General features: G+C 40.3%; 7 protein-coding genes and 2 pseudogenes across 12 annotated transcripts; 5 read left to right on the top strand and 4 right to left on the bottom strand.

Moving 5' to 3' along the window:
• Window positions 1-46,204: 46,204 nt before the first annotated feature.
• Window positions 46,205-47,481, top strand: LOC118847600 (annotated as a pseudogene).
• Window positions 47,482-57,588: 10,107 nt separating this feature from the next.
• NUP85 (nucleoporin 85) lies at window positions 57,589-83,388 on the top strand. Its single transcript, XM_036756590.1, has 19 exons — window positions 57,589-57,776; window positions 65,621-65,714; window positions 67,684-67,846; window positions 69,485-69,555; window positions 71,828-71,871; window positions 73,731-73,800; window positions 74,864-74,985; window positions 76,859-76,993; window positions 77,622-77,744; window positions 78,135-78,266; window positions 79,688-79,794; window positions 80,082-80,165; window positions 80,335-80,400; window positions 80,599-80,750; window positions 81,826-81,943; window positions 82,076-82,176; window positions 82,473-82,624; window positions 83,034-83,135; window positions 83,214-83,388. Exons 1-19 carry the CDS (start codon window positions 57,744-57,746, stop codon window positions 83,313-83,315), a joined length of 1,971 nt encoding a protein of 656 aa, XP_036612485.1. The 5' UTR covers window positions 57,589-57,743; the 3' UTR covers window positions 83,316-83,388.
• Window positions 83,389-83,585: 197 nt separating this feature from the next.
• GGA3 (golgi associated, gamma adaptin ear containing, ARF binding protein 3) lies at window positions 83,586-106,612 on the bottom strand. 4 transcript variants are annotated; one of them, XM_036756585.1, is made up of 17 exons: window positions 106,448-106,612; window positions 95,210-95,294; window positions 94,989-95,064; window positions 93,268-93,366; window positions 92,408-92,531; window positions 91,440-91,543; window positions 91,117-91,197; window positions 89,466-89,603; window positions 88,607-88,688; window positions 88,390-88,506; window positions 87,797-88,024; window positions 87,288-87,358; window positions 86,667-86,923; window positions 86,160-86,377; window positions 85,779-85,948; window positions 85,427-85,537; window positions 83,586-85,057 (listed from the first exon to the last, which is right to left on the bottom strand). In XM_036756585.1, the coding sequence occupies exons 1-17, from the start codon at window positions 106,485-106,487 to the stop codon at window positions 84,947-84,949; spliced, it is 2,112 nt and encodes a 703-aa protein (XP_036612480.1). In that variant the 5' UTR covers window positions 106,488-106,612; the 3' UTR covers window positions 83,586-84,946. The 4 variants fall into 4 exon arrangements, with proteins under 4 accessions (XP_036612480.1, XP_036612483.1, XP_036612482.1 ...); XM_036756588.1 differs by having other exon boundaries at window positions 93,268-94,403; window positions 106,448-106,603; XM_036756587.1 differs by having other exon boundaries at window positions 86,667-86,764; window positions 106,448-106,592.
• A 7,126-nt stretch (window positions 106,613-113,738) lies between these two features.
• On the top strand, window positions 113,739-119,534 carry MRPS7 (mitochondrial ribosomal protein S7). The gene is made up of 5 exons (XM_036756259.1): window positions 113,739-113,900; window positions 117,213-117,404; window positions 117,520-117,583; window positions 117,978-118,145; window positions 118,873-119,534. Exons 1-5 carry the CDS (start codon window positions 113,818-113,820, stop codon window positions 119,092-119,094), a joined length of 729 nt encoding a protein of 242 aa, XP_036612154.1. The 5' UTR covers window positions 113,739-113,817; the 3' UTR covers window positions 119,095-119,534.
• MIF4GD (MIF4G domain containing) lies at window positions 119,391-125,685 on the bottom strand. Its single transcript, XM_036756260.1, has 6 exons — window positions 125,519-125,685; window positions 123,737-123,872; window positions 121,933-122,042; window positions 121,464-121,619; window positions 121,015-121,107; window positions 119,391-120,581 (listed from the first exon to the last, which is right to left on the bottom strand). The coding sequence occupies exons 2-6, from the start codon at window positions 123,816-123,818 to the stop codon at window positions 120,354-120,356; spliced, it is 669 nt and encodes a 222-aa protein (XP_036612155.1). The 5' UTR covers window positions 123,819-123,872; window positions 125,519-125,685; the 3' UTR covers window positions 119,391-120,353.
• Window positions 125,686-127,232: 1,547 nt separating this feature from the next.
• Window positions 127,233-142,210, bottom strand: SLC25A19 (solute carrier family 25 member 19). Of its 3 annotated transcripts, XM_036756188.1 has the most exons (8): window positions 142,073-142,135; window positions 141,058-141,215; window positions 139,919-140,092; window positions 139,574-139,729; window positions 138,361-138,531; window positions 135,731-135,914; window positions 135,015-135,145; window positions 127,233-129,311 (listed from the first exon to the last, which is right to left on the bottom strand). In XM_036756188.1, exons 3-8 carry the CDS (start codon window positions 140,048-140,050, stop codon window positions 129,114-129,116), a joined length of 972 nt encoding a protein of 323 aa, XP_036612083.1. In that variant the 5' UTR covers window positions 140,051-140,092; window positions 141,058-141,215; window positions 142,073-142,135; the 3' UTR covers window positions 127,233-129,113. The 3 variants fall into 3 exon arrangements, with proteins under 3 accessions (XP_036612083.1, XP_036612084.1, XP_036612085.1); XM_036756189.1 differs by lacking the exon at window positions 141,058-141,215 and having other exon boundaries at window positions 142,073-142,210; XM_036756190.1 differs by lacking the exon at window positions 141,058-141,215 and having other exon boundaries at window positions 142,121-142,210.
• A 17,854-nt stretch (window positions 142,211-160,064) lies between these two features.
• Window positions 160,065-161,243, top strand: LOC118847781 (annotated as a pseudogene).
• A 15,697-nt stretch (window positions 161,244-176,940) lies between these two features.
• On the bottom strand, window positions 176,941-277,255 carry GRB2 (growth factor receptor bound protein 2). Its single transcript, XM_036755991.1, has 6 exons — window positions 276,761-277,255; window positions 268,309-268,536; window positions 193,451-193,548; window positions 185,472-185,594; window positions 183,196-183,364; window positions 176,941-179,107 (listed from the first exon to the last, which is right to left on the bottom strand). The coding sequence occupies exons 2-6, from the start codon at window positions 268,384-268,386 to the stop codon at window positions 178,922-178,924; spliced, it is 654 nt and encodes a 217-aa protein (XP_036611886.1). The 5' UTR covers window positions 268,387-268,536; window positions 276,761-277,255; the 3' UTR covers window positions 176,941-178,921.
• LOC118847494 (60S ribosomal protein L23a) lies at window positions 269,160-269,637 on the top strand. Its single transcript, XM_036755992.1, has one exon. The coding sequence runs from the start codon at window positions 269,167-269,169 to the stop codon at window positions 269,635-269,637; it is 471 nt and encodes a 156-aa protein (XP_036611887.1). The 5' UTR covers window positions 269,160-269,166.
• Window positions 277,256-286,555: the final 9,300 nt, after the last annotated feature.

The raw sequence follows: 286,555 nt of genomic DNA, 5'->3' as shown, positions 1-286,555 counted from the left end.
CTGAATTTGTATGTACTGGTGGGAGAAGGGGTTCACAGACTTTGGGAGTGAGGTGGGATGTTTTGAACCAATTATTCTTACACCATTTTAGTAAAATACCCTTTTCTAAAATCTAATTAAGTCTGGCTAACTGATTATCCTGTGGAGAAGCATATTGGTGGATATTTATGAGCAATAGCACTAGAAATGACCCCCCTTCCCCCACTTCCCCAAGATCTCCTAAAGCCTTGAGGGGCGAAGCAGTAGTGGTCTCCTCTGGGGTCCCAAGCTGTCAGTGCATATAAGGGTTAGGAGGATAGCTCCAGAGCTTTTACTATACCTGGAATATTTTCCTTCTAAAATGTCCCCTCTTAGAATTTCTGTCTCCTTTCAAGGCCCCACTCAAAGTGCCATCTTCAAAAGCTTTTTGTTGATTCCCTCTCCCATGACTGTATTTATTTTGTATGTAGCCCTGGACTGTCAAGACCAAGGATTACAAAGATTCAGACCTGCCCTTCCTGATCCCAGCTCCCTATGGGAGCTTTGAGGCCAGCTTCCAGCCAAGTATGATTGAGAACTAAAGGACTAACACTCTTGAGGATGTTGAGCTGGAGGTGATTACTTAGCAGACCTTTTAAAAGAAGAGATAGCTTCAGGCTGGGAATAGGGTAGGGGGTGGTTCTAAATGATATCATGTGACTCCTGTGAAGAGTGAGGAAGGATAGGTCCTTCTCTACTTTGGTATCATAGTACTCCTCCAACAACACTCCATGAATAGAGTATGGACTCAATTAATAAAGCTTTCTCCTGGGACTCCTGTCTGCCTTTGCCCTTTCTGTGGTTTTTCTTTCCTAATATTAAGAGAACTAGTATTTCAGGGTGGATGTGTACACAATTGGAAGTAACCTTGTGAATTCAAAAGGTCTGGAAGGTTTTTGTTGTTCAGTCATACCCAACTGTTCCTGATCCCATTTGGGGTTTTCTTGGCAAAGATACTGGAGTGGTTGGCAGTCTCCTCCACCTCATTTTACAGATGAGGAAACTGAAGTAAACAGGGTTAAGTGACTTGCCCAGGGTCAGTCACATAGTGTCTGAGGCCAGTTTTGAAATCAGGAAGACTCATCTTCCTGACCTCAGGCCTGGCACTCTACCTACTTTGCCACTTAGCCACTCAAGGTATTGTGCTGTAACAAATTAGTGGCAGGAGAAACTTCTTCATCAGATAGGATGGCCACCAACAAGAGAATTGACCCAAGTAGATATCTATTGGGAATTGTTTAAACAAAGTACTCAGCCAAGGTAAAATGTAAAATGCATAATTAGCAGTTCTGGAAACTGCTTAATGTTCTGATGAAATTTAAGTATCATCCTCACAGCATTTGTACCAATAGCTACAGGTTTTATTGCTGAGTTCTGTTCTGCTTATGTGTACTTGTATCTTTTAAAATATTTATCTTTTGTGTGTGTGTGTGTATAGGAATAAACTACCTGTCCCAAACCTGATTCATGTTGTATGCAGAGAACTATTTTTTTTTCCTTTTGGGTAACCTCTTAGGCTTGTGAGCTATAACCTAATTTACTGTAATTAAAAACTACTCCCTAGATTGCTGGGATAGGGGATTAAATGAGTTAATCAGTCTGAGAAACTAGAGCCCCCACTCACCTGAAAGACTTCCAGGACTGAACACCACCCAAACCACATGGCTAGGCATAGGGCAGGGAGGAATGAGTGCCCCAGCACCTTGTGCCCAGCTAAACCATCTATCGATTCTAGGCCAGGATTTAAAAAACAAAACAACTCAGTATTTAAAAAACAAAACTTCTGGTATGATAGGGAACCCTTGGGCTAGCCTGCTCTTGGGCATTTAGGACAGCTCAGTTTGACTTCAGTGGCCTTGAAGATTTCTGCTCAGCTTTAGGGTACTATCAAGGAAAGGCAAGAGCAAGATGTGGGCATATGAGAGTGGTGTAGTGACTGAGAGGACAAAGCAGAGGATTATAGGTTGTTGGGGACTAGGCCTGAGTATAGGCCAAACCAATACTTGTGCCAGTGAGAAGAAAGTTGTCAAGTGCTCCTCTGTTCCCTCTTCTTTCTTCTAGAGTTTAAATCTCCTTCCTTTTCTTCAGTCCCCCACCCCTCAGACCAGATGGGAGGAGGGTGGAAGAGGAGAAAGGGAGGATGACTGTTGTTGCAAGCCCCAAATATAGCCTTCTGTACTTTGTTTAATTGCTTGTCTTTGTTTCTGTTAGTTATTAAACTATCAATTAATGGTTTGAAGTTGAGAGAGGGGAAATGATCCAATGGGAGAAGAAATTTCCTTAGTTTTACTTCAATGTGAGAACCAAGTTGTGAGACTAAGAACATACTGAGTAGCCTGAAAAAAAAAACCTCACTTGATTTTTCTATCCCTGCTGTTTGAGCAGGCAGTCTATCTACAGGGTGTCCCTAAAGTCTGGACACATAGGAAAAAATGCATATTTTCAAGAAATGAAATGAATGAAATTTTCAACATTTTATTTAATTGGAATATTAACAGACCTTAGCCCCCTTTATTATTAACTTATTGACTTCTTTTTCTGGGGTATGCTAAAGGAGAAGGTGTACTCAATGAAAATCACAGATGCAACACACTTGATTGAACTCATAAAGAGTGAATGTGCTAAAATTGACAGCAATGTGGAGTTACTGCATTGAGTTCACGTGAATCTTGCAAAGCACATCAACCTTTGCATCACAAATGATGGAAATCATATTGAAGATGTCATTTGTTAATATTCCAATTAAATAAAATGTTGAAAATTTCAACAACATTTTAGTCACTTTTTTCATAATTCCAAAGTGTTTTCCAAAATGGTTGTACCAAGTCACAATTCTACCAATAATGTATTGATATGCTCACTCTTTCTTCAATGTTGACTATTACCATCTCTTGTCATCTTTGTAAATGTTCTGAATATGAGGTAAAACCTCAGAGTTGTTTTGATTTGCATTTCTCTTATTATTAGTGTTGTAGAACAATTTTTTCTTATTTTTGTTAATAGTTTCCAATTTTTTTTGAAAACTGTTCGTATCCTTTGACTTTCTATATTTATCCATTACAGACTGAGTTTTGGTCTTACACAGTTCTGATACTAGTCTAAATACCTTGGATATCAGACCATTATCTGAGAAATAGGATACAAAGATTTTTTTCCCCATCAACTGCTTCCCTTCTTATCTTAGTTGTACTCATTTTGTTCATGCAAAAGCTTTTCAATTTCTTGCAATCAAAATTATCTATTCCATATTTTGTAATCACTTCTATCCCTTTGGCTAATATTTAACACACATACCCCAGCCATTCCAATGAAAGGTATATATAATCTTCTCTTAAAATTTTCTTAATGCTATGAATTTTAACATTTATATCATATATTCCTTTTAGATTTTGGGGGGTATGTGATATAAGATGTTGATTTAAACAATTTCTGCCAAATTGCTTTCCTGTGTTCCTAGTAGTTCTTGTAAAAGAGAGTTCTTTCCTCCCTCCCTATATGTTTTGGGGTTTGTGGAATACTAGGTTATTGAGTTCAGCTATTTCTGATTCTTCCTACTCTGTTCCACTGATCAATTTTTTTATTTTTTTTATTTTTGGTGAGGCAATCGGGGTTAAGTGGCTTGCCCAGGGTCACAGCCAATAAGTGTCCTGAGGCTAGATTTGAACTCAGGTCCTACTGACTCCAGGGCCAGTGCTCTATACACTGTACCACCTAGTTGCCCCTTTTCTATTTTTTTTTTAAACCAGAACCAAATAACTCTTCTTGTGAAAAAAGGGTCCACCCTTCTCACCAACACAAACTACTGAACCGCTGCCACTAACTGGCAGGCAAGTTCAAAAGTCCCAAGAGTGGCAATGCTGCCCCCCAGACCACTAATTCTACTACTCACCTAACTTGGAAAACAAAATTCTTATTACTTTAGTTCTTGATATGATTAAATAGCTCAAATCCAAAATAGATGTGGTTTTATCAATAAAAATGACATTATAGAAGATGAATTACCATTTGTATGACTTGCAACTGCAACTTATGTGTTCTCAGATTTTCAGCTTTGCTTTTTTTTTTTTTAACTGCTTTTAGGTCTTTATAACTTCACCCTAAGAACCCGGTTACAACTTTTGTATCCACTTTTTATTATCTCTTAATAAACTGATGACCCAGTTAAGTTCCCTTCCTTTGTCTCCACATCTACAGGGTCACAGCTACATAGCTATACTCACCTTCACTCCAGCCTTGTACAATTTCTCCATTTTCCTCCAACCATCCGTTCTAACAATTTTCTTCACTCTTTAATTGTTCTATTTAACTTTTCTTAACTTATTTTGCCTGCTAACTGCCTTTTCCTTGCCATCTTGACTCTTAACTTTTAAAGTTCTGTTCCCTAATCTTGCATGATCCTTCTAAATCTTTTGTTTCCTGCCAAATTCTCTCCCCCTCCTAAATCCTCCCCTCTAAACCCTCCATATTTTCTTTCTTATTTAACTCAACTCCTTTTTTCTCCCACTTATTCTCCCATAGAAGTCCAAAATAGAAATGAGGTGGCAGATGGGAGGAACTGAATCAAGGGAACTGAAACAAAGGAGGATCTCAACCTAACAAAGGGATTGGGTTTTACTGAAGAGCAATTCCATAGGGGAAATAGTGCATGCCTACAGAGAAGCGGGAACTTCATTATGGGGGGAGTTGATACATTGAGAGAAAACCTTCTCTAAGAAAGTGTTGTGCCTCTAATATGACAAAAAAGGAAAAGGATAAATTTGGGGGGATTATGGGAAAACTGGGACAATAATGCACTGTTGCTAGAGTTGTGAACTGATCCAATTATTCTGGAAAGCCACTTAACTATGCCCAAAGGGCTATAAAACTACGAATGCCCTTTGATCCAGCAATAGCACTGCTACGTCTATATCCCAAAGAGATTTTTTAAAAAGGGGCAGAGAGGACCTATTTGTACAAAAATATTTATGGTAGCTCTTTTTGTGTTGGCTAAGAATTGGAAACTGAGGGGATGCCCATCAACTGGGGAATAGCTTGAACAAGCTGTGGTATATGATTGTGAAGGAATATCATTGTGCTATAAGAAACGACAAGCAGAATGATTTCAGAAAAACCTGGAAGGATTTATGTGAACTGATACAAAGTGAAATGGGCAGAACCAGGAGAACATTGTAGAGCTATATCGTATAATGAAGAATTGTGAATGACATAAGCTATTCTCAGCAATACAATTATCCAACACAATCCCAAAGGACTTGTGATAAAGCATGCTATCCACCTCCAGAGAAAGAACTGATATGATCTGAACACAGACTGAAGCATACTACCTTTTCTCTTCCTTTTTCTTTTGTTCAAGTCTTATACAAAATAACTAATATGGAAATGTTTTACATAATTGCACATGTATAACCTATATTCAAATTGCTTACCATCTCAAGGAGGGGGGAGGTGAGGGAGGAAGAAATAGAATTTGGAACTCAGAACTTAAACCAAATGTTAAAAATTATTTTAACATAATTGTCAAAAAATTAAGTAATGATAAAAAATAGGAAAGTGTTGTGCCTCTATAGACAACACCATGGACTGGAAGAAGGAATATGGAAGTTACTACTGATAGCTGGTACCCAGATGAGTGGTAGGAATATGGACCCAAAGATGGACCCCACTGTAGAGGAGAAAAATCATGGAGAGATCCAGGAATAGAACTGGATGACATAAATTGGGACACAGGATAATTTCTACCATGTGGTATTGTTTTTTATCAAGCATTATTCCCCTCACAAAATGATACTTAAAAAAAATTAAGAACAGCTGGAAAAGGGGATATCTATAGATTTATAAAGGCAGTAACATAAATGTGTTATAAGATGGAGGTCAAACCTAATATCTCAGAAGATTTAACCCACAATGATAAACTATGAGTCCAAAAGAATGAAGAAGAAACATGCAACTCATCTCCCTACAGAGAGATGATGAACTTAAGTTGTAGAAAGAAAAAAAATTAAACATGGCTAATATAAGAATTTGTTTTGCCTAACCATGCCAATTGCAGGATTCATTTATTATTATTTTTATTTGTTCAGTGAGGAGGAAAGTACTGGGAGAGTGGATTAATTTTTTTAAAAAACTTGTTACTTAAAAAAAATAATTTTTTAAAAGTTCAATCAGCCAAAATTAAAAGATTTAACCCCATACAGGATACAAAGAAATTAAAGAAGATATGATCATGTATACCATGATTCAATGAAAAAAATTTCAAGATGGACTGGAAGGGAAGAAAATAAATGAAAAGAATAAAGCAAAAAAAAATTTAAAAAAAATAGAAAATTCACATATAAGAACTTGATGGAGAGGAGGGGACACCTTATTATTTAATATTTTTAGTTTTCAACATTGATTTCCACGAGATTTTGAGCTACGAATTTTCTCCCCATTTCTGCCCTCACCCCCACCCCAAGATGGCATATATTCTGATTGCCCCTTTCCCTGGTCTGCCCTCTCTTCTGTCACCTCACTCCCTGCCCACCCCCACCCCACCACCCCACATCATCTTTCCCATTACTTTCTTGTATGGCAAGATAGATTTCTATACTCCATTGCCTGTACATCTTATTTCCCAGTTGCATGCAAAAACAGTTTTTAACATTTGTTTTTAGAAATTTGAGTTCCAAATTCTCTCCCTTCTTCCCTCCCCACCCACCCCCCTTGAGAAGGCAAGCAATTCAACATAGATCACACATGTATCCTTATGCAAGACACATCCATGACAGTCATGTTGTAAAAGACTAACTATATTTCCCTCTGTCCTATTCCTGTCCCTCTTTATTCAATTTTCTCCTTTGACCCTGTCCCTTTTCAAAAGTGTTTCCTTTTGATTACCTCCTCCTCTGATCTGCCTTCCCTTCTATCATCTCCCCTCTCTCATCCTCTTCCCTGCTACTTTCCTGTAGGGTAAGATACACAATTGAGTATGTATGTTATTCCCTTCTGAAGTCAAATCTGATGAGAGCAAGATTTACTAATTCCCTTTCACCTACCCCCTCTTCCCTTCTGATAGAACTGCTTTTTCTTGCCAATTTTATGTAAGATGATTTACCCCATTCTATCTCTCCCTTTCTTCTCCCAATATATTCCTCTCTCACCTGTTAATTTTATTCATTTTTTTAGATATCATCACTTCATATTCAACTCACCTTGTGCCCTCTGTCTATATGTATGTATATTGCCTTCAATTGCCCTAATACTGAGAAGGGTTTCATGAGTTACAAATATCATCTTTCCATGTAGGAATGTAAACGAAACAGTTCAACTTTAGTAAGTCCCTTATGATTTCTCCTTCCTGTTTACCTTTTTGTGCTTCTCTTGATTCTTGTATTTGAAAGTTAAATTTTCTATTCAGCTCTGGTCTTTTCACTGAGAAAGCTTGAAAGTCCTCTATTTTATTGAAAATCCATATTTTGCCCTGGAGTATATTATACTCAGTTTTGCTGGGTAGGTGATTCTTGGTTTTAATTCTAGCTCCTTTGACCTCTGGAATATCATATTCCAAGCCTTTTGATCCCTTAATGTAGAAGCTGCTAGATCTTGTTATCCTGATTGTGTTTCCACAATACTCAAAATTGTTTCTTTCTGGCTGCTTGCAGTATTTTCTCCTTGACCTGGGAACTCTGGAATTTGGCTTTAATATTCCTAGGAGTTTTCTTTCTGGGATCTTTTTTCATGAGGCTATTGGTAGATTCTTTCAATTTCTATTTTACCCTCTAGTTCTAGAATATCAGGACAGTTTTCCTTGATAATTTCTTGAAAGATGATATCTAGGCTCTTTTTTTGATCATGACTTTCAGGTAGTCCAATAATTTTTAAATTATCTCTCCTGGATCTATTTTCCAGGTCAGTGGTTTTTCCAATGAGACATTTCACACTGTCTTCTATTTTTTCATTCCTTTGGTTCTGTTTTATAATTTCTTGATTTCTCATAAAGTCACTAGCTTCCATTTGCTCCCTTCTAATTTTTATGGTAGTATTTTCTTCAGTGGTCTTTTGGACCTCCTTTTCCATTTGGCTAATTATGCCTTTCAAGGCATTCTTCTCCTCATTGACTTTTTGGAGCCCTTTTGCTATTTGGGTTAGTCTATTTTTTAAGGGGTTATTTTCTTCATCAGTTTTTTGGATCTCCTTTAGCAAGTTGTTGACTTGTTTTTCATGATTTTCTTGTATCACTCCCATTTCTCTTCCCAATTTTTCCTCTACGTCTCTTACTTACTTTTCCAAATGCTTTTTGAGCTCTTCCATGGCCTGAGACCAAGTCATATTTTTCTTGGAGGCTTTTGCTGTAGGCTCTTTGACTTTGTTGACTTCTTCTGGCTGTATGTTTTAATCTTCTTTGGTCTAAGTCTGAGTCCTTTTACTCTGCCTGCTGCTCATGTTCCCAGTTAACTACTTGACCCTTGAGCTTTTGGTCAGGTTATGACTGCCTCAAAAGTGGAGAGTGCTTTGTCCCAAGCTTCAGGGGCCTTACACTGCTGTTTTCAGAGCTACTTCTAAGCCACCACAAGCTCTGCCACACCAGTGCTCCTTCTCCCCCAAGAACTGCCAACCAGGACCGCAACCCAGATCCAAGCAGAGCAAAGCAGAACTCTGCCTCTCCCTGCACTCCCGCTCTGATCCACTGCTTGATTCCTCCCTCCGGGTGGGCCAGGGACTCTGGAAGCAGCTGCAGCTGGAGCTCCAAAAGCAGGCGCTGGAGCTTCCTGCTTCTGCTGCAGGGCCACCTCCAGTTTCCCTGGGGCTGGGGCTGGATTGCACACTTCTCTTACTGAGATCCAGCAGTTTTCCCACTGACCTGCTCTGTGGTCTTTGGCGTTTATGGGTTGAGAAGTCTGGTAACTGCTACAGCTGTGATTCCTGGCCCTGAGGGCCTGCTCCCTGGATCTCCTCCCGGGTTTGTCCTGGCCCTTCCACAATGGGCTGCACTCCACTCCCAGCATGGTGCAATAGGCCCTTCCCAGTGACCATCCAGGCCATCCTGAGCTGGAGACCTGCTTCCCTCTGTTCTTTTGTGGGTTCCGTAGCTCTAGAATTTGTTCAGAGCCATTTTTTACAGGTGTTTGGAAGGATTTGAGAGAGAGCTTAAGTGAGTCCCTGTTTTCCAGCCTCCGTCTTGGCCCTGTGCCCCCGAGGAGACATTTTAAACTAGCCCTTTAACTAAGGAGAAAGAGAAAGGAAGAAAAGGGGGGAGAAAGAGATAACTAACTAAAAACAAAAAAAATAAATAAATCTACTTTAAGTAAAAGTCCATTACATCTTTTTTAAAATTTATTTTTAGTTTTCAACATTCATTTCTACAAGATTTTGAGTTACAAATTTTCTCCCCATCTCTACCCTCCCCTCACCCCAAGATGGCATGTATTCTGATTGCCCCTTTCCCCAGTCTGCCCTCCACTCCCTCCTCTGCCCCGCCCCTCCACTCCTGCCACCCCCTGCCCTTATCCCCTTCCACCTTACTTTCTTGTAAGGCAAGATAGATTTCTATACCCCATTGCCTGTATATCTTATTTCCCAGGTGCATGTAAAAACAATTTTTTTTAAATTTGATTTTAGAATTTTGAGTTCCAAATTCTCTCCCTTCTTCCCTCCCCACCCACCCTCCTTGAGAAGGCAAGCAATTCAATATAAGTTATACATGTATCATTATGCAAAACACTTCCAGAATACTCATGTTGTGAAAGACTAGATATATTTCCCTTTATCCTATTCCTGTCCCCCTTTATTTAATTTTCTCCTTTGACCCTGTCCCATTTCAAAAGTGTTTGCTTTTGACTACCTCCTCCCCCAATATGCCCTCCCTTCTATCATTCCCCTTCCCCCTCATCCCCTTCCCCCCTACTTTCCTGCAGGGTAAGATACCTAATTCAGTGTGTATGTTATTCCCTCCTTAAGCCAAATCTGATGAGAGCAAGATTCACTCATTCCCTTTCACTTACCCCTCTTCCTTTCCATTACAAGAGCTTTTTTTTGCCACTTTTATGTGAGATAATACCCCATTCTATCTCCCTTTCTCCTTCTCCCAATATATTCCTCTCAAAGTCCATTACATCTTAAAGATACAGATAGTAAGTCCTTGCCCAAGTAGTTGGAGTCTTTAAGTTTATTAAACACTAAGTTACTAGGTTTCTTTGCCTATGAATATCATATACCTGATGTTTCACTGTCTATCCCTGTATTTTTCAGCCAATACCAAACTATTTTGATGATTACTACTTTGTAGTATAGTTTGAGATCTGGTAATATTAGGTTCCCTTTCTTCTCACTTTTTAAATTATTTCCCTTGAGATTTTTGACCTTTGTTCCTGCAGATAAATTTTGTTTTCATTTTCCCCCCTAGTTCTATAAAATAATCCTTTGGTAGTTTGATTGGTATGGCACTAAATACATTAATTAATTAATTAATTAAGGTAGCATTGTCATTTTTATCATATTCCTTTGGCCTGTCCAAGAGCAATTACTATTTTTCCAATTACTGAGTTATGTCTTTATTTCTGTAAACCTGTAATTCTCAAAGTTTGGTCCAGGCACTCTCAGGGGTTTGAAAGACCCTTTCCGCGTATCTGTAAGGTCAAAGCTATTTTCATAATAATAGATATTTAAGCTTCGAATACAGAAAATATTCACAGATGTAATCCTCATTAACAGAAGGTTTTTGGGCATCTTCAGTAATTTTTAAATATATAAAGGGGTCCTGAGACCAAAAAGGTTGCTACTATAAACAGTATTTTATAGTTGTATTCATATATTTCTTATGTGTATCTTAGTAGGTAGTCTCCCAAATATTTTAATACATTCTGCAGTTATTTTAAATGGAGTTTCTCTTTTGTGAAAGCATACTAAAAACCTCTTTTTGGTTTCTCTAGAAATGTTAAATACTATTTCTCCAAACTAAAACCCTTTCCAGACTTATCCTTTTGGGAAAGTGAGAAGAAAAATGGCTAGGACCTTTCTTTGAAAACGAATAAAGGTGATCACCCAATTTAACTCTTGTCTGGACTGGATGATTAACTTCCTGCCCAACTGGAGCAAGTGGCTTTTTGATCCACCCCTAGACGGTGTCTTCTCTTTTGAAATTTAAGGTTAAGATCTTGATCACTGGAGGAACTTTTTTTCAACTCTTAGGTCATGCTCTAAAGTAATTGTCCGGTTCTTAACTGTGATGATGAAGCATGGTTACATTAGCTAATTTGAGATCATTGATGATCACAGAACAGGAAAACTTGTCGTGAACTTCACAGGCAGATTAAACAAGTGTGGTGTAATCAGCCCCAGATTTGATATCCAATTGAAAGACCTGGAAAAGTGGCAGAATAATCTGCTATCATCCCGTCAGTTTGTGTTTACTGTGCTTAATATCTCAGCTGGACCATGAGGAAGTAAGGCAAAAACACACAGGAGGAAAAATCCTGGGATTCTTTTTCTAAGGGTGTCAAACATACATACAAATAAAATGCTACAATGGACAAAAAAAAATGAGGCAAAATTTTTGGTTGAGAGGGTGGAGGGAGGGGAAGCTATGGGAGTTTTGAGGAAGGATGAAAAAGGTTTAGAAAAGCTGCTGTGAATCAAAACAACTCTTAGATACCACATCTCTCCTGTCAGACTGGCTAAAATAACAAAACAGGAAATTGATAAATGCTGGAGAGGATGTAGGAAAATTGGAACATTGTTGCATTGCTGGTGGAGTTGTGAGATGATCCAGCCATTTTGGAGAGTAATTTGGGACTATGCCCAAAGGGCCACAGGAATGTTCATACCCTTTGACCCAGCAATACCACTTCTAGGGTTGTATCCCAAAGAAATCACACAAGCGGGAAAAGGACCCATATGTACAAGGATATTTATAGCGGCTCTTTTTGTGGTAGCCAAGAATTGGAAATCAAAGGGATGCACATCAATTGGGGAATGGCTGAACAAGCTGTGGTATATGAAGGTAATGGAATACTATTGTGCCATAAAAAATGGGGATGATACAGACTTCATAACAACCTGGAAAAACCTACACGACATAATGCTGAGTGAGTGGAGCAGAGCCAGGAGAACACTGTACACAACCACAGATATATGGATTCCGTGAGGACCAACCCTGACAGACTTCGCTCTTCTCAGCAACACAAGATGCAAGGACAACTCCAAAGGACTCACGATGGAGAATGCTATCTACATCCAGAGAAAAAACTATGAAGTTTGAATGCAAATTGAGGCATACTTCATGCTCGCCTTTTTCTCATCTCTTCTGTTTTTGTTTTTGGGGTTTTTTTTTGTTTGTTTGTTTTGGTTCTGTTTCTTCTTTCTCATGACTCATTCCATTGGTCATAATTCTTCTCCGCAACTTGACTAGTGTATAAATTAATTCAATGCGAAGTTATTCGTGGTAGTTATATGAGATTCCATGCCATCTTGGGGAGGGAGGGGGGAGGGAGGGGAGAAAATCTGGAACTCAAAATTATATAGAACCGTCTGTTGTAAACTAAAAATAAAAATAAATATTTAAAAAAAAAGCTGCTGTGGTGAATGGGATAGTCAATTAGAAAGGTGTAAAAGGATTACCTTGCTGTAATGAGGGTCCAGCCATGATGATGTGACACATATTTGTAGTGGACCCAGTCAGCGTAGTTTTGTTATTTTCTCCAGCTTCACGTAGAAAGAGTTGAGTAGAGTGAAAGCATTGGATAGGAAGAGTATTTCTAAGGCTGGGATGTGTCAGGACAAAATATTTGATAAGATAAAGGATCAAGAGACTCCAGAGAAAAGTACAGTGGCTCACCAAGGGCTCAGGATGTGAAAACGAGGAAAATGTAGCCAATTCAGGGGTGATGGCGTGGGAAAGAACTAAGGAGTTGTGGGACTGGAAGCCATTTTCTGAGAACTCTTTCTTCTCTCCTCTTCCTCATCTTACTCACATCACTCAGATTCTTCTGCAATACCTCCTCCTTCAATCCTGTCTCACATGAAGAGAAGATCTTCCTCCTTACCAAAACAAACCCTTCTACCTACACAAGTGATCCCATCTTCTTCAGCAGATTGCCTCTTCTATCATCCCCACTCTTTCACTTATCTTTAATCTCTCCCTATTAACTGGCAGCTTCCCTACTTCCTACAAACATGCCTCTCTCTCCTATTCTCCAAAAACTTTCATTTCATCCATCCATCCATCTCCAATACCTATCATTCTATATCTCTCCTCCCTTTTGTGGCTAACCTCCTTGAGAAGACTGTTTACAATCTAGTCTTCCACTTCCTTTCCTCTCACTCCCTTAACTTGAGTTAAAGTTAAGTTAATCTGTTTTCTGACTTTGTCATTGAACTGAAATTACTCTTTCCAAAGTTACCAATGATTTTGCATTGCCAGATCTAGCCTTTTTCTCAGACCTCATCTTTCTTGAACTCTCTGTAGCCTTTGACACAATTTTCTACTTGATAGTGTCTTCTTTCTAGGTTTCTGTGATACTATTTAGTCCTGGTTCTTCTCTTACTTATCTAGCCACTCCTCAGTATCCTTTGCTAGATCTTTGTCCAGATAATACCCAATGATGATAGATGTCCCACAAAGTTCTGTCCTGGGTTCTCTTCTCTTCTCCCTCTAATCTATTTTGCTTAATGGTCTTATCAACTCCTATGAATTCATACTTCAAAAGATTATCAAGGAAAACTGCCTAGATATCTTAGAGCCAGAGGACAAAGTAGAAATCAACAGAATCTATCAATCATCTCCTGAAAGAAATCCCCAAATGAAAACTACCAAGAATTTTGTAGCCAAAATCCAGAACTCCCAGGTCAAGCAGAAGATACTGAAGTTAGCCAGAAAGAAATAATTCAAATACCATTGAGCCTCAGTCAGGAACACAAGATTTAGTAACCATGAACAAAAAGGAATGGAGGGCTTGGAATATGACATTTTGGAAGACAAAGGATCTATTATTACAACCAAAAATAACCTACCCAGCAAAATTGAGTATAATCCTACAGGGGAAGAAATGGATATTTAATGAAATAGAGGACTTTCAAGCATTTCTGATGATAAGACCAGAACTGAATAGAAAATTTGACTCAACACAAGACTCAAGCATAAAAAGGCAAATGTGAGTGAGATTCATAAGGCACTAAAAAGAGATTAAACTATTTACATTCTTATATGGGCAGATGATACATGAAACTCTGAACTTTATTATCCCCAGAAGTTTTAGAGGGAATCTAATTAGACAGAGAGCTGCGATTCTGTTTTGATCTTCTCAAAAGGAGAATGAAAGTGAGCTGAAGAGTAATGCACTGGGAGAGGTAGGAAGAGAGAGGAAGAATGGGGAAACATCTCATAAATGAGTCACACAAGGAAGAGTGTATACAGTGGAGGGATGTGGGGGGAGGGCAGAGCTCAGGGGTGATTCTGTTTTGCTGATCTCAAAAGGAGAATGAAAGTGAGCTGAAGATGAATGCATTGGGAGAGGTTGGAAGGGAGAGGAAGAATGGGGAAAATTATCTCATAAATGAGTCATACAAGGAAGAGTGTATACAGTGGAGGGATACGGAGGGAGGGCAGGCACCACTTGAACCTTACTCTCATCTGAATTGGTTCAAGGAGAGAAAAATACACCTACGCACATAGTTGGGTACAGGAATTTATGTTATTCAATAAGGAAGTAGGAGGAAAAGGGAGGGGTTAAGAGAAACGAGGGGAGACTAAGAGGAAAGGTTGGATAAGGGAGGCAGTGGTCAGAAACAAAACAGACTCTTAAAAAGGGGACAGGGTTAAAAAAAAAAGAAGGATAAAAATAAGAGAATAGAATGGAGGGAAATATGCAGTTAGCAAATATAACTATGAATATGAATGTTATGAACTCACCCATAAAATGGAAGAGGGATAGATAGCTGAATGGATGAGGACCTAGAATCCAACAATATGTTTACAAGAAACATTAGAAAAAGAAAGGTATACATAGAGTTAATATAATGCTTAACTGAAGTAAAAAAAGACAGGGGTAGCAATTATCATCTCAGATAAAAAGCAAGCAAAAATGAATTAAAAGTGATAAAAAGAAAAACTACACCATACCTAAAAGGTGCTGTAGACAACGAATATCAATACCAAACATAAATGCATCAAATGACATAGCACCTAAATTCTTAAAGGAAATTTTAAATGAGTTATAGGAGAAAAATACAGTAAAACTACAATAGTGTAGAACTTCAATTTACGCCTCTTAGATACATGTAAATATAAACCTAAAATAAACAAGAAATAAGCTAAAGAGATGAATAGAATTGTAGAAACCTTAGAGATAACAAATCTCTGGGGAATATTAAATAGAAATAGAAACCTTTGCCAAAACTGAGAATCTGCACAAAAATGTCACAAACAAATGCAGAAAAGCAGAAATGTCAAAATGTATATTTTCCTGACCATAATATAATAAAACTTAAATTCAGTGAAGGAACTTAGAAACATAGATTGAAAATTAATTAGACACTAATTAATTTTAAAGGGTGGGTGGCTCAAATAATAAATCATTGAAAGCAGTACTTAGAGGGAAAATATCTCTAAAGACTTATATAAATAAAGGAGAGAAAGAGCAAATCAATGAATTGGGCATTCAAGTTTAAAAAAAAGAAAATAAATTAACTCCCCCAATTAAATGCCAAAATAGAAATCCTGAAAATCAAAGGAGAGATGAACAAATGAAAAAACAAAGCCATTAAACAAATAAATAACACTAGGAGATGGTGTTTGTGGGAAAAACTATAAAATAGATAAGCCATGGCTAATTTGATTTTAAAAAAGAAAGAAGAAAACCAAATTACCAGTATGAAAAATTAAAAAGGTGACTTTACAACCAATGAAAATGAAATAAAAGCAATTATTAGCTACATGCCAATAAAATGGACAATCTTAATGAAATGGATGAATACTTACAAAAATATAAACTGCCCAGATTAATAGAACAGGAAATAGATTACTTAAATGACACCAGGACTAGATGGACTTATAAGTAAATTCTACCAAACATTTAAAGAACAATTAATTTTAATACTACAGAAACTGATGGGGGAAAAAGTAAAGAAAGAGTTCTATCAAATTCCTTCTAGAACATAAATATAGTCTTGTTACCTAAACTAGGGAGAGTCAAGAGACAAAAAGGAAACTATTGACTAATTTCCCTAATGAATACTGATCCAAACTTTTTTTTTGTCTCTTATTTTTTTCTCAATTAAATGTGGATTCTTTCCATTTCTATTTTACCCTCTGGCTCTAGAATATCAGGGCAGTTTTCCTTGATAATTTATTGAAAGATGATGTCTAGGCTCTTTTTTTTGATCATGGCTTTCAGGTAGTCCAGTAATTTTTAAGTTATCTCTCCTGGATCTATTCTCCAGGTCAGTGGTTTTTCCAATGAGATATTTCACATTGTCTTCCATTGTTTCATTCCTTTGATTCTGTTTTATAATATCTTGATTTCTCATAAAGTCGCTAGCTTCCATTTGCTCCAATCTAATTTTTAAAGCAGTATTTTCTTCAGTGGTCTTTTGGACCTCCTTTTCCATTTGGTTAATTCTGACTTTCTAGGCATTTTTCTCCTTTTGGAGCTTTTTTGGGGGAGGGGGGGGCTTTTTGGAGCTCTTTTGCCATTTGAGTTAGTCTATTTTTTAAGATGTTATTTTCTTCATTATTTTTTTTTGGATCTCCTTTAGCAAGTCATTGACTTAATTTTCATGGTTTTCTCTCATCACTCTTATTTCTCTTCCCAATTTTTCCTCTACTTCCCTTACTTGCTTTTCCAAATGCTTTTTGAGCTCTTCCATGGCCTGAAACCAATCCATATTTTTCTTGGAGGCTTTTGATGTAGGCTCTTTGACTTTCTTGACTTCTTCTGTCTGTATGTTTTGATCTTATTTGTCACCAAAAAAAAGATTCTAGAGTCTGAGTCTGAGTCTGTGTCCTTTTTCCCTGCCTAGCCATGTTCCCAGCCAACTACTTGACCTTTGAGCTTTTTGTCAGGATATGACTACTTATAGAATAGAGAGTGCTTTGTCCCAAGCTTTAGGGGCTGTGCTGCTGTTTCCAGAGCTACTTCTACTCCATTGTCACTGCAAGCTCTGCGACAGCAGTGCACCCTCCTCCGCCAAGAACCGCCAACCAGGATTGCGACCCAATCCAAGCAGGGCAAAGCAAGCCCTGCACTCCTGCTCTAGTCTGCCACTTGATTCTTCCCACCATGTGAGCCAGGGACTCCAGAAGCAGCTGACGCTGGAGCTCTGGAAGCAGCCACAGGAGCTTCCTGATGATGCTGCCACCACCGCTGCACTAACTCCATCACCCCCAGGGCTAGGGACGGACTGCTTTCTAACCCAATCTAGCAGTTTTCCCACTAACCTACTCTGTGGTCTTTGGCGTTTGTGGGTTGAGAAGTCTAGTAACTGCCACAACTCAATGATTCATGGCCCTAAGTCCTGCTCAGGGCCGACTCCCAGTCTGGTCTGTCCTGGCGTGGCCCAAAATGGGCTGCACTCTGCTCCCAGCACCATGCAATAGACCCTTCCCAGCGACCATCCAGGCCATCCTGGGCTGGAGACCTACTTCCCTCTGCTATTTCGTGGGTTTCGCAGCTCTAGAATCTGTTCAGAGTCATTTTTTACAGGTGTTTGGAGGGATTTGGGGGAGAGCTTAAGCAAGTCCTTGCTTTCCAGCTGCCATCTTGGCTCTGCCCCCTTAGCATTTCTATATATTACAAGGAAAAAAAAACAACAGGAAGATATAGAAAGGTAAGTTCCATTTAAAATAATCACAGACAGGATAAAATACACTGCCAAGACACACACCAGAACTCTATGAACACAATTACAAAACATTTTTTACACAAATAACAACAGATCTAATAACTAGAAAAACTGCAATTGTTTATGGGTAGACCAAACCAATATAATAAAAATGACAATACTACCTAAATGAATTACTCATTCAATGTCATACCAATAAAAAGTACCAATTAACTACTTTATGAAGCTGGAAAAGTAATAAAATTAATCTGGAGGAACAAAAGTTCAAGAATATTAGGGGAATTTTTTTAATGGGAAGGAAGGGGACCTAGAAGTACCAGATCTCAAAACTATACTACAAAGCTGTCATCATCAAAAAAAAAAATTGGAGCTGGCTAAGAAATAGAGAGGCTGATCAGTGAAACAGATTAGGTACATAATATACAGAAGCAAATAAGCACAGTAACCTAATGTTTGATAAACTCAAAGATCTCAGCTATTGAAGCAAGAATGCAATATCTGATAAAAACTGCTGAAAAAATTCAAAAGCAGTCTAGCAGAAATTAGGCCTAGACCAACATCTCATGCCATATACCAAGATAAACTCAAAATGGGTTCATGACTTAGACATAAAAGGTGTTATCATAAACAAATTAGTGGAACATGAAAGAAATTACCTGACATAGATGGGGAAGAGTTTGTGACCAGACAAGAGATATAGAGGATCACAGGAGGTAAAATGGATAATTTTGATTACATAAAATTAAAAAGTTTTTGCACAAACAAAAACAATACAGCTAAAATTAGAAGAAAAGCTGAAACATGGGGAAAGATTTTTGTAGCAAGTTTTTCTGATGAAGGTCTCATTTGTAAAATATATAGAAAACTAAGTCAAATGTACAAGAATATAAGTCATTCCCCATTTAATAAATGGTCAAAGAATAAGAATAGGCAATTTTTAGAAGAAGAAATTAAAGCTCTCAATAGCTATGTGAAAATATGTTCTGTCACCAATAATTAGAGAAATGAAAATGAAAACAACTTAGTTACCATCTCATATCTGTAAGACTGACTAAGATAACAAAAAAGGAAAATAATAAATGCTGGAGGTATGTGGGAAAATAAGTACACATGTACTATTGGTAAAACTGTGAACTAGTCCAACCATTCTGGAAAACAATTTGGAACTATTCCCCAAAGTTATTAAACTGTGAAAATACATTGACCCAGTGATACCACTACTACTTTGTAACAAATAAGTGGAGTCAAGTAAAACCAATTCACACAGTCTAAAAATATATGTCTATTTCTTCATCTCCATCAACTCTCTGACAGGATGTGAATAACACACTTCATCAAGGGTCCTCTGGAGACATATTTTGTTATTAAATTGATCAGACTTCTTAAGACTTTTAAAATTGTTTTTTATGCTATCTATACTCTTTAAACTAAACTAGAGATTCCACTATAAGGCATATGCCTCAAGGAGACCAATAACAAAACTAAAAGCTCCATATACACCAAAATCTTTATGGTAGCACTTTTGGGGGTAGTAAAGAACATGAAACAAAGTTCATTGATTGGGGAATGGCTACCAAAATTGTTGTTACATGAATGTAATGAAATATTTGTGTGCTATAAGAAATGATATACATGAGGAATGCAGAGAGACATGGGAAGACATATGAACTGATGAGAAATAAAGTAACCAGAAAAAAACATTCACAATAACTATAATAATGTAAAAGGACATAACAACAACAAAATAATCAAAACCTAATGCTGCAGAATAATGACCAAGTTTGGCCCCAAAGAAGATATATTAGAAGACATCTCTTCTTACTTTTTCACAAGGTGATGGTCCATGGGCATGGAACACTACATATGTTAGACTTTTAATATATATTGGTTAGTTTTGAAGAACTTTTTCTCTCTTCCTCTTCTTTTATTCCTTAACATAAGGGATGGCCCTCTAGAAAGAATCAGGATGAGAGATACAATGGAAAAAATAAATTAGGTAAAAAATCAATAAAATTTATATTAGAAAACTAATTGTATCAGTATCTATAAGAATGTATCTTTTTTAGACCTTGGCAAAGTAGATAGTCATAAGGGGTAAGAGACAGAGATAACGAGATATAAGGATGAGGGTCTTTCAAATGTAATTGAAGAAGGAGATGGCAAACTACTCCAGTATCTTTGCCAAGGAAACCACAAATGGTTTGACAGGACTGAAATGAACGAACAACAACAAATTACCTTGAAGGGGTCTGAGGCTTTGAGTGGTTCAGTTGAATATGAAGAAGTAAGGAGAGACAATGAATTTGAATTTATATTAGAGACTTCCTCACCACCTTCCCACCAGTTACTAATTTTCATAGATCAATGAAAAACCTGGAAAATATAATGAATGGTCACCATAAGTTACAGCAAGATCCCTCATCAGGGGACTCTAGCTCTGAACCAGGAAGAGTTGACAAGCTTTACTTCTCCTGCCCTCCTTGCCCCCTGCCTAGAAGGTGACAAACCTTATAGCTAAAGCCCTGAGGTACCAGAACTGGAGAGGCTTCTGCCACTTCTAGGATCTCTATACCTTTTGAAATAGCTCAGTATCATCACTAGGTATGAATTTAGCCCATTGAAGTCCCCCACTGAAGCACAGGCCCAGGGAATCCAGAAGATCAACCCATCCAGCAGAGATGTAATATCTAGTGAAGAGCTAACCCAGTAGCTGAATGACTTGCCCAGCATAGTCTAGTCTGGCAGCAGATGGACCTATCCAGCAGATATGTCATACCCTGTAAAGAGCAAGCCCAACTGAGACACTCATCCAGCTGAAATACCATGCCCTACAAGGAGTAAGCCCAAATGAGCAATGGAATGCATTCCATTCCATTCATCACAGACCCTGGCATCATGCCTTGTATTGAAGTAAAACACAGCTCTCTAGAAACAAAAAGGGTCACCACGGACCTATATTTTCCGATTTGTGAGTTCTCTTGTTCACCGTGTTCCCTACATGTTGTATCACTGCCATTGTACTTTACATTTGTGCTTACTTTCCCACCCTGAATCTGTGTGTTTGTGGGAGATATCATGCCAATTTTTTTTCTTTGGGGGAGGGTTGCTTTTAACTACTGTTAATGACATGATATTGATATAATACCTTGGATAGTGATATAATACCTATGAAATTGATAACATACCTATGATATTGATATACCTTTTTTAAGACCTAATTGAGTTTACTGACATTATTAATGGGAAGCACACCAATGAGGGCTTGTGAGCTATAGGGTTGGAAGTCATCACCCACAGGGTTATCCATAGAACCCACCTCTGAGTGCATGTACAAGTTAGGAGTGAACACGGATGAGGTGCAACACATTCAAACAAAAAAATAATTCCATATGATATGAACAGTTTGAAGAAATAGGAAAAGAGGGCAGCTAGGTAGTACAGTGGATAGAGCACCCACCCTGGAGTCAGGAGAACCTGAATTCAAATCTGACCTCAGACATTTACTAGCTATGTGACCCTGGACAAGTCACTTAACCCCTATTGCCTCTAAAAAAAATGAAAGAAAGAAAGAAAGGGAGGGAGGGAGGGAGGAAGGAAGGAAAGAAAAAAAGAAAGAAAGAAAGAAAGAAAAAACAGAAGAGATCCTACCACACCTCTTCTATGACACAAATTTAATTCACATACCTAAACTGTGGAGAGATAAAGCTGAGAAAGAAAAGTATAAAACAGTGTCCATAATGAATATCAATGTAAAAATATTGAATAAAATATTAACAAAGAGGCTACAGAAATATATTTAAAAGAAGGGTTTAGGCAGATTGTATTTATACTAGGTATGTAGGGTTATTTCAATAGCAGGAATCCCCTTCCACAAATCATATGATTATACCAATAAATGGAGAAAATGCTTTTGACAAAATAAAACATCCACTTCTTAAAAAAATAATAAGCATTGGACTAAATGGACTTTTCCATAATGTCATAAATAATATTTATCTAAAACCAAGAGCCAACATTATATGAAATGGAAAACCCCCAGAGACCTTTCTAGTAAGATCAGAGGTAATAATTACAATTATAATAAAATCTGGCATTCACATAGTACTTTAGGGTTTGCAAAGTGTTGTATAGGCATTATCTCATTTAATCCTCACAAGCTTGTGAGATGGGTGTTATATTATCCTCATTTTATAGATGAGACACTGAGGCTCAGGGTGGTTAAATGACTTTTCCAGGGTAATGTAACTAGTAAGTAATAGAGGTAGAGTTTGAATCTCTCTCTTTCCAAGGTCAGCAATCTATCTACTATACCGTATACTACCTCTCATTAAAAAAAAAAAAGCAAATCTGTTTGTTATCATTCATGTTATTTGATATAGTACTAGAAATTCTAGCTAGAGCAAGAAGATCAGAAAAGAAACATGAGGGAATTAGCACAAACTAGGAGGGATACACACACACATACAGCACAAACTAAGATTTTATGTATATATATACATACACATACATACATATACATATACACACATGTATACATATACATGTGTATGTGGGTATATATGTGTGAGAGATGATGGCTCACACAGAGGACCTAAAGAGACCACTAAAATTAATTTTAATAATTTCAGCAATATGTAGTTGGATATAACATAAATCTACACATGTTATCAATCTTTCTGCATATTAACAATAAAACCCAGCAGGAAGAGATAGAAAAAGTGATTCCATTCAAAATAATTGCAGAATATATAAAATATTTGGGACTTCACCTACCAAAAGACATAAGAATTGTGTGTGTGTGTGTGTGTGTAAGTAACTTTTATAAAAGACTCTTTATAGAGATAAAGACAGTTCTAAGTATTTTGAGAAATGTTTATTGTTTATCATTGGATCATACCAATGCAATAAAAAGGCCAATACTACCTAAATGAATTTACTTATTAAGTGCTTTTACTTTTTACTTAAGAAGAAGTATTTGACTTGGTAGAAGAAAACAGCTATTTAGATGCTTTTTTATAACATGTTTATATGATTATATATCATATATTCATGTCATAATCATCTAGGATTTCTTAGAAATATAACAACAGAAATAACACTATTCAATGTCCATTTGATAATAAATATAAAGCATAAAACAGGGAGATATGTGCTCATCAAAAATATTTAACACTGTTTTGGAGGAGATCCAAGGCAAAGTGCAGGTCAAGAAGAGAGTTCTTGTGAATGGTAAAGTCCTCCAGATATTCTTTTTTTTTGTGGATGACATTGTGTTGATGGCATCAAGTCCAAACCTGTTGCAGACCCTGAAAAGAGATCACTCAAAGGAACTTAGCCTTTTCTTCTACACAGGAGAGACCAGATGGAAGAAGAATGTCTGTTGTCCATATTTCAATATGTGTCTAAATGAACACCTTATAATTTTCCCAAAAGTATGTATAATGGGGATACAGTACAGATGGACAATGAGCTAGTCTCAAAGTTGAAAAGGAGAGTCGGCTGGATGGATTTTGGGAAATTGAGAAGCACTTTTACTGCTCAAATTGTGCTCCTATGAGATGCTCGAGAATTTTTATGGGACATTTGGGAGGCGATCGAGTACTGCGCCATGGGTGCTTTGAGACTCTTGTGCAAGACACTAGGATAGGCACTTGAACAAATAGTGCCTCCCACAACAGTAAAAGTCCATCTTTTCAAACCAGACATTTTGCCAGTGTTGCTGTATAGCAGTGAAACCTAGAAAATTCTCTGGCTTTAATGCCCTTCAAAACCTGGAAAGTAGCTTTCCTACCTTTCCAGTTTTCTTACATTTATTCCTCTCCACATAACTACAATCCAGGGATGCCGGCCTTCTGGCTTGTCCTCATATGACCCTCCACCTCCCAGCTCCATGACTTTTCAAAGGCTGTCCCCCATGGAATGCTTTCCCTCTTCATCTCCACCTCCAGGCTTCCTTCAAGATTCAGTTCAAATCTTAGAGACACCATTCTCAGTTCCCCTTCTATCCTCCCCACTACTGAAACCTCATCTCTGAGATCTCCTCTCATTTGTATTGTAAATGGTTAATATGTATGGAGTTGTTAACACGTTGTCTCCCCAAATGGAATGTGAACCTCTGGATGGCAGTAACTATGTTTTTGTATCCTTGGTGCTCAGGACGGTGCCTGGCACACAATAAGAATTTAAATGTGTGTTGACTCACTGACTTTAAAGTAACTCTCATAACTGGCAAAGGTAGTCAAAAATGAAATGACAAAAATTGGAGGAACTATGGGAAAATAAGTACATTAATATACTGATGGCGAAGCTATGAGTTGGTACAGCCATTCTGAAAAGCAATTTGGAACTACGCCACAAAAGTCGCTAAACTGTGGAAACTACTACTACTATATCTAAGGAGATTTAAAAGAGAGAGAGAGAGAGAAGAAAACTCATATGTACAGCATTATTTATATCAGGTCTTTCTGTAGTAGCAAACAGCTGGAAACTGAGGGGGTGACCATTTGTTGGGGAATAGATAAACAAATTAAGGGATTTTTTGCTGTTGTTCCGTCATTCGGTCATGTCTGACTCTTTGTAATCTCATGAACCACAGCACATCAAGCCCTTCTACCCTCCACTATCTCTCAAAATATGTCCAGGTCTGTGTTCAGTGTTTCCATGATATTATCTATCCGTCTCATCCTTTGCCATCCTCTTTTCCTTTCCTCTTCAATCTTTTCCAACATCAGGGTCTTTTCCAATGACTAAATGATGGTATCTGAATATAATTGAAAATTTGGGGGCTGTAAAAAAATGACCAAAGGGATGGTTTCAAAGAAACTGGGGAAAATCTGCTATGACCTGATACAGAGTGAAATGAGCAGAACCAGAATAATTTATACAACAACATTATTAAAAAAAAAAACAAAAAACCAACAACTTTGAACAACTTGAGAACTCTGATCAAGGTAATGGCAAACTTTGATTCCAGAGGATTGATGATGAAACAAACTACCCACCTCTTGATAGGGAGGTGATGACCTCCAGATGAAGACTAAGTCACATATTTTTGGACACAGTCAATATGGAAACTTGTTTTATTTGACTATTCATGTCTGTTCAAAAAGATTTTTCCCCCCAGTAGGAAGTAGGGAGAGTAAGCGTTGATAGGTAGAGAGTAACTTAAAAAAAAAAAAGAGGGGCATTGAATTTTTTTTAAATGCAGAGAACAAAAGAAAGGCCAGAAAGAAACAGACAAGTAGGACAACTTTGAAAGCTGTAAGTTGAACTTATATATTTAAAAAGAAAAGTCAGATATAGGTAACAGATCTGAAGTTCCATTACAATCTGCAGTTTCTATTCTATGTATATAGAAATGTCCACTGTGCCAGGCTTGGCTCACAGAGCCTGCCAGCCTTGCCCTTGAGCCATGAGCCTGATGAGCCTCCCTGCAGTTCCTATTCATGGCAGCAGCCATGCCAGATACTCACCAAGGTGCAATACATGATGCGGCTATTGCTTAAGCTCCATATCTGTGTTTTCCTGAGTTTATGGATGAGTGCTTGAGGAGTACTACATGTGGTATTAGTTATCCTGATTATAAGAGAGAACTACCTCCCTCAACCAATATATAAATACAATATATAAAGTATCTCTCTTCTTGGCCTTCAAACAAGTATTAATAGGCTTGATAATTGTTGGCAAGGATTTTTTTTTTGCTTTCTTTGGCATGCAAACTCTAAGCATCTGACAGGGGGGTCAAGGAAATAAGATATATGCATGAGCGATGGTTTCCTTCCTAAGTAAATACGACTGAGAACCAGTTGTATGTCAATAGGTACTTATGAGATAATGTTAGATTCTGGTCCAAGCTGGAATCTGAACACCTTCCATCCATGTGCCAGCTTGTTCAAATTCTTGACAATGAAATGAAGCTCAATATGCATATGGATTCAATCCCACATCATTGATCACAGCCCCATCTTTCAGCCCTGAAAATTCTTTTGTATTAATTAATTTTTGAAAGACCATCAATTAATACTAATGAAGGCTTGTACTGAAGTAGGCAAGCTCTACAAACCAGGTGCTTTATTTGCAGTCTTGTTGTATTTTTTGGAAAATTTCAATTCAAGATAGTCTTTCAATGTTGACGTGATTTGGAATAACGCACATCCATGGAGTTTAATAATGCTATATATTTAAAATTTTTTAAATGTTTGATCTGCATTATTGGTATTTCCTCTATCATTTTTCTTTTTTTTAAAAAAAATACTATATATTTTAAAGGGTTAATTCAGTCAGCTAATTGTTTTAAAAGGCAGGCATTACTATTTGTAATTTTACTTCATAGTCATGTTTGGGGAAAATAGTGGCAAGCTAAGTCAATATCTAATTTTTTCCTTGAAATATGTCTGTTAAATTTGTTGTGATTTTATATGAATTTATGTTCTTTTTTATTTTAAAATGGATATTTTGGGGAAATTGCTGACATTTCCAAGTACTTTACAAGAATCTGTCAACCATCTCTAATTTAGCTATTTCCCATTTGTATGGTTTTCAAAATACTGAAAATTGTGAAGAGTGCCTTATACTATATTATAGAAAAATCTTGAATGCAATATTATTTTTTTGACTACAGAAAAAGTACTAAAATACCAAATGCTTTTAAAATCCTGTTATTTTGCTAAAGTGTCTTGCTTTGATCAGTCTAATGATTTGATTAACTGGGCCTTTCTACCTATCCTAAATATAAAACAAAGCAAATTTAAGTTAAAAAAAAAAGTTTTCATGGGGGTTGGGGATGTCTGTTGTATTTGGTATTTGTTAAGTTCAGAACAAAAATGAATTTTTTTAAACTGCTGGGAACACTGTCTCCAGTTATGCCATCTGGCACAAATTAAGTTTAGATCATAGCATACCATATACCACAAGAAGTTCCAAATGGATACATGACCTAGATATAAAAGGTCTTATCATAAACAAATTAGAAGAGAATAGAAGAAATGTTTTGTGGCATGAGCAATATCCTAACTGCTCCCCCAATGTAAATTTGCCTAGTTTTTCCTTAAAAGCTTTTGAGGCTCTGCTTGAGACTTGATTGATTCAAGGAATTAAAGACTCAAACGGTTCATATTATTTCCTCATCTTCTGAGTACAAACCAGCCACAGGAAGCTCTAGAGGTGTTAGGATGCTTGGTTGGTTGGTAGATCATGATGGATGGATAACTCAGGCAAGGAAATCTTACTCAGCTGAATCAACCCAAGGTGTCCTCAGTGTTTATGCTTGTTGATTATCCTTCTTCTATAGCTAAGTAAATCTCCTTTTTGTTAATTGTTAAATGATCTTTGAGTGTCTCATTTTGTTCCAATATAGAATCTAAAATAGTAGGGGAGTCACCTGAGGCAGGTCCTGCTGAAAACACCTTTGAGAATGAGAAGAACACTTCCTCACCATGGGATAGAGAAGATCAGAGATAATGGAAAACCTTTTGTACAAATTAAATCAATGCAGTTTGTTGGAAAAGAAATAGGTTATCTGGGAAAACATTTTTATTTCAAATTCCTCTGATAAAGGTCTGCTCTCCAAGATATGTAGGGAAATGATTGAAATATAAGAACAAGGGGGTGGAGCCAAGATGGCAGTTGGAAATATAAGAACAAGAACCATTTTCTAGTAGATAGGTGATCAGAGGACATGAATAGACAATTCTCAAAATAATAAAAGCAAGCTATCGAAAGCCATATTAAATGCTCCAATTTACTTATTTTCTTCAGTATTTTTGTGCCTCTTTTACCAAGTTATTAATTCCCTTTTTATAGTTTTCTTGTATCACTTTCATTTCTTTTCCCTCTACCACTCATCTCTTTCTTTAACTCTTCCAGGAATTCTTAGTGGGCTTGGGTCCAACTAGCATTGTTTCTTTGAGGCTTTGTTTGTAGCTGTTTACCCATTGTTGCCATCTTCTGAGTTTGTCTTAATCTTCCCTGCCACTATAGTAGCTTCTTATGGTCAAATACTTTTTGTTGTTGTTGTTTTTCATTTTTCCAGCCTACTTCTTGATTTTGAACTTTATGTTAAAGTTGGGTTCTACTTACCTGGGAATGGAAAAATACTGTCCCACATTTTAGGTTTTCTCATGCTGCTGTTTTCAGTGATAGTTCTGGGAGTCTGCAAGTTTTCAGTGTTTCCAAGGTTGTATGATTCCTGGAGCGGTGTGGTCACTGATCTCCTGGTCTGTACTCTGGTCTTTACCCAGGAAGGGAACTACTCCCCTGCAGTTGCAAATGCTAGTCCTCCTCTTGGCCCCTGCTCTCTTGTGACCCACCACCAGCATTCATCTCTCTCCTATAATTTCGATCCAGAACTATGGATGGGAAATTGCCAATCAGCACCAGCTATAATCTTTTTCTGACCAGTTGCCTGATCCCCTTACTATCTCTGGCTCTGAGAGCTCCTGAAGCTGCTGCAGCCACTGTTCCCATTACTACTACTGCATGTGTATACTCCAGACAGGTCTCTACCACAATGTAAAAATGTCTCCTGCTGACCTCCTCAGCTTTCTTAGGTTAGAAAAATGTCTTATTCTGACCTTCTGTTGGCTCTGCCGCTCCAAATTTTGATTTGAGGTTTTATTTTAAAGTTGTTTGGAGGGGAATGTTGAGAGAGTTCATCTGGGTGGCCTCTGATTCACCATCTTGGCTCCACCTCTCCAGTTTACTTATGATGATAAATATAAGTTAGAGAAAGTTTGAGCTTCTGTCTCACGACCATCAGATTGGCAAAGATGATCAAAAAGGAAAATGCCAATTGTTGGAAGGGCTATGGGAGGACAGGTACATTAATAAAGTATTAGTGGAGCTGTAAAGTGGACAAGTTATTTTGGAAAGCAATTTGGAAACATAGCCAAAATATCACTAAATTGTGCATACCCTTTGTCCCAGCAATACCACTATATAGCATATAGCCCAAAAAGATCAAAGAAAGAGGATATACATATATATATATATAGACACAAGCATTTTTTGTTTTGGAAAGAATTGGAAACTAAGGAGGGTACCTGAAAATTGGGGAACAGCTAAATAAATTATTGTTTACAGTAGGATTGTAATGGAATATTGTCATGCTGTAAGAATTAATGAAGAGGGGTAGGGAACAGAATTAACATTTATAAAGAGCCTATTATGCACCAGGCACTGAGTTATTGTTGCTGTTTGTCCTTGGTTCTCAAAGAGGACCTTGGCATCAGGGAAGTGATGCCACGACATGCAAGCGAATTGGATTTAAGTGAGGGAGGGCTGGGCAAGGTCACCAGCCTCACTTTCTCCTCTGGAGCCATCTGGGTCCAGTGGTGAGATATAGATCAGGATGACTGGAGATGGCCCTGGATGCAGTGGGAGACCTTGGCCTTTTTAAGCTAAGGTCTTTAACAGGTCTGTTTGACTGAAGCCCATTCAGTGATTAAGACTAGGTAAGAAATGAAGCAGAGAATATCTTCTTTACCTAGTCAAAAAAAAAAATCAATCTGGGAGGGGAAGACTCTCAGGGTTTCTGGCCTAAACAGAAACAATTGCTATTTACATTCACTCTGAGCCAATCAGGGCCCAAACCAAGTGGGGCTTAGCCTGGGACTATTGTTGGCCAATCAATGAGAGCCAGAGTGATTTGGGTTTAAGGTGTGGTCCTTAAGAAAAAATAAGGTTTCAGCATCAAAATTTACATTCCTTTGGTAGAATACCTGCAGGTAAGGGCATGATACCCTATGTAGACAGAAGGAAAAGAAAAGAAAAGAAAGAGGAGAGGAGAGGAGAGAAAAAGAAAAGAAAATGAGCTGTTGCCTAACTGGCCAGGTCTGAGGCAATTCCTCTTTCAACTCACAGAGGTTGTTCTTCGTCCTTTTCAAAGAGGACAATGACATCAAGGAGATGATGCTATGACATGCAAGTGAATTGGATTTAAGTCAGGGAGGGCTGTGCAAAGTCACAAGCCTCACTTTCTCCTTTGGAGCCATCAGGGTCCAGTGGAGATAGAGATCAGGACTAAGTGTTTGTGGGAGACATAAAGGCACTGAGCTAAATGCTTTGCAAATTTTATTTCATTTGATCCTCATCACAACCCTGGGAGGTAGAAATAGGTTAAATGACTTGCCCAGGGTCACTCAGCAAATAAGTGTCTGAAGCTGAATTTGAATTCCGATCTTCTTGACTCCAATCCCAACACTCTGTGTACTATGGTGCCATCTAGCCACCTCATGAAAAGAATGGATTTAAAAGAAACCTGGCAGTTAGATGGCACAGTGGATATAATACCACGTCTGGAGTCAGGAAGACCTGAATTCTATCCTCAGACACTTACTAGCTGTGTGATCCTGGACAAATCACTTCACCTTGTTTGCCTCAGTTTCCTCAGCTGCAAAATGAGCAGGAGAAGGAAATGACAAACCAGTCTAGTATCTTTGCCAAGAAAACCTCAAATGGGGTCATAAAGAGTCAGACACAACTGAAATGACTGAACAACAATAACAATAGCAAAAGAAACTTAGGAAGACTGTGAGCTAATGCTGAATGAAGTGAGCAGAACTAGAAGAACAACTTACACAATGACTATCACATTGTAGAGGCACCTCAGTTCTATTCCATCTCCCCAGCTGAGTGGACGAGGGATAAAACCATGGTAGCAGATATGATTCCTGATTGTTGGAGAGAATGTCAATGCATGACAAAGCTACTTCAGGGAGAGATGTACATGGTTCCAGACACTCTACGGGAGAGAGACACATGGAGAGATTTTGGAAGCAAAAGATGTGTAGAAAAAGTCAAAATATCGTGCCCTTATAGAGACTTTGGAGAGAAAATTTCCCCTTGGGTGGTTGGGCTGAGATTTTATTTTGCTCCCTTCTGGTGAGTTTATTCATACGTGCATATTTTCTGATGTATTCTAATCTGCTATATTCTGATATATTCCTGGTATAGTCTAATGTGGCAAACTCTGATTTCTGCTTGTTGTTTGCTAGGATAAATGAGTTTATCCATCACTCTCTATTTATGATCGTCCTGTGTGTAACGAGGGATACCTTTCTCCTTAAGACTGACCATGAAAGTGGTGTTTGTTGTGAACCCCTAGAAAAGCAATATTTGAGGGGTTAAGATAGGCATAATTCTAATGGAACACCCCTTGGGGATGGGGGGGGGGAAACAAGTACTTAGCCATGGCCCTTGTCTGGATCCCCTCAAGAAGAAAACAAAAAATTAGTCTCTCTTGAAGAGTTAGCCAAATCACAGAAAAATCTGTCCATGACACCCACAAGTCACATTTTGTTTACTTAACAGTATTTTTAAAATTTTTTTCCAATTACATGTAAAGATAGTTTTCAGCATTCACCTTTGTAAGATTTTGAGCTCCAAATTTTTTCCCTCCCTCACCTCATTTCCCCTTCCCAAACATAGCAAGCGGTCTGATATAGATTATACATGTGCAATCATATTAAACATATTTCCACATTAGTCATGGTGTAAAACAGAACAAAAGGAAAAAACCATGAGAAAGAAAAAAAAAACAAGAAAAAATTGAAAACAGTATGCTTCAATCTATATTCAGACTCCATAGTTCTTTCTATGGATGTGGATAGCATTTTCCACCACAAGTCTTTTGGAATTGTCTTAGATTACTGCATTGCTGACAAGAGCTAAATCTATCATAGTTGATCATCACACAATGTTGCTATTACTGTGTATAATGTTCTCCTGGTTCTGCTCACTTCACCCAGCATCAGTTCATGTAAGTCTTTCCAGGTTTTTCTGAAATCTGCCTGCTCATCATTTATTATAGAACAGTAGTATTCCATCACATTCATATACCTCAACTTCTTCAGCCATTCCCCAATTGATGAGCATCCCCTTAATCTCAAATTCCTTGCCACCACAAAAAGAATTGTTATAAATATTTTTGTACACGTGTATCCTTTTCCTATTTTTATGATCTGTTTGGGATACAGACCTAGTAATGATATTTAAGGATCAAAGGGTATGCACTTATAGCCTTTTGGGCATAGTTCCAAATTGCTCTCTGGCATGGTTGGATCAGTTCACAACTCCACCAACAAAGCATTAGTGTTCCAATTCTCCCACATCTTCTCCAACATTTATCATTTACCTTTTCTGTTACATTAGCCAATCTTATAGGTATGAGGTGGTACCTCAGGGTTGTTTTAATTTGCATTTCTTTAATCAATAGTGATTTAGAGCATGTTTTCATATGACTATAGATATAGCTTTAATTTCTTCATCTGAAAGTACCCATTAATATCCTTTGACCATTTATTAACTGGGGAATGACACAAGTCACATTTTAATCAATTCATGTGGACACACATATTTGACATTGGCACATATACACAAATTACCATAGGTCTAGCAGCTGTCCCTTAAACCCTAAGGGTCCTGAAGAGCCCTAAGGGAGGTGTGAATTGTAAGTCACCAGGTCTTCAGTCTGCGGGTGCCAGAAAACAACAGTTACACATGGGTGGTGCGGTAGGGGTAGGGGCCTCCTTAGAGGTTGTTGTGGATGGTGACTGTGTGATAGGGGTAGAGAGCCAAGCTGGATGCCACTAGTTGTCTGAGGGTACTGCTGTTTCCAGGGCTCATATATTTAGAACAATCTGAATATCTGAATGAAAAAATTAGTAATACATGTTCATGGTGAGATGTAGCTCTGGGATTTTTTCCAGTTCTAATTTAATAGATTTTGAAAGATACATGAAGCAGAGGGTAACTGCTAGACAAAGGTTTGGGAAAAGCCAAAATTCATCCTCCACATAGTTTATAGTAGTCCTCTGAATGTCAGCTTCTCTGAAGTTCGAAAAGGGAGGGAATTCCTATTTCTGGTTCTATTATTTTCCTTTTTTAAAAAAAATATTCAATTCAAAGCATTTTTTCCTCCCTCCCACCTCCCTGCCCCTACCAAAAAAAAGAAAAACAAAAATAAACCCATTATAGCAAATATACATAGTCCAAAAAATATGTCTTAGACAAATCCCTGAGACCATTACATCTTTATCGGGAAGTGGGTAGCATGTTTCATCGATATTCATATGGCATCATGGTTGGTCATTATACTGATCAGAGTTCTTAAATCTTTCAAAGTTGTTTGTCTTTACATCATGGTTATTATCATGTAGATTACTTGCCTGGTTTTGCTCACTTCACTTTGTATCAACTCATACAGATCTTCCCAGATTTCTCTAAAACTGTGACTGTCATCATTTATAATATTCCATTACATTCGTATACCATAATTTGTTCAGTCATTCCCCAATAGATGGGCACTCCCTCAATTTCTAGTTCTTTGCCACTACAGAAAGTGATGCTATAAATGTTTTTGTACATATATGGGTCCTTTTTCTCTTTCTTTGCTCTCATTTGCATTCTCATTTCTTTGCTCTCACTACTAGGTTACAGACCTAGTAGTGATATGGCTAAGACAAAGGGTATGCACAGATTAACATTTGAGCCTAGCTCCAAATTGCTTTCCAGTGGCTAGACCACTTCACAATTCCACCAACAATGCATTAGTGTGCCCGTTGTCCGACAACTCTCCCAATATTTGTCATTTTCCTTTTTTGTTAAATTTGTCAATCTGTTGGGTATGAGGTTAATAGCTCAGATTTGCTTTAATTTCTAATTCTCTAATTGTTGGTTATATGTGACATTTTTAAAAATATGGTTGTTGACAGTTTGGATTTCTTCCTCTGAAAACTGCCTGTTCATTTCTTTTGACCATTTATCAAAATTAAGGAATGGTACTTATTCTTATAAAATCCTACTTCTTTCCCAGAGCCCTCTCATGTGTCCAACATTATAATTTTGAAAGGGTTTATTGATTTTATTCAGCTCCTCTGTATTCAAAATGAACAGAAACTAATTGAATTGAAATATGCAATGTTGTATCTGCCTATGCCAAGCTGAAATTGGGAACTTAGAGAAAAATACGATGAACCTGAAAAAGAACGTCCTGGATCTCCAGGTTTAGCTGCCTTCCTATTTCTTTTTTCTGAACATTGGTTCAGAGTCTACATTTCCTGAGAACAAGCATTCCAAGTCATAGAGATTACCTTTTGAGTAATTCTGAATTTGAGTTTTATTTACTTACATATTATATACATATGCTACTATACTAATAATTATGTACATTATAAAACTAACAAAAATATAAAGATGAAATATTTGATCCTTGAGTAAACATAGGGAATCATTAGTTTATTGGGTAGAGGAGTGACATGGTTGAAGGTAGCCTTTAAGATTATTAATTTCATAGGCTTGTATAGAATGAATCAGAATGTGGAAAGATGAGATAGGAGGACCAATTAGGAGACTATATATTGCAACAGCCTAGGTGATGAATGATGAGAACCTGAATGAGTATATTGGCTGTGTGAGTGGTGAGAAGGGGACAGACGCAAGAGATGTTGCAAAAGTAGAAACATCAAGATTTTGGCAGCTGATTGTATATTTGGGGTGAAAGAGAATAGTAGCTGCTCAAACTGAGGTTATAAACCTGGATGAGTGGAAGGATTGTGATGTCCTTGACAGGAAGTTTGCAAAAGGAATGAATTTCAAAGATTCCAACTATCAAGGCAAGAACTCACTATTCAACAAAAACAGTTGGGAAAACTGGAATGCAGTCTAGCAGCCAGTAAGTCAATAAGCATTTATTAAGTACCTCTTGTGTGCCAGGCACTGTGCTAAGCCCTGGGGATACAAAAAGAGGCAAAAGATAGTCCCTAGGAGCTCACAATATAACGGGGGAAACAACAAACAAATATGTACAAACAATACATACAGGGTCAAAAGGAAATAATGACCAAGGGAAGCCGCTGTATCGATAATGTATTTTTGCTTACTTTGAAGATCTTCCCCATCCATTAATAGGCCCATGTGACCTGCTTATGTCACAGGAAGCCTAAGTTAACATGTAGTGGGAAGAGCTTGCTGAATGAGTAGAACAGCAAAGGGTGGAGCAGGAAGAAAGGAGAAGTCAGAGAAGTTAGAGCTGAGGGAGAGAGAGGCAGCAGGCAGCTAGCTGTGAGTGTTTGTTTCTGGGAAGGCCCCCGGGGAGGGGGGGTGGCTTTGGATGGAGTTGTTCTCTGTGGTGATAATGTGTTCAAATTTCTTTGTTGCTATGATGGATTCGGTTTACTGGTGTGGGGATTTGGCTTTCTGGTGTCTGAATAAATGTTTTGCTTCTGTCTTCTATATGGAGAGTCTGTTATATTTTGTGATTCAGAACCACGCCAGCATATTCATAGTAATAGCAACCACTGTGAATATTGTCTTGGCAATACATTTGGCATCAGGAACAGGATTTCAAGGTATAAAATCTCCATTTAGAGGCAGAAGGGCTTTAGAGGAAGAAATGGGTATCCCAGGATAGGAGGATTTATCTTATTCCTCTCTTGCAAGGGAATGGGCTAAAGGCACTGGACCCTATGAAAACTGGGAACAGAAGCTACAGAAGGGAGAACCTAGAGATTTGGAAAGATGTTTGAAAGGAATTCAAATTAAACCAGGGAAAGAATTTCAAGGAGTGTACAGAAGAGGCTGGATTTTACTAACAGGTTACTATATCACATGTAAAAGCACGGACAAACTGTTGAAGGAGAAAGCTCAGATGGTTCGGGAATTGGCTAGCTTGCATCGGAATCTTTCTGTGCCACAGCATTCTGGCTCTTCTTCAGAAGAGTAAGATGGGGGCTCTCGGATTGTAGAACAAATTACTATTTGGGAGTTGACTGGTTTGCATGAGATCATGCTGTTGTTCATTTAGCTAAGAAAAAAAAAAGCAAAAAAGAAAGTGCATTCAACTCTGGCACAGACTGAGCCTAGTTGCCGCGATGATGAGTGCCAGAAGACTGCATGGACAGAAAATGAAACAATATTAGATAAGGCTCAGGCAGAAGGATGTCTAATACTACGAAGAAAGCAGAAGAACCAGAGAGGCAACAAAGTGTTCTGAGAGATACTTGAGGATTTTACTCAGCAGGAGGTCATAAATATTTTGAGTCCATCCACACAAAGGATAAGAGATGGTGAGAATCAGTGATGAAGGGGCCACAGGAGTATGGGTAGATAGTGTGGATTGCTTGAAATTCATAGGTATTAGTCAGAATCCTTTTGTACAGCAAGCTTTTAGGGATTACCATATGCAAGGAGGTAACAAGATGATTAATCTGTTAGTTTTAGCAGCAGATGGATGTAGTAAGGAGTATCCTACTGACTCTATGTGGCCCAGCGCAGATAGGCCTTGGTATTCACTTAGGGACTATATGAGAAAGTTAAAGGAGGAGGTAACGAAGACTGCAATTATGATGGGAAAGGCAGATGCATACTATGATATCCCCTTAGGAGTTTCTCATAGAAATAGCATAGATTATAAGCACCTAGTTCTGACTCTACTAACCGGGGAGGTAGGGTACCCTCTTTTGGAAGTGCTGTATAAGATTTCACAGTTAAGTGATTTAGGGGACTGGGGAAAAGATAAATTTCCTCCAGAGAGAAGAGTGAATATCCAGTAGATTCAAAGTCAGAATAGATTGACAAGAAGAAAATTGTTTACTGCTCTATTGAGAGCAGGGGTAGATTTTGGAAGAATAGATGCTATTCCAACTAATGAACTATAAAAAATGCACTGAGAAAAGGGGGCTTAATAGTAGATGGAATAGAGAAGTAAGAACTGCCCCTACAGATCCTACTGAATCCTTGTATCCAAGTGTGTCACAGCTTCAGGGAGAATAGAAAATAGGCCAAGCCCCAGCTCAGATTAAAGAAATACACAGATGGGATTAATCCCATATTAATCTGACAATATATTGGAAAAATGAATTAAATACTGTAACTAGGGCATTAATAGATACTGGGGCAAAGGCCTCCCTTACACATGGAAACCCTGATAAGTTTAAACATGGAACTCCTATTACAATCATAGGACTGGGAGGGGCTGAAATATCAGCCAGGCAAGTTAAACTAATGATTAAAATTGGACAATTATTTAAGAAAGAATATACTGTGGTAATTGTACCCAATCCTGAATACATCATTAGAATAGATATATTTGGGGGGAAGAGCCAAGATGGCAGCTGGAAAACAGGGGCTTGCATGAGCTCCCCACCAGGTCTCTCCAAAAACCTATAAAAATGGCTCTGAACAAATTCTAGAACTGCAGAACCCACAAAATAGCAGAGGGAAGCAGGGCTCCAGCCCAGGACAGCCTGGATGGTCGCTGGGTAAGGTCTATCGTGCACGGAGCTGGGAGCGGAGAGGAGAGCAGAGCCCAGTGTGGGCAGTGGCAGGACCAACCAGACCAGGAGCCCGGTGGAACAGGCCCTAGCAACCTGAATCAGTGAGCTGTGGCAGTTACCAGACTTCTCAACCCACAAACACCAAAGACAATAGAGAAGGTTAGTGGGAAAAGCTGCGGGGGACAGAGTGAAAAGAGTTCGCAGTTCAGCCACCGCCCCAAGGACAGCAGGGGTGGTGCAGCTACAGAACTACAGCTGCAGTTGCTTCTGGCCCCAGGCCCACCTGGTGGGAAGAGTTAAGTGGTGGATCAGAGCACGAGTGCACAGCCTGCTTAAGATCTGAGTCGAGTCCAGGTTGGTAGTTCTTGGGGAAGGAGGAGTGCTGGTGTGGCAGAGCTGGCTGTATAGAAATAGCTTTGAAAACCACAACACATCCCCTCAAGCTTGGAACAAAGTACTCTTTATTCTACAAGCAGTCATACCCCAACAAAAAACTCAAAGATCAAGTAAGTTGGCTGGGAACATGGCCAAGCAGCAAAAATGCACTAAGATTCAATCTCAGACTTTGGAATCTTTCTTTGGTGACAAAGAAGACCAAAGCATACAGCCAGAAGAAGTCAACAAAGTCAAAGAGCCTATATCAAAAGCTGCCAAGAAAAACATGAACTGGTCTCAGGCCATGGAAGACCTCAAAAAGGATTTGGAAAACCAAATTAGAGAAGTAGAGGAAAATTTGGGAAGAGAAATGAGAAGGATGAGAGAAAACCATGAAAAACAAGTCAATGACTTGCTAAAGGAGACCCCCAAAAATACTGAAAAAAATATTGAAGAAAACAACACCTTAAAAAATAGACTAACTTAAATGGCAAAAGAGCTCCAAAAAGCCAATGAGGAGAAGAATGCCTTGAAAGGCAGAATTAGCTAAATGGAAAAGGAGGTCCAAAAGACCACTGAAGAAAATACTACCTTAAAAATTAGATTGGAGCAAGTGGAAGCTAGTGACTTTATGAGAAATCAAGATATTATAAAACAGAACCAAAAGAATGAAAAAGTGGAAAACAATGTGAAATATCTCATTGGAAAAACCACTGACCTGGAAAATAGATCCAGGAGAGAGAATTTAAAAATTATTGGACTACCTGAAAGCCATGATCAAAAAAAGAGCCTAGATATCATCTTTCGAGAAATAATCAAGGAGAACTGCCCTGATATTCTAGAGCCACAGGGCAAAATAGAAATTGAAAGAATCCATCGATCGCCTCCTCAAATAGATCCCAAAAAGAAACTCCTAGGAATATTGTTGACAAATTCCAGAGCTCCCAGATCAAGGAGAAAATATTGCAAGCAGCCAGAAAGAAACAATTTGAGTATTGTGGAAAAACAATCAGAATAATACAAGATCTAGCAGCTTCTACATTAAGAGATCGAAGGACTTGGAATATGATATTCCGGAGGTCAATGGAGCTAGGATTAAAACCAAGAATCACCTACTCAGCAAAACTGAGTATCATGCTCCAAGGCAAAATATTGACTTTCCATAAAATAGAGGACTTTCAAGCTTTCTTAGTGAAAAGACCAGAGCTGAATAGAAAATTTGACTTTCAAACACAAGAATCAAGAGAAGCATGTAAAGATAAACAAGAAAGAGAAATCACAAGAGACTTACTAAAGTTGAACTGGAAAGATGATATGTATGATTCATGAGACCTCAGTATTAGGGTAGCTGAAAGGAATATGCATATATATACATATATATATGTATATATATATATGTGTGTGTGTGTGTGTGTATACATATATATGTGTGTGTGTGCATGCGCGCGTGTGTGTGTGTGTTTATGTAGGTGTATATACATATATATAGACAGAGGGCACAGGGTGAGTCAAATCTGAAGGGATGATATCTAAAAAAAAATCAAATTAAGGGATGAGAGAGGAACATATTGAGAGAGGGAGAAAGGGAGAGATAGAATGGGGTAAATTATCTCGCATAAAAGTGACAAGGAAAAGCGGTTCTGTAGGAAGGGAAGAGGGGCAGGTGAGGGGGAATGAGTGAATCTTGCTCTCATTGGATTTGACCTGAGGAGGGAATACCATACACACTCAATTGGGTATCTTACCCCAAAGGAAAGAAGGAGGAAGAAGATAAAAAAGGGGGGATGATATAAGGGAGGGCAGATGGGGGAGAGGGTAATCAAAAACAAACACTTTCAAAAAGGAACAGGGTCAAGGGAGAAAATTCAATAAAGGGGGATAGGTTAGGAATGAGCAAAACATAGTTAGTCTTTCACAACATGAGTATTGTGGAAGGGTTTTGCATAATGATACACATGTGGCCTATGTTGAATTGCTTGCCTTCTTAGGGAGGGTCTGGGGGGAGGGAGGAGGGGAGAGAATTTGGAGCTCAAAGTTTTAAAAACAGACATTCAAAAACAAAAAAAAAGTTTTTGCATGCAACTAGGAAATAAGATACACAGGCAATTGGGCATAGAAATTTATCTTGCCCTACAAGAGAAGAAGGGAAAAGGGGATCGGAGGGGAGTGGGGTGACAGAAGGGAGGGCTGACTGGGGAACATGGCAACCAGAATATATGCCATCTTGGAGTGGGTGGGAGGGTAGAAATGGGGAGAAAATTCATAATTCAAACTCTTGTGAAAATCAATGCTGGAAACTAAATATATTAAATAAATAAAATAAACATATATTTAATTGTCAGGTCAAAAAAAAAAGAATAGATATATTTAAAGTTATGACCCTAAATTTACCTGAGGGGAGATATCAATTTGCAGTAAGGAAGATAGGAATTAATATAGTTTTACTGGGAAAAATAAAAATGGACCCAATCACTTTACCTGAATCTTCTGAAGTAATTACTTTAAAGCAATATAGTGTGCCAGGTGGGCAAGATGAAATTACCAATACTATAAAGGAATATGTTGAGGCAGGAGTGTTGGTCCCTACAAGCACTCGATGGAATCATCCTGTCAAATGGGATGTGGAGAGTGACAGTGGATTATAGATAAATGAATAAGGTGACTCCTCCCTTGTATACTGCTGTTCCAGATACTGTTACCTTAATAGAAAGAATCCAGAAATATGATGGGACTTGGTACGCAGTTATTGATTTAACCAATGCTTTCTTTACTATCCCAATAGATTCTAAACAATACGGCTAGTTTGCTTTCATGTGGCAGGGAAGACAATATAATTTTACCAGCCTTCCACAAGAATATCTGCATAGCCTCACTATTTGTCACAGGATTGTGGCTGAATATTTGGATGAATTAAAGCTACCTAAATGTACTTAGCTACTACATAGATGATATTATGATACAAAGAAAAGATGTAAAAGAAGCGGAGAAGAATTTGACACTTTTAATTAAGAATATGAAAAGCAAAGGGTGGGAAATTTACCCTGCAAAGATTCAAGAGCCAGCTCAAACCATAAAATTTTGGGGTATACAATGGAATAAGGGTCTGCAAGAGATTCTTTCACAAACTCGACAAAAGATTCAGGATTTCCCTATCCCTATGAATAAGAAAGAGGCCCAAAAGTTTATAGGACTATTTGGATATTTGAGGCACCACATTCCACATCTAGGACAGATTTTGAAACTCTTATATAAAGTTACTAGGAAAAAATATGAATTTGTTTGGGGACTTGAGCAGAGTAAAGCTTTTGAAGAAGCCAGGGATGCTATACAATTGGCCCTAGATTTATGGCCTATGCAAAGTGGACCGGTGGAATTACAAGTGACTGTATAGGATGAACATGCAAATTGGAGTTTATGGCAAAAACAACAAGGCCAAAATGTACCCTTAGGATTTTGGTCTAGGAAACTTCCTTCATCTGGATTTCAATACACCCCTTTTGAAAAGCAGTTGTTAGTTGCATATCGGGCTTTGGTAGAGATTGAATAACTGACTCTGGGCCATGAAGTAATATTAAGGCCTGGAATCCCAATTATGACTTGGGTAATGAGTACCCCAGCTTCTCACAGAATTGGACATGCACAAGAGGCTAGCATAATTAAATGGAAATGGTATATCCAAAATAGATATAAAGCAGGCAAAAGCGGAGTTTCTCTTCTACATGAATCTATATCAAACAGAGACACTGAAATGATAAACCCCCTGAAGCAAGGCAACAGTTGGTACAGTCCTTGGTAAAATGGAATGAGGGATTAACTGAAAAACAAAAGAAGCATGCATGATTTACTGATGGGACAGCAAAATATTGGGCCATAAAAGACACTGGAAAGCCGTAGCCTATATCCCATGTATTAGGCGGACTTTGGAGTGTACTGGGACAGGTAGAAGTGGTCAGTATGCTGAATTTATGGCAGCACATCAAGCTATTAAACAGAGGAGGACAGTGTCATATATTCACTGATTCATGGGTGGTAGCTAATGGGTTAGCTACACGGATGCCCTTGTGGAAAAATCAAAATTGGGAAATTCATAGCAAGCAAGTCTGGGGCAAAGAATTATGGGAAGATATATGGGACATGTCTTTGGTTACTAATTTGTCAGTTTTTCATGTAGATGCTCACATGGACCTCACCACACCAGAACGTGAGTACAAGTCACATGCTGATCGACTAGCAAAGATTGCTATTCAACATGTTGGTCTACTCTGACACCAGCTGATGATCTGGTACTAGCAAAATGGGTCCATCAAATGGCCAGCCATTTAGGGTTCCACAAACCATTGGGCACAAGATTGAGGTATTAGTATCTCTCATTCATTGTTAAAACAAGTAGCAGAAGAATGTTATATATGTCAATTGGAAAAGAAATGAACTATCCCTAGAGTACTAACTGGAGAGATAGCAAGGGGAAAAGTTCCAGCCCAAATTTGGCTGATAGATTATATTGGACCACTACCCCAAGATAAAAGGATGTAAATTTATATGTACTCTTGTTGATACCTATTCAGGTGTACTAGTCCTCATAAGAATGCAACTCAGAAGAACACCTGTAAAACTCTAGATATCATAAGTCTATATTATGAAACCCCAATGCAGATTCAAAGTGACAATGGGTCACATTTCAAAGGTAATGAAATGAAGAGATATTGTGTATTCAGCAATAGAAAATGGATATATCATGTTCCATATTATCTACAAGCATCTGGGTTAATTGAAAGAACTAATAGATTACCAAAAGAACAGTTAAGGAAGTTAAGTTCTAATAATTCGTATCAACATTGGAAGGACAATTTGTTCACTGCTTTACATAATTTGAATTAGACCATTGGGAGAAAGTACACCTCTAGCCAGAATGATGATCCCAAATCTGCAAATTAGAAAACAGCAAACACATAAGATCCCAAATATCGAGTATTAGACAGTGAGGCAAAATGTCCCAGCTCCATATCCAGGAACACCTGGTTCAGAAGAATATGATTTACATTGTTTGGAGAACTTTTGGTTGGATAAAAAAGAAATAAGAAAAATCTCTACTGGAATATGTATGAGAATCCTGAAGAATCATTTTGGATGGATGTTACCTAAATCAGAATTAGCAGCTCAAGGAATACATGTATTGGCTGGAGTGACAGATTCTAATTATCAAGGAGAAATTATTGTGACATTCAAAATTTGGGCGAAGAACCCATATAGTTTTGTAAAAATGATAGAATATTTCAAATGATTATTATTCCCTGTGAAACAATACCCCTTGTGAAAACCGACCCTCTGTTCAGTTAAGGTTCAGATTCAGATTTGCACTGGCAATAAAACACACTCCTGAGAGATCATGGTTTTTATTGAAAGACAGGGAAGATACTCTAACAAACACAATTAACACAACAAAGACAAAGACACAAACAACATAGATTCATCACCTCTGGGGAACTCCAGCACTTAATCCTCTCAAAGCTGAGCCGGTTCCTGGTTTATACAGCCCTGCTCAATCAAAGCCCAAGAGGGAAACTGATCCCAGGAAGCTTCTTCTCCATAGTGAGATCCCACTAGCTTGTTCCACGTGGGGACTTTTATAGCTTCCTGAACAAGGAGGACCTACTGCTAACTGTCCCGGATGTTCCCCTCCAGAAGAGGCAGCCACTCCCCTTGGGAGGGGAAGATCTTGTCAATCATTTTGTTTTTGAGAATTGGCTAGGTCCTCAAGAAGCAGTTTCGGAATTTCCTGTCCTTTGTCTTAAGAGTTACCTGTTCTTTGTTTGGGCCTATCTCCTAGTGTATTCCATTGAGAGGATGTCTGAGAGGTTAATGTCTGATTCTTTATTCCAAGCTGGAAACTCTAAAGATCTTGCAGGAGCTGGGGGGTGGGGGGGAGGAAGAAAAGCCAGGCTTACAGTATAATATGGAAGATCTTCTATAATGATTTATCTTTCATCCTCCTTCCAAAATAACTAGCAGAGAAACTGAAGGGTTTGGTTCTACTGATAGAATAAAATTGGGAATTAAAGTATAGGTAAAACAGAAGTCAGATGATGTTCCAAAGGCTGCAGAAATTACAGCACATGGGAAGGATAATACTGTAACTGTTGTTTATTCGGGAGATGATTACCAAATTGTACCCTTAACTCATATATTATACCGTGAATGAGACTATGATAATGGATTCATGGACTCCAGAAACACAGTTGACCCTATACCTACCCTGCTTCTGGTGATTGTCTCCTTGTTTCTTTTTGGCTTTTTGTCTGTCAAATTTGTTTCCTAGATTTGTTTCCTGCAGGCTTAGTACCCTCTACCTACAGATGCCTGATTGCTTAAGCCGGGTATCACCCTCTGCTCACGACTGTGATGTGTCACCCCTGGACCTGTCATTGACCAAGTTCTGGATGCCAGCTAAAGAGCTGACCTCTTGAATGGGACTCTTGCCCTCTCAGGGCAAGGACAGCTCTATGTACAATTTCAGCAGGAAGTAGCTATCGAGGACAAGACCTTCACCCCTTAGCCCAAGATTTTGAGCCCCATTCATTGGAGGGGGGAATGATGATATCGTTTACGTGCTTATTTTGTGTTATGCCTGTTATATTGTTGTAAAGTTCTATTGATACCAGTTGCCACATGACCTATGTAATGGATAAGAAAGATCTTGGGGCTGAATGTATTGATAATATATTTTTGCTTAATTTGAAAATCTTCCCCATCCATTAATAGGCCCATGTGACCTGCTTATGTCACAGGAAGCCTAAGTAACATGTAGTGGGAAGGGCTTGCTGAATGAGTGGAACAGCAAAGGGTGGAGCAGGAAGGAAGTTGGCCGGAGCTGAGGGAGAGAGAGGCAACAGGCAGCTAGCTGTGAGTGTTGGTTTGTGGGAAGGCCCCAGCAGGGGGGGATGGCTTTGGATGGAGTTGTTCTCTGTAGTGATAATGTGTTTAAATTTCTTTGTTGCTATGATGGATTCAGTTTACTGGTGTGGGGATTTGGCTTTCTGGTGTCTGAATAAATGTTTTGCTTCTGTCTTCTATATGGAGAGTCTGTTATATTTTGTGATTCAGAACCACACCAGCATATTCATAGTAATAGCAACCACTGTTTATATTGCCTTGGTTATACAGTCACGAGAATTAAGGGTTGGGAAGGGTGGCATAAACTAGGTATAGATTAAGATCTCATACTATATACCAAGATAAGCCTCAAAAGGAGACATGACTTAGACATACAGGGTGATAAATTAGATGAGTTAGGAAATTAGGAGTTAGGAAGAAATTACCTGTCAGATCTATGGATAGGAGAAGAGTTCAAGACCAGACAAGAGAGAGAAAATATCACAGAAGGTAAAATGAATAATTTTGAGTCAATAAAATTAAAAACTTTTTGCACAAATAAAACTAATACAGCTAAAATTAGAAGAGAAGCTGCAAGATGGAGAAAAATTTTTGTAGTAAGTTTCTACGAAAAAGTTCTCATTCTGAGATATATACGGAATTGAGTCAAATGTATGAGAATAAGAGCCATTCGCCAATTGATAATGGTCAAAGGATATAAACAGGTAGTTTTCAGAGGAAAAACCCAAGCTATCAATAGCCATATTAAAAAAAACTCTAAATCTCTAATAATTAGAGAAATGTAAATTAAAACAACTCTGAAGTAATATCCCACACCTATCAGATTGGCAATGTTAATGAAAAAGGGAAAATGACAAATGCTGCAGAGGCTGTGGAACAACAGGTACATTAATGCACTGCTGGTGGAGCTGTGAAGTGGCCCAGCCATTCTGGAAAGCAATTTAGAACTATGCCAAATCCTTTTTTCACTTACTTTATTCTTTTTCATGTTTTTTTTTCTTTTGATGTTTCTTTTTTCACAACTGTGACTAACATGGAAATAAGTTTTACATGATAGCACATGTATAACCTATATCAAATTGTCTACCATTTTAGGAAAAGGGGAGAGAAAGGAAAGAGAAAAATTTGGAACTCAAAATCTTGTAAAAATGAATGCTAAAAATTGTTTTGACATGTAATTGGAGAAAAAATACTATTTAAATTAAAAAAAAACTATGCCCAAAAGCTAATTAAACTGTGCATACCCTTTGACCCATAGATACTGCTACTAGGTCTATCTATATCCCAAAGAAATCAAAGAAATAGGAAAAGAGCTATACATACAAAATATTTTTATTTTATTTTAGTAGTAGCAAAAAAACTGGAAACTAAGGAAGTGCCCATCAATTTGGAGATGTCTAAACAAATTATGGTATATTAATTATGGTATATTAATGAAATGGATAATCAGTGAGGGATGGTTTGAGAAGCCTGTGAAGACCTTTACGAACCGATACAGAATGAAGTGAAGAGAACCAGGAGAATGATATATACAATAATAACATTAGTAAAGAGAAACAACTTTGAAAGATTGATCAACTATGATCTCAAAGGACTCGTGATGAAACATGCTAGCTAGACAGACTCAAGATGAAGAATACTTACATTTTCAGATACAATTAATGTGGAACTTTGCAGGGGGGCGGGGCTTGACTGCACCTGTTTGTTACAATTTTTTTCTCATTAGGGAGGGAGTAGAAGGGGAATATAGAATTTAAATAACAAACAGAGTCGGCGGTTTGAACAAGACCTAGACGGAACTGGGGGGCCGGCGAGATAGGAGATGCGGCGCCTCGAGAAGCCGAAGATGGCAGTTAACGTGTATTCAACTTCAGTAACTAGTGATAATTTGAGTCGACATGATATGCTGGCCTGGATCAATGAATCTCTGCAGTTGACTTTGACAAAGATTGAACACTTATGTTCAGGTGCTGCCTATTGTCAGTTTATGGACATGCTTTTCCCTGGTTCCATTGCTCTAAAGAAAGTGAAGTTTCAAGCAAAACTGGAACATGAATACATTCAGAACTTCAAGATCCTACAAGCAGGTTTTAAGAGAATGGGTGTTGACAAAATAATTCCTGTGGACAAATTAGTGAAAGGAAAATTTCAGGACAATTTTGAATTTGTTCAATGGTTCAAGAAATTTTTTGATGCAAACTATGATGGGAAAGACTATGACCCTGTAGCAGCTTGACAAGGCCAAGAAACAGCAGTAGCCCCCTCCCTCATGACTCCAGTTTTGAATAAGCACTGGTTCCAGTGGTGCAGCTCCACAGAGGCCCATTTCTACACCGAGAACTACGGCACCTTCCAAGACAGGCCCTGGCATGGTCAGAAAGAATCCAGGTATGGGAAATGGAGATGATGAGTCAGCAGAATTAATCCAACAGATCAATGTATTGAAACTCACTGTTGAAGACTTGGAGAAAGAGAGAGACTTCTACTTTCGAAAGCTAAGGAATACTGAATTGATCTGTCAGGAAAATGAAGGGGAAAGTGATCCAGTGTTGCAGAGGATTGTGGAGATTCTCTATGCCACAGATGAAGGCTTTGTGATACCTGACGAAGGGGGACCACAAGAGGAGCAAGAAGAGTATTAATAACCCTTGTACTGTACCAGTAGAGCAGCAACATCTGAATTCTTCACCCCAAATCATGTGCTTAACTGTAAAACACTCCCTTTTATTATTTTTAGAGGACTCACTCACTGGTTTCTTTTCATAAGCAAAAAGTACCTCTTCTTAAAGTGCACTTTGCAGAAGTTTCACTCCTTTTCCAATGGGTTTTGAGTTAGGAGTTTTTATCTTGTGGCAGAGCAGTATTAACATCTAGCTGGTTCACTTAGGGAACAAAGAGGCAGACCTTGAGAACTCACTATTTGGTTTCTGGTAAACACACTGCTATCTGAAAAAGTTGTTTTTATGTAACATACTGAAAATGGAAACTTAAAATAGAGCAATGTGAGGACAGCTCACAGAATGGATTAGCTAATGTGAAATCTCAGCATAGAACTAAATAAATGCCTTAAGAGTATTTAAAAATGTTTCCATATATCAAATTATAAAATGTATGACAGCACAATATGTGCTACATATTGTGGTTAGAAAGAACCTAACCTCATACATGACTGTCTGAGAAGCCCTGTGGTGCTCTTTTAGTACTTACAGGTGTAAAAATTGATCAAAATGCAAAATAAAGAAATTTATTCTAGAAATAACAAACAGAGTCACTGAGGCATCTTTTTCTTTTTAATGCAGACAATAGAAGGAAAATTAGAACTACAGACAAGCATGACAGCTTTTGAAAGATACAGACTGAATTTACTGTATCCTTAAAAAGAAAAGCAAGCTATACATAATAGAAATCTATAGTTTCATGTACAATTCTCTTTTTCTGCTCTATATATGTTAATTTTACTTGGTTTTATTAGATTCAGAATAAAAATAAACTATTTTTAAAAATTTTAACAATTAAAGAAAAGCTTTTTTGTACAGTTGTGACAATGAGAAGAAAACACATAATATTTCTTCTATATTTGTAGTTTTTTTAGCAAAAAAGTTGTTTATTTTCTTAGTGATAATAAGAAAATGGAGTGAATTCATTTTACAACATAAATTTGTTTTTGAAACTTGTCTATTTGGTGGAATCTTTTCTTTTAAATGCTTACTACTCTGTGTAATCTACATTTGTCCCACCCACAGAGTCATTACCATGAAAACTAGGTATCTTTCTGGCAAGGCAGGTAGATTCCCCAGAGTTCCTGAGGTTCTGGTGGTCTGTGCTTGATCCTGAGTGGATTTCTGAGAAGAAGCCAAGCTGCTGAAGGAGAGGAAGTGCTATGTAAGACTGATGGAAGATCGGGATGAGGCATCTCATGGACTCCAGATAATTCTAGCATGGAGCTGGCAACGGTTGAAGCAATTATGAGAGCCAAAACTGAGCTGCTGATCAGGCATGAAATGTGAGAGGTGAAAAGGTCACAGCCAACCCTGGAGCCTGTAAGGAGCATCAGCCTAATTAACAGCATCTTTCTTTCCCCTATCCTTTGTTCCTGTTGGGGGAAGCCATTTTGCATTCATTTGCTGCTTTTCTCCTTGTTCCTTCCTGGCAGTTCGTCCAAGTAACCAACGTTGGGGAATTTCAACTTCCCTAACTATTTACTTTCATATCTATGCTGTTTTAATTATTATAATAATAATTACATTTTTATTAGAATAATCATCTTATTATGAAACTTAATGCCATAAGCTCTGATAGTGCTTATTAAATGCATAGATTGAGAGTGAGGAAGATAGGGAGAGAACCAAATCCTTTAAAGGGATGAGAGATAATTTATCCCCTAAATGGAACCTGGGAGAAAAGGGGCAGAGGTAAAGGCAGAATGCCTGTGCAATTGATTATCAATGTATTAGAGATTATTTGAACCCTAGACATATTTTTCTTTTTAATACATTTTATTTATTTTGTTAAATGTTTTCCATTTATGTGCAAAAAAAGTTTATAACATTCATTTTTTAAAAGTTGAGTTCCAAATTCTCTCCCTTCCTCCAACTGCTCCCCCCTCGAGAAAGCTAGCAATTTGATATCCATTATATATGTGAAGTCATGCAAAACATATTTCCATATTAGCCATGTTGCAAAAGAAAATGCAGACAAAAAAAAACCCACAAGAAAAAAAAAACTTAAAAAAGTTTCCTTCCATTGGCATTCAGAATTTATCAGTTCTCTCTCTGGAGGTGGATAGCATTTTTCATTGTGGGTCCTTTGGAATTGTGTTGGATCATCGTCTTGATCAGAGTAGTTATGAGCTAAGTCTTTCACAGTTGATCATCCTTACAATATTGCTGTTACTGTGTACAATGTGCTGGTTCTGTTCACTTCACTTTGCATCAATTCATATATGACTTTCCAGGTTTTTCTGAAAGCATCTTGCTTGTCATTTCTTATAGCCTAATAGCATTCCATCACAGTCATATACTATAACTTGTTTAGCTATTTCCCAATTGATGGGCATCCCCTCAATTTCCAATTCTTTGCCACCACAACAAGAGCTCCTCTAAATATTTTTGTATGAATAGTGAGCCTTGGATTTATTCTATTTCCTTTCGTATGAACCAAAACCACAAAAAATAAAACAAAACAAAACCCTGCAAACCAAAAAGCTGCACTTTACAACACAGTAAAAACAGAAATAAAAATAAAAATAAAAAAGGCTTCGGTGGTCAATTCCTTTCCATTGGGCAGCATGCAATAGTATTGTAGGCTATTTTGGGGGAGAATTGTTGGGGAGTGACTTTGCACATGTTTTATTTCTTGAACCTATCCTGCTTTTATCATATACATGGCACACCTTTAGTAACGCCATAGCTGATTAGTTGTCATTGTTTGGAGACAGCTCCTAGCTTCTCTCATACTCTCCCCTCTTCTAGTTAAACCAAAACAAATCAATACAAGACCCTCAAATTCATACTTTGAGTCTGAAATATAGGGCTTTTTATTTTTAAAAGGTTGAGCTATCAATAATAAATTTTCAAAGTAATATTTTTAAAACATGTGTGGTATGGGATGGTGACCATAGTTGTTATTTGCTCCTCACCATACTACTGGCTCATTACCTACATAGGCTAATGGGTATAAAACATTCTCGACTGAGAAATTGTAATGAAAGAATGTATAATTTTCCCAATTCTCCCTAAATTTTTTTTAAGCCTTGAGTCCCCAGCCAGAAACATACTTACTTTGGCAAAATTATATAATATTGAACCTATCCCCTCTTCTCTGAGGATCTTTCTCTATGAACTTCTTCCTTTCTCCAAATGAAATTTTAATAATAAGCACACCTAGACTAGCAAATGCCTATGATTAACACTAAAAACACTTAAAACAGAGAAAGCAAATGGAGTTTCCATACCTATAGGAAAAGTTTTCAGCCTCTTATTAGGGAGCTCAGTAGGAAAAAGGAAGCACAGAATTATTGCCTTGGGTAATTTATTTGGGGATATTTCAGCAATATATCATCTGTCTTGAACTTCTTCATGCCTAATCCTAGAATTCTGGCCCTGATCTTTGTGGTTGCAGCCTCTCCCAATTTCCAGCTCTTTCTTAATTCCTTGGGGCATCTCACAGTCTCTCCTTCTCCAGCTCCGGATATCTTCAGCATATCTCATCAGGTCAAGGACTGGGTTTCTTTGTGAATGTGACTGTTTCTCCAATAACAAGTTCATTGTCCTTTAAAGTTCATCCACAGCATGGCCAATGATTATTCATCCAATGGCATTTTTCCCTTTGCAGTCAGAGAGGTGTTCATATTTCATAAAGGGATAACAAAGTGTTAATATTTTATTTTCCATGATTATATCTTATGAGTGCCTTACCTAAGCTGGGGAGAAAATGAAATCTTCCCTCTCTTACAAATGTTTTCCAGTTTAAAAATACTTGCCCTGAAAATGAAATAAAAGAAAATAAAGACCTAGTTATTGATCATTTGACTAGACTATAGAAAAATTATCATTTTGTTGTAAAAATCTAGATATTTTAAAACCTGAATGGAAAATGAACTCATTTGTTATAGACAAATATAATATCTTTGATTTTACTCTATTCAAATAGGAATGGTTAATTAGACTTGTCTTGTGCTATTACAGCAGAATAAGCATTTGAACCTGAAAAAAATCTTAAGTTTCAGTTATAAATGAATAAAGGGATCTTTACATTGTCGCACAAATAATAAAAATTGTACTATTCTTTTTTTTGAGGGGGGAAGGCAGGGCAATTGGGGTTAAGCGACTTGCCCAAGGTCAGACAGCTAATAAGTTTGTCAAGTGTCTGAGGCCATATTTGAACTCAGGTCCTCCTGACTCCAGGACCGGTGCTCTACTCACTGCGCCACCTAGCGGCCCCAAATTGTACTATTCTTAATTGTATAAAACGAGGTTTCCCACTGTAGTTATTATAAAAACAATCTCAATCTCAATGAGTGGCTGAAAAGAATCACAGCTAGTAGCACTACGTTGTGAGAGACTGTACTTCAAAACAATCCCACCAAAAAATCTTGGCATCAAGTTTATTTGATAAAGATCTGGAAATCAAGATATAGAGGGAATCAACACAAACACACAAAAATGAGAGTCATTCCCCGATACATAAATGATCAAAAGATATGAACGGGTAGTTCTTCAAAGAAGAAATGCAAGTTGTCAACTATCATGTGAAAATATGGTCCAAATCACTGATAAGAGAAATATAGATAAAATAACCCTAAGGTTCTACCCCACATCCATTTTACTGACAAAGAGGAAAATGAGAGTTGATAGAAGGCTATTGTGAGGATGGAAGGCTGTCCCTGGAATTGTGAATTGTCTTCAACATTTTGAAAAAAATATTTGGAATTGTACCCAAAAAGCAATTAAATTGTGTATACCCTTAGAGCCAACAATACCACTTAACTGGTATATGCCATTATGAGATCAAAGATAAAGGGAAAATATCTTATATACACAAATATTTATAACTGTTTTCATTGCAGCAAAGAACCAGAATCAAGGGCGTGCCCATCAATTGAGGAATGACTAAACAAATGAAAGTATGTGAACGTAACAGAATATTTAATTCCACTGTAAGACCATGAATGACAGACCCAAAGAAACCTAGAAAGGCTTGTATGAATTGATGTAGCATGATGTAAGCAAAACCAGATGAACAATTTATACAATGCTCACTAGTGGTCAGGGAAGGTCCCTGACAACTACTCCAGGGCTTCTTGAAGAAGAGGACCACCAGCAATAGGATGAACCCAAATCCTTGGCTTGGCTTCCCAGAAGACGTAGACTTAGAGGAAGATAGTGCAGAGTGAAGGTGAAAGGTAAAATGCCTTGTCCATAGCCTAGCAAACTGCTTTGAGTTTAGATTGTTTTAAGTATTAACCTCCTGGCACAGTATGGCAGTAATTAGCATTGCTCCTTATTTAATTTGTTTCTGTCAATGTGCTGTATTTAGCCTTTCTTTTGGGTGTATGAAATAAATACCCCTTCCATATTGTATATAGAATAGCTTTTTAATTTCCCTTTTTGGAGAGATCTTAGGCATGAGCCAAAACCTGATCTTTAAGTAGCTTTCCCCAGAGGTGTCTGTGCTAGGGGGCATAATGAGCTAAAGTGGGTAAGAAAAAGAAGTCTAATCTTTCTTTTAGAGTCACTAGGGTTCTTCCAAGACTAAACTCAGTCCAGAACATGTACATAGACAGGTCTATAGCCAAGAGGAGACGTTCGGTAGAGAAAGGAGGGGGCCTCAGTGCCTCTTGCTGGCTTGAGTCCAGCGGTGTCTTAGCGTTCCGCAAATAAGAACATGTTAATTTGTGGTTTTCTCTAAGTCCATATGCAGCCCAGGGATCCGTTCTATTCGAGTTTGATACTACTGATCGTGAGTCATTCAGAGCTAGGTCTGACAAACAATTTCTGTGCCCCGTTTTGGTTGCAAGCTTGTTGTGAATTCACAGCACACAACTAGCTAACACATCAACCGAGACAGACATTACAGGCAGTGTTCCATACCCATAATCTTCCACCTCAGCAAAGAGGAGAGGAAGGTGAATTTTCTCATCACTTTTCTTGAGCTGTTGGGCTAAACTTGGTCATTATAACTACGATACACTTAAGTTGCTAGGTTGGTTTTTTGTTGTTATTTTCCTTCCCATTTGCCTTTTTAGGAATCATTGTGTGTATTTGTTTTCCAGCCTCTGTTTATTTGCTTGACATTTTTTCATATAAATCTTCCTATGTTTCTGTTTTTTCCCCCATAACTCGAGATACTTCATATTCATGAGCTACAGCTATTTAGCTACTTTTCATCGATGGGTGTCTATATGGGATCACTCTTCTCACAAGCACAGATTCCAGGGGGAAATCGGCGCTTGAATTCAGACGGCACATGTGACAGAATCAAAGCTCTTGGGAATTCTTTTGCCTCAGTCTGAAAGATGTTCCCCTTAGCTTTTCTTCTTTGTGAAGCCTGGAACCTTCCTTTCCTCATCATGCTCAGTCTGATCTTGCTTCCCAAGGCAGACACTGTCACCGGCTGATCCGGGTACACTTCAAGGACACCATTGGGAAGATGGGAAGTACAAAATCCTCCACTCTTCCAATCCAAGTGGGACTAGGGGCAGGAGGAAACTGAGGCCAGGGCGCTCTCTGCTCTTCCCTGGACTCCAAAAGATTCTCTGGAGTATAGCTGGAACGCTCTCTCTTCTTCATTTCTTGATACTTGAATCTCTCAGGCATAAACTGGCTCAACATTTTAAAGTAAGTTTCCTCAGTCAATCAAAACATATTTCTTGCTATATTTGGAGAGATGTCCAGGCCTTCTTCACACCTAGTTAACAAATGAAATGTGTTCCCACCTGTTAAATGTAATAGGGGTATAGCATCTTATTACTTACTTTAGGTGGGGATGGAGAGAGTTGATTGATTTATTCAAATGTTTATTTATTTATTCAAATTATTTATTGACACCCCCACACACACACACTTTCACTCTGCTCTTCACTAAGAGGCCCCTCAGCTCTCAGCACTCCGGAGAATGTGGACTGGATTCACTGCTAGAAGAGCTAGACCGAATAAAACAAGGGTCAGGCTCTTTTTATGGAATTCTTTTGGCTCTTCGCCCTCACCCTAGAAGAGCACCTGGAAAAATTACTTAAAGTCTAGGTTTACTGAAATTCTAGTATGAGGAAAAACACCCTATTGGGCCTGGTTTCTCCCCAAAGAGGGCAAAGTAAAAAGGCACTCAAGGTAGAATGTTGATGAGATCGTTTCCTCTACACAAAAGAAAGGCTAAAAACAAAAGGCTCACCAGTGTCCATAGAGGAAATACTTAAGGAGGCAGCAGTAATAATAATACACGGGGCACTTCAATGTTTGCAAAGCTCAGTACAAACATTATCTCCTTTTACCCTCACAACAACCCTGGGAGGTTGGTGCTCTTTATTATTGCCACTTTACAGATGAGGAAGCAGAGGCAGGTAACAGTTAAGTGACTTGCCCAGGGTGAGGAAGTTTGTAAGGGTCTGAGGCCACTTTTGAACTCAAGACTTCCTGAGTTCCCAGAGTTCTCTCCACTGTGTCCACCTAGCTCCCTCAGTGCTGCTGTTATGTTCTCCTGTGAGATTTAAAATGAACAAAACATAAAGCATTTTATGGGTCTGCTGAATAGACATTTTCTTTTTCTCTGAGGCTCTGCCCTTTTCAAACAAGTCTTTCCAGGTCCATTCCTTTTTTTTTTTTTTTTTTTTTTTGCAGGGAGGAAGGCAGAGCAATTGGGGTTAAGCGACTTGCCCGAGGTCACACAGCTAGTGAGTATGTCAAGTGTCTGAGGTCAGATTTGAACTCAGGTCCTCCTGACTTCCAGGTCCACTTCTACTGACAAGTCAGGCCAGGGCTTTGGGAGTCATTCTCTGATGCAGAAACTCCTGCTGCAGGTTAGCTCAGACTGAGATGTACATTCAGTATGATTTCTCAGACTCTTGAACCTAGACAAGATCGCCTTGGAGGCAGGACATGTACATTTTGGGAAAATGGAAAAACCAGTCAGAGACCCCAAGGCCAATTTTAGCTGGCCTCATTGCCAGGTATTAGTGAAGAGGTTAAAGGGAAAGTGATGATGGTAGGGAACCATACGTTTTTAGGGGTGCTCGTGACCCCAAAATACCGACCCGCCGGGTCCTGCCAAAAGAATTCGACTCAAGCCTTCTCAGCCAAGGGAAAAGACAAAGTTTATTAGGGATTCACTATAATGGGTTGTCTTAAGAAACCCCACCCTTCATGACACCAAGCAGGCCAGATTCAATCTAAACTGAGCTAGATTGAATTTTAGCACCTTCATGGAGGCCAGATGGAGATAATATACACAAAGACTGAAGGAGGGATTGAGGGGTGGTCGGGGTGACTAGAGGAGGGCTTTAGGGAGGGTCTTGAGGAGGAGTCTAAGGAGGACGAGATGAGGTCAGACTTCAGGAACCAAGAGAATGGAATTAAGGGTGGGAAGTAGCTGAAGGCATGGATATTGATAGTATCAAGGGTGGGAAGTAGCTGGACAATAAAGGGCAAGACTAGGTAGAGATTTGGGCCTAATGATAATGTAAGGCTTATGGCCTTAGTGAATGCCAGATCTAGTTGTAAGATTCAAGGACAGTTCAAAGGGGTTCCCAGAGACTGTGCCCTCATCCTTAGCAGATATAATGTTGTCAGGGCTGATGAAAGGGTGCTACCCTTCTTTTTCCCTTCAGGGGTAGCCTAGAGAGGAAAAGCTACCTCAGCAGAGGTGAAGGGAAAGAGAGACAGAGAGCAAAATTCCTCCCTTTACAAGGTCCTCCTGGCTTAGCGGCCAGTCCTAGCTGATCGAGGTTTGATGAAGCCTTTCCTACTTTCAACTACTGAGGAGTGAGAAACCACGAGTTTGCTTTGCCATTCCAAAAAGGCAGATCTAGAGATGAGCACATTTTCCTAGAAGTGATAAGAGATGCACCCCCATCACATTACAAGAAGTTTAGCTTTGGCCATAACATCCTGCGAATCCCCTTCTGATCCCCATGTACCTTCACAATTTTTAAAAGAATATTATTGTAGATGCTGTTTTCTAAGTGAATAAAGTCACTCATGGTGTGTTTAGTGATCAGATTTATTAGAGATGTCACTCATATCCTGCTTTGGGGTTGGGGACCTCTTTCCCACCAAGGGCTCCCAACTCTGGGCTCATTATGCTCCCAGCCCAGAGTTCTACTCTGGGGAAAATCTCTTAAACAAAGCCTAGTTTTGGCTCTTGTCTAGGTTCTGCTCAGAAGGGATTAGTTGGACTCCTTCTAGAAAAGTATGCAATATATGAAGTAGATTATATACAGAACCACGATTTATTTCCTCCACAACAAAAGAAATGCTTAAAACACAAAAGACTCATAAGCATATGACATATCATTGGTCATATCACTTATGACCAATGGAATGAATCTTGAGAAAGAAGAAACAAAATAAAAAAAAAAAAACCAAAGACAAAAACAAAAGAGAAAAAAAAATTTTCACCTCAACCTATGCTGTCTGAGCAACTCACGCATGGTCCATATCTTTGGGCCAGCCAGCCACGCCTGCCTCCAGACTCCTAGAAGTGGTTTTGTTCTCCAAAAAGCTTATGACTATAAGAAGAACTTCCGACGGGAATATCAGTACCCAGACCTCTCAATGACTGGACTGCTCTAGTTCAGTGGGTGGCAGATAGGTGGCTTCTCCAGCTCATTTTACAAAGGTCACACAGCTAGTAAGTGTCTAAGAACAGATTTGAACTTAGGAAGGTGAGTCTCCCTGAATCAGGCCCAGCACGCTATCTACTGTGCCACCTAGCTGTTCCTCAACAGCAACAAAAATAACGTTTCAAGAAAAATAAAGTGAGTACATTGTTTTGGGGAATTTGCATGCTCCCTGGGACAACTGGAAGGACTTTAATTTAAAACCGGCGCTAGGTGTAAGCAGTACAGTTTGGACCTGGAGTCAGGAAGATCTGAGTTCAAATTCAGCCTCAGAAATGTAAAAGCTGCGTGACCCTAAGCAAGTCACTGAACCTGTTTGCCGAGGTTTCTTCTTCTCTAAAATGGGGATAAAAATAGCACCTACCTCCCAGGATCAAATGAGATGATATCTGTACAGTGCTTATGCTTCCATATCACTGCACGTGATATGTAAACGTTAGCTACTACTACTTTTATTACTACCATCATCATCTTCATCACTGAAGAATTAGCTTCTATTACGTAGCAGTGTTTCCCCGAAACAAGCAGAGAAGTCCCAGGATGGGGCGGGCTCCCGCTCTGCGTAGCTAACCAGCACGGAGAGCTCCAGCTCGCCAGACTGGCGGGACTGATACGCAGTCCAGACTGCCTCTCCGCCCATGGCCGCAAGGGGGCGCAGCCTGCTCACAGATCCCCTGCTTTCTAAACCCAGCAAGGACCCGACTGAAAAACTCTCCCGCCACCTCCGGGGGGGCGTTTCCCCGCCTCGGCGCCGGGCTGCCGCAGTTATGCCTGGTGTCAGGGAGACTGATGGAGGCACCGACTTGATGCTTCAGGGTCGGCGATTTCGGAGGGGCGGCTCCCAAGCCCGGAAGAGAGAGCTGCCCGTAAGGGTTGCTAGTGTGAGCATGCGCACGTGTGCGCTCAAAACCCGAGGGTCCTGACAGGCACTTCCGCGGCCAGCCGAGCTCTGGAGCGAGGTCCTTCGTAGGCGCGAGATCCGGGGTCTGGGTGCTGGTGGCGGCCCTGGAGCCCCTGGCGCTTGCGTTGACCGAACCGGCAACATGGAGGAATTGGACGGCGAACCCACGCTCACGGTAGGGTCCTGCCGAGGGGCTGGCAGGGCCGGGGGCCGGCCACGGGTGGCCTGGGTGCTTTCCCGCCTTCCGGCGGAGGTCGCTGCCCCGCCCCTCAAGGGGTCAGGGCCCAGCTCGGGCGCGCGCCCGGCCTGGCGGAGGCATGTCGCGAGAGTCGCGGGGCTGCCTTCCTTTGTCTCCCGCTGGCGCCTCGGCCACGCCCACGCACGTGGGTGTTCCTCCCTCCTGCGCCCTGGGCGGGCCTCCCACCCTCCGCCCACCGCACCGGAGAAACCGAACTCGGCTTTTCCCGGGGCGTCCTGGGCGGTTCTCTAGGTTGTCCCCTTAGCTGCGTAGTGCGGTGAGCAGAGTGTTGGCCGAGGAGTGAGGAGGACCCGGGTTCGAGTACGGCCTCGGCCACTTCCCATTTCTGTGACCCTGATCGAGTCACTAAAATGGGGATAATGTCAGTCAAATGGGGGTAGTGACATCGCCTGCTTTGCAGGGCTGGGGTGAGGATCTAGTGCCATAGTATTTTTAAAGCGCTTTGCAAACCCTTGGCAAGTCGCTTCACTTATGTGCGCCTCACTTTCTTCAGCCGTAAAAGGGGGATAATGACGGCACCAGCCTCTCAGGGTTGTGAGGATCGTAGGAGAGATTTGTAAAAGTGCTTGGTACAAAGTAGATGCTGTATAAATCCTTACTCCCTTTTCCCTCCCCGTTCTTCTCCATAGTGAGTACTATGTGTATTAGCTATTATTAATACTGCTATTTAAATGATAACTATAGTCAACATCATTATTATTAGCAGTAGTCGCTAATAACAATTACATCGATGCATTTGATATATAATTATACCATAATATCAATTATAGTAGTGCGAATGACTAATATGGAAATATTTGACCTAATTGTACATATAGAACCTATAAATGATTGCCTACTGCCTCAGGGAGGGGGGAGGGGAGAGATGGAATTTGGAACTCAAACTTTAAATAAAAATGTCAAAAAGTATAGTAATGTGGCATAGTGAGAGGTCTGGGTTTAGTAAACAGCTTTTTTTTTTAAAGCCCTTGCATTCCCAATATTTATACTTGTAGTAGGTGATTAATAAATGTTTGTTGAATTAAAATTCTGCCTCTGACACACTTGATTGTGAGATCCTGAGCAACTCATTTAATTGTTTTGTCCCTCAGGCAACTCCCCAAGGCTTAAAATTAAAACAGAGTTGTGGTTGCATTGCATTGGTGGAGGGGAGGGTCCTAGAATTAGACATTTAGAACTGGAGTGCTTGCCTTTTATAACATAATTGTACCATCTTCCCACAGGTCCCCTCCACACTTTTGTTAACTGCATTGCAGCCACCAGCTCTGGGGCTTCTCCCTGCTAAACCAGACGACTCCTCTTAAGCCTGGTCATTCAGAGTAGTTTTATTTAGTCTTAGTATAGAAATGTGGCATAATTGGTACAGAGAAAATCAGAAATGTTTTCAGAGTGCCTGTGGAAAATACTGGAGACACCCTTGTCTCCACTGACTTTTCCCTTGTGCTTTGGTTAAAGCCACCTTAAACTCAGATTCAACCCAGCTACCAGGACCAGGTTTTTGTTTAGTGCTGCACTGAACATCTGATAATTATGCAATCAGTGACTTTAAGGTGGGCTGGTAGTATATTGTCACCTTGCAAGCTTTCCCAGGTACTTTCTTATTTTAGAGTGAGCCAGCCAATCTGGGACCTCATCCTGTTTTCCTCATTATATTTTCTGAGCTGTTGGCCTTACCCTTCTGCTGAAGCTAGCCATACTTCACATCCTCAGGTCTTTGCCATTCTGTTTCTCTAAGAAAGAGGATGTGTGGGTTGAACTAGATGGTCTCGAAGGTCCCTCCAGTTAATGGATTCTGTAAACCACTGCCGGAGCTAATTAGGCAGAAAAAAGGATATACTTAGGAAGGAGTGCATGTTGTTATTTCTATAAGTAGTAGTATAATAAAGCAGCATTTAAAAAAAAACTGCCATGCCCTACATAAATACCAGCTGATGTCTGCAGAGTGCATGACAATCTTGAAATGACTGAAATAATACTACTTAAGATTAATACTTATTTTTTTAACTGTATCTTATTGATGCTTTTTGTCTTTGCACCAGTCATTTCCCTCCCTGTCTAGATTGCACCCTGCTCTGGTTCATATTCAACATTAGCCCCTTAACTGTGGGTATACTTGCTTGCTGACCTCAGCAGTTCTCATGAGTTTAATTATCATGTCTGTACAAATGATTCCTAAATTCTATATATCCTGCCTTGGTCTCTCCCCAGCATTGCTCATTTATCTCTGTTGGATATTTCAAACTAGGTTGCCTGTAGACATCTTAAACTCAACTTGTCCAAAACTGAACTCATTTTCTTTTCCCTCACCCTCACCCAAGTTCAGTTCTTAGGAGCTTCACTATTTCTGTTACTCACCATCTTCCTTCTAGGCACTCAGATTCGCAATCGTGGTGTTATCTTTAAGTGCTTGTTCTCTCTTATCACACATAGAGACAGTTAGTTGGCATGTCCATGACATCCTTTGCATCTGACCTGTTCTTCCTATTCACATAACCACCAATGTAACTCAAGCTTGCATCCCCTTTCACTGCCATAGCCTCTTAATTGGTCTTCTTACACAGCTACCAAAAGGGATTTTCCGAAAAGTGCAGATTATACCACATTATAGTCCTGCTCAGTGAACTCCAGAGGTTCCCTATCACTTCTAAGGTCAAAAATAAGCTCCTCTTTCTAGCTTTTAAAGGCCTTACAAGAGGTCCTCAAACTACCTTTCCAACGTTATTATTATGCATTACTCCCCTTTTTACACTTTATGGTCCAGTTCAAGCTGACTTCTTGTTGTCCCCCTTCCTTTCTGTGCCTTTGCACTGGCCGCTGCCTTTCTTTCAAAACTCTTCTCAAGTGACATTTTCTACATGAAGCTTTTTCTTAACCCTCCCACCCAATTGCTTTGTATTTATTTTATGTGTATTATATGTGTGTGCATATATATATATTGTAATATATATGTAATATACACGTTTGTAGAATATAAATATATACGTGTGTACATCTATATCTGTACGTTATCTCTTCTGATTGTGTGTTAACTCCTTGAAGGCAGAAATTGTTTCATCTTTTGTCTTTTTATCCCCAGTGCCTGGCACATCATGATAGGTACTTAACAAATACTTACTAATTTTTTAAAATTATTTTTAAATTTATTTAATTTATTTAATATATTTGGTTTTCAGCATTGATTTTCACAAGAGTTTGAATTACAAATTTTCTCCCCATTTCTACCCTCCCTCCCACTCCAAGATGGCATATATTCTGGTTGCCCCATTCCCCAGTCAGCCCTTGCTTCTGTCACCCCACTCCCCTCCCATCCCCTTTTCCCTTCCTTTCTTGTAGGGCAAGATAAATTTCTATGCCCCATTGCCTGTGTATCTTATTTCCTAGTTGCATGCAAAAACTTTTTTTTTAACATCTGCTTTTAAAACTTTGTGTTCCAAATTCTCTCCCCTCTTCCCTCCCTAAGAAGGCAAGCAGTTCAACATAGGCCACATGTGTATCATTATGCAAAACCCTTCCACGATGCTCATGTTGTGAAATACTAACTATATTTTGCTCCTTCCTATCCTGTCCCCCTTTATTCAATTTTCTCCCTTAACCTGTCCCTTTTCGAAAGTGTTTGTTTTTGATTACCTCCTCCCCCATCTGCCCTCCCTTCTATCGTCCCCCCTTTTTTATCTCCTTCCTCCTCTCCTGTGGGGTAAGATACCCAATTGAGTGTGTATGTTATTCCCTCCTCAGGTCTAATCTGATGAGAGCAAGATTCACTCATTCCCCCTCACCTGCCGCCTCTTCCCTTCCTACAGAACTGCTTTTTCTTGCCACTTTTATGGAAGATAATTTGCCCCATTCTATCTCTCCCTTTCTCCCTCTCTCCATATTTTCCTCTCTTGTCCCTTAATTTGATTTTATTTTTTCGATATCATCCCTTCATATTCAACTCACCCTGTGCCTTCTGTCTATATATGTATATATACACATACATATATACATACATACACATACATATACACATGTATATGTATACATACACACACACACACACACACACACACACACACACATATATATATATATATATATATATATATATATATATATATATATATATATATATATATATGCATATTCCCTTTAGCTACCCTAATACTGAGGTCTCATAAATTATACACATCGTCTTTCCATGTAGGAATGTAAACAAAACAGTTCAACTTTAGTAAGTCCCTCATGATTTCTCTTTCTTGTTTACCTTTTTATGCTTCTCTTGATTCTTGTGTTTGAAAGTCACATTTTCTATTCAGCTCTGGTCTTTTCACTAAGAAAGCTTGAAAGTTCTCTATTTTATTGAAAGTCAATATTTTGCCTTGGAGCATGATACTCAGTTTTGCTGGGTAGGTGATTCTGGGTTTCAAACCTAGCTCCATTGACCTCAGGAATATTGTATTCCAAGCCCTTCAGTCCCTTAATGTAGAAGCTGCTAGATCTTGTGTTATTCTGATTGTGTTTCCACAATACTCAAATTATTTCTTTCTGGCTGCTTGTAGTATTTTCTCCTTGATCTGGGAGCTCTGGAATTTGGCGACAATATTCCTAGGAGTTTCTTTTTTGGGATCTATTTGAGGAGGCAATCTGTGGATTCTTTCAATTTCTATTTTATCCTCTGGCTCTAGAATATCAGGGCAGTTCTCCTTGATAATTTCTTGAAAGATGATATCTAGGCTCTTTTTTTGATCATGGCTTTCAGGTAGTCCAGTAATTTTTAAATTCTCTCTCCTGGATCTATTTTCCAGGTCAGTGGTTTTTCCAAGGAGATGTTTCACATTGTCTTCCATTTTTTCATTCCTTTGGTTCTGTTTTATAATATCTTGATTTCTCATAAAGTCACTAGCTTCCACTTGCTCCAGTCTCATTTTTAAGGTAGTATTTTCTTCAGTGGTCTTTTGGACCTCCTTTTCCATTTGGCTAATTCTGCCTTTCAAGGCGTTCTTCTCCTCATTGGCTTTTTGGAGCTCTTTTGCCATTTGAATTAGTCTATTTTTTAAGGCTTTGTTTTCTTCTGTATTTTTGGGGGTCTCCTTTAGCAAGTCATTGACTTGTTTTTCATGGTTTTCTCACATCATTCTCATTTCTCTTCCCAATTTTTCCTCTACTTCTCTAACTTGGTTTTCCAAATCCTTTTTGAGGTCTTCCATGGCCTGAGACCAGTTCACGTTTTTCTTGGAGGCTTTTGATGTAGGCTCTTTGACTTTGCTGACTTCTTCTGGCTGTACATTTTGGTCTTCTTTGCTACCAAAGAAAGATTCCAAAGTCTGAGACTGAATCTGAGTGCGTTTTTGCTGCCTGGCCATGTTCCCAGCCAACTTACTTGACTTGAATTTTTTGTCGGGGTATGACTGCTTGTAGAGTAAAGTGTACTTTGTTCCAAGCTTGAGGGAATGTGTTGTGGTTTTCAGAGCTATTTCTATACAGCCAGCTCTGCCACACCAGCATTCCACCTTCCTCAAGAACCACCAACCTGGACCTGACTCAGATCTTAAGCAGGCTCTGCACTCCTGCCCTGATCTGCCACTTAATTCTTCCCACCAGGTGGGCCTGGGGCCAGAAGCAACTGCAGCTGTAGTTCTGTAGCTGCACCACCTCTGCTGTCCCTGGGGCGGTGGCCGAACTGCGAACTCCAATCACTCTGTCCCCTGCAGCTTTCCCACTAACCTTCTCTGTTGTCTTTGGTGTTTGTGGGTTGAGAAGTCTGGTAACTGCCACAGCTCACTGATTGAGGGTGCTAGGGCCTGTTCCACCCGGCTCCTGGTCTGGTTGGTCCAGGTGCAACCCACGCTGGGTTCTGCTCCTTTCTGCTCCCAGCTCCGTGCGCGATAGACCTTACCCAGCAACCATCCAGGCTGTCCTAGGCTGGAGCCCTGCTTCCCTCTGCTATTTTGTGGGTTCTGCAGTTCTAGAATTTGTTCAGAGCCGTTTTTAATAGGTTTTTGGAGGGACCTGGCAGGGAGCTCACGCAAAGTCCCTGCTTTCCAGCCACCATCCCAAAAACTTATTAATTGACAAAACTAGTTAGGCAAAGCATCCAATACAGATACACTTTGTATGGCATTGTATACCAGTGTTGTCAAACTCAAATGGAAATAGGGGCCATTCACCCATATATTAGAATCCCTGTGGACTACATATTGACTTTGGTCATTTCTTACAATTCTTCTCACTTTTCTCTGACCCCATTTCTTACTGCATAGTAATTAACTGCATTCATATAGCATAGTTTTTTAGCCATTCCCCAGTCAATGGGTACTCATTTTGTTGGGAAGTCTTTGCTCCCACAGTCACTTTTCCAACATAAGTCCATAGTGAAATCCCAAGTGCTGAACTTATAATGACACCAATAGTGTATTAATATTCCTCTCTGCCCATAGACATTCAACGTTGACTGTTCACATCTTGTGTCATCTTTGCCAATTTTCTGGGTGAAGTAAAACCTCAGCATTGTTTTAATTTGTATTTTTTGCTATTGGTGATTCAGAGTGTGTTTTGATGTGGTCATTTGTGGTTTACAAATCTTTTGAAGATTTCATATCCTTTGCCAGCTTTTTTTGTTGACATGAGTATCACAGATAATGGGAGGAGCATAGTTTCCAAAGAATTGAACTTTTTAGTTATCCAGAGGGCAGTGGAATGATGCATGCCAGGCTATGACATGTTACAAATAAAGAGAAGTAGCATAAAGGAGGTCATTAGAGAGATATATGACCAGAAGGGGAGGGGGAGCAAGGATCACTAATGCCCACAGACATTTATGGAAATATCAGGTATCTAGAGGGATTGGAAGGCCTGCAGAGGATTTGTGGGAGGATATGGATAAGAATCACACAGGATGAGAAGGTGTGGTGTACCGCAGCAATGCCAGTGAGATTACAGATTCATCCAAGTTTTATTTTAGGTACAAGGTAACAAACTAGTCTGATGTGATAATAGCTGACATTTATATGGTGTTTTAAGATTTACGAAGTCCTTTGAATACATTCTCAATGGATCCTCATGATAACCCTGTGAGGTATATATTGTACAGGTAGGATGATACCCACTTTGCAGATAAGAAAACCAAGGCTCAGAGAAGTTGAATGACCAGGTAATCCATGGTCACAGAACTAGTCAGCAAAGGCAAAATACATTAAATAAAGTGTATTTTAAAATCCAAAAACCATTCTTAGCTCATGGGCTGTACAAAAACAGGCGACAGTCCAGAGTTTGCTGACCCCTGCACTATAGCATGGCAACAGCCTTTAATGAAATGTGTGATTCTTAAATTGTCAAAAGTTGATTGTATTTGCCTCATTTAGTATAAAATCCAACAATATCAGTTGTCCATATCCAAAGATGATGCTACTGACTATCAGTTTGTATTCTGAGTTGTTTACTTATGGGCAGTATGGGTTTTAGTTGTAACACTCCTCTTAACTATTTGCATTTGTGTGACGGGGTGCTCTGTTTAGGGGCACAGTCTGTCACTGTGGAACAAAACAACTGAAGTTGTGTTTATTTGTGTTTATTACAAGGGGATTGGTTCAGTGACTTGGCTTATATGACTCCCTAACCAGCCACCTTGGTAGAGTACCACATTTATACAGGCACTTAAGAAGTATTTTTGATTGCTTATTACTGATTTTAGGATTGTGTAAACAAATCATTTGAAACTTTGAGACTTCAGGTTTTTTTCATCAAGGAGAGTTTGACAGTTATCATGTTTTCCTTCTTTCTAGTTGATTCCAGGGATAAATTCCAAGAAGAGGCAAATGTGTTTTGACTGGGGACCTGGGGAGATGCTGGTGTGTGAAACTTTGTTCAAAAAAAAAGGTAATTAATTCTTACTTTCTTTTTGTGCAGATTCCCCTGGGCAGCCTGTATTGGTGTGTCTGTATTGTTAGGGATCTTGACCAGCTGGGGCATGAGGAATTTGCACTCACTTCTGGCTGTTTTAAATTTTGGAAGCTTATATATAGTTCTGTAGACTTGGTCATGATTGAGAATCTCATGAAGCCTGAATAACATCTAGTTTAGAATAACTGTCAGTGTGATAGATCTTCCTGGTCTGAGGATGAGCATGTTTCCTGCCTACTCTTTAATTAATTCAACAGGAGCTTTTATTTTTTCTTTTTTCTCTACCCACTAAGTGAAGTAAGAGTGAAACTGTGTTTCACTCTCCTTAACAGCTGCTCTTGATAGAATGACACTTTCAAGATGCTTTGGCTAGCTCTTCTTTTCTATTTACAGGGTTAAATAGATTGAATAATGTTTTACTTTTATGAGATATCAAGGGCTAATTGCTGGCAGCATGGCCAGAGATGTCTTTATTAGGAAGAATGCATCCTTTTATTTTTGTTCTTATGAACACCATCAGCTGTTGAAGATGGGTCCAGTGTATTCAGTGAAGATTTTTTTCAGCAGTAGCATGATGAACTTTAAAAAAAGCTCTTGTGAATGTTACTGCACTGCTTGCTGCCCCTTCAGCTGGGAAATCTTGCTGCTTTTTAGAGATTTTCTTATTTTTGAGGGAACTTTATTAAAATACATAGTTTCTTCCTTTATTGCAAGAAGCATATTAGGTCTAATGAAAGACTTATTTGTGAGATTTAGGGTAAATTATCTGTTTTTCAGTTTGACTCTTTCTTGGCAGCTTTTTTTCTTAATTTCCTAGTTTAAAATATTTATTCCTTTTGTTATATCCCTAGCAGGAACTCTCTTGCAAAGCAGGTCTTCAGCCACCACATTAGTGGGGATCCACTTAGGAGAACCTTATAGAAAATATGTCCAGATGGCACTTTTATATGTTTAACAGAAAAACTTGTCAGCACTTCTAGTGTGTTAGGTACTAGGTGGGAACACAAGAGTCTGTGCTCCATGGTTATTTTTGTTTTCTGTTATACTTATTGAAATTCTAGTTCATGCAAACCACCGAACACCAATACAACCTGTTGTAGAAATTGTTCCTGTGTAAGAAAATTATGTAGACATGTGGTTTCTATTTTCAAGATCATCATGAAACATTGGTTGCATTTGCTGATAAGACACTAAGTAGTCAACTTTTCTGTCATCTCTATGGAGGGTGTGTGTATGTGCTGTTACAAGTATTACAAAAATTATCTATTTAGAGCACATTATTACTTTGGCAACAGATTTACTTTTGTTAACTGTTTTGTACAAACTAATACTAGATGTAAAGCCTTTAATCACATACTAGCTTATTGAGGATTGAGAGAGATAGCACATTGAAAGTTGAGAGGGTGTGCTGTGCAGTCGTGGTAGATTACAGGTTTACCATGAATGATTTATATGTAGATCGTTGATAAGTGGCTGTACTCTTCTATCTACTGTTTTGGGTTTCTTTCGTGGGACCAGCAGCAAATTAATAAAACTGTAATAGTTAAATAGAGGCAGGGCGGTATAGTGGATAGAAAACTGGCCTTGAAGCCAGCCAGGAAGAGCAGGGTGGGTTCAGGTTCTTCCTCTGATGCATATTGGCTGTGTGACCCTGGGCAAACCATTGAACTTCAGTGTCCCAGATAGCTCTGTTAGACTCTAAGTTATAGAGGTGTAGGCATGCGTTGGCTTTTGTTAAAACATTTCTCCTCCTTTCCCCCAGTCTCTGATAATGAGGTGGCCCTTCTTTTGTCAAGGTCCTTCTTGTCGAGACTAAGGGAATGTCTTTCTACAGATGTTCCCTATACAATTGAAATCACGGGTTCAATGTCTAGCCCTATAGTTAGATATTAAATTTAATTATGTAGGTTTTAGGAGAGAGTATCTTTATTTTGTTCCATTTCAGAAAAAGAAGAGAAGGTGCTGGGCTGCCCTTTCATCTATATAGTCCAGAAAGATATAGATGTTTACTCTCGGATCCTACGGAAGCTCTTCAATGAGTCCCACAGCATCTTTGTGGGGCTCCAGAGGATTGAGGAAGAATCGGCAGGAAAGTCCAGGAAAGCTCAGTAAGTAGCACCTCATATTATCTAACTCTGAAGTAGCTAGTGCCTATATAATACCCATTTTGCAGATGAAAAACCCTAGACTCAGGTTAAGTGACTTCCCTGGGGTTACACAGAGTCAGAGTTGGGACTCTAACTCGAGTTCTCTTTCCATTATGCCATGTTAACTCTCTGAAAAGCCAAAAGAAATAACTCCCAACTGATTTGGCAAGTTGAACTTGTTGTAATGGATAGTAAGATCTCACAAGCTCAAGTTTTCTTGGACTTTGAGAAATGTACATTATCTAAAAAAAAAAGACTATCTTAGTAGGATGTCCCCAATTACTTGTGCATTACCTCAGACCATCTTTTTCTAAGGGTTAATTACTTAGTTGGGGCTGTGTTGGGAGAATGGAAATTTAGTCACAAAAGAGATCAGTTCTTTAAAGTGTGTTTTTTGGCTATAACTGTCTCTTAACAAGGGAACGGAAAACTAGGACGGACGCAGCCATTGGCCTTATATTGTGTTGAGGTTAGTTACCACATGGTGCCAGTAATGAGGGTGATTCGCTGTTAGGCCTTTTAGGTACTTTTACATAGAAAAATGGCTAGAGATATACCCTGTCCAGCCTTCTTATAAATAGTCAGCATTGGTCTCAGGGGTCTCAACAAGATGGATCAATGGAATCCATCACCACAACTGGGAAATAACTTAAAATTATTATCCTATTACGTGTGCTGCTCTTGTATCACTTGTACAACTCATCCTGTGGACTTTGAATCAAATTTCCCTGATTCTTTTTTGGGGGTTGAGAGGAGGCGTGGGGTGAAGGAAGAGGGAAATAACAAGGAATTGGATTTTGCTGTGGTTTTTTTTTAAACATCCATGTCATTTAAAAAATGTTTGTTTTGACCTGGCAGACACTTCCTAACCAACACCCAAACAAGTCTCTCACAGAATATATTTTTTAAAAACAGTTAAGCAAAATTCCCTATATTTATAATTGAAACTGATAATATGTGTCACTTTACATTTTGTAGTTTACTATTTAGTAACAGAAATTTGGTAACAACATTGTTGATTTTATTTGACCTAACTTTTTAATTTATTTTTTCATTTACGTTGTTATACCTTCATTTATTCTTTGGCCTCTGCTTTCTTCATATACACTTTACACGAATCTTTGCTGAATGTTATTTTTTAAAAAATTTTCCCAATTGTATGTGAAAACAGTTTTTACATTTGTTTTTTAAAATTTTGAGTTCCAGATTCTTTCCCTCTCCCTTTCCTGATCCCTCCATGAGACAGTAAGCAATTTGATATAGGTTATACATGTGCAGTCCTGCAAAACATTTCCATATTAGTCATTTTATGAAAGAAAATACAGACCAAAAAAAAACCACGAAAAAAATAAAGAAAGTAAAAAATAGTATGCTTTGATCTCATTAGACTCCATCAGTTCTTTCTCTAGAGGGGGATAGCATCTTTTTTTAAGTCTTCTGAGGTTTTTCTGAGAGCATCCTGCTCATCATTTCTTATAGCACAGTTGTATTCCATTACAATCATACACCACATCTTTTTCAGCTATGCCCCAATTGATGGGCATCTCCTCAATTTCCAACTGAATGCTTTTTTTAAAAAGGCCTTTTTATTCTTTACAGATTGGTTCGAGTGAGTAAAAACTATCGGTCAGTTATAAGGGCCTGCATGGAAGAAATGCATCAAGTAGCAAGTAAGTTATTTTGTGATGGAATTTGAAATATTTTTAGACCAATATGAAATTACTTTTGTTATAGCATCTCTCTTTTTCTCCTCAAGCCTCTGATAATGAGGCCAACCCTTCTATTATTTGTGCCCTTGATTTCATTACCATCCTTTTCCACCAACTTGCCCCCTTATAATCATCCTTTCTTTCTCTAATTTCAAACTCTCCTTACCCACTGGTTCCTTCTCTACTGCCTTCACATGTACCCAAGTCACCCCATCTTTAAAAAAGCTTCGCTAGATCCTTCCATCCCCTCTAACTATCTTTCCTTCATTTCTCAGCAAAACTTATAGAAATAGCTGTTGGCACTCCTTGCCTCCACTTCCTCTCACTACAGCCCTTTGTATCTGGCTTTATTCAACTGAAACATCTCTTTCTAGTTACCAGCAATCTCTTAATTGCCAAATCTGATGGTTCATTCCTCAGTCTTCGCCTTCTTTGGCCTCTCTGCTGCATTTGATACCACTGACAACCTCCTCCTAGTGGGTGTGTGCTCCTCTTTGCTCACTGCTTCCTTTTGGTTCTTCTCCTATTTGTTTGAGCTCTCCTTAATCTCCTTGATTGGCTCATCATCTATATTGTGCATGCTACAAGGGGGTATTCCCCAAGTCTCTGTCCTAGGCATTTTTCTGTCCCTACAGACTCTCTCTCAGTGACCTCTTTACTTCCCATGAGTTTAGCTATCATTACTTAGATCTGGAAATTCAGTCTCAGTGTTTTTCCTGAGTTTCAGTCCCATATCACCAATTGCCTACTGGATATTTCAGACTGAATGTCCCAGGGACATTTCAAACTTAACATCTAAAACAACCCATTATCTTTTTCTTCAAACTCAGACTTCCTGTTTCTGTTAGAAGCACCACTATTCTTAGAGTCTTCAAGTTTGCAACTTCAGTTTATCCTCAATTCCTCATTTTCCCTCATTCCACATATCCATAGTCAGTTTCCAGATCTTATCATTTCTCCCTCCATAATATCTTTGCGCTTGACTCCTTCTCTACTCACAGGAACCTCTCTCTCTCTCTCTCTCTCTCTCTCTCTCTCTCTCTCTCTCTCTCTCTCTCTCTCTCCCCCCCCTCCCCCCCCCTCCCTCTCTCCCCCTCCTCCCCCCCCCCTCCCTCTCTCCCCCTCTTTCCCTCCCTCCCCCCCCCCACCTCTTCTCTCCTCTCTTTCTTTCTCTCTTTCTCTCTCTTGTCAGGACAATTGGGGTTGAGTGACTTGCCCTGGGTCATACAGCTAGTACGTGTCTGAGACCTGATTTAAACTCAGGATCTACTGACTCTAAGGCTGGTACTGTAACCACTGAGCAACCAACCGTTCCATTTTATACGCTTATCTTTGGCAGTCATGGACTACTACCTCCTCTTCCAGGCATACATGTCCTTGGTGACTTCTTTTATGTCAGTTCTTGCATGCTAGCCATTATTAGTGCTATGATAAAACTTACTTAACTCCCTCTCTCCCCCATTATGTTTTTTTAATCACATTTTATTTTATTTTTACAAAAACTTGTCTTCTCTTCCTCCCATCTTCCTTCTTCCTCTCATTGAGAAAGCAAAAAACCAAAACAAAACCCTGTAACAAACATATATAATCAGGCAAAACAGATTGCTGCAAATTTGGCCATGTGAAGTTTTTTTTTAAAAGTCCCAATCTGCATCCTGAATCCGTCAACTCTGTCAGAAGTTTTGAATAGCATGTTTTATCATGAGTCCTCTAGAGTTGATGGTTAGTCATTGTGCTGATCTTAAGTTTTTCAAAGTTGCTTTTCTTTACAAAATTGTTATTATTGTATAAATTAGGCTTCTGGTTCTGCTCACCTAAGTCTCCAACAGTTCATACACAACAATTCAGGTTTCTCTGAAACCATGCCCTTCATCATTTTTTATAATACAACAGTATTCTGTCATATTGATATACCATACTTTGTCCAGCCATTCCCCAATTTAATGGACATGCCCTCAGTTTCCAGTTCTTTACCATTACAAAAAAAGCTGCAATAAATTTTTTTCTACACATGGGTCCTTTTCCTTTTTCTTTGATCTCTTTAGGAAATAGACTTTTGAGTCACCTGAAATTTTTATTCTTCTGAGATAATGATGTAAAAACCAATAAAATAATCAAAAGAAAAAATTATAGATTCTGCTAATAGCAAGGTCAGAGAGAAATCCTATAACAAGTTTCAAGGGAAAATAGTAAAATTGTGCTCATTGAAAATATTTTTGTTTGTTTTTGTCAGTTGCTGCTCAAGATCCAGTCTGTGGTCATCAGTATAGTAGTCAGGTACAGTTGCATCTATTATGTCTATATCAATAACTTTTTTAAATAATATTTTATTTTTTTCCACAATTACATGTTAAAACAATATTTTACATTTTTTTAAGTTTTGAGCTCCAAATTCTATCCCTCCTTTCCCTTCCTCTTCCCTGAGATGGCAAGCAATCTGATATGGATTATACATATGTAATCATGTAAAACATTTCCATATTAATCATTTTGTACAAGAAGGGAAGGAAGATAGGAAGATAGTATGCTTTAGTCTGTATTCAGACAATATCAGTTCTTTCTCTGGAGGCAGATAGCATGTTCCATCATGAGACCTTTGGGATTGTTTTGAACCACTGTATTGCTGAGAATACCTAAGTCATTCATAGCTCTTCATCTTGTAATATTGCTGTTACTGTGTACAGTGTTCTGGTTCTGCTCATTTCATGTAAGTCTTTCCAGGTTTTTCTGAAATCATCCTGCTTGTCATTTCTTATAGCACAGTAATATTCCATTATAATCATATACCACAACTTGTTAAGCTATTCTCCAATTGATGGGCATCCCCTCAATTTCCAATTCTTAGCCACCACAGAAAGAGCTGCTATAAATATTTTTGTACAAGTAGTCTCCCCCCCGCCCACTTTTGTAAAAATCTCTTTGGGATGCAGACCTAGCAGTAGCACTGCTGGGTATGCAGTTTTTTAGTCCTTTGGGCAAAGTTCCATATTGCTCTCCAGAATGACTGGGTCAGTTCACAACCCCAGCAGCAGTGCATCAGTGCCCCAGTTTTCCCACATCCCCTCCAACATTTATCATTTTCCTTTTTTGCCATATTAGCCAAACTGATAAGTCAAGGATATCAGTTATCAAAAAAAATGTAAAGGAAGGTGTTCTAACTGCATTAGATCTCAAACTGTATTATATAGCAGTAATTATTAAAACAGTCTGGTACTGGCTAAGAAATAGAGTGATGAATCAGTGGAACAGATTAGGTACACAGTACATTAAAGTGAATGACCATAGTAATCTAGTGTTTGATAAATCCAAAGATCCAAGCTTTTGGGGCAGAAACTCATTATTTGACAAAAACTGTTGGAAAAACAGGAAAACAGTATGACAGAAACTAAGTATAGATCAACATCTCAACCCGTATATCAAGATAAGGTCAGAATGGGTACATGACTTACATATAAAGTGTGATACCATGAGCAGATTAGGAGAGCATTTTCAAACAGAAATCAATGCTGTCTGTAATCACTTGGGACAAAGCTCTGCCATCTCTAATGGTCATAGTTGTTGGCTGGCCATTCTTCCTAACTCTATTGTAAGATCCTTGAGAGCAGAGATTGTCTTATACTTGCTTCCCTGTCTCAGAAAAAGGTTTTGCACATAATAAGACTCAAGAAATATTTTTGATTGATTCTTAATCATCCAGTGGAAACATTCATCCTAAATTTGCCAGATGGATGTAGCTGCTACCCGGGATTGAGAGCTGGGTTCTTAGATCGCAGCCATATAGTTAGTATGGTGTTAGCATTTTCACCTATTTTTAGATGTTATTTTAATAAAATGTCTGAGTCTGAAGCTGGGAACTGAAATACAAGTGTTCTGCTTTCCCCTTTCTCCAGTGATTAGAGAGCTTACCCTCTCTGGAACAAGAAGATTAATTTGCAGCTTATTTTATCTTAATAGTGACCTTGTTATTTTCTGTCCTGCATGCTGTGCCAGACTTCAGCAGAACATTTATTTTCTCATGCAAAAGCTGTGACACCAGTTGGTTTTCTGCCCGCTTTGTAGCTCGATCCCTGCTCTGCTCCGTTATCACCACAGAGTGGTTCTTCTCGATTCAAGTCTGTTCTTGATCTTTCCCTTAGGTTTCTATTCTTTCTGCAATGGAACTGATTTGGAACCTTTGTGAAATCCTCTTTATTGAAGTAGCCCCAGGTGAGAACAATTTGATGTTTACATGGTCTTCAAAGTATTTAAAGGTCATTGCTCTTCCCCGCCTTTACTTTCTTGTTGTTTCTATCTGTTTTGTAGGATTTCTTGCCTAAATTACTGTTCTCATCTTTCATCCTTTTCAAGGATGCTTAAAGGCAGGGACTTTCACTTTGTCCCTAGTGCCTTGTACAGTGTCTTTCACATAACGTACATTGTTGATCTTGTGGGTGAATTTCATCAGCCTCACCATCAGAAGCACTTAAATATCCAAAGGTGTGTGATATTCTGCATAGCGTTGAATGAGAAGAGTAGTAATGGCACCATTAAGACATTCCAGGAGATTAAATCATCGGGTAGATTCTCTCTTTACTCATTTGAAAGCATATCCTTCTGTCTCATATTTTTCATAGAATGTTTTCTATTGCCTTCACATGTATTTGTGTCTGTGTCTTGTCCCTCTTGTTCGAGTATAGGCTGGTAGGTAGGGGACTGTTGTGAATTTTCATCTTGCATCCCTCATTCCTAGTATCATGCTCTGCACACACAAAGCACTTAATAATGTATGTTGAATTGAATTCAGGTTGAAATCCAGAGAATTTTGAAGATTTTCTTACAATTAAGTGGAAAGAAGGGAGATTAACTCTGGGAATTCGATCCTTGGAATCATCGTTGCTTGTCGTGATAAATTGTTAAGGGTGCAAAATTGTGTTGCTTAGGGTGAGGATAACTATGAAGCTGCAAAGGGCTAATTGATATTTCATTTTGTGGCTGGGGCATTAGTTATAGTGGCCCACATCTATATATAATACTGGCCATGGCCATTAATTTGATAGCAAGAGTCAGGAAGTAGGGGCTATGGATGTATAGGTGCCAGTTTCAGTTCTGCCTCTGGCACAGTACATTTTCAGGGAGCTACTTATTATAACCAAGGATATGCCATTAATATTAATTGATAATTCCTCATAACCAGCCTCTGTTCCTTAGCTTATGCATCCCTAATGTGTGAAAATGAAAGTTACGACAGGAAACTTGAGGATTAATATGTGACTCTAGTCTTTGCTCCCAGCTGGCCCTCTACTCCTTCACCTCCTTGACTGGGTTCGACTGCACGTGTGCGAGATGGACAGTTTGTCTGCAGATGTTCTTGGTAGTGAAAATCCAAACAAACACGAGAACTTCTGGGATTTGGTGAGAACCGAATACAAGTGGGGCCCCTCTTCAAAATGTTGGTACCAGGTGCTCTCGGGTGGGTTTGCAAGCCAAATGCCATTTCCTGTGGGTAGTTAAGATGACCAGTTGAAGTCATTACTGTAGAAATATTTTTCATCCTTTCTGTCCTGTCCCAGGGAAAATAACAGTAACTCACATTTAGAAAGCGCTTTAAGGCTATAAAAGGATTTCCTCACAACATCTCTGAGAGGTAGTTTGAATGTTATCATTTTTCTTTTCCCCCTCTCATTGCCTGCCTAGATATTGTGGGTTGAGAAAGACAGAGTAGTACAGAAAAACCCACCATAGATGACAGACACCCTTCTCCCTTACCCTCCCTTCAAACCATTTCACTGAACTAGAGCTGCCCAAAATGCATCCAGCCAGTGGGAAAACCAGCCACCATAGGGAGTGCCTCAGCCCTTTTCTTCCCTTCATAGCCCACCCCTTCTTAAGACCTATCAGGGTCACTAGGCAGCAGGAAGACCACCACCACTGGAGGCATCTTTTCCCCTTGTCTTCCCTTTGTCCCCTCCCTTGACTTCAAGCCAGTCAGAACTTATCTGACTGGCTGCAGTAGGGAAGATCCTTCCCCCTTGCCATCTTTTCTCTCTGTCCCTGGCTCCCAGCTACCCCTCCAGGTTACTTGATGGCTCATATCACTCAGATCAGATGAGAGTCACCAACTGTTCTTATAGTTGAGATGAAAAACTCACCAGACCTTCTATCTGTTTTACCATTTCTTTTCTGATATCCTGCAGTCTTTAATATGTCTTGTCTCTGTGCCCTTCAGACCCCCTGATCCTGTCATCTGACCTCAGGACCCCCTGAGCCTTGTCATTTGTTAGCTGCTTCACTCTTGGGAACTTTTTTATGTTTTGTGTTCCCCAGTTAAGAGTGTGAGTTCCTTAAGGGCAGGGAGTTGGCACATAGTATTTAATATCTTTGAATACCAATATTTCTTCATTCGTTTTACAGATGAGGATTTCCCATGATGATGTAACTAGGAAATATTAGAGGCATAATGGGAACATAAATCCAGTATTCTGTCCACTATCCCATGCTGTCTTTGGAGAGAGCACATTTTTGATGTATAGTCAGTGAAGATCAACTGAAAGGAATTTGTAGTTAAATTTAGAATGTTGTTGCAAAGAAGTTCCCTACCTCTAAGGCCAGTTCCAAATCTTATTAAGTCCTGCTGCCCAAGGCCTAATTAGGTGGTAGCAGGGAAGTTCTCTAACCACAGTGGATAATGCAGGCCTTTTCTAGTGGTCGCCAGGGGAGTTGTGAAGACCTTTGCTAAGGTGTGATACTGGATCTGGAATTAGAGGATCTGGGTCTAAATCCCAGTTCTATTAATAGCTTTATGACATTGAGCAAACCACTTAAAAGCCCTTTGGGCCTTGGTTTCCTTACCTATAAGTGGAGAGAAATTGAATAAGACATGATCTCTAAAAGAATCCTATGAGCCTATGCTTATTCCTGAACCTCTCTTAGTTCAGAAAAATCTTGCCAGGGATGAAACCCATTTGGGACAATAGGTGAGCATTGGTCTGCTTTCTTTTGGTTACTGGAAGATAATTAAGAATTGATTCTGTTTTAAAAACTGGAATTTGGCAAAGGGGTTAGTATCTGCCCACAGGACCTAGGGGTGGTTCCTGATCCTTTGTTGGTGTAAAGCGATTCCTGTGAGGTAAGGGAAAAGTCTCTGTTAGACTATAGAAGTAGATGCTTTGGATTCCTGGAGCTAAAAACTTTGTTTAGAGAGATAGTGTCCTCAACTCGGAACTAGCAGTGGGAACTCTGGCCCCCTGGCTTCCCTGTAGATAGATGGGTTTGGGGTCTTTTGCAGGCAACTCTCTTCGTGCTGCAGGGCCGCCTGGATGAGGCACGGCAGATGCTGTCCAAAGAAGCTGATGCTAACCCTGCTTCAGCCAGCATGTGCAGAGTCTTGGGGGACCTGATGAGGACAATGCCTATTCTCAGCGTATGTAGGAATAGCCTCATTACTGTGCAACATGTCCATATCAAGGAACCAACCAAATGGGGCTGTGGGAAAATTACTTTTTAAAAAGTTGTATTAATGCTTTTTCACGTTGTTTTCATTTCCCAGTGATGCTCCTTCCCCCTCCTGTACAGTAGAACCCTCCCTCACTAGTAAAACAAATCACTACATTGGCTGTGTATCTGGTAACTTTACCCATAATCTGCCTAGAAGTGGAAGGAGACCTATGAAGTCCTGACTGGTCTATGTTGTGATCAGAATCCTGAAACTTTTCAGGGTTGTTTTCCTTTACATTGCGGTCATTGTATAAATGGTTCACCTGGTTTTGCTTACAGTTCGTAGAAACACAAATTTTTCTGACTTCTTCATATTTGTCATTTCTTTCAACAATGATATTCCCTCATGTACATGCACCAGTTTTTCCCAGTCTGTGGCCATCTATTTTGTTTACAGTTCTTTACTACTACAAAAAGTGCTGCTATAAATATTTTTGTACATAAAAGATCTTTATCTTTTTTTAACCTATTTTGGATAGATGCCTAATAGTGTTATTGCTGGTCCAAAGGGGGGAGGAAGGGGACGTTTCATAGTGAACCCTCTCCCTCTGTAGCCTGGCAACACGCAGACGTTGACAGAACTGGAGCTGAAATGGCAGCACTGGCATGAGGAATGCGAGCGACACCTTCAGGATGGCACCTTTGCTTCTAACCCCCACTTGGAGTCCCTCTGTAAGGTGTGTGAGCATTGAGGCTGGGGAGACTGTCAGTGGACTTGTGGACCAGGGGTTCTTCCCCTCCTTTAGGGGTCTGGGGAAATCTATGGACACATCCTGAAAATAATGTTCCTAAAAGTATAAAATAAATATATGGGACAACAGAGGAAAACAGTTATACTGGAAAACATCTAAATATCTTTAAAAACAACTTCACAGTCCTCTGGTTAAGAACCTCTGCTCTGCCTGGTTAGGCCCAGCAATAAAAGTCGAGCCCTGTCCTGTCCGAGGAGGAGCTATCCCAAGGGAGATATGCATATGCCTTTGTCCTGGGGGTGAGAACTTGTGCTAAGGGGAATGGACTGTGCTGCACTCCGCCCTCCCTGAGCTGACCGAAGCCTCTTCCCTTAGATCATGCTAGGAGATGACAGTGCTTTACTGGAGCATAGGGGACTTCTCAGTAACTGGTATCATTTTCTGGTGTCTCGGCTCCTCTACTCGCACCCCACAGTGAAACCCATTGAACTACACTTCTATGCCCAGGTAAGTCTGAGGTCACCACCTCGGTGGTGGGAGGCGCCTGTGTTCTGGAAAAAAAAAATCACTTCCCCTCTTCCCTTATCAGATCTTGCCTTGTAACAAAGAACAAAAAAAGCATCTGATACAGAAACCTTGTGTTAACGTTTCTCTGTAATATTCTATTCCAATAGATGCCCAGTCTCCACTGTGAAAGAGGGGGTGTGTTTCACTATACCTACTGCAGGACATTTGTTAGTTTTTCTGTTACTCAACAATTCAACTTCATTTAATGTCTACTTTTTTCATTCATTTCATTCATCAGTTCACACAAATCTTTTTATTTCTCTGAATATTTCACATTAATCATTTCGTAAAATGGTGGGTTTTTTTTTTTTCAATTCTCCCCTAATCATTGGGCACTGACTTTGTTTCCAGTTCTTTCCTATCGTAGAGAGTACTCTTAGGGATATTTTGGCATCCGTTGGACCTTCACTGGGGTATATGCCCAGGGAAGAGATTACTAGGTATGGACTATTTAGTCAGTTCTCCTGTGTAATTCCCACTTGAATTCCAGAAGGTTACATCACCTCACAGCTCTATCAACAGTACATTATTGGGGTAGTTGGATGGCACAGTGGATAGAGCACCGGCTTGGAGTTAGGAGGACCTGCATTCAAATCCAGCCCCAGACACTTGCTAGCTGTGTGGTCCTGGGCAAATCACTTCATCCCCATTGCCTCAAAAAACCCAAAACAAAACAGTGCACTGTCATGCCTGTCTTCCCACAGCCCCTTCAACATTAATTGTTCTTATCAGTTTTCATTTCTACCAACTTGTGGGGAGTGAGGTGAAACCTCAAGAGTTATTTTATGTTTCTCTTACTGTTAGTGATTTAGAGTATTTTTTTTGGTGGTGTTTAGTTTGCAAAACTTATTTTGAAGTATGTTAATATCCTTTGATCACTTGTATATTGAGGGATGGCTCTTGTTGTTGTCAGTTCCCAGCATATCTTGGGTATCAGACTTTTGTTGGTGGTGTTCCCTCTTTGTTGATTTTATTAGAATAAAGCTTTTAAATTTTATATAATGAAAATTTACCATTTTGTCCTTATAGAATTTTCTCTATTCTTTGTTTTATTAAGAATCATTCCCTATCCATAGTTGAAAAAGGTACCTGATCTTGTTCTCTTGTAATTTTTTTATGAGTGACCTTTTAGATTTAGGTCATACCATAAATGTTGGCCTAATCCTAATTTCTGATAAACTTCCTTCCAGTTTCCCGGCAGTTCTTTTCAAAAAAAGGAATAGATTCCAAGGTGATCTAATGAGGTCCTCTTTGGGTAGATCCCATCACCTTTCCCTGGGGTTCCCAACTTTGTACCTTCATTTTGCCTTTCCCCAAGAACCTTTATCCACTCTTGTAATTGAGTTCTTATCTTGCCACAGTCCAGCCTAGATCTCTTTCTTGGAGGGGATAGTAGTCCAGAACCCCTGGACAACATTTTGATGGCAGCCTTTGAATTTGACATTCATCAAGTCATCAAGGAGTGCAGGTAGGAACCTCTCTGGTCTTCTCTGTGTACCTCACCTCTTGCCAATGTCTCTCCCTCTCAAGTAAGTCATGCCCCTATCTAGCTGCAGGTGATGATCACTTTTCCTTGAAAAGGGGGCAGTCTTCCTGACGGGCAGATATAAATAGAGCTACTGTAGGTCCCTAGCTGTTCATATTACATCCAAGAGAGTAGGAAACACCTCATAAGAAAAAGCTGCCCATGTTGATATTGTTTTCAGATCTCTTCTAAACCCATCTTCCTTTTTGCATTGACATCTGCCTCTACAGCATTGCCCTGAGCAACTGGTGGTTTGTTGCTCACTTGACAGACTTACTTGATCACTGCAAGCTTCTCCATTCTCACAACCTCTAGTAAGTATGGCAGATGGTGGTGGCAGGGAGTGGGCAACTTGTATGATGCTCCCTAGAGAAGGGGTGAATTGAATAAGCAAGATAGAAGTGCAGAGTCTGACTGAGAGTTAGAACCTAAACAGGAGAAAGGCGTTGGTTGCTAATAATCTCATGGTAAGTTTTATTTCAGTTTTGGTTCCAATATGCGAGAATTCCTTCTGCTTGAATATGCATCAGGACTGTTTGCTCATCATAGGTAGGAATACCTGGGAAGGCTTGGGAGTTTTCTGGTAAAATTGGGGGAGGGGTGGCTTGGACATGCAACCAGCTACCTACTAGCAACAGGGGCATAGGACATTTATCTCAGTTGCTAGTGCCTAGTTTGCCCAGAATAGCAGTTGGACCCACCCTGGGTTGCCCTGTACCCTTCTTCCTTTGGGGATTTTGTTTTCAGCCTGTGGCAGCTAGGTGTGGATTACTTTGACCATTGTCCAGAGCTGGGCAGGGTTTACCTGGAGCTACATATTGAGCGGATTCCCCTAAACACAGAGCAGAAGGCACTCAAAGTACTTCGGATCTGTGAGAGGAGGCAGATGACTGAACAAGGTAAGGCGGGCCCTATTCTTGACTGCTTGTATTCTGTGTTGAAGTCAGTGAGCCATTGTACTTGTCACTACTACTGTATGCCAAAATCAGGGTGAGGATTAAGTAGCTGGAGGAGGTCTCTTCACTGTCAGTCTATACCAGCTAGATAACGAAAAAATATGGGGAGTGCAGAAGAGTTAGTTATCTACTACAAATGCTGACATGCTTACGAGCTAGAATGAATCAGGGAATAGGATTACTAGAAAACACTCTACCTCTGTTTAAACAGTCCTTATTTTCATGGGAATTGTATCTGGTAGCCCCAGCTGTAGTCTCTGTAGCATGACCTAACAGATAAGAATGCATTGGAGTCACAAAGATGTAGGGTCCAATTCCATTTCTAACCCTAGCTGTGGGTCCTGGACTGGTTCTTTAACTGCTGTAGGCCTCACTTCCCTTGAGGAAGCAGTGTGCTATATTTTGGGTTAAAATTCTGCCTTTGCCATTTACTATCCCTCTGACCTTGGGCAAGTCACCTAACATTTCCTCATCAAATGAGATAGACTGATTGTGTAGTTCTTTCCAGCTCTATCTCCAAACAAAATTGTAAAGATTTCCTCCTTCCTCTCTCTCTCATGCCCCCTTTTTCTCCCTCTAAAGGATTTAATCTAAACTTAGATGTTGAATGATAAAACCTTAAGGTACTACTATCTTTTCCTTTGTTAAAAGGAGAGTCAAGACTAAATAGTGCTCAAGACCCAAAGTACTGAAATCTGTTAGATGTGATTTGAGGCACCATTCCAGGAGAGGGAGACATTCTGGGGCCTATGGGGTCCTGCTGTTGCTCCTTGAAATCCAACATTTGGCAGCCACCTCCTAAGGACAATTCTGTGATATTGGATACTTGTGGGCAGGGCAGTGAGGTGACTGTGGCACTGAAGATTTCCAGTCCTGTCTTTGAAGTTCTATACTTAGCTGGAGTGAACATGTGGAGTATAGTGGGAGGGTAAGTCATGAAGAAGTGGGATAGGAAGTGCCCTGGTAGATGTGGAGAGGCCGGTCTAGAATCTGCTTTTATCTTCTTCCTTTTGGAAAGTTCGAAGCATCTGTAAGATCCTTGCCATGAAAGCTGTCTGCAATAACCGCCTGGGCTCTGCCTTGTCCTGGAGTATCCGAGCCAAAGATGCAGCTTTTGCCACCCTTGTCTCAGATAGGTGGGTTTGGGCAGGGTTTTCATCCTCATTCTTACAGTCGGCTGGAGGGAGGTTTTACCAACTTTTCTTCGGTCTTAATAGAATGGGAAAGTACCTGCTGCCCTTGACTTCACCCAGGGTATTTCTCTGTAGGTTCTTAAAAGATTACTGTGAACGGGGCAGTTTCTCAGACTTGGATCTCATCGACAACCTGGGCCCGGCTATGATGCTTAGTGATCGTCTGACTTTCCTAGGTATCTGCCTCTCAGGGGTTGCTCATCATGCCCAGAAGAGGGTACAGATCATGTCTCCGTCAGTCTGCCTGGGCCTGGGAGACCAGGGCCATCCTCTACTGCAGTAAAACATGTTAGGATCTTGGCGCTACCTCACTGCTTCACATAGTGGCCATTTGGGGTGGGGGTAGGGGCAGGACAGGGAGTAGGCAAGGCTGAGGATGTTCTTTTATATTAGTAGAACCCGTGGTTTTCCTGAATCCAAGGCCCCATTGTTATTTGTCATCAATCTGAGTTTCTCTCTCTTGAATCAATAGGAAAGTACCGTGAGTTTCACCGGCTGTATGGGGAAAAGCGCTTTGCTGATGCTGCTTCACTGTTGCTGTCACTGATGACATCCCAAATTGCTCCTCGATCCTTCTGGATGACACTACTGACTGATGCCCTTCCTCTACTAGAACAGAAACAGGTGTCAGCCCACAATAGTCTTTCCCTCTCTGTGGATTTTGGCACTTAGGAATTGATACCACACAATCCAATAATTGTAATTTGTCAGGTTATACTCTTTTTAAAAAATCTCTACCTTCTTCCAGGACTTAACCAACTAGTTACAGACTAGGTTGTTTACTATTTTTTAAACTGGTTTGACTAGTGAGGGCATCTCTGGAGCCGAAACCCTGCCTTTGAATTATTAACAGAGCTCCAAGCGTGGGGGTCTGGGGGAGTGTGAATTTAGGAGCTGTGAGCTCCCATGTTCTGCTGATCGTACCTATTTACTTTTGAGAATTATAGCCTTGGCCTATGCTAGAGCTTTATGCGTAGTCCTTGGTCAAGTAATGTAATCCACCTCCTTCCCCCAACTCCCAATCCTTCCTTAGGTCATCTTTTCTGCTGAGCAAACCTATGAGTTGATGCAGTGCCTAGAGGACCTGACGATAGGAAGACCAGAGCCCAGAGATCTTGAGGGCCAGAGACCCCAGGTACTTGGGTCCCAGTCAAAGTGGGAGGCTTGCACATTGGGTGAGGCAGGGGCTATGCCTAACACACTGTGCTTCTAGGAGGATGATATCGAGACAACCAAAGTGGAAATGCTGAGGCTTGCTCTTGCACGAAACCTTGCACGGGCGATTGTGAAAGAGGGAACCTTGGAAGGCTCGTGAAAGGGCCAGAGAAGCTGCCAGGACTTTGTAGGGCAGTGTATGTTTTTCTAAAAATAAATGCTTTCTTTTACAAATAAAAGGACCTTTCTGTATTCAATCAGGAAAGATGGTGTGAGCTAGGAAAGTGAGAAGATGCAATTTGATTTTCACATGTCCTGGCATAACTCTGGCCTCAGACTCCACTTTTGACAGGAATATAGCTGTACCTAGCCAGGAACACTTGTTTTCTCCTGTACATACATACTGAGTTTATACCTTAAAGCTTCCAAGTGGAGTCAAACCCTACAGAAAATGTTTATTTGACATGCAGCAAAACCAGTGCATTTCGAGACAGTTCATATATAGTTCAGCTGCAACCTCAACATACAAACGAGTTACATTCATTAGGTTCAGTGCCCGAAGCTTCTACATCACCACACAGTTAGACTGTCTTCACGGGGCACCACGGCCATCAGGAAAGCTTGTGTTCCTTAGCTGTAGTTTAATGATTCACATATATATCTGAAGCAGGGAAACCTGCTTTCTAAATGGGCATATAGGAGCTACATTGAGCTTTAATGTTGGCTGGGAAAGAACAGAAGGGATGTAGTTGGCTTCTTTCTTCCCACCTTTGCAGAAAGGTAGCTATAAAGCCCTCTTACAGGCAGGGCCAGTTGGCTGGTAGGTGAAGTTGGCTCTTAGGAACCACTCCTTTCATCAGCTTCTTCCTCCAGACCTACTGTCTTGCTGATGGTGCCAAGGAGGGAGGAGAGGCCAGGCAGCCACTTGTAGCTTTGGACATGGACAAAGCCTAGTGCAATTTGCTTATGTTATTACTAATTCTATACATCCAAGTGTGCTACAGAGTGTTCGTAGAAGCATTCTTCAAGAAGCCTGAGCGGCAGGATAGGGAGGCAGTTCTTTATTCTGCACTAAGCAGGGAGAAGAGGTATCATTTCTATACCAGTTCACTGGCCCAAGCTTTGAACTAGCACATGTTCCCCTACCCCCTGCACTGGGGGAACATTGGTTGCCTTATCTTCCCATGTACTATCTAGTTAGTTCTCTTGTTGTACTTGTAGCACATAGCCAGAAAACACCTGAACTATATGAAGAAAGACAGTTCATCACCCTTGTTAACATTTCCTATCCACTTCCAGCCTATAATACTGAGAGAGGAAGCAGTTGTGGGGTTTTGGCCCAAATACCTCCTGTGCCAAGAGTCTTTGGTGGTGGTGACAAACCAGGTGCTAATTAAGTACAGGAGATCTGGGAAAATGTACAGGCAGAGCTCCCCTCATCATTGTAGTGAAGAAACTGATCCAGGCCAGATATTGCTTAGGAGAAGAGAGAACCATCCACCTTGACCGTTGGCTGTGCCTTGTCCCTCAGCTGTATCGTTAATTCAAGTTGTTAAAGTACAAGGGGGGAAAAAGTGTGTGTGTGGGGAGGGGTGGTTCTGTTCAAGACCAAGAAGTGGCCAGCTTAGCACTGCCCATTTTCCATGTTCCAAAGTAAAACTCTAAGCTCTGTTGTCAGGCCACAGAAACAAAGCAGGACTGCACCAGGGTGCACATGTGGTCCTCTTCCTTTCTGGTGCAGCTGGCAGCATCCCTTGTCTCCTTGGCAGAGATCACAGCTGTCCTGATAGGTCATAGGTTCCCCCACTGGTCCACTGGGGGAAACTGGTCCACTTCACCCACCTCTGTGCTGAGCTGATCCCCAAGGGCAAAGGTCAGCTTGTAACGCAGCCTTACCTTCTCCTAGAGGAGGGACAGAGTAAGTGAGTAACAGCATGCAAAACTCAGTCTCAGGCATTGCTATTTTAATATCATACTAGGAATATCTGATGTCCTTTTTCTTATTGGAGGCAGTTAGGAGGAGCCTTAAGCAGTCAAACATAGCTCTCATTGCCTCAGTACTTTAGGTATGGCTCTTAAACTGGAGCATAGGATTGTCACATTCTGTAGATTAAGGGTTCTTAACTTGGGTTAAGGTTAACTTTCTTGATAAGTACATTTAAATAGAATTGGTGTCCTTTTTAATCCTACTTTATGTATTTAAAAACATTCTGAGGAACAAAATGATGACAAACATGTTCTAGGCAGACCTCCTGGTTTTGCTCAACTCACCTTCAATGGGTTGGCCAGCAACATAACCTGGGTTATGGCTGCAGGTGGCTGGATAGGGTTGAATGGAGATAGTTCTATCCCTGAGGGAGGCTGCAGCTTCACCTTCATGGACTAAAAAGTAGAAGAAAACCACTGACAGTGGGAGAGCTAGCCAGCAGGAGGTGGGGATGACACACCAGTCACACAAAGAGGAAAGGAATCCAGCTACATGGTATTTATGTGGAGGGAAGTTAAAACTCGAAGCATCGAAGAGAAGCAAATTCTGTCTCCCAGACGATGGCCCAAGAAATATTCCCTCTTCAGGAGGGGAAGGGGAAGAGGCAGCCCAGGGCTAGTACAAATGCCAAAGTACCTTGGGCACTGCTGCCTGAAGCACAATGCTCTTGACAGGCAGTGGAGCTGTGTTCAGCATGGACACCACGACCACCAGCACATCGGGCCGCCCAGGTGGGCACTCCTTGGCAAAATGAAAGAGGATGCGGAAGCCGTTTTTGTCATAGGCTGTCACTGGAAGGGCACTGCCTAGAGGGGAGAAAAAGAATACAGTCAAGTTTGGAGAGCTAAGGCATGATGCCTTGATCTTCCTCCCACATTGGGAAAGACTTCAAAAGGGAAAGTTCAACAGGCACTGCCCACAGCAGGAGAGAAATGTCCCAGATCCTTTTCTCAGTAAAAAAACTCTTAGCCTTTTTCCACCTCAAAGTGCCCAAGCCCCAGCTGCCAAGATACCTACTTGGTTTGATAGATTCCAATGGGACGTGGACATTGGTCAGGGAGAGCTCGTTTCCCTTCATGGGGCTCCCCTGCTGGAATGGCAGTGGTTGGAACAAAGGGCTACTGGGCCCAGCAGGAAAGGAGACAGGTGGCCCCACTGGAGTGTTGCTGGGGATGATCGGGGAGGTGACCCCAGGGAGGAAGCTGGATGAGACGGGTTTCACCAAGCCTGATGTCCTGGGCAAGGAAAAGAAGGTGCCAGAGGTGCCTAGTTCACTACTTAGGAGACTATGGCATGATTTTCCCAACCCCTGATAGGGTCCCTCCTACCCTCTGCCATTCTCTAGTTCTAAGATCTGAACCAGACCATCCAAACTGAAACTGGACCATCCCTCCTCATTCCCACACTAGCTCCTCCCCAGAATGCCAAAGATCAGCCCCCAATTCCTCTACCAATCTTGCTCCCTCTGTTAAGGAACCTTTTACCACCACCACTCCCCCTCCTCTCCCCTGCCCAATTCATTACCCTTTGGTCTCTTCCAGAAGCTGGTTGAGAACATCCAACTGGTGCAGGGAACTATCACCCACAGCTGAGTTGAGGTACCCGGGGGCTGGCGGCCCCACCTTTTGGGGTGTAGCCGTGGCCAGTCCCATGGAGAACAAGAATGAGCCTGTGTTGGGGGCAGGGACGCTGGCCTTGGTAGCGGGAGCCGTAAAGGGAGGAGGCAGTGGGGCTGGGGAGCTGTTCAAGGGCTGTGTAGAGGACTGGAGGAAAGGGCTGCCCTGGGAGTTGCAGACAATAGTCAACAGCTTTGGGCTGAAAAATCCTACATTTGACTTTATTGTGCCACAAAATGATGGGACGTGGGACCCCTGGGCATTTCGGGGGCACAATTTATACCCTCCATGCCCTTCCCCTAGTGATGGTACTTTACTTTCGTAAATTTCCCCCAAAACTGGGATATCCCCAAGGGCAGGTCCCAGGTTCTTTCCACTCTCGCTCCAGATTATGCTTAGAATAAGGTTCCAAAGTGAACATTCAATAGGGGATGTTAGTTTTCTCCTACACTACTTGAAACCAGCTAGTGAAGCAGGGCTCTCAGTGGCTTCCCCATCACCTGCCACCCAGGGTATGTTCTCCTCCTACCTGGTACAGGTTCCACTGACTATTCCCTGTTGACTCTTTGGGAGCAGCACTAGGGGCTGGGTCAGCGAGGCCTGAAACACACAGAATAGTTGGAAGTTGGGAAAAAGCACTGGATAAAATTGCCTAGGAGCCTCAAATCCAGCTTAATTCATGGTAAGGTTTAAGACCTCACCTCATCCTGAAACCCAGCCGAAGGCTCTCACCATCAGTCAGGTGTTAAGATGGTGAGAACAGCCTCCAGAGTGGGCAGACAGCACTTTGAGAGGCCACTGGGGGAGGGGCGCAGGAGAACAACACATTCAGAAACTCCAGATCCTCCCTTGGCAGCACTCTAAAAGCTATGTGCTGTGATAACAGTGTCTTACAGTTAGGCTCTCCTAAATCTAACCTGTTGTAATTCATGTGGTGAGAGAAAATCTCTTTATTCCATATATCATTACTGATCACAATACGGCTGTCCTCCATCAGCTGTTCATTTCTTTCCAGGGCCCTCTCCTCAAACGTTTTACCTAAGCATAACAGCTCTTCATCCAACAGGGAGAGAGAGTTGGTCACGCCGCTGGTCCCAGAGGAAGCTTCAGCCTGACTAGACAAGCAGCTTCGTGGAGGGGGTGGAAGGATAGGGATGTCTGAGGAGGGTGGGGTAGGCTGTGGGGCCAGCACCAGGGGTGGGCTGCTAGATGTATCCAATTCGGCAAGATCAATCAGAGTGTTGAGGTTACTGGAGGGGTTGCTTCCTGAATGGAGAGTAGAAAAGGGTGGTGAAGATGATTATAACGGTTATAAGAGAACTCTAAGGCTAACACTTGCAGACTCCAGACCAGCACCAGTGTGGCTTGCTGAGGTTATAGGGAAAAGTAGGAGTGGAGAAGGCAGGTTCCAACAGGTTCATTTGTTCTCTATCTCTCAAAGGTAATTTAAATTAAATTAAATCAAAGGTGTTTTTCCTCAGTTATCTCACTGTCTTTGGAAGTCCCAGCTGAATCTTTGTGTTCTCCTGATCCCACATGGCAATTTGTAAATCACAGATGGATTTGGATTATGAAATCAAGGCAGGGCTGGAGGAAGAAAGCCACTAGGATTTTGAGAACCAGTTATTTACCTTCCGGGGCAGATATGGCTAGGGAAGCCACCTCACCATTAATGACCTGTCCTTCGATAATTTTTTTATAGGAGTTGATAACCCTTGAAAGATTGTCGCTGGCTTGCAGGATGTCTCCTGGAATAGAGAAGAGAGTACCACCGAGTTAATGCCTCCCCTGTAAATACGCAAACTCTTGGGGTTCTCTGTTGACCATCTCCTCTTACTTCTCACTCACCTAAGCTGCTATCATTGTCTTCTGTCTCACTGGCCAATTTAAACAATGTTCTCCTCTTGGTTTCACATTGATCATACAGCTCCTAGGAGAGATCAATTCACAATCACAGAACCTACAGCTAGAAGGAACCTTAAAAATCTAGTCCAACCCACTTGCTTTTAGAGACGGGGAAATTAAGAAACAGAGAAGTTATTTTTCCAAGGTGGGGCTGGGGAGCTGTTCAAGGGCTGTGTAGAGGACTGGAGGAAAGGGCTGCCCTGGGAGTTGCAGACAATAGTCAACAGCTTTGGGCTGAAAAATCCTACATTTGACTTTATTGTGCCACAAAATGATGGGACGTGGGACCCCTGGGCATTTCGGGGGCACAATTTATACCCTCCATGCCCTTCCCCTAGTGATGGTACTTTACTTTCATAAATTTCCCCCAAAACTGGGATATCGCCAAGGGCAGGACCCAGGTTCTTTCCACTCTCGCTCTAGATTATGCTTAGAATAAGGTTCCAAAGTGAACATTCAATAATAATAATAATAAGCTGCTGGTTAATAACTGAACTAGAACTAGGATCCATTTCTTTTAATTCCCAGACTATTGTGCCTTCTACTGAACTACCTGCCTAATGTTGCTAAGCTTTGGTACTGAAAAATATTTGTAGTACCTGAATATCGATGGACTACACTGTTCAGGAGTGTGGGAAAGAGTCCGTCACTGGCTCCATGACCAAGACTTGTTTTAGATTTAAAAGGGACCCAGGTCACAATGTGAGCATAAGAGTCATCAAATATCCCTGGACTGGCTGATTCTCTTGCCTTCAATCAGAAATACCCCATGATTTTTAGTCCATCTACTAAGAGTGCTTACCTTCATGAGCTCTTTATCTGCCTCTGATGAGTCCTCCTTACTGTAATGAACCAGCATCTCATTGAGAAGTTTCACATTGTTGTTGACTTCCTCTAGAGTGTGCAGTCGTTTGGTCACTTTCTGGATTCTAGCTTCATCCTGAATCAAGAAAGGATGGAGAGAGATTTTTTTTTTTTAAACTCCAGTCACCAGTGACTTAAATTTATTTAAAAAAAAATTTATTGAGGCAGCTAGGTGGCGCAGTGAGTAGAGCACCAGCCTTGGAGTCAGGAGGACCTGAGTTCAAATCCGGCCTCAGAAACCTGACACACTTACTAGCTGTGTGACCTTGGGCAAGTCACTTAACCCCAATTGCCCTGCCTTCTCCCCTCCAAAAAAAAATTTATTTTGCTTTTACAATACCTCTATTTCCCACTGTATCCATTCCCTCCCAGAAAGCCATCTGTTAGAATAAAAAAACCAATAAGTGAAACTAACACATCAACCAAGTCCTTTGATTAATATATAGTGTTCCCCACCCATAGAATCCCCCAGCTCCACAGGGAAGGGAGAGGGGGGTTCTCATTTTTCTTCTTTGATCCAAGATTGGTCATAATTTTACAGCATTCAGTTTACATTTTTTTTGTTCTTCTGTTCACTTACAATGTTGTAAAATGCAAATAAAAACACTCCCAAAATAATTGGCAAAGAGGACAGAAGAAGACATAATGCTGAAGGATGAGTTGTGAAGAGGCAGGCAAACTATAGATAATAAAAAATAATAATAATAAAATTAATTATAGAAAGAAAAAGATAAGCACACTAATACACTATTTCTGGAGGTATGAACATTCTGGAAAGCAATTTGGAATTATGCTAAGAAATCAACTAATTGTCCCTATCCTTTCATCCAGAGTTCCTATTGCTAGGCATGAGCCCCAAGGAGATCAATGATAAAAAGAAAGGTCCCACATGTACCTAAATACTTATTTTTTTTTGCAGGAGGGAAGGATGGGCAATTGGGGTTAAGTGACTTGCCCAAGGTCACACAGCTAGTACATGTGTCAAGTGTCTGAGGTCACATTTGAACTCAGGTCCTCCTGACTCCAGGGCCGGTGCTCTACTCACCGCGCCACCTAGTTGCCTCGACCAAAATACTTATAACAGTACTTTTTGTTGTGCAAAAACCTAAAAACAAAGTAGATGCCTACTGACTGGCGCACTGCTAAACAAATTATGGTACATGAAAGTAAAAAACGCTACAATTCTATAAGAAACAAGTACAGAGAACTGTAGGAACTAGACAGACAGGAAGTGATGCAAAGTGAAGTACACAGAACCATGAAAGTTACCAACAATGTAAGTGAAAGGAACAACAAGAATCTCCCATGCAGGGATCCCCCGACCTCAGGGCAGGACGCCCGCTACGGTTATGGCAGGAAAGGCTCCGCAGCCTCTGCCCTCTCCTTGGACAGTGGAGGACTTCACCTCTAAAGGGCCTGGTTCCGTATGAGTTTGGGTGCCTGCTTCCCTAATTCCGCCCTCTCCAGATACAAGAACATTAATCTTTCCCATCCACAAGGACCTCCCTCAAGGCCACACCATCCGCACGGCATCAAGGACAAACAAGCGAGGTGCGCTGAGGGGGAGGCAGACTGCTGCCCAAGCTCACCTCCTTCACCATGGACTTGATGAGCTTGTTGGCCTCCTGGAGGTCATCTGGATTCTTGCTCTTCAACAGCTTGGCTAAGAGCTGGAAGAAGAGGATGTCGAAGATGAGGCCGCCCTGCGCTCCATGCGCTCGAGCGACTCTGGTACTTGATCCCTTTTTCCTTAATCAAAGGAACTGTTCTGTGAAATCTGGATTCAGTTAAAGGGCCGCACTTGAGGACCTAGAGGGCCACATGTGGCCCCAGGACCGCAGGCTCCCCACCCCTGCCTTAGCCATCCCTGACTCTGGATTGCCAGGATTCTCGTATTCACACTGTGCCTTACCTTGGATTTCTCCTCATCATCAAATACAGGATTCTTAGGACGAGGTGGTGGGGAGGGGATGAGCGTCCGATCCATAGGAATCAGGGGGTCAGACTGCACAATCCCTGCAACAAGAGCCAAAGAATGAGGGGGTTCACTGATACCAAGGGCAACAACTTCTTTCCTTCCCCTCATTAAAAGTAGGAACATCATCCCTGAGAATCAGACCAACAAGGACAGTTAATGGTACAGAGAATACTTCTCTTCATTTTTGTTTTTTTGGTTTTTGGAGGGGGGAAGGCAGGACAATTGGGGTTAAGTGACTTGCCCAAGGTCACACAGCTAGTAAGTGTGTCAAGTGTCTGAGCTTGGATTTGAACTCAGGTCCTCCTGACTCCAGGGCCAGTGCTCTACTCACTGCGCCACCTAGCTGCCCCTCAGAGACTAATCCTCACATCACACCCTGGTGGGGATGACTACAACTGCTTCAATAACCTAAGTTCTTTCAAATAATAGTAGTAATTCACAAAAGCCAGGTGAGGTCTTATTTACCTCTATTTTACATAAGATGTAACTGAGAGCCTGAGGAATTAAGAAGTGACCGACCAGGACTAGAGCCAGAAAGCGCCAGAGATGGGGGCTCTAACCCAGTTTCCTGATTCCAAGAGCTGTGTTCTTTCCCATCCCCCTGCACTGCCCACACTACCTCTTTAAGGCAATATAAGGAAGTCTCAGGACAAAGGATCTGGGTCAGGGGTGAGGAACCTGCAGGCTCAAGGCCACATATTAATAAAAGGATTTGTTCTGTGAAGTTTGGATTCAGTCAAAGGGCCACGCTTGAGGACCTAGGAGACCACATGTGGCCTTGAGGCTGCAGGTTCCCCACCCCGGATCTGGGTGATGTTCTAAGCCCCTTCACTCTGCTGAGACTCAACTTCCTACTACCTTCTTGGGAGGAAGAGGGAAAGTGAATGCGATGAGACACTCACCCTGTCTCTTAAGCATCTGGTAAGCATCCTTGATTTTGGACTCCTCTGGCAGGGCCACTGTCCAGCTGTACAGCAGCTCGATGACTTTGGCTTTCACCTTCTCTGAGATCCTGTCCCCCAAGTACTGAGAGTAAAAATGAGACAGGAAAATCTAGAAACTGCATTCTGAAGGCAGGATAAGTGGTAAGGCTCTCTTTACTGTAATGAACTGGTTGCTAATTATCTCTAGTCCTCAAGCCTACCAGAAGACAGCAGGTTTTAAAGGTATGTGTGAGAGAAAGAGGAGGAGGGATAAGAGAAGAAACTACCTGTGGCATATCTGTATCAATCTGGGATACAGCCTGTGGTTAGGCAGGGGCCGGGAGTTCTTGTCACTGCATTTCCATGCATAATCTGCCAGAAACACAACTGCATTTTATCTTGAAGGAGTTAAAGGGAATTTCTTTAGTAAGTGATAATGGGTCCCAAAGGCCCCTCATGGCAGCGTTCGAAGCTAAGTGACACTGACTCAACAGGACCTAACCCAGAAGACCATCGTGTGAAGGGGAATACCCAATCAGGTATTTTATGAGTCACACGAATAACAACCGATGCCTGCTAAAACCCAGGAATCTAGAGGTACCATGCCTGTTAAACAGGAACACTTATCCTCTCACACATTTTTTAGCTTCAACTGGGGATTAAATAGAAAAAGATTGTCTCTAGGCTCCACAAAGTCCTTATTCTCAACTGGAAGAAAACAGAGGAACCTTGTTTCATGGAGGAGATAATGGTTGTTTAGGCAAAGCTGATAAAGCAGGGGATAGGGAAAGTACACAAAGGATGTTACTAAGAGGTACGACAACCAACTGCTAACTGACCTTGGGAGAGACGACTTTGATTAACTCATTCAAAAAACGGAACTTCCCCACTTCATTATGAAACCTCCTCCCGCAGTTCTTCATACATGCTTCCAGCACCTGTGGCCAGGTGAGAGAGAGGTGTGAATGGGGACCAAGGGGGAGGCACAGCTAGAAAGAAGTTTGTGTACAAAAGATTTGGGGTTTTTAGTAGACTGCCAATTCTCTACAACTCAACAGTGCAACAAAACGTCCAAAAAGCCAACACGATGATAAGTGACATTTAGGGAGTAAATAGCCCTGTGACTTCCTCTGTAGTGTAATCAAGAAAACGGCTCCTGAATGAGGGAGGTGACAGTCTCACTAGATTCGGCAGACCACCTCAACTGATGTTGAGTTTATTTATAAACATATTAGGATTGACATTCACAAACTGGAACAAGTTGATTGAGTATAGGATAACCAGGATAATGAAGGGTCTAGAAACCATGAAGTCATATGAGAAAGAGATTTAACTTAACAAGAATTTAATAGGTACCTATTATGTGCAAAGCACTGTGCAAGGCGATGAGGAGAAAGAGAGAAAACTGAAGGGCACCTAGGAGATGGGCCTTTGGGAGAAGGGGCACTTGGGCTTATAGCCCTGAAGAGAGTGTGGGAATATGAGAGTGGGAGGTGAGGAGGGAGTGAATTCCAGACATGCAGACTGGAGGTGGAAGGCTGAGTTTGAGGAACAGCCAATTTGGTTGGAAAGCAGAGGAAATGATGAGGCCTATGAAATGTGTGGAAAATCAGGTGGAAACCAGATTGTGAGAGCCTTTTTTGTCAGATGAGTAGTTTATATTTTATCACAGAGGTAGGAGGGTATCCCTGAAGATTTGTGAGTGGCAAAGTGATATACGGGGATCAGTTAGACTGGAGATATTCAGCCTAAAGACAGACATCATATCTCTCTTCAAGCACAGTGCCTTGCACAAAGTAGGCGCTAAAATACTGTTTAGCCCCAGAAGGCCGAACTAGAACCACTGTAGGGAAGCTGGAGAGGAGTATTTAGGCTTGTAGAGTGGGCTGTCGTGGCAGATAGCGACCCTTCTTCCCCGAAGGTCTTCAAATGAAGGTTGGATGACCACTCATTGGGGGTGTTGTCGAAGGAATTACTGTTGAAGTAAAGACTGGACTAAATGACCCGAATGGGAATAGTAACAGCCCCTACCTCCCAAGGTTGTTGTGAGGCTCCAATGAGATGACATTGTGAAACACCTAGTGCGGGGCCTGGCGCACAGTAGGTGCTATATGGATCTTAGCTCCCACTGCTACTACTATCGTTCCTCCCGATTTGCAGATTCTGTAATTCTACGTGCCCTGAAAGACCTACATAAAATCTCCTGTGGCAAGACAGCAGGGAAAACCCAAATCTAGATCGATTTGGTTCAAGAAGCATTTCTTATGTGCTGGACTGAGAATGCAAAGGCAAAATAAGCATTTCCTGACACTGAGGAGATTATCTTCTTCACGATATATTTTTCTAATTCAATTTAGTAGATCACAATGATCCACAGCAACACATTTTTTCCAAAAAAAAGCAAGCTTTTAGGCCCTAAGCTCTGAGAACCCCCATGAATGGCATTAGATAAGCATAGAGAGAAATAAATGCTCACCCTGGCCATCACACCCCACCAAACAAGAAGCCCTCGCTTTAGTAAACTTGCAGTTTTGGAAAAAAAGAAAAAAATGCTACCTACCGTTAAGGCTTGGACTGCCTCCCATTCCTGTGGGGACTGGATTTTGTGAGCCAGCAGCCGGACAGCAATCTGAGGCCTGAAAAACATAAGCGCCCCACACTGCTGATCATGATTAAACCATAAATCCCTCGCTAACTTTCCTGAACCAAAGCCTTTGATTTTCTTAAATAAGAGATCTAGTTCTTAGCTACCTATGTACCCTCCACAGTTTTGGGACTCACCCTTCAAGCTCCTTGTTGATCTGATCACAGAAGCCAATGATATACTCCCAGTCCTCCTGGCGGTTGGAAGGATTGGTGGCTTTATCTTTGTACAAAAAGAAAAAGGAAAATTTTTATGATAAGTACAAGGGTAGAAGAGAAATAATATCTTAAGTAGGTGAGATTCCATCTCTGGCTGCTGCTAAGCTTCCAAACTCCCTTCCTAACAACTATATCAGCATAATTTCATCAGACCAGTCAGTCAATTAATGATGTCATTTTGAACACTATATGCAGTTTTCTGATAGGTGCACTGGAGAGTTACAAAGGAAAAATAAAATTTTATTTGCCTTCATGGTACTTATTGTCTAATAGGAAAAATACAATAAAACACTTGTCTAAAATATAAGTGATTAAAGTACAAACGTATGTACACCATAAACACAAATGTACAAACTAAAGATGAATATACATTTGAAAATACAGCTATGCAGAGATGTATAAAATACGAAGTCAAAGGGGAGACAGAAGGAGTTGAGGCTGGAAGGTGTTTACTGAAGCCAGGTGGCACTACTTGAATGATTCAGCCTTTAAAAAGTCAGTCTCTAAAAATCAACCATCTCAGGAGAGGCTGACTGAAAATAGTAGAAAGAAGGAGAGAATCAAAGAAGTTCTGAAGTGGGTTTCCCCTAGAATGTCACCTATAGAGCAGCATGGTATGGTAGAATGGAAAGAACTCTGGGGTTGATGGCAGAAGACGAGTTCCAGTTCTGACATTTCACTTCAACATTTGTCAATGCCATGCCAGGCACTGTCCTAGGTACTTGGGCCACAAAGATAAAAATAGAGCCTAGCCTGCCGGGGTAGCAGGGACACTGCCTATTGGTGTCACTCTGGGTAAATTGCAGGACTGTAGATGTAGAACTAAAGAGATCTCAGAAGTCACTGAATCCAACCTCCTCGTTTTTCAGATGAGCAAACTAAAGCCCAGAGAGTTTAAGTGACTTGCCATGAGTCGCACAGCTGACGAGTATCTGAGGTAGGATTCAAATTCAGGTTTCCCTGACTCCAGGTTATTTAACTATGACTCAGTTTTATTATCTGTAAAGCGGGGATAATGATAGTTCCTATCTCACAGTGAGGAAGACACTTTGAAATATCTACAAGTTAATGTCAGAGCCTTATAGGAAAGTATTGGTTCAAGTCTCCACAATCACCAGACACTAAAGCAAGTCCCTGCCATAGAGGTCAACAATGTTGAAGGATGTCAAGTTTCTAAATGAGAGATTCCCATAATCTCTGATTTGATTTTTCCTTTTCCTGTTACCCTGAAGGTGATGACTCCAACAGCAACAGCAGTACCCAGCTGAGGCATTTTGTTAAATATTTTCAAAGCTTTTAGTCTTATACTCCACCTGGAATCAGATCTTGATTCTGCCTGAACACACTCCAAAGCTGTGTGCTAAATGTGGAATCTAAGGTTTGGAAAGCATATGTCAGACTGCAGAGGAATAGCCTTTGAAAGCATCCTCACTTTCTCATGCCAGACCTCTACAGGTGCCAAGAATAGAAAAATGAGACTGTGAGAGATATTGAAAAATCTCCTCAACTGAACATTTTTTTGGAGGGGGGAAGGCTGGGCAATTGGGGTTCAGTGACTTGCCCAAGGTCAGCTAGTAAGTGTGTCAAGAGTCTGAGGGCAGATATGAACTCAGGCCCCCCTGATTCCAAGGCCAGTGCTCTACCCACTGTGCCACCTAGCTGCCCCAACTGAACATTTTTAACCTCTAACATAGATTTCTTTATTTCCTTCCCCTGCTCCCCCACTCTAAGTATTCTTTGTTCTGATTACCAAACCCTAAGTGTGATCCCTACTTCTTGGTTTAGGAAAAGCTGTAGTTCTGGGATATTTTTAAGTCACTGGACAAGAAATTTTTGTATGGTATTTATGGATACCCCAAATTTTAGCATTCTGTCTGGTAACATTCTTCTTTTAAACCATTAGGGCAAAATCCTGATGGTCTGGGCTGATATTTTGAAATAAACTGAAAAGAACTGCTTATCCTCTACACTGAAAAAAAAAAAGCAGGACCTTCTTCAAAGTGTTAGACCGATGGGGAAGTGAAATTAACTTCCTAAATTGCTTAATAACAAAAACAAAGAATCACAGAAATGAAAGGGCCATTAGAGCTTATCCAGTCCAATCTACTCAATACACAAATGACTGGAATTTATTCTCCAAAGTGATCTGCTGATTGCTAACCTGGACAGTAACCCTGAGTCTCTCCCAGAGGTGCTGTTTGATATCATTAACTTGGCGGGGGTGGTAGAATCCCTTTCAGCTAAGATGCCCAAAGTTCTATCATGACAAAGACCACTTAGGATCAGTGTATAATAGATTTGAGGAGCCACCCAAACTGCTATTATCACTTTATAAACAGACCATCAGTCCTATTGCCAGCATACTCCAAAGGATCTGTGACCATACTGATGTGGCTGTCTCTCCAAGGACGCAGATCACTACCATTCATACCTGTCCATCCTCAATGACTCTTGTCCATGTCTTCTAACAAGTCTGCCCGCCAGGAGGGTTCATCCAATATGCAAATCATGGCATACTACAGTCTGAAGAATTAACCATAAGTACCACTCAGTGGGCAATGGGAAGGCACATAGCGTGAGCAAGTGACAACACATAATGAACAAGGAACGACAAAGAAAAGCCAGAGACGAGAATGTCAAAGAAACCTATGATCAGAGAAGAAGACAAGTTGGTCGTAAGTGAAAGCGAGGGATAAATTCTGGACAGCCTCTGTGCTCCATTGATAGACTCTTGATGTCAGGATAAAATACAAAGCACACAGCAAATTTTAAATTAGAATGATTTCTGCACCACCATCAAAAGTAATGGACATTTACTAAGTATCTACTAGATTAAGCGGTATTCTTCCTAAACCTGGAAACTGTCACATCTTTGGAAGACTCCAATAAGACTCTCACTTGGGTTCCCACCTTTCCTGAAATCCTCCAGGACCCCTACCTTTTGCCTTGTTTGATAAACAGGCCATCTTATCAATACAAAATTATTCACAGCTGTTCTATTGTAACAGAAAAACAAATGTAAACAAAGTAGATGTCCAACAATTGGAGACAGCCCAGGACCCTGAGCCCCAGAACATTGGAAAGAGCAGTGCCCAAACCACTTGACTGCTTCTAGCCCATCCACCACAGCCATCCAGTAGAAAAATCATTGTGGAAAACAAGCCCATCTTGCACATTATCACCTGCAACAACAGCTGACCAACTGCCACCAACGGGTTGATAAGCACAAGAGCCCTGGGGGTGGGAACACCCTGACCATCAGATCTGCTTCCAGATTGACTGTCACAGTCATTAATCCAGGGTATGGAGACAGGGTGAGCAAACCCCACCAACTGCCATTCACAGGGTAAACAAATTGTAAGTAAGGTGGATTTGTGTGTGTGAAGTGGATTTTTGTTATTCTCAGAGTTCAGTCTCCCAGGATCCACAGCCACAACAATCTCTTATTCCAGGTATTAGATATGAGTGCTTATGATCACAGTTCAAAACATCTTCACCACACTTGTGCAGCACTATAGAATGATAAATAATATAAACATTTGTGCTTGAATTGTAAACATCCACTGCAGTGGATGCAGTGAGATATAGGGATGATGTAAACTTGTGAGGCTATTGCTGGCAATATGCCTTCTTTGTCTGCTGCCCCATAAAGCAGGTGGGCACTAGTCAAAGAATGGAGAACCCTTAGGGTTGAATGCACAAGCTGGAATGCTGTGTGTGCCTTGACTGGCCCCCATCAAGGCTTGGGGGGAATCTGCGTTTGCCTCAACTGGCCCCCATTGAGGCTTGAGAGGATTTAGGGGAGGGCACAAGCTGTGCCTGTCTTGACTGACCCCATCAAGACTTAGGGGTAGCAACCTCCTTCTCACCAGCCCCTGTGATAACAGTAATTAGGGAATGCTGTAGGAATTGGTGCTCAGCAACCCTCTTGTGAGATGACTAGCCTAGAATAAAGTAAGATTATTAACCCCTTCGAAGCTATCTTTCCTGTCTGACCAGATCAAGAGTGAACCTGTGCTAGCAGCTATCCTGTGTGTCAGTGTTACACAAACCAACCCAGCTGAAGCAAGAAGGCACCCTAAAGAAGAGAAAGGATACAACACGTGCCAAGCAAGTCAAATCACTACAATCACCTCCTCCTCTCAGAGAACCCAAGAGCCCACTGCCTTCAGCCATCATCCTGGGAGCAGCCCTCTGTGGTGATGCGGCCTGGCAACCGCTGAAGACCCACAAAAAAAAGTTCTTGTTACCTAAGTCTTGGGCACTGTCAAATGTTTCAGTATCAGAAACTGATATGATTTTATCATGGAGATAACATTAAAGAAGTATTACCATCTGCTTTGTCAATACACTCTAAAGACTATGGGACCTTCCATGTGACCTGCAGCTGAAACTTTCTACATGTGTTGTCTCCATTAGAATGTGACCTCCCTGAGAGCAGGAGCAGTCTCATTTTTCCTTGTGCATTCCCAGCACTTAGCAGTGCTTTGCACATAATGAGCCTTTAATAAATGATTCATTCATTCATTCATAGAATAGCTTTCCAGAAGGCATTTAAAGAAACAGGCCAATGAGTCAAGAACATGAATTGAACACACACTGTACCATGTTACCTGTGTTGGGCTTCAACCTCTATTGCCAGACTTATTACATATTACCCTTCTCTTCCGACACATACACTTCATGTTCCCGTTAAATAGGCTTACTTGGCTGTTCTCTGCACATGACCCATCTGAGCCTTGGCCCTCAGCCTTCTTGAATCCCAAATTGTCTTCTGAGCACAGCCTGAGGCCTATTGCCTATATGAGGCAGTGAGCCTCCCCAGTTGTTTGTAGCCTCCTCACCTAAAATCGCTTGAAGTTTACTTTGTACACGCCTTGTACTTACTCATCTGTACACATGTTGCTTTCCCAAAAGAACTTCTGCTCCCTGACCTGAGAACTAGGACTGTTTTGCATTTTTGTCTGTATCTCTAACACATGGCATTTAGTAGGTATGTAATAAATGCTTGGTGATTTAAGGTATGCTAATAAAATGGAGTATTACGAGATAAAAACAGTAAATATGAAATAGGCAAGGAAACATGTAACGGCCTAAATTAGAGGGAGCAAAGCAAAAGCAGCTATACGAGAACTGTACATAGATGGATTACAGCCAGAGCCACAAGTAGAACTGCAGGCAGATCTGGATGGAGGCAGAAAAGAAAAGCATTTCCTCAGCTTCTCAGTTTCTACGGTCCTGACTTGTTAAAAGGTAAGACCTTTATGTGAGATTTTGCCCACTGTTTTGTATGTTTATTTTTGTTGATTTATGATGAGATTTTTAAAAATTATCAACCTCTCTTGCAATTCAGATCTGCAACATGCCTACACACATGCACAAAAGGGCCCCATTTCTAAATGCCTTCTGTCTTGTTTCCAAGGATCCAAGACTGAATCGTTAAAATCAATTTAAGAGTAAATCTGAGACCCTCTGTCCTCCTTTGCCCCTCCTCACAAATACAGTTTCCTTAACCAAGCACATACCAGCTCTGTTCTGCAGCTCCTTCAATTGAACACTACCCCGCTTCTATTTCACTTCTCTGACTCACAGACTCCATCTATTTTCAGATCTCTTCTCAAAGCCTCATTCTCTTCTGTATCTGCATTTAGACATTTCCTATGATCATTTCAGTTTAGTTATATCACTAACTTTGGTGGTCTTTGGGGCCTTAGCCATACTATAAAGAGCAGAAAGGACACATTTATAAGAGCCTAGGAGCAGCCCTTGCCATCAGCCTACTTACTATCTAATAACTAAGAACAGTCCAAAAGTGATAAGCCTCGTTTCCTGCTCAAACTACTCAGGATGCTGCACAACAAATGATTTAGAACTAAGCAGAGGGAAAGATACAGACTATACTATATTAATACTAGGTATTGTGGAGTATAAATTCGTTGAGAACAATGAACTTAAAATCTTTTGTGAAAAATAATACCAATACCTACGAAATAATTAGCATACGATAAACAACTAAATTATATAGCAAGAAAATTCAACCTATTATCCTCTCATAAAACAAAAATCTCTCCTGATTTCTAATTTCTCTTAGTAATAGCACCACAGTTCCAGTCACCTTAGACTGAAACCTGGATCCTCACTCTTCCTCTTTACTTACGTCCATTCCAAACCCTGGGGTAGGCCTACACAAGGCATGCTAACAGGAAGTTGAGAAGACCAGCCTCACTAGAGCAGAGAGCTTGGAAATAGTGAGAAATATTAAGTAGGGTAGAGTCATATCATAAAGAGCCTTCACAGCCATCTAGGGGAATGGAAATTTAAGACAGCCAAAAAAATACAACAAATAGTAACATGATTAAAAAATCAGCGTACAGGCTGAGATGTGGAATGGAATGGCTAGTCTGGCTGAAGTGTAGAGCATGTGAAAGGGGAGGAGGGAAGAGGAGTGATAAGAAATGAGCTTAGAAAGTCTGGTGAGAGCCAGACTGGAGAGGGCTTTCAAGCTCAAGCTAAGTAATTCCATTTTATGGAAGAAGAAATATGGGCAACTGAAGGTTTTTAAGCACAGAGCTAGGGTAGTGACATCAGAGGCTTGGTTGCTGTGAAGATAATGTATTTATATCAATAGGGCTCTCCTCCACCAGGAAAGCCCAGCGGATCTAGGCGTGAGGCTCAGAATCCTCATCATCATGATCACTGCATCTGCAGAGTCATTTTACTTGTCCATGTGACAACAAACACTTAAACACCTATCATCACCTACCACTGTGCCTGGCACATATGGCTTGATAAATACTTGTGGAATTGCAAGGCACTATGACCAGGAAGCTAGGCAGACTCAAGTGGACCTGTAATCACACTGGTCTGTACATTCCTCCTAACGTAGCTCAGTTCACAACCCATCCACACTGATTCATCCTAACGATGTCCTTCCTTAAGATTGCCACCGGAGGCCCATACAACAAGCTAGAATCCTGCCTTGCCTTCTCCTGACAACTCAAAGATATCAGTGGAATATTCAGCCTGGCCATCTGTCATTCCTCACCCTTGACACACGACCAGCCTATCTTCCCTTCTTATCACACATTCTCTTATAAACCCTTTGATTCCTATTCTTTGAAGCCCCTCATTGTTCATATGTTGCAGCCCATTCATACCCACACATTCTTCTCCACTGTCCTGTGTGATAAGTAATTTTTAGTTATTCGGAGACTGTAGAGGTGTCTTTTAGTTATATAACATTAAAAGAAGATTGATATTAAAAAGATGAGCCTCGGGGCAGCTAGGTGGCGCAGAGAGTAGAGCACTGGCCCTGGAGTCAGGAGGACCTGAGTTCAAATGTGGCCTCAGACACTTGACACATGTACTAGCTGTGTGACCTTCGGCAAGTCACTCAACCCCAACTGCCCTGCCTTCCGCCTCAAAAAAAAAAAAAGATGAGCCTTCATTTCCAGAAGTCTGAGGTCATTAAAGAAGTCTTGTAATTTCATAAAGGCAACCCAGCCCATTCTCTTCCTCCTGTTTGATTCAGTGAGCGTTTGTACTATCTGTCCCAGAAACAGATACAAATGGATAAGGTCAGGGGCAGCTAGGGCAGCACAGTAAATAGAGTACTGGTCCTGGAGTCAGGAGGACCTGAGTTCAAATTTGACTTCAGACACTCACTAGCTCTGTGACCCTGGGCAAGTCACTGTCTCAAAAAAAAAAAATAATTGCCAAATGGATAAGATCTACAGGTTGGTCCCAACAGCATGTCATAATATGAACAAGAGATCCTTTATTCGTCGGTCTTTCCTTTATGGATGGTCAGGGGAAACTCTTCTGAATGGTGACAGAGCTTTGCTAGGAGCTCTCTGCAATATCCCAGGGCTTGACACAACCAGTGTGTGTTCATAGGAGCATGTGAAGCACCTCACCCACTCAAGGGAATCCCTCTCCAACTGCTGGAAAGCTATCCTCCACAATCCTGTGTTAAGATCAATGTATCCCTGAACAGTTCTTTCTGCTGTTGTAGTATTCAAGACATTTTGAATAATGATTTTGGAAGTATGGATGGAAGACAACCTTTAAAGATATATTTAGCTCTACTAAATCAATTGCTTTTCATAGTCAACAAACACTAAACACAACAGGATCTACATTTTTCAATGAACTAAGATGGCAAAGATGTGCTGTCCACTGTAGAATAGTACTAGCAAAAGTCTGATCATTCCCCACCAATACCCTTAACAAGAAGGCCTTTGATTTGTGCACAGAGTAAGCATACATGTCAGAAGTTGCTGATGCTCTCTAGGTCAGATTTTTTTCATAGTAAGATCTGAGATTTTGTTTCCATTTGGTATCTTCCTCTCCATTAGATGTCAATCCCTCAATGACTTCACAATTGGAAGCTGTGAAAAACGGAAGTTTCCTCTACATACGCTTGGTCCACTTCTGCTTATTTTTCCAACTTTGTCTCTTCAGGGCCATATCTACCTCCCTTATAAACATTTCTGAATCTATGCTGTTACTGTATAAGTATGGGGGCTCTACTGTCCCTGATGGTGCAAGTTTGTTATAAAAATCTTGGCAGATCTTTTTTCAGCCGGGAAACAGGAAGGGAGAGAAAGAAGGGAGGGAAGGAGTCCTTGCTTTCAAAGTTTACATTCTACTGGAATATTCTTCTCTTAGGGCTCAAGTTTCTTGTTTGGATTTCAGTTTTCCAGTTTTTTAATCAGTCCTCTATATTTCATTTCAATACCTATATTAGCTCCCTTCTTCCTGCTACATTGAACACATATCGTCCTGCTCAGCTGTGAAGGCAGCAGGGGGCTTTAAAAATGCCTCATCAGCATTCTGGGAGCATTAGACCTGCTGAAATGTCCACAGAGCAAACCAAGCTTCTTAGAAAACAGACCCATCTATCAAGAAGGCATAACTATCAGCCTGCAGCCAGCATCAGCTCTGCAAATGCACTTTCTGCTGCTTTCTTTTCATTCAAGATGAAAGAAGCCACCAGCTTACAGAAGTCACATATTTCCATAAGAAGGTGGCATTTAGACCCAGGTCCCCAGACTTCAGAACCCTAGTCTTTCCACTGTATTATATTGTCCAAATAATGTAGACAAATGTGCTTTTCCCCTTGAATTGTCTGAATAACTGCCTAAATTTTCCACTTCAACTTGTAGATTTATATACTAGCCCTGGTGTGCCCTGAAAATAGTAACTGGTTGCTTTCTATAGCAAAATATTCCTTTTGTAAAATCAATACCATTTTGACAAATCTAAAACATCAAAAGGTCCACAATGTGTAATTCTATTATATTTAAACGAATCCTCTAAGTGGTCAGCAAATGTTTTTCGGCTGCCTGCTCTTAAGACAAAGGATATTTTAAGAAATGCCAAGATGCTATTATCATTTCTTTAAATAGTTACACTTACCCGCGGAGAAAGAAATAGTGATAAGACACTTGGAAACTCAATTTTTGGATTCTCTATCCACTTCACTATTTACTTGATGAATATTTGTCTCCTCGTTTCTAATTTGGTACCCACTTTTCTGGGAATAAATAATTTTTCTTTAAAAAAAAAATTTAATTACCAATGACAACCTAGAGCACAGCAGCTGAATCCCCTCTGAAAGAGAGATCTTTTAGCAGGGCTATGTCTAGATGTCATTCTTCTGTGGAAGAGTTTGTCCTCATGGACAACCTGCCCAACATCTGCTGGAACTCCTAAAGACAGAACCAGAGCCACCGGTGGATTGTGCCGGTGGCAAAGTCGGTACGGTACTTACTAAATCCTTCAGAGGTTCCCTGATCCCCACTAAAGGAAATATAAAATCCTGACTGCACTCCCTTTAGTAAACTGTATAATCTAACTTTAAGCTATCCAATCTTACCTCATACTACATCCCTTTCACGTATTTTATAGGAGTTAAGATGCACTATTCTGTTCCCAGCCCCACACTTCTAATTCTATCTATCCCATAGCTCACATACCAAAAAACATGCAAAACAAAATTATTTATGCTTCAAGCTCTCTTCTCTTCCTTCAAGGAAGGAAGATGCTCTTCTCCTCCATAAACTCTTCTCTGATTCCCCTAGGTGAAAGTGACATCTACTGCCTCCAATTAATCAGCGCATCTCTCCTTTGCTCAACAACAGGAACTGTGTCACAGCTATCTTTGTATCCCTGGTACTTTGCCTGCATTATACCTCTACTGAAATGAACCCTCATATCCTATCTGCTAAAAAAAAAAAAAAAACCCAAAGTTTCAGAATTTCGTTCCTCGCAAGAACACAGGAAGAATACACCCGTCATATCCCATTCCTGACGCTTACTACCCGTGTGACCTTGGGCAAGTCCATTCATGGCCCCGGCCTCAGTTTCCTCATTTATGAATGAGAGAATTTCCACAGACGGCCCGAGGTCCCTTCCGGCTCTAAATCTACCATCCTGTGGTCTAGCAAGGGTGCGCAGGAATTACGGCGTTTAGGAAGGAAGACGCCGACACTTTTCGTGGCTCTACCCCAGGTCCGGCGAGCGTGGTTCCCTACCCAGAAATGATGGTGAACGGGAGCCTCCAATGAAGATGCTGTCACCGTCCGGGTGAATAAATACCCAGTCCCGGGAAGCCTGACAGGCCAGGCTCTAGTCTTCCTTCCAGAAGAAAACCCTGCACTTCTCCCTTTGGGCACTCGCTCGGAGTCAATCCCTTTCGAGATTCTTTTCCAGATACTCTCGTTTAAATTTTCTTTTGTGTCCGGGGAATGCCGTATGCGTACGCGCCCGTGTATCCCTGGGAGGTCTCTGGGAGAAGGGGCTGCGTGTCTACACGGGATAGGGATGTATGGGAGTGCCTGGGATAAAGACAGGTGTGTGCGTCTCTGGGATAGGGGCGTGTGTCGCCGGGGATGGAGAAGGGTGTGTGTGCGCCCCCTGTCTCCCCTCGCTCCCCCGGGGGGCACCGGCCGGAACGGGGCGGGCCTTAGAGGCCGCCGGACAGCTCCTGAAGCCATCGGGGCCCGGAGCGGTGCCGGGGCAGCCAGGCCCAGAAGGGACGTGGGGGGGGGGGCCACGAACGCGGGGAGGGGGTGGGGCTGGCGGACCCTCCAACTTGACAGCGACAAGCTGCCAGGGACCCCGGGGGGCCGGGGTGGGGCCGCAGTTACTCACTCAGCCAGGACTCCAGGCTCTCCCCTTCGGCTTCCGCCATATTGCAGCCTCCCGGCCTGGGAGCGCCAAACTCGCGAGAGTCACCGGAAAAACAGCAGGGAGAGGGGAGGTAAAAGGACAAGGGGAGCGCGCGGGATCTGACTGATCGGATCCCCCGCCCTTCCGGGAGCTGGGCGGGGCCGGAGCGCTGAGGGGTCCCCCTCCCCTCCGGGGATAGGCGGGGCCAAGGCCCCGGGTGGTCTCCGTCCTTCCGGGAGCTGGGCGGGGCCAAGACTTCCAGTGGGCCCCAGTCCTTCCGGAAGCTGGGCGGGGCCATGGCTCCCGGTGGTCCCCAGTCCTTCTGGGAGTTGGGTGGGGCCAAAAAGTGGTTTCACCCTTTCCTCGGAAGGTGGGCGGGGCCAGGGAAAACTGCATCTGATTTTGGCGACTGGGAAATCTGGCGTGGGTTGGTGAAGGGCCTGGATGGCGGAAGCGCCCTTTGGGTGCCCCCGAATCTTGTGTCTAAATGCTCCCCAAACATGTTCTCTTCCTAGTCCGCCTCTCCCCTAAACCACTGCAGTAACCTCCGAAGTGGTCTCTCCTCACTCTAATCTCACCTTTCTCCAAACCATCCACTCTCAGTCATTTTCCTAAAACACACCTCTGAGGCAGTCACTCTGGAGCTCAAGAGTGTTCTGGAGCTCCCCATTGTATCTGGAATAATATGCAAACTCCTCGATTTGGCTTTTTAAAAGCCATTTGTAAGTTGGCCCCCTTTCCAGGCTTATACTTGCACTGAGTTACAGGGCTAGTATCAAATCCTACTTGCTGTTTGTCCTTGTCAAAGAGGACCATCACTACAGGGAGGTGATGCAGGGACATGCAAGTGAATTGGGTTTACGTGAGGCAGGGCTGTGCAAAATCACCAGCCTCACTTTCTCCTCCAGGGCCATCTGGATCTAGCGACCAGTTATGAATCAGAAAGACTGGAGATGGCCCTGGATGCCATGGGAGACTTTGGCCTTTTCAAGCTAAGGTCTTTAACAGGTCTCAGTTTGAATGATGCAGCACCCTTTCAGTGATTAGGGCTTACTAATGTGTGAGGTAAATAAAATGTGAAGACTTCACAGGGAAGATATGTTTATATCTGCTGGCTCAGCCTCTGGGAAAGCTTACCCTGAAACTTTTTGTTCTTTCTTCTGGTTCTGTTTTAAAGATTTGCTCAGTAAGAGTAGGGTCACTGTGACTTGCTTTCCTTTACTGTAAAAGTACTATAGAAGAATGGAGAGGGTCTCCCCCTCCCCTTATCCTATTCTCAGTCTTTAGATTTATAGATGTCACCTCATTTGTAATCATTAAGGGAATGGGAATTGGAGTTTCTGTGCCTCGATTTCCCGATTCTTTGTCTAGCTTTCCTGCTCAGATTGTAAGCCCACCTCCCAGCCAATGGTGAGCAGGGTCAGAGGTGGGTGGAAATTCTCTTGTGTTAGGTATAATTATTGGTGCTTTGCCCCTTGTGAAGCACCTCCTTTGCTGGTTCTGCTCTGTGCTAGCAGAGGACACCCTATTCTCAAGAATGGAATAAAATTTATTTCTGTTCCCACCCTGAGATGGTTCCTTTTTATAAATTAACTTTTAATTGTTGAGGGTCTTTCATCCCACACACTAAGAAAAGAGGCAAAGAATGGCCACTTTAAAAAAAAAATAGATCTGGGAGGGGAAGACCCTCAGGGTTTCTGGCTTAAACAGAAACAATTGTTATTTACATTCATACTGAGTCAATCAGGGCCCAAACTGTGACCAAGTAGGGTTTGGCCAGGGATCTATTGCTGTTGGATCAATAAGAGCCAGAGTGATTTTGATGAGGTTTAGAATTGGTAGAGTGTGAAAGAACTCACTTAGACCTCTGTAACCATTGGGAACTTTATTGATGCAAAGGCTGTACTAGCATTCTCCTAGCAAGAAAGCTAAGTGAGACCCCCGATACTTGGGGGAGTTCTAGGTTCCAGAAGGGTGATGTAGTTTTAGAGGTTTTTATGGGAATTAAAGATTAAAGACAGAACAGGATGAGGGAGACAAAGGAAATTCTTTTTGGTTTAAGGATTTAAGGACAGAGCAGGAGGACTCAGGTTAGACATTAAAAGACAGGATAAGGGACACAAAAGCAATTCTTTTGGTACAGGTTCAAGATGAGGAGGAAATGACTTCAGGGTGCCTTCAGGTTACAGAATAAACTACAGACTTTACAAAGTAATGGAAAAGCAACCCTTAATATTATTTTTGACCCTTAAGGATCTGCATCATATCCCCACTCAACCACTAGGCAGGAGAAATCTTTCAGAAAAGGGGTGAAGATCATTTTCTTTTTTGATCGCTTTTCTGGCTGGTCACATCCTGGTCTTATCTCCTATCCCACTTCCTGCTAGCTCCATGTGTGAGGTAAATAAAATGTGAAGACTTCACAGAGAAGATATGTATAAATATATGTATGTGTAATATATGTGTGTGTGTGTGTGTGTGTGATACAGATTTATATTAAAAACAGCGGCATCTCAAGGAGAAAGTAGAAAGGAAAATGTATTACGATCCCGCGGGAAACGGCAACTCCAGGCACTTCTCGGTGTCAGAGCGCACTGGACACAGAAAATTGGGGTGTTTATATAGGTCCCGAACCGCAATTCCCCCTCCCAACCTCCTTCCTCTCAGCTTGAAGATGTAAGCTTTGAGGGTACAATCTGGACACGATAAATCTATCCCAGTGCCAATGGCAAAGAACAAATAGTATGGTTATTTTTGACAAGCAGGTGATGGACATAACCTTCCCACCATTCTTATCCCATTCTCCCATCAATCGGAAGTGATAAATCTATCTTAATGACAATGACAATGAACAAATGGTTTGGTTATCTGTGACAGGCAGAAGCCAGTTGTTGGTTACCTCATCTTCACATCTGTGGCAGACTAGCCTTTCCCACCACCCTTGCTTCTGCATCTTCACATCTGTGACGAATATCCCTTACATTTTGTCTCCCATCATTCATACATAACTGGTCTTGCACGTCTGCATTGCACCTGGCTTTCCGGCTTTTCATCCATTCTTCTTCTGAGCTGAGGGTCCCTTATCCTGGGGTCAATGCACAGGAGGTGAGCGTTCTGTGTCCTATCGTCATTCTCAGAGGATTTTATGGTTGCTGATTTATTCACCTCAACACTTCTTTCTTTCAGGCCTCTCACCATTAGGTAAATATACAGGATGTGAGCATCCTGTGTCCTATTCTTGACCTCAGGGGCCTTTCGGTCACTAGCTTAGCTTACAGAAGGGAAAATATCTGAGTAGAGAAATGGAACTTATTTCTATTTATCTAATTTGTTCCCTTTTATGAGAGGTCTTCACTTGTTCCACACATGTATATTGAGAAATGTTTAAAAATCAAGAAATAGGGAAATGAAACAAATTCTGAGGTCGTGAGAGTCTGATGGCCTAGCTTCTGGGAAAGTTTACCCTGAAACTTTTTGTTCTTTCTTCTGGTTCTCGTTTAAAGATTTGCTCAGTAAGAATAAGGTCACTGTGACCTGCTTTCCTTTACTGTAAAAAATACTGTAAGAGAACGGAGAGGGTCTCGCCTTCCCCTTATCCTATTCTCGTTCTTTAGATTTATAGATGTCACCTCAGCTGTAATCATTAACTAAGGGAATGGGAATTGGAGTTTCTGTGCCTCAATTTCCCGGTTCTTTGTCTAGCTTTCCTGCTCAGATTGTAAGCCCACCTCCCAGCCAATGGTGAGAAGGGTCAGAGGTGGGCGGGAATTCTCTTTTGTTAGGTATAATTATTGGTGCTTTGCCCCTTGTAAAACGCCTTCCTTGCTAGATCTGTTCTGGCAGAGGATGCCCTATTCTCGAGAATTGAATAAAATTTATTTCTGTTCCCATTCTGAGATGGCTCCTTATTATAAATCTAATTGGTGAGGGTCTTTCATCCCACACACTCCATCTGCCTTGAGCCCTCTTTTTACCTCATCAATTTGGGGTTAAGGAGGTCTTTAAGAGAAAAAAGTAATAATGTTTCAGAGATTAAAATTTATATTCTCTTTGGCCAGAGCACCCATAGGTAAGGGTGTGATACCCTATGTGAAGAGAGAAGAAAGATGAGAGAAAGAAAGGAGAAAGAAAAAGAAAGGAAAGAAAGAAAGAGAAAAAGAAAGTCCAACTAATTATTTTCTGAACTCCTACAGCTTTTTGCACAGGATGTGTTCTGCTCCATGCCAGGAACACAATCCCTTTTCAGCTCTGTCTTTTATAGGAAGCCCTTTCTTTTTTTAATTTTTAATTTATTTTTAGTTTTCAACATTCACTCTTCACCCCGCATCAATTCATGTAAGTCTTTCCAGATTTTTTTGAAATCTGCCTGCTTATCATTTCTTATAGAACAATAGTATTCTATCACATTTATATACCACAACTTGTTCAGCCATTCCTCAATTGATGGGCATCCCCTCAATTTCCAATTCTTTGCCACCACAAAAATAGCTACTATAAATATTTTTGTACATGTGGGTCCTTTTCCCTTTTTTATGATCTTTTTGGAATACAGACCCAGTAGTGGTATTGCTGGATCAAAGGGTATGCATAATTTTATGGCCCTTTGGGGATAGTTCCAAATGGTTCTCCAGAATGGTTGCATCAGTTCACAACTCCACCAACAATTCATTAGTGTTCCAATTTTCCCACATCACCAACATTTATCATTTTCTTGTTTTGTAATGTTGGCCAGTCTGATAGGAAGCCCCTTTTAATCTTTCTAGTTACTAATACTCTCTCTCCCTCCTCTAATTACCTTGCATACTCTCTCACTCCCACCACCACTTCCAATGGAGGGTAGGTCAAGATGGGAAAGGGCTATTTGTCTGTGTAGCCCAAGAGCATATTGCAGTGCTTGCTTGCCACAAAGCTAGATAAAAACAGGGACCAAGGCTAGGACCTCTTATTTAATTGGTATAGGGAACTCCCAAGGGAGCAAACTCAAGTCCCTAGACCAGTTCAAGTTCTCTGAAACTTATAATTTTAGAACATTGCTCTTTAAAAAGCAACAAAACTTGGTTAAATCAGTCAACAAGCATTTATTAAGCACCTACTATGTGCTAGACATAGGCTAGATACAAAAAGGGGCAAAGGGGTCACTGGCCTCAAGGAGCTCCCATTTTAATGAGGGAGATAACATACATGCATACATACGTATATGTATGTATATATATACACATATATGTACATACATATATGTATGTATATGTATATATATATCAAGCTAACTGTAAAATAAGTAGGAAATAATTAACAAAGGGAAGGCACTAGAATTAAGAGGGTTGGAAAAGGCTTTCTGTAGAAGATAGGATTTTAGTTATGACTAGAAGGAAGCCAGGGAAGTCAGGAGGCAGAGATAAGGAGGGAGAGTATCCAGGCATGGGAGACAGCCAGTGGAAATACCCAGAGCCCAAATATGGAGTGTCTTGTTCATGGGACAGCAAGCAGGTCAAGGGCACGGGATGGAAGGGTACAGACACATGCTGAAGAGTAAAGTATAAGAAGAGTGGAAAGTCAGGAAGGGGCTAGGTTATAAAGGACTTTGAATGCCAAACAGAGCTATAGCTAAGGGCCCTCCAGCTTGTAACGTGGATGCTGAGACTTTGTTAAACTCTGGTAACTATGTATTGGGATTTGAATCAGACAAGGTCTGTCTGTTGATGTTTGTAATTTGTTTGTATTTGTTCTAAACTTCAGGGTGCTGGCTTTTTCCCCTGAACTAAGTGAATGATATTTGTATGCTGAATTAAAGTAAGCTTGTCAACCCCTTCACATAGCTTTCCTTAGTTAAGCAGATCAAAAGAACCTGTGCTTTTACAGTGTGTTGGCAGCTTTGTGGGTGCTGGTTGTGGGTGGATCTTACACCCCCACAGAAGCTACTAGCTGGATTGTTGAAACACTAGCAGGTATTTTACCCAGAGTTCACTGGGAAACATCCCAAGTGGGGGCTACATGGAGGTATGGTTTTAGGCCTGAAACATCACTAAGTCAACTTAACTGTCAGGGCTGACTGGGAAATAGCACCAGGCTGATTCCGTCAATATCTTGTTAGACAAGATAAGTATAAGAGAGTATACATATGTCTAGGTCTAGCATGCATATGATAGGTTAGTGAGTAGTAAATATCTCTATGACCCAGCACACAGCCAGCTCAGTCAGTACACAGCTGGTTCAAACTAATAAATTCTATAGGTGCAGCTGGCCACTGTATCAGGAAGAGAGATAAACGGATTGCTAGGGCATGCTGTCCCATTTTGCTAGAGAGAAACTGCTAGGGACAGTGTTCTGAGGCTAGGGAGAGATGTGATTTTGGAATTGGATGTGATTTTGGAACTGGGGTCCAAGCACCCAGCACCCAAACAGAGGCTAGGGAGAAATGTGATGTTAGAATTAGGGTCCAAGCACAGGCACCCAAGCACCCCAACAGTTAGAGGGCATAATCTGGAGAAGGATACAGCAAAGGAGACAGAAAAGGAGTGGTCAGATAGGTAAGAGGAGAACCAGGAGAGAGTGGTGTCTGGAAAACCTAAAGAAATAGGAAGAGTATCCAGGAGAGATAAATCGACAGTGTCAAAAGTCCTGGAGAATAGGAATAGAAAAAAAAAAAAAACGCTGGATTTTGCAACTAAGAGATCACCAGCAATGGTTTCTGTGCAATGATGAGGGCAGAAGTGGAGTTTTAAAGGATTAGAATGGTTCCAGCCAAATGGAAATTAGCAGTGAGAATTACTATGATTCAACCACTTTCCAGGATTCACAGTAATTGGATGTGTGCACAGACAAGCTAGGTACAGGATAAACAGGAAATAATTAATGGAGGGAAGGCACTGGAATGAAGAGGGGTCAAGAAAGCTTCTAGTATCCAGTAGAAGATAAAGGTGAGATTTTAGCAGGGATTTGAAGAAAGCCAGGAGGCAAAGATGGGACTGCACTGGGGCATAGGAGACAGCCAGGGGAAACGCTTGGAGGAAGGAGATTTTTGTCCCAACAAAGAAACCAATGTCACTAGAGCAAGGGGGGGAGGGAGGGAAATTGGAGAGAGTTAAGGTGGGAGGGGGCCATGCTATGATTTGACTAGACTCCCACATCTCCGTAGTCTGGAGATGGTCTCCCTAACCACTAAGCTCCACTGGCTTCTAATAAACCCTCGTCGGATTGGATGATTGCACTTAATTGGATTTTCCGACAGCATGCCAGACTGGGGGGAGGGGTGGGACGCAGGTAGGATGAAACATCGCGAGATTCCGCAAATCCGCTCAGGCGAGCAGGCGGCCAGCCCTGCCCGGCTTGGAGGGGTCCTGGAGCCAGCCAGGATGGCTTCCCCCGTGGTGAGCTCTGCGCGCTCCCTCTGGAGCCTGGGGCCCGGTGTGCGGAGAACTCTCCGGGCTCTGCCGGGGTGAGAGCACCCGCGTCGGGGGAGGCGGGGCGGAGGGTGAGCAGACCGTCAGTCTGGGCCCGTCGGCGGCGCTGGGCAGCGGGTCCCTCAGGGACCTGCCCCGAGCTGGGGCGGAGGGGGAGGGGGTGGGCCAGGAGGGGAGGATCTTCCGATCGCCATCCCAGCCCCGTTGCAGCGGCCCTGCCCGGGGGCAGGTAGGGCCCCGGCTTCACCTGGGGGCGAGAGCAGGCTGGGACTTTGGGGATTACACGGGCCACCCTCTCCCCTTCCCCCCTTTACAGGTAAGGAAACCGAGGGGGAGGTGACTTGTCCAGGGTCACACAGCTGCCTCGTAGCTTTAGCTACTAGCAGGCGCTGCATCCGCTTGTGCTGGAGCTGAGAGCTGGGGAGGGCGTTCAGCGAGGTAATTTGTGTAAAGCGTGCACAGTGCCCCGCACAGCGTAGGCACTGCTTAAAGAAATGGATACTTCTGTTTACCCCCTGTACACTGCGCCTAGCCTAATTAATGCCTGGCACATAGTAGGCGTTATATAAATGCTAGCTGTTATTATTAGGAAAGCGGACACTTCTGTTTACCCCCTGTACACTGCGCCTAGCCTAATGCCTGGCACATAGTAGGTGTCATATAAATGCTAGCTGTTATTATTAGGAAAGCGGACACTTCTGTTTACCCCCTGTACACTGCACTTAGCCTAATGCCTGGTACATAGTAGGCGTTATATAAATGCTAGCTATTATTATTAGGAAAGCGGACACTTCTGTTTACCCCCTGTACACTGCGCTTAGCCTAATGCCTGGTACATAGTAGGCGTCATATAAATGCTAGCTGTTATTATTAGGAAAGCGGATACTTATGTTTACCCCCTGTACACTGCACCTAGCCTAATGCCTGGTACATAGTAGGCGAAAATATAAATGCTAGCTGTTATTATTAGGAAAGCAGACACTTCTGTTTACCCCCGTACACTGCGCTTAGCCTAATGCCTGGTACATAGTAGGCGTTATATAAATGCTAGCTATTATTATTAGGAAAGCGGACACTTCTGTTTACCCCCTGTACACTGCGCCTAGCCTAATGCCTGGCACATAATAGGCGTTATATAAATGCTAGCTGTTATTATTAGGAAAGCGGACACTTCTGTTTACCCCCTGTACACTGCACTTAGCCTAATGCCTGGTACATAGTAGGCGTTATATAAATGCTAGCTATTATTATTAGGAAAGCGGACACTTCTGTTTACCCCCTGTACACTGCGCTTAGCCTAATGCCTGGTACATAGTAGGCGTCATATAAATGCTAGCTGTTATTATTAGGAAAGCGGATACTTCTGTTTACCCCCTGTACACTGCGCTTAGCCTAATGCCTGGTACATAGTAGGCGTTATATAAATGCTAGCTATTATTATTAGGAAAGCGGACACTTCTGTTTACCCCCTGTACACTGCGCCTAGCCTAATTAATGCCTGGTACATAGTAGGCGTTATATAAATGCTAGCTATTATTAGGAAAGCGGACACTTCTGTTTACCCCCTGTACACTGCACCTAGCCTAATGCCTGGCACATAGTAGGCGTCATATAAATGCTAGCTGTTATTATTAGGAAAGCGGACACTTCTGTTTACCCCCTGTACACTGCGCTTAGCCTAATGCCTGGCACATAGTAGGCATCATATAAATGCTAGCTATTATTATTAGGAAAGCGGACACTTCTGTTTACCCCCTGTACACTGTGCCTAGCCTAATGCCTGGTACATAGTAGGCGTTATATAAATGCTAGCTATTATTATTAGGAAAGCGGACACTTCTGTTTACCCCCTGTACACTGCGCTTAGCCTAATGCCTGGTACGTAGTAGGCGTTATATAAATGCTAGCTATTATTATTAGGAAAGTGTACACTTCTGTTTACCCCCGTACACTGCGCTTAGCCTAATGCCTGGCACATAGTAGGCATCATATAAATGCTAGCTATTAGGAAAGCGGATACTTCTGTTTACCCCCTGTACACTGTGCCTAGCCTAATGCCTGGCACATAGTAGGCATTATATAAACGCTAGCTGTCATTATTAGGAAAGTGGAAACTTTTCTGTTTGCTCCTGGAAACCAGGCTCAGCATGGTCCCTGGCACGTAATAGGTGTTTAGCACAGTTCCTGGTGCATAGTAGGTGCTATCTAGACGCTTGTTTCTTTCCTCGTAGCAGCAGCAGCAGCTAGCTTTCATAGTGCATCCTCAGGGTTTGCAAAGAGCTTTACACAGACTATCTTTCGAGCCTCACAACCCTGGGATGGAGGTGTTTTATTTTTCTGGTTTTACTGTTGAGGAAACAGCCGCAAACAAGTTTAGTGACTTAAGTAGAGTCACAGCTAGAAAGCTGGTGACCGAGGCCGGAGTTGAATTTGTCTGATGAGTCCAGGGCCAGAGCTCTCTGAGATGCAGGCTGCTCCCTCAAAGCCTCAGATCATCCTCCCAGACCCCACCCCTCAGTGATCTTATCTGCCGGACTGTGAGATTGATGCTGTGGCCTCAACTCCAGGGAACCCCAGCTGGATGAAACACTGTTGGTGGAGCTGAGTGAACAGAAGCTTGACTGGGATCTCGGGACCACACAGATCTAAGGCACCTGTAATGATTCTTTGATTCTCTGAGAGGCCAGGAACCCTCCCCGACCCATGGCCCTAGGGGTGGGGGTGGGGTGTCATAGAATCATAAATTGAGAGTTTAAAGGACCTTGGAGGCCATTTCTGTGCTTGTTACATAGAAAGCATTTAAATGCTTATTTACTGGTTAACCAATGTAGACCACCCTCCTCACTTTACAGATGAGGAAACTGAGGCCCTGGGAGGTTAAATTACTTGCCCAAGGCTACACACAGAGAGAGGCAGCAGATGCAGGATTTGAACCCAGCTTTGGTTACCGATCTTGTTTGTGTTGTGGGGGTGGGGGAAGCAGCCTCTGCTCCTAGAAGGGATTGATGGCTCTCCTTGTTACTAGGGGATTATTTAGTTTATTTTAGTGAGGTGGCTTCACTAGAAAGCCAGACTTTCTTCTGCTTAAATTCAGGTGGGTAAGTTGGCCTCACATCTGGTCTCCTGGGCCTCATGAAGGCAAGTTAAACCAAAAAGCCAAGCTAAATTGGCGTCAGCCCCATCTGCCCCATCCTGCTATGTGTCTGATCTTGGCCAAGTTACTCCCCTTCTCTGGTCCTCCTCTCCTCACCTGTAAAATAAGGGATTTGGACTCAATGAAAGTTAGTCATTTTCAGCTCTAATTCCTTCAATCTTACGACTTCTTGTCCCCAACCTTCCCCCTCCAGATTGACACAGGTGAGATGGAGCCGCTATGATGCTAATTACAAAGAACCCCAACTTGATAAGAACTACTACCTTAAGCCCTTGGAGGAGCTGACTGAAGAGGAGAAGTTTGAGCGGGATCTCAAAACCACACAGATCTTCAAAGCTCCCCCACCATCAAAGACAAGCTCTTTGTTTGAGGACCCAGTGATCAGGTTAGCCCCACATGGTGCTTTCTTCTGCCCATGGGCAATGACCATCTTTAGTCTAAAATTTAGGAGCCTACTGTGTACTCTTAGAGACCTGAACATTTTGCTTTTTTTCTTGAAGTAAATTCACCAACATGATGATGAAAGGAGGAAACAAAATACTGGCCAGATCCCTGATGACTGAGGTAAGGGTGACATTCCCTATCCCTCATCTCCTCCTCTGTCCCTTTTTACCCTTGACTCCCTTAGCTCAGCCCCAGAGGAAACCAATCAGTGTACTTGGCACTGGGGTGTGGGAAAGGGGAAAGGAGGAGTCAGGGGCCAAGTCCACAGCAACCAGGGCTTTTACCGGAATAGAATGAACTGAGCATTCAATCCAGAGCATCTTTAGAAAAGGACTTTAAGTTGGCACTCCTCCAAGAGGGGAGAGGGATCTGTAGGGTAAAGGAGAAGAGGAAGGGGAGGCTGCAGTGAGGTGGAGAAGCCCCAATAAAATGACAGGGAGTTTTCAGCTAAGCTAGACTAATTAACCCTTTGGGGGAATTTCCAAAGGTTTCACTCATTGTATTTCTATTGCAGACTCTGGAAACCCTCAAGAGAAAGCAATTTAAAAAATACCATGAAGCCAAAGCTGAGGAGCGGGAGGCCATTGAATGCAACCCCTACACCATCTTCCACCAGGCCCTAGAGAACTGTCAGCCTGTCCTTGGCGTGGTCAGCGTCCTTAAAGGTGGCCGCTTCTACCAGGTGAGCAGGATGGAGTTGGGTGGCCTCATGGCTGCCTCGTGGTCTTGCATGATTCAAAGCTCTTCAAAGGCAGCCATGGTCAATCGTTTGTACCATTTTGTGTGTCCACATACTGAGTAGTGGTAGGGAGGTAGATATCTAGTTCTTATTTTCAAAAAGCTTATAGTCTAAAACAAGACGGATAGTTTACATTACTCCAGTGGTTGGGAGGGGGCGGGTTTGATGCTGCTGTCACCGTTCTCCATAGTTCATCATTGTAGGGTTTGTTCAAACTTGCCCTTTAATGGGGGGTTCCTTGAACACAGCACTCTGGGCTTTTGTATAGGTGGTCCATACACCTGGGATGTTCTTCCCATTCATCTCTGCTCCTTAGGATCTATAGCCCCCTCCAAGCTCAGCTCCAGAGCACTCTCCCAGGGAGCCCCTCCCCCAACTTACTTTGTATATGGTTTGTATTTCCTTAGGTGACAGGCGTATAGATTGTTGCCACCCAGTAGCATGCTAACTCAAGGGTAGAGACTATCTTTTTTTGTATCCCCAATACTAGCACTGTAGTTGGTATATAAAAGGCACTTAATGCTTGTTGAGTGAATATTAGACAGGACCTTTCTGCTGCTTTCCCTTCTCTTGGCTCAGGCATTCCTCCGGGGCTTCACCTGTGGCAGGCCTAGCTCCGTCTGGAGCATCTTCTCTTATCTCACCACTCCCTCCCACTTCCTCAAAATAGGTCCCAGCCCCTCTGACTGACAAGCGCCGGCGATTCTTGGCCATGAAATGGATGATTCAAGAATGCCGGGAGAAGAAGCACCGGCATATGCTGATGCCAGAAAAGCTGTCTCATGAGCTACTGGAAGCCTTCCACAACCAAGGCCCTGTGATCAAGAGGAAGCATGACCTGCACAAGATGGCGGAGGCTAACCGAGCCTTTGCCCACTACCGATGGTGGTAGAGGGTAGGAAGGCCTAAGCCACGCAGTGAGACTCTGGTGCCAGTGGTCAGCCTCCTGCCCTTTATTGGGGAGGCCAGCAGGCTTCAAATTGAGGAGTGGTTAGAGCTTAGAATGTATGGGGGAGGCATGTGAGTAGCGAATTACTCAAGCTGTGCCATCCTCTTGGCATGCCCCCCCCCATCCCATTTTCTTCATGCAAAGAACACAACATTGGCTCCACAGATGAGCTCAGCAAAGCTAGTTTCCTTTGCCTCAATTCCAGCTGAACCTTTGGATTTTGGAAAAAAGCAGCAGCATTCGCTTTAGAAAAGGTTTACTAGAAAAGTCCTACACTGGTTCATAATAAATTACTTATGGATGTGTGTATATATATATTTTTAAATCCCACACTGAACCAGTGTTTTGGTCAGCAGCTCATTAAAATTTGTCTGGATAAAATACCCAAGTCATTTTTGTACAAAAGTTATAAAAAGCAATAAGCCCGGTTTCTAGCACTACTTGTGCTCTGGTGCCTTAGCCTCTTTACCTGGCACAGCCCGTTGGCTTTGGAAGCCTCCCTTTCATTCAGGTAGTTCAAAGACCCGGCCCCAGTTCTGTCATCTGACTCTTAAATTCTCCCTTCCATGCTTTGCCCTCTCAAGAGCTCAAAGCATCCTTCTAACCACCGAGTCCTCATTTTACAAATCCAGAAACTGAGGCATCAAGGGAGAAGATGCACTTATGGTTGCACAGTGCAAGAATGGTAGAGTTGCCCTTCACTACCCAGTTCCACTACAGGGGTGGGGAAATGGGCTGAAAGTCTGTTGGGGAGCAACATCCTATCACTTAATTGAGGCAGTAGATTGTTAGTGCATCAGACCTGGAATTAGGAAGCCCTGGATTTGAATGCTGTTTCAGACACTTTTAACTTCCCCGGGCCTCGGTTTTCTTATCGATAAAATGAGGGGGTGAGCTCATTGTTTTCTGAGGTTCTTCCTAGCTCTTCCATGAAGTACAATAGAATAGGTGGTGTGCTGCCCTGCCCCTCACCTCTCTGGATAAGTTAAAAGATCAAAAGTGCTTGACAGGAAGAAAGTAGCTGAGGGCAGGACTACTGTAAGCCCAAAGCTATCCCCTAGTAGTAGAAAAGTCAGAAGAGAAAACCCTGGGGATGTAAGTTCGGGTGTGTGAGCCCGAGTTGGGTGTCGTCTTGGTGAGAGTGACAGGCGTAGATACAAGCCTTCCGGAAGGTGCTGGTGAGGCCCTGAGGTTGGGCCAGCCTAGTCTGAAACCTCACTGTAGTAATATTTCTGGGCAGCGGGGGTGGTCCTCCAGCCAGCAGCCCTGAACTCAATGAGCTCCAGCAGCAGGAGCTGGGACAGGGAGCTGAGCCCGTCCTGGAGCAGAAAGCCATCACGCAGCAGCCCGAACAGCTCATCCATCCTCTGCCCATTCATCTTCTCCAGCTGCTCTCCAATTCGATGCAGTTGTAACACGAGGCAGTCCACCTGAAGGAATTGGGGAGGGATTCCCCCTGCTCTTTCATATCCCAGTCCCTCTTTTCCCTCCCTCTCCCCCAGGTACTAATTTCATTTCTAGGACCCTGTGATCTCTTATTTCATCCTTGCTCCCCTGGACAGGGCTCTTCCCCTTCTTGTAAGACTTATTCTCCTTAGTTGGGCTGCCCCTACTCCTCTTTCTAGTTTCCCAACCCTCCTCCCCCCACTCCATTTAGTGGCTTTCTGCCCTTCGTGGGTTGTGACTCTGGTAACAACCTTTTAGCAGAGCTTTTAGACAGCTGCCCCAGGGAACAAGTTGCAAAGCCCCTGGCAGCAAAGCATTGGCTTCCTGAAAGGAACCAAACATTCTCCCCACTCTCTTAGCAGCTCTGGCATCGACTACTTCCTTTCCCCCTCACCTAGGCTGGGGGGAGGTACCCACCTCTTCCTCCTTGTGCAAGCTGTCAGGCTGTGCCAGTCGAAAAAGACAGTCATAGACAGGGTTGACCAACGCCATCATAGGCATGTTGTTCACCTGATGGAGGAGGAACCCAAAGCACTGGAGTTAGTAGGGAGGAGAGAACATCCTGCTCCCCACATCCACTAAGAACACTCCTAAGCCAGAAGGACATAGGTAGAGACTGGCATGAGGTACACTTGGCAGAAGCTCATGAGACCACTGGGATATCAAGTTTTAGGAAAAGAACTCTTGGTGCCACAAACTCGGGGCTACATAACCTCAGTAAGTAATGAAGCCTCTGTGCATAATCAGCCCTTTATTGGGCTGAGGCAGTAGCAGCAGCCCCTGCCCTGAAAACTAAGCTTAGTGGCTTGGTTTGAGGGTGGGGGGACACAGGGACATAGGAAGTGGGAGATTCTCACTGGCCTCACCCTCAGGTAGTCAAAGATGTTGCAGATGAAGGTGACATAGCAGACCCAGCCCTGCAGGGATCGGGCTCGCAGCTGCTCCCGGGCCTGGTATTCCTGCTGCAGCCGATTGAGGAGGCCCCGGCGGAAGACGCTCTGGCTGGCTTGCTTGCTCTCTGCCTGTGGCCCAGGGAAGGTGGGGTAAGCCCAGATGTACATGGGGGCTGGCTTCTTCCAGGATGTCTGCCGCTGAAAGCCTCCCTTCCCTGGTTTTCCCTCTGCTCCTGGAAGACTCCATCTGCCCCTACCCTGACACTTGGGCTGGAAGCTTTGTGGTCTCAGGACAGAAAGGTTTCCCCAAGGGGCCTTTCGAAGCTTCTTTCCTGTCTTCCCTCCGCTAGCCTGGAGGCAGTTGCCTGTTCTTAGCACCTCCTGGGGGGGGGGCACTCCCTCAGCCCCCAACTGTCCCAGGTCCCCTCCCCCACCCCAAGACCTGAATGATGGTGTAGCAAATGCGTCCGGCTTCCTTGCTGAACATACAGTCTTTCAGGGATTGGTCCACAATCACATTGGCCACTTTCTCCAAATCCACAGCACCAGGTTCTAGGGATGAGGGTAAGAGAGGTAGTCCACAGACAGAGGTGCTCTTCCTGTCTATACCGTTACCCTCCTTTAGTGCTTCTGCCCAAGAGTCCTGGCACAGGACAACTGCTGAGTGCCCCCGTGCATAGAGTGCAGGATTTGGAGTTTGAATCTTGCCTCAGAAACCAGCTGGGTCACCCTGGCAAATTACTTAACCTCTCTGTGCCTCAGTTTCCTTATCCATACAATGAGGATCCTAATAACATGTACCTCGAAGGGTTGTTGTGAGATAACCCGTTAAGCATTTTGTGAACTTTAAAGTGTTCTAAATGTTAGTTGTGGTAGACACGCTAGCTACACACTGCCTCTTCAGGATATGAGGCACTGGACATTCTTCATTGAAGGTCTGTTTTAGGGAACAGATACGAAGAAGGAGACCCAAGGAGAGCTGGTGATATTCTAGCAAGAGCCACAAGTAAGACTGTAAATGCTTCCAGAGCAGAGGCGCCTCTCTCTTTTATCTACCAGGGTTCTGGCTCACTTAGTGAGCCGATAAAAAAAAATTCAGATTCCTTTGGCACGAGCGCTACTTCCACTGGTGAAAAACACCACTTTCCTTTGACTTGGGCGTTGGCTTTCTAGGTAGTGTAGTTCTATGTATTAGCCCATGTTACAAGCTCATACAGATCTGCTTCTTGGCTGGCCCTTGGACAGACACACAACCCCTCTCCATATCCATCTGGCCTTCTTCAGAGAGCTCACACTGTGTTAGCATTAACTGTTGACATGAGAGTTCTTTTCACAAGGAATCAGAGGGGGATTTACTGGATTATAAGGCACATTTCCCCCCCAGCCAAATACTGGCCTAAATTGCTCTATTATCTTATTTGATGAATCCCTTATGAAAAGCAGAGTGCTTTGAAATGCATACTTCAGTCTTGGGGGTCACACCTGAGAAACTGAGGTAGGGAATACTTGGCACAAGACCTGCTCACTTCAAGATTATGTGATTTAGAGGCAGCTAGGGAGTAGATAGAGCACTGGCTCTGAAGTCAGGAGGACTTGAATTCAAATCCAGCCTCAGATCCTAGCTGTGTGACCCTGGGCAAGTCACATAAAAGATTATGTGATTTCATCCAAGTAGGTACTTCTCTCTAAAGCAGATCACAACACCTTTAGGCTTTATTTTTATGTAGTATGTAATGCATAGTAGGCATTTATTAGCTGTTGAATTTTGTAAGGTTTTGAGTTGCTATGACCAAAAAAGTAAGCCCCTGGTGGCCAACCCTCTCCAAATCAGACAGCCAAGCATTTATTAAGTGCCTATGATGTGCCAGACACTGGGGTTAGAAAGACAAATGAAATGGTCCCTGCCCAAAAGAACTTTCTGTTCTATCAGACTTAGTCGGTGGTCTGGGCTCTTCTGGGATGACCATTAAAGAAACTATGGTCACCTCCATGTCACAAGGAAGCACTGGAGGAAAACTTGTAGTGGAGGCTCAAGATGTATCCATTTTAAATTATCATTCTCTGCTTTCCAATTCAAGATCTTGAATCTTTTTATTCACTAATAAGTAGAGAATGAATTAAACCGATGAAATTATCTGCCTAGGTCCGATTTCTTTGCAAATGTGATTAATACAGATGATAGGTATGCTCTGGCACCAACTGCCCAACCCCTGCTCCAGCTCATGGTCCGCCCCATTCCTTCTCACCTTTGAGGGCAGTCTTCAGTAACCTCTGGGTCTCTGCATCAAAGGACTGGATTTCATACTCTTCACGGCCTGGCTCACCCATGACTGCCCAACCCACCCCCAGCAACAGCTGGGGGGCAGGGTTAGTTGGCAACACCTGGAGGGGTGGTAAGGAGAGAGGGGGATGGTCACAGGATCAATCAGTCACCAAGCATCATTAAATGCCTACTATGCGTTAGGCACTGCGCTTGGTGCAGGAGATACAAGTACAAAGAATGAAATAACCTATGATCACAGCTGTAATGGGGAGGGGCAATGAGGAGATACAAGTACAAAGAATGAAATAACCTATGATCACAGCTGTAATGGGGAGGGGCAAAGACATATAGAGCATAAATATAAAATTAACATACATACAGGAAGTAATTAAATACCAGGTAGTCTGGAAAGGAAGGCACTAACATTTGGGGGGAATCAGAAAAGGCTTAATGATTTTGAATCATGAATTTAGAGGGGGCCCTTAGAAACCATCAAGGCCAACCTCAAGTTACAGATGTGGAAAGTGAGGCATTGTTTACAAGGGGTTAAAAGATTTGCCCAGGGTTACACAGCTAGTAAGTAGCAGAGACAGGATTTAAATCCCAGCCTTCCTGACTGGAAGTCCAGTTCCATAATACAGTACACCATGCTTCAGCTGAAGACCGCCGCCCGCCCCCTTTCCTGGGGTGAACAGAAACAAAGTTGCTCGACCCTCGAAGGGAGGCAGTGTTAAAAAAAAAAAACCAACAACCCAGCTTGGTTCCTATGCTTTCCTGGAACCTAGGGACACAGTGACCACCTAGCAGAGATTGGGCAAGGGTAATAATCACTTTTGGAAGCCCCCATCTACTATTTCTTAAAAGAGTTTAAAAATTTTAGGATGAATTAAGATAATCCTCCAATTTTGGGAAGGTAGAGCTCATTCCTGCTCAATGCTAGGATATTTGGGGGCGGGGCTCACACCCCTGATGGACTGGGCAGGTGGTTATCTAGGCTGATACCTGAAACTCCCCCTCAGCCTGGGAGCTCCGCCCAAGCCCAAGTCACACTCAGCGCACCCCAAACCACAGAGCTCAGCACAATTCCAAGCTTCTTATTCCTAGGAGGGAACCTGGCAGGGGAAAAGGGCTTCTGCTTAGAAGCATCAACTTTTCAGGCTTCCCGTGATAGGACTCCACAGGATCCGTCCCCCCGAGATCTGAGAGGCCTTTCCCCAAACGCCCACCTACCCTCCATCAGTCCTCCCACACTCACTGTGCCAGAGGGCCTGGTGGCGGATCCCCTACAAAAGATCCACCGCCTCCCTTTTACTTGCATGGGGCCAATCTAAGTGCAGGAAACTTCTCTGTGGTCACTTGCGCCCCAAATGCTAGCCCCTCAACCCCAGACTGGCTCTCCTCCCGTCCCTAGTATCAAACACCAGGCTCTACTTCCAAACAGGTCTGGTTCCTGGGGCGCCATCCTGTGCCTGGGCACTACTGCTTTGGAGTGCGGGGGCGGGGGGGAAAGACTACGGCCAGGGAAGGTGAGGCTTCCAGTTCGGGGCTCCTGCTCTGGCTAGCTCCCCCAATCTCTAGCCTTCGGGGTTTCCGTTCCCCAAGCCCCTCCAGGGCGGGTTTGCCGACTCACCCCCAACCCCCTCCTCTCTATCCCCCCAGCACAACTGGTCCCGAGGCACAGCTGGAAAGGCGCGCGGAAGCAGCGCAGGCGGCCGGACACGGATCCAGGGCAGGTCCGCGGGCGCTCGTCGGCGCCACCACCCACCTGCCGAGGCGAGGCCGTCCCTATCTCCCCGCCGCCCTCGGACGCCGGATCAGCAAGGACATGGTGCGCTCCCTCGGCGGCCCGGGCTGCTGCCAGCCACCAGCTTGACCCAGCCTCTCCGCTTAGGTCATTTCCGAACGCGCCTGGAGAGCTCCGCGGACCTAGCGCAGGGCGAGCGGGGCGGAGCCAGGGCCCCAAAGGCGCCTCGCCAGCGCCGTCTGCCGGCCCCGGGGTCCGTGCGTCCTAACCCCGGGATGCTGCGGGGACAGGTTGGCTCCGGAGTGGCCGTAGACTTCGGTCTAACCTGGGGCACTGAAGCTCTTAATTGGCCCAGAGCACCTTACTGGCCCTGCCCTCCCAGCCTAATTAAAAACAAAAACGACCTGGGCTCAACAGTAGCAGTGAGCCCCGAGAGGGGGCCTCGTTTTCCTGGGGGAAGGGGAGATACATCCGGCTCCTCGGCCTGGTGGGAGAAATCTGCCAAGGGAGTACCCTGCAGAACCCCGAACTTCTAGCCACGTGTCTTTTCTCCAGGGTTCTGGCTGCGGACATAGAACCTGGAACCTGGGAGACAGGAGGATTATCCATGTGGATTATCAGGAGGCTGGCAGAGAACCCGTCTGGTGGTAATAGCCTGGTTAGTCCAAGGAGGGAGGAGGAGTTACAATCACTGCCATTATCTAACCATCGAGGACGGCCCTGGTCTCAGGAGGGCGGGCTGTATATGGAAGGTGCAAGTGGCCGTGGTCCCTCCTTCGAACCCCGGTCACCGTATCAGACGCCATCTGCCGCTGGAGTTCACTCTCAGCAGTTTCCAAATAACTGAAGGAAACGCTATGTTACAGGTTGGTGAGAAAAAGCTTTGCTCCTCAGCCCAGTTCATGAACCCTCCGGAGCCACCTCTGCCCGGATCTAGTCCAACCCCTTCAGGGTAATTCCTGATAGTTGGGGGTTTCTGAAGCCCTCCGGGGCCTAAATCCTTACCCTTGGCCCCAGCATCTTGATTGGTATACAGGGAGTCTCAAAAATCTCAGTGCAATTTTAAGCTTTAGTGGATTAAAAACTGCTCTAAGACTTTTGGGATACCCCGTATGTTGCACAGGGAACTTCACCATTCCCTAAGGCTGGATCTTCTTCCAGTGCTCGTCTGGGTTCGACAACTTTATAGTTGTTTGTCTCTGCATAAGCCATAGTTTGAGAGGTGGAAGGGACCTTTGGGACCTTCAGATCCAAACTATATATACAGGCACATATATGTATACACACGTATGTGTGTATATATACATACACACCCAGATACAGACATATCTATACATACACAGATATACACATACATATATTTATATATCCAAACCTCACGTATATATAGTCTCACTACCAATCTCCCAGGTTTGTTGGAAAGAAAAGGGCCCATGGTCTGCAGGTCTACAAAGTACTACATACATGTGAACTATAATTATGTAGAAAAGTGCTTTGTTTACTACTCAAACAAGGCCCTTCATTAGCTTAACTCTAGGCCGGAGGAGAATGTAGATGGCTATGCCTCTTGCCAGCAGCCCAGACAACAAGAAAAGCCTGACGGCAGATGATGATGTTTCTTTTTAAGAGGGAGAGAGAGGGGGGCTAAGCTTTTTTTTTTTTTTTGAGTCATTAGGAAGGAGAGTAGAGACTGGGATTTTTTTTAGCAAAAAGCAAAAACTTAAACAGAACAAAGTTGGTGAGAATAGAATTTTACTGCGTTTGAGCACAGATGCCTTGACTTTTTGGAAGTATATAAAATACATTCAGGGAGCTGCCTTCCCAGCAGCCCCAAAGAGGCAAAGCCTTGCGTGCCATGATATGAAGGCTTTCTACATCAGCTTCTGTTCACTCACATAACAGCATCCAAGGTACAGGAAAAGGTTTTCTGGAAAGTAAAGTTTCCCACCCTTCAACACTGCTGAGTGTGTTGCTGTCACAAGCCTGAGACATAGATTTCATAAAACAGAAATTATAAATTGGTTATTAAAGACCACTCTGTGAACTGTTGTCCCCCAAGGTTTGAGGGTATTAAGGTCAGTGCATATTCTGCAGCTGGGAAGAATTGGTACCTCAGAGGCAGCACCAGGGACAACTAAGACCCCTTTCCCAGGATCTGCAGATCAAGGCAACCTTTCTGGCTCCCTCTAATTTAAAACCCCAGTATTGAGGGAAAAAAAAACCAAAATAGTCCTCATTTGGGTGGGATTTTCTCACTGCTCAGCCAGGTTCTGGATCTTAGGCCCTAGAACACCTGATGAGCATGTACATGGGCGAAGGGGAAGAGTCTGGCTCCTGTGGGCTGCCTTAGCTCTTCCCGCCTCCCGCACACCCAACTGATGTTTCCGTGATTGTAAATAAGTGTCAATTGTGAGTTCCCCTATCCTTACCAGGGCAGAACTGTGAACCACACCCTTACCAGATCACCTCATGAGAAGTCATCCTTTCTAAGCTTAACAACAGGGCCCATGTGGATCACACTGCAGGCATGGGCTCACGAATAGTCATCACCATGGCATGTTCGGAGCCAAATCTGAACACCACTGAGGAGCAGCAGCCTCTCCTCACCCAAATTTCCTTGGAAGTGTTATTTTAGGGAATGAGTGTTTAGTATATCCAGTGAGAAGGGGAAAATAAAATCCTGGGAGGTTCGTGACTCCTCCCCTCCCCTTCCACATCCATCTGCTCACCACCACTTTGTTCAAGTACCTGTCATCTTTTGCTCCCCATAGAAAGCTTGTTCCCACAGCCCAGCACCCATAAGAGAAGGCTTTCAGTGAACAGTCTGGTCCATGCAGTGAGAACATTCAAATCGTGTCTCTGCCTAGACATCAAGGTCTGGGCAGCTGGGGACATGGGAAGTCACTCAATTTGGCACTAACTCTTCTTAAAATACGAAAAACAAAGCTCCTCTGGGGAAATGAGCGCTGCAGGGGAGGAAGGTAAAAGTTGTTCAGAATATGGAGTTTGGAGAAGGTGGGGACTGCCCTTACCCCCATACCTTCAGGCTAACTTTAGAATGGCCGAAGACATAGTAATTTTTTCCTCCTGGCCATAGAGGGAGAACAAATAAACTACAGAAATTGTGAAGGCTTGGGAGATATGAGAAAAGCAACTAGGTATGTGGGCAGGGAGGAGAGAAGACTGAACCAAGGAATATAATTTTGACTCCAAGGTCTGATGACTAAAACAGGACAGGGACCACCTCCAGTGTCAGACACAAGCCATAAAACTGCTCCAAGTGCAGTCTGGGGAGGGTGCAGATATAGCATCTTGTCTTCTTTTCAAGTGTCTAGTAAATAAAGGTAAAACAAGGAAGTCGGGCCCTCTTTCTACCCCTTGGTCTAATGGGAGAAAGTAAAAGCCAAATCACAAGTGCCAACCCCCAGGCATTCCCTAGAAACCCAAAAGTAGTTCCCTTGTTGGCAACATACAGACTGAGTAGAGACAGAGTTGCCATCCTGTCAGGTGTTCAGAGTTAATGGCTTGGAGGTAATGGATGGAGGGGCACCCCACAGTGCACCAAGGAGATGGATTTACTTCTTTTTTGGAGTCCCTGGAAGCCCAAGGCCTCAGCTCACTCGCCCCGTCTTCTGGTGTCCAAGGTGTTCCTGCAGCTGAGGAGGTGACAGAATAGCTCATACCAGAAGAACACAAAGCCCGTGGACATAGCGGACTTCAGCAAGCTGGGAGTGAGGCCTTTAAAGAAGCCCTGGGTGCCCTCTTCTCGGAAAATCTTCTGGACACAGTCCAGGAAGCCCTCGTACTTTCGAACCTAGAGAAGTGAAACACATGAAAATCCTGTGAGCAGCTGGGGAGGAATGGAGAAGTCAGCCTGTGGCGCCATGCTTGGGACCCCCAATATTCCAGCCCCTGGGCAGCATGAGGTCAGAAGTGCCCCATTCTTCCTCTTTCAAATGGACTGAATCCAAATACTCAAGTGCTGCCCTTGACTGAATCTAAATCCTAAAGTGTGGCCCTTGACTGAATCTAAATCCTCAAGTGTGGCCCTTGACTGAATCCAAATCCTCAAGTGTGGCCCTTGACTGAATCCAAATCCTCAATAGCCTGCTGTGGAGAGGGGGCCACAGATTTCAGGAGAAGCACCTCAGGAGAACTCATCCTAACTCAGGGATTCATTCCCTCCCTACCTTCCCACCTACCAGCACCTGGGCAGGGGAAGGATACACAGCATTTAACGCTACAGGCCAGGTCTTTCTTGGCCTTTTGGGATCAGATCCACCCGGGGAACTCTGATCAAGGCCCCTGAGCACCAGGATGAGCATTTTGTAATGACATCACTGTCTGCTGTAACAGGAAGCAGAAGCAGGAAGTCTGTCTTCCCTGACTGACTCAACCCACCTCATCATGCCCTCCATACTGGTGTCTGCTGCTCGTACTGCCACTGTGCCCTTCTCTGAAAGTTTCAAAGCAAAGCTGGCAACGGTTGGGGCCATTGGCTGGGCCTACTATGCAGGCATGGAAGGTGAAGATGCACCTTCTGTGTTGTTTTCTTTTTTAAATAAATAAATCCACATACTTATAATGGCAGAAAATTCTGCTGCCTGGAATACAGGCACTTATTTTGTAATAAAGCTAAGAAGGAGGTGTAACTGAAAAGGCCCAGGACTTCCTCTGTTGAACGGTAATACACAAGGAGAGCAATTTTTAAACCCAGGGAAGCACAAATTTTCAAACGTTGCTGGCTGGGAATACATGCACCTCGTCTCAAGTCTATCTGGGAATTCCTCCTGATGACTGTGGGGGCTAAGACAGAAGGAAGTGGAATCAGCCAACAAGTCACCAATTTTTCTCAGGCCCATGTCCTCCTTTTCATTTCAGGCTCTCAACTCACGCCTCTCACTGGGCTCTATTTTGGTCTCCCTGAATCCAGTGCCACTCCCTGCAATCCATCCTACATACCAGTGGCAGCTTTTTCTCCCCCAAGAACATCTCTGATCATATGCTTTTCTCCTCTCTGCTTCCACCCCACCACCCAGTTCCACCACAATTTAGACTCGATCTCTCTTTCTAGCCTTATCTTTAATTACCGCCTCCCCCCCTGACCCACAGCTCCAGTCAGAAACGTTCTAGTCAAGGTTTCCCAACACACACTGTGCTCACTCACTCCTCTCCATGTCTCTGCCAGCGCCATCCCTTCCATCTCACACAATCCCCTCACCATGCTTTGTTTACTGAAACCACCTTTATCCTTCGGGTCCGAACCTGACTTTTTCCCTTTCACAAGGTCTTTCCTGGTTTCTCCAGTTGGAAGTGCTATCTCCCTCTTCTGACCTTCCCCAGCCCTTTGGTTTGCACCTCTCATGAGGAACTAGATTACATGCTGCTTTTCATTTAACTAAAGAGGAATTTACACAACTAGGTCCACTAAAAATCTGTCATCTCAACTGGGCCCTCACCACAGCAAGACAGTCCTTAGATGTCTCCCTAATTGATTTATTCTCTATCACGTTCCTCATGCCTCAAGCCTTCTCTCTTCAAGCCTCTCCCACACCACTCCCTCCCCTCATCCTCTCAGAAGACCTCCCTTCACACTTGACTCAGGAGAAAATGTCATTTGCCTTGTGTTCCCTCATTTTCCTTTTGCCGCATCTCAGAACCCCTTGACATTATCCCCCATTCTCTCCACCTTTATACCAGTCTGGGATGAAGAGATGGTCTTTTTCCAAGACAAAGCCAACCCCAACACTTGTACTTTTAATTCTGTCTCCTCCCATTTCATCTGGCAGTCTGCCCCTCAAATTATCCCTTCTCTCTCTCTCTAAACTTCCATCTCTCCCTAGCTGCTGGGTTATACCCTGCTACCTACAAACACTCTCAGGTCTCCTCTATCCTTGAAAACCCCTCACTTGACCTTACCATTTCCTCAAGTTCTTGTCCTACGTCTCTACTTCCTCTCCCCAAACTTCTCAAGCCTTGGCAATCTGGCTTCAGGTTTCATCACTGAACTAAAGCTGCTCCAAAGTTCTCTCTTAATTGCCAAACCCAATGGCCTTTTCTCAATCCTTCCACTTCTTTATCATTGGACACTCCCCTCTTCTGGAGCCTCTCTCCTCATGGGGTTTTCATGACCCCACTTCTCCCCACACTTGTCTGACCTCTCCTTCTTAGGGGCCTCTGCTGGATCATCGTCTAGACTCCTCTTTCTATAGGTGTTATGTCCCCAGGCACATCTGTTGGCATGTACAAACCCATACCCCAGAGACATGGGTAGGTCTGGAGGGGTCACTGTCACGTCTTCTCTGTTCCAATGATCTCTTTAGCCCTCGTGGGTCCAGTGATCACCTTTACCACAGATCCACATATCCAGTCCTGGCCTTTCTCTCGAATTCCAGTTCTGCACCACCATCACCAACTGCCCTGTAACGTTTCAAGGTGGGTGTCCCAGAAGTGCCTCCAACTCAACAGGCCCAAAACGGAACTTGGGATCTTCTTCTCTTCTTGCTGAGGTGCCAGCATCCTTACAGGTTCACAGCCTAGTTGTTGCTTTCATTCAGTCCCGTTTGACTCTTCGTGACCCTGTGTGCTATATGGCACACCGGTACTGTCAACAGGGTTTTCCTGGCAGATACTGGAGTGGTTTGTTATCTTTTTCTACAGTGGATTAAGGCAAATAGAAGTTAGGTGACTTGCCCAAAGTCACACAGCTAGTAAGTATCTGTGGCCACATTTGAACTCGGATCTTCCTGACTCCAGCGCTCTATCCACCGAGTCACCTGGCTGCCTTCTCACAACAACTACCCCCTCTCCCTAACCACACATATCCAATTGGTTCCAAAATCTTGTTGTTTCCTCCTCCATAACATCACTCACAATAATCCTCTTTTCTCTGTGCACACGACCACCAACACCTTATTTTGAGCCCCTGTCATCTCTTGAATGACTATTAGAATAATAACCTCCCAAGTGGTCTTCTTGCCTCAAGGGCCGCCCCCCAAATTTGTCCTCCATACAGCTGCCTTAACACAGGTCTGATGATGTTACTCCCTTGCTCAACAGACTCCTGTGGCTCCCTATTACCTCAGGAGTAAAATACAAACTGCTCTGTTTCCCATTTCAAACCAACCTGACTCCAGCCTCCCCTTCCTGAACGCTTCAGACAAGCCAGACTGGCTATATTGTTCCTCGCACATCACAGCCATCTCCTATTACTATGCTTTTGCACAAGCTATCCCTTGGCCACATTCTCCTTCCTCACTACACATCTCAGAAACTCCTCAGAAAACCTCCTACATAAGGTTCATCCTATCCCAGAGGTCAAGGTCTCCTCCTGCAGCCTACTTTGTACTTACTCTGTGAAGACTTACAAACAGCTCTTGCTTTATATAAGTGAACCTTTCTACAGACTTCTCCATAAAGCAGTTTTTACATAATGCATATGTTTATATAATGCAAATTTGTAATGAGGAAAAAAGGGAGGGAGGCAGGAAGGAGGTTTCGAGCTCATGAAGGGGGAAGGCCCATACACCAGACACATGGGGCCAGGGACAGAGAAGGAAGAGCAGGAGAAGGAACATGCAAGGGTGGGGCCAGCCGTGTGGGGGCCTGGCTGGAACCAAGAGGAAGAACCTGCTGGGGACAGACATGTAGAAGAGAACATATGTCACTCAGGGACCAGACAAAACCAGGGGTGAGGGTGGAGTGGACAGAGAGTCAAAAGTCTCCTTAGTTGGTGCCAGAGGCCTCAAACCAAGCCCCCAGTATGGTGGTGATAGTAGTCTCTCTGTGAAACCATTCTTCTGTCCTCACTTGGAGGGATTTTTTTTTTACACTACTGGGGGAGTGGAGGCCAGAGTGCTGAGTTGAGGGGCAGGAGTAGTGAGAGTGAGAGAGCACAGTACTGTGCAGTAAAGTTAACATGGGTGTTTTTTTTGGAATGCAGATTTCTTTCAGAATTCTTAATATAAAGTTGAATTTGTGTAATGTGAATTTTTATGTAGAGTAAGAACCATCTGTATATTTATACACATTTCTTACCCTATGGAACAAAAGCAGGGACTACCTCATTTTTGTCCTTGTACCCTCCTGCCTACCATAGTGCCTGGCACACAGTAGCACATACTTCACACGTGTCTGGTGACGGATTATATCACCTATGGATCATCAGCGCTTTGGAGGCAGAGACACCATAGTGTCTCCTACGGCATCTAGAATAAGGACTTGCACGTAGCAGATGATCAAGAGATGTCTGGAAAGAAGAAACTGCACAGAAAATGTTTATTAGGGAGTGAAGCACATACGACCAAGGCTTTAACAAAAGAGTTCCTTTAAACTCTCCTAGGGCATCTTTAAACTTCCCTTATGTCAATACTTCAAGAATACATACTTTATTTCATGGGAGTAGGTACTCCCCTTACCAACATGGAATGCAGTGCCTCGATTTAGGAGATGGTCTTTGAGAGTTCCTCATAGCTGAAAAATTATGCTGTAGCTAAGCCAACAGAAGTTTCCCTGCTAGTGGAGGCTGGTCCTCAGATGACAGACTGCCTCTCACTGGGCCCATGCTCAAAACCGTTCCAGCTTGGAGGCCCAGACTACCAAGAGCTTCCATAACCTTGGGGAAACCAGGGTCAGCTCCAGGCCACGATAGGGCAACAGAATCCTTTCTTTTCTCAATCAATCAAACAAGCACGGTAACATCTTAAGTAACATGGATGTAAAGACAGATATATCAGAGGGGATGCTCTCAAAAAGCTTCCAGTTTAATAGGGTAAAAAGGCCAAACACAAATAGTGATGAGAGAAAAAGATGATGACAAGAGAGACAAAGAAGGGAAATGGAGAGCTCCAGGCAACATACAATAAGTTGTCTGAGCAGGGAGAAGTTGTTATGTCCAGTCTGTCTGTGTGGACTAAACTGTCCACATAGAGCCTATGGCAATTTGTAGAAATGCCCATGCCTTCAATCACCTGGACCAGAGGGGCAGGGTCCCAAGGGCAGACTGTGAGTCCATCCTTCCTCTGTGTCCATGCACCTTACTGACAAGCATCAACCACCAACACTTCTGGGGGTTCTCCAATTGTCGTCATAAGAGCTTTGCTTGGTCCAGGGGACCACAAAGTGCTCAGTCTGTGGCAATACCAGGCCTTTTAAATGAGAGCGGAACGGAGCTGCCACTGCTTGAGTCAGGTAGGTTCCTCACTTCTCACTAAGGCCTTAGGTTCAGACCAGAAGGTTCTATATCTAATCATTCACCAGGTTCTGTGGCCCTAACCTCAGGAACATCCCTGACATCCACCCCTCCCCTCTTTCCACTCCTGCTGCCAGCACCCTCATTCAGGGCCTCATCACTTCCTGCCCATTACTACTGTAATCACATCCTCACCTCCAGGATTACTCCCTAAATCCATCCTGTACACATCACTGCCAGATGAATATTCCTAATTAATTAAAATCTCTAATCACATCACTCCCCTGCTTAAACATTTCCTGGATCTCCACTGAGAGCGCTTCTCACCTGTCCAAAGGGTTCCCGGGCTTTCTCAAAGCCGCCCACCTGCAACCTCTTCTTAAAGAGGTCCAGGGGGTACGTAAGAGTCTTGCTGATGACTCCAGCTCCGCTGCCACACAGCAGATTTTTGAGGTTTGCTGCAACAAAAGTGGAGGGTGGTAAGAGAAGACAAAGGAAAACTGCATTCTGAGGTCTTCATGCCAGACAGGGACCTCAGAGCACCTCGGAAGAACAAATCCTAAAAGTCTTCTTTAGTGACGAGGAAGGATTGTGTTCAGGAAGAGACATGGGAAGAGCAGCCAATTTCTACAATAGTAATTAACTGCACATTAGCTCTGGCTGATGTCAGGATGGGAGAGACTCTTCCCCTCAAAAAATTTCCACCAAAGGCCAAATGAGGTGACTCTAATCACACAAAGAAGTTCAAGTATGGGGCCTGAAAGAAACCAGAGCCGCAAAGGCGGCTTCTGCCTACAGCTTCCTGATAGCCCCAGGAGCGAGAAGAGAGGTGGCCAGCAAGGCTTCAGGGATGGGTTCAGAGAGAGGGGTAAGATAATCTAGTGGGCTAATAAAGGCATCTATGTGCCACAGACCTCTAAATCTGCATCACGGATCATAGCGTCACTCCCATCCTCCCCTGGGCCAACACAGGAATGTCAGGGTACACATGCTTACTGAAGACTACTCACCATTTTGCACACCCCCCCCCGCCCCCCACTCACCATTTTTCTTTCCTTCGACTGGAATGGCCCATTCGTAGACCTGCTTCAGGGCGCTGTAAAAGGAGAACTGGAACCCCGCGTAGGGGAAGACGGCAATCAAAGTGGGTGGCAAGCCTCTGTAGAAAGCCAGCGGGCCTTCAGTCTTGTACATCATCATCACACCATGACGGAGGTTTCTGTAGATCTGCATGTATGCACAGGTGGTTCTGGTGAACTCATAAGGTCAATAGAGCTTAGATTTAGAGCTGGATGGGGTCTGAGATGCTATCAAGCTCAACCCTTCAATTTCACTGTTAGGAATCTGAGGCACAGAGACATTAAGGGATTTGCCAGGGTCACATAGCCAGTATGTGTCTGAGGAAGGATTTGAACCCAGGTCTTCCTGACTTCAAATTCAATGCCCATTATACGGCACTGCTTCTTGTAGGCTTTATTCCCCTGATCCCCAGGTAATTACGTAACGAATAAGTGTATCAATTCTGCTGTCAAGGTCAGCCAAATTGTCAAAGAAAATACTCAAGGGAAATCCAAGGGATGCAGACTGACAATGTGGGTGACATAAAGGGGACCTGTAGGGTTGTCCATTGTTTGCTTGCTTCCTTCAATTTCTACTTAAACAAGTCATTAAAATTAAGTCACAAATTGTCATAGCATCTTGACAGTCGGGCAGTTTCAGAATTCCATGTAGATTGCCCTATGCCTCAGGAAGGCAGGTTACCACGGGCAAGGTAACATCCATGGGTATGGATGCTATTCTCTTTTTATTATTTTATTTTCCCCCAATTACAGGTGAAAACCATTCTGTGAATTGGATGGGGCCTTAGAGAATGAAGTCTGAATGCTGATAGTTTTTTAGTATTCTCTATTTTTGCGTTTTTTTTCTTTCACAACATGACTAATATGGAAGTATGTTTTCTATGAAGGTACATACATAACCTATATCAAACCCCTTACTGTTTTAGGGAGAAAGGAGTGAAGGGGAGGGAAAGAAAACTTAAAATTCAAAATTTTTAAAAAAAGGATGTTAAAAGTGTTTTTACATGTAACTGGGAAAAATATTCAAAAATAAAAAAAAATTACAGGTGAAAACAGTTTTTAGCATTGATTTTTAAAATTTTGAGTTCCAAATTCTCTCCCTCACTTCCTCCCCACCCCCCTCATTGAAAAGGCAAGCAATTTGATATAGATTATACATGTGTAGCCATGCAACACATATTTTAGGGATGCTATTTTTAAAGAGTGCCAGAAAGTTACTGGTTTGTTAAAGGGTCTAGATGTTTTAAAACCTGTGAAGTTCGGATTTTGTGTTTCTGTAGGTTCCACAAATTTTATGGATTTATCGATTGTGATGAGCATTGCGATGTTTTTACATAACAATCATTTCCAAAACTACTCCTCCACCCACCTCCAGAGCCCTCTCCATAACAAAGAAAAACAGTTAAATAACAGAAGGGGCATTTCCTCATCACTCCTCTACCCATTTACACTGCTTTTTTGTTACCATTAAGTTTAAACAGAAAAACACCTTCTATGTGATGCCTCTTCCAGATTTTGAATCCACATTTCACTAATTTTCATTAAATCTAATCCGACTCATTCTGGCTACAGATGTAAAACTATGGCCTGCCCCAGATTCTGTCCTCTGCCGAGATGGAGAACCTCCTCGCACAGCCTTTGGTGCACTCACAACCTGCCACCTGACACTGACTTCTCATTTCCCTGAGCTCTGATTGTAATTACAATCAGTATCATACAACTTAGCCTGCCCAGATGGTCGGGCAGCAACATGAGGGCAAGGTCTAGGATTCTTTCATGTTGGTACTCATCACAGCATCCAGCATTGTATTTTCATACAGGAAGTACTGGATAAATAAACAAATACTCACTGATAAAATGAAGGATTTAGGAACCAATCACTCCAATGACCAGGTTCACAAGAGAGTGCCTTTAAATAGCACACTCCCAGTGAACCAAACTAGAACAATTTGCACAATAACAAGTGCAAAGACAGATACCATCAGCAGACTTAAAATTAATGCGATCAGAAAGCCTTCTGATCAATGGCAAGTATCAACCATGATTTCAGAGAATCAGTAAGGAATGCTAGCTACCTCCTGACACAGAGGTGACAGACTCAGGATGGAGAATGAGAAATATTTTTTGGACATAGCCAATGTGGTAATCAGTTTTGCTTGATTATACACATTTGTTACAAGGGTTTGTTTCCCGCCCCGCGCCCCACCCCCCACCCTGGGAGGGGGGGTGGTTTGGCAGAAGGTTCAGGAGGGATAGAAAGTAGATTTCTGTTAATTGAAATAAATGTAATTTAATTTTTAAGAAACAGCTCATTTCTGTTGCATTTAAAATATAATTTTGTTTATACAAATTCAATTACAAATCCCTTTTCAGAAAGACAGCTATTATGTAAAGTACACCAAATGCCAAGAAGATTTTTATAGTGTTTTGTGTGACTCTGGGTCATCTATAAATATTTATGGATAGACAGAAGACAGTTGCCACGGTTCTTTCAAGTCTTTTCTCTAAGCAAATGCATCCCACTTAATTTGTCATTTCCTCAGAGGACCCATTTCCCAGTCCCTTAATGATTCTGTGCCTCTCTAACCACTTACCTTAGGCTCACCCTGAGCAGCAAAACGAGTTCGAAGAACGTCGACAGGCTGCACTGCGAGAGTGGCCGCACAGGCAGAGAAGCCGCCACACACAAAACGCACTGAGAAGTCATGTGTGTCATGCCACAGGGTTCTATGGACCAGTTCAGTGAGGAGCTCAAAGGTCACAAACTAGAAGAGAAAGAGACGCACCAAGTCTGAGGGATGCGGCCAAGCCTCCCTAGCAAAAATGCTGTCATGGGCCCAACATGGGCATCATCTTGGATACTTCTTCAGGGGAAGTTAATGCTGCTCCAGCTTTGACTTTTCAAATGGTGCTGTGCAGCGGAACCCCAGAGGAAGAATGGCAGGGCCAACCATATTCAATGAGTAATAAACTGAGAATGCAATGTGGCTGAGGAGAAAGGGATCTGGATGGGGAAGCAGGCCACCTGGGGCTGTAGTCTAGCACTATCATTAACTCACTTGAGTGGATCACTTAACCTGTTTTTCAATGTTCTCCTCTTTCAAAGAAGGATGATAATACCTGCTGCCTCACCTGCTTCACTCCAATAAGATGTTTGTGAAAATACCTTGAAAAGTACTGTCCGAAGAGAGTTATTACTAATTATATTCATGCACTATCTGAAGGAGATGTGGCACCAAGTCCATCCTATGCTGTGTAATCTATAGCATGCTGTAGCTACTTCATTATATATATCTGACAGGGATGGTGGTTGCACAGTGGAAGGGGAGATGCCTTTTTTCAAAGCTCATTCTGAATATGCTTTCTATTTCCAGAAAGAATTTCACATAAGACAAACAGAAAACATTTCGATAAAATCACTCTTGCCCTGTCTGAGGCAGCAGGAGGTAGCTAGCATTCCTTACTGATTCTCAGGAATCATGGCTGATCATCGAAGTGATCAGAAGGCTTTCTGATCGCATTAATTTTAAGTCTGTTGATGGTATTTGTCTTTGTACTTGTTATTGTGCAAATTGTTCTAGTTTGTTTCAGTGGAAGTGTGCTATTTAAAGGCACCCTCTTGTGAATCTGGTCATTGGAGTCATTGGTTCCTAAATCCTTCATTTTATCAGTGAGTATTTGTTTATTTATCCAATACCTCCTGTATGAACACTAAGGGTAGTTAGTTGCCTTCTTGCCTCATCTTCTCTATCCTCCTTCATTAAGGTACTGAAAAGTCACATCGTTGGCCTGTTCCCTGCCACTTACTTGGACAGCTCCATAGCCTATGGAGAGAATTTGGGCTGGAATATGCCCCTTCCAGAATGCTGTTAGGCCTTCCTCCTTCAGGATCTGCCTTGCTGCTTGTATTATCCCATAGTATTTTGCATGTGGGTCACTGGATGACAGGTGCTCAACCTGAAGCTATAAACCAAAGGACAGAGACAAAGGGAAGGGGAGAGAGGATGGGTAAAAAAGACTTTTCAGGAAAGAAGCAGAGAACATTCTTAATTTTGAAGAGACTATGATACTACGTTCTGAGTATCACACACAACTTCTATTAGGGGAACTAAACTTGTATACCCACCCAACATATAGCAAAAAGAAAGGTACCTGGAAACGAATTTTGATGACATCCAAGGGGCTGACCAAAGCCCGAGTAACAAGTCCAGAGGCGGACCCAGCTACGGCCACCTTTACCTTGGAATTTTTCTTCCCATTTGTTTCGGGGTCATAACCGACCATCCCTGCCTGTCTCACGTGCAATGTCCATCCGTATTAAGAAAGCTAAAAGCAAGAGACAAGTGGGAAAAATAGAAGCAGCTTGGTCAGAGATTGTTTACTAAGTAGCTTTCTGGAGGGATCTGGGTTTTGCTCCCGATTTTCTGGCAAAAGGTAAGAACAAAACAAAAACCCAGGCTGCCCTTCAGAATGTGAATCCATTATACAAGGACCATGTTTTCTTGAAACAGTGTCCAGCACTCAGGGAACCTTATGAAACAATGGAGAGTCAAGGGGCATTAACACCACTCAGACCTGCGGTTTTCCAGTAACAATCCCTGGATCGAAAGGCAGAGTCTAACACAGTCACAATGGCTGTAGGACTACAGGTAAGTCAATCATCTCTCAGTGCCCCAGACAACTTTCTAAGACTTGAAGTCACAGATGAGATTCATCCCCCTCCCCTCTAAAAAAGCCTAATCAACATACAAGCATTTATTTAGTGCTTACGATGTGTCAAGCATTGTGTTAGGCACTGGGGATTACTTTGAAGGACACCCAAGTGAGTTCATATAATTAATTTCTCTGCTTAATTCTATGTGTATAGGAACAGAAAGGGAAAGGAATAAGCATTAATTAAATGCCTACTCCATGCGGGACAATGTGCTAAGCACTTCACAAATATCATCTCACTTGATCCTCACAACAACCCTTCCCTTCAAGTGGGATGCTGTTATTATCCTATCTTACAGTCCAGGAAACTGAGGCAATCAGAGGTTAAGTGGGTTACACAAGGTCACACAGCTAATGAATATATGAGGTCAAATTTAAACCCAGGTCTTCTTGACTCCATGGCTGGTTCTCTATTCACTGTACCACCTAGTGCCCCTTTCCCCCTACTTCTACTGCTTTCCTTCCTTCCTTTCTTTTTTTTTTACTGTTTTCCTTTCAGTTTTTTTTTCTTTCCATCAACAACCTCAAAACAACTTTACCTATCATGCCCAGCAAGAAAGCGGCACTTTACTGCTAACCTGAGAACTGTGGTCTTCCTGTCTGTGAAGCTTCTACCTGTGAAGCTCTTTGTCATAGTTTCAGGGGGATCCAAAATGATAATGCCTTCGTCCAAAGCTAAGTCAAGATATCTTTCCTAACGTCCACACATACAGTGATTTAAGATTCCCGCAGGTGCCTGTGAAGGTACAGAACGTGAAGGGTGTAAGGGAGGACACACTGGGAAGGGAAAGCCATTGTTGAGCCACAGAGGTCAGGGGAGCCGACCCTCTCATTCAAAGGAGGAGGAAAGGGAGGGGACAGTGACCGACCTAAACACACCAGGCTCCTGCCTGAGGCGTGCTCTTTGTCGGTGTGTCCAAGCTCTTTCTGGTTTGTGTGTCTGTGTGTCAACACCTCTGGTTGAGAGTGTGTGCCCCTGCCAGGCTCTGTGCAAACACCCTCGAGTGCGGACCCCTCAGTGTGTGTGTCTGTGTTCACCTGAGCATGGACCGCCTCATGCGTGTGTCTGAGCACTGGCACCCCGTATGCTTGTGTGTTTGAGTGTGGATGCGTGTGTGTGCGCGCGCGCAGACTCCTGTCTGTTCCCCTCCCGGCGTGCATGCAGACCACCCAGTGGCACAGTGCACATGGAGTGCTGGGCCTGGATATGGGAAGACCCCAGTTCAAATCCTGCCTCAGCCACCCCGGTGTCCCTGGGGAAGTCACTTCACCTTTGGTCTCTGTTTCCTCATCTGGGATATGAGGACCCTAACAGCTCCCGCCTCCCAAGGGTGTCTCGGGGACCCAAGCACATCATGTTGGTAGGCGCTTTGCAAGTCCTTCAAGGGGCACGGTAACTCGCGTGTGCATGCGCGCGAGGCGCCCCGCCTCCCCATGTGGACATGCATGTGCAGAGTCGCGCAGGTGAGAACCCACGCCCACAGGTAACCCGCTAGCTAGGACCTTCTCCCAGGCCCGCTTCCCCCAAGGTGCCAGGGGAGGCGGGGGCAGGAGGAGGGCAAGGGGGAGGACGCAGGTCAGTGGGTCACTCACTCGGCTCCGCAGGCCCGGCCCGGTTCTGCACTCCAGTCTTTCCCTTACCTGACGTCCCCCGGCAAGAGCCTGGGCGCTCCGCCGTGAGTGGCGGGCCTCCGGTCCAATTACAGCGGGATACTCGCCGCCTCGCTCTCGGTTCTCTCCGCCCTTCCGACGGAAGTCAAGTCCCGCCACCCCCAATAGGCTCCGCGGGGTCTGGATGAAGATCCGGCCTTTCTCCTTTCCACCCCACCCTAACGACGCAACGCCTCCTGGGAGATGTAGTCCCGTCGGGAACGTGGGTTTCCGGACTCCAGAGGGAGGTGCCCCCGCTGCTCCCACGTGGTGGGCACCTCCTTCTGGGGGCGGGGAGAGGGGAGAGTTGAGCTCCAGGTGAAAGGCTAAATGACAAAAGACGGCTTGCGAAATGGCAAAATGCCTGAAAAAAACCAGATGTAGAGGAAAAAGGGGTTTTGCCGCAAGTTGGAAATGTGTGTCCAGTTTATCCTAGCTTGTTTGTACATAGCTGTTTGCATGTTATCTCCTCCATTAAACCGTACCTTCCTGGAGGGCAGGACCATGTTTTTACTTTTCTTTGTATCTCCAGGGTTTAGCTCTGTGCACAGATTTACTGGAGAGATATTGTAAGAGGTAAACTGACAAGATTTGGCAATCTCTACTCATAGGGCTGCCACCCCTCTGGTTCAGGTCCTCGGATCGCCTCTCACCTGGAACATTGCAATAAGGAAAACAGAGAAGGGAACCAGTATTTATTAAGGGCTCACTAGTACCAGGCATAGGTCAGCCTCGCGGCGCAGTGAACAGAATGCGAGACCTGGAGTCAGAAAGACTCATCTTCCTGAGTTCAGATTCGGGTCTCAGACCCTTACTAGCTGTGTGACCCTGGGCAAATCACTTAACTCCGTTTGCCTTAGTTTCCTCACCTGTAAAATGAGCAGGAGAAGGAAATGTCAAACCATTCCAGTATCTTTGCTGAGAAAACCCCAAATGGAGTAACAAGGAGTTGGACCTGACTGAACAACAATGCGCCAAGCGCTGTCACATAAATAAGGGATGATCCTGAAAACAACCCTGGGAGGTGGGTGCTATTATTATCCCCCTTTTACAAGTGAGGAAACTGAGGCAGGGAGGTTAAATGACTTACCCAAGGTCATAGCTTGTAAGTATGTGAGGTTGGATTTAAACTCATGTCTTCCTGACTCCAGACTTGAAGCTCTATCCATTTGCTCCACGTAGTTGCCTCCTGGTTGGTCTCCTTGCTTCATTTTTTCCTGTCTCCAATTCATCTTCCACATAGCTGCCCATGTGATCGTCCAAAAGCACTAGTCAAAAGACCATAATTGCTATTCTGTTTAAAGCACTGATCAAAAGATCATAATCGCTGTTCTGTTCCGTAAACTCCAGTGGCTCCCTGAAATCTCTGGGATCCGGTACAAACCCTTCTGGTGGACAGTCAAAGCCCTCTGCAGTCTGGCTCCAGCGTTCCTTCCTGAGTGTATTCCATTACTCTTTCACATTCAGGGTCCCTTATAGCCAAACTGGCCTGTTCCCCACACATAACATTCCATAACCTGTCTCTGTATTTTTAGCCTGGTGTTCCCTCCCTCCACATCCCTCCTTCTAAAATCCCAAGTTCGGAGTTTGGCTCAAGCACCCTCCCTTCTTTCTGGGAGGGACTTTAAGTGTGGATTACTGAATATAATATCAGACTTGGTTGAGGTGTTGGTTAGTTTTGGAGAACTGCTTCTTAAGCATGGAGAGCTGTATTAGAAAATGAAGATGTGGTTAAAAAAACAAAACAAAAGATAGGAACAAATTAAAAAAAAACAAGCTTAGCTTGAGGGTCACCTCCTCTCTTCCTGATTCCCAGATGTTAGCATCTCCTTCTCAGAAATTCCCACATTAATTTTGTTTGTACATTTATGTGTACATCTCTCTCAATAGAACTTGAGCTGCTAGAAATTTCCACATTTATTTTGTTTGTATATTTATGTGTACATCTCTCTCAATAGAATTTGAGCTCTTTGAAGGGCAGGATTTGTTTTATTTTTATCTTTGTATTCTCAATTCCTAGCATTCGTAGGTGCCTAATAACTGCTGCTTGATTGATTTTTGTTGGTTTTTTTTTCCACTTTGGAGGCAATTGGGATTAAGTGACTTGCCCAGGGTAACAGAGCTAGTAAGTGTCTGAGGCCGGGTTTGCACTCAGGTCCTCCTGACTCCAGGGCCAGTGCTCTATCCACAGTGCCACCTAGCTGCCCCTGCTTGCTTGCTTGCTTGCTTGATAAGTTACCATTGTGATTGATTCTAGATGATAGAGGAAAGTATATAAAGGATAGGGGTGGTGGGAGGGAAGGAGAAGATTACAGAAGGAAACAGCTAGGTAAAAAAAAAAAAACAAACTTCAGGTACAATAACTCAGGGAACAGGTAGGTAAAAAAAAATAACGCAGGTACAGGTTATAGCGCTTGGGATGTAGTGGGAACAGGCAAAAGACAAATTTAGACTGAGATGACCTGTTCAGTCTGCATTTATTTGACCTCTACTTCCAAACCTTCTTGACTTTGTTTCTCCCAGATTCAATTCATTCATTCATCAAGTATCTATTAACCAACTACTGTGTGTCAGGGGTAAGGGAAAAAGGGAGAATAAAAAGACAGTGATAAAATCCCACCTTCTGCATGAAGCCTCCTAAATCTTAGTGCCTTCCCTCTGGATTATTGCCAATTTATCCTGTATCTATCTTATTTGTACCTAATTTGTACCTTATTTGTACCTTATTTGTACCTAATGTCTCTACCATTAGACAGTGAGTCCCTTGAGAACAGGGACAGCCTGGCACATAGTAGGTACTTAATAAATTCTAGTTGACTGAATGACTGTGCTACTTTTGTCTCCCTTTCTTTTCTTCTCTCCTGGGGGAGGTAGTATATCAATCAAACAAGCAATAAACATTTATTAAGTGCCACTGTATGCCAGTCACTATGCTAAGTGCTGGAGATACAAAAAGAGTCAAAAGATAGCCCCTGCCCTCAAGGAGCTTAAATCTAATGGAGGCAACAAGCAAGCAAATATAAACGAAGCAAGCTGTATACAGGATAAATAGGAGCTAATAAACACAGGGAAGACACTGACTGGAATTAAGAGGGGTTAGGGAAGGCTCCCTGTAGAAGGTGAGATTTTAGTTGGGACTTAAGGGCAGCCAGGGAGGTGAACAGTAGGAGAGGAGGAGGGACAGTGTTCTAGGCATGGTGGATAGCCAGAGAGAATGCCTGGAACAGAGAAAGAATACATAGTTTACATATTATGTATTGGAGAAAATCATCCAAATAGTAGTCAGGAGATCTAGGTTCAAATCGTAAGTTATCTTTGTGACCCTAAGCAAGTCACATAGATAGATAGATGATAGATAGATATATGTATATATATATATACACACATAACCTTGAGGAACCAGTGCTGGGTCACTGAGGGACTTAGTCACTTACCCCTTCTTGTCCAGTACTGAAGCTCATGGTTTGGACTGGGTTCAGTACTGGGGAGCCTGACTCTAATGAGAGGGGTTAGGCTCCCTTTTCTCACATTAATTGGCTTGTTAAATCCCCTACCTAGCATCCCAGAAGTAATTTTAGTTAAGGCTCACAGTCTCTAGGGCCTCTCCAAAAAAGAGGAATTAAAAAAAAGTGTACAGTGAAATGGCTTTGCAGAGAGGAAGGAGGAAATAAACATTTATTAAGCACCTACTCTATGTCAGATGCTTTACAAATATCTCATTGGATTCCTGATTCAGGAATACCTAAATTCAAATCCAATCTCAAATACTAGCTGTGTCACCCTGGGCAAACCACTTTAACTGCTGTCTGCCTCAGTGTCCTCAACTGTAAAATGAAGATAATAACAGCACCAGATAAGAGATGCTAAACATAAAACACTCACAAGCAGACATTAGCAGAACAGGATTTAGTAACATAAGTATTGTTACAATGTGTAAAAAGGCTAAAACAAACGTTGTTATTAGACATTTTACGTTTCACCTCAGCTCAGCACTGTCCAAACAATTCCTGATACATGTCTACTAGTGAAAATGGATAACCTTGGGCCAATCTTCTTGTTGGTGGCTGCTCACTCCAATAGAGAAGTTTTTCTTATTGCCCTCCTGCTGCCAACACAACCAATCATTCCTTTTATAGAACCTAGGACGTCTGGAACTCTCAAACTCACAAGGTCCTTCAAGCTGGAACATGTCCTCCTCAAGAATCATGTTCCATCACCTACTCAGGAGAGGAAGCATAAAGAGAAGAAGGCAGTTGGGGCCCAGTTGTACCCCTACTTTACATGGCTGTCAGCAGGCCCAACTGCCCTACAAAGAACATTCAAAGCAAAGAGTGGACTACTTTTCAAGTGGGGGAGTTCAAAGGAAGAGAAGGTTCAGTTCCCTTTTTGTACATCCATTGATTAATTACCTCTTCCAGCTCTCTTGGCCAATAAGGGGGTTACTCATCATCTCCCAGTATAAGTCCCCTCAGCGATAGATCTTACAAGGCTGTGAGCAGGCTGCTTGAAGGATCCCAGCAGCTACTCAGAACCAGAAATCACAACCTCTGAGCACATTTCAGGGGCATCAGGTATTGCCTGCCCTACAAATATAAAACTGGAATGATGATTTATAGATATTAGCTTCTGGATTTAAAACAATGGGAATAACATATTCAGTGCAATATTTTCGTTGCAGAACAGATTTGGTGAGGGAAGCATAAATTGTAATATAAATGTGATTCTGGCTCAGTGAGTGGTTGTTCTATTTACTTGTTAAACATGTGTCAGGTCATATATCTCTTTTTCTTTCTGAGAGAAGGTGATGGTTAATCTCTTCTATCATTCCTACTCAGTCCTCCTTGACCACAGGGGCTATTCCTGTGTTCTTTCTTTCCTCCCACCCTTGACACGTAAACACAGACCTTGGCCCCTAATAGCAGCTTGCTGGTTAATGAGGCTTATCCTCTGTGTTCTGAATTGACAAATCCGAAATCTGGTCCATTTGTTTTAAATTAAATATACTACAGGAAGTAACATCATGTGGAAAGAAAGAAACATGAAGATAATTTAGTTTCCATCAAATCGTAGCTCTTGATGGGGAAGTGAGCCCTTATGTAAACCTGTGAACACATCATTTACTGTACACAATTCTATTTAAAGCTCCGCTGGACTTTCCCCACCTCCTTTTTAAAACTAAGTTTGGTCTAACCCTTGACCAGGGAGAAGTTTATTTCACCACATAGGGTGATGGTTTTGGAACTGGGGACCTGAGGAGCCCTCTGGGTGCGATTTATCATAAACCCAAAGAACTGTTGAATGTTGTGTTACGGGTGGGAAGAAAGCTTACAGTCGGATTCCCTCTTTTTACAGATCAGAAAGCTGAAGACCAAGTAGTTGAAGTGACTTGCTCAAGGTTATATAGTGGGTAAATGGCAGAAATTGGACTTAAAACTCAGGTCTTGGGGCAGCTAGGTGGCGCAGTGAGTAGAACACCAGTCCTAGAGTCAGGAGGACCTGAGTTCAAATACGACCTGGGACACTTGACATACCAGCTGCGAGACCTTGGGCAAGTCACTTAATCCCAATTGCTGCTGCCTTCCCCCTCCAAAATAAAACCAAAACAAAAACTCACACCTTCTGATTTCCAGCGCAATGTTATTTTTACTATCTTACTATTTTCATCCAAGAAAACTTTTTTTTCTTTTTATTAGAAGAGATGAGTGGTTAGGCTTCTGCAATGGTGACTTCAACTTCTTCACCTGGTTCAATGCTGATAGAAGTGATCTGTTTTACAATTTCAGAAGGACTGTGCAAATCAATAAGGCATTTGTGGATTCTCATCTGGAACCAATCCCAAGTCTTTGAACCTTCACTGCCAGGAGTCTTTCTAGTTGTTATTCGAAGTGTCTTAGCGGGCTTTGGAGCAGGCCCCTTCACTTCCAAGTTCGTTTCTTTGGCTCCTCTAATTAGGTCAACACACACTTTCTCGAGTGATTTCACATTGCAGCTGGTAAGGGTGATCCAGGTCTGATAAATGGCCACTTTGGGCTCCACAAGGGGCTTGCCGGTGTCTTTGAATGTCATGGCAGTGGAGCGGCTTCCTGACTGACTTATTCCTTGGTGAGAGCGAACAGCAGTGATTCAGGAGGAGGAGGGGCAGAGACAGCTGACTCCACGTGGCTACAGCGGGGATACCATCACCAGAGAGCACCCAAGAAATTTCTAAGGCACAATCTAATGAAATAGAGAACAGGAGACTTGAGTTCTAGTTTCAGTTCTGCTACGTGACCCTGGGCAAGTCTCTGCGCTTTTTGGGCCTCTGAAAAATGTCTAGATGATGTAGAAATTCTCTTCCAGGTCTAATCTTCTACAAATTCTAAAAATAAAGTTGTTGCTCAGTCATTTCAGTCTGGCTCTTTGTGATCTCCATTTTGGGGTTTTCTTGGCAAAAATACTGGAGTGGTTTGCCATTTCCTTCTCCAGTTCATTTTACAGATGAGGAAACTGAGGCAAAAGGGTTCGGTGACCTGCCCAGGATCACATAGCTAGTAAGTGTGTGAGGCTGGATTTGAATTTGGGAAGACGACTCTTCCTGACTCTATCCCCTGCACCACCTAGCTGCCCCCAAAATAAAGTATACATATGCCAGATGTTAATCCTGGGCTCTAGCCCAGGAATAGCAAATGTTAAGTGTAAGTGTAGGTAGTATAGGAGGTGGGGGGCAGGATAGACAATACAAGAAAAAGGATGTCTGCAATGGTTTCAAATTTCCTGCCTACATGTTTTCAACAGATAGCAGGGGTCATACCGCCTCCACCATGGAGCATTCTCAAAGCTGCCCCTCCTGGTTCCAAGCAACCTTGTAGGAACATTGGGAAACCAGTTCCAGCCATATATGTGACTCATTCCTGAGGAGCTTGCCCTGAGATGCACTGTTGAGAGGGAGGAGCTGATTACTCAATGTACCTTTTAAAAAGAGATGGCATCTGGTTTGGGCCCTCTCAGCTGCAACTCTCAGGATGGCACGATGTATCATAGCAGCCTCACCCACGTGCCAAGGGCTACAATTAGGCAGGCTTATTTCTGGGCCCCTTGCTACCTTGCCTCTTTTGTGTGTCCTCTCTGGACATAACCAAGCAGCAACCTCAATCCAAGAGGCAATCTTGTGAGTTTCAAAGCTCCGGAGTTCTGAGAGTACATTGGCAGCAGCATCCACTAAACCAAGAGTGACAAACATTCTTGGAAGCAGTTGGTTGTGACCAGGAGCACCTGATGGTAGAAGCATGAAGCTCAGTGAGGGTTCTGTTTGGAATAGACTAAGGAGAACAGCAGAGAGGACATGTAAAATGTCCAAATATCTATCTCACCGATCGTTTTTTGTTCTGAGGTACCAGTAGTTATGTTAAGTCACTGAATTCTATTTGGTTAATGTAGGCTTCTTGGTTCTTTCTATTTAAACTTTCTTGCATATGTAGGAATAAGTTACCTGTCCCATGTGAAATTTATAATGTACACCAAGTAACTTTTCAAAGTTTTCTCCCTTTTTTGGGAAACTCATTAGCTATAATCTAATTTACTACAATTAAAATTGTCCCTGGGATGCCAGGGTGGGGAATTTAATAAGTCAATGAGTGTGAGAAAAGGGTGCCCCATTTCCCTGAAGTCAGTATGTCCAGACCTACATGTGATTCAAGCAGTATGCCAGAATAGAGAAGAGGAAGCAATGCAACCCTCTCTCCCTTATGGACCCAGTTAAGTATTCTCTCAGTCTTAGAAATACGGTTTTCTGCAGAGCTTTGGAGTCTGGTAAAGAGAGAAAATAAATAAGTGTTTGTGAGATATATGGGCCCCAGCGTATTCACCCCCAGATCTTGTGTTGAAATCGTCTGATTTAATCTCTTCTCACCTGGCTTTTCCTTCCTTTCCCTTAGGAACAGGAGGGGATAAGTCCTCCAGGGATCTATATCAGGCCACTGGATCCAGATAGCTCCAGAGGAGAAAGTGAGGCTGGTGACTGCTCAGCTTTCCCTCACTTAAATCCAATTCACTTGCATGTCATGGCATCACCTTCCTGATGTCATGGTCCTCTTTGAGAATGAAGGACAAGCAACAACAAGAAAAGAGATCCATTGGGGAATTTATATCCTCTAGTGGACTTATGACCACTTCTAGTTCTGCATAGGTAGCTAAAATTGAATTGGTCCATGGGCACCATCCTGGAACTTCCTTGGAAATTTCTGGAGGCTCAAGGGACATGTACAACTCTACATTGGGTTGTGTTGGAGATGATGTACTCCCTATTGCCAGAGTAGGGGCTGTTTAGTCAGCCAATGAGTATGAAAATAGAAAGCCTTATCCTCCTAATTGCAGGTCAGGGTATCCTGGAGCAAATTGCAAAAGCTGGGTAGAAGGCAGAGAATGATACAGGTAACCCTTGCAGGTCCAGGCAGAGTGGTGCCTTTATGGTATATATGGGGATCTCATCTGACTCTTTGAGGGGCTAATTCTAATCAAACTCAGATGTTTAATCCCTTTGGAGCCCATAAATGTTCATGGCCTTTTGACCTTTTCTTTCTCTCTCTCTCATTTCCTTCCTTCCTTCCTTCCTTCCTTCCTTCCTTCCTTCCTTCCTTCCTTCCTTCCTCCCTCCCTCCCTCCCTTTATTTCTCTCAAACTGTCCTATTGCTGCATGGGTTTAAAATTCCATTTGGAGTGCCCTATGCAGCAGAAGAGATCCTTTTGTGATATTTTGGGTACTCTTTGGTATAGAGACCCAGAGAAAAATTTTATCTGGACCTCCAGTGGGCACACCTTTGATTTCAGGGATTCCTAGAGCAATTTTGGTGTCTTCCACTTGTGAAAGGGATATCTGGAGATTTAGTCCAGCTCTCCAGTTGGCGTGGCTCTAGGTGCTGAGAGACTCACGGAAGAAGTTTTACAGTTTGATTTCTCACCTAAAGGCAGGATAGGGATGGTCACCAAGAAGGACTTTCTGTTAATCCCACCTTGAGGTGAGCCTCATAGTTTTTGGCAGCTCAATTAGGATTAGAGTTTCTCTGAGAAGGGAAGCTCAGTTTTTTCCTTTTCTTCATTCTTTCTCTTTTGTTAGTTGTTTGTTTATCCCAATTTTCATCTTTTTTCTCTTCTCTATTTGCTGGGGTTGTGACTGGCCCTTTTTAATTACTAAGCAAAAGTTAGCCTTTAAAAAAATAAATTTATTTTTTTTTTGTTACATTTTAAATTCTGAACTGTCTCCCTCCCTTCCGCCCTCCTTCCCTCCCTCCCTCCCTCCCAAAAGTTAGCCTTTGATAAGCTTTGTAAAATGTCTGTTTGTTGAATTTGCATAACTCTGTGTCTGGGGTATGACTGTGATGGCACTTTAAGCTTAGTACTGTATAATTTCTGTGACATCTGTACTGTTAAAACTCAGCACAAGGCACAAGGTAAGGCACTTGAAGGGACAATGCTTGAACCTTCTAATTCTTGAGACCCCAGAGAACTTTTTTATATTAAGATACTGGTAAAATGAACCCTAGTTGACGTAACAACATTTTTTTTAAACTGGGGGAAAAGGTGTAGTAGGTGCCCTCTTCCCTATGCCTTCTCTCTACACCCAACCCTGGGCATGCCAAGCTGTCATCTCTGGCAACCCCATGGAAGCTTGAGTGAACTTATCTCTGGCCATGTAAGATGAAGGGACTTGTTGCTATTTCAAGATGATCCTGAATGTTGAGTGTTGGATGCACTGTCTCTCATGTGGCCATGGGTTCTGTTGTTAGGTATTTGTTCTTATCTAACCTTAGATGAATAAAGATCCTGAGATGGAAATGTCTCAGTGACCTGACATCCCCGGTTCCCCAGGAAGCTCATTATTAGGAAAAACCTCATCACCCTGCAAGATGCCATCAGCCCTGGATTTACAGCCTTGATTAGAGGGTGGAGCCATGAACTCCAAACCCTTCACTTAAGGGGGGAACATTTCATTTCTCACCTGACTACACTACTTTCAGACTTCTCCCTTCCCCCTCTCTTTTCAGCTTCCTTTTCTATGTTATCTTCTCTCATTTAAGGTCTTTGAGGGCAGAGACTATCCTCTTTAAAATTGACTGACTGATCTTATGAGTTCTAGGGACCTGCCTAGAGCAGCAGTGACCAGAAGTAAGGGGAAAATCTGCATCAGAGAACTGGACAAGGAGACAATGTATCCAGATGGAGAGAGATAAAGTGAGGACAAATAGGGATTCAGAGAAGAAGCAGCTTCTAAGAGTATGTAATATCAATTAAGTTGGGTGTCTTTGATTGAGTCTTACTAGGTGATAAACCCCAGGCCCAAACCCCTACCTACTAGGTGCTTAAGCCTATGTGGGTATGAAACCCTCAGGGTCCTAAGGGGAGTTGCTAAGACCAGAGCCAATAATAGGAGCCTGAGTTCTGGTCGCTCAGATGACGTTTGATGACTGCTAAAGAGTGTATAAAAAGAGAGAACAGAGCTATTTGCTGGGGGCTCTCACTCTTGGAGGTGTGTTGATGTGGAGACTCTGGGCAGATGTACTTAAGAGACCCCCAGCTTGTAAACCCAGATGTTGGGACTTTGTTAAACCCTGGTAACTATGCATTGAGATTTGAATCAGACAAGGTCTGTCTGTTGATGTTTGCATTTGCTCTGAAGTTCCAGGTGCTGGCTTTTTCCCCTGAACTAAGTGAATGATATTTGTATGTTGGATTGAAATAAGACTGTTAACCCCTTAATGTTGCTTTCCTTAGTAAAGCAGATCAAAAGAACCTGTGTTGGCAGCTTTCTGTATGCTGGTTGTTGGTAGGTCTTACACCCCTGCAGTAGCTGCTAGAAAAAAACTGCTGACTATGAACTCAAGAAAGGACTTTCAGGCCATAAAGAACCCTTTGCTACCGTTGAACTACGCTGTGTCTACCACTGAATTTTTTTTTTTTTTACTTTTTTACCACTGAATTTTAAATTTCTGCTTACTTTCTCATGTCCCTGTGGGAGATTATATTTCCAGATTCAGGCAGGGGGACGGGGAGTTAGGAGTAGTTTATATCACCTAGTCTTACTATACTAACTTAGTAAATGCTTTTGTTAAAAGTTGATTGAGTTTATTGATGTACTGGTTTTGTTTTTGGTTTTTTTTGGAGGCAAACAGGGTTAAGCAACTTGCCCAGAGTCACAGCTAGTAATTGTTATGTGTCTGAGGCTGAATTTGAATTCAGGTCTTCCTGACTCCAGGACCAGTGCTCTATCTACTGCGCTACCTAGCTGCCCCCTGTTAATGGGAGATTTATTGGTGAGGGGCTTAGGAGCTAAAGCTCTGGATATACATAGCCCTCAGAGTTATTCCTAAAATCTGAGGTAACAGCTGCCCCTTTGTCAACCCAACTCTAGTATAAATGCAAGTTGAGGGAGCAGTCCCAAAAGGGATATCCCATTAGTAAAATGTGGAAAATGCTGAAAAGTCTCTTGGTCTCCCTGCTACCCCATGACAACAGTAGGGTGCTGCATTAGTTAAAAGAAGAGACAGCTTCTAACTTGCTCTTTCTTCTTTGACCTTCTAGGTGGGTCACCCTGGCATCATGATAACCTTACCCATGTTGCAGCTAGTGCAGGGGAGCTCAACTAGGCAAATTTGTACCTGAGCACCTGGCTATCTTTTCTGCCTTTGTGTTTTTTTTTCTTTTCTGATCTAAGGTGAATAACCATTTATCCCAAGGTAGATGTGGTCAGGCTTGGAGGTGATCTTGTGAGGTCCAGAGGACTTGGGTCCATTGAGTGAAACTGATTGGCATCAATGGGACTTTGTTCATCAGAGAAGATGACCATGGATAAGAAGAGTATTGGTCGAAGACTGGTCCATTTCACCAGCAGGCACATACCATATGCCACCCCCCCAAAAAAACCCACCATTCTGTTAACTAGCAGTAGTTAGAAGGGCAGACAGAAGTAATCCTAGTATAGTACCTCCTGTCTGAGAAGAGTGGAGTGGCCAGCCTCATGGCCTCTTGTATCCCCCTCCAGGAAGGAATCAAAGTCTCCCTTGGAAAGAGATGGACAAGATTTCTGATATACATGATATAACTATTATACACTGCATTCAGAAAAACCCATTTGTGCATACACATAATCTATATGAACGATGCACACAGTCTATATGCACTTAGAAAGTTTTTTTTTAATCTGTTTATAGAATGGTCTGGAGTGGTGAGAGATTTGAGCAGGGAAACCAATTAAGAGGTCACTTCCATAGTTTAGATAAGAAAAAAATGAGCACCTTCAAGTGGAAAGAAAAGGTCAGATGTGAGAGGTGTTACGAAGACAGAAATGGTAAGATGTAGCAACAGATTAATTATATGAGGTGAAGAAAGAGTGGAGAGTCTAGGACAATGCTGAGGTCAGGAACTGGGATATTAGAACAGAAATAGGAAGTTTAGAAGAAGAGAAAGGAAAAGATAATGAGTTCAATTTTAAACATGTTGAGTTTAAGATATCTCTGGGATATAAGGTTTGAAGTCTTTAATAGGCAATTAGTGATGGGTGCCTGAAGCTCAGGGGAGAGGCTGGAGTTAGATTTATAGATCTGGGAGTCAACTGCATAGAGATGATAACTAAACTCATGAGAGCTAATGAGGTTATCAAGAAAGAAAATAGAGAAGAGAAGAAGGCCCAGAGACAGGACAGAACCTTGGGGAATACCTATATGGGATATGGTATGAATGATGAGCCAGCAAAGATGACCGAGGGGTGGCTAGATAGCTAGGAAGTGAATGGGGAGAGAGTAGTGACACAAAAATCTGGAGAATGGAGAGTAACCAGGAAGAGAGGATAATCAACATTGTCAAATGCAGCAGGTCAAGAAGGTTGAGGACTGAGCAAAGAGCATTTGATTTGGAGATTAAATTAGGAGAAAACAATTTCAGTTGAGTGATTGAGATCAGGTGCCAAATTGCAAAAGGTTGAGGAGTGAATGGGAAGAAGGGAAGTTGAGGCAACAAATATAGAGAACTTTTTCAAGTAGTTTGGCTGAGAAAGGTAGGAAACATATAGGACAATAGCTTCAGGAGAGAATAGAGACTAATGAAAATCTTTATAAGGGGGAAAGAGGCTTGGACGTGTTGGAAGGTAATAGCGAAGAAACTGATGGGGAGAGGTTGAAGATTGGAGAGAGATCAGGAGAATAATCTACACAATCAACTGTTTACATTCTTAGAGGCTGGGTGTGTGTATGCTCATTACAGATTCAAGATGAAGTCACTCAAGAGAGATCCTTCTGGTTAAACTGGCTATGTGTATGGCAAGAATAAAGGATGACCTTTCACATATAGCAGGTACGAAGGGATCAGGGGTCAACCAGCCTTAAGCTTGCCACTTGACTCATTGCTATATGGTTTTATCATCCGGAGCTCTAAAGCAATCCGACATCATTTCCGTCCTCTCTGGTCCCAGAAGGCTTCACTTTAGCTAGCTTCTGAGGGTTTTTTGTTTGTTTGTTTAGATCACTCTCTTTCCATCTGCCTTCTGTCTCCTTAGTTGGGTATAGCCTGTTTTTTACATGAAAAAGAGTATTTCTCTATCTTGTTGCTATTAGCAACTGTTTAAAATAGTGCTTTGATAACTGGAAAGCCTTCTGTGAAAGGCGCCTCATCCAGAACAGAACATTTTGAACAAAATTAAACAAGGATTATTTTTGTGGTGGTGGTTGAACAGAAAATTAAAGTGGTTTAGTTATCAGGAGCCAAGAATCGTCATAAACAACCCGCACCAACTTCGGACATCTTGGATCTTGGAGAAGGGTTTGCGCGCCCCTTTTAGGAGAAACTTAGGTCTTATGAGGACACAAGAAAGAGTTCACAGTCATTCTGCATCTTGAGACCCTTACCTACCTCTGTCAGAGGTGGCTAGCAATCTTCATCATGGATCCTCTGCATTCATGCTAGGTCACTGAATTGATCAGAGTTTTTAAGTCTTTCTAAGTCGTCTTTTCAACGTTGTCATTACTGCATAAGTTTTTCTCATGGTTCTGTATGCAGATTACTTTTCCACGCAAAATATAATATTTTCACTTTTTTCCCATGGTTTTTGCCTTTTATTCTGTTTCTTCTTTCATGATATGACTAATATGGAAATTGTTTACATGACTACACATATGTCATCTATATTAAATTGCTTATTTTCTTAGGGAGGGGGTAAGGAAGAAAATTTGCAACTCAAAATTATTAAAAAAATGAATGTTAAAAATTATTCTTATACGTAATTGGAAAAAATAAAATATTTAAAAGAAAAACAAAGAGGAGTAGGTCATAGACAATTTACATTGTCATAAAATCAGGTGCCCTTGAAATTGAATGTGTAAAAAAAACATTGGTTTTTATAGCAACAATAATAAACTATTTTGTCTTTGATGCCCTAGTATCTGGCAGAGTGATTTTTACATAGTAGCCGCTTAATGAATATTTGTGGAGTTTGGAGAATTATAAAATACAAACAATTATGTGAAAAAAGCTTATTGGGTAACTCTCACACGCAATATAGAAGACAGTCCTGCTTTCAAGGGAGATCAGACATGTGGCCTTATATTGTTAGTCAAGTATCAAATGAATTGTATATCCTCAAGTCAAGTCTGTAGAAGGATCTCTTAATCTGCGGTTCTATTTCCAGTTAGGTCTACAGCAGGGATTTTTAATCTGGAGTTGGTGAACTTGGGTTGTTTTTGCTTGTTTTTTAGTAGTTTGATAACTGTCATTTCAATATCATTGGTATCCTTTGTAGTCCTATGTATTTTAAGCATTTATTATTATATACATTATATATAATATATATATATACATATATATATATTACATACATTATTCTGAGAAGGATCCATAGGTTTCACCAGACTGCCCAAGGGGTCCATGACAAACAAACATGCTTAAGAACTCCAGACTAAAGGAAGGAGGATCAAAGAGAATTATTATCATGGAATGTAGTGGTGAGGGAGGGTTTTGTATCCTTTGACTTAAGGGTAGAATCCAGAGAGGCAGAGAAGAATGAGATAAGGTGGAGGGGCAGAGATGGACATCCATTGGAGTATTCTTTGGAGGCATTGTGAAATCAGTCTAGCAGGCCATGGAGTCATTGTGTAAACTAAAGAAAGGTTAGACTGAGGAAGCAGGTTAGAACCAGACTATGGAGGCCTTTAAATGTTATAGTTAGGAGTTTGGGAATTTAATTTTGAAGCCACTGGGGTTTTCTGAGTTGGGAAGCAAAGGATGACAGACTTTGAGCTGTAGGGAACATTCAAACTACACTCATATAGTTTTAGAGATGAGGAAACTGATATTGAAAGATAATAAATGACTTGGGTGGGGTTACACGGATAGTAGGCAGCAGATTTTGAATTGGAACTAGAGTCTTTGACTCTTTCCGGTATACCATATGGTCATTAGAAAGTACTAATTAATGATGAGATGCCTCTGACTATGGGATGGAGGATAGAGGGGGAGAGAGAAGGTTGAGATCAGTTGGGAGCTAAATGCAGTGGTTTGCTTGTGAGGCAGCAAAGTGTTGGACTAAGGTGGTAGTGGTGAGAATGGACAGGTGGAAGATATATTACAGAGAGATAAGTGAGAAAATGGACTGAAGTGGTATAACTTTTAGGCCCCAGGGGATGGAGTTTTAGCACTTGAGATAAATCCAAACATGCTTATGGTCTTCAGTAAAGTCAAGCCTCTCATATGACAAAATAGGAAATTTTATTGACTTGGTCTCCTACTATATTTTTGGTCTTACCATTGATGACCTGCTGTTGCCTTTTATGGTTCATCACTCTAAGTCTCAGAAAGACACAATAGTTTCTTTACAAAGTCTGAAATGTCTTTCTTCCTCTATGTTCCTGTAGCCACTACCCTCTTCACCTAACCCAGGCCCTCTTTGCCTTAAGCCTGGACAAATGTACCATCCTCTTAGCCTGACCTGATTCCAGTTTCTGCCCATATCCCCACCCCTTTAGAATACTGGATGCACCAATGCCAAATTCATCTTCCTGAAATACCACTTCCAAAATGTCACTCCCACCCAAATTTCCAAACACAGGAAAGGATTCTGGATAGATCGTGGTGCAAAGATGATAGTGAGCAGATGGACCATCAGATTAATCACAACTGAGGGACAGCAAACTCAGTGAAGCACCTAGGGAGGGATCCTAGAACTTGATGACTGGCTCCCCTAGAAGGGATCTACTGAAGGTTCAAGGAACATTGTGAGCCCACAACTGATCACCACCATAGTTCATGAGACCTTTCTGATGTGTTTATCTTTTTTCAGTTGGATGATCCCGTTCAAAATAAAGATATTTAATAAAGTAGTATAGTAAGAACAGGATCAATAAAATATTTCACCCATAAGCTTGGGGCATACTCTCCCAAGAACTGACATACTATCAGGTTGAAGAATAGACACATATAGGGAAAGCGTGGTCAAGGTACATGCATAGAGGAGCAAGTCACTTACACCCCTGATGCTGGATGAAACTCTACTGTTTCATGAAACAATACAGTTCCTTCTGGCTGCTGCCAGGCAACGTTCCACTGGGTGAATGGTTGGAGAGCTTATCTGCTTCTGGCTTTTGACTTCGGCATTATCTTTTCTTCGTAAGAAGAGTGGGCTCTGCCATACTTCCTAAATTTAAAACTTTTTACAGTTCCTTCAGGTCATCTGTACTTAATAATACAGATATTTGATGAAGATAAAAAGGTGGGGAAGGGTCCTCTCCCTGCTCCCCCATCCCCCCACAACCTCCACTAAAGGAGGATATTTCTCAGAGGCAAGATTGGAAGAGATTTTGCATCTATCTATAACCAACTGCCATCACGTTAGAATGTAAAGCAGTGAAACTCCTAGCTGACTGGTTAGTGCCCTCAGTCTCAAGTCTATTTTTAAATTCAACCTCATGGTCACTGGAGGCTTGGGTCTCTCTATAGGACATCTCACTCTAGCTTAGGGTGGGGACTTCTTTAGTTCTCTTTGTCTCAGATGACTAGAGTGTCCTAATTAGTCTTAGGTCTAGAGGTTGTCCTTATAAACATCCAAGGTCCTTGGGGACCAGGGTTCCCAAGTTTCTCAATTCCCAAATCCTATCCAGTCTCCAATTTCTCATGAGATGTGTGGACACAGGGAAAGGCCCAGAGATAATACTAAGCCCAGGGACAAAGCTATTTTCTTCCTGCTTAGCTCACAGTCCTGCCTTTATTATGTATATGTGTCCAACAAAGCCTAAAAGCCTTTTCAGGTTTTCAACTCCCTTATATCAGTGGGATAAAGCAATTGTCCTGTTATTTGGACTAAGATGGAAAGTGCTGGAATGGACAGTTCTGTTGATGAGTGTATTTGCACTCTCATTGTGACCAGAAAAGGATAGATCTGAATCCATTCTGTCCATGTTGTACTCTCTTCTTCACAGACCATACAACCATGCTCACCCCCATCTCTGTCTGTATGGATGTTGCTCCTCCGGTCTGGAATACTTTCTATTTCCTCTATCCAGCCTTTCTCCTTCCAAAGACAACTTCAGATTATACTCATTTTTCTCCTCTCTGAACTCTAATGGGATGCACAGTTTCCCCCTGAAAATCAGGGAAGTAAGGAAAGCTCATTTGTGTCAACTGCTTTTTCCTATTCCTCCCCTGCAGTCCTAATTAAAGTCATCTCAAAGCTAGAGTTCGCAATAATTCGCTGTCGTGAACTGTCTATACCCTTTATCAGTGATTTCATTATTGTGGTGACAAAATGATGGTGTTAAAAATCTGTTCACGGTGCAATCTGACAGCAGCAGTCTCACATCTAACTCAGAACTTTCGCAGCTTGACCAGAAACCTTGATCTTCCCCAAAATGGCAAGGATCAGCTGATTGTGGATGTCCTAAAGGAAGACCAGGTTCCCCATAACAAAATCACTGTTGTTGGGGTTGGTGCAGTTGGCATGGCATGTGCCGTCAGTATCTTAATGAAGGATTTGGCTGATGAACTTGCCTTTGTTGATGTAATAGAAAACTAAAGGGAGAGATGACGGATCTCCAACATGGCAGGCTTTTCCTCAAAACACCAAAGACTGTTTCTGGCAATCTTTGGATGCCAATTTATAGTTTCTGGGACCTTTGGATGCCAATTTATAGTTTCTGGGACCTCCTTAAGTTACTGAAAATTGAAAGTAAAATTCTGGGTTTCTTCTTCTAGAAAATACACTGATTTATTTAAAATTCTGCCCCATCACCAGAAGAGTTTTAATTTTTGTGCCTTCTGCCTTACTATTTGATGGGGGAAGGTAGTTTATTTTACACATAATACCTCACACTCTTGCTCTAGAGATCAAGAAAAAAAATGTTTTTAATTTGGTACCTATTAAGCTGCAAACTCAAACCTGGTTGTCATTACAACTGGGGAAAGTCAACAGGAGGGAGAAAGTCATCTTAATTTGGTCCAGTGTAATGTGAATATCTTTAAATTCATCATCCCCAATATTGTTAAATACAGGCCTAATTGCAAGCTGCTTATTGTTTCCAATCCAGTGGATATTTTGACACATGTGGCCTGGAAGCTAAGTGGCTTTCCTAAAAATCATGTTATTGGAAGTGGTTGCAATCTGGATTCTGCCCATTTCCATTACCTAATGGGGAAGAGATTTGGTGACCATTCTTTAAGTTGTCATGGCTGGGTCCTTGGGGAACATGGAGATTCCAATGTTCCCGGGTGGAGTGGTGTGAATGTTGCCAGTGTGTCTCTGAAGAATCTTCATCCTTCTTTGGGAACTGAAGCTGATTCAGAGAATTGGAAAGATGTTCATAAACAGGTGGTTGAAAGTGCTTATGAGGTGATCAGGTTGAAGAGTTCTACTTCCTGGACCATTGGCTTGTCTGTGGCAGATTTAGCAGAAAGCATTATGAAGAATCTTAGGAGAGTGCATCCAACTTCCACCATGATTAAGGGCCTATATGGCATTAATGAGGATGGCTTCCTTAGTGTCCCATGTGTCTTGGGGCAGAATGGCATTTCTGTGGTGAAAGTAAACCTGAATCTGGAAGAGGAGGGCATTCTAAAGAAAAGTGCAGATACTCTTTGGGGAATCCAGAAGGAGCTGCAATTTTAAAGCCTTTCAATGTGCTGCCATTTTACTATGAAGAGAACATGACAGTGGCCAAGGGGTTATGTGTGATGCGCTTTTCAAAGAGGTCAAATCCGCCCTCTGTTTAGTGATTGAACACTGGAAGTGTAAAACCCGTGAACATACTCTAGTCTCTTCCTGAAGTGAGAAATGGGTGATAGTACAGCGTGGCTAATATTTGTTAAACCCTGTACAACCCTGTTGTAGTTCTTGAAGTTGTTGCTTGCATATGATGTTGGATATGACTTGTAAAGTCTCAGTTGTTGGTGTCAAGCAGAGCCAGTGCCTCACAGGTATATAAGTACCTGCCTTATATCTACAGATTCCCATAGGTCCAGAAGAAAACGTTCCTGGATACAAAACACCATACGGTAGGAATATTTTATTGATACATTGATTACCTTTGTGGTCCCCTCCATTAGGGCTCTACAGCATGACCTCATGTATTACCTTTCTAGATGACCTGATATTGTGTGTGTGTGTGTGTGTGTGTGTGTGTGTGTGTGTGTGTGTAGAGAGAGATCTCAATAGTTATAAATTTTCATGTTATATAAAAAGATCTGTTTATGTACAATGATGCAACCTAATTCCTCAACCAATTCCTCAAGTGTCATACTAACACTAAATACTGAATAAATAAATAACTGATAAAAAAGTCTGCTCATAACAGTGACTTATAGCAAATGCACATATCAGCAACCAGCAGAAAAGAGTCTAGCTCCAGAGCCAAGTAAGTAGGAGAGGAAAGAGAGTATGGCACCTGGGGCTGGGACCCTGCTGCTTGTGAGATGCCAGGCTTCAGAGGAGAAACTCTAATGGAGGAGAGCTGGGGAGGCTCCATTTTTCCCTGAAAGTGCATAGTAATACTCTAGGCAAAAATTTCACCTGTGCCCAAAGCTGGTGGTGGTGGAGACTATGACCAAAAATCTGCTGGTCTTTGGCTATGAACTCTAGTTCTTTCCAAAAGCATAAAAGTGCCTTAACTAAGATTTCAGCTGAGTCTCCTCAAAGACATCTCAGATATTTCCTCATTTCCTACCTGACTGTACTCACTTTGGATTTTCTTCACTTCTCCTGCTATATCCATTTTGGACTTCTTTGACTTATCTATCATGCCCCCAAACTGAGTATTTTTCCCTCAGCCCCTGCCCCACATTTCAGCTTTCCTTTGTGTTGTCTTTGAAGCCCCTTAAGAGCAGAGATTGTTCTTATGTGTGTTTGCATCCCCAGTGCTTAGTACAGTGCCTGGCACATAGTAGGCATTTAAGAGATACTTACCCACTATTGACTCAATAGTCAGTAAACCATAGACAATTCTGAATCTACAGGTGGTGGCAAGATCAAGGCTGTACACCAGAGTCACATGCCTAGATGAAAAGTAGGTCAAGATGGGCCCAGCCAAGCAACTCACCTAGCAGAGATGCTATGCCTTGAAAGAAGTGGCATTAAGATGTCATGAGGAGACATCAGGGAAAATCTGATTCCAAAAGTTTAAATTACTTTGGCAAACATGTGAGCCTCTCCACACTTGTGAATTCTATGTATCCATTCTTCCTATTGATGTTGTATGTATTTGTGGCAGAGTGTGTCCCAGGCTTATGCAGGAGGTATTCTGTTCCTATTGTTTTTATTATGACCTTTCAGTGGACGCTTTTGCTTTGAGTTTGTTAGGTCCTCTGACTCTCTAGTCTTGTCTCTACAAGGCCAGCACACAAATAGAGGCTCGCAAGTTGTAGTTCTTGAAGTGCAGAACCAGAGAATACCTAGAACCTGGGGTGGTGACTCTTTTTGGTTTCTTTCTTGTGATTACTCTTCCAGTTCAGGACCCAGATTTGGGTCCTGAGCACCAGCCTAGATCTCTTATCTCCATTTCAGCAATGTCTGGAATATAGCTAGGTAGAAGCACCATGTTAAATAAACTATGTGGTTACAGAGAGTTGATTGCCTGAGTAACATAAAGATAGAGCTGACACTGCAATTTCCCAGGTGTAGGGATATGCTGCCCACCCCTGCCAAAGCTATAGATATTATTTTTATGATCACAAACAATAATTTATATCAAACCATAGCCTAGAATCCTGAACCCTATCAATAGGGTCCTTTCTTGCCTACAAATTTGAAACCACATGACCTGGTTCAGATAGGAAGTTTGTGCATGCATACTGGGAATATTGGTCTGTGCGTCCTTAAGAGAGGTCCCTCCAAGATTACTGGGTTGAGGGTACACCACCATCTGGTGGCCAAATTACATGTTATACTCTCTCTTTTGTTAATAGACACCTTGTTTTTTGATAGACTAGTAATAATTATTAATTAGCATTAATATAGTGCTTTAAGGTTTGCAAAGCTCTTTACATACATACTATCTCATTTGAGCCTCAAAACTGAGGTTGAAACAATTCAGTGATTTGCCCAGGTGAATAAAAGTAGTAGGTATCTGAAGTAGGATTTGAACCCAGGCCTTCCTGACCCCAAGTCCAATACTCTATGCACTGTACCACCTAATTGCCTACAGCTTACAAGAGGCAGCTCACGGCTGGTGTAGGCTGCTACTGCTGTTGGAATACATGAAACGTCCACATGCAGCCCGTACCATATCACAGTTAATTTTTTAATATTTAGTTTTATGGATGACTTTTGTTTTGACATCAAGGTCATTTCTAGATTTAGTTCCCCGCTTTTCTGCAGAAATGAAGTTCTTTGCTGTAACAAAGAAAAACACATTTAAGGATACAGTTGCTGCATTTGTGTGTCTTTGCAACATTATGTACTTGAAAGGAGGGAGCTATCATAAGTTCTCTGAGAACAATCAATCATCGTCAGTCATTTCAATTGTTCTAAATTCTGCTTCATTTAGTTCTTTCCATTTGCATTGTTCCAGTCATCGAGTGTGGTTTTCTGGTTTTGCTTCCACCTGCCCACATCAGTTCATACAAATCTTGTTGTGTTTCTCCAAATTCCTCGCCTTCGTAATTTCTTACTGCATATTAAATTACGATTAGATTCATATACCAATTTGTTGAGCAATTGACCAATCGGTATACCTCATTTTGTTTCCATTTCTTTGCTAGCCCAGAAAGCATTTCTGATAAATAGAGATAAAAATTTAATTTTTTAAAAAATCATATTCTTTGTTGAAGGTTTAGAACAATCTATAGAATGTAAACACTTTGGGGACAGGAACTGTTGCATTTTTGTCTTTATACCCCCAGTAACTGGTATAGTAGTTGGCATATAATAGCCACTTAACAAATGCTTTTAGAATTTAATCAAATTGAGATATGAAGACACAGCCTCTGCCAACAGCTTCCTTTTCCCCCTATAAGCATAAATATTACCCAGATAGTCCTTGAATAATAGGACTGGAGATCAGTTTAAGAGTTTTAAGTCTAATACAACCAGTACTAATTCTATCCCTTTTTCCTCCATAATGATGTTAAAAGAAGCAGTTTCAATGTTATCCACATCCAGAGAAAGAACTATAGAGTCTGAATGAAGATTGAAACATACTTATTTTCTATCTTTTTTTCTTTCTCGTGCTTTTCCCTTTTTGTTCTGATTCTTCTTTCACAAAATGACTAATGTGGAAAATGTTTAATATGATTGTACATATATAGCCTATATCAGATTGCATGCCATCTTGGGGAGGGGAAAAATTTTAGAACTCAAAATCTTATAAAAGTGAATGTTAAAATTTTTTTTAAAGTGAATGTTGAGAACTAAGAATAAATAAATTGATAATTTTCTTTAAAAAAGAAGCAGTTTCAGTTATAAGCTCCTAAATGCAAGTGGGCTCAGTGGGGACTTGATAATCTTGGTTGAATTTACTCATAAACTGGGAGGCATTGTGGTACAATGTCTCTAGATACTGATGAAATGTGTTGAAATCTTCTTTCTGATACGCACTATTCACACAACCTTGGGTAAATTGTTTTGCTTCTCTTGTCCTTAATTTTCATATCTGTCACTTGAGGGGGTTGGACCAGATAACCTCTGGGGACCCTCCCAGATCTAGAGCTAGGTCTAGACTCATATCATTTAAAACAAATATCATTAGAGAGCAAGGCATGTTGAGTTGCCAGTACCCTGAGGGAAGGGAGAACTCTCCCTGTCACCTCCACCTCTCACCTAGCTTTTATTTTATTTTATTTTTAAGAGAATTGAAACGATTTTATTGTAACTGTGTCAAGGTAGCAACAGGTTATCTGGACAGGTTAATCACTGAAGATCAGCAATGGCTTTGAGGTTGGAACAGTTTTTATAGGTAACTTTAAGATAATTCTGATAGGTCCACCTCAAGAGGTTGGGCTCTTGCATCTTAATTCCTCTCCAAGTAAGAACATGACAGTTTTCAGTTAGGGGTATGTGACAAAGAGCAGGTAATAGAAAAAGCTGCAGACTTAGTGTCTCCTTCCCCACCAGAACCTCCCCCAATACTGATTGATAAATAGGGCTGGGAACAATGGGATACTGAGTCAACATAACTTTCAACAACATCAGGTACTTTTAATTTATTCTGGTTTCATTTTAAATGGGGTGGTTATGATCAGGTAGATTTTATTCTACTATTTGGCATTAAGACAAAGTATTGGGAAAACGTGTGGATCGGAAAGTTTGATAGGTATGTGATCTTAAAAAAGGTTGTTTTAAAGGTGGTGTTTATCTCACCCAGCTTTTAAAAATTATTTTAAAAAATTTGTTATTCTGAGCTTGATAAACACCTATAAATCCCATTTCCACAGACAGAGAAGAGAAAGAAGGACTTTAAATAAAAATGTGAATCTCCATTATGTACAGCTCATTTTTAAAAATAGTACATAATACATTCAACGTGCTAGTTGCAAAACTGTCCCACTTGTCTGTGCTTTCCTCTGAACTGTTTTTGGTTTTCTTCTATTGTTTTTTCTAGCCTGCATTTTCCTATCTCATTCAGGCTGGAAGTATAGCATTTAGTTATGGGCAAACCTGATGGCTGATTGCCACAGAAGCTTTGACCTGCTCCATTTCTGACCAGGAATAGCTCATCTCTTCTTAGGTAGTCTGGCGGTCCCCTGCTCCTGGAGATTCATCAGATTGGTGATCAGGACTTAGTGAAGACCTGACTGGCATTAGCCCTGCTGTAGCTTAAAACTCCCAGACCCAAGTGATCCACCAGTCTTTGTCTCCCCAGACACTACTATGCATGTACTACCACAACTGGTTTCTGTGCACTTGAAAAAAATATTTGATGCTCTTATTCTTTTTCTTCCAGCTCTATCAATATTCCCTTCATTCTCTTCTATCTCCTCTAACCAATTAAAAAAACTCAACAACAAACAAACCAAAACCAAACCCAGAACAATTTTTCCTTCTCTAGTATACTACTTCCCTGTCAAGAGGTAGGAAGCATGTTTCATCTTCAGTCCTGTGAAGTTGTGGTAGGTCACTGCATTGAACAAACCTTACATTTTAAGCATTGCTTTTCTTTACAATGTTGTAGTCATTATTTAAATTGCTCCCCAGGTTCTGCTTACTTCATTCTGTATTAGTTCATAGCAGTTTTGTCACTTCTTTTTGAAATCTTTGCTTTACCCCTGATTTTATTGGAAAGGCTTCTAAAGATTTTCCATTAAATAGAGTTGGTTTCATAAAAAGACTTGGAGGAATTCTGCCAAATTCTGAACAGAGGCAGATTTCCTAGTTCCCGCATATCTATTCTAGTAAAAACCTGGAACTGATATCAGATGAAATAATAATTGAGAAATCCAGTGAGAAACTACAGTAAATGACTCCTTCTACCACAGAAATACATTAAAAAGTCAGCCAGGAGTTCGCAGGCAATAGGAAAGGGTATCTGCTAGAAAGCCAAAGCCAGCAGAGGCAAACAAGCCCAGCCTACCAACATGACCAGTGATACATGTAGCTTACAAGGCTCTATGCACAGAAGTGGAAAACCCCTAAACAAAGATACAGAAAGTCTAGAGTCCCACTGTTTAGACAGCTCTAGGGAGGAGACTTTGGGATAGCTTGGGGTCCGAGGACCCTAGCATTCTGTCCTGAAATTCCAGTACTCAAAAATATTCAAAAAAAATTCAGAGGGACATAATTCAGAGAAGTGGAAGTCAGGATAAGAACCTAGGGGAATAAAAAGAGACCAAGCAGAACAAACCACAAAAGCGAGCAGGGTGGGGGAGGAGGAGATAAACCTAGTCCTAACGCAAAACTCTAATTTAGGAATTAAAGCTTTAGAGGTGAGTAAATCAAAGAAAACACCAACTCATACAAAAAAAATTACAGATCTAGAGATTTCCCAAATAAGGAGCAAGTAATTTTAACAACTGCAAATAGTATCTTAAAGGGAAAGATGGATTTTCCACAAGGACTACATGGTTACTTAAAAAAAATTAAACAAAAGATAAAAATTAAAAAAAAAACTAGAAGATAAAAAAGAAATCAACAATGACATGAAATAGCAAGAGATGTTGGGAAAAAAATCAAAAGATTGAAATAAATGAAAATTGCCCATTATCTATTAGAACTAGAATGGCAAAGTAAAGCTAGAAAGAATCCACAGATCACCTCCCTGCCCAAAACATAAAAAAAAAAGTCATAGTCAAAATCCAGAGCTCCCATGTCAAAGAAAAAATACTATAAGTATCCAGAAAGCAGATTAAATACTATGGAACACAGTTCCTTATACACAGCCATACACAGAAAACATAGGCAAGATCATACCAGAGCTGGCAGTTTTTGTTATGTGTAAGAGATCTTAGAATATAATATTCCAAACAGCAAAATACACAGGCTTACAGCTAGGACTAACTTACCTTGCAAAACTGAGAATGACTCTATAGGAAGAAAATACCTTTAATAGAGGACTTTGATGCATTTCTGATGAGACCAGAGCTGAGTAGGAACTTTGAAACACAAACATAAGAGTCCAGAGAAACCTAGTAACGTAAGTTTGATTAATTGTAAGGGGCTGTATGATGATATGGTATTAACATTATAATAGAGGGAGAAGAAACAAGTGTCCCTTTAGAACCTTACTATCTTCAAAGGGTAATGAAGGAGTTAAGAAAAACAGAGGTCCTGCTGTGGACTGGTTCTGTTCTGAGAGGTTTGAAGAAGGTAAAGAGAAGGGAAGGTAAAGGAAGACACTAGTGTGCGAAGGAGGAAGAAGTAAGTAGACCATATCATTTCTCATAAATGAGGTGCACAAGAATATACAAACATAGAAAACAGGTGCGTGTGTGGGGGTGAGTGGATAGGGATCCAAATGAACCTCACTCTTCTGAAATTAGCAAAGGAGGGCTACACAAAAACACACCAAGTTTGATTTAGAAATACATAAAACTCAACAGAGAAATAAGTGGGGGTCAGGGTGGGATGGTAAAGGTGAAAGATAATACATGGGAAGGAAGAATAAGGAAAAGAAGAAAGCCAAAGAACAAGTATCTAAAGAAGTACCAATCAATCAGGGAATGGGTGACCAAATGAAGATATATAAATGTAATAGAATATTATTGTGCTATAAAAAATGAAAAAGAAAGGAGTGGCTGGGTAGTATGAATTGATAGATACAAAGTGAAGTAAACAGAATCAAAAGTACAATCTATACAAGGAGATCAACAAATGTGAAGGAAAACAACTTTGGAGGGGCAGAATAATGAGCAAGCAGTACAATGAACTTCCCTTGGCAAACTCCTCCAAATAGATTTAGAAAATGTATCAGACCTAATCCTAAGGGAAAATACAAGGAAAAGTCATAATGAGTCTTTTTTTTCTAGCCCAAGACACTATAGGGGACAGGTGTGCAGACACTGGGCACAATGTGTGGCCAAGAGTACCACGTATGGAGTACTCCAGCACCCACCGAGAGGCTGTGCCCAGGAACAAAAGAAGATCCTAGATCAGATCTGCACAACATATGGCCTGAGGCCTGCCAAAGAATATTGGATGGCCCACGAAAAATGTAGATGTAAAAGAAAAGATGTAGCGAGTGCTTTGTCCATGCCCCACTTAACCTGCCTTCCACTGGTCACTGCTGTGCCTATCATATAATTTGGTGGGTGGGTTGCCACTGCTTACTTTCTCCTGTTTCTTATGTGACCCACAGCAACCAATTATCATCAGTCTGTCTCTAGTCTGAGAGGAGCAAGAGTCGTATCTTTTCACTGCATTTTTGGTCATTACTGCATTGAATAGAGACAAAATGAGTGCTGCCATGTGCCAATGCAGCTGATACCCACTATGTGATGAGTGACTTCTTTCTGTCCCTCGCTGAGCAGCCACCCTCCAAGTTATATGAGTGTCTGGCGCTCTCTCCAAGGTCAGATACTCAGTTCAGTATTCCTTTGTATGTGCGCAGTTGCTGTGGAGATTTTTTGGTTCTAACATTAAAGTTTTTGGGGTGACTTTGTAAAATGGGTGATAAAAAGAAATGAAAGATCAAATCAGAACATAGTGTTTAATCTGGAGTGGACAAATAGGTATTTGTTTACTTACATGAGAGACAAAATGTTGTGCCTTGTTTGCTGAGAAGTAATAGCTGTTCTGAAGGAATACAATCTTCATTGCCATTTCGAGTCAAAATATCCTGACTTAAGCAAATTGGACACCAATGAAAAGCAAATTAAAGCATCCAAATTGTTGGAAAATCTCAGTGAGGAACAATGGTTTTTCAAGAAAGTAAACTCAGAAAATGAGGCAGCTACTAAGGTTAGTTTTCAGATTTCCAAAGAAATTGATTTCAAACATGATTCCGAAGTACAATAAACTGATTGCTAACAAGAAGTGTGATACATCCCACTAACTAAATGTAAATGTAAGAAAACCTGAACAATATATTAAAACTTATACTGCTTAGAAAAGTAATTTTTTTTAACATTAATGTGATTTCATGATAAATAAAAATCAGTGATAAGTGTAATTAATTGATATTAGTTGAAATTTCCCTTTTAAAAAAATGATTTGCAAAATAGTTTAATCATGAATTATACCTTTACTTGGAGAGTGACCTGTTAAGAACCTATCTGCAGCCTTAAGAAGTTTAGCCTATTTTAATTTTGGCTCTTACCTAACTGCCAAGTTGTGCATGTCTGTCCTAGATCCATACTAGGGTACCTCCAGATACTTCAATAAGGACAGGTGCCAACTGGCAGCTTTGTTGCCCTGTACCCAATTCTGGGTCATGGATCCAGGGTAGACTGAGAATGGGACATGCACCTAAGGGTAACTCAGACACAAACCCAGGTCAGGTACTTGCAGAGCTCAGACCAGGGGGACAACAGCTAGACTTTACCCTGGATTAGACCACTTTGGGAACACTGAAAACTGGTCCCTGGCTTGAGCTCTCCCTGAGATCCTCTAACAACACAAAACTCGAACATCCTCCAGAGACTGGCAACGGAACCAGATCAGAGTTTTCATCCATAAGTACACAGAACCAGGCCCTAACGTTAAATTTGAAGTTAGGAAGCAGGGTGGAAGAATAAGTAAACAAACAAAAAACCCACAATAAAAAGCTATTATAATGACAGGGACAATCAAGACACAAAAGCAGAAGACTCCAAAACAGCTACAAGCAAAACCCCAGAGAAAAACATAGCTTGGACACAAATTCAACTAGAATTCCTGGAAGATGATGAAATGAAGTATGAGTTAAAAAATGTTTTTGCCAATGAAATGAGAGCACTAGAGCAAAAAAAAAAATTGGAAAAGAATTGGAAAGGGAATTAACAGCTTGGCTAAACAATGAACTCCCTGAAAATTAGAATGGACCAAATAGAAGCCAATGATTCCATTAAATATGAACTATTAAAACAAAGCAAAAATACAAGAAAATGTAAGCTATCTCATTGCAAAAACAACTGATGACACTTGAACCTCACTCTCATCTGAACTGGTCAAAGGAGGGGAGAACACACACAAACATGGTTAGATACAAAAATACATCTTACTTAATAAGGAAATAGGAAGGAAAGGGGAGAAAGGAGAATTGGAGAAGAGTAGATTAAGAGAGGGATCAGTCTTAAGCAAAACAAAGTTGAAGGATATACAAAAATGTTTATACCTCTTTTTGTGGTGGCAAAAAACAGGAATCTGAGGCAGTGCCCATAAATTGAGGAACAGCTGAATAAGTTATGGAATATAAGTATGAGGCAATACTATTTTGCTGTAAGAAATGATGAAGGGGATAGTTTCAGAGAAACCTGAAAAACTTATATGATACAGAGTGAACAGAACCAGGAGACAATTTATGCAACAGCAGTATGGTAAAAGACAAGCAATGTTGAAAGTATTAGGAATCTTAATCAGCATAACCATCAAAGGACTAATGATAAAGCATGCTACCCACTTCCAGAAAGAGAGATGAAGGTCTCAGAGCACAGAATGGGCCATATATTTTTATGGACATGGCCAATGTCAAAATTTGTTTTGCTTGGCTATATATGTTTCTAAGAGGAGTTTTGTTTTTCTTTTGTTCTTAATTGGGGGTAGGGAGGGAGAAAAGACAGATTTTTGCTCACTGAAAACAATATATAATTTTATTTAAAAAGAAAAACAATTTTGAGAGATCTAAGAATGATGTTCAATGCAATGTGACCCACCATGACACAGGACCTATAATTAAGCATGTTATCCTGACAGAGGGATGATGGAATTAAGGTAAGAAAGATATTTATTTTTGGATACGGCCACTGTGTAGATCAATATTGCTTGACTATGCATATTTGTCACAATAAAGTATTTTTATTTCAGTTTTTTTTTAAATTGAGGGTGGGCAATGGTGAGTGGGTGTTAGAAAAAGTGGTGCCAAAATTAGTGGAACATTGAAACATTTTTTAAAAATCCACAAAAGTAAACAGAAGGAAGCTAAGAAAAAAAAAACACAGATAAGTAGGATAGTTTTGAAACAATGCCAAATCTATTTTATACCTTTGGAAAAAAAAAACCCAAATAGTATGAAATGAAGATTCATGGTATTATGTACAATCTCTTTTTTTTTTTGCATTCTAATACACACATGGAAATATTCCTTTTTTGTAAATTTTTTTTTAAATCAAACAGGGTAACAAGTGGGATTGAGAGTGGGGTGGGTAATACTGGAGGTAATAATAGCAAGCAAAATAAACTTTTTGATCCTGAAGGGATGATGAAGAAGCACAAAAAGAAAAGTAGGCTCTAAAGTGGGGTGCTAAACAATTGGGGAATGGTTGAACAAATTGTGGCATGATTGTGAGGAAATATTGTTATAAGGAAAAATAAATGATTATGAATTTTTTGTTGGCATATAGTGATCAAAATAGTTTCTAATAATTCTCTTTATTTCCTTTTCATTTGCTACTAATTCTTTTAGATTTGTGATATTGGTAACTTGGTTTCTGTCCTTTCAAAAAACCAGAATGGCTAATGGTTTGCTGGTGGTGGCAAGTTGTGTCCAAATCTTCATGACACCATTTGGGGTTTTCTTGGCAAACATACTGGAGTGGTTTGCCATCTCCTTCTCCAGCTCATTTTACAGATGAGGTAACTGAGGCAATCAGGATTAAATGACTTCCCCACAGTCACATAGCTAGTGTTTAAGGCTGGATTTGAATTCAGGTCTTCCTGACTACAGGCCCAGTACTCTATCCACTATACCATCTAGCTGCCCTAGGTAATGCTTTACCTATTTTCAGAAATATAGCTCTTAATTTTATCAAGCAAATGTTTTTGTTTTTAATTTTTAAAAATGTCTTGATTTCACAAATTTATGTTTGTGCTTAGTTTTTTTTTTAATTTTTAAGCCAAGTGCCCAATTCATTGATCTGTCTATTCTCCCTTGCTAATGAAAGTGTTGAGAGATCCAAATTTTCCCTGTTTTGGCTATATCCCCTAAGTTTTAGTACATAATCTGTTGTCATTTTCTTTGATGAAATTATCATTTCTATGATTTGTTATTGACTCGCCAATTATTTACTATCTATATGTTTGAATACCTTCTTTAAAGGACTTTTGTTGATTATGATTTTTATGTTGTGGTCAATAAATGATACATTTGGTATTTCTCCTTGTCTGCATCTGTTTGAGATTTTTATGGCCTGGCACATGGTCAAAATTTTGTAAAGATTTCATGCACAGCTGAAATGTCTTCTCCTTTCTATTTCCATTTAATAATCATCAGAAATCTCATGTCTAATTTTGCTAAAATTCTATTTAGACTTGCAACTTTTTATGTTGGATAATTTATGATAGATTTACCTAGGTCTGAAAGGGGTACATTGAGATCCCTACCTATTATAGTTTTGTGATTTCTTGCAACAAGTTTGTTTTTTTTTCTTTAAGGTTCTTAGATGCTATGCCACACACATAAGGGATATCCCCAAAGTCTTATTGATATTTTCTTTTTCTATAGTTTCTTTAAAAATAATATAATGTACTCATCAATTTTAACCTTGTCTATTTGATTGCTATGTTGATTATTCTGAGTTCATTACAAAATATTCTGTTCTAGAATCTTTAGTTTTGTGTGGATCTTGATGTTTCAAAAACAATGTTAGTTTTTACTTTCTAATCCATTCTGCTATCCTCTTCAATTTTATGGGCAAGTTTATTTCATTCATATTCACAGTTATGATAGTTAAGTGTCTTTCGCTCTTTCAAAGTCTCTTTGCCCTGATCTTTACATAGAAAAAAAAGGTAGACAGGAACATGATCTGTAAGTGATCAGCTCTCATTAATACAACTTTAAGTTCCCTCAAGGGACTGGCTTCTTTTTGTGGCTCTTTAACCTGTCACTCTAACCAGGTCATGACTTATTTCTAGGTCTATTAAAAGCCCAAATTCTTAAGCTAGGATTGTACAGTCTAGTAGTACTATTTTGTCTTAACAGCTCCAAGTCCTCAGATCAGCTCCTGCTGACTGTCTCCCTAGAATGAGGAATGCACTTTATCTGCCTCCATTTGTAAGGTTTAAATAAAATATCCATATCAGTTTGGCATCGCTGTAGGCCAACAGTTTTATAGTAAGGAAGTAAGATTTAAACTGAAAGTAAGAGATATAGGACAAGCTAGTACATCCAACCAATGGGAGAGAAAAGTGGTTTTGTTAGGAAGAATCCCCAGTCAGGCCCAAGTGAGTGTCTGTGGCAGAATAAGAATTATATTACATGTTAATATATTATATCACTATGCTAATAACTACATTACTAAGACTCAGGACTTCCTAGGCAGTTTTACATAAGATCATATTTGATATGTGAGTTTAGCCTAATGCTACCCCTGAGAAGTGGTAGAGTGAAATGAACAATGCACAGGAACCTTGAGATTTGGGTTCCAGCTCTGCCTCTTCTTGGTGGTCTCAGTTTCCTCATCTGTAAAATGTGGGGACTAGAATAAATGCTAAGGACTCTTCAATTCTGACATTTTTTGAGTTGTCTTCTAATTCTGTCCTGTTCTGGAAAAGGCTTGGTGGAGAAGTAGGACAGAAATATCTTAAAGATCTGGTTACACTATCATGTGGAGGAGGAATAGGATTACACTTGTTCTGTGTGACCTCAGGGGGCAGAACTTGGAGCAATAAGTGGAAGTTTCTGGGCGGTGGATTTTCGTTTCATTTAAATGTAATAACCCACAGGCCCAAGGGGCTGAGGTGGTCTGTCCTATGACAGAGCCCTAGCTCTGGACTCATGTAAAATGGGCTAAGTACTAGGGGAGTCTGACCTCTAAAAGGTGGTGCCAAACTTTTTTTTTTAACCTGAATGTCTCTGGTTCTTTAAACCCCCAACCCAGGAGCTCTCATGTCTAGAGTCTTCTCAAAAGGGATTATGATGGTCCTTTATGGGAAGGTACTCAGTGTATCAAGTATAGGATTAACTATTTCCTCCACATGAAAAGAAATGTTTGAAATGCAGTAAAGGCTTAAAAAAAATGAAATGGAAACCCCTATCTTTTAGTATACCATCCTGGGAGGTTAACACTCAAACATTAAAACATTTTATGGGACTGCTGAACAGCCATTCCACTTTCACCTCTGCTCTGCACTGTTCAAACAAACTTCAAGGTCTGTTATCTTTTGGTAAGCCAGGGGAAGGCTTGGGTTCATCTTCCTCCTGGTAGTCATCTTCTCCTCTGAAATGTGTTGTAGAAGATTCAAGTAACACCTCTTACTGCCAATCATCCAAACCTCTCAATGACTCCAAACCTTGAGTCAGTGAGGCAGTTATAAATATCCATCTGAGGACTGCTGCGTGGTCAGTCATGCTTAGGAAAAGAAACGGAAATCAGAAAATTCAGATAAGGCTTTAAAATGTAGTCTCAGGCTCAACTAGATAAACATAAGCTCTCACTGCCATTTGTGAACAGCCCCATAGCTGCCTAAGGAGTGCTGGTAGGGAGAGGGAGAGAAATTCTTTCACAGCAAGTCCACGAGAGCTGTCCAAGACCCAAATCACATATTCAGAAGAGAAAAAGTCATTCCTCCTTTTAAGGTCTACCAAGTGGGCAGCTCTTGTTGCTAGGTGGCCAATCCTCTTTGAAGCAACATTCTGTCATGAGGGTGGAGAAGGCAAATAGGGATCAATCAGAAGTCTTTGATTTTGAGTGTCCTTTAGTGAGGGATCTTTACTAACCAGAAGGTGTCAAGAGGCATGTTGAGATATCCTATAGACATGTTCAAGATTATTAGATTATGGTGGGGGTATGTTTCCCAATTACCCCTATCACATCAGGAAGAACTTCATGACAATTAGAGCTGATCAAAGTGGAATGGGCTGTTGGGGAAGGAGTGAGATCCTAATTACTGAGGTTTAAGGGGAGGCAGGATGAATATTAGGGGAGGAAATGTTATCAAGAGTATTCTTATTTAGGCAGGGGTTTACATGGATGACCTCTCAGGCATCTGAGAGCTTAGATTCTACAATTCTAAGCTTAGTTCTACATACTTCTTTTAATCTTAATACTCTATACAATCAGTAGACGGTACAGGGGCAATTTAGCTGGAAGACTTAGGCAGACATAATGAAAGCTAGCTTTAAACACTTGAAGTGTTATGTCCAAGAGGAATTAGAAATGCTTTACTTGACCCTGGAAGACAGAACTAGGCACACTGAGTGGAGGTTGCCGAGGTAGATTTAGGTTGAATGGAAGGAATAACTTTCCAACAGTCAGAACCCTACAAAAGTAGAAGGAGCTGCCTTATGAGAGAGTATATACTTTCTGTTCCCTAGAATTCTTCAGGCTGACTGCTTAGTGACATTACAGAAGAGCTTGCTGTTTTGGTAAGAGCTGAACTGGCTGAAATTCTAGTCCCTTGTAATTCATAATGGAGGAATAGGGGGTCTACAGGACCTCAGGCTGTGCTGTCAACACCAGCCTGTTCTTATTCTCAAAGCAACCTACAAATGTGTTTCAAGAAAATTATGCTCTACTATCTTGAAGCTGCTTTACCTACAAAGATCATCTTGCTCTTCACTCATTCAGACTGCTCTGAAGGACAGAAAAGTGAGTAAGATACTAACTTTGTCCTCAAAGAGCTTCCGTCCTTCCATCCTAGCATAGATCTTCCAGGGTCAGACGTGCAATGACAACAAATGACTTTCTCAAGATCACACATCAAGTCAGAAAGCAAGCTGGAAGTAAGAACACAGGAGTTCTGACTTCCAAAACATGGTACTTAAGTTGCATTTAAGGATAAGGAGAAATAAATTACAGATGCAGAGTGAAGAATACATTGTATGTTTATTATTCACAGTTAATTACTACCTACCAAATGCTGTTGCAGAGTTAAAGGATTAAGTACATAGGTCTTTTTAAACACTGATCTTTTTTTAATATATATACACAAAACAGTTCAGCAAGGCTTCGTGATATACACCAATTCCAAAATAAACAATCAAATGGTCCAGGTGTCGAATGCCATAGTTTCCTTTTTTCATTACTGATGGAAGAAGAAATAGAACCAAACAGCAAGAGGAGGAACTCAAGAAATGCTCAGCTTGGAGAGTTGCTTACCTCTTGGTGAATCAGAATGTTAAAGGCAGCATCCATCTCTACAAGTGCCCAAAGAAAATTTCAGAAAAACCAAAAAGACACTAAAGGAAAAAATGAAGGAGGTTTCATTTATTTTAAGAGGGTGTGGCCTAAAAATAATATCATTGCTGGAAAAACAATAACATATCCAAATATTGGCACTAAGGGCATTGCTGTTAAACTAGTCTCCCTTCAGTTAAAAGTCATTTCCTTTAAATACTCTTTCTCCTTCAGAAGTTTTGTAGGGGCAGTCAGGGTAGGGTGGGACGGACTAGCCATAAACAGCCCTGCTGTTAACTAGGAAGTAAAGATACTAGTCTCTTGCTTCTTGAATGGTCAATTAAGCAGGTCAGGAGACACACACACACACACATACACACACACACACACCCCCAAAGTTCCAAGAAGATACCCCCTATTTTTAAGAGCAAGACAATATAAATAGTTACATTCCTACACCAGTGTAGGAATATAGGATAATGTTTTAAGATTCAAGAATGATAGTTTAAAGTTCGACTATTTTTCTCTTTTGGTTTTCTTGTAGTTGGACATTTTCTCTCTGTAGGGAGGTACATGTGAGAATTACTGTCTCCCACCAGTCAAGAGGGAACCAGAGATCACGTGAGACCTTCAGCTTTCTTTTTACCAGATTGAATCAAATACAGGAAAGGTTACATCTCTTCTCTGCTTCCATGGGGTGTCTACCATATTGCACTGCTGCTGGCAGCATCTCTAGGTCTCGCATGCATTACCTCTGGAAATACGTACTTGCTCACCAATATTAAAGCTTAATCCTTAAAGACTTCTGGCTTCAACAGACAAATAAGAACTTAGAACTTCTCCCTGTCTGACTCCCTGTCTCCCTCCCTGACAAATATAAAATTATACATATAAGAGGAGACAAATTGGCTGAAAAGTTCTGGACTGTCTTTAACTTAAAAATTACAACAAAAAACCCCTGAAAATAATGAAAAAGGCACTATAAAAAAAATGTTCAACACACCATTTAGAAAATAACAAGGTGAAAAAAACCCCCAAGTTTCTGCTATTTAGAATTTTGCATGTATTGGCAAAATATCTTGCATTCACTCTACTCTGCTCCCAAAATGACAAATACAAGGTTTACCCAAACCCACAAATACTTTCTCAGAGCAAAAAGATCTGAATTCTGAACATGTCAGGAGTTCCCTCTCTTTTTTCTAAGAAAAGGACAATAAAGTATATTCTTTCAAGTTGCTCATTCTATCTAAAACAGACATTCTGCATAGAGAAAATACCAGTCCACTTGTTTTCTTATCTTTTATTATCTGCATCAGTTAAGATTAGGTGTGTCATTTAATGTCATGCACTGATGGACAGAAGAGAAAGAATGGGGGGAAAAGGGATAAAGGAAGGGAAATAGGAACACCTGTGAAAATCTGTAATAAAAATGATCTTTTCTTAATTTAAAGGTAAGTTTTGGCATTTTATATCCAACTCCCTTTCCCACCCCTCCCTCACCAAAGTTCCATCCAGAGTGAGAGAGGGTCACCCTATGGTGACTTAGGTGTTATGGCCAGATGCTCAGAGCTCCCTCACTGGCTGCTGTTAGATGCAGCATGTGGATTTTACTTTTGTATGTGTGTATGTTTTAAAATTTTCATGTTTCCTTAAATAATTTCTTATTGATTCTTAGATGTTCCGGTTCACTGGGGTGACGTAGTTACGTGGAAACATGCCGGTCTGCCCATGGCAGGCTCCTTTCCACCAGTTGGGGTCTGAGTTATCAAGGACCTGTATGAAATCTCCCCGACGGAAGCCCAGCTCTCCATCTTCTTGGGGGTCAAAGTCAAAGAGGGCCTGGACATATGTTGGTTGCTGAAAAGGAAAGAAAGAATTAGGGTGTTCACTTGTTACACTGTTGAGAGATCTAAAATTTATGTCACACATAGTCTTGGTTTATTATCTTTCAAATGTGTGCCATAGAGAGAAAGTCTATAGTGTGTAAATGGCTAGGTGCAGCCTTTTACATCATTTGAGATAAACAGTTCAGATAAATGCTCTATTGATTAACAGGTCACCAGCACCATCTCAGGCATAGTCTACATAATGTTGCCCTAACATGATTTCACGATAATGATAGTAGCATCCTAACCAAATCCCACTGTATATACAGCAAAATTCCTGATTTAATAATGTCCAAATGACTGCCTAAGAGGAAAATTCAATAGTTCATTCTTGTCTCTCCCAATTGTTTCACTTAATGCCATCTTTTTACAGAATCAATGAATGACATGAGGTGGAATATACCTATATGCTGAGAAAGAAAAGACCAGACCTATGGTTCCACTGGTGGAAGATGGGCAACTGCTCTGCAACTTACACTGTAAGAGAGGTCACTCAGAGATTCAGTGACTTGTTCAGGGTGACAATTCCAGGATGTGTCAGAAGTAGAACATGAAGCAGGGTCTTCCTGACTTTGAAGCTAGCACCTACACTAGTATTCTTTTTAAAAAATTTTTTATTTTCAGTTCCAAATTCTCTGCCTTCCCCTCCCCTTCCTGAGAAAGCAAGAAAAACAAAACCCATTATAAACACTTATAGTCATATAGCCATGTTTAAAAAAAAAAAAGGCAAGAGAAAAGAATATGCTTCAATCTGCATTCTGAATCCATTAGTTCTTTCCAGAGGTAGATAGCAAGTTTCATTATGAGTCCTTTGGAATTGAGATGGATCACCATATTGAACAAAGTTACTTAATCTTTCGCAGCTGATTGTCATTATAATATTGCTGTTACTATAGACATTGTTCCCCTGGTTCTGCTCATTTCACTTTGCATCAATTCATTTAAGTCTTCCTAAGTTTTTCTGAAATCATCCTGCTCGTCATTTCTTATGGCATAATATAACTTGTTCAGCCATTCCCCAACTGATGGGCACCTCATCAGTTTCCAATTCTTTGCTTTCACAAAAAAGAATCGCTGATAATTACTTTTTGTACATTTGAGTCCTTTTCCTCTTTCTTTTATCTTCTTGTGATATAAACCTAGGAATGGTATTGCTGGTCCAAAGGGCATGCACAGTTTTATAGCCCTTTGGGCATAGTTTCGAACTGTTCTTCAGAGTAGTTCGGCCTAGTTCACAGCTTCACCAACAGTGCATTATTTTATCTGTTTTCCCACAGCCCTTCCGGCATTTGTCATTTTTCTTTTCTATCATCTTAGCTAATCTGATCAGTATGAAGTTGTGCCTCAGAGTTGTTTTAATTTTCATTTCTCTAATTATTAATGGTTTAGAACACTTAAAAAATATGATTATTGATAGCTCTGATTGCTTCCTCTGAAAACTACCCGTTCATAACCTTTGATGAGTTGGAGAACGGCTCTTATTCTTATAAATTTGGTTCAATTCCTTATATGTTTTAGAAATGAGACATTTGCTAGAGAAACTTGCTGCATAGGTTCTCCCCCTCCCCCCAGTTTCCCATTTTTTTTTCTCATTTTAGCTCCATTGTCTTTTTCTACAAAAACTTCTTAATTTTATGTAATCAAAATTAGCCATTTTACCTCTTGTTAACCTCTATCTTAGTCATGAACTCTTCCTCCATCCATAAATCTGATAGGTAATTTCTTTCATGTTCCACTAATTTGCTTATGAGATCACCCTTTATGTCTAAATCATGAACCCATTTTAAGTTTATCTTGGTTTATGGTATGAGATGTTAGTTAGTCTATGTCTACTTTCTGCCAGATTACTTTCTAGCTTTTTCAATTTTTGTCAAATAGTTAATTCTTACCCCAAGAGCTGGGATCTTTGGGTTTATTAAACACTGGGTTAATGGGCTCATTTACAACTGTATATTATGTATCTGATCTGTTCTACTGACCAAATACTCTATTTCTTATCCAGTAACCAACTATTCTGATAATTACAGCTCTGGAGTATACTTTGAGATCTTGGACTGCTTGGACTCCTTCCTTCATATCTCTTTGCATTGATTCCCTTGATAATTTTGGTGTTCTGTAAAACTCCAGATAAATTCTGTTGTCAAATTTTCTAGCTCAATAAAGTAATTCTTTGGTAGTCTGGCTGGAATGGTACTGGCTAAGTAAATTAATTTAGGTAGCATTGTCATTTTTATTATGTTGATACGCAACCTACCCATGAACAATTAATATTTTTCCAGGTATTTAGAACTGTCTCTATTTGTGGCAAGAATGTTCTGTAATTGTGTGTATGTATATGTATATATGCACAGACATATTTATATGTATACATTAATATTCCTATGTGTGTATCTTGGCAGGTAGACTCCCAAGTATTTTATACATTCCAATGCTATTTTAAATGGAATTTCTCTTTTTACTTCTTCTTGCAAGATTTTATTGTAATATACAGAAATATTGATGATTTGTGTGGCTTTAATTTATATCCTGCAACTCTGCTGAAGCTTTTCCATTGTTTTGATAAGTTTTTTTTAAGAGGGTTCTCTAAACCATCCTATCATCTGCAAAAAGCAAGTTTTGTTTGTTCTTTGCCTAAGCTTATTCCTCTTTCAATTTATTTTTCTTGTAGTATTACTATAGCTAGAATTTCTAACATACCAAATATATTAGAGATAATGGACATCCTTGCTTTAACCTTGATCTTATTAGAAAGGCTTCTATCTTATCCCTACTATAGATAATGCTTCATCCTGGTTTTAGATAGGGCTATCATTTTAAGGAAAGTTCCATTTATTCCTGTGCTTACTAGTATGTTTAAGAAGAATGGATGTTGTATTCTGTCAAAAAGAGTTTTTTGCATCTACTGAAACAACATGATTTTTGTTGTTTTTTTTTTTTTGTTATCAACATGGTCACTCATACTTACAGTTTCCATAATAATCAAAACAGCCCACATTCCTAGTATAGACCCAGTCTGGTAATGATGTGTAATTTTTTTATGTTGTCTTACTCTTCTTGCTAGTATTTTATTTAAAATTTTTGCATCAGTATTCATTAAGGAAATTGGCCTATAGTTTTATTTCTCCTAGACTTTCCCTGGTTTAGGTATCAAGACCACATTTGTGTCATAGAAGCAATATGGTAGGAATCCTTTACCAATTTTTTCAGTTTATTATGTAGCATTGGAATTAATTATTCTCTGAATGTTTGGTAGAATTCGCTTGTAAATCTATCTGTTCCTGGGATTTTTTTCTTAGGGAGTTCAATCCTCCCCCCCCCCCCCATAGGGTTTTTTAAGTATTCTATTTCTTGTTCTGTTAATCTAGGCATTTATATTTTTGTAGCTATTCATCCATTTCATTTAGATTGTCAGTTTTGTTAGCATGTAAGCTGGGCAAAACAGCTCCGAATAATTGCTTTTTTTTCATCTTCATTGGTTATGAATTCATCTTTTTCATTGTGGGTTCTAATAATTTGGTTTTTTTTAATCCAATTAGACAATGGTTTAATCTAGTTTTATTGATTTAAAAAACAGCTTCTAATTTAAAAAAAATTTTTTTTTACTTTTGTTAATCTCTCCTTTGATTATCAGGATTTTTATTTTGGTGTTTAACTGGGGGTTTTAAATTTGTTTTTTTTCTAGTTTTTTTAGCTGCATGCCCAATATGATGACCGGCTCTTTCTCTTTTATTGATGTAAGTTTTTAGAGTTATACATTTTCCCCTAAGTACAGCTTTGGCTGCATACTATTATTTTTAAGATAAAATGCAAAGACAGGTCTCCATGGAGGAAGCATGTGAAAAGAAAAGGAAAATTTTCCAGTGACATGCCTAATTTATAATTTTTCAGAATGCTGGAATATGTTTTATTTTGCACACATTTTTACTGTAACATAAGAAGAATGTATTAAAGAATGAGTGTTGAGCCAACACCACAAGGATTTTTCTCCTATGTTAATTTGCTGAGAAGCAAGTCTTGGTGTATTAAATAGTACTGATGCTTTTCTTTTTATATACTCACCTGTGGCACCTGTTCTATGTCCCGCAAGAATATTTGCTGGTTTCTGGAAACCGAGGTGGATCTGTGATAATCTACCAGCTCATTTAAAGAATTGAACTTTACCACCCAAAGGAAATACTTTCCAGCCCCATCTCGGAGCACCTTGAAATGCTGCACATCATTTCCAAACCTGGGGAAGACCAGATGATATATGTTAGGTAGTCAAAGAATTCTTTCTCCAAGTTTAGTTAGGACATCTCTTACTACAAAAGGTAGTTTAATAGGAAAGAAAGACAATAATCTGTCAACCTTTCTCCCAGCCTAAAGTATGAGACACTTGTACTGTGGCTCAAAGAACAAGGAATGGAATAATAAGATGCCCTTGTTAGGAAGAACACAGGTATTCAATTATATGAGTCCCCAATTAATGTTAATGGTTAACATACATGGATCAGACCCATAAAACCAGAGGTCTCCAGTCCCTCCTGATTAGCATATCTCTTAGGTACAGACATACATAAAGAATTCCTGTCAAATACAAGGAAACTAGCCCACCTTGTTACCACTGTAGTGAACACATTTGTCTACAGTACTTGTCATGGTTCTGCTATAAGTATGACATTTACAACAAAGATATCAGGCAAGGAATAAGAATATAGATTTAAAAGCTACTAGGTAAATGGGGGAAATACCAATCTCTTATCAAATCAAATAGAATTTCATTTAGTGATTAACAAATATGAGTTAAAAGAAAAGCAGAGTAATTCTTTAACAGAATGGCTGATACTTTGCATAACAAATTAACAGCTCATTTCTAGTGGTTTCTGATTCTCCTTTCCACTCAGATCAAATGAACTCCAGGGAAAATGGAAAGAAAAAGTAGATTCAGGTACCAAAGAAACTAAGTCCCATTATAATCCAAAATTACTTGCAAATGTCCCTTTATATACAGTTTAGATTCAGTTGGCAAAGGCAGAACCCCCAAATTACAAGAAGGCCAAAAGAATACAAATATCTTTCTCTTTACCACTCTCTCCATAGCTATTTTCCCCTCAAACAGTTCTCCCTAAAAATGACCCATCAGGTGGCAGCACTGAGTTGCCGAAAGAACTTTCAGAGCACATAGACAATCTAATACTTGGGGGAAAACAAATTGTTTTAAACAGCAATTAACCCTGGCCACCAAAAAGTAAAGAATGCGTTCATTCAGTCCCTTTTCTACATTTGCAATTGGAATTGCCACCAATAGGCAGGAATATGTGCCCACAGGCAAGCCTAAAGATGATACACTGAAGATCATAAGAAAATAATTGGAATCTTAAATGCAATTAGTGACATTAGACATCATTCAGCCCATCCTCTCTCATCTGCTTCTTGTCCTCCATTTTACAAAGGAGGAAACTGAGACCTTCGAATCACCAGAATTCTACTAGCTTAAATTCAATTTTTTTTCTTTTTTATCAATTAACAAAAAAAATTATTTGTTCTTCCTCCTATTTCCCCCAAGTTGGGGAGGAAAACCCCAAGAAAAACAAAACCTTTTAACAAATATAATCAAGCAAAACAAATTCATCTGGCCATGACCAAAAATATGTCTCATTCTGCATCCTGAGTCATCTCTCTGCTAAGAAGCTGGTAACATTCTTCATCATCAGTCCCCTGGAATCATGGTTGGTCTGTGTTGATCAAAGTTCTAAAGTCTTTCAGAGTTGTTTGTTTCACAATGTTGCTACATAAATTGTTTCCTGGTTCTGCTTACTTCAAAATGCAACAGTTTATATGTCTTCTTAAGTTTTTCTGAAGTCATAATTTCCCCCCCCAATACACTATTCTGTTATATTCATATATCATGGTTTGTTCAGCCATTTCTCAACAGACAGGTATTCCCCTAGTTTCCACTTCTTTACCACCACGAAAAGAGCTGCTGTAAGTATTTTTTGGTACCTGTAGGCCATTTTTCTCTTTCTCTGATTTCCCTGGGGAATAGGCCTAGTAGTAGCATCAGGGAGTTCAGAGGGCACTGACATTTGGTGACTTTTTGTGCATGGTTCCAAACTGATTTTCAAAATAGCTCTCTTAATCCATAGCCCCTCCAACAGTGCACAAATGTGCTTATTTTCCCACATCTCTTCCAACATTTGCCATTTTCCTTTTTTGTCATCAGATTTTTACTCTTCATGATTCCCAAATAGCTGAGGTTCTGGACTTGTCAGGTTGTAGAATAAAAAACCTGGTCTCTGCTAGCATCATAGTTAAGTTAGTTTGGAAGTGAGCAAAGTAATGAGAGAAAGACTCACTTGACAGAAAGGGAGAAGTCCCCCGGTGCACTCTCACTCTCCCGGATAAGAAAGGCACCATCATGTCGCTGTTTGCCAAGCATTTCTTCTGCCTTTGCTCTGGGGATTTTGCCAAAAAACCACCTACAGAACAAAGTAACCCAGTCAAAGTCTGCTCCCCAACATGAAAAAAAAAAAGATGTTTAGGGCCTTGAACTGTTAGCTAAAAAATGACTCCCCTTTCTAGAGGGGCAAAGGAAGCAAACATCTACCCTTCAGTATCAATATACTCAACAATTAGGCTAATTCAATATAGTTGAGGGTTCTCTAAGTGACATCCCCTTAAATGATGCAACCTTTGAGACTCTCCTGCCCACCCTCCCCCCCAGTGTAGGAAAGTGACTCATTACAGTGTTAAATAGTTTCTATAGGGGTAGACACTAAAAATCTGCCAGACAGGTCAATGCCCACAAGTTTAGCTTCTCACTCACTAGAGAGATACATGGGGAAGCCCCTAGTTACATCAACGCGAAAAAACGTACAGAATGAATCAAATAAGGAAAAAGAGGCCTACTTTATGTAGTCATTTGCTATTCATATTACTGTGCTACCAAGAAAAATAGGATGGGGTGGGGGTGGGGGTGGGGGTGGGAGTGGGGAGTGAAGTGGGTGGCCAGAAGTAAAACTGCCATGGAAACAGCCCCAAAGGCAAATGCTCCAGACTTTTAGCAACAAGCATGCCAGGAGGATGGAGAACAATCTTACCAAACTAGGAGCAGAATCTACCTGAGTAAATGCTTAGCTTAGAGTTTATGTTTTTACTTTAGGAAAGAACTATACCACCTTCTTTTATCATAATACACCACCGACCCTGAGTATTGGAGGAAGTGAAGCTGTCTTCTTATATAGCCCTCCTACTGTAAGCAGAATACAAAGATGAACTAATTATTAAGTAGATCTACCAATTAGCTGGTATGAAGTTGTGTTTTTATGTTTTTATTTTGGGGAGGGGTGTTTGGAGGTAAGGGACTGCATTGTTAACTAAGGTGGGACTTTCTTGTTGGTTAGGAGACTCTGGGTAGCTGCTGGAGCCCCTGGCTTTGAAAAAAACCCAGATGCTGGTGCTTCTCTTTTTGGTAACTATGTATGTGATTGCTTGGACAGACAGCTACAAGCCTGTCTGATTATTGTTTATTTGCTGTTTATATAATGTGTTTGTAATTTGTTTGTATTTGCTCTGAAGTTCAGGGTGCTGGCTTTTCCCCCTGAACTAAGTGAATGGTATTTGTTATGTTGGATTGAAATAAGATTGTTAACCCCTTAACGTTGCTTTCCTTAGTAAAGCAGATCAAAAGAACCTGTGCTGGCAGTTTTCTGTGTGCTGGTTGTTGCCAGGTCTTATACCCCTACAGCAGCTGCTAGCTGAATTGTTCCAACACGGACTTGACTCCCTCCACATCCCCAAAATAAACCACTTAAGAATTTAACATTTTCAGAGACCATATTGTTAGAAAGAGTGCTGGATTTAGTGTCAGATAATTTAGATTTTATTCCTGGCTCTATCACTTAACTTCTCTGTGTTTTAGTTTCTTCACGTGTAAAATGAAGGCATTTAACTTGATAATCTTTAAGGTTATTTACAACACTACATCTATGATCATATCACCAGCTAACCCTGGTCTCTTGCACTCAATACCAAATTATGATATTCTCCCATTTGTGTTGTCTTCCCTCATTAGAATGTAAGCTCCTTGAGAGCAAGGACTATCTTGCTTACTTGTATTTGTATACGCAAGCTTAGCACAGTGCGTGGTACTTAATAAATGTTCTAGTTATCTTTCTGTATCTATCTACCTACATAAATTCTTTGCTGGATATGCTTGTTTATAATGCATAATCATGAAGTTATAAATCTAAGAAATGTTAACTTATTCCAGAAAGTCCACATCAACAAACAATGCTATGTTAACAGCTAGAGTACTTCTTAACTTTATAGGAAGAGGTTTCTTTTCCAGAATAAATACCAGACTACTTAACTTGCAGGAGAAATCTACTTCTGCAAAGAGAACATGGACAAATCTTCATCGATATCCTTAAAGCATATTTTTGAGTTTTGCACTTCACAAGGTTAGCATCCTTCCATATCTATATGCAACTCAAGTATAAGTCCTATAATGAAAACCACGTGTGTGTGTGTGTGGGGGGATATATTGTTATTCATTCTCAAAGAGGACCATGACATCAGAGAGACGATGACATGACTTGCAAATGAATTGGATTTGAGTGAGGGAGGGCTGTACAAAGTCACCAGCCTCACTTTCTCCTCCAGAGCCACCTGGGTCCAGTGGCTAGATATTCATCAGGATGACTGGAGATGGCCCAGTGGCAGCTAGGTGGCTCAGTGGATAGAGTGCTGGGCCTGAAGTCAGAAAGACTCATCTTTCTGAGTTCAAATTTGGCCTCAGACACTTACTAACTGTGTGGCCCTGGGCAAGTTACTTAACCCTGTTTGCCTTAGTTCCTCAATGAAAACCTACCATATAAGGGAAATAACATTTCAAAGGAACTGGATCCAAAATACGGAAGTGAGCTCAGAAAATGTGATCTGTATTACAGACACCTCTCCCCTCCCCCCACCCCCATCTTTTTTTCCTTTTCCTGTTCCCTTCTTTGTAAGGATTTTAGCTACCCAGGAGGCCACAAAAGATTTACCTCAGAAAACTACTGTACTTTAAACTCCCTAACGTCAACCTACTTGTTCCTCAAGACCTACTCTTCCCTCCCACTTCCATACACAAGATCATACAAGATCAGGGGTCATACCCCTGATCTTGCCATCATCCACAAATGTACCACCTCCATGAATTCCTGAAATCCCCTTATCTGACCATAACCTATTGGTTTTTCACCTCTCAGTCTTCCCTTATATCCACACCATGACCTCCAATCCTGTGACCCCTTACTTCTCTCCAAGGCCATCTCCCTCACACTAGCCATTCTTTCCTCTTTTCTCCATCTTGACCCCTTGGTAAAGCCAATTAAATTCTACACTATGCTCATCTCTTGCATCACTAGCCCCCATATCATTCTGGTGATTATGCCCTGTCAAGCCTTAGCCTTGGCTCACTTCCATCATTTGCTACCTTCTCTCCTACACACATGCTGCTGAATGAAGTTGGAGAAAATCATGCAACATTTCTGCCTGGATCCATTATAAATTTGTTACACAACCTCAACTGGGCCCTAACTGCTACTAGGCAATCCTATGATCCCTGCCTTGTCAATTCACTGTTCCACCCTACACAGTGGCTCTTCCAAACCTTTTTCACTGCTTCCTCAAATCTCCTATGGCTTCCTCTCCCCTCAACCTCTCAACTGAGATCTTCATCTCATATTTTACAGAAAATTACATTTGCTGTGAGCTCCCTCTTCTCCCCTCTTTCTCTTCTATCACTCAGGTGCCTTTTGCCACTATCTTCTCCTTCACTCCTGTTTCACATGAGGAAGTGACCTTACTCCTTACCAAGGCTAAGCCCTCTACCTATTGAGAGCAGTGAGAGGTTGAGTGCCTTTGAGTCACACAGCCAGTATGTATCAGAGACAGGGCTTGAACTTGGGTCTCTCTGACTCTTAGGTAGCTCTCAATCCACTTTTGTTCCTGAGTCATTTTTCAGTCATGTCTGCCTCTTTTTGTATTCGAATCACTTGGCACAATGCCTGGCACACAACAGGTGCTTAATAAATGTTTAGTGAATGATTGATAGCAATTTAGTTTTGAATGCAGCTATGCCGGGGTATACTTTCCTTCCCTACATTTCCAGTTAAGGATGATGAAAGATGTCTTACTCTTTGTCATCCCCACTCTATCACTTATTTTCAATTTCTCACTCTCTACTGGCTTATTCTTTATTATATACAAACAAGCTCATGTTTCCCTTATTCAGATAAAATCCTCACTTGATCCTTCTAGCCCTAATATCATCCTATATCTCTTCTGCCCTGTGTAGTTAAACTCCTAGAAAAAAAGCATTCTATAATAGGTGCCTCCACTTTCTCTCCTCTCATTCTCTTCTTAGCCCCCCTTACAATTTTGCTTCCAGCCTTAACATGCCATCAAAACCACTCTCTTCAAAGTTACCAATGACTTCTTAGTTGCCAAATCCAGATGCCTTTTCTCTATCCTCATTCTCCTTGAGCTCTTTGTAGCTTCTGACATTTTGATTCCCCTCTCCCCCCTTGATACTTTCTTCTCTCTAGGTTTTTGGGAAACCACTCTCTCCTGGTTTTTCTCCTAAATACCTGACTGCTCTTTCTCAGTCCCTTTTGCTGAATCCCCATTCAGAGCATATCTTCAATTGAGCCAACGAAGTGACTTTCCTAAAGCAGAGGTCCCATAATGTCTATAGGATTGAATACAAAATGCTTTGATTAACATTCGAAATGCTTCATAACGTAGTCCCTTCTACCTTTCCAGTCTCCATACATCTTACTTCCCACATGTACTTTTTGAGCCAGTGACACTGGCATCCTGGTTGTCCCATGAACAAGACCCTTCATCCCTTGGCTTTGGGCATTTTTTCTGGCTGTCTCCCATGCTGGGAATGTTTTTCCTCCTTCACTCTGACTACTGACCACCCCTCCCCCCTTTTAAGTCCCAACTAAAATCTCATCTTTTATAGGAAGCCTTTTCCAATCCCTTTTAATTCTAGTGCCTTGACTTTTAATTATTTCCTATCTATCTTGTATATAGCTTGCTCTGTGTATATTTGTTTTGCTTGTTGTCTCCCTCATTAGATTGTAAACTCCTTGAAGGCAAGGACTGTCTTGCCTCTTTTTGTATTCTCATCACTTGGCACAATGCCTGGCACACAACAGGTGCTTCATAAATGTTTAGTGAATGATTGATAGCAATTTAGTTTTGAATGCAGCTGTGCCAGGGTATACTTTCCTTCCCTACATTTCCAGTTAAGGATGATAAAAGATGATGGCAAGAGGCACGAATGTAATTTTTTCTGGCTACAATTACACATTTCCATCAACAAATTCTAAAGGGAACATGAGCTATACCTGTGATTTCACTGTTATAGGAAGCTCCTAGGTGAGTAAACTCCCTCTACCAATGAAGATCAGACCTTCTCTGTAACTTTACAGTTTTAAAGAGTTACTACTGAGAGCGGTGAGAGGTTGAGTTACTTGCTTTGAGTCACAAAGCCAGTACGTATCAGAGACAGGGCTTGAACTTGGTCTCCCCGGCTCTTAGGTAGCTCTCAATCCACTTTTGTTGTTGAGTCGTTTTTCAGTCATGTCTGACTCTTTGTGAGCCCATATGGGGTTTTCTTGGCAACTGGAGTGGTTTGCCATTTCCTTCTCTAGCTCATTTTACAAATAAGGGGCTGAGGCAAACAGGGTTAAAGTGACTTACCCAGAGCCACACAGCTAGTTAAGTGGATTTGAACTTCCAAAGTCTTCCTGACTCTAGGCCTGGCACTCTATTCACTGCACCATTTAGTTACCTTTTAGTACCTGAGTGACCTTAAGCAAGTCATTTAACCTCTCTGGGCCTCATTTTTTCACTTGTGAAATCCACTTGGATGAGCTGGTCATCAATATTCCTGTAAGCTCTGAGGTCCCAAGTGGTGTTCCCAAGAAGCATGGGTGTTTACATGGTCTCTTCTCCCTAACTACTTCCTCCTTGTAAAGGTGTCCCCAAGGCTCTGTCTTTGGCTCTTTTTATCACCTACATGTGGGTTCAATTAGCTTCTCTAAGTAGATTACTCCTAAAGTTATCCCCTAAATTATCCTCTATAATTGCTAACCGACTGATAAAATCTCCACATGGACATCCCATAGGCATCTCAGTATCCACATGTCAAAACCAAAATTACTTTCCAAGTACCATAAAATAATATATTCCTTTTCTGAACCTGCTCCTCTAAACTTTCCTTTCTGTTGACAGTCTATATCCCTTCCGGTCACCCAGGAATAAACCTTGAAGTCATCTCTGACTCTCCACACCCAATTAGTTGCTAAATTTTGTCAATTCTACTTTTTTAACACCTTTAGCATCTATCCCCTTCTTTTCAATCACATAGAAACTACAATCATTTAGGACTGTCTCTTCACTGGCCTCTCTATGTACAGTCTCTCCCTTTCTAGTCTATCCTCTACAACACAAGTGAAAACCTTCTCTGGGGGCTGTCCAGGCAAAATATGCCTGCCCCTAATGCTTCTAGACCAAAATACAAAATACTTAGCTTGACATTTAAAGGACTTCATAACCTGGTTCCAACCTACCCTTCTAGTCTTATTTCACATTAGTCTTTTTCCCATATTCCGTGTTGTAACCAAACTAGACCAGTGGCTGCTCCATGAATTACATGCCATCTCCTGCTTCCAAGCATCTGCAATTCCCTTCTCAATTCCACTTTCACAATACTCAATCTGCCTTCTGGATCCCTTTCCTCCCAAAGTGATCTGCAAGTCATTTTGCCTCTCTAGGCCTTAGTTTCCTCATCTGCAAAATGAGAAAGCTATCCTCTGTTTTATGACTGTGTTCTCAAATACTCTAAGAGCACTTGGTATGGACATGTCTCTTGCTTCCCATGGTTCATTTTCTAACTTTTCCCTGTGTATTTGGAACACTCCTCCCTCTAGAATGGGAAAGAGACTGTTGCCTGCCTAGCAAAATAACTTGGGCATAAAAGGCACTTAATTTGTTGAATTAAATTGTGTTTAACTTGTAACTCTAAAAGCCTTCCAATCAAGTCCCCCTTCCTAAGAGAAAGAATTGGAAAGAAAACCCAGCACATAATGCTCCATCGCAGCCCAGAAATGAACAATGATCCTGTGTTTATAAAACCCTTGAGTCATAGAAACTGTCCTGCAATGTAAAACACGCATGAAATGCCATACTACTGAAGCACAAGAATGGTTTTTTTTTTAAAGAACATGATAAATTGAGGCAATTTCAAAGTAACTTTATTATTTTGGGTGGCAGGCACTGTGCTGAGCAATTTACAGTTATTATCTCGTGTTATCCTCACAACAACTCTGGGAAAGAAGTGCTGTTATTATCCTCATTTTATGGATGAGGAAACTGAGGCAGACAGAAGTTAATCGACTTGTCCAGGTTGTCACAAAGCTAGTAAGTGTCCGAGGCCAGAAATGAACTCAAATCATTACTCGGGGCCTAGTGTTCTCTCTATCCACTCCTTTACCAGCTGGCCTTAATTTTCACTCTTCAGAGCTCAAAAGTGGCTGAACATGAATATTCCCAGTTACCTTATCAGATAAGACAGATACATGATGCCTTACAGTTAAAAAACTTGAATTTGCCTCCACAGTTCTTAGAAATGTAATTGGTATGAGATGAAGAAGGTTGTATATATCACCTATTTAGTGTATATCTGACCAACCCTACAGGCAGATTCATTAGTTGACCTAATCTTTCACCACCACCCCCAAACCCCCAGTGTAAACACTTATTCAACCGGTTCTATTCTCTCTGGGAAGTCTTCAAATGACCTCTTCCTTCAAAAGGTTGTAGGCTCAATTTTGGAAGGCTTCTTTTCAGCTTCGCTGACTGTTCCTTCTGTTGCCCTGCCCTGGCCAACCAACCAAAATAAAAACTTTTTCACTTAACAGAGAAATAGTTGCAAAAAATTTATCTGCTACCAGCTTCCTGCTCCTCTTCTTGTGGGCATCTGTTATCACCACTTGCATCTTTTAGTAACCCAAGAAGAAGAGTTCTCAAAGTGAAAGGTATTATTAGTCTAGTTAAATGACAGGAACCCAGGAGATGGTTGAAATTTTTTTTAGAGTCAAACATGAAAGAAATTCTTTCATTTTCTGTAAGTATTTAACTATTTGGTACAAACTTTAGCTCAAAAACTTTGATTCTTCCATAATCTTCATTTCTTAAATCCCTGAGTACCTACAAAGCATAAGGAACCACTCTTGTGAGCCAATCTGACACTAGAAATGAATGGAACTTAACTTACGGATGTGGCTTCATTTCTATGTAGTTCTTGGGAATGAAGCCGTCTTTTCCATTGAGTTCTGCCTTATACCAATTTTGATCACATTCTTCATTCAACACCTGAAAAGGAATGAGACATGACACCAGATCAGTCACATGCTCCTCTTTGAAACTGGTAGCTTTGGAGACAACATGGACATCTGGCTTCCTTCACAGCAAGTGCTAGCTGTTGAGTTAGCAGTCACAGTGACTCTCCAGTTAACCAGAAGTCAGAGTTCCAACGAACTCAAGGATCCAAAGTAGTCCTGAACTTTTGAAGTTAAAACCAACAAGTCAAGTGTGGTAGTGGAGCAACATCTCTGAGCAGAGAGCAATAACAAGCTTATACCTAACATACTGTGATTAATTCACTCACATTCCACCCTTCCCCCCCCCACCCCGCCCCCAAGGAGTTCTGACTGGAAAGATATATCATAAAAATGATGCTATAAATATTTTGGTGTGTATGTGGCTTTTCTGTCACTGACTTTTTTGGAGAATAAGCTAGCAATGAAATCTCTGGGTCAAGGGATACAGATATTTTAGTATTTTACCACTTTCTTAGCATAATTCTCAATTGCTTCACAGAATGATTGGATTGTTATCTTTTCATAACCCCTACAATATTGCTTATTATAATCTTCTGTAACCCTCTTTTATAATGACTTCTATTCCTTTTTTGAGAATTTATTCTCTTCTCATAGCTGTGAAAGGTATATGATCTGATTCTATTCTGATTTTTAAAATGATAAACTTAATTTTCAGGTCATGTATCCATTTTGAATTTATTGTGGTATATGGCTTAAGATATGTTGGCCTAAACTTAATTTCTGGCAGACTGCTTTCTAGTTTTCCCAGGAATTCTTGTGAAGCAGGGAATAATTTATAATTTATGTTTATATTTCCTAGGTAATTTATATTTTCAGGTTTAAGGCACACTGGGTTGTTTTCCTTGACATTCTAGATCTTTTATCTAAATGAATTATTAAATCTCTTTTTAAAAGTAGTTTATTAGCAATTTGAATAGTATAGTACTAAATCTGTAAAGCGATAAAAATATCCCAGACCACATAATAACAATAGCTACAAAAAGCTTTTGAATAAGTGCAATAACATTTATACTAAAAAACAAAAAAACTACAAAGAATAGGCATGAAGGATCTTTTTAAAAAAAATATGACAAAAGTATCTGAAGATCAAAAGTTAACATTATATACAATACACAAACTCTAGAAGGTTTCTTCATTAGTATAGGAATAAAGCAAAGATAGATTATCAGGAAACTTAAAGAATTAACTAGACCCCATATAAAGGTCAGAAATTTAAGAAAGTTACTGAAAAAGGGAACAGAAAAAAAGTTGATTGAATGGTAAAATGTTCATCTACCTAAAAAGTTCATATTTATTTATATAGTGCCTTTTACTTTACAAAGTACTGTAACAACTCTGAGGAAGACAGGACTAGAAGCTCAGAACATTGGGATGCTTGTAGCTGCCAGCATACTTCTACCCCATATCATGGAAATAGCAACATTTGACCCTGGTGGAAGAATTTTTTCAAAGCCCAAAAATCCATCTGGCAGAGCCAGGAGAAGGGCAGGAAAAGTTAAAAGAGAAGCATCTTGTTCTGAAGATTTTTCCTCACTCCCACCCCAAACCACTAGAGCACTGCTATATAGGGTGTCCCTAAAGTCTGGACACATAGGAAAAAATGCATATTTTGAAATATCTGGAATATTAACAGACTCTAACACCCTTGACTTCTTTTTCTGGGGTATGCTAAAGGAGAAGGTGTACTCAATGAAAATCATAGATGCAATACACTTGATTGAACACATAGCAAATGAATGTGCTAAAATTGACGACAACTGCATTGAGTTCATGTGAATCTTGCAAAGCGCATCAACCTTTGCATCACAAATGATGGAAATCATATTGAAGCTGTTATTTGTTAATATGCCAATTAAATAAAATGTTGAAAATTTCATTCACTTCATTTCTTGAAAATATGCATTTTTGCCTAGGTGTCCAGACTTTAGGAACACCCTGTATAAATGTTAGATGACAGCAACAAAGGTGTCAATAGAAGGTAGGAGCTAAGAGGCACAATTCAGAGACTATCCAAAGTTGTTTGGGTAGGATGGTGAGACAAAAGACACACTAAAATGAGCCTGTGACCCCACCCTTTCCCTTTCTGTATTTCAGGTGAAAGGGCAGCCTGCTACCCTTATCCTTTAACTGTTCAAATCACTTAACTTTTTGTCACTTCACCCCGTTCAGGAGAGGAGAAAAAGAAAAAGGAGAGAAGTCTTCTTTTGTCTCATTAGGGTTACACTGAACCAGAAGAAATGTACTACCCACTGTCCTTTTCATTGCTATCAATCTATTCCCTTTGATTCAAATAAAAGTGTGGTGGCTATAGAATCCTTACTGGAGCGATTTAATGACAATATCTGCGGACAAAGTTTGGCCTTTAAAGAGATGGGAAGCGTTGCATTTTTCAGTTGAAAAGTGTGGTGGAGAGGAAGGCCCCCTGATTTCCATGGGAGAGAATAAAAGAGTATTATGACCACCCCAAGACCCACAAATAAAACCCCTAAGGCAATTACAAGTGACACAGAAAAAAGTCTCCCTTGGAGTGAGGGCTAGGGATGTTGTCACTGAAGTTGTTGAGGAGGGTATTGTTTTAAGCTTTGCCCCAGGTGCTGGGGCTTTCTGCTGCCACTTTAATCTACAGCACTGGCACACTGGCTGTTAAAGGCACTGAGACAGCTTGGCTGAAGTTTATACTAAACTCTATACCTCATTTGCAAAGGTTCTACACACACATGCTGCCTCACCCTAACTTGTGACATGTGGGAGCTAAATTTCCTACATGAGAACCCCATGCCTACATCCTACGAAAGCTTCACTGCAACCTTTTTGTTTTTACATCATAACAATTTTTGAACATACCCTCCTATGGAATGAAGAAAAATAGTTTTTAAAAATCACTTATGCCTGACAATGTATGCAACATTCTGCCTTCCTGGGACTGTTTTTTTCAAGTTACTCGAGGACGCAAATTATGACAATATTGACACTGAAAAAGTCAAGAAGCCATTTTACATCTTAGTTAAATAATAAACAGAGACCTAGGTGGTGCAGTTGATGAAGCACTGGGCCTGAAGTGAGGAAAACGGAGTTTAAATCTAGTTACTAGTTGTGTAATCACACTGGGCAAGTCACTTAAACCTCTATTTACCTTACTTTTCTGACTTGTAAAATGGAGTACTCCAAAAGGAAATTCTCTATTCATGGTCAGCAACATACAGTCTTAAAGAATTGCCTGTAACAAGTAAGAAATTCAGTGATTTGCCCGGAGTTATACAAGCAGTATATATCAGATGCAAGACGTAAGGCCCGGTCTTTGTTACTCTGAAGCTTTTTGTACCACAATCTTGCATAACAAAGCAGTTTATGGACCAACCAACTTATTTACCACTGTTTTATGGCTAGATGGTCTAGATTAGCAAACAAATTTTCACTCATTTTTACAAACTAAAAGGAACATTTTCAATACTCCATCCCCAAGTTTTCCTAGAGTTACTCAGTACTGGTAAATACATAGCCCTCAATCAAATAAAAAGCTGTTTGATCAAGACATGAGGCTAAAAAGCTCTAGCCATTTTGCAGGTAATGATTAAAGCAGTACGCAGTGGATTATAAACCAAGAAGACTTCTATCTACAGAGAAGGAAAATTATTAAAATTACAGGAGCATCAAATCTACCTTACTATAAAAAATAGACTAATATTATGACAATTTCAGATGAGAAGAGAAGCCCTCCAGGTCCTTAATGATCTTTTCATACTATTGAAAATATGTAGAGGAAGGAAGAAAAACATGCAATGCCACAGATGGACTTTACGAATTTTAACCATTAACTATTTCCAGTCACCATGCAAAGAGGAAATTCTTTTCCAGAAATAAAATTCGCATTATTGACAACTATGAACATGAACATTTTCCACTTTTCACTATCTGATCAAGACAATATCCTGTGTTCCCTGAAATCTAAAAAGCTTCTCTCCTCTATGCAAAGGGGATATCTCAGCTCACACTGAGATACATTTCTCAAGGATAGTTTTAAAAACCTGGATCTTTAAGGTCATTACTGGACTAGTCTCCTGCACAACTGTTCCTTTCCTTGGTATAAGGTGTATATATGCATTGGCAAGTTATTAAGAGTTTTAGCCACTAATAGATCCTGGCAGGAAGAGGGTGAGGAGAGGGCTGATTTTTTACAATGGTTATATTCAATTAAACTTTGATGCATGGGCTAAATGTCAAGAACATATTTAGATAAAGGCAGCTATTCTTAGACAGTTTTTGTCAAGAGTAGCTTGATAAAACATACTTAGGATTCTCAACAATTTAATCTAAAGAGCTTTTCTTTTCATCCAGTTTAAGGTTACAGTTATATGCACATATGATATGCTGAGACAAAAATGACAAGACTTAGCAAGTGACTGCACATGACTGGCAGATGAAGGAGAATGAATTAAGGATAACTGAGGTTGTGAATTTAGATAACTAGAAGGACAGTGGTACTCTTAAAAGACATAGGAATATTTGGAGGAGTGTTGTCTGCTTTTTGTTTTGTTTGGTTTTGGGTGAAGGAAGACTTGAGAAGGGAATAATGAGTTCCACTTTGGACATTTGAGTCTAAAATGGCTATGGGACATTCAGGCAGAGATTCCAACAAGGAATTGGTGATGTAGGAATGAAACTCAGGAGACTGGGACTGGATGTATAGATCTGAAAGTCATCTTCATAGAGATGGTTAACTGAATCTATGGTAGTTGATGAATTCACTAAGAGTGACAATAAAAAAAAGAGAAGAGGTCCTAAGGCAGAACATTTTGGAGGACATGGTTAGGACAGCACAGGGTTGGTCCACAATGAGAAAATGAGGCACTCAATTCCGCCAATTCTGCATGCAATGACCTAAGCACTTTAATCTCATTTCCTGAAAGAGGCAACCTTTTCATTTGTCTTTTTATCCTAGTGTTTTGCACATACCAGATACTGAATTGAAAAGGTAACAAAGAACAAAAGTATGAGTCAGACCACATGAAACTTGCGCTTTGATGAGTAGGTTTTGAGCTTTCAGTGTAACACATGTAACTTAACACCAAACAACTACAGGCCCCGGCACATAGCATTTTCTGGCACTAAAAATATACATTTATTAAAAAATAATACTGAAAAGAATAATTTGTTGTAGTTCTTCCCCGCCCCCATCCCCAATAATGCTCCCTAATTGGGTGCCTACCTTGTCTATTGTTGATTTTGTTTTTGGCACAAACAGCTGGGAAGGTATTTATTATGGGTCATATAGCAGGAGAGAGATAACAGATAGATCATCTTACTTATAGACTGGATCCCACAGGACTAAAGACAGTTGACCAGAAGAATGTCTCATCTCAGAGTTTCACAAACAGAAACGGCGAGCATAGGAATGTTAGTTCTGGTGTTTAGTAGATAGATCTGTGCTCATATCCATGTTATCATAGCTACTTTCTTTATGTGATCAACACCAGTGACTCCTAACTGCCTCCAAAATCAGATCTGCTTAGCTTTTCAAGCCTGTCACAATGTAGGCCAAATCTTCACTATACATGTACCATTCTATAGTCCAGCCCAACTGACCTTCTCTTTCTGCTTCTCACATGTCACACTCCATCTCCCGTTTCTACGCCTTTGCACTGGCTGTCTCTGCATCATGCCTAGAATGCACTCCTTTTCTCATCTCTACCTCAAAGAATCCCTCTCTTCATTCAAGACAGTTCATGTACCATCTTCTAAATGTAACCTTTCCTGATCTTCCAGGAAACTGTTAGTACCTTAACAACCTCGTATTAACTATCTTGCATTTATTTCTGTTTACGTTCCTTTATACCAATTCTGTACATACTTATATATGTATCTGTTGTCTTTCCTGATAAAAGTTACTCTTCTTGGGAGTAAAAATATGTTTCATTCTTTTTATTTATCTCTCTGGAGACTAGCACAATGACCAGCACATAGCAGGCACTTAATACTTGTTTGCTGATCGAGTGAACAAAGATGGTTTGATCTGAATCAGTATTTCTTTCTTCTATCACTTATTTTAATCATCCTTCAATAAGTCTTCTGGCTTGCAGGCTCATCCTCTCAAGCACATTTAATAAGACCAAAGTTAAATTAATTTTCCTCCAACACTGTTTTCATCAACAAGCACTTCTTAAGTGCCTACTATATACCATGTACTGTGTTAAGTTCTGTGGGACAAAAATAAGAACATCTATAGGTATATAAAAATATATGCAAAGCACAGATGCAAGGTAATGTCAGGGTTGAACCAACAGTGAAAAGGCACAAAGATGGTAAATAGTGTTATATGTGAGTTTGGATCGGCTATATCAAAGAGTACGTGCAGAGGATAATAGTGTATTTCACTGCATAATCATTGCCACCACATAATCGTCGCATCCTGTTTTTTAGTCCCCAAAATGGTTTATAACCTTTCATCGCATAATTATCGTATGATATAAATTCTGTTTGTCACACCACTTAAAAGGTGAACAGAGCAGCAATGTATTCACCAGTGGCATATGGGTATCCATTTATCTCTTGTGCACTGTAAGCCTAGAGTCTAGAATTTTCAGCACGTGTACACTGTCAGTATTCAATTTTAACGTATATTCATGAGTATTCCATGTATCCTAATCTTTCACCAAAGACAGTTTAGTAATAAATGATTTCTAAGTGATAATGGCACAATCTGCGCCCCCACAAAGCTTCACAGAATGGTCACACCACATCCGCTCATTTTTTGGTCCCTCCCCCTCCCAAAGGCATAAAATCTGCAAGGATTACGTGGTGAAATATGGTATGTAAAATATAACATGGCAGCTGCGTGGTGCAGTGGATAGAGACTTGGGCCTGGACCTTTTCAGGAATACTTGGAGTCAGAAGACCTGAGTACAAATCTAGCCTCAGACATTTGCTAGCTATGTGACTGCAGGCAAGTCTTAACCCCTGTTTGCCTCAGTTTCATCATCTGTAAAATGAGGATAATAATAGAACCGACCTCCCAGAGCTGTTGTGAAGACCTAACGAAATAAAAACTGCAAAGCACTTGGCACGGCGCCGGGCTCACAGGAAGTGCTACATAAAAGGTGTAGGAGCAGGGATTGTTGTTATTGTGTAATGAAGCTGTAAAGAACTTTAAATAGCAAACAGAGGAGTTTCTAGTGGAGCCCAGAGGTGTCATGGAATCATTGGAATTTACTGAGTAGGGCAGTAGTAACATAGTCTAAGCTGCACTTTAGGAAAATCACCTTGGCAGCTTATGAAGAACGGACTGGAGTGGGGAGACACTAGAGTAGTGAGCGGTTGTATCATGTTATTCCCTGGCTCAAAAACCTTGACTGTCTCTTCATTACCTACGAATAAAATCTGAAATGCTTTGCCTGGACCTGCATGATTTTGTCTCTGCCTATCATTTTTCCAATTTCTCTATCTCCTATTATGTCCACCCAGCAAAAATAGTGTACTCACTCTCTCCTGAATAGGAGACCCTGCATCTGCACTTTTGTGGACAGCATTCCATTACCTAAAATGCTATCTCCTCTCTTCTCAATTTATTCCAAGCCTATGCATCCTTTAACGGTCTGCTCAAATACCACCTTTTCCACAGGTTCTCACCAAATTTAACCTACACTGCAGTTTTCTCTCTCTTGGCCAATCTTCTATTGTACATGTCAAAATGTGTTTTATTTTCAAATGAATAGGACAATTGTGTGATATTTCTTCTATCTGTTGTCAGTCCTTTGAGGCTACACAATCTAGACAAATACAGCAGATCAAATCTCTTGCTGAAAAGAATGCTTTGTTTCTTGACAAAGAGGCTGATAGACAAAAGGTACAGAGGAAGACATACATTTTTTAAAATAGCCAATGCAGGGGCAGAGCCAAGATGGCGGCTGGAAAGCAGGGACTTGCCGAGGGCTCTCCCCCAGGACCCTCCAAACACCTATAAAAAATGGCTCTGCACAAATTCTAGAACTGCAGAATCCACAGAATAGCAGATGGAAGCAGGGCTCAGCCCAGGAGAGCCTGGATGGTTGCTGGGTAGAGTCTATCACACGGAGCTGGGAGCTGAGCAGAACAGAGCCCAGCATGGGCTGCACCCGGACCAACCAGACCAGCAGCCAGGCAGAATGGGCCCTACCACCCTGAATCAGTGAGCTGTGGCAGTTACCAGACTTCTCAACGCACAAACACGAAAGACAACAGAGAAGGTTAGTGGGAAAAACTGCAAGGGACAGAGTGAAAAGAGTTCACAGTTTGGCCACTGCCCCAGGGGCAGCGGAGGTGGTGCAGCTACAGAACTATAGCTGCAGTTGCTTCCCATCCCAGGCCCACCTGGTGGGAGGAATTAAGTGGCAGATCAGAGCAGGAGTGTAGAGTCTGCTTAGATCTGAGTCCCATACAGGTTGGCAGTTCTTGGGGGAGGAGGAGCACTGGTATGGCAGAGCTTGCTGTGCAGAAATAGCTCTGAAAACAACAGTGCAGCCCCTCAAGCTTGGGACAAAGTACTCTCTACTCTACAAGGAGTTATACCCCAACAAAAAACTCAAGGGTCAAGTAGTTGGCTGGGAACATGGCCAGGCAGTGAAAACAGACTCAGATTCAGACTGAGACTTTAAAATCTTTCTTTGGTGACAAAGACCAAAACATACAGCCAGAAGAAGTCAACAAAGTCAAAGAGCCTACATCAAAAGCCTCCAAGAAAAACATGAACTGGTCTCAGGCCATGGAAGAGCTCAAAAAGGATATGGAAAAGCAAGTTAAAGAAGTAGAGGAAAAATTGGGAAGAGAATGATGTGAGAAAACCATGAAAAACAAGTCAATGACTTGCTAAAGGAGACCCCAAAAAAATACTGAAGAAAATAACCCCTTAAAAAATAGACTAACTCAAATGGCAAAAGAGCTCCAAAAAGCCAATGAGGAGAAGAATGCCTTGAAAGGCAAAATTAGCCAAATGGAAAAGGAGGTCCAAAAGACCACTGAAGAAAATATTACCTTCAAAATTAGATTGGAACAAGTGGAAGCTAGTGACTTTATGAAAAATCAAGAAATTATAAAACAGAACCAAAGGAATGAAAAAATGGAAGACAATGTGAAATATCTCAATGGAAAAACCACTAACCTGGAAAACAGATCCAGGAGAGATAATTTAAAAATTATTGGACTACCTGAAAGCCATGATCAAAAAAGAGCCTAGACATCATCTTTCAAGAAATTATCAAGGAGAACTGCCCTGATATTCTAGAGCCAGAGGGTAAAATAGAAATTGAAAGAATCCACACATTGCCTCCTCAAACAGATCCCAAAAAGAAAACTCCTAGGAATATTGTCGCCAAATTCCAGAGCTCCAGATCAAGGAGAAAATACTGCAAGCAGCCAGAAAAAAACAATTTGAGTATTGTGGAAACACAACCAGGATAACACAAGATCTAGCAGCTTCTACATTAAGGGACTGAAGGGCTTGGAATATGATATTCAGGAGGTGAATGGAGCTAGGATTAAAACCAAGAATCACCTACCCAGCAAAACTGAGTATCATGCTCCAAGGCAAAATATGGATTTTCAACAAAATAGAGGACTTTCAAGCTTTCTCAGTGAAAAGACCAGAGCTGAATAGAAAATCTGACTTTCAAACACAAGAATCAAGAGAAGCATGGAAAGGTAAACAAGAAAGAGAAATCATAAGGGATTTACTAAAGTTGAACTGTTTTGTTTACATTCCTACATGGAAAGATGATGTGTGTGTAATTGATGAGACCTCAGTATTAGGGTAGCTGAAGGGAAAATATATATATATATGTGTGTGTGTGTGTGTGTGTGTGTGTGTGTGTATGCAGGTATGTATATAAATAGACAGAGGGCACAGGGTGAGTTGAATATGAAGGGATGATATCTAAAAAAATAAAATCAAATTAAGGAATGAGAAAGGAATATACTGAGAAAGGGAGAAAGGGAGAGATAGAATGGGGTAAATTATCTCGCATCAAAGTGGCAAGATAAAGCAGTTCTGCAGGAAGGAAAGAGGGGGCAGGTGAGGGGGAATGAGTAAATCTTGCTCTCATCAGATTTGACCTGAGGAGGGAATAACATACACATTCAATTGGGTATCTTACCCCACAGGAGAGGTGGAAAGAGATAAAAAAAAGGGGGGGGATGATTGAAGTGGGGGCAGATGGGGGAGGAGGTAATCAAAAACAAACACTTTTGAAAAGAGACAGGGTTAAGGGAGAAAATTGAATAAAGGGGGACAGGATAGGAAGGAACAAAATATAACGTTTCACAACATGAGTATTGTGGAAGGGTTTTGCATAATGATACACATGTGGCCTATGTTGAATTGCTTGCCTTATTAGGGAGGGAGGGTGGGTGGGGAGGGAAGAGGGGAGAGAATTTGGAACTCAAAGTTTTAAAAGCAGATGTTAAAAAAAAAAGTTTTTGCATGCAACTAGGAAATAAGATATACAGGCAATGGGGCATAGAAATCTATCTTGTCCTACAAGAAAGTAAGGGAAAAGGGGATAACGGTGAGTGGGGTGACAGAAGGGAGGGCTGACTGGCAAGCAGGGCAATCAGAATATATGCCATCTTGAAGTGGGGGGGAGGGTAGAAATGGGGAGAAAATTTGTAATTCAAACTCTTGTGAAAATCAATGCTGAAAACTAAAAATATTAAACAAATAAAAAAAAAAAAGTAAATGAAGGACAAATACAACAACCTGAAAAAAAAATAGCCAATGCATGGGTTTATTTTTCTTGACTATGTATTTGTTACAAGAGAGGGTTTCTTGGAGTGGGGTTAACAGAGAAACAAGTTGGTGAATAGTGATAGTGATGCCAAAAGAATATAAAAGATCAGTGAGTAAGGAAAAAATAAAAAGGTAAATTTAAATTTACAAAGTTTTCAGATGGATACTTTTCTCATATTAAAAAAAAGATCCCTCTGTGCCTATGTTCTATAGGATTTTTTTTTTAGCATGAGCATTATAGTTTGTCAAAGGCTTCTTCTGCATCTGAGAAAATCATTATTTTGGGGGTTTTATTGTTGATATGATTAATTATGTTGATCGTTTTCCTAACGTCAAACTATCTTTGAATCCCAGGTACAATCCAACTTGGCCATAATGAATAATTTTTTTGGATAAATTCCTATAATCTATTTGACAGCATTTTTATTCCAAAAAAACCCCAAATCAATATTCATGAATGATATTAGTCTACAGTTTTCTTTCACTGATTTATTATTCCCTGGTTTAGGAATTTATCTCATAAAAGAAGAATGGTATAGTATTTTCTATCTCAATTTTTGAGAATACTTTGTGTAGTATAGATATGAATTGTTCTTTAAAATTTGAAACAATTCTCTTGTGAATCAATCAGAATCAATCAACCAATCAATTTACGTAGTATTGTTCTTTCATAATTCCCTTATAGCTAGTTCCATATGCTTTTATGTGACTAGATTATTTAGGGTTTTTTTCTGGTGTTTTCTTTATGTATTTTGTATTTTTTTTATGTTCTCAGTTTGCTGGCATATAACTATCATAGCAAGTTCTGATTATTCTTATTTGTTCTGGTTGTGCTGCTGAATTCATCTTGTTCATTTTTGGCCCTCTTTTGATTGGTTTGCTAAAGTTTTTGTTGGTCTTCTCAAAGCACAAGCATTTAGTTTTATTAGTCCTAAAGTCTTTTTTGTCTCCAATTTATTTATTTTTCCTCTAATTTTCAAAAGTTCCTCTTTTATGCATACTTACAGTTTGTTTATTTGTTGGCTAATTTAAAAAAAAACCCACATATTCAGAAAGAAAGAAAAATTCCATTTAAAATAAGTACAGAGTGTATAAAATACCTGAGTCTGCCTATCAAGATACCCACACTATACAACTACAAAACACTCTATAGAAATAAAGACAGAGCTAAACAACTGGATAAATATTAATTGCTCATGGATAGGTTGAGACAATATAATTAAAACAACAATCCCACTTAAATTAATTTACTTATTCAGTGCCAAATCAATAAAATTACCCAAGGGTTACTCTATCTAGTTTGAACAAAAATCATCAGGAGGAACAAAAAGTTCATGGATCTCAAGAGAAATATTGGGGGAAAAAAGTGGGAAAGAAAGGGGTCTAGCAGTACCAGATCTTCAGCTAAATTACAAAGCATCATAATGATTTGATACTGGTTTAGGAATAGTGAAGTCAACCAGTGAAACAGATTAGACACACAATATAGAGAAGTAAATGAACTAGCTTACTAATGATAAACTCCAAAGACCCTAGTTACTGGGTAAGGACTCGCTACTTGAAAAAAAACTGCTTAGAAAATTGAACAGCAGGCTGGCAGAATTTGGATTTACACCAATACCTCACACCATATACTAAGATAAGCTCCAAATGGACACATGACTTAGATATAAAAAGTTATATCATAAATTAGGAGAGCAAAGAAACAACCTTTTAGATCTATCAATAAGGGGAAAAAGTATATGACATAAAACCAGGGATGCACAGGATCACAGAAGACAAAACTGACTATTTTAATTACACAAATTAAAAATTTTGCACAAACAAAACCAATGCAAACTAAAATTAGAAAGGAAACAGTTAATGGGGGGGGGGAATCTTTACAATTAAGTTTTTCTGTTAAAGGTCTTATTTGTAAGATATATTCACCGATACACATTTATAAGAAAAAGAGCCATTTCCCAATTGACAAATGCTCAAAGATAAGGATGAGCAGGTCCCAAGGGGGAAAAAATCCAAGACAGAAGTAAAAAAAAAAATTCTTCAAATTACTAATAATTAGAGAAACACAAATTAATGCAACTTGAAGTTCTACCTCAAATCCATCAGATTAACCAAGTTGAAAAAAAAGGAAAATGGCAAATGTTGGAGGGGCTGAGGGAAAACAAGTACATTTAATGCACTGTTAGGAACTATGAAGGTCCAGGCTATCTGGAAAATAATTTGGAATTATGCCCTAAAAGTTAAACTGTGCCTACTGTTTTACCCAGTGATACTATTGTCTTTATTGTTGTAGTTGTTGTTCTGTAGTTTTTTCGGTCATGTCCAACTCTTCATGACCCCATCTGAGGTTTTCTTGGTGGAGATACTGGAGTGGTTTTGCCATTTCATTCTCCAAATCATTTTAAGATGAGGAAACCAAGGCAACAGGGTTAAGTGACTTGTCCATGGTCACACAAATATTAAGAGTCTGAGGTGAGATTTGAACTCGGGGAGATAAGTCTTCTTGCATAAAGACCCAACACTCTACCCACTGTGCCACCTAGCTACCCAGTGATAACATTATTATGCATTTACTCCCAAAGAAACAGGAAAAATAAATATTTATAGCAGTTCTTCTTGTAGCAGAAAAGAAATGGAAACTAAAGGGGTACTGATCAGAAGAAGAACAGCTAAACAAATTGTGGCATATTAACATAATGGAACACTATTATGATATTAGATATGATGAAAGGGAGAATTTCAGCAAAACCTGGGGAGAACTGTATGACACAATGAAGAATGAAGTAAGCAGAACAAGCAGAACAATTTATACCTAATCTCAATGTTATAAAAACACTTGAAAGACTTAAAAACGCTGATCATCACAATGACTAGCCATAACTTCAGAGTAGCAGTGATGAAGAATGTTATTCACCTCCTTAAAGAGAGCTGATAGATTCAATATGCAGAATGATATATAGATATCTGTAAATAGCTAAAGTGGGAATTTATTGTGCTTGGCTATCCATATTTGTTTCAAGGCCCCCCCTTCCCTTTTTTAAAGGTGGAGAGGTTGGGAGAAAAAACAATGTTTAATTATGACAAAATGTATTTATTTCAAAAAGCGTATTCAGCTCATTAATCCTCTCCTTTTCTATTTTCTTCATGTATGTTTTTAGGGATATAATTGTGATGCTATGAACTACTTTAGGTGCAATCCAGAAATTCTGGTATGTTGCATCATGATCATTGTCTTACTATTTAAATTGCATTCTGGATTGTAAAGGGTGTTTGGTATTTCTGCCTTTGCACATTTGCTTGCAATTTCTCTGCCAAATACAGAGCCAATTTTTGTAAAAGTGCCATATGGTACCGAGAAATGTACATTCTTTACTAGTCCCACTCACCAAGCCTCGTAAATCTTTTGAAAAAAATTTTCTAAAAAGAATTCTTCTATTGATCAAGGTTCAAACTGATTTTTTTTTTAAAGTGTTCCGTTTCCCTCAGCTTCCTGGGATGGGTAAATGTTCTTTCTTCCAAAAGAAGAATGGGTAACATGAGCAAAGTAAAAGAATTAGGCAATCATCCGTCCTGTAAGTTAAACATAAGTTACAAGAATTTTATCTCCCTAGAGTAAGATCCCTAGAAGCAAGGTTAGGATAAGGGACCATTAGTTTGGTGATGGAATGAAATTAGGTAGTAGGGAAATCTGATAGTGTTATATTTAGGTTCTGGGAAAAAGCATGGGATCACTGTACATACCTCAGACAATTCACAATTTCTCTAGGCCTCAGTCTTATCATTCCCAAAATGAGGTGGCTGAAGGTTCTACATCTCTTACCTGGTTATACTACTTTAGGACTTCTTCACCATGCCTCAGGAAACTAATTATTAGGATAACTTCATTATCCTGTAAGATGTCATCAGCCTTGGTACTTCACCTATCACTACCCTCAGCCTCTCTGTCTTGGAGGTTGGGGTCAAGAATTTAAAATCTCCATTTAAGGAGAGAATTCAGCTCAGAAGTCTTTTTACTTCTCAACTGGATGCACTACTTTCAGACTTCTCTGACTGACTCTTCCACCATGCTTCTGCACTGGATACCTGTCTTACTCATCAACTTTCTTTTGTGTGTTGTCCTCCTCCATCAGGCTATAAGCTCCTAGAGGGCAGGGATTTCTTTTTGTATTTGTATCTCCAATACTTAGCACAGTGATTGGCATATAGTAGGCGCTTAATGTTTGTTAACTACTAACTAGTAGATGATCTCTGAAGTCCATGTCCACTTTCCAGAATCTGTAGTAACTGACTTTTGCCTATATTTTCTTCTTACCAACTGCGGGAAGATCCATCTCTGGTGTCTGCTGACAAAAAGAAGGAACCAGCAAAGATAATGCCATGGAAGTTTCCAGCCAAGTTCAGCTTCCATAAGGAATACCTTTGTATATATGAAAAGTGTTAGATGAATTAAAATTCAAAAATAATTTCAGATAAAAACACCACTATTTTCCTTTACCCAGTCCAGGCCTGAGCAACTGGTCAAGGGCAAAGGAGAAAGGTGACTGTAACCATAGCTAGACTGTTGTCCTAGCCTACTATACTAGATCAACAACAGCAAAGGACAAAGCCAAATCTAAGGAGGAGATGGCCTAAGGAGACCCAGATGGGGTAGAGGCACCTAGGACTGTAGCCAGCATCATGTAGCTCCATTATTTGGATTGAGTTTGTTAAGAGTGCAGTAGGGGACAAACACAGCTAAGAAAGATATGAACAAGTTCTGCAGGCTCAGTTTATAACTCTCTGGATTTCTTTCTCCACCATTTCCCAGCACCCTTTTCACCCTCAAAGACCTCTGTCCCCACAGCCCCTTCCTCTGATTGTTCAGTTTCTCCTAGAAATTACATTTTAAAGAAGGGCCCAGCTCCTGACTTGCTGGACTTCATTCTCCAATATGCCCCTAGAAGGTACATCCCTGTTCTCCTGCAGCTTCTTTTTCTGTGTTGTTTCCCTCTATTAAAATGTAAGCTCCTTGAGGGAAGGGACCTGCTATTTTTTTTGCTTGTATTTGCATTCCCCAGTGCTTGGCAAAATTCCAAGCACAAGGTAAACACTTAAAAACCGCTTATTGATTTGACATGATGAAATGCAACATATCAATCATAAGAAAAATGTCCCAAAACACTAATCAAAATGTAAATGAAAACTCTGAGATTCCTTCCACCTCATATCTCTCAGGTTGGCAAAGATGCCAAAAAACAGAAAATGGCAATTATTGGAAGGCCTTGGAGAATACAAATACCCTAATGAACTGTTGGTAACTGTGAATTAGTCCAGCTATTCTTGGAAAGAAATTTAGAATTATGCCCCAAAAGTCACGAATCTGAGCATATTCTTTGACCAAAGGATACCATTACTAGATATAAACCCCCCCAAATATCAAACATAGAAGATAAGGAACCACAGGTACAAAAATTTTTATAGCAGCACTCTGCCGTAGGAAAGAAGTGGAAACAAAACGAGTGCCCATCAACTGGAGAACGGCCAAATCAAGTGTAATCTATGAACGCACTGGAATTAAATGATGTATAACAAAATCAGAGAAACCGAGAAGATTAACACAAACCTATATGGAGTTAAGTGAGCAGACTGAGAAAAATTTACATGACCACTATGTACACACACACACACACACACACACACACAAACAGTAAAGTTATTTAAAAACCAGAATGTTTGGCTTGAAGGGAAAACTATTTAGGATCAATTTATTGATAGTAATTTATCCCTTTGTGTAAAGAAGGTTATAACATATAATAAATATAAAGTTTAATATATAATACATAGGTGTTCTTAGTTTTATAATGATGGAAAAAATATTGCACTTATCCAATCAAACAAGGTACATAAAGTTTTTTTGTGTGTGATTTTGTTGCTAGACAGCCAAAAAAAACCCACCATTAATATGAAGATAAAAGTTGAATTAGCATTTCACTAATAGAGAAAGGGATATTTTCACGGAACCAGTTTGTTTTTTTAACTCTCTCCCTTTGCATTTGAGCTTTATTAAAATCTATCATAGGTCATTTAGCTTAAAAAAAAAATACACACGTACACACACACACACACACACACTTTTACCCCTATGCACATACACCAGTTACTTTACGTACCAATAAAGGAATATGTGAAGATGGGAATCTAAGAAGAGAGAAAACTCCACTGTAATAGGCTGCAGATTAACCAAATCTCAGTTTTTAAATTGTAAATGCACAGTTGTCCTTGGGAACACATCAATTTTATCTTCGTCTTCCATTTTCAACTGTGCAGTTGTATATATTTCACTGACTGGCTGTGCATCTAACATACTGTACTCTAAATTGAAGAAGACTTGAGTTCACATTGCCATCAGAAAACTATCTGTATGATTGTGGGCAAGTCTCTTAATCTGTCTTGCTTAGTTTCCTCAACTGTAAAATGGGGATGGATCACAATAGCACCCAACTCCGAGAGTTGTCGTGAAGCTAAAATGTTTGCTAAGTGCTTTGCAAACCTTAAAACACTATATAAATGTTGGCTACTATTACTGTTAGCCTTACTCACAAACCTTGTTAGTAATTTGCTAAGTGGTGTGTGCCTCTTAAATTGCACCAAAGAACCATTTTGCTTTGCCACATTCAAATTAATGTGGTTGTTGTTTTCAGTCTTAAATCCTTCCTTGGGCTTCTTATCAGCCATGGTGAGTCACCTGGTCTCCTTAGCCACTGTTTCAAGAGAGAGGCACCAATGATGGCCTATTACACTAAGGTAATTCATTACCACAATAACGTAAAAGGAAGCAACTTCGAAAGTCTTCAAAGCCCTGATCAATGTAGTGATTAATTATGACTTCAAAAGACTGATGATAAAACATGGTTTCTACCTCTTCACAGAGGTTACAATATCCAATGTGTGGATTTATTTTCTTTTTAGCTATACTTACTGGTTATGAGGGAAGACTATTGGCAAGCGGGGGTGGTGGTGGTGGTAGTTGAAAGTGATGGAAAGAAAAGAAAACAGAACCGGGCATCAATGAAACATTTAAAACAAACACAGAAGCAAGTAAAAGAAAGTTCAGAAGGGTAGTGAGGCAAGCAGGGTAGTTTTGGTAATATATGTTAAATTTAAATTGTAAAATCATTTAAATTGTAAAAATCATTTTCTATTCTCTTGTTGAAATGTTTAAATGTATTGATACTTGTTAAGTTCATCATAAAAACAAAAGAGTCAGTTGCCATTGAGCAGTGGGGGCCTATACTATAAACTAAGCCATATTGGTTCTGCAGATCACAGGAGCATAGAGGTCGGCTGGGGTCTTAGAGGTCATCTAGTCCAATCTGCTTATTTTATAGAGGAAGGCACTGAAAATCAGAGTGGTTTGGTGATTTTCCCCAAGGTCACATACTCAGTAAGAGGCAGGGCCCAGATGTAGACCAAGCCCTGTGATTCTAAATTCAGCATGCCTTCCACTGTATCTCACAGCTGCTTCCCAACTGTAAGATTATCTAGCTCTTATAGGAAATATAAAAACAAAGAGCACCACACCAGGTAGATGTATGTCATCCTTAAACTACATATACCCTTTCCAAGAATAAAAGCTAAATTGGTAGGGGGTGGTGGTGGTAGGGCAGGGGTCAGAAGAGAATAATCATTCAGGCAAGTGTTAAGTGTTCAAGATACTACAAACCTAAGCTAGAAAGTAATGCATAGAGTGAAGTAACCATGGGAAGAACTTAAGACTTAATAATAATCTAAATAAGGTTTTATATACTAAAAGTGTATATGCATAGGAAGTAAGCATGAAAGAAGGTGAAAGGAAGATAATAAGCAGAGGTTATTAATCTGGGACCCAAAAACTTTTTTTTTATGAAAATATCTTGATAACCATTTCAAAATAATGGGTTTCCTTTGTCATCTTATATAGTTTATATTATGCATTTAAAAACATGAGTCTGAGAAACAAATAGAGTCTTCACCAGACTTACAAAGAGGTCTATAACACAAAAAAAGATTAAGAACCAATGGTAGAGAGCAAAGAGTGCTGGATTTACAGTAAGAGGGCCTGAGTTTGAATCCTGGCTCTAATACTTAGCAAAACCTGCATGACGTTGGGCAAGTTAACTTCTCCCTGGACCTCTTTCCTTCCATATCAATAAAACTAAGAAGTTTGAATATTTGATCTCTAACAACATTACCCAACATATCTCTAGGTTCAGTCAGTATGACTTGCTAAAAGATCAAACACAGTAAAAAGTTCCTTGTGACATGCTAAAAAAACAGGAAGATGGTTTAATCTATCTACTATTGCTCCACACAATCTTGGGTCAGTAAAACCTAGCTGCTTATGCAATCCCTGAAACAACCATTTCTATTTAAGGGAGTATAAAGAACTTCCACTCAATCCCAACTCCTTTTTAACTAGTCCATTATATACCAACCAGCTCCTTCCTCAACCCCCCCCCCCAAAAAAACAAAAAACCAGCAACCAGTTTTTTACCTTTGACTATTTATTCCCTTCTACCACTGACCTCTAATCTTTAACTCACGGCATGCACGGTGACAAACAAAAAAATGTTTATGATGTAAAAAAAAAACATGACTGAGGAGGAAGAGAAGAAAATGTGTTTCAACAGCTGGATTGTTTTGGTATACTGATGTGTCCAAATGTGATCACAACATTAGCTGGGAACTTAAGTGATTTTTCAGCTAAAGACAGAATCAGTGTTCTGGTTTGTTAAAAAAAAAAAAAAAAGTTAAAACTTATGTGTCACCCAACAATCCCCTGTGGCATACTTGAAAGGAAACCACTAAAATTATCTTTACTCCAAAGGAGTCCAGGTCCAGTCAACAGCAAAACAACAACAAGCCAGACACCACTGAGAAATGCCCCCAAATACCTCTGTGACTAGAGATGTTTCCCCTATCCCTGAGTCAATAATTATGAAGAGTCAGTTTATATTGATGTAAAAGTGGTTAAAATTCTAAGATTAAGTAAGTTCTTATGCAAATAAGGCTCTCTCCATTGTAGCTGCTTTTCCCACAGGCTGGCTCCCATACACAATACTCTATGAGTGGCTGCTTTCAAATAGTACTAAAAAGAGACTGTTGGCAAATACTTTGGTTTAGTCCATCTTTCCCCAGAGTCAGTAGTAAGCAGCCTAAACTTGTACAGTCAACTATAGTTGTCACTATCAAGGCCACAGAAGATGAAACATCTTTCTTTAATCTCTAGCTCAGCCCACAGGGAACTGTGGAAGGAGAAAAGTAAGAAATCCCTCAATATTCTATCAAGTATGTAGAAAAAAAAAGTTATTCTCCCTGATTATCATACACAAAAAAAATTCCTTTAGGTATTAAATAGGAAAAACCACAAATAAAATGGAAGGCTCATGAATAGCTAAAGCACCAAAATGACACCAAGATATATAAATGCTTCTTCAGTTACATAATGCTGTTTCTGTCTTCTCTGTCAGCCAGGAAACTACTTTGATTTCAGATCTCACTTGCCTATCCAACAGCCAACCCTGAATGTGTCCCCAAATCTAATTTCCCCGCTGCTGCTTCTGCTAAAAGCCACAAGGCTAAAACATAAATGGTAATGTTTCCCCTCCCAGAAAACTTAGAAAAGTTGAACTAAAACAGAAGTTTATTCAATTTATTTTTTTGATGGAGATCCTAGTTGCTGGCCATTGCTGAAGCTTTCTTGACTAAAAGACCTTGAACAAAGGCTATGGGGAAAGATACTAGAATTCCAGTTATTTTCTGAACAAGCAATTTGATTCTACCCGAACTTTCACACCTGTTCAGGAACAGGTGCCACGCAGCAAATAAAGTAAGTTTATAGAAAAATGGCCAATGTTCTTTCCTTTGGCTGTTGGTTCTATTAAAAATCCTCAAGTGAATCTTTATGGATTTTATCATTACAGATAAAAGTAAAAAATGGAGAACTTCATTTATTGAGCATTTCAAATGAACTCTGAATTTATGGAGAAGATGTAAAATTTTAAAAACTCCTTTCCATAGGAGAAAAAAACCAAATAACCTAATCTACCAGACATCTGACTGCTGGCAACCTGAAAGCATGAGAGTAACCCCAATTGTAAAATTCTTTCTGGTGAAATAATTCCAAGACAACTTCATAAGGCACACTGACTTGGGATGGAAAGCAAGCATTGGGTAGCAGCTATTACAAAGACTATGGGTGTCATACTCCACCCTTTCCCAAAACAGAGAGGATAGGCTAAGAAACACTTTGGAGAAGGAGGGGTGAGGCACATTCTAGTCATTCTAAGTTACTAACATCAGAATTATAAAAGAAAATATTCTCCAGGTGTGAGTAGAGAAAATTATGTTGATATCAAATACAAATATTTAGTTATATCTTTTAGGAATACTTTTATGACTTCACAATAACAAAGAAGACACATTATAGCAAAACACTATCAAAGTTCTTAAATCTCCATTACCTGATGGGGTATAATCCCACTTTTACAAAATAAAGTCCAATTTCCCCACCAATAGTTTCAGTTCCTGCTAATCCCTGAAACTATATTGGGTTTACATGTTCAATAAGACCTTAGAATCCCAATATTTAAAGGGCACTTCCCAGTTTTACTTATTATTCACACATGAAGTTTCCTCATTGCCTACTAAAGGCGACTGTCAAAGAGAATGCTGATAAAGTGTTGAGAAAGCCTTGCTATAATGGTATTTCTGTTACAAAGACAACAGCCAAAGTTTCTAAGAGCCTTTTTTGAGAGAGAGAAAAACAACAAAAAAATTGACCTGCTAGAATTCTTAGACAATCTATAGCTATTCCACACAAGGCTGAATATTAAATTTAACATGTGTTCTTATTAAATTTTAATTTATATTGCTACCTTTTATTTTCACCTTTATTCCAAATATATTCCACCTCATCTACCCAGTAAGCCATTCCTTGTTTAAAAAAAGAAAAGAAAAGAAAAGAAGCAGTTCAGTACAACTACAAAATTAACTGAGCCTGACAGTAAATACAATGTATCCCACCATGTTCCACCTCTCCAATGATGGGAGGGAGGCACATTTTTTTCATCTCTTCAAGGACCAGCATCTACCAGGGAGACTCAAATAATAACAGTAACACTGTTGCTCACTGAGACAGGTCAGTTGAGTACTATCTAAATAAATGTAGAGATTTAAGGCATTAAAAATCTACTATGAATCAAGCAGTGTGTTAAGTACTGGGATACAGGGATCAAAGTGGAAAAAGTCCCTGACGTCAAAGAACTTACATATTCTACATAGAGGGAGAAAATAAACATAAATAGGCACATGTAAAGTAAATACAAGTAATTTTTTTTTCAGGGAGGGTACTAACAGCTGGTGGGTATAAGCAGTATAAAAAGTTGGTTTTTGAGCTGAATTTTGAAGGAAAAAAAAGAATAGTAAGAGGAGACAAGAGTGCACTGAGGAAATAGGAAAAGTGAAAGACAGCGATAGGAGGTGTTGTATCATGTATAGAATAACAAGAACCTTGGCCTGTGTCATCAAATAGTGATGTGTAGGCTGAGGCCAGGTTATAAAGGACTTCAAAGATAAGAGGAGTCATAGGAATTACAGTGAATCAATGGAGTTTATTCATCAAGGAAGTGGCATATGAGGAGACCTGGACTTTAGGAAAATCAATTTGGAAACTATATGGAAGACACAGTAAGGAGGAGAAAGAGAGGGAAACCAATTATAAAGCCACTGAAATAGTCTAGGTGAGAAGTGGTGGGGGTTTGAGCTAGGGTGGTAGCTGTGATATCAGAGAGAAAATAAATGATGTCGTAGTGATAAAAATGTGAACATTTGCAAATTACTGGCTATGCAGGGTGAGAGTCAGTAGTTGAGTATAATGCTGAGGCTACAAACCTAGAAATCTAAGAATAATGGTGCCCTCAAGAGAAACAAGAAAATTTGGAAAAGAGACAGGTTTGTAGGAAAGATTACGAGTTATATTTTGGACATGTTGAGTTCGAGGGCCCAATGGGATATACAACTAGAAATGTCTAAGAAGTGGACAGAACTGTGGACTGGAGTTCATAGGAAGAATAGGGCTTGACATATGTGTATGTATGTATGTATACACACACACACACACATCTAGGAATCATCTGCATAAAGATGATAATTAAACCCATGAATGATATGATCAACCAGATAAAGAGTATAGAGAAAAACAAGAGGCCTAGAACAAAGGCTTGGGGCACATTCCAGTTAAGGGATATCATATGACTGAGGAACCAAAAAAGACTGAGAAGAAAGACAGAGTTAGCAAGAGAATCAAGGCAGAATAATGTCATGAAAATCCAGTGAAGAGGTCTACTCAATAATGTTAAATGTTTCAGAAAGGTCAAAAAGGATAAAGACTGAGAAAAGAAAGAATCAGAAACAACAGGTTAAACTCAAAAACCTAGTGTTTCTTCAGTAAACCAGAGAACTCAAATGAGTTTGGGAAAATTTCCCTGACTAATGAGAACTGTTGGGAAAACTGGAAATCAGTCTGGCAGAAATTAGGTTCACACCAGTATCTTACATCTTATAAAACAAATAAACTAAAAATGGGCATAAACATTTAAAATCACAACATACAAAATAGCAGATTATTTTTTTACAGCTACAACTAGGGACAATTTGTAACCAATTAAGGGACAGAGGCAATAAAAAAGAGATAAAATAGGGAATTTCCAACACATCAAATTAAGAAGCTTCTGAAAGAACAAAAATAAACATAAGTAGGAAAGCAGCTGACAATGAAGAAAATTTTATATCAAGTATTTCTAATAAGGGTCAGTCTCATTTACAAAATATATAGACAACTAACAAAAATAATTAAGATCAAGATATCGAATGTATACATTGTTAAAGAATGCAAAGTTCTCAAAAGAACTGCAAACTATAAATAACAATACAGAATAATTAATAAGCAAAATGAAAATTACAACAATTCTGAAATTTTACCTCATACTAACCAAACTGGCAATGATGACAAAAGACAAAGATAGTAAATACTAGTGGGGCTCTGGAAATACAGGCAACATTGGGAGGGGGAGAACTGGTCTAATAATTCTATAAAGAAATTTAGAATTATGCTTAAAAAAGTGATTTAGAAGTCCATAACTTTGATCCTACTGCTAGACATAGACCACAACAAAGTCAAAGAAAGAAGAGGTCTCCATCCCTCTTTCTCTGCACCCCCCCCACTTCCCTATGGTTAATGAATATAATGGAATAATAGGAAGAACAAAGAGATGCATGAAAAGATTTATATGAACTGATGCAAAGCAAAGTAAGCAGTACCAGGAAAATAACATAAATAATTGATGTAACAATGTAAATTCAAAGAACAATCAACCAAAAAATGGGAGGGGTGTGTGTATATCCATGTGTGTATATGTGAATATCTATCTAGACACACATATATACACAATATAATATAAAGCATTAATAGTTATGATTTTTAATGCGTAATAGCAAAAACACCCCACACCACTACCACTACCACCGGCGCGCGTGCGCACACACACACACACACACATACCTGGAAATGTCCAAATTCTGGAGAATGGCTGTTATAGGTGTTCTGTTGTGTTACAGCTGTTATGTTCCTAGTTGCAGAGAGTTAATGATTACAGTGCTATTTGTGTCTAACACTTGTATCACTGAGGACTAACAGCTGAGCCAGGAAGACTGGGACTCCTTTATTTCCTGTCACTGGAGCATGTTGGAACACATACACAATCTTCTTTTTGGGGGCTTTCTAATCATGAGCAGCTTTAAATGATTCTCCCTAAGGCTCTGTAGTATAAGTGTAAAGATCTAGAGAATTCAAACAAACAAGATTACCAGCTCTTTTTTGAGTGGCAGACTCCCCCAGGACTGAACCTGATTAGCATGGGTTCAGAGCTAGGGGCTCCTTTAGAAATGGAGGGTGAATACCTCAGGCCCTGTTTTATTTTACCTATGTGAACTGCCACTTAATACCTATGACCTAGACAAGCTGCAGTTGACTTAATAACTGGACGTCATGTTTCTTCATCTATAAAAGGAGAGGGCTAGACTAGATGACATCTAAGGTTTCATCCAGCTCTCTCAAGTTATCAATGGTCCCTTAGTTCCTCAATCTTTTGGCCTTTTTTTTTTTTCCCAAACCTCATATTTCCTCAGCATCTGACACTGTTGATTATTGTCCTTCCTGGGTATGCTTTTCTATTAGTTTTCATGACACTGCTCTCTTTGGATCTCTAGGCAGAAGAACCTGTTCAATTATTCATGCTCCTTCTCAGTCTCCCTCAATGGATTGCCATTTTTATCGTACCCCCTAAATGTTGTACTCCCAGATTCTTTCCAAGGTCCTCTTCACTTCTCTCATAATACTGTCTCACTTGATGATTTCATTAGCTTCAAAGGGTTTAATTGTCATCTTTATGCAGATGACTCCCTGATTTGTATATCTAGTTCTTGTCTCCCACCAAGCTCCAGTTTTGCATAATAAACTGTCTACTGGATATCTTCAAATGGATGTCCAACAGACACCTTGAACTTAATATGTCCAAAACAAACTCAGTATTTACTACCCACCTCTTGAGACCTTCTCTATTTTGGTTAAAGACACCACCACTATCCTTCCAATCTTCTGAGTTTGTGACCTTAGTATTATCCTCAACATCCTACATATCCATTCAGTTGCCAAATTTTGACATTTCTACTCTACAATATCTTTCTCACTTGTGCCCTTCTCATTACTGACACAAGCCACCACACTACTTCAGGCTCTCATCACCCTTCACCTAAACAACAGCTTCTTAACTGATCTTTCTCCCCAAAACTTTCCTCTCTCCAAATTCTCCAGACATGATGCTAAAATGATTTTCTTAAAGTCCAGGTTTTACTATGCTACTCTCCTTTTCATTAAATTCCAGTGGTCCCTAATGTCCAAAGGATCAAATAGAAATTCCTCTGTTTGTTATTTAAAGCCATATACAACCTGGCTCCAACCTAGCATTCTGGCCTATTACACAATCCTCTTATCTCTCTGCCTCTGCACTCACTAATGCTGCTGTCTCTCAGAATACTTTATTTCCCTTCATGATTCAGCTCATGTGCCAACTTCAGCACAAAGCCTTTACCGTTCCTAGAGGGCCTCTTCTCTCACCTCCCCTCTCCCCCTCCCCCCCCCCATTACTTTGTATTTATTCTGTACATATTTATATATACACACATCTTCAACACACTGTAAACAAACTCTCTGAAGACAGGGGCTGTTTACCATTTGTATTTCCTCCTCCCCTGCCATAGCAAAGTGCCTGGAACACAGTTGGTGCTTAGTTAAGTGCTTGTTCATTCATTATGAACACTATGATCCTAAGTGAGCTCACCACAACTAAATTATTGACAACCATATAAAATTAAATGAAAGGAGGAAAAATAAGTATCTATTTTCTTAAATCTATGACTTTATTCGTATTTCAGTATTTGTCTGTTAATATTTATCAAGTTCATAATTGAAAACTTAAAAAAAAAAATTTGAACAAGGCCCCAGCCATGGAAAAGAAAAAAAGAAATGGCATAAAAGTTTTTAAGTACTTAAAAAAAAGAAAAAAAATAACTTACCACAAAGGAAGCCTTTAGAGTGATAGCTCAGCTGACACTTCAACGTTTCTGAAGCTAATTTAGTTATAGTAGCAAAGCCATTGCCTGGGACTTTTGAACAGTTTTACCATTTCGTAGGCTAAGACAATGGGTAAGCTGACAGTGGAAAGGGACAGGTGGGAGTGAGCACACCTGCAGATGAACAATGGAGAGAGCTGGGGGTGGGGTGGTGGTATGAGTTAGAGGGTAGTGGCAGAGATGTAAAAAAAAAAAAAAAAAAAAAAAGGAAGAAAGAAAGAAAAAAGAAAAAGAAGAAGAAAAAAAGAAAAAAGAAAAGAGCATCAATACAACATTAAAATACGCAGAAAAAAACAAAAAGACATTCAGAGGGTGGCACAAATATGGCAATTTTGTTAATACCTTGTTAAATTTAATACATACTTTAAAAAACTGTACATAACAGTTCATATACGACCTTCTTTTTGGTTTGAATACTGAAATGTTAATGATTAAGTTCATAATAAAAAAGAAATTTCAAAACTACAGTGCACGCTGCTGAGTAGAGGAAGAGGAGAGGAATGTATTTGAAAAATGAATGTGAAATAAAAACAAAAGGAATCAATAAAATTAAACACACACACACAAAACAACAACAGCAATGAAGAAAAGCTACAATCTATAGGCGTGACCCAAAAACAGCAGTCAACTTGTTGGGAGATGCCATGCTTCATGCAAAATACAATTCTGCAATCCACACAGTCCCACAGACCTTCAATCCACTAAATTTTGTTTAAGCCTTTACTTTTAAATTCAACTTCAACCTTTTCAACCTCTTTGGGATCTCTGAGCAGGATGCTTTCTATACCTCCCAACCCTAGTTCCCTGCAAAAATGCATCTAAAGCTACCACCAAAACTCAGGGTCAACTCCTGAGAGGAGATATTATTAGTTAAAAATCACTAATGCAAAATGTTTGTTCAAAGTGTTTCTGAAGTTCTTAATTATGAACAACAATAAGTCTGATATATGGAGATGACATCAAAGTTGGGGAGCCAGTTTATTTACTTTGAAATTTAAAAAATATTTTGGATAATGTAGTCTATAAGATCTTTGAGTCCTCTCCATGGAGAAGGTGGTTACCTCTCAAATGTACGTGGTTAATGGGTTCCATAAACCGCTCCCCACCATGCTTCCAGAGGAATGGAATTTACCATAAGCAAATACTAAACATGTGTGATATTAAAAATATGGTTTCAGAAGATGGCAACTAGCTTTTCTATCATCTTAGATCTTAACTTCTGGAGTCAGATTTGGTTTCAAATCTAGCTTCAGACACTTAATAGCTGTGTGTCCCAGGGCAAATCACTTAATCTCTGCTTCAGCTTCCTCAACTGTAAAACAGAGAAAACAACAGCACCTATCACACAGGGTTGTTGTGAGAATCAAATGAGGTTGTAAAGTATTTAGCAAACTTTAAAGAGCTCTATAAATACTGTTATTAGTATTGTTATTATTATTACAGAAAGGGCCATACCGATTATCAGAGATCATCTAGCCCAGGGCTTCTTAAGCTTTCTCCACTCTCGATCCCTTTAGCACTTCTTAAACTGTGAGCGGAGACCCCATATGGGGTTTGTGTCTGTCTGTCTCTCTCTACATACATACATATCTATATATCTATATATCTCTATCTCTATATCTATCTATCTATCTATCTATCTATCTATCTATATATATATATATATTTTTTTTTTCAAAACCAACACCTACACATGATGGAAGCATTTTAAGAGAAATCCGTATGACACAGAAGAAACATCAACAGGAACTACAGTACTTAGGAGGTCTAGATTCTAACCCCACTCTGCTATTAACTAGCCAAGTTACTTTGGACAAATGGCTCATCTGAGTCTCAGTGTCTTCTGTAAAATGAGGGAGTTAGATTATCTCTGCAGTCTCTAAGCTTTCACATTCTGTGATCTAGCATTTATATTGCTTTTGAGTTAGAAGTAAAAAATAAAAGTGGGTAAAAACTATATGGAAGGAAGAAAGCTGCTTTCTCCCAGAGGACAGCATGATGCCAGAGATTTGTCTGTAGCAGATAGTTTAAGAATTTCATATTGGTTAGCATAGATAAAGGAATTTTTTCCTGTGGTATTGTAATCATAGGATTTAGAATGGCAAAAGTCATTTTTTTTTTCCTTGAGGGGAGTTTAGAGTCCAAATCCAGCTTTTATTGCAGAATGGAAGAGAAGAGGAAGTGAGGCAAAGAAGCCCCTGTTGGGGTCATTGATAGACCAAGCGGCAGAAGGTCCTTTAGATAGTCCTTTATCACTTCACAGATAAGGAAACAGGCCACTTAGTGAAATTATTTGCTGCAGATAATACATGTAGTAGACCTGATGATTACAAACACTGTACTTTTTCTACTGTACTATCATACTTGGAGCTACTGAACAACTGATTTTAAGTCATAAAAAAAATCTGTTGGAGCAGCTAGGTGGTGCAGTGAGTAGAGGACCGGCCCTGGAGTCAGGAAGACCTGGGTTCAAATCCGGCCTCAGACACTTGACACACTTACTAGCTGTGTTACCTTGGGAAAGTCACTTAACCCCAGTGGCCCTGCCTCCCCCCCCCAACCCTGTTCAAAAAAACCCAAAACAAATCCATTATCTCTTAACCAAGTTAACCGTGCATTCTAGTTGTGAAAATATCTGTATCCATTACCAGGTTGTGAGCTTACTCAGTAAAGAGTAAAAATGCTTTGTATAAATTAGGCACTTCATCAGCAAATACCATTAGAGTTGTTTTCTAATATAAGACTAGAAGTAGAGACCAATTAAGAGGCTATTCTAGTAATTAAAGTGAAAAGTGATGAAAGCCTGAACAAAGGTGATGGCTCTCTCTGTGAATGGAGAGGAAACATTAAAAATGTGGCACCAGAAATGACAAAAGTGAAAAAAAAAATCAAAGGGACCTGATGAAATCATCAACTTGTGTGTATTCCTCCAAAAATGAATACTGCATCCCATCCCATCCTACGTATTTTTCTTTGAGGGAGGGGCAGGGAGGGTAGGAGAGGTGTGGGGAAAATGATGAAAAGGATATGACTTTTTTTTTCATGTTTTTCTATATTTTGCCACAGGGGATCTACCATCCAATGAGCAAGATTTTTTTTTCTTTTTCCTGATACCTCCTGCATACCAAAGGAGCACGAGCTGTTCAGAGATAAACTCTCACTCTCATAAAGTGACCAGGCCATCTTCTTTTAGAGCATACATTCCTTTGATGACTTGGCTGCCATATGTGTTATTAGCTCCTCATCTTTCACATGTTGGAGTCTGCTCATACCATCCATTTTCCTCTCCATTACTCTCTGAGTGACACTCATTTTTATTATCTTGGAGGCTGCAGGGTTAACGATTCCTAGCATTATAACACTAGTAGAATTTTGGTTTTAAAAAAAAGAAGTAGGCCTTTATTCTGGGAGAAATCTTGGGGTCATTAAAAGGGCTTTACAATTTCCTAAAAGCAATTCAACTCACTTCACGCCCCTAGCTTAATTCTGGGTTCAAATCACAGTGCATTTGTACTATCCATATATTCTGATGGACAAGATCTAATATCTTGCCTAACTGTCTATTATAATCTGGACAATAAGCCTTTATTTGATTTTTCCCACATGGATAATTAAATCAAAATTTTTTGAGTAGTTACAGATCTCTTCCAGGAGTCTCTGAAATGTTAAAGTGTTTGATACAATGAACACCACAATGTCATGGCCAAACAGAAAGGGGGAGGAACTGAGGAAAGAAGGAGGAGGGAAGACAGGAATCTTCACCACCCACAGTGAAAAAACTTTTAGATACATATTCCTGTTTTCTGAGTGAGCTGATACTAATGATCAGAGAGTGAAACAAGTTCTCTATTGCAGCTTTCAAGAAATCTTAAATAAATTTCTAAGTACCAATAGTAGGCATCTTATAGGAAGAGAGCCTTTAAGGTAGCATTTTGCCCTACCAAATCAGATGCATAGGGGGGCAAACCCAAAATGATGGCTTGAAAACAGGGACTCACTTAAGCTCTCCCCCAAATCCCTCCAAACACCTGTAAAAAAAGGACTCTAAACAAATTCTAGAGCTACAGGACCCACAAAATAACAGAGGGAAACAAATCTCCAGCCCACGATGGCATGGATGGTTGCTGGGATGGGTCTATCGCACCATGCTGGGAGCCAAGCACAGTCCCGTGTAGGATGGATCTGGCACAGACCAGGCCGGGGTAGACAAGATGAAGCAGGCCTTAGGGCCCTGAATCACTGAACTATGGCAGTTACCAGATTTCTCAACCCACAAACACCAAAGAAAATGGAGCAGGTCAGTGGGAAAACTGCTGTATCTGGGTGAGGGAAGTATGCTGTTTGACTGCAGATTACAGCACAGGCCAAGAGAAAAGCATCATACCACCTCAGAACAGAAGTAGCACTGAAAACAGCAGTGCAAAACCCTTGAAGGTTGAGACAAAGCACTCTCCATTCTGAAAGCAGTCATACCCTGATCAAAAGCTCAAAAGTCATGAAATTGGCTGGGAAGATGAGCAAGCAGTGTAAAAGGACTCAGACTATATAATCTTCCTTTGGTGACAAAGAAGATCAAAACATACAGTCAGAGGTCAACAAAGTCAAAGATCCTACATCAAAAGCCTCCAAGAAAAATATGAATTGGTCTCAGGCCATGGAAGAGCTCAAAAAGGATTTGGAAAAGCAAGTAAGAGAAGTAGAGGAAAAATGGGGAAGAGAAATGAGAGCGATGCAAGAAAATCATGAAAAACAAGTCAACAACTTGCTAAGGGAGACCCCCAAAAATACCAAAGAAAATAACACCTTAAATCCACATGGCAAAATAGCTCCAAAAAGCCAATGAGGAGAAGAATGCCTTGAAAGGCAGAATTAGCCAAATGGAAAAGGAGGTCCAAAAGCTCATTGAAGAAAATAATTCCTTAAAAATTAGAATGGAGCAAGTGGAAGCTAATGACCCTATGAGAAATCAAGAAATTATAAAACAGAACCAAAAGAATGAAAAAAATGGAAGACAATGTGAAATATCTCATTGGAAAAACCACTGACCTGGAGAATAGATCCAGGAGAGATAATTTAAAAATTATTGGACTACCTGAAAGCCATGATCAAAAAAGAGCCTGGAGATCATTTTTCAAGAAATTATCAAGGAAAATTGCCCTGACGTTCTGATATCAGAGGGTAAAATAGAAATTGTGGGAATCCTCCGATTACCTCCTGAAAAAGATCCCAAAAGGAAAACTCCTTAGGAATATTGTAGCCAAATTCCAGAGTTCTGAGGTCATGGAGAAAATATTGCAAACAGCCAGAAAGAAACAATGCAAGTATTGTGGAAATACAATCAGGATAACACAAGATCTAGCAGCTTCTACATTAAGGGACTGGAGGGGTTGGAATATGATATTCCAGAAGTCAAAGGAGCTAAGATTAAAACCAAGAATCACCTACCCAGCAAAACTGGGTATAATACTTCAGGGGAAAAAAATGGACATTCAATGAAACAGAGGACTTTCAAGCATTCTTGATGAAAAGATCAGAGCTGAGTAGAAAATCTGACTTTCAAATACAAGACTCAAGAGAAGCATGAAAAAGTAAACAGGAAAGGTAAATCATAAGGGACTTACTAAAGTTGAACTGTTTACATTCCTACATGGAAAGATGATATTTGTAACTCATAAGACCTTTCTCAGTATCAGGGTAGTTGAAGAGAATATACATATATATAAACAGAGGGCACAGGGTGAGTTGAATATGAAGGGATGATACCTTAAAAAAAATAAAATTAAGGGGTAAGAGAGGAGTATTTTGGGAGAAGGAGAAAGAGAAAGATATAATGGGGTAAATTATCTCACATAAAAGTGGCAAGAAAAAGCAGTTATAGAGGAAGGGATGAGGGGAGAGGTGAAAGGGAATGAGAGAATCTTACTCTCATTGGATCTGACTTGAGGGAATAACATACACACTCAATTAGGTATCTTACCCTACAGGAAAGTAGAGGGGAAGGGGAAAAGAAGGATGATAGAAAGGAGGGCAGATTGGGGGAGGAGATAGTCAAAAGCAAACACTTTTGAAAAGGGACAGGGTTGAGGGAGAAACGTGAATAAAGGGGGACAGGACAGGATGTAGGGAAATATAGTTAGTCTTTCACAACATGACTATTAAGGAAATGTTTTGCATAACGATACATGTGTGGCCTATGTTGAATTGCTTGCCTTCTCAAGGAGGGTGAGTGGAGAGGGAAGAAGGGAGAGAATTTGGAACTCAAAGTTCTAAAAACAAATGTTTTTTTAAAAAGTTGTTTTTACATGCAACTGGGAAATAAGATATACAGGCAATGGGGCATGGAAATCTATCCTGTCCTACAAAAAAGTAATGGGAAAGGGGATAAGAGGTGGGGGTGGGGAGTGGGGTGATAAAAGGGCAGGCAGACTGGGGAAAGGGGAAATCAGAATTTATGCCATCTTAGGGTAGGGGAAGAGTAGAAATGGGGAGAAAATGTGTAACTCAAAATCTCATGGAAATCAATTTTGAAAACTAAAAATATTAAATAACAAAAAATAAGTATAGTAGTATCTTGTATTCTCATGGTCCAGATGTGGTCCTATTATGTGATATACTACGAAAAAATTTGTGAAATACTATTTCCTACTGAAACCTTTATCAAGGATACCATTGATTAGTATATAGATAGTTCTCATTAAAATATTTATATAGCTAGGAAAGTCATCAGCATTTTCTTGTTCATCTCCTTTTGGATATTAATAAGTTATTAAATTTTTTTCCACATGTTTCATCTCCTCCCTTCAGTTACCTTACAAATCAGTTATTCAAGGCCCCCACAACTGTACCATCTCCTGCACAGAACTCCTCTATACATATTTGGTCTAATTCAATGGTTTTTCTTGTCTTTGTTTTCCATAATGCTTGTTTGCTACCTACTCTATAACCATATCTGAGACTTAAAGTACCAATGTGTGCCTTCTGTCCTTGGTGATGAAAGTTCACTATAAAAATCTATGAAACTACTAACTACATGAAATATTGCTCCAAGTAACAAACAAGAGAAACACAAATAAAATTATCTCTGGGGTTTCATATCACACAATGCAAAAATGGCAAAAGATGGAACTAGTCAATGTTGGAAAGTTCATGGGAAGAAAAATCATACTAGTACACTATTGGGTGGAGATACTTTAACCATTCTGGAAAGAATTTTTTAATTTAATTTATTTATTTTTAGGTTTCAAAATTCACTTCCACAAGATTTGGAGTTCCAAATTTTCTCCCAATCTCTCCCCTACCCATACCCCAAGATGGCATGCATTCTGATTATCCCTTCCCCCAATCAGCCTTCCCTTCTATCGACCGCCCCCCCCATCCCCTTCCCTTCTCTTTTCCTGTAGGGCAAGATAGATTCCTATACCCCACTGCCTGCATATCTTATTTCCCAGTAGCATGTAAAAACAATTTTTAACATTCATTTTTAAATCTTTGCATTCTACATTCCCTCCCTTTCTCCCTCCCCACCCACCCTCGTTGAGAAGGCAAACAATTCAATGAAGGTTATACAAGTGTAGTCGTTCAAAACACTTCCATAATATTCATGTTGTAAAAGACTAACTATATTTCCCTTCATCCCATCCTGCCCCCCATTTATTCTATTCTCTCTTTTGACCCTGTCCCTCCTCAAAAGTGTTTGTTTCTGATTACCCCCTCCCCAATATTCCCTCCTTTCTATCATCCACCCTCTCATCCCCTTCCCCCCTACTTTCCTGTAGGGTAAGATAGATTTCCATACCCAACAAAGTGTGTCTGTTATTCTCTCCTTAAGCTAAATCTGATGAGAGTAAGATTCATTCATTCCCTCTCACCTTCCTCTTCTTCTCCTCTACTATAAAAGCTTTTTCTTGACTCTTTTACATGACATAATTTACCCCATTATACCTCTCCTTTTCTCCCTCTCCCATTCCTTAATTTTGTTTTTTTAGATATCATCCCTTCATATTTAACTCACCCTGTGCCCTCTGTACACACACACACACACACACACCCTCCAACTACCCTAATACCAAGAAAGATCTCATGAGTTACAAATATCATCTTTCCATGTAGGAATGTAAACAGTTCAACTTTAATAAGTCCCTTATGATGTATCTTTCCTGTTTACCTTTTCATGCTTCTCTTGATTCTTGTGTTTGAAAGTCAAATTTTCTACTCAGCTCTGGTCTTTTCATCAGAATGCTTGAAAGTCCTCTATTTCATTGAATGTCCATTTTTTTCCCCTGAAGTATTATACCCAGTTTTGCTGGGTAGGTGATTCTTGGTTTTAATCTTAGCTCCTTTGACTTCTGGAATATCATATTCCAACCCCTCCAGTCCCTTAATGTAGAAGCTGCTAGATCTTGTGTTATCCTGATTGTATTTCCACAATACTTGCATTGTTTCTTTCTGGCTGTTTGCAATATTTTCTCCATGACCTCAGAACTCTGGAATTTGGCTACAATATTCCTAAGGAGTTTTCCTTTTGGGATCTTTTTCAGGAGGTAATCGGAGGATTCCCACAATTTCTATTTTACCCTCTGATATCAGAACGTCAGGGCAATTTTCCTTGATAATTTCTTGAAAAATGATCTCCAGGCTCTTTTTTGATCATGGCTTTCAGGTAGTCCAATAATTTTTAAATTATCTCTCCTGGATCTATTCTCCAGGTCAGTGGTTTTTCCAATGAGATATTTCACATTGTCTTCCATTTTTTTCATTCTTTTGGTTCTGTTTTATAATTTCTTGATTTCTCATAGGGTCATTAGCTTCCACTTGCTCCATTCTAATTTTTAAGGAATTATTTTCTTCAATGAGCTTTTGGACCTCCTTTTCCATTTGGCTAATTCTGCTTTTTAAGGCATTCTTCTCCTCATTGGCTTTTTAAACCTCTTTTGCCATTTGGGTTAGTCTATTTTTTTTAAGGTGTTATTTTCTTCAGTATTTTTGAGGTCTCCTTTAGCAAATTAACATGTTTTTCATGTTTTTCTTGCATCGCTCTCATTTCTCTTCCCCATTTTCCCTCTACTTCTCTTACTTGCTTTTCCAAATCCTTTTTGAGCTCTTCCATGGCCTGAGACCATTTCATAGTTTTCTTGGAGGCTTTGGCTGTAGAAGCTTTAACTTTATTGCCTTCTTCTGGTTGTATGTTTTGCTCTTTGTTAGCAAAGTAAGATTCTATAATCCGAGTCTTCCCCCCACCCCCGCTGTCTGCTCATTTCCCCAGCCAATTACTTGACTATTTAACTTTTTGTTAAGGGAGGACTCTGCTTCCAGTGTGGAGGGTGTAATGTGTCAACCTTCAAGGGTTTTGTGCAACTGTTTTCAGGGATACTTCTAGGGACCTATGAATTTGCAGTTCTTCCAAAATGGTATAATCAAAGGAGAGGTGTTTACTCCTCTCCTGACCTGTGTGTGACCACAAGCACTGTCTTCTGCCCTGGAACTGTGAGGGAGATTCCTTCTCCACCTCCACCACAAGCTCTGCCATGCCAGTGCTCCTCCTCACCCCAGGACTGCAACCCAGATCCAAGATGGGTAAAGCAAGAGAATCCTGCCTCAGTGCCAGCAAAGAGATCCCTACAATCCCCCTCTGATCAATCGCTCTATCCCCCCACCATCTGTGGGTTGAGAGCTCTGGAAGCAGTTGTGGCCTTTGCTGCAGCTGCCACCCTGAGACCAAGCTCTTCTCTTATCTAGGTCCGAAAGACTTTTCCTACTGACCTTCTGAGTCATCCTTGGCCTTTGTGGATTGAGAAGTCTGGAAACCCACCACAGATGCCAGTGATTCAGTTCCTGCTCTGGGTTTCCTGGGGTCCTGTCTTTGTTGGCATGGTCCACTTGGACTGTGCTCTTCTCTCAGATTGGTGCAACAGGCCTTTCCTGTCAACCTTCCAGGTTGTCTTGGGCTGGAAATTTATTTCACCCTGTCATTTTGTGGGTTCTGCTGCTCTAGAATTTATTTGGAGTCATTTTTACAGGTGTTTGGAAGGGTTTAGGGGAGAGCTCCAGCGAGTCCCTGGTTTTACTCCACCATTTTGGCTCTGCCCCCTGCAGAGAAATTTTGAACCATGCTACCCAAGTGACTAAAATGTCCAAGACTTTGACCCAAAGAACCCACTGCTTCCTATATACTTCACAGAAGTCAACGATAAAAGCAAAGTCCACATACAGCAAATATTCATAGGAACACTCTTTGTAATAGCAAAAAACAAGGAGAAAAAAAGATGCCTATCAATTGTGTAATTGCTAAACAAACTGTGGTATAATAATGTAATAGAATATTATTGCACTGCAATAAACAATGAATATTAAGAATTCAAAAGAGAATGGAAATATATATAAACTCATGCAATATGACAGAAGGAGAAAAAGGAAAAAAATATGTACAATTAATCAACAAGCATTTATTAAGTTCCTGTTATATACAAGACACTTTGCTAAGCACTGGTAATACAAAGACAAAAAAAAAAAAGTAAAAGGTCTTCCTCTCAAGGAGCTTATAGTCTAGCTTGTGAAGCTACAAATAGAGACGTAAATGAAATAGATTTTGATGGGAAAGCATTAACAATTTTGGATATCAAGAAAAGCCTGCTGTTGAAAGTGACGCTTGAATTGAGTCTTGAAAGAAACTAGGGATTATGAGAAAAAGAGGTATGGTTAGAACAGAACACATTTTAGGCATGCAAGTCATGTGCAAAGGTGATTGAATGCCATGTATGAAAAACAGCAAGAAGATCAGTTTACATGGAAAGGCAGATGGGAGCCAAATTGTGAAAGGTTTTAACTGTCCAATACAGAAGTTTATATTTGTTCCTGGAGGCAAAAGGGAACCACTAGAACGAACTGAGCTTACTAAGTGAGGGGAGTGACAGTGTCAGAGTTGCTTTTTAGGAAAATCAATCTAGCAGATGCGTGAAAGACAGAATGGAAAATGGAGAGAATTGAAGTAAGGAAACTAATTAGGAGGGTGAGGGGGTATGAAGGCCAGAACTAGGATGGTGGACATTTGAGTAGAGAGAAAAGGATAGACTGAAAAAGGTGCTGTGGAGGTAGAGAAGACTCAGCAACTGTACAGATATGTAGGGAAAGTGAGGAACCAAGGCTAACACAGAAGTTATTGTCCTAGGTGACTAGGTGGTTGTGGTGGTACCCTTAACTGAAGTGGGGAATCTAAAAGGTGGGCGGGTTGAGGGAAAAAATTAATCTCAGTTTTGGACACATTTATATGCCTGTGGTATATCCAATTCAAAATGTTCAGTAATAACATTGGTTAATATGACAGAAAAGGAAAATGACAAATGTTGGAGTGGATGTGGGAAAATTGGGACACTAAAGCACTGTTGGTGGAGTTCTGAACTGATCCAACCATTCTGGAGAGAAATCTGGAACTATGAGTATATTGTCTTTGCTAAACTATTTTTTCCCTTCTTTTTTTATTCTGTTAAAAAGGATGGCTTGGGAGTGAAGGTGGGGAGAGGAGAGGGAAGATACACTTGGAAATGAAGGCGATGTACAAACAAACAATATCAGTAAAAACTGGAATTTAAAAACAATTTTGCTTCCATTTTTCTCTTGCTGCAAAGAGCTTTTTTCCAGTCTCTTCTCCCACCACCCCACTTCCTTTGCAATCACTTCCTACTCATATTTTATATCTTATATGTACATTTTCTGAAAGTTGTTTCCCCTATTAGGATGTGAACTCTTTGAGGGCAAGACTGTTTTTCCCTTTTTTTTTTTTGTTTCCCCATATCTTATTAGTATAGTGCCTGGGACATAGTAGGTGCTTAATAAAGGCTTTTTGACTGATTGTTCCCTTCCTTCCAATTTTCATTATCTAAATGTCGTTGGAATTATTTTCCTTAGCTGGGTCTCTTTTAAAGGTTTCTTTAAAACTCATTTTAAGGATCTACTGCTTGTTTTATGAGATAATACTTCTCATAATCTATCATTATCCTTCTGTAATATTTTTGGACAAGACCTGTGATTTCATCTAAATAAGAAGCTATATGTGAGCAATGACCTCTATTAATACCCATCAAGACCTAAGCAAATTATAGTCTTATATAGAAGTAAAAGGAACAACTTGAGTTTACTGAGTAGTACAGTGAAATGGTCCAATTTGCAATTCATGAAAATCAATTTGACAGCTATTTGAAGAATGGGCAAGACTCAGGGACTTGCCAGAAGCCACGAATCCATTATGTGTCAGAGGCAGGACTTGAACCCTGGTCTTGCAAGATGCTAAGGCTAGCTCTCACTATCTGCTACATCAAGTTGCTTCTCTCTCTCTGCAAGATTTTACAAAAATATTTATGTTCTAAACCCTTGGTTTCCAAATGTTGAAGCAAACTATACTGAGATCCGAGGCCTATAATAAAAATTAAAGATGTGTTCTGAAGTATATAAGCTCCATCAAAGGAAGACCTAAGTCTCCCTAGAAGAGAACAAAAATTAAAACAGAAAAAGTTTTAAATTCCTCAAAGAGGACAGAATTTGATCATTAGTTTACAAGAGGCCAAGGAAAGGATGAGGTGTCTTTTCACCAATCAAATGAAGAAGACTTAACTTTTGCACATCAAAGAATGTACTCAAAGCAGTAGTTTCTAGAAGACATTAATATAGATCTCTTTTAGTAGTTCTAAAAACCTTAACTGGACCTGTGTACTTTTGTTTTATAATTACTATGCTACATGACTTTATAGTAATAAAACTAGTTGGAGAAGGAAAAGTCTATTCTGATTTAGAAGGAAGCTTAGTCAAGTCAATAAGCATTTATTAAGTACTTAATATTTGCTAGAAATTGTGCTAAGCATGGCATATAAAAAAAGGTAAAAAACAGTCCCTGCTCTCAAGAAGCTTAGTCTAATGAGGGAGATGGCATGCAAATAACTATGTACAAAAAAAAGATATATACAGGATACATTGAAAGTGATCTTAGAGGAAAAGCACTAGCATTAAGAGGGGTAGAGAAAAGCTTCTTATAGAAAGTAAAATTATAGCTGGGTCCTGAAGGTAATCAGTAAATGGAGATATATAGAAATACAGATATATAGATACAGATATAGAGAGAAATCCAAACAAAGGCAACAGCCAATCAATCAATGAACATTTATTAAGTAGTGAAAACGCATATAATTGGGAGATGAAATGTCTTACACAAGAAACAGAAAAGAAGCCAGTATTATTTGATTGTAGAGTACACAGTAGGGAGTAAGGTGTAAGAAGACTGAAAAAGACTGTTCTAAAAGGCACTGATTTCCTAGCAGAGGTTTTTATACTTGATCCTGGAGATGACAGGGAACCACTGGAACCTACTGAACAGGGAGATGATGTGGTCAGAGCTGCACTTTAGGAAGATCAATTTCATGGCTAAGCGAAAGATAGATTGGAGTGAGGAGAGACATGAGGCAGGGAGACAAACCAGAAGGCTGTTTCGATTGTTCAGGTGTGAGGTGGTAACAGCCTGCACCAGGGTGAGGAGTGTTAGAAAAGAGAAGGGGATGTATGAGAAATGCTATGAAGGTAAAAACAATAGTACCTGACAAGTGATTGGACATGGGGGAGGGGGAGGAAAGAAGATAAAGTGAGAAGCAGTGAGGAGTTGATGACAATGAGGCTGTGAACCTGGGTGAATGGGTGTCCTCAGCAGTAATTGGGAAATCAGAAGAAGGGATAATAGATAATTTCATTTTTAACACATTGAGTTTAAGATGTCAAAGGCAGTTGCAGATGAAAGACTAGAAGTTAGGAAAGAGCTTCTGGTGAAATAAAGAGATCTGAGAATCATGTGCACAGAGATGATAACTGAATACATGAGAGCTGATGAAATCACCAAGTAGCATAGAGGGAGAAGAAAAGAGGGTCCAGAACAAAGCTTTAAGGGTACATGGTTAGGTAGTATGACCTAAATGAAGATCAAGCAAAGGTGACTGAATAGTAGTCAAAACAGGGAGAAAGAGAACCAGGTAAGAGCAGAGCCACTAAAACCAAAAGAAAAGAGAGTATCAAGGAGAAGCAGGTGATCAACAGGGTCAAAACAAAAGCTGCAGAGAAATTAAGAAGGATTGAGAACTGAGATAAGGCCATTAAATTTCACAGTTAAGAGATCATTGGTAACTTCGGAGAAAGCTGTTTCTCTTGAATGTCAATCTCTCCAAACAGATGTTTATTCACGTGATATTTATACCTCTGATATGCTCCCCATGTTCTCCATTGGGCATTTGTTCTGGGCAGTTATACTTTCCATTCCCTCTAGTTTCAGGCTCAACTGTACTCCAGAAAGAAAAGAGACCCTCACCCTAAGACTTGCAGAAATTTTCCCAGTTCAGTTCAAGCTGGGCCTCAGCTTTGATGGTTACTATCTCCATGGGAGGAGGTCAAAGAACAGGATCACTCTAGACAAGCTAAAGCCCCTAGGCTTTGTATTTCTTTCCACCTACTCTTTTTGGTACAAGAATGAGTCCTTTCAATCGAAAGATTTTACCCTAACTCATTCTAACTACAGGGCTTTGCAAATCCTAAATCACTATAACTATTTAAACTGTTGCAGCAGCTGCTACTACTGCTAATCTCTTTACACAAGGCCTTAGGGCTAAATGGCACAATGGATAGAGTGCCCTGGAATCAGGAAGGCACATCTTCCAGAGTTCAAGTCTGGCCCTCAGATACTTACAAGCTATGTGATCCTGGGCAAGGCACCTAACCCGTTTGCCTCAGTAACTCATCTATAAAATGCTCTGGAGAAGGAACTTGGCAAACCACTTCAGCATCTTTGCCAAACAAATCCTAAATGGGGTCATGAAGAGTTGGACACAACTGAAATGAATAACAACAAATTCAAGGTCAAATATCTCCGAGGTTTAGTTTAAGTTTAAAAAAAAAATCCAAGCCTCTCCCATTTCTGTCAGCAAATAAACGTGTGGAAAAAAGGTAAAGAGGCAAATCATGAACTGGAGCCAGCAGGCAGTTTACCTAGATTTTTCATATGCATCAGAGATACTCAAAGTACAAACGACCCTGGAGGCAAAGAAAGGATGGCAATTTTCTTGAGGCCTCAATGAGGGTTGGCAAGGTCCAAATTAGCTACTCAGCCTCTAACAATGATAAGGCTCCATTCTTCCTGCTCTATAGGTCATGTTGGCTATCTTTTTGTTCTTCCAAGAAACATGCTGTTGAGTAGATCTCCCTTTAAGTGCTGAACTCTCAGACTTGGAACTTCAAGATTCGGGAAAACCCATTAGGTTCTGCAAAGCTGGGAAGCCCATTCTCAGTATTTCTGTTCTCTAGCATAATGTGGAAGAAATACAGGTCTACTACTGCCATGTGTTCCTAAGGGACTTCAACAATATTCTAGCTGTTTGGGCAAGAAAAAACTGCTCGAGAATTCTAGTTTCTTATTTGTGTTTAGAAAAGGAAACAAAAGCTGATGGCTTTTGGAATTTTAGATTCAATAATCTCAAGGTCAACTGGTAAAAAAAAAAAAAAAGCCTGTACACATCACCATGTGCTTCTCTTTCAAGTTGCCATTAACTGCTCAGGGTGACATGGGAAAGGAGAGAATCACCCCACTCCTACTTCCAATAGGGAGGTTCACTCTAAGTTTATTTTTCCATTACCATTAACTCTCATAGTATTCATAAGTCGTTCTATGGCCTTTCATATTGCACAATAGTTCAGATCCATTAACTTCACCTCATAGATAAAAAAAAGTGAAGAGGAGACAGTAGCTGACTTTACTCGGACATTGAAAAGTAGCAAACTAAGGTTAAACTAAGGAACAGAGATATTTAAATACCTTGAATTTACCATTAAGTGGAAAGACTGAATATTTCCTTTAATATCTTCTATTTTATCAAGCAATAGTGGTTTTGTATTGCTAATTTTTTGTTTTGCTTTTGTAGGGGGAAGGAGGAAGTGAACAAGCATTTATATAGTACCTATTATGTATCAGGCACTGTGCTAAGTGCTTTCTAAAAATATTATCTCATTTGATTCTTACAATAACCCTTAGAGGTGGGTGCTATTATTATTCCCTTTTCACAGTCAGGGAAATAGAGGCAAAGAGGTTTAAGTGACTTGTGCAGGGTCACACAGCTTGTAAGTGTCTGAAGCCAGATCTGAACTTAGCTCTTCCTGACTCCAGGACCAGTAATTGTAGGTGGTGGTTGTTCTTTTGGGGGGAGGGGACTGAGTAAACCCCCACAGGTTGCCTAGGCTCTAGCATATTGAAATTGATCAGGGCCACAGAACTAGTATGTAATAGTGGCAGGACTTGAACCCAGCTTCAATGCTAATTACATTGTGGAAAAAGCTGAAACCAAATGCACTAAAACTAAAAAAAAATTCACCCAACTACTATTGTCATCTATAGAATTTTCTTTGGGCTTATAAATTTCAAAGCTCTATGCCCCTACCCACCATGCCTTGCCTTTACCTTTGCCTTGAACTGCACTGCCAGCTTACCTTTGCCACTAGGTAGATATTCTAGGTAAGTATAATAATGTACTTACTCAAAATGCTCAATAAGGGCAGTAGGAAACCCTTCCTTCCTCCAATCACACAGTCACCTAGTGTGACTGGGTTCTAATAGAACTAGAACTAAAAGCTCAAGCTTGTCTCCCACCCTTCCCCTCTTCTTTCAGGCATTAAGATCAGCCTGTCTGAAGGAAATGAAGTAGATTATCTTCAAACAATCTATTATTCTTTGGTTACATGCTTTCTTTGAGGTGGAGTCCAACAGATTTTCATTAGTCCTGGACAGTGTAAGTTTGAACATCTATTCCCTGCCAGCGTGTGCCTCTATACATTATCTGGGGGTAGAACGAGGTTGTTCTTTTCCTCTTATTTGCTTCCAACTAAAGCTTTAAACGTTTCAACTAAAGAATCCTTTTAAAATATCTTACATATAGAATCTCATCTGTGCTAACCAGTTCTTGTGCTCATCTCCTTTCAATAAACTAATAGCTGTTACTTCCGTTTCTTCTAAGTTATTGACTATGATGTAACACCTCCCTCAGTCTTTGCTATTCACTTATAGCACATTTCCTGGTCTTAAAGTTCTTCAATAGGGCCATAAAATCCATTTTGTTCAACTATTTGAGAGCAGAGTGTAAATTTTAGGTGGCCCAGTATTTAATATTAAAATTTCTCTACTATTTATATACTATTTCTATATTTCAGTATTTTTTGCAGGATGCTTCACAACATTCATTCTCATGAAATCAAAAATGTCGATTTTTGCTTTGCTTATTCCTAAAGCAGATAAATTTAAGATCAGAGAGAAATAGATGCACGGTTGGTACATTTTCCCCCTATTCCTTTATACAAACCCTAGTACGTATTTTTTAAACATTTCAGAATTAAGAATCAGGTTCTTTTTTTAAGGTGAAAAGAAATCTGAAATGAATGTTGTACTATTTTGTCTTCAGAAGACAAAAGGCATCAATCAGCTGCTGTTGAAATTTCCACTAATTTTGAAGTTTAATATCTCTAGTGGATGGAAAAGTAATGGGAAACACTCCAAAAATATAATGAAACTTCTGTTAACATTTTTTGCTTTTGCTACTGCAGGAGAAATAACAAATTCTCAGTTAGAAGGGACCAAAGTGGGCCATCAGGTTCAACTTGTACAATACTCCCAACAAGGTGTCTCTTAAGATTTCAAATCAGTATTTCAGGCTGAGGATATTAAGGATAAAGAGATCAGAATAAGGATTAACCCAAAGTACTTTAAGAACTACTAGCATGAATCAAGGGACTTCTTCATTTCAAGCCAGAGAAAGTATAGTTAACAAGTTTCCTCAGGAAGGCATTTTTCTGAGGTCCACCCAAGAATATATTACTCAGTTCAACCCTCAAAAGAATTCTTTCTAATCTCACTGAGAGCTAGGTCTAATATCAGCAATGTTCCTTATCTAGAGGATTTAGCCCAGAATCCCAATTTATACAAAGAAGGGGCAGAAAGTTGAGAAAGTTGAGCTCCATTTTTCCCACCTGTAGAGTTAAGTCTCTATTTCTAGGTTACTTTACCTGTGTCAAGTGACTTATTGTGCTGCTTCTCTAAGCTCTTCTTTGAGCTTTTAAGTCTGAATTAGTGAGGGAGTCGGGGGTGGGGTGGTGGGGTGGAGAGGTCCAAGTGGAAGAAAAACTGATTAGTTTCCCTATTCCAGCTTTCCCACAAAAATATATAAATGTTTGCTTTGCATCAAGACTATTTATTTTCTTGGCTCACATCACAGAATTTCCAACCACACTTTCTGATCATTATCACCTGTTCCTCCACCTCTTTTTGTCTCATTCCTCCTAAACCTAATCTTTGTTCTAACTATGGCCTTCTGATCCCTTAATCTCTCTCAGAACTCTACTACTTTTGTTCTAGTCAAGGGGTTCTTAACTGGCTGTCCTTGAAATTAAAGAGACTCTTCTTTGACAGCTATATTTTAATATATTTGGTTTCTTTTATAATCCCATAAATTTTATGCATCTAAAAATATTTTTCTGGGAAGGGGTCAATAGGCTTTACCAGAGTACCAAAATAGTCCATAACACACAGAATAGGTTAAAAAGTCCTACTATAGTCCAACTTTTTCTCTCCACAGATTCTAGGTTTTTGTTCCCTGGTCCAACAGTGCCTGTCAGTATTCAACCCAGGGCCACCTGTACCTTTTTGAGCCATTAGGAAGGAAGTCAGGTAAACAAGCTAATTGAATCCATTACAAATCAAAGTTACTTAATCTCAGCCAGGTTCCTCAGTAATCCTCAATCTTTGCCCTTTAGACTCTTATCACATTTCCCAGAAGGGCTAGACTAAATCTCACTCCAAGCCTCCAGTGCCACCCCCTCACTTTCTAGTTTGTTAAGATAGAAGCCACATATTAGCAGCTTCCTCATCTTTCCTATTCCATGTCATCTTCACCTATCCTCCTTTGTTCTAATCTCAGAAAGCTAAGGCTTCTCCTCACCTGGTTAACTCTATTTGTGCCTTTAATCCCACCCACCAATCACCATCTCCTTTGAGACTTCCCTTTTCATTTTCTATCTCTTGCTTGAGTATAAATTCTGCCTCAGACTGGTACTACCTGTGTAATTCCAGGCAAATCTAACCTCTGCCTCAGTTTCCTCAACTGTTAAATGGAGATAATAACAGCACCTACCTCACAGGTTGGTTGGAAGGATCAAAACGCCTAGCACGATGCCTAGCACATAATTCAGTTTATTCCCTTGTACACGTTCCTTTCCGGCTGCCTACAAACAGACTTAGCTTGATCTCTCCCAAGTCCTTATCTAGTGCTGCATACCCCTTACAACCCCTTACACCATGTTCTCTGAAAGCTCCATTTTATCCTGTGAAGACTTTCCTTTTTCTTGCATTCTTTCCCCCATACCCCCTTTCTCATTCACGGAATAGGCCAGGAAGAAGAGTAGGCATACATCTTGCTCTTCACTACCATTTCTAGATCTTACCTTTGCCATCATCACCATTGAGCAGCCTGTTTTTTTAAAATCCACTCTATTCATTTTTATCACACTATTCATATCCTTGTAGTCCAGTTCATTTCCCTCCTTTCTTACAGAGATCCATATTGAAGTAATCATTTTTTTCTCATCCCCATCTGTTCTCATACTTGAGGACTTCAACATAACGTCCATGTGCCAAACACTCTAGCTTCCTAGCTCAACATTCTCATCTCCTGTTACTTACATACCTTCATTACATCTCAGTCCCACATAGAAATGCCACACCCTTGATCTCATCATTACTTACAACTGTGATAACCTCAATGATCCAGAATTGAGAAATTTTTCTTTGACCTATCCTCCTATCCTCCCATCTGACTTACTTTTCCTATACCTAATCTTTTAGTTCACCTTTGTCTCAATTCCTAGTCCACCACCCCTGCTCTGGCCTCACTTTAGTCACTGAGGCAAACAGAAAGTAAGTGACTTGCCCAGGGTCACACAGCTGGATTTGACCAGTTAACTTTAACACCATCTCTTATTCAGCAAAGGAACCAGGTGAGAACAGTGTCACAAAAGCCCTGGGAGAAGAGAGCCTGCAGGAAGCAAAGCTGGTCAACAGTAACAAAACCTTCTGACACATAAAAAAGGATGAGAACTGAGCAAAAAGCTGTTCATCCGTTTAAACATTTAAAAGTTACTAGTCGTTCTCAGATATATAGTAATTGTGTTATCCTCAGATAGTCACTTAATCTCTCAGTGCCTGAGACAACGTTTTAATACTTTAATTTGCAGAGAAGTTGCTGACTTGTATTGGTGGAAGGAGTTTCCTCACTGGAAGTTCCCTACATCAATGAAATGGCTGATCCAGGCCAAAAAAGAAAACAAAAGGAAAGAAAGTGATGTGGGCAACTCCAGCAAGAGCACTCCAAGGATAGTCCTAGAAACCAATTACAAGGGCTTGAAGTGAATGATAATGAGGCAGAAGACAGCTTTTTCTATGAGTTTGATAGTGAAATGAAGGAGATCTGGTGATCATATCTTGAGGATCAAGTTGAAGGGGGGAGGATTAGGGAGCTATATTTTTGTATTTAAAGCATGGGAGAGAGCTGGGCATGCTTATAGAGAAGGAACCAGTACATAGAGGTCCTAACCCTGCCTGGTTCAACATGAACCAAAACTGAATTCACTGTCTTCTGTACCTTCCCCCAGCCTTCCCCTCTTCTGAACTTCTCTATTACTGTCAAGGGTTTACCGGCTAGATTTCTTTCTCAAAACCCTATTTAGTAAACTTCAATGTCTCCCTATTTTCTCCAAAATCAAACATAATATCCCCCTTTTGGCTTTTAATCCTTTTTATAACCTAGCTCCTTCCCTAACTTTCCAGTCTTCTTACAATTTATTCCCTCTCCCCATACACCATGATCTAGTGAAGCTGGTCTCCTTGCTATGCCTTGCACAAGATATTCCATTTCCCTAGTCTATGCCTTTTTAGGGGCAGTACCTTGTATCTGGAAGGCTCTCTCTCCTCACTTGCACCTTCTGGCTTCCTTCAAGTCCCAGGTAAAATCCCACTTTCTGCAAGAAGCCTTGGCTAGTTCCCCTTAATGCTAATGCCTTTACTCTAAGATTCCCTCTCATATGTCTTCTCTATATATGTTTGCACATAGTTGTTTGCATGTTGTCTCCCCCATTAAATTATGCTCCCTGAGGGCCAGGACCCTTTTTGCCTTTCTCAGAGCTTAGCACAGTGCCTAACACACAGTAAGAACTTACTGCTTCTTTAGTTGATCAGTCAGTAAACATTCATTAAGCCTCAGAACACTTGTTAGCTTTGTGACTGTGGACAACTCACTTAACCTCACTGAGCCTTGGTTTCCCCATCTATAAAAGGAGGACAATAATAGCAACTACATGGCAAGGTTTTTGTGAGGGTCAAAATTAGATATTTGTATAGCACTATATAAATGCTAAGTACCACCACCACCACCACCACCACCACTACTACTGCTGCTACTACTATTGCTTCCAGGACAGAAATTGTAGACAGATGCAACTAAACAAGGATGGAGGGCTGGACATGGAGTCAGGAAGACCAGAGTCTATAGCCTGCCACTCACTAGTTGTGTGACCCTGGACAGTCACTTAACCTGTCTGCCTCAGTTTCCTCATTTGTAAAATGGGAATAATAATACCACCTTCCCAGGACTGTTGTGAAGATCAAATAAGATATTTGTAAAGTGTTTTACAGACCTTCAAGTGCTATATAAATCCTAGCTATTATCATTCATCTTTTTAAAGTCATGAACACCTTTGGAAGTCTGGTGAAGCCTTTAGACTCCTCAGAATTGTGGTTTTAAATAACTGAAAGAAAAGCTAAATTTCAGAAGTCAGCGAAAAGAAATGTAATTGTTTTCCCCATTCAAGCTCAGAGACCTCCTTAAATCTATCCATGGACCCCATGGACCCTAGGTTAAGAACCTCTGCTCTACAATAAAATATAAACTCTTGATTGTCATTTAAATCCCTTCACAGTTTGGCTCAGAACTACCATTCACTATTTCCCTTCACATTCTAACTAAGTGACTTCTCTGATCCCTACCTTCTAATAATACTGATTGCTACTTTGTTCCAAATGATACAATCCTATATTTTTACAGAAATTAATGAAAATCAAGTTTTCTTGGTCAAATTTCCGCCCCCCCCCCCATAAGACTGACCTTAAGTAACTATAGTTACTGGTCTACACCTGATCTGCCTTTGCCAATCAAATCAATCAGCCATCTGAACACAAATGAGTCATTTCTTTGGGTCATATTCCACACATGTGTGGACTTCAAGGGACAGAATAAAGAGAGCAAACCAGTCATATCAGATATTTTTAAAAGACCCTGCTACAATAGGAGTACCAATAAGAGTAAATAAGCAATGAACTAAGGGCAAATAAGATGAATAAAGAGCCAGAGAAAAGGACTGCAACCCAAACTGTTCAAAACCAAAACAGGAACCAGACTTGGTCTAATGAATATTCCAGATGACCAACCTAAAAAGAGAAGTGGATCAGAGAAGAAAACTTCTGAGACAGTGTTAACTGTAGGCCTTAAATGTCTCTATAATCTTAAGTCTACACATCTGTAGCTTATTTTATTATACCTTTTCTCTTAATTCTTTGGAAACATTTTATAAAACTTAATTTTTTAAAATTTTCCTAATGAACAACTATTATTTAGGCTTTAAAAAAAAAAAAGATATCAGAATTTCCCAATAACCATGCCCTGCCAATTCCTCCACTCAATCTTCCCTTGCAACAATAACAAAAACAAAACAAAAGCAAAACCCAAAGGATAAAACAACCTTATCTCATAGTATATTCATTATTCCATACCCATGGTTCCTCTTCTCACCTCTTTTACAAAGGTAAGGGGTATATTTCTTACTCTTTTCTTTCTTCCAGGAGAAAAATCATTTGTTTTAATTCATCTATGTACAGCACTTTTCTCAAATGCCATTATATTAATCTAAAGCCTGCTGGTTCTTTGTCCCTCTAAACTGTTTTATGTATTGTAAACAGATTAATAAACCTACAGCACAGGAAAACTGTTGTTTTTACAATCCTATTACAATTCCACATTCAGGTTCAGCTTCTAGCTTTTACTCACACTCCTCTCTTACCAGGAGTAAGAGTTTTTCCCCTTCCCTGTATCCATCTAAATTCTGCTAGGTCAAGTTCAATCTGCTTTCAGGTTTTTTGGGACCAGACCAGCCCTTTCTCTGAATTCTCATAGGACTTCTGCAAGTCATTCATTTGGGACATCAGGTTTATGAATCTTATATACAGGGTGTCCCTAAAGTCTGGGCACATAGAAAATCTCATTAATGGTTTCACTGAAGACTATGTTGTTCATCGAGTTCTTTTTCTGGGGCACGCTAAAAAAGATGTACTCAATGAAAATCACAGATGCAACACACTTAATTGAACACATAAAGAGTGAATGTGCTAAAATTGACAGCAATGTGGAGTTACTACATTAAGTTCACGTGAATCTTACAAAGGGCATCAACCTTTGCATCACAAATGATGGAAATCATATTGAAGATGTTATTTGTTAATATTCCAATTAAATAAAATGTTTAAAATTGCATTCATTTCATTTCTTGGAAATATGCATTTTTGCCTATGTGTCCAGACTTTAGGAAACCCCTATAGAAAAAAAATACTTTGATAATGTGAAGTAAATAAAAATAGACTGATTACTTTTTCTACTAGAATTCTTGAATGATATGATCCTGTGTTTCCTCATCCATTTTATAGAAACCAGCTCCATTTCTTCAAAAACCATTTCAACCTAGCACTAATAATAATAATTAATATATAACATTTACTATGTGCCAGGCACTGTGCTAAGCACTTTACAATTATTACCTCACTTTACAGATGAGGAAACTGAGGCAAACAGAGATTCAGTGACTTGCCCAGAGTTACACAGCTGGTAAATGTCTTGAGACTGAATTTAAACTCCAGTCTTTTGGACTCTAGGCCCAGTACTCTTATTCACTATGCCTCCTAGCTGTCCGCAGGAGTAGTGCTAATCAGTAAATATGCATAAACTATCCCTGAGGCAATGTGACAGTATATCAGGAAATACCCGAGTTCAAATCCAGCCTCATTCATTCCTTACAGACTCATACTCATTACTGATGCCCCACTTTCTGTGGTACTCACTGCAAACTTTACCAGGTTGAACCACTGTTATCCTATGAGTACTAAACAGGCTTGCAGCAATTTTACTGCACTTTACACATAGTAGTGGCCAAAAGTATTTTGCAAGAATTATCTTTTTTTTATTTAGCATTCGAAAACTAAGATCTGCCCTTCCAAGAGGCTCCATTTCATTTAATGGTACCATTATTCTACGAGATTTTGAAACCTTGGAGTCACTTCTCTCCAAATCAGTCACAAACTCCTATTGGCTCCTCCTTTGCAACACTTACTTCCGAGACTATTTTCTCTTTCCATTTAGACTGCTTCTATCTTAGTTTATCAACAGATGCCTCTATAGTGGCCTCCTACCTGATCTTCTTAACTCAAATGTACTGGGAACTAAGCTAGGCACAGGAGACAATATTAACTTTAATATTTTAGTATTTAGTATGGTCCCTGCAGGCAGAGAACTTATAGGATAGTAGGAGGATAAGACACCAACACAGTCATCACAGTAACAGCAGTTCACGAGGCTAGCAGGGATGTAAAAACAAAGTTCTGGGTCAAGTCTTTTGGAGAAGGTTATTACCAACTGCAGTGAACAAGTAGGTTTCATAGAGGCAATCCAATAGGAAGAAGAAAGAAGGAAGAAGCAGCAGCTAGAATTTATGTAGTGCTCTAAGATGTATAAAGTACTTTTACAAGTATCACCAAATGTTACCCTCATAGGTAAGTGCTATTATTATCCTCATTTTACAGATGGGGAAATTGAGGCAGAGGTTACAAATCTAACATGTATCTGAGACATGTAAAATGGACATTAAAAGGCAGAGGAAAGGAGTACAACAGGGTAGCCATTCTAGGCACAGCACAAGGAACAGCCTGAGAAAGGTATTGAGAGCCATAGGAAAGGGAGGACAAAGAGTTTATGGAGGAAATAATATGGGACGAAGCTGGTAAAGTGGCATCAAGTTGTAAAGCGCCTTGCATGCCAATCATAGGAGTAACCTGTGTAAGAAATTATTCTGGTAGTGGCACAAAGGATGGATTGAAAGAGAGAATGGAGGTAGAAAGACTTGTTAGGAGATTTACTACAGTAGACCAGACTGGTGATAATAAGGATCTGTGAGTGAAAGCAGTGGGAATGGAAATGAGGGAGGTGGATTCAATAGACTGTTACAGAGATTCATTCAACAGAAACCAGTAACTGAATATATGGATATAAGATATGGGAGGAAGTTGAAAGAAGAGTAAAAAAAAAAATAACTCTAAAGTTATAAAAATGGGAGTCAGAGACAAAAACAGTTAAATCAGGACACCAAACAAAGTTCAGGTTTAGGAATAAAGATAATGCTCTTGCTCAGGGCTGAGTCTGAGGACGTTTAAGTGATGAAGCCACTTAATTAGAGATGTAGATCTAGTCTGGAGATGAGAAGAAAAGAAAAGACAGATAGGTATAAGAGTCTTCTAAGTAGAGATAACAAACAGCTTAAAGTCTGGTTGTAAATGCCAAGAGAGAAAGTGGATTAAAGACTACATCTAGAACAGTCTGGGCTAACATATAACAAAGGATCCAAAAAGGAGACAAGCAAGGAACCTGAAGGAGGTACTATCTGTGAAAATAAGGAAGAACAAAACATCTGTTATAGGAAGGAGTTGTCAAGAATGGCAAAAGCTACAGAGAGGTCAAGTAGAATAAAGAATTTTTTTTAAAGGCCAATTAGATACAAATGTGAATTATCTGTAGTAATAAGGTACTGCTGACCTTGGTAGAAAAGATTCGAGTCAGTCAAGGACATATTAAGCATAATGTAAATAAGTTCTTTTCAGGGACTCTAGAAGGTCATGACCTCAGTCCACAGTTCCTATCACTAAGCTGCTGAGTGGTCAACCAGTACTTACCAGGGAGAAAAGCTACCAAAGAAAATCTATACCTTGTATGTTGGAAATCTTTCCTTTCATACAAGCAAGGAATAGCTTTATAACCTCTGGTTAAAGTAGTGACAAAAGAAAATCATTATAGTCCTAGAAAAAATGAAGAAAACAGCTTGTGGATTTTTTTTTTGTTGAATTCTCCTTCAGAACAGATGCTGGAAATACCATGCAATTACGAATTAATGCAAAATGAAGTGAGCAGAACCAGGAAAATATACACAACAGCTACAGCCATGTAAATGGAGCTAACAACAAAACAAATGAAACTGAATGCTGAAAAATAATAAAGCAAGCTTAATTCCAAGAAAGCGATAGGAGAAGGTACCTTCTTCTACTTCTTTGCAGAAGCGGGGGAGTATGGATGTGGAATGCTGATCAGATTATAAGAAGTAGCCAGGTGATTCCAAATCTGTTACTGAAGATCTCAAAAGTTTGTCAGACCATACCAAGAAAAATCTGTGTCCACTTGGCCCCATGGCAGTCTTATCTAGGCCTATGGGATGAGAGTGGGCCTTGCCTGGGGATGGGTAGCCCTGGATCCCAAGGAAGAAAGAGGGGTCAACTAAGCAGGACCCCAGATTGGCACAGACCATACTGACAGGCCAGGCATGAAATTGCAAGGCAAGGACAAGTAAGGCTCACTGGCTTTGTCTTTTTTTGGCTTTTTTTTTTTGGGGGGGGGGGTAGATAGAAGAGTCTTTATTCAAATGGGAATAGGCCTAGAGATTTCCCAGGTAGGAGAGGTCCCCTGAATAGTATCTGCCCTGACCAAATAATGTCAGATTTTTCAACATGTTAATTAATAATTAATGTTTTCTCCTCTCTTTTTTTTTTATTCTGTTATATGGAATGTACCTCTGGGAGAAGGGGCAATGAAAATATAGGTGATATGGAAACAGAAGACATCAATAAATTAAAAGAAAAAATAAAAATGTCATGTGATACATGTTAACAAATTATCGACAAACACCGAAAGGAAGGTGTCAAAGATCTAAAGATGATAGATGATAAGAGACTTCAGAGGTCATCTAGTCCAACTGAGTTCTGGTCAAGAATCCCAGAGGGTCAGTGCTCCTACCCCAGGTATTCCAAACCCTTCAGACTCCTTCATTCCAAAGATAAGGAAATTGAAACTCAGAAGAGATTAAATCATTTGCCCAAGGGCACAAAGTATTAAACACCAGAAGTGGGAATTGAATGAAGGTCCTCAACTACAGAGTCAACATTCTTCCCAAAGTATTTTGTTGCACTAAACAGTACAGATAGGAATATCTAGAGGCCAAGTATGGATACAGGCAAAACTACAATACTAGGAGAGGGGACCACAGAAAAATAGTGTAAAGTCAATGAGTGGTGCAAAGGTCATCACTTTAAAAAAATAGATTATCTTGCCTCTTGGTCTTTTGAAAAGCATCACTGGCGATCTGAAAACAATTTACTTAAAAAGAAACTCTAATACATTACTTTGCTTCAGTACAATTAAGCAAAAAACCTCTTCTTGACTTTCTACTTTGAAAATCATTAAATGGCAGAAACCAAGAAAATGACTCAGATCCTGATGTTGAAACTCGGAGATCTTGTCAGTTTGTTAGTATGACTTCCTATCATCTGATGAGCATCTGGTAAGCTGAGCAGTTCTGCCATATTCATTAACCCAGTATCAACCCAAAACAGCAAACTTTCTTTTAAGGAAAATGCTAAAAGTCTTATTGTGTGATTGTTACTTTTCATGTTCCTGAGACTTCAGGGTCTGAAATGGTCATCAAATAAAAACAATTTTAATAAAACCTGTTTGGAATTAAAGATCTGTGATCTAAAAGCAAAACTGCTGTGAATTAGGACCACTGAAAATGTTTTGTCTTCCAAGGTAATTTCTAACCCGTAAAAGTATTAAGGTTATTAGGAAATCTTCAAAAAGTTGCCTCAGTACTCAAACTATTAGACAGTATCAAAGAATAATTCTGATGCTCTGAATGACCTCTAAGGGAAATCAATATTTAGGATGTTAAGTGTTCACTAAACACATTCTTAATCTTCAATGGGAAGTTAGTCAAGAGAAGGTTATCTTAAGAGCCAAAGAAAACAGGATTTATGATAAGAAATAATTAATACTTTCTGGAGGTGGAATGTTATATGAACTCAGGAAGCCACTAACACTGAAACTGTGAAAAGTTGATACTAGACATGTTACATTTTTTTAAAATGAAAGAAATTTTAAAAGAAAATGAAAAATTCAGATTGGAGTCTGAAAAGGAAGAAAGATATTTCTAACAGGAAAGATCAGACAAGTTTCACTAACATATGAAATATTTATTAGTTGGTAATCAATTTAGTATATATTGAAATGAGGCAATTGTAGTATTGCCATTTGCATTGCTCTTAGGTAATAATGCTTCAAGTATGCCCCTAAGATGATTACTCAGACATATCGAAGTACGAGAGTGTTTGTTTAAACTTACATACCACTGCTTCTCAGTTTCCTTTGCTGAATTTTCATCTAAAGTGGAGGAAAACAAAACCCTATCAAAATTTTAATTTGAATGGACTAAACAATCTAATAAAACAAAGTGTGAATAAAGTGACAAAAGTGACTAAGGCACAGATGAATTCTAAAGGTAAAGAAAGATTACAATACCTTCTTTTTCTGCAGGAAGATAACTATAATGTTAATAACAAAAAGCAGGCATTTAAAACAATAGCCTTGGTGGGAATAGTGAAGGTTTGGGTTAGCATTTGATAAAACTGATGAAAAGACAGGTTTCAGTGGAAAGCAAATCAACACTTTCTTGAAAATCAACACCTGCAACTGTCAATGTATGTCTATGTTGACATGAATATATTTTTGGTCAGAATAAAGACATCCAATGTGCTACTACCTTATATATTTTCAGAAATCAATCAACAAGCATTTATATTAAATGCTTACTATATTCCAAGTACTGGAGATACAAAAACAAAAGCAAAAATAGTCCCTGCTCTCAAAACACATACATGCAAACGGGAGAGACAAGTACATATTTAGAGATGTACAAAATATATACAAAGTAGATACAAGGTAACTTAAATGGGGAAGACCAGCAGCTTGGATCAGGAGAGAACTCTTGCAACAGGTGGTGCTTGAATTGATTCTTAAGGAATTCAAGGGATTCCAAGAGGCAAAGATGAAAAGAAAGAGCATTCTAGGTATGAGGGACAGTCAGAGCACAGGCCTTCATGTATGATAAACAACAGAGGCTCGTATGGTTGGACCACAGAGTGTGTGGAGAGCAATAATGTGGCATTTTAAAAATTTATTTATTATTTATTTTTAGCATTCTTTTCTTTTTAAATTTTGAGTTCCAAATTTTCTTCCTGCTTCCCATTCCCTTCCCCAACCCACTGAGGCAAGCAATATGACATTAATTATACATGTGAAACCATGCACAATATATTTCTATATCAGCTATTTTTTAAAAGCAGGGAAAATAAAGAGAGAAAATTGTACTTTAATCTGCACTCAGAATTGCTCAGTTCTCTCTTTGGATAGCATTTTTTCATCATGAATCCTTCAGAATTGTCAGAGGATAATAATGTATGAAGACTAGAAAACTAAATTAGGGGCAGGTTGTAAAAAGGGTTAAATATGAGAAGATAAAATTGATCCCAGAGAAAATGAGTAGTCTGTGAAATGATCAAACCTGAGCTTTAAAAAAATTCCCTCAACTTTCCCCTAAGTACTGATTCTTTGTCTATGCTTGCAAAAATGCCCAAGTCTCCTCTATTCTTAGGTTTAAATTAAACCTTCACCAGAGCCTACCATACCCAGTAGCAATAACCCTATATCCTTCCTCCCCTTCTCAGCTAAACTCTTTGAAAAAAGCCACATGATGCTTCCTCTCCTCTCCTCTTCTACTAAAGCCTGGCATTCTGGCTTCTGACTTCCTATCAACTGAAACTAATCTCTACAGTTTTCAGTCTTTGTCCTCCTTGACTTCTCTGAAGCATTTGATACTGCTGACTACCTCTTCCTGTATACTTTCTATTCTCTGGATTTTAGTGATACCACTGTCTTCCTTCTCCAGTCTCCGTCTAACTACTCCTCAGTACATTTTGCTGGATCTGCATCTGAGTCACACCTCCTAACGGTGGCAAGGTATGAGCTTGTTCAGTGTGGGTGAAGTCATAGGAGTTGAGTAAATTGGGGAAGTAGGCTGGGGGAAGTAGGCAGTTAAAATATCTGGAGGAATATCAGTGTGTATGCAGAAGTATCTTAGTATGAAAGCAAGAATTTGAGTAGAAAGAGGAGAGCAAAGCCAGGCAATGAACTCTGAGAAAGGAGGGAGAATGAACTAGACATTGGTAAATAACAGTTACCAGGATCTGGATTGCATAATAAATACGAATAGTACTAATCTCAACAGAAGAGAGGTTGCAGAAAGGAATAAGCTAGGAATATGACAACTCCAACTCTCCCACTGGGTTTAGTGTGTCAGAGGTATGAGAAGAGGTTCAACAACCACAGAGCTTATAGAAAATGGGATCAGGACACAACATTCCAAAGCTTCATCAAGTGACACATTAAAAAAAGGTAGGAACTTAACAAAAATGTTAACACAGTTTCACATAAGTTATATTATTAAGCAATGATACAAATACTACAATAAAATAGCAGCCACGGCTATTGGGCAGGCCACCATTCCTCATCTCAGGCAAGAAGGAGGCCATGGGAAAAGGGAGCGGTTCTGACCAGCCTTCTAGCCAGCCTTCTAGCCTTCTGTAGCTCACAATTCATACAACAAACAGAACAATTTACCTTGACAAAGACCTGAAGTTTTGCTTATGGAAGTGGGCATCTGAAGGGTTGTAACTTATGAGTTATTGTAAAGTAGTATAGTTTTCTGCAGCCTCACTGTTTGACAAATTCAAAATTTGAGTTATGCTCAAAATGTTCCCTAATATATCAATTGTGTTGAAACAAACTTGAGCTTTCGAAACATATGATATGGCAGAATTGACTGTACTGGAAAGTATGGTGAAGGGGTTAGTATCAGGGGGTAGAGCTGTCTTTGGGCAGTACCAGAAGATAGAAGGAGCTTAAGAGGAAGAAAAAGGGGAGGAAAATGAAAGGAAGTTCCTTCATTATTACGCAGGAATTTTCAAGGGCACAGGGAATGGGACATAGGGGTGGGGTTGGAAATGAGGGAGTGGTCAGCAGAAGTTGGAGTGAAGAAGTACTTTTTTGACAATCTAAAGTATTAAGTATCACTAGGTAGAAGAGTCAGAGGGAGTGGGAGAATGCTAACCATTTTGTGAAGAAGTACCACTGATGAAGGCAGGTTTGAAGTTTTTTTTCTGGCCCTTGGCACAATCAATTATCATAGGCAGCAGTATGTTGGTACTGTTGTAACAGAAGACTCTCTAGAAAGCCAATGAAGGCAGAAGAGAGACTGGCAATAATGAGATGTAACGGGATCTGCAAGCCCATCCTCAGCTGGAACATGGGACGTATCCTTTCTGGACTTCAAAACCATCCCAAACAGGACTGGTAGTGCCTGATATCCAGCTAACTTAAGACAAAGTTGTCATGTAATCCCCAAGGGCCTTTACCTAATCATGACTCCTGAATAAATAAAAAACTTTCATATTACAAATGGGAATCTATCTGGAAACCAAATGTCACTCTGGGGCACATCTCTAAAAATCTCTCCTCTGCATTAAGCATGGAGATCAAAATATAACAAATACTGAAAGGCAGAAGTCTTTGTATCCTTGCTCTCTTTGACTCTAATATTTTACTAAGTTTGGGTGTAATCCAGGTTAGACATATCTTTGTCACCATAACAGGATGCCATCTGGTTCAAGCTGATTTACTGCAAAGATGCAGAAACAGAGCAAGAAAGTTTCCTTGGATACAGGGAATCCAATTAGGTTTCAACCAAATGTTAACAAACTAGGTCTTTCAAAGAATCAGAAAAGCAAAAAGCAGATTCATTACTTCAGTCAACTTCCTCTATCCTATATACTGCTGTCAGTTTAATCCTTGAAAAGCCCAGTTCTGATGTCACCACTCAAACTTTCAATGGCTCCCTAGTGCCTACCAAATAAATAAATGCCTAGTATTTAAGAACTTTCAAATTTTGGTCCCAATATTCCTTTCCACCCTTATTTATTTCCCACTACTATCTTTCACAAATATTACTATTTGGGAAACCTTAAGCAAATAACAACTTCTCTAGGCTTCAGTTTCCTAGAACTGGTTTAAATTAAGTCTAAGGTCCTTAGCAAATGAAGATGAAGTAAAGAAAATTATTAAAATCTTGTCCAATTATATGCCAACAAAAGATACTTAAATGAAATAGATATACACAAAAATGTAAAATATTTATATTAACAGAAAAAGGCAATATAAATAATCCAACATAAAAAAAATTGAACAAGCCACAAATTAAGTCCCCTTCAAAAAAAAAAAAAGGCTTTCACAACTAAACAGGTTTACAAGTGAATTCTAGCCAACATTCAATGAAAAATCAATTCTAATAATAAACTGCTTCAGAAAAAAAATTAAGAGGGGATCCTACCAAAATCCTTCCATGAAACAAATATAGTCTTGAAACCTATACCAGGAGGAAACAAAGAGGAAAAAAAATTGTATATTATATCCCTAATAAACATGAATGTAAAATTCTGAATAAAGTATAAGAGGTCATGTCAACATGTTAAGAGCACTACGCACTATGACCAGGCTGGATTTACAGTAGGAACACAGGGTTGGCTCAATATTAGGCAAACTAAACATAATAGATCATATTAATAACAAAGGCAGAGACAGTGTGGTGCCACTGGTGGATTGGGAGCTGGCCTGGAAGACCTAGGTATAGGTCCCAATTCTAACACATAATGGCTGTGTGACCCTCACTTTAACCTCTCAAACTAAATTACAGAAAAGGTCCCTGCTTTGGTAGAGGGAATTTCCTCAATTAGGAGTTTTCTATACTAAAGAAATCACAGGTACAATCACCCCATTTGGGGTCTTCTTGGCAGAAATGCTGGAATGCTTTGCTGTTTCCTTCTCCAGCTCATTTTACAGATGAGGAAACTGAGGGAAAAGGGTTAAGTGACTTGCCAAGGGTCACACAGCTAGTGTCTGAGACAAGATTTGAACTCAGATGCTCCTGACTCCAAGGCTACCACTGTATTCACTGCACCTCTTAGCTGCCCCAGATAACCCTATGAAATGAACTAAAACTGGTTGAAACACATGCTAACTTCAGCATAGTAGCAAAATACAATATAAAGCCAAAAAGATGATTGGCCTTTCTGTGTACAACCAATAAAACCAAAGAAGAAAAGCTAGAAAAAAAATCCCATAATTGGAAATGTTACCTGCTCATAGTTGGGCCCTGACAGTATAATAAAAATGACAGTATTTTCAAAATTAATTTACAAATTCAGTTCTATAGCAATTTCAATCAAAAGGTTACTTCAGAGACAAAAAATTGTTGTCTACCCCATTAGAATGTGAGCTCCTTGAAAGCAGGAGTTTCCTTTTCTTTTGTATTCCCAACTTTATCCATCCATTTATTCAAAATGGGGATAATAATAGCATCTACCTAATAGGGTTATTGTGAGGCTCAAATGAGATAGCATATATAAAGCATTTTGCAAACCTTAAAGTGCTATATAAATTCCGGTTGTTATTTTATTAATATAATAAAATGTTATTGCACTATAAGAAATGACAGAAAGGACAGATTCAGAGAAACTGAAAAACATTTGAGTGAATTTATGCAGTATATCCATTTATATAATGACTACAACATTGTACAGAAAGCAACAAAGGCTTAAGAACTATGATCAAGGCAATGACCAATTGACTAGAAGACTTACAATGAATCATGCTTCCCAACACTTAAAAAAAAAGATGGTCTAGAGAACATACTTTAAAAAAATACATTTATTTATTTTTAGTTTTCAACATTCTCTTTTACAACATTTTGAGTTCTAAATTTTTCTCACTCCCTCCATTCTCCCCTCCCCAAGAAGGCATGCAATCTGATATAGGCTATACATGTATGATAATATTAAACATAGTTCCATATTAGTCATGTTGTGAAAGAAGAATCAATAAAAGGGAAAAACGACAGAAAGAAAAAACAACGAATAAAAGAAAAAATAGTATGCTTTGATCTGCATTCAGAGATAGCATTTTCCATCATGCATCTTTTAGAATTGTCTTAGATCACTGCATTGCTGAGAAGAGCTTAAGTCTATCAAAGTCAGTCATTGCACAATGATACTATTACTGTGTACAATATTCTCCTTTCACTCAGCATCAGTTCATGCAAGTCTTTCCAGATTTTTCTGAAATCTGCCTGCTAATCATTTCTTATCATTTCCATTGCATTCATATACCACAACTTGTTCAGCCATTCCCCAATTGGTGGGCATCCCCTCAATTTCCAATTCTTGGCCACCACAAAAAGAGCTGCTATATTTTTGTACATGTGGGTCCTTTTTCCTTTTTTTTTTTTTAAATGATCTATTTGGGATACAGACCTAGTAGTGATATTGCTGCATCAAAGGGTATGCACAGTTTTATAGCCCTTTGGGCATAATTCCAAATTGTTCTCCAGAATGGTTGGATCAGTTCACAACTCCATCAACAATGCATTAGTGTTCCAATTTTCCCACATCTTCTCCAACATTTATGATTTTTCTGTTTTGTCATGTTAGGCAATCTGATAGGTGTGATGTGGTACCTCAGAGTTGTTTTAATTTGCATTTCTCTAAGCAATAGCATTTAGAGCATTTTTTTCCTATGACTATAGATAGCTTTAATTTCTTCATCTGAAAACTGCCTGTTCATATCCTTTGACTACCAATTGGAAAACGATTTATATTCTTATAGATTTGATTCAGTTCTCTATATATTTTAGAAGTGAGGCCATTATCAGAGACACTGGCTGTAAGAATTGTTTCCCAGCTTTGTGTTTCCCTTAGCTGCATTGGCTTTGTTTGTACAAAACTTTTTAAATTAAAAAATTACATTAATGTAATCAAAATTATCCATTTTGCATTTCATAAGAGAATATTTATTTTTCTAACAGTCAATGGGTGCATTTGTTTTGTGTGACTATAGTTACTTATTACAAGGGAGGGCTTTTATTTTTAATTTGGGGATGAAGATTTTAGAGCAGGAATGGGGAGTGTATTGATAGGATCAGAAAAAGAAAGAAAAAAATCAATTAATAATTTTAATACAAGTCAAATAGAGCAGTAGTAAGTTCAGAAGGGGAAACAGACAAACCAGGCAGTGTCGAAACCACCTTGTTAAATTTGAATCATACTTCCCCCACCAAAAAAAATAACCCAAACCCCAAGTAATTGTTATTGGGGGAAGGAAGAGGGGAGAAAATATAATCTCTGGTATATTGAAAGCGCCATGTTTATTGATGCTTACTAAGTTCATAATAAAAAAGAAAATTTTGAAAATAAAAAAATAAAAAAGCCCAAAGAAAAAGCTTAGGCAAAAGAGCTAAAATATTAAGCAATTCCTTTCCAGTCACTGATACAAAGTCTCGATCCTGTAATATGGTTTCTCTTAAAATTTATTCAGGACATATGACCTAGTCCTCAAAATTTGTAATCTCCAGAGTTCAAGCCACATAAGAATTAAACCTGAACTCTATTAGAAATACAGTATCAGCTCACCATGTCATCAGTTTGATTGTAAAGGAACTGAGAGCTACTGATTCTAATTCTATACCAATAGTCAACACAGAGACTTCAACATATATTTCCAGAGAAAGTGCTTGTTAAATGAATATTTGTTGCTTTTAGTGAGGGCAACTAAACCTGAATAATTTTGCTGCAATTTTAGAATAAAAGGCAGTTTGAGTCTACAACAAGGGTGAGAATTCTCCCAAGACTATTTATTTAAAGAGGTCTCTGAAAAGACTACGTAATAATTATGGTTTGCTGAACTGAAAGAAGCTGTCTTTTCTCCTTGCAAGTGCTTCAGCTGCTGGGCTGTATATGCATTTAGTTCAAAACCACATTACACAGTCACTGACACAAGAGTCCCAAATTAGAATACAGGCAGATTCCAGTTTACATATGACTAACTTATGGACCTCTGTTTCACGGCAGTGGCAGAAAACTAGTAGTGAAAAAGGCTGGGGGAGGAGGGAGGGGAGAGAAGGTAAGGTGGAAGGAAGGAAAATCCCTTCATGTTATTGTTCCTTAACCTTCCTCCTCCAAGATGATCTTTATTCCTTAAAACACTACACCACCCTCCCAATATCCATAGGTCCTAGAATTTCAGAACTCATTTCAAATGGCACCTTCTACATAAAGCCTTTCCTGATTTCTCCAGCAGCCTGTGCATCCCCTCCCCACAAATCAGGTTTTTTTTGCATCTTTATTTATATTCCTGACTCTCCCAACAGACAAGGCTTCTTGAGGTCAGGGATTGTTTGATGCTGGACTTTGTATCCCCAGCATCAACCATGGTACCTGGCAAATAACTGGAGCTTAAAAAATGATTGCTTGCATGAGTTTCAGGGCCAATGGGAGAGAAAAGTCCAGGGAAATTCCCTGTCTTCCCTTGTCCATTTCCCATTATAGGGTTAGTGAAGAAAAAGAAGGGAAAAATGAATACAGGAACAACAGAGGAGAAGACAACCTTGCCCTGGTTTCACCACTCTAAGTTGCTCCTTTCCTGGCATTTCCCACCAATTTGAATACTAGTTCTCCCCTATATATTCCTCCAATCTTCCAGTCCTAACTGGGAGTTGAGGGAGACTTATGACTGCTACAGGAGAACTGGCATTCCAAGTTGAAACACAAACCTTTAAAATTGCATATGATAGAACCAGCCAGACTTCCACATGCTCCAGTGATGCCTTGAGCAAACAGGCAGCCTCCAGCAGTGAGACTTCCCACATGCTTCAGCATAGCTCCAGGGAAACACAGAACACCCCATTTGCCTCAGCACATGTCAGTTACTAGCACTATGATCCCAGCTCAGCACTAGGTAAGCTGCCAGACCCCTACAACCTCCAGTAGCACCAGCCACTCCCCCACCCAACCCCCTCAGCAGAGCACCAGACACTGAGGGTCCCCTGTGGGCCTCAGGGCAACATCAGTGCAGCACCAGGTAAACAGCCAGGACCTGCAGACCCTGGCACAAGAAGCTTGAGATAGTGCCCCTTCCATCCTGGGAGCAGAGCTCAAATTTAAAAGAAAGGAAAAAGGCCCAAAAAGATGAACAAAAAACAACAAAAAAAAAAGAATCTGACCATAGAAAGTTATTATGGTGACAGGAAAGAGCAAGACACAAACTCAGAAGAGAACAACAAAGTCAAAATACCTATGGGCAAAACCCCAAAGAAAAATGGGAAGTGGTCTCAAGCCCAGAAAGAACTCACGGAAGATCTGAAAAAGGAGCTTAAAAAGCATAAAAGAGAGGTAGAAGAAAAATTGGGAGAAAAATAAGAGTGATGTAAGATAATTATGAAAAAAGAGCCAACAGCTTGGAAAAAGAAAACAACTGCTTAAACAGTAGAATTGGCCAAATGGAAAAGGAGATACAAAAATCCACTGAAGAAACCAACTCCTTAAAAAGTACAATTGGCCAAATGGAAAGGAAGTACAAAAGCTAACCAATGAAAACAACAGTAACTTTTATATGCACTGGGAAACAAAAAAATTTGCGTGACTCGCTTTACTATGGTATTCACTTTATTGTAGTGGTCTGGAACCGAAGCCATGATCTCCCAGGAATGCCTGTAATAGAAAAACCACTGAAGGACCTAGAAAAGAGATTGTCCCACACATCCCTCTTCCCACACAGCAGACAACTGGGTGGGGAGACAAAATGAATCAATAGAACTGAATATAGTATACAATGTCAAATATGGTTGCCATAATCAGATATTTTTAGATTAACTGTTTTTGATATGAGGGAAAGGATGACCTGGAGGGACCTGTGAAATGACTTAGATGTAAAGATAAAAGGGTATCAATAAAACACTTTAAAAAAATACATTAGGAGAAATTATGTTACAGAAGGCAGATAGATACATAGCAACAATGTTATAAATGGAGGCCTGACTGAAAGAAGCTACAGAGTGGGGGTTTTAGAACATTATGGTAAGTTCTAGCTATAATGTATTAATGACATTGTGAAACAAAGTTATATAGCGCCATTCCCCAACACAAAAGCTACTGAGGATCACAGTATTTAAATTCTCTCTTGTGGACCTTTACTTTTCTTAGCACTAAAAGTACTCTGATGGAATGGGGAACAGAAAACACAAGGGAGAGGAATAAATTTGAGTTCATAAATTTTAAGTACACGATTTTGGTAACTTAAAAAAGTCTTAGAGCTAATAAAAAATTATCATGGACTCATTAGGAAAAAAAATGTATTTATGTTTATATCTTCTTAGATACCTGAACAAAGTTTTCCACAGAATATATTTTCTTTGATGCACTATTTTTTCAAAGAATTCATTAACAAAGGGTTGGTGAAAATTGAAACTAAGGGCTAAGTCAAGGAAAATAGATTTTTAAAGTTTGATTTGTCTTGTTTTTTAACCTCAAAAAATCAAATAGCCAAAAGATTAAAAGTAAAGAGGATGGGAAAATGGGGACCTATGTTCATTGCATTTACAAAAACTACTGAAGGATGAAATGAGAGCACAGAACACCATTTTTACATTAAGAGCTGGAAAAAGAATACGTTATTAATAACAACTCAAGACATAGCATCAATCTGTTAAATCTGCAAAGAAAAAGACTGGACATGTTTCTAATTTATTCCAATATACTTTAATGTAAAGTTTATAGTGTTCCTAGATAATTTCAGTAAAATAAAATTTTTTATCTCTAAGGTTGGATGTGTTTCTTTCTCTTATAAAATAGTATAGTGAGGCATTCAATAAATGCCTACCGAATTGAAAAATTAGACATTGAAAGTCATCCTGGTTGCCTGGTGATTTGCAGAAGCTTAGTCAGAAAGACATAGCTACAATCAGAATAATCAGCTGTGAAGCCACATGCGTTTGTCTATTGCAAACCCTCTGAACTAACATGTTTGAAAAAGTCAATGCCTTTATCCACCTCTGATGCTCCCAAGAAGTAACATTCCTGGCTTTAAGGCTAAGATTCTTGGAATAAAAACAAATCTCAGTTAAAAAACAAAAACCCTGATTTTTCCTAACTCCTTTCTGAAATAATGTTAAAATATTTTCCTTTGGACGGGATTAATTTAACCTCTAGAGGTAGAGTGGCAAGATTCGCTACTAAATATACACTCAATTTTGGCTTCTTCAATAAATATTCAAATGAACATAGTTTATTTCATAGTTCATAAACTAAGTTCATCATACTATTTTATTCTTAGCTACTACGATCAAAGCAATAATCCAAATAAACACAAAAATAACCTAAGATTTGCCTCTGAAAAAGTATTCTGTCAAGCAACTTTCATGCTGAAGAGGCAGGGAGTCAATTCTGAATTTAACATTTTAATGGTCCACAGTTAAGTAACACAGACAAATGTAGGAAAGAAACATAAAAATCTAGCTGTGCTGTTATTCCAAGTCAGAAGACATTAGAGTGCACAACTATTTTACCTTTAGACAAAAGGTCATTTATACCACAAGAGACTATTACAATTAAAAACAACCAGGTTTAATCATCTATTTTTCTCCTGAAACTCCCTTTACAATATAAAAGTATGTATGTTACCTGTTCCATCTATGTTATTACACAGAAAGGTTATAAGAAATTAGTATCAAAAATTAGAACAGAAATTCAGGAGTACCTTCTCTTCTGTGCTCCCTCAATTCATTTTATAAAGCCAGAGTATAAATGTTTACTGATATTTCTCAATTCAGCTTTGAAGCTTTTAAAACATCATTATGAAACCATGCAAAATTTGATAATCAGCTGTTTCCATTTAGTTATATTTGTTCTTAAAAGACAATTATACCCCACCATCCATTTCACTAAAATTTAATGGATTAAAGATTACTTAATTTTAACTGAAAAATAAGATAAAATCTGAAAAACCTTCAATAATTTATGCCTGGTTTATAATTAGTCTTCCATTAAAATCCAAATGATGCCTCATCATGTGATGGGGGTGACTATAGGTTCTGAAAAGTTATGCCAGCAGAGCTCATATCCTAAGCTCTGGCAAACCTGCATCCAAGCTGGAAAGGCTTTAAGTACAGGAAGGATAAGAGACTAGGTATACTGTCCCTTAAGAATGGCTCCTCACCAGATTGACTGGAGTGATTAATTTTTTGGCTACAACAATTCTGCAAAACTGTTTATCAAGTTGCAATGGAGTTGCAATCTGCAAGAGAACCCACACTGACAAAGCCATGGATCTCTACAGTATTTAAGTATTATAATCAGCATCTATTATTAGAAGAAACATTGCAATGGAGGCATGCTTTACCATAAACAGTAGATCCCAAGTGTTTATCATAACATTCCTCCCTCAAAATACACACATGACCCTTTCAGACAGTGAGATTGACATAAATGACATATAAAGTACTTCTGAACACCAGTGTACATAGCACAACTATAAGAGGTTGGTAGACATGTAATCAGAAATCTGAGTTTTCTCTAGGATCTTACAATCTAGTTGATGAAAAAAAAACCAAATAATTATAAAGTAGTTACCAGCAACTGTAAAATTATCTTGTTATTATTAACTAATTGAATACAAGTGCTATGGCTAGAGCATGTGAGGGAATCTGTTTTATATACTAAGAACTGCAAAAGATTGCAGGGGCCATCTAGTTTTACCAGCACAAAACTCCCCTCTCTCTATAATATCCCCAATAGACAGTCATGTAGCCTCTGCTTGAAGACCTCCATGTGGTGCGGGGGGCGGGGGGGGGGGGAGCAGAGTGAAGGAGAGAAGATTTTACTATCTCCCTCAAAGCAGCCCATTCCATTTTTGGACAGCTCTAATTGTTAGGACACTTTTTTCTGACATCATGCCAAGATTTCTCTTTAAACAACCACCTAACTGTTGCTAGTTCTGCCCTCCAAGGTTAAGCAGGAAAGTCTAATCCCACTTCCACACGACAACTCTTAAAATAATGATTGTTATCATCTGAACTCCCTTCTAAGACTGGGAGAAAGAGATTTCAGCAGAGGAATAAACAAGGAATAAAAAAACAGGAATGCCAAAAGTGTTCCTGTGATCTGGGATCTAAGTGAAGAGCTTGTACCAACAAGCCACACCCTGCTTCTAGACTTTCTGGAACCCTTGGGTAGTGTGTTCATTAGAGCTGACAAAGAACATACGAGAGTAACCTTTTTAGCTCCAAGTTCAACTAATAGGGTTAAGAAGGGAAAAGCAAGTAGAAAAGGTAGAACCTTTGATGAAGAAAGAAGAAAAAATATGCTGCATATATCTGGGAAAAAGACAACCAACATCTATTGCCTCAGGGGCAACACAGCAGCACCATATCACTCCCTGATACAGACTCATTTCCTTACACATAAGTCTCTAGCCAGCCACCCTACACCCGCCCCCCCAGTACTGTGTAGGAACTGAAAGTACATTCTCAGCACCTGCTATTTGGAAACAATCTATTCAGCTGACAGGAAAAAATGCGCACAGTAAAAGGAAAACAAGTAATTTGAAATTAGAGAACCCAAACAAGGAACTTTCCTCTATACATAAAGATTCAATGTGATCTTTCAGCTCTGGCATTTAATTAACGTAGAAGAAAACCAAGAATTCATCTTCTATGAACAAAGAAATCCCTTTACAAAGTGTGTATATCGGGACAAAGTACCTGAAACCTCAACAGTGGTGTGTTCATATCAATTGCCTTTCATTTCAGTTTGTAATTCATCCTTGCAATCACCTGAAACTATAAGCCTTTGCTGAATTTCAAGAACCATGACTATGAAAAATTCTGACCAGCCAAATCTTAAGATCAAATTTTTGACTCCATCTTTTCTAAACAATCATCAGTCCATACATCAGGTATATGTCATAAAGGAGCTCCTATTTTTCAGGAAGATATTAATTTGGACATGGAATGAAATGGGCAAACGAGTGATGTGTACCAATACCACTGCATGAAATTAAGAAAAAAAGCAATCAAAAGTCCCATCAATTTTTTCCTAAAGATATCTCTTCTATCTTTCTATGATCACTATCACCATGCCAGTCTAAAATTTCATTCACCTGATTACAATTTTGAAGCTAACCTCTCTGATTATAGTCTACCCTCCCTCCAAGCTAAATCCTGCTAATCTATATAACTTTCCTTAATCACCAATTTTATCCATTAAACAGTAAACTAAATGAGGGCAGGGAATGCGTTATCTAAAAACTTTGAATTTTCTCTAGCAACTAGCACAGGAAATTGTTGAATTAATCACATTCCTCACTCCCAGCTCAGAAATCCTTCAATTACTCCCTAGTCCAACATGTCCAATCTAATCCCCTCTGCCTGTCTGATTTTTCAGGGTCTCTATAAATCTGTCTTCATCTTCTAATTCAACTTTATTTCACACTACTCCCTAACATAAACTCTCAGATCCAATCAAGTAGTCTCTTCATACCCTGCATATGCTCACATTCTTGCCACTGACACCCCTTAAGTGTCTTTCATCAAAGCCCACCTCAAGTCTCAGCTCTTCCAAAACCTTCACAGACCTTTCCACCTCAGAAAGACCTCAAGTTTATGCAACTCCTCCTGTAAGTCTTTACTAAACATTTCAGTATTTCATGATATCTCTTACTATTCCTCGTTTGATGTCAGCTTTGTCTCTCACCCCCAATGAGATCTTAAGCCCCATAAAGTTAGAAAAAAAACCTTTTTATATCTTTCACATTCACGGTACTAAGGTACAGTACTTGACACAATAGTAGGTGCTCAATAAATGTGTCACCGATTGAAGGAGTCTATACTTAAGAAAGAAGCCACAGTAAGTAAATGAACTCCTAAATTTTATTTCTATCAACTTTATAGAGATTAGGTAAAAGGTGATGCTGGGCAGAGTAGATTGTACCTGACTGGTTCTCTGCTCCACAGTTCGGCTCAAAATTCTGAGTCCAAATGAACATAGTCCTAGTAGCCCACTTGGTACCTTCTATGTGCAAGGCATTGCAAATACAAAAATAAGTAAAAGACTACATATCCTCTACCTTCATGTAATTCATCTAGCTGGAAGATAACTAGTAACACAAGTTAGAATGTGACAATTCGATAGCAGTGAAACAAAAATGGTAGAAAAGTTTTAAGGATGGAAGAATGCCTTCTGGCTGAAGGGTAGAGGTTTTACATACAGAGATGAGAGGGCTTAATGAAGTGAGTGGTACACAAGGGCAAAGGGAAGAATATAAGCAAACTTATGATATCAGATGAGTACAGAAAAGGCTGAATAGTCCAATTTGTTTAGAACACAGAATACACGAAGAAAAATGGTAGGGTAGATCCTGACTGTAAAATTATCTGAATGCCAGTCTAAGTTTTAGTTTACCCAATGAGCACTGGAAAATTCTTGAAGATTTTTGAGCAGGAAAATGAACTGATCAGATCTGTGCATTAGAATTACTTTGGCAGCACTGTGAAAGGCACATCAGAGAAAGGAAAGACTGAAGGTAAGCATATCAGTTAGAGGGCTACTACATCTAGGCAGGAGATAAGGGGTTTGAACTTAGGTAAAGAGGAAGAGACAGATACACAAGTATTGAGGAGATAAAAACAGGATTTGGCAAAGATTAAATGGGGGGGAGGAAGAGGGGGGAGGGAGGGAAGGAGAGGGAGAGGGGGGGAGAGGAGAGGAGGGAGGGAGAGGGAGAGGGAGAGAGAGGGAGGGGGAGAGGGAGAGGGACAGAGAGAGAGAGAGAGAGAGAGAGAGAGAGAGAGAGAGAGAAGTATCAAAGATGGCTTTGAGGTTTTAAGCCCAAGTGACTGGGAAGTGGTGATATCACTAACAGAAATAAGAAAATTAGAATATGAAAAGAGCAAGTTGAAGGAAGCAAATTAATTTAACTTTGAAAGAGGTGAATGTGAGATTTTATAATAGAATGGAAAAAAATCCTGAATTTTGGAGTGACAAGACTTATATTCAAATCCTGCCTCCAACAAGTTCTATGCATCTTTGGGCAAGTTATTTCACTTCTCTGGTTCTCAGTTTCTTTATCTATAAAATGAAAGGAGTGAGTTGGATGGCCTTGGTGGTCCCTTCTGGCTTTGAATTTTAAATCCTAGAAATGCTCCATAGGTAGCAGAAAACTATTTGCAACAACTACAAAAATGCAAATGAAAAGAACAACAATAATAACCATAACAAGAGAAATTGAATGCCATGAAATTATAATTACCAAGTATAGCCCAAAAGAACAGAGTATACTCTCTCTCCATTGTAACGATGAAGGAATACAGAGGTGGAACACAGTTTGCACTGAGATTTGACTAAAATATTGGTTACTTTGGCTGAACTGATTTTTCTTCTCTATTTCCTTCTCTGTTAGAAGAAATAGTTCTCTGAGAGGAAAGGAAAGGAGGGATATACTGGGAGATGAAGGTGATACAAAAACAAAAGATATCAATTAAAAGAAAAACCAAAGCTGTATCAGTATCAGATTCAAGAATAAGCCTACCCACACACAAACAAAAAAAATCATGCATATATCTGTGTCTAAGTAATGGGACTAAAGCTCAGTAGAGGGGTAGAATTTGGTGACATCTGAAGCCACAGAATTAGATTAGTATACCAACTGGGAAAGGCCAAGGACCAGACTTTGATGAATACATACACTTAGGGTTAATAAGGAAGAAGATGAACCAATGAAAAAGACAGAGAAGTGATCAAAGAGGAAGAGAACCCAAGAGACTAGAGGGAGAAGAAATCATTAAGGAAAGAATGAGAGTGTTAAATGCTGCTGAGAGGTCAAAGAAAATGAAGACAAAAAAGGAGTCAATAAATAGGAGACTGCCAATAATTTTATAAAGAATAGTTTAACAGGATGGAAGAATTCAAATCTAGAGTAGTTCCAAGAAGTATAGCCTAATTCTGTCATTCCTCAGTCCCTAGAAGACAGAAACAATTTTTAGGTTGTTCTACATTTGGGTCTGCTCCAGGGTCTATTTTAGTATAAGAGCTACGGGACCATCCAGAGCCCACCTTATGGAGGATTGGAGAAGGAATTCCAAATTTCTCCAGCTTCCTGGGGATCTTCCAAGCCTAGGTTCATAACTGAGTAGTAGTCTGAGTAAGAGCAATTTCCTTCATTCTTATGTATCCCAAGTGGGGCTAGTATATACTAGCCTTTTGGGAGAGACAGGGAGTTGGCACATTTCTCCTCACAGATTCAAAGATAATCTAATCCCCTCAAACGGATAAGAATACTGAAGCCCAGAGAGGTGAAATGATTTTGATTAAGGTCACACAACTAGTCTGGTGAAAAAGCTAGAAAAATATATAACACAGGTCTTCCAGCTCTAGGCCAGGATTAATTCTACTAAAACATGGTTATCTCTTCTGAAAAGACATTTATGGAGCACTTATGGAATCCACCACATAAGAGAATATAAAGATATATTGCACAGGAAAAAACAATCAAGATTATTCTCTGAAGTAGCTGGTGAGAAATAGTGGACAGGAGTGCTATCTTCTCAGTTCCAGTTAGAAACTACTAACTCCAAGGCCTTCCATATTTCATCAAATAGGATCACCCAACATTTACTAGCAAAGTTCATACAGATGCTGATTTCAGCATGTACACATACATTGTATACTACCAGCTACTGTTTTATGTCCCAAACATCTTTAGAAAGCTAAGGTCACAAAAAGAATAAAAGTCAAATTACTAAAATGGATCCAGTTATTTTTAAATAATTAAAAGAAAAACTATATGCTTTTTACTAATTGTTCCCAAAGAAGAGAGAGTAAGTTTCTTCTTCATTCAGCTGTTTTAGAGAGTTATGAGTCAAGAGGCAACCATCTTCATTCATTTTTGGAGTTAAGCCACAAGATTACTAACAAACTGCTATTCAATTGAGACTAGAATATGTGGCTATGCAGTAATGGCATATGACTTCATATTCAAGTTATCTACTGAAATGACAAACAATATGGGAATCTTTTACTTTTGTAGTTTGAGAAGGAAAAAAACTTAACACATTTTGATTAATCTTTTTTAATATCAAACACATTTCTATGAAAAGTTTATTTAGCTCTTTGAAAACACTATATATATACATACAGCAATGTTTTTCTTATCTAGAGTACCACTCTTTTAAGAGTGTCAGAGAAGAATTATATATTTGCTTTGGGATACACAGATTATCTAGGTTAACAAAGTGCTTCTGACTCATAGCTGTGGCCACCACAGGTAAATTTTCAGAAACTTTTTGGACAAGCAGGATTCAAGTTCTTTGATCCTCAGTGCTGAATATGCAACAAGCAGAATCTAGACAGTAATCCAGAATGTCAGACAATCATGTTCAAGTCTTGAGAACAGGTTTTCATTGAGAAATCTATCAGTTTGCATAAACAAAACCAAAGCCCAAAAGAGAGTTCTGTCAAATCTAAAATATGTTGGTTTTAAGAAGCTAATGCCACTGAGTAAACAAACATGCTCTCTGTTGAAATCAGTAATCACTTTATAAATGTTTGAAGTAAGCCTGTTCTGATATTTTCAGGGCCTTTAAAGAATTATTACTCTAAAAAGTAAAGATCTACATTACTCTAAATTCTAGTACCAGTGCTATTTGTTGCAGACCATTTAAATTATATATCAAGGAGTTCAATTTCACAACTTTTAAAAAAACCTGTTCTCAAAATTTTGTTTCTTCCTTTTTAAAAGGACAAGCTCCTATGGAATTTGAACCTAACTATTTAAAAACTAAGTTGTGAGAACCACCCCAAAACTCAACCTTACATCGAGACTGAGGGGAACATTGGGAAAAATAGATCACTTTAACCATAATCACACAGGACTGAAAAAGCCAGAAGCACTTTTACAACAGGCTGTGTTTCTGCATCATCACTTTCTTCCTCTTTAGAAAATTTCACGAGTTTCTTTCAGTCACAGTAGAGAGAGGCAAGTTCCTAATAACACCCAAGCCACAAGACTACAGTTCAGATAAGCAGAAGTAAAAATTACATACAGTAAACTTCCAAAAAAAAAAAAACCAAACTCAAATGACCAAACACTAAACTTTAAAACCTCTCCATTTAAAGGTGACACACTGTTCTATACACCCACAGCTGTAAAAGTAAATTATATATCTAAAAGGGCAAAGCTGCTATAGTCAATTGTGTAAACAATATAATTAACATGTGCCAGGTGGAAAGAAAATCCTAGTGTAAATAGTGGGGCTCAAAATGAGTTGCAAACGTGTAGAAGCTTATTTTTAAACTGTCAGCAAGTTTCTTTTCTACAATTACAGTATATTATGGGGTAATTGCTTCCCAAGTTTCTTTTAAGAAAATAAAAATCTGACTTCTGCAAGAGCAAGTTAACTACCTTATTATTTATCCCTCAAGATGACTGTTCTCTTAAAGAGATGAAAATACACAGCCAATAATCTTTTATCAAGGTCTGGCATGTATTCTAACCTTCATAAAATCTAGGAACAAATAATTTCTCAAGTGGAAAGGCTCTCCTTGCTACTTGCAACTTTAGTACCATGGAAAAGCAAAGTTTATGACTATCATATAAGATGATGCTAACTTGATGCTTTTGCACAATTCAGTTTGATATCAATCCTTCAAATCCAGGCCGCTAAAATCTCTTTCTAAGGCACTCATGAAAAATGTTTCCACTTTGACCAGTAAAATCAATTTATTCAATCACACTGCTTTGATTTCACTTAGAGAAATCGCTGATGTCAAATCCATGTATACCAACTAAGAAATAGTTAGAATAAATGCTTGTCAATTGACTGAAGCAATCGAGGCAGTTTAAAAAACAACATATCATACCAACTACAACGTGATAATAAACATTTCATTCAACGGTTATCTCCACCTGTCCAGATTAAATAACAGAGAAAATATACTGTGAAAATGAAAAACAAGCAATGCTTTTTTGGATCTCTGTGTAAGAAAGGTTGGTGGCTAAAGGAGGGACTGCACTGAGCATCAACCCTTACCTTGAGGATGTCACCCCTTTTGAAGCTCAACTCATCATCTGCAGTGGCTTTGAAGTCGTATTTGGCGATGGCTTCCATGCTGAGAGCTCCTAAATGCTCAGCAGCTTGGGGCAGGAGGGAACGGAGACCTCCCTGCTGCAGCAGCCCGACTATCTGGGCTCAGACTTTCCTCCCTCCCTGAGATCTGATTCGCTGGAACTGCCTGTAGAGAAGATGTAAGATTCTTCCCTGCAAGGATAAAAGATAACAAGTGAGAGTCAAAAGCAGCCCCCATCAATAGTAGCCCCAACCTGACAATACACCAGATTATAATGAGCCTTCAAATCCCCTGGCTTGGCCTTCCAGACCAAAGCTCCCATTCCCCTCCTTCTTTCTCTTTTTAGCCTCAGCCCTAGGGCCTCAACTGACAATAAACTGGCCAATGGCAGCATCTGTTAAAGCTACTCCATTCCAGACTTGCTTCGTCTTAACTGGCTGGGTGTGTACACAACCAGAAACCTCAACCAAGTCTTCCTCCCTCCCTATCCCATTTCCCACCTAAAATTTAGAACATGAAAAGCTTCCCATGAGAGAAGAGATAGCAATCCTCAAGTTGAGTCTGTTCTCCAAAACCAACCCTTCCTCCATTCCAACCAGCTGTGAGATCTCATGGGAACCGAAGGTTGGCTGGGTGCCATTTCTCAACACCCAAATCAGAGAGTAAGTTTCAGACTTACAATGCTTTTCTTACTCCACTCCCATTCCCCAGCAGGAAGGAGCAAGCCTATCTTCAAAGACTAGAAAGTGAAGAAAGAAGAATGAATAAGGAGTTTATCCTAAATAAGTTTAAAAGAAAAGGTACTTCGCTTTTCCCCCAAGATGGCGCCGAAGGCGAAGAAGGAAGCCGTTGTCCCCCCCAAGACAGAGGCCAAGTCCAAGGCCTTGAAGGCCAAGAAGGCGGTGTTGAAGGGTGTCCACAGCCACAAAAAGAAGAAGATCCGAACATCCCCCACCTTTCGGCGACCCAAGACACTAAGACTTCGAAGGCAGCCCAAATACCCTCGGAAAAGTGCCCCTCGGAGAAACAAGCTGGATCACTATGCCATCATTAAGTTCCCCTTGACCACTGAGTCTGCTATGAAGAAGATTGAGGACAACAACACCCTAGTCTTCATTGTGGACGTCAAAGCCAACAAGCATCAGATAAAGCAGGCGGTAAAGAAGCTGTATGACATCGATGTGGCCAAGGTCAACACATTGATCCGGCCTGATGGAGAGAAGAAGGCCTATGTCCGACTTGCTCCAGACTACGATGCTTTAGATGTTGCCAACAAAATTGGAATCATCTAAACTGTGTCCAGCTATCCCACTCCACCTACAATAAAAAGTTTTCCAGTATAAAAAAAAAAAAAAAGGTACTTCAAGAGACTGATTTCCTGCTACCATTTCTCACCTATAGCCAGAACAGCCATAACACTTCTCCCCTAGCACAGTTCCAAGGAATTATGACCAAAGCTCAAAGCTTCTTTGCCTGCAGAGCCAGGTGCCTGAGTATGCCTCCCTCAACAAAAAGAGATACCACAGAAATTGGGGTCCTTCTCTCAAAAAATCACCTGGTTTAGAGGTGAAAGAGACCTGAGAGACTGTTAATTGCAAACCCCTCACTTTGGAGTAGATACAGCAGGTGCCTAGAAAGGTTAAATGACTTGCACAACATTGGAGAGCTAAGAAGTATCAAGGATGCAATTCCAACTCAGGTTCTCTCTGACTGTGACTACAATGCTCATTCCACTACACCCACTACAAGGTACCTCTTACCTCCCATCTTGAGAAAATCAGCTAGGGATCAAGATCCTGAAAGAAAACAGCACATTCCTCGGCAAGAATGAATCATGTCTACGGGTGGCTAGGTTGCAAAGTTGATAAAGCAGTAGCTCTAGAGTCAAGGACCTGAGTTCAAATCTAGCCTCAAACACTAGATACTTACTAGCTGTATGACCCTAAGCACGTTACTTAACCCCAACTGCCTTGCAAAAAAAAAAAAAAAAAGAATGAATCATGTCTAACTGACCTGATAGAGTAAAATCCAAATTCAAGTCTAACAACTATTTAAGTGCCTACTATATATTGCACACTGTGCTAACTACTAGGGAAGACAAAGGTTAGATAAGACACAAAAGATAAGATTCCTGCACCATGGAGTTTCCATTCTAGAAGGGAGCTACACCATAGGTAATACCAAATAATACACAGGTGTCTCATACGAGAGGCATAAAGTAACTGAAGCAGGGAGATAGAGAAAAGAGACCAAGGAAGGCTTTATGGAAGAGGTACTGATTAAATTGGGCAGGAAATTAAAAGTAGGAGATACTCTAAGAATAGGGAAAAAACAGCAAAAGCAAACATATGGGGGCAGAAAGAACAGGATAATGGGAAGATTGTTAAAGGCCTTTCTAAATAATATTTATTTTCCAACTCATAGAGTAGTTGTGAAGAAAGCAATTTGCAAACTTTAAAACTATAAAAATGTGTTATTGAAGATCAGTTTGAACTTAAAAGACACTAAGAAGCTACTGAAAGATGTTTAAAAGAGTGACATGACTGTAGATACATAACACTAATTATCAGCAATGAGGTGGGTGAAAGTTAAAAAGGGAAGACCTATTAGGCTATTACAGTTGGGCTTATACAGCGAGGGCAGCAGTGGGACTAGGAAGGAAGGGAGTGAGAGATATCATCAAATTAGAAGATAAGACTGAGTGATGCTTTGGCCATTAAAGATGAGGGAAGTGTACGAAAGGTAAGGTTTGAAACCTGGAGTACAGGGTAAGTGGTGCTGCCACTGACATTCAAAATGGATTTTCTTTCAAAATTGGAGGTTTCAGGCATCTGGAGGAATAAACGTGGAAGAAGGCCAAGCATCAGATCCTCACACAGGATTGTCCCAACAGAAAGAAGCTTTTTTTCCCCAGAGCAAGGAGACATAAAATAGTTACTATAATTAGTAGTTAAACAAGTGACTTAGTTCTTTTGCCACAGCAAATGTAGAAAGGACTTTATAACATCACCTTTAAGGAGAAAGTGGATCTCAGCTAAGTTAATACACCATAAAAACTTAGCTTTTGTGAGATCGGGGGGGGGGGGGAATACCAGCTTACTTTTACACTTTAATTCTTGTTCTTGCTCAGTCACTATGCTCATAACAAAGAAAAAAATAGCACTTGGCATTGCCACAATTATAGAATAGGGACAGATATTTATAGTGACACCTAGATCAGATAACAAGCACCCCTGAGAGCTCTTAGGAGGGGCACAGATGATTATTATTCTTTTGTTCTCCTACAAGTTAGCAATTAGAACATTATTCTGACTGACACAGTTGCAATTGGCCTAGTCCTGCCAAGGGGGAATATTAACACAGGGTTAAGGTTGGGCCACAGATTTTACAAATGAAGAAGTTATAAGAAAGGCCTGAGTCGATTTGAAATAAAAACTTTGGGGTTCTAAAGACCTTTTGTAGCATCTAATAAAGAAATTTTTACAGAAGCAGGGTTATGACAAAGATGTAGCTTGTGAAGAGAGGAACTATGCTGAATTGGGATTAAAAAGCAAAAGTACTAATCACCACCAAAAAAGCTAATATTAGGAAGATTTGTTCATTTAAAAGTTTTTTTTTTAAATGGCTCCAGGCTAAGATCCTAAGGCCCTAGGAAACAGGCATTATTTTGGAGAAAACAAACAACCAATGATATAACAGCACATAGTAAATAGAGCAATGGGCTTATCTACCTCTTCCAGACACCTGCCAATTCACTCCAATGACCTCAAGAATAATTTCCAACACTGAGTTGGGAGGGCAACTTCTAATTCAAGGCTACATTACATATGCCGAGCTAATCAACCCTAATTGATTCATCAAAGAACGTTCCAGCTGGAAGGAACCTCAAAGAGTTAGTCTGACCTCTTCATTTTAGAAATGACAGACCCCAGATTAATAAAGTGATTTATCCAAAGTGATTCTAGTTAGCAACAGAGTTGTAGAACCTGAGAGTTCTGGTTCCCAGCCCAGCACTCTTGCTCCACTCCAGACCTAACAAAGGGCCTGTATTTAACAAAGGGCATGCTACAATGTTATCTATATTTAAAAGTTATTTCAAGACTCAAGACAACAATAATCACTAACATTTATATGGTGCTTTAAGGTTGTCAAAGCACTTTGTACAGCATGAAATTGTTCTTACTGCTTTCTGACACTGATTTTGGTTCTGATTACCTAACTCTGAAGGTTTTAGCAGACTCTCAAACCCACAAATCAGACCAGCAATTGTTACTATGTAAAACATGGTTTGATTGATACAAAAACAAGATGCCAAACCCAATTAGCATTAAAGTTGATGTGCCAAAGAAAAATTTACATACCATATATGAAATTTAGAGAAGTGTCCTGGGTGTGGCGCTCACAACGTTAAGTTTAGTGAAGGTTATTAGAACATTCACCGTAAACAACATGATACCACATCTGTCTACTGTAAGCCAATTTTCCTTGGCTAAAAAGATTCAAAAGGGCGTGTCCTTCTGAAGATGGGAAGGAAAATTCCACCCCCAATTAAGCAAAAAGAAAATTTTAAATAGCTAAATAGATGCAAGGAAATCTAAGACTTAGAATCTAAACAGACCTTAATGAGAAATGTTTTCCTAACTGTAATATCTGTAATATCATCATCCCATCCTCCTGGGAAATGGATATAATACATAAGACTAACTTCTAAGCTCTTAACAACTACATTAAACACACTTCTGAAATTGACCTTTCCTATAGCACGGTAAACAATAATGTTTTATTACTTTTATTCACGTATGACCACATGATTATACAATTAATGTTTTCAAAAGAAGTTCATACAAAATTTTTTTTTTTTTGCTGAATTTTTCCTTCTTTCATTCCCTTCTCTTGAAAATTCACAAGAAAGGAAATCCCTGAAGCTTACTGTACCATGATCAGGTCCAATTCACTGTGAGTAAGTATCCTAAAAGAGTCAACAAGTTCCTTATCTGAGTGTTCCTTTTTTGTTAAAAACAACATAAAATCCTAACTAGCAAAAAATAACAATTAGATAAAAAAATAAGAAGCACTTTTAGTGAACTTTAAAAAAAAAACACATCACTGTAGTAATAGAGTCAAATAAATGTTTAAATATACAAAAGTTAATCACACATAATAATGAAAAATCACCAAGTAGGTTTCAAAATATTATTTCCAAATATAGAGGAACTGTAAATTCCACAATGAAGCTGGTTTCCACAGGAGAGTTTCTAATGACTTTATAATTTATGTTAGTACAATATAGATGCCTTAACCAGATTTTAAAATTCCCACTCTTAATGAAGTACTCCAAGTGTTACATGACAAAAAAAAAATGTACATCTTCACATTAGTTTTCACAAAAGAGAAGTACCAAAGCAACTATAAGAAAAAATGAGGAATCTCATGTAGCCTATGCAGAAGCCCATTCCTCGAAAATTATTATGAATTAAGTAAATAATGAGATTAAATTTGCCCCACAGGAAAATCAGACCTCTACTCTAAATTGTTTTCTCTCCCAAGTTAATAGCTTTCTTCTTTCCCGTTCTGTGCCCTAATACCAAAAAAGCAATGGGTAGGAATTCTATTTCATAGCTCAATTAGCTTATTATTGGTGCTTGGTTATCTAAAGAAAAGAAAAAAGAAACAATGAAAAGGACATACGAGTACTCCTAACCAGAATTAGGATTAGCCACAAGGCTAGTGGTGACCTAAGGTGTAAAGGGAGGAAAGGAAAGTGGTTGCAATGGCTGCTTTATCATTATTTTTAATAAATCCCTTTTTATTGATGTCTTTTGTTTTTATATCACATTCATTTCCAAATGTATTTTTCCAACTCTTCTCTACCCTGAGTGCCTTGTTTTAAAATATATATATATTTTTTTCAACAAAAATCAATCCACTTGACAGTATATGCAATATTCCATACCCACAACCAGGACCACCTCAACCCCTCTCATGAAACGAAGGAGGTGAAATTCATACATTTTTAATATAGCAGGACCTGTCTCCTAGGAAGGTAGGCATTTTGTATTAAGACAAGATACATGTGTTAACAGAAGAATGGAGTACACACTAACCACAAGCATAGAAGTGAATGAGAGTGACTGGACAAAGAATCCTGATGAAGACAGAGGAAACAATTGAAAACTTATGATACTTTATATCCATGAAGTTAATTTAAATATAGTTACAATTACTAAGCAAAAATACATGTATTACAATGAAATCTCAAAGCCTCAGATGGATCATAATACACAATTTTTAGACCTTGACCAGAAACCACAAATGCTTTGTCCTGGTGTTTGGTATAGATATCATAAGATCTTAAGATTTGAACACTACAGCCCCAAAGAGAAAGCTGATGTTTCTCCAGGAAGCAGCTTCCTCAATTATTTTTTCTATGTAGATTTTTTTTTTTTGGTCTAGGACCGACTAGGGGATTCTCAAGGACTAGACAAAGAAAATAATGATAATATGAACAGAAAGGACCTGATCACAGCAAATAAATGAATATAACTACCAAGAGGCACACTTTAATTGATTCACCATCAGCCTAAAGAAGTTATTTTCTACTAAGGTTTTCAAGTTCTAATACATGAATTTACAATTGAAGTGGGCCCACAAGAACCTCACGTCCCTTACTCAAGCCTTCATTTTCAAAAATTCACAGCTGAATCAGTCTAAATCCATATCGCTCTCAGAAACCCTACAACAATCTAATCCTTAATATAATGGTGTCTGACACAGGCGAAGAGAAAGGCCCCTACAGGGTACAGCAAACACAAAGGCCCATCCTAGAGTGAAAGAGATTAGAAGAAAATCAATACAAATGACATAAGAGAACTACACTTATGACCTACGGCAGTGTCAATTACTTAGGGATGAATTCAATCCTTTGAGTCCACTAAATCCCCAGAGAGAAGACTGAGTCTCACATGCATCTCTGGCAACCCTTCTGGTTGAATGAAAGAATATAGTGGAATGTATATAGCATCTGGCTTGGTCCTTCTCGAACTGAAAGACAGTTACTGCTACACTGAGTAGGTGGAAGAATAGGAACAGCAAAGTTAAAATTTCACCTTTTTTTCTAAAGGAAAAAAACTCAAGCAAGCAGAAAACTGATGATGCACATAAACAAAAAGAAATCTGTTAATGGTGAAACGCTGATATCCACTGGGCACTGAATAGAAATGAGTTAAAGATTAGAGGATAACCAAAATTATTTACATGATACATGTGTAGGGAGGGGACAGCCAGCAAAGGGTATGCTTGGAAAGATGGTACTCATAAAGACTGAAATAGCAAAATCCAGAAATTCTTTTTCTAACATACCTGGTCAATTCTTTACAATTTAAGACTAAAAAGTACCTGAAATTAAGCTCTAATGCATACTCCACAGTTTCTTCTTCAAACTGAATTTCATATTACTACCATATATGAAGATGCCCAGAATTATTTTCTACACAGGCCGTGGTTTAAATGAGTTATATATTAAAAACTTTCTGGATAAAATTTCTAGTAATTGATTTTATTCTCCCTACATGTCCCACTTCCTTGCTTCAATCACACCAAATACTTCCTTCCCCCCCCCCCCCCCCCGCCCCGAGTGATGCTAGTTTAAAAAATAAAGCCGCGGAACCATTTCAAATGGTTTCCCTATCTTCTCTTCCTAGAAAAAATGCAGGCTTCGTGGCGAGTTCTCCGAAGTTTAGGAAAAATAAGAAATCAAAATCTTTCCTGACACCAGACAGCAGCTGACAGAGATGTGAATGCCGAGCCTGTCAGAGAAAGGGCATCCCCACCACCCTGGCAGTCTCTTCTGAATCCCCTGCTTCCTGCATTAAGGCTGACACAGAATTATTAGTCATTTGCCTTAGTAGTTACTAGAATACTGTAAAGGATTTCTGCTTCTCCCTGGCCTTGGTCTCCAAACGCTCAAGCCAAAGACAGACACAAAATGAAATCAAGAATCCCCCAGCAGGGGAGCTGCACAGTCTCTTGTCTGGGGGGGTCCCAGCATGGGAGAGAGAGGGCGTTGGAGGAGGGGAAGTCCCCAAAGACTAGACTGGGGATGGCTCTCAGAGAGGGGGTCGCTCGGAATAGAGCACGGGATGGGGGGGGGGGCGCCTCCCGGAGGGAGGTGTCAGTGCAGGTAGGGACCGCTGCCCCCTCCCCTGGTCGGTTGGGTGGGGTTTAGGAACTGAGGCACCGGCTCTTCCTACACCCATACAAGAGGTGCCACGGCCCCGCAGCCCGAGCGGCCCCAAAGCTCAGGACCCGGCCCCCACCTCAGGGCCGCCTCCCCGAGGAAAGGGAAGAAAAAAGAGTGGGGGGTGGGGAAAGAGCCGGGCCCTGCCCTAGCTTCCCCGCCCGCTGCCCCGCACTCACAGTGACGCCGAGCTCCCGCTCTCCGCCCCTCCGGCCCGTCCACCCGCAGCGAGCGGCTGCCGAGATCTCGGCGCTCCCCGCAGAGCAGCGCCCGCCGCCGCCCGGTAGCCGCAGCACCAGAGCCGCCTCGCTTCCGCTCCTCCGCTGTACTCCCGCGAGAACTTCCTCTCCTCCGTCGGCCCGGCCAGGCCCCGCCCCCCCGGGAGACTTCCCTCTTCCTCTCCTTCTCCCCCTCCCCCCGCCACCCAGTAAAAGGGGCCCCAGAGCGCAAGCGTTCATTCCCCGGCCCTGCCCAGCAGGTGGGGAAACCTTCGCGGAGTCTCCCTCTGCGCAGGCGCAGACGCAGGCGCTGGCCCCGGCCCGCCTCCGAGCAGGTGTCAAGGGGCAGGCGGGCAGGCATCAACCCTTCCCCCATCTCCTAAAGGAAGCTGTAACTGTTTTCAGAACCAGAGCAAAGACGCCACCTCCTGCCCTCAAGACTTCCCTCTCGCCTTCTCGAAGTGGTTTGTAACTCTTTCCTACCCTTGATCGTCTCCCCCCCCACCCCGCCCTTTTCCTGACATCGCACCGACTAGAAATTGTAAAAGATGAAAGATAACACATCGCCCTCTATTAGAATACCCTAAGGATGATAAGACAAAAGATAGGGGGAAAGGGTTTCCCTGTACCAAAAAATGTTCATACCACTATCATTCCTAATAGGAAAAAAAAGAACCTGGAAATAACCTATATGTCTAAAGATGTGGGAATGACTGAATAAATTGTGGTACATGAACATAATGGAAAAAGAAAATTTTTTTTAAATTGACATATACAAAGCGAGTGAAGGAAAAAGAATCAGAATACATTGACGACTATGTAAAAACAAACGTCTAAAATTACTTCACTGAAAAAATTCAGAGGGAGAAATGGAAACAAAAAGGACGTTTTTGTTATTATATTGTTAAAGTATACAACTTTTTAGACAATTTGTAAATAATATGGTTTACAGTATTATTTATGTAACATCCTCTCTGGAGTATCCCCCAACTTGCTTTCCTACTTGAGATTAGGTCCCCAGAGGATAGCTGGTACTCTCAAGTCATAGAGTACAGACTGGGTGCCTACTCCTACAGCTACAATTCAGGAACCTCCACTATTGTGCTTATCATTAACAATTAGTTAACAGACACGATTAGCTCTTAGCAAAGGCATTTAACTAGGATAGAATAATCAAGTCAATAACCATTAATTTATTAAGTACCTACTATGTGCCAGGCACTGTGCCAAACTCTGAGAATACAAAGAAGGAAAAACCCCAAAACAGTTCCTGCCTGGAAGGAGTTCACAATCTAATGGGAGAGAACATGCAAATAACTATCTGCAAACAAGATATGTACTGGCTAGATTGGAGGAAATCATAGAGGGGAGGCATTAGCATTAAGGGAGACCAGGTAAGGCTTGTTACAGAATGCGAGGTTTTAGCTGAGTTTTGAAAGAAGCCAGGAGGCCAAAGTGAGAAGGGAGAAAATTCTAGGCATGGGAAACAGCCAATGAAAATATCTAGTCAGAAATAGAGTGTCTTATGTGGGGAAGAGCAAAGAGTTCAATGTTACTAGACTGTAGAAGGAAGTAAAGGGTAAAAAACTGGAAAGGCAGAAAGGAGCCAGAATACGGATGTTATCTATAAAATATTTTCTTCAATAAAGCTGGGGTGTGCCCTTCCAAAAATATACTCTGTGTTAGTGGGATGAGTGAGCCCATATATGGGGGGAATATGGGGTTTGTGAGGGCTTGCTGAGCCCTTTTCAGGGCTGCTCATCCACGTTTAGCATCCACGTGTCACCTAGCTCTCACCCGTGTCTCAAAGAATCTGTAGCGTGTGCAGCAGTGACATCCCAGTAAAACCATCTTGGCAGATGGTCTAAACCAGGTTGAGAGTAACCAACAGATCTCAAATCAGTTGGTAGGTTAGGGGGATGTCTACTTGAACCCTTCGAAGACTTCTTCCCCCACCCATGGGTAGATGAAAACAATTTGTTCCAATTACCATGAAGGTGGCTAAAGCAGGCAAAGTGCTTAGAGCTTGGTCAGGTCAGACAGCAAAGATGCCAGGGTCACTGACTGCATCCTGGGCCATCAGCAGTCATCTTGATTTTTGTGTTACCACTGGAGTTCCATGACTCTGGAAGAAAGAGTGAGACTGATAACTTTGACTCACTTAAATCCAATTCAGGTACAAGTCAAGACCTCACCTGTGGTGTCATTGGCCCTCTTCAAAAACGGACAAACAGCAACAGCAAGTGAGGCTACTTGTAAAGAAAATATATGGTCAAATCAACTTGTGCCTCTGGCACTTAGGGGCTTTAATGTCCTTCTACTTGTGGAATCTTCTGGAAGGTCCTCATGGGGTACTGTTTCTGCTGGAGATGGGCAGATGGGCTACTAGAGGTCCCACTCTGTAAAGCTTCTTGAAAGCAGTCTTTCTGTGACTGCCTGAAATGTGTGTGTGTCTATTCTCTCAATTATGCCTCAAACTCTCCTGAACTCACTCTCCAACTGCTGAACAGTAAGAAGGCCAGTTTGTATGCACCAAAAGATATAGGAAGTGGATTAATGTATAATAATGCTAGAAAGAGAGGTTGGAGTTTTAAATGTCAAACTGAGGAGTTTTGTTTGACCCTAGACATAATGGGGAGCTAGTGAAATTTATTGAGTAGGGGAGTGATTTCTCTGAGAAACTGGTGCCCGTTAAGTTGCCTGAGTACATAACATGGGGACTGGTTGAAAGAATTGGTAAACACATGTGGGTTGGTTTACAGATTTCCCTTTGCCAGGAGAGTCAACACACTCTTCTGAGCAGAAGCATTTCTCATGGAGACAAGGTAGGGCTAAATCTAGCTGAACCAGTGCTGCATACTTGCTGCATATGCTTTCCATGCTACTGTTAAATGTTAGATGGTATACATTATTTCATTCTATTTCAAACCTGAACCATGAGATCAGACTGAATCTGGGAAATTGTAATCAGGGGAATATGTAATTGGTTAATTAATCATTTGGATAGATGAGTTTGAATGTCTATGAGTCATCAAGTTTGGAATGCCCAACCGGTAGTTGACGTGGGAATATCACTCAGGAGAAAGAATGAATCTGAAAATTTCCCAAGAAAATTATAGAACAGATCATTAAAAAGATGGTAGGTGAATAGCTAGAAAAGGAAGCAATGATTACAAAGAGTCAACATGGCTTCATCAAGAACAGGTCATGCTGTACTAATCACATTTAAAATTTTGACAGCATTACTAAACTGGTAGATGAGGGCACTGTTGTAAAGGTTTTAGTGAAGCTTTTGATTAGAAAAAAAATCATACTATTCTTGTGGAAAAGATTAAGAGATATGGATTAGATGATAACAAAATCAGATAGATTCAGAACTAGTCAGATGGACAAACTCAAAAAGTAATTGTTAATAACTCACTGTCAACATAGTAGATCTCCAGTGGAGTGCCCTAGGGATCTGTGCTTGGCCCTGCATTGTTTAACATTTCTATAAATAACTTAAATAAAGGTATAGATGGCATGCTCGTCAAATTTTCAAATGATACAAAGCTAAGAGGAATAGCTAACAATGGATGGTGGAGTCAGGATACAATAGGATCTTGACACCTAGAGCATTGGGTTGTATCTAAAAAGATGAAATTCAGTAGAGACAAATGTAAAGTCTTACATTGGGCACAAAAAAATCAGCCTCACAAATAAGGAAGCATTGTTAGATCGCAGTTCCAAAAAAGATCTGAGGGTCCTATTGGCTGCAAGCTCAATATGAGCTGAAGAGTACTCAGAGAAGAGTGACAAGAATGGTGAAGGGCAGTGAGTCCAGTTTATATACGCATTGGTTAAAAGAATTAGACAGTAAAAATATTTATAGTAGTTCTTTTTGTGGTGGCCAAGAACTAGAAATTGAGGGGCTGCCCAGCAATTAGAGAATAGCTGAACAAATTATGCTATATAAATGTGATGGACTGCTGTCATGTTATATGAAATGAAGGGGATAGTTCAGAGAAACTGGTAAGAATTGCTATAGCATAGAGTGAGCAGAACTGAAGAATTATTTATACAATAGCAATAATATTGCCAAGACAACTTTGAAAAACTTGGGAATTCTGATCAATGCAATGACCAGCCATGATTCCAGAGGACTCATAATAAAGCATGCTACCTACCTCCTGAGAGAAGGTAATAGATTCATAGTATAGAATGAGAATAGAGGCGGTGGCCAAGGCCATTTTGGGGAATTTGTTTTGCTTGACTATGCATATATGTTTTTAACAGGGAGTTTGTTTTCCTCTCTTACTCAGTGAAGACAGGGGAAGAGATGAAAGAGAAAAAGTGTATTTTTATTGATTGAAAAAAAGAAAACTAATTTTTAAAAATGGGAGTAAATAGTAGAAAGGAAAGAAGGAAGGAAAGAAAGAAAGAGAAAGAGAAAAAGTTAAGAGGGAAAAAGGAAGGAAGGAAAGGAAAAAAGGCAGGGAGGAAGAAACTGAGCAGTTAGGTGGATACAGTGTATAGAACTTAACCTTTGTCTGCCTTAGTCTCTTCATCAGTAAAACGAGGATAAAAATAGCACCTATGAATACTGTGGGGATTGTGCTAGAGAATCAAATACAGTGAAGTAAAAGGATTGCCTTGCAGCAGCGAAGACCCAATTAAATTAGATAACATAGATTTGTGGTATACCCAGTCAGCTGGGTGCCATAACTTCTTCCAGTTCCATGCAACAACTTGCAAATAAGAGTAGAGTTAAGTAGATGACGGAAATAATCCAGAGCTGGGCTCTAGCAAGGAATGACTAACTACTAACTGTGTGACTCTGGGCAAGTCACAACCCCATTCGCCTCAGTTCCTCATCTCTAAAATGAGCTGGAGAAGTAAATGCCAAAGACTACTCCAGTATCTCTTTCAAGAAAACCCCCAAAATGGGTTCACAAAGAGACATGACTAGAAACAACTGAACAACAATAAAAAGACTGGCAATAAGATGAGAGGGCCACAATCTCAGGAGTATGGGATAGTGTAATATTGAAAGGCTTAACTAAAGGTTCAAGACTATGAAAGGAGGAATATCATGTCTCTCCCCTGCTTAAAACTTTCCAGAGACTACTGATGGCCCTTTATGTACCGTTCATATTCCTTTGCTTGTCATTAACATGCCTGCATAATCTGAAATAACTCTATCTTTTCAGCTTTAGTTCATATTACACCCCTCCATGTGCTCTACAAGACAAAGTGAACTACTCTTTGTCCTCAAAGGTATTTTCTTACCTCTGTGACTTTCTTGAACTCTTCCTTATGCCTATCGAACTCCCGACTATCCTTTTCTAATATTTTTACAGCTGCTGCTGGGTATGGGAAGATGGTCTCTAAAGACACTAGACAGACCACTCTGTTCTAGAACCACATGTGTGATCTGGATTAGATTCAATCCTGGGGAAATTTGACCCTAAAAGAAAGGTCAGATTCATTTTCTCAAACTCTTGGGCTCATCAAACTCCCACCCCAGCTCCCCAGGAAAGAATTACTTAAAGTTTACCATGTCTAGAGTCTTGCCAAAAGGGGAAGTAGAAAAGTACTAACATATAACGTAAATCAAATAGGGGACAGATATTTATTTCCTCCACACAAAAGAAATGCTTAACATAGAGATGGCTCACAAACACAAATTGATCAAAGGATTTAAAACAGAATTCAGTATCATAATTACTATTATGCTCAGCAGACACTGAAAGAAACTTAAACAAGAAGCAGTAATAACTACAGTTATACTTTTCAGGGAGGAGGAACTTAAACCTCAGAATATGAAGTTTTCATGACTGCTGAATAGACATTTTGCATTTCACCTCAGCTCTGCACTGTTGTCCTTAATGTCCACATCTTCGGCAGATAGAGACCTGGATTCATCCTCTAGCTATATTTCATCTTCTCCAAGGGCAGAAAATCTACCTGTTGCCAGTCATATATGACCAAGGGACCCAGGATCTCCAACCTTTTGAACTCACAGGATTACCTCCAAAATTGGCTGTGTCTCCCTTGAGATTACTGTTTAGTCACCTGTACTCAAGAAAGGAAATACAAAACGGGGGCAAGCAGAGAGGAGAAAGCAGTGTGGAGTACCAAGACCTAAGTTCAGATCATCTAGCTAAGTGCCCTCTCTAGCTACCATGTGCTAACGATCCATCATTTCTCATCATTTGAGGGAAGGGCACCAGAACTCTCTTCTACACCTACAGGAATAGATTTGAATAATTCTGCCTTGATTTGGAAACAGAAAGAGAAGAGACATGTGAGGGCAGATCATTTCCTTTTAAAGCTACACTGTGTTGGTGGCTTTTCTTTCTCAGTGGCTAGTAAAGAGATTGCTTTGTCATACCCAAAGAGCCAAGGCCTTCAGTTCTGAGTCAAACATGCCAGAAGCAGACACAGACTTCATTATCCCCAAAGAAACCAAGCATTAAGGTAGCATATATGATCAGCTATGAGCAAACAGTATAGATCTAGACATCCCCTGTTACATTTTAAAGCCTTATTCAAATACCACTTCTTCCATGAAGCCTTCCCTGATATGTCCAGGTAGGGAATGTTCTTTCTTTCCCCTTGGACTTCACATAATACCTTGCATCTTTCTAACATACTTATCACATCATGCATTCTCTTGTATTATAGTTATTTGTGTGTGTCCTGTCCCCATAGTAGGTTGTAGGCTCCAAGAGAAGGATATGTCTCCACATCCAGGAGTATGTTAGAGTAAGCTCATACCAGCTCAAGAGAGCCAATTGTTAAATTTTCTGTGTGAGCATTTACACCTTGGAAATAATGAAATTTTGCAAATCAGGGTTCGATTTATTGTTTTGTGGATTTCTAGACTTAAGAAAGTAATGGAGAAAATTTTAATAATGCAAATTAATGGCATTGCCCCTGTTAGACACTAAGCACCATGAAGACAAGGGTAGCATTCTTTTTAAGCTTAGTATCTCCATTCCCCTTTCCCTATCATCCTGGCATAGTGCTATTCACTGTAAGTGCTTCCAAAATACTTATTGAAAATTAAAGTGAAATTAATAGAAACAGTGTGTGCACATACATAGAGGTAATATTTGAAGTCCCCAGAGTAGGTGAAAGGAGAGAGTGATAATGACTAATAATAGCCAGTAGTGATTACTATGTGCTAGCTGCCTTCATGGCTATTGGAACAAATTGTTTCCATCCACCCATTCTGCCAGGGGAAGTCTTCACATGCTTCAGGTAGACATCCCCCCAACTCACTCATGGGTTTGAGGCCTGTTGGTCACCCTTAACCCGGTTTAGCTCATCTGCCAAGAGGCTTTTCCTGGGATATGGTTGCTGCATCCTCTCTGGCTTCTTGGAGCCACAGATGAGAGCTGAGTGTCAGGTGGATACCAAAGGTAGATGAGCAGCTCTGAAAAGGACTCGCCCTCACACCAGAGGTGCTAGTCCTCCCTGAACACCCCGTAAACCTATTGGAGATGCCCAAGGTCATCCATGGTATCATGAACCATTGCCAATCATCTTGATTTTTGTCTTGCTACTAGACTTCGATGGCTCTGGAAGAGAGAGTAAGTTTGACAGCTTTGTGCAACTCTGCCTCACAAATCCAATCCAAGTCATCATCCGTGATGTCACTGATCTTCTTTAAAAAACAAAGGACATACAACAGCTGTTGTAAGATACCATTAGGTGCTTTTCATTTGATCCTCACAACAACCTTGGGAGGTAGGTGCTCTTATTAGCCGCATTTTACATATGAAGAAGCTGCCGTGAACAGAAATTAAGTGACTTGCCCAGAATCACACAGCTAGTAAGTGTCTGAGACCAGGTTGGACCTCAATTTTTCCTGACTCTGGGTCCTTTTAAAATACAATATAGTTATGGCAGCTTGAGAGAACATAGCCCCAAGATATTCCACTTATAGGAAAAGTACATAGAAAAAAAGATAAAGATTTGAATGCATGTACTGATAGAATGTAACAAGGAAAAGCAACATAATGTAGCAAAAAGAACCCTGCAGGTAGAAGATGTATTCTTTAGGCTACACTTGGCCACTAAGTAGTTGCATGGCTCTGATCAAGTCACTTAACCTGTCTTATTTTCTTCCTCTGTGAAATAGGGATATTAACAGCTGCACTGTCTACCTGCTGGCACTACTATAAAAATCAAATGAGAAAATGTATATGGAAGATTTCTAGTTAAGATGGCTACTCAAAGGGATATAAGTTGGCCCTACCTCCCTTTAGAAACACCAATTAACAACAAATAACAAATTCCAAATGGAATTTTAAAACCAAAGGAAAGCCCCACTGAGATCTTTCAACTCATAAAGAATTGCATGGGCAGACAAGACTGAAAGTAAGGCAGCTCCAAGAGGCCTGTAAGAGGAGGCAGCTCAAGGACACTGGCCAGTTGTTGTGGCCTGGTATTTGGGGATGCCTTGGGGGATTAGCTTCAAGCCAGCGCCAACTCTGGTGGGACCATTCCAGTTGCTGAGGTCCAGGCCAGAGCGTGAAACCTCATACCTCTGGGTTGGTGACTAAAAGGGAAAACTATGGGTACTAGTATAACTAGGGGTCCTGGGACTCCACAGGGGACCAGGCTAAAGCCTGCTAATCTGGGTCAGGCTACCAATAGGTTTGAGGCCTGAAGCCATAAATCCCCAGTAGGTGACAGCCTAAAGAAATTGACAAAGTCAGGATGACTAGTTGGGGAAGCCCCAGAAATCAGAGATAGTGTGCATCCAGCTCCTATCCCTAGGCCAGGATATTAATAACAGAATAGCACTGTGGAGTAAGTCAGGGCCTGGCACCAGGCATCTTTCTACTCAGAGGCCAGAGAATAGCAACATTTACACTGTAGCAGAGGAATGATCTAGCTCTGGTATAACATTGTCCCACACTAAGACTACAATGAAAGTTAGGATGTGGGCCTAGTCAATTTATCTAACATTGCAAACAGTGGCAGAGCCTGGCTCTAGCAAAAACAAACGAACAAAAAACCTAATTCAACAAAGGGAAAAATCCTCTCATAATAAAGAGACACTGTGATAAAATATAGATAAATCATTAGAAGGAGAAAATAACTGAACCACAGAGTTCAGGGGGAAAAAAACTAGATTGGCCACAAGTTCTCCAAAAATATAAAATACATTAAGAACTAAAACTTTTTTTATAATGACAAAATATTTGGAACAAAAATGGACAATCCTATTTAAGTGGTCAACATATGAAGAAACAGAGCAAATTGTTTAAAAATGATTCAATGAAGCAGCAAGAAATTCTAGAACAAAGTCAAAGGATTGAAGTTAGAAAGAGTGAAATATCAATAATCGAAAACAACTGATCTGGAAAATAAGAAAAGGAGAAAAAAGCCAAGAATCATTGGATTCCTGAAAAATTATAATCCAATGAAAAACTTGGATACCATATTTCAAGAAATAGTTTTTAAACTGTCCAGAACAATTGGATTTTGAGGTGAAAACAGAATCCTTAAAGAAACCCCAAATTGAACACACCTTAAAATATCACAGCCAAAGTACAGAGTTTTAAGATTAATTTTTTTTTTAAATTGCAAGCATCTAGGAATAAAAAGATCACATAATTAGGAATTTTACTTAGGATCACACAAGATTTAGCAGCAACTACTTCAAAAGAAAGGAAGTCTTGGATTATGAGATGCCAAAGGGCAAAAGAAAAAGCTTTCCAACCAATAATAACATATCCTGCATGAGTATAAGTCTGTAGG

This window comes from Trichosurus vulpecula, chromosome 4, assembly GCF_011100635.1.
Source record: "Trichosurus vulpecula isolate mTriVul1 chromosome 4, mTriVul1.pri, whole genome shotgun sequence".
In the NCBI taxonomy this organism is placed as follows: Eukaryota; Metazoa; Chordata; class Mammalia; order Diprotodontia; family Phalangeridae; genus Trichosurus; species Trichosurus vulpecula.
Note: the sequence above shows the minus strand (reverse complement) of the source record. Positions and strands in the feature narration are given on the sequence as shown.

Bases quoted from the DNA above. Each gene is read 5' to 3' on its own strand.
- NUP85 (XM_036756590.1), top strand. From the start codon at position 57,744: ATGGAGGAATTGGACGGCGAACCCACGCTCACG. The intron at 57,777-65,620 runs GTAGGGTCCTGC...CCTTCTTTCTAG, and splicing joins ACGGCGAACCCACGCTCACG to TTGATTCCAGGGATAAATTC. The intron at 77,745-78,134 runs GTGTGTGAGCAT...CTCTTCCCTTAG, and splicing joins ACTTGGAGTCCCTCTGTAAG to ATCATGCTAGGAGATGACAG.
- GGA3 (XM_036756585.1), bottom strand. From the start codon at position 106,487: ATGGCGGAAGCCGAAGGGGAGAGCCTGGAGTCCTGGCTGA. The intron at 93,367-94,988 runs GTAGGTAGCATT...ACCTGGCCACAG, and splicing joins AGGCAGTCCAAGCCTTAACG to GTGCTGGAAGCATGTATGAA. The intron at 85,058-85,426 runs GTGAGTTGAGCA...TCCCTCCTCTAG, and splicing joins TGCTGGCCAACCCATTGAAG to GAGAAGGTAAGGCTGCGTTA.
- MRPS7 (XM_036756259.1), top strand. From the start codon at position 113,818: ATGGCTTCCCCCGTGGTGAGCTCTGCGCGCTCCCTCTGGAGCCTGGGG. The intron at 117,584-117,977 runs GTAAGGGTGACA...TTTCTATTGCAG, and splicing joins CCAGATCCCTGATGACTGAG to ACTCTGGAAACCCTCAAGAG. The intron at 118,146-118,872 runs GTGAGCAGGATG...TCCTCAAAATAG, and splicing joins AAGGTGGCCGCTTCTACCAG to GTCCCAGCCCCTCTGACTGA.
- MIF4GD (XM_036756260.1), bottom strand. From the start codon at position 123,818: ATGGGTGAGCCAGGCCGTGAAGAGTATGAAATCCAGTCCTTTGATGCA. The intron at 121,108-121,463 runs GTGAGGCCAGTG...CTCCTCCATCAG, and splicing joins ACATCTTTGACTACCTGAGG to GTGAACAACATGCCTATGAT. The intron at 120,582-121,014 runs GTGGGTACCTCC...CAATTCCTTCAG, and splicing joins GCTTGCACAAGGAGGAAGAG to GTGGACTGCCTCGTGTTACA.
- SLC25A19 (XM_036756189.1), bottom strand. From the start codon at position 140,050: ATGGTCGGTTATGACCCCGAAACAAATGGGAAGAAAAATTCCAAGGTA. The intron at 138,532-139,573 runs GTAAGTGGCAGG...TTTCTCTTCTAG, and splicing joins TAGGCTATGGAGCTGTCCAA to TTTGTGACCTTTGAGCTCCT. The intron at 135,146-135,730 runs GTGAGTGGGGGG...CTTTTGTTGCAG, and splicing joins AGTCGAAGGAAAGAAAAATG to CAAACCTCAAAAATCTGCTG.
- GRB2 (XM_036755991.1), bottom strand. From the start codon at position 268,386: ATGGAAGCCATCGCCAAATACGACTTCAAAGCCACTGCAGATGATGAG. The intron at 193,549-268,308 runs GTAAGGGTTGAT...ATTCCTTTTCAG, and splicing joins AAAGGGGTGACATCCTCAAG to GTGTTGAATGAAGAATGTGA. The intron at 183,365-185,471 runs GTGAGTCTTTCT...GGTCTTCCCCAG, and splicing joins GACTTCTCCCTTTCTGTCAA to GTTTGGAAATGATGTGCAGC.
- LOC118847494 (XM_036755992.1), top strand. From the start codon at position 269,167: ATGGCGCCGAAGGCGAAGAAGGAAGCCGTTGTCCCCCCCAAGACAGAG.